This window comes from Ylistrum balloti, unplaced genomic scaffold (genome assembly GCF_031769215.1).
Source record: "Ylistrum balloti isolate Yb309-2 unplaced genomic scaffold, AGI_CSIRO_Ybal_v1 Utg369990, whole genome shotgun sequence".
NCBI classification, from domain to species: domain Eukaryota; kingdom Metazoa; phylum Mollusca; class Bivalvia; order Pectinida; family Pectinidae; genus Ylistrum; species Ylistrum balloti.
This window is the reverse complement of record NW_026782073.1, coordinates 150,056-433,901: the sequence shown is the minus strand read 5'-3', so window position 1 is coordinate 433,901 and position 283,846 is coordinate 150,056. Positions and strand designations below refer to the sequence as shown.

The window sequence follows — 283,846 nt, the reverse complement described above, 5'->3', positions numbered from 1 at the left end:
TTAACCTTCACCTTCACCACCCGGTCACCCGCTCAAAACGGGAGAGACATAGTGTAGGTTCCCGATTTGTTTTCCTCGCGGCGCGAATTCAACCACCGTATTATACTGTGTAATATAACATTTCAGAGTGAGAACGTTTCAATACTGCCTTAAAAAACAACAGACAAAAATGTGACGCATTTTCCCCGTGAAATATAGATATACATATATCTTGTAAAATACCCTTAAGACAGAGATGACATAATGGATTTCCATCGTAGAAAACCATTGACACTATTAAGTAATGGCCCAGAGACAAAAGGAATATTTACGACAGGGTCACTTTACAGGTCATCAGTTGTACATGTAAAACATAACATAAATCTGGCTCTGGCAAATTCCGCGAAAATGACATATCGAAGGTAAATAAATCTATTTATTTTGTACTGGGATAACCGAAAAAACCTTCATATTTCGACGCGACCGATTCAAGCCGACTGGTCTGTAATATGGGGTTCTACGTACAATGATAGAATGTTACCCTGGCCCACGAACAGGGACACGCCTTCTAGATGACCATATATAGGTAGAGGGTATATGTTGTAGTTCAGAGTTGATGTACTGTCTGAAGGTCAGAGTTGATGCAGTGAGGGTCTAAAGGTCAGAGTTGATGCAGTGAGGGTCTGAAGGTCAGAGTTGATGCAAAGAGAGTCAGAAGGTCAGGGTTGATGCAGTGAAGGTCTGAAGGTCACAGTTGATGCAGTGAGGGTCTGAAGGTCAGAGTTGATGCAAAGAGAGTCAGAAGGTCAGGGTTGATGCAGTGAAGGTCTGAAGGTCATAGTTGATGCAGTGAGGGTCAGAAGGTCAGAGTTGATGCAGTGAGGGTCTGAAGGTCAGAACGAATGTATAATTCTATTATATATCCTTGGGTAGGTCACGTAATAAGTAATCATTAAAATACATAGGCAGATCAGAATTATAGTTACTAATTGTTGACCGTTGATGGTATTTACTCTGTTTTCGTAAAAATCTGATATATCATTATTGTGTAGCATTCCGCGACAACTTCAGGGTATCTTTATATTAGAAATTGTGGGACTGCCCGGACAGCGCAAATCACATGTACTCTTAACAAGGACGTGGATAGGAATACTCGACATATTAAACATACCTACGTGTAACTAATGCATTATTCCCAAGTCTCACCTGTGTACCCAGGTGTGGCAATCAAGTCCTATTCATTCACTGATGTCATATCGATTTTTGGTACATATTATGTCATAACCACGTTATGTACTGAACGCCCAAGGGTTCAACATATTTGGAAGGCTATTTCCGAAGAACTGAGGTGTATATGATATCAATATAGGTGTATGTTTAACCTTGGAAAATGCTAATTACTGCAATAGGAATTTTAGTAATTTTACCGTGGACGATCAACAATACTGTTTATGACAGTATGAATATTACTATGTGGAGAGATCAACAATATTGTTTATGACAGTAGGACTATCACTAGGGAGATATCAACAATATTGTTTATGACAGTAGGACTATTACTAGGGAGATATCAACAATATTGTTTATGACAGTAGGACTATCACTAGGGAGATATCAACAATATTGTTTATGACAGTAGGACTATCACTAGGGAGATATCAACAATATTGTTTATGACAGTAGGACTATCACTAGGGAGATATCAACAATATTGTTTATGACAGTAGGACTATCACTAGGGAGATATCAACAATATTGTTTATGACAATAGGACTATTACTAGGGAGATATCAACAATATTGTTTATGACAGTAGGACTATTACTAGGGAGATATCAACAATATTGTTTATGACAGTAGGACTATCACTAGGGAGATATCAACAATATTGTTTATGACAGTAGGACTATCACTAGGGAGATATCAACAATATTGTTTATGACAATAGGACTATTACTAGGGAGAGATCAATACTATTGTTTACTCAATAGGACTATTACTAGGGAGAGATCAACAATATTGTTTATGACAGTAAGACTATTACTAGGGAGATGTCAACAATATTGTTTATGGACAGTAAGACTATTACTAGGGAGATATGTATTAATGGTTAACGGCCCGTCAACACCCTAGGTCATTTTGGGTCAAACAATTTTTTTTCAAATCAGTCGGGTACGTCATGGTGAAGTCAGGTTTTTTAATGAAATTCTTACATTCAGAACGTGTATCAAGATAGTGAACATTATTTTCACATTTTCAACATACTTTATTTTTCGTGTGTGTATCGCCCCGTCAACAACTGGGCGGGTATTATAGTTCTTACAAGTGGCTTCCTTCTGACCTCACTCAACATCAGAACAAATGGGTAGCATGTCAAATGACAATAACACAGCAGCACGTGATCTCAGCTTCCCTAAAAACAAAACCCATCCCGGGTAGGAATCGAACCAAATACCTGGGGTTCTGGTGTTAGAGGACTGCAGTGTGATGTTGTGTGGGCATCACTTGGCATACATACGGCAAGTCCCCTATTTATAACCAGCTGTCGATTTCATTGGTAAACCCATCAACATTGTAGGATGTGTTCGTGCAAGCCACCAATTTCTCAGATTTGTTCTGAATGATAGGTTCCTGAAAACGATGTCAGCTTTGTTGAAGAATATGTTAATGTGAGTATTTGAAGTAAAATGTTATAACATTACAGAAAAAAAGCCGGACAGAACGAACATTTACACTGAGCTCAAAGGCATACCATACATTTCTACATTTCAAGATAGAAAGTCCAGTTTTTTATTTTCCTCATACTTAAATCACATGGAAATACTAAATTCTAGAATGTTCCTGTTTTTGAGTAAAGTTTCACCATGTGTTGAATATTCATTACTTTTCAATTATCAGTAGAACGTGGTATGTGTAATTGAAAGAACTGAATGGCACAGGACTATGACGCGGTGATATCTCAGATCCAATTTTCTGCCTGTAAGTAAAGCAAATCAGTTATGATATTTAAAGCAACATGGTTTGTTTGGAAGTGCAATTAACTTGAACGTCCGGATTATGTAATGTCATTATAGTTGAACTATTTTCATCACTATTGAATTCACTTAATCTTCAGATACGTTACGTTTGGATCCTCTAGAACAAAATTGGCACGCACGTCGTAATACGTCAGCTTAATGCCCCGTGTGGCATTTTCTAAAAACGGTCACAAATGAAAATGCTACACACCGTACTGAGCGTTCGAGAGGAATATATAAACCACTCCCCGATATTTACTAGTAATGTTTTCTGTAGTCACATGGACACGGAAGTCAGACTGAAATTGAGTCGCAGGGACCCAACAGTTGGTGTGGTTGTATTATTTAGTCACAGGGATCTGATAGTCCGAAACACAGTTCAGGTTATGGCTTTAGAGTAAGGCATAAGGTTCCGCTTGTTGGAATAAACAATCCTGGCTATGATTTGGTATTAAGACACATGTTTTCAGCTGTCGGAAAACACAATCCTGGTTGTGATTTTATACACGAGTACACGAGTTCAGCTGTCGGGATACACAATAAGGTTATAGTTTTATAAGACACATGGTTCTGGCTGTAGGATTACACAATTCTGGCTATGACTTTATATTAAGACACATGATTCCAGCAGTCGGAATACACAACTAGGCAATGGTTTTTATATTAAGACACATTATTCCAGCAGTCGGAATACACAACTAGGCAATGTTTTTTTATATTAAGACACATTATTCCAGCAGTCGGAATACACAACTTGGCAATGTTTTTTTTATATTAAGACACATTATTCCAGCAGTCGGAATACACAACTTGGCAATGGTTTTTTTTTTATATGAAGACACATTATTCCAGCTGTCGGAATACACAACTTGGCAATGGTTTTTTTATATTAAGACACATTATTCCAGCTGTCGGAATACACAACTTGGCAATGTTTTTTTTATATTAAGACACATTATTCCAGCTGTCGAAATACACAACTTGGCAATGGTTTTTTTATATTAAGACACATTATTCCAGCTGTCGGAATACACAACTTGGCAATGTTTTTTTTATATTAAGACACATTATTCCAGCTGTCGGAATACACAACTAGGCAATGGTTTTTATATTAAGACACATTATTCCAGCTGTCGGAATACACAATAAGACTATGATTTTATGTTAAGACACATGATTCCAGCTGTCGGAGTGTATAGTTCTAGCTATGGGTTTATTCTTAGACACAGGGACTCGGTGGTAGAGATAAGCCTAATTCTGTTCTTAGAAACAGGGGTCTGGGAATCAGAGAACATGGTCCAGATAACATTGTTTGTGTTTGTCTTTATTTCATCTTTACATCAAGCCAGATTTTGTTGTGACGAATATCGTCAATGTCCTGTTACCAGAAAATCCGTGCTCATTCCCGATATGGTGTCACATAAACTTCAGCAGTGACGTCCTCAGACTTTGAGACAATCCCGAGCGATCATAATTTTGAAGATTTCCATATCATGATGTTACAAGTTTGACCCGAGCGTGTCTACTCTCTTTGTCTTAGGTTAATTTATGTCACATAAGTGTGTGCCCTGTACATTTATAAACAGTTAATAAAGGCTGAACCTACAGATATGACAGTCTGTGGTAGGTTTTTTTTTTTACCAATTAACATTATCATACAGATCAACCGTATTTACGTTGGTTGAGGTCATTATCATGTCGCTAGGTTCGCACTGTGTAAAATCATATTCTGTCTACCATAGTTTATAAAGGAAAGCGATTTTGATTAACACAAACTTGACCCGGCACGTCACTTCCTTTAGTCGGGTTAAATAGGACGCCACCTTTGCTGACAACGGAGCGAGTTTATCGAGCCTGTATCCATGACGTTTTGGCACAAACCATTACATTCTAAAGGTGTGTATTTCGTGTACAATTACTGTCATATTGACATACGTAATAACCTTATAGCATGTCTCGTAATCAGAGGCCCTGACCCCTGAAACGTTATACCACCGCAACCCCCAACCATTCCGTACTCAGTGAACTCGGTAAAGAAACCTTTATATGGTCAAATATTCAGTCAGCAAAGTGAACTGCACCACGAAAGCAAAGAGGAAAATTTTGATTAACAAATATGACAGTTAATATCTTAACTTACTTCTGTCAAGTCCATAATTACAGTGTAAGATATTTCGACTGCACATGTTTTCGTGGCAAGAGAACAATGCAATTTTCAAATCTTAAACCGAAGAGCCGGCAATCCCATACCGAGGAGTAGGATAACGACGCGGCAATCTTAAACCGAGGAGTCGGATAACAACGCGGCAATCCCATACCGAGGAGTCGGATAACAACGCGGCAATCCCATACCGAGGAGTCGGATAACGACGCGTCAATCCCATAACGAGGAGCTGGATAACGACGCGGCAATTCCACACCGAGGAGCAGGATAACGACGCGGTAATCTTAAACCGAGGAGCCGGATAACGACGCGGTAATCTTAAGCCGAGGAGCCGGATAACGACGCGTCAATCTTAAGCTGAGGAGTCGGATAACGACGCGACAATCTCATACCGAGGAGTTGGATAACGACGCGGCAATCTCATACCGAGGAGTCGGATAACGACGCGGCAATCTTAAACCGAGGAGCCGGATAACGACGCGTCAATCCCATAACGAGGCGCCGGATAACGACGCGTCAATTCCACACCGAGGAGCCAGATAACGACGCGTAAATCTTAAACCGAATAGCCGGATAACGACGCGGTAATCCCTTACCGCGGAGTCGAATAACGTCGCGGTAATCCCATACCGAGGAGTCGGATAACGACGCGTCAATCCCATAACGAGGAGCCGGATAACGACGCCTCAATTCTTTATAAACTAAATATAAACTTTATTTCAATAACAATTGCGAACAAGTTAACGACGCGGTAATCTTAAACCTTGTTGGCCGGATAACGACGCGGCAATCTTAAACCGAAGAGCTGGATAACGACGCGGCAATCTTAGACCGAGGATCCGGATATCGACGCGTCAATCCCATAACAAGGAGCCGGATAACGACACGTCAATCCCATAACGAGGAGCCGGATAACGACGCCTCAATTCAATAACGAGGAGCAGGATAACGACGCGGTAATCTTAAACCGAGGAGCCGGATAACGACGCGGCAATCTTAAAACGGGGAGCCGGATAACGACGCGGCAATCCCATACCGAGGAGCCAGTTAACGACGCGGAAATCTTAAACCGATGAGCCGTATAACGACGCGCCAATCCCATACCGAGGAGCAGGATAACGACGCGGCAATCTTAGACCGAGGATCCGGATATCGACGCGGCAATTCCATACCGAGGATCCGGATATCGACGCGGTAATCTTAAATCGAGGAGCCGGATAACGAGCTAGATTATGATGAAGCTTCATTCATCCTAGACCACTTTGTGTTCCATACCGAGGAGCCAGATATCGACGCGGCAATCCCATACCGAGGAGCCGGATATAGACGCGGCAATTCCATACCGAGGAGCCGGATATAGACGCGGCAATTCCATACCGAGGATCCGGATATCGACGCGGTAATTCCATACCGAGGAGCCGGATAACGACGCGGCAATCTTAAGCCGAGGAGCCAGATATCGACGCGGCAATCCCATACCGAGGAGCCGGATATAGACGCGGCAATTCCATACCGAGGAGCCGGATATAGACGCGGCAATTCCATACCGAGGATCCGGATATCGACGCGGTAATTCCATACCGAGGAGCCGGATAACGACGCGGCAATCTTAAGCCGAGGAGCCAGATAACGACGCGGCATTCCCATACCGAGGATCCGAATAGCGAGCTAGATCATGATGAGGCTTCATTCATCCTAGGCCACTTTTACTATTGCTAAGGAAGATGTCCTCTTTCGCAGGACTATTATACCGCGAACGATGTCAATACGCAACAATCTTTCGTTGAAAGGCTGGATAATGACACGGTACTCATCCTTCGGGACGATGTCAAGACGCGACAATCCTTCATTGAAAAGCTGGATAATGACGCGGTACCCATCCTTGTGGGACGTTGTTATGACGTGACAATCCTTCATTGAAAAGCTGGATAATGACGCGGTACCCATCATTATGGTACGGTGCCAAGACGCGACAATTCTTCATTGAAAAGCTGGATAATGACGCGGTACCCATCCTTGTGGGACGATGTCATGACGCGACAATGACGCGGTACCCATCATTATGGTACGGTGCCAAGACGCGACAATCCTTCATTGAAAAGCTGGATAAAGACGCGGTACCCATCCTTCGGGACGATGTCAAGACGCGACAATCCTTCATTGAAAAGCTGGATAATGGCGCGGTACCCATCCTTGTGGGACGATGTCAAGTCGCAATAATTCAGTTCTTAATGAGTAAAATATTACCAAACAATGTTTTTCGTATAGATTGAGAAATAAATACGAAGCACACGGTTGAACATATTCAAAATAAAATTTAAGAAAAAAGGTTTCATCAAAAAGGCATAAAAAGCAAGTACAGTTTCAATGTAGAAATCAAAATGCAAGCAATGACGTCATTTCCGTTTCCTCGGGAGGGAGTGTGATTGTGGACACATTCCTGTGTTTATTAGTTGTTTCCAAAGTATTATTTAATAAATGGTATTCTTGTTGCACTCATTGAAATGCACCAAATATACTAGCCCTGCATTCAGGGCTGAATCACCAAACGTCAAAACTAATACATCGATGTGTGTTTTATGTAACGACATCTACAATCAACTTCAAGTAAAAACAGACGGGAATGGGCCACAGGGAAATCATTGAAATTCTGCGGTAACTTCAATCCCTCATACCATTGCCGTGAGTTCTCTGTTGCACCTTGCTTGTTTACATACGATGTCTTGAAAATACTAATCGCCAAAAAATGACCCGAGGACAGTTGGAAATTGTTATAAATGGATATATATGCGGATTTATGGTTGATGTGATCAGAACTCGAGGAGCGTCAGTGTGATATATAGATCCTCCGTAACAATCTCATATATGTCTTTCGAGCAAAAAAAACTAAGTCAGTATGTGGCCTTGGGGTAAGGTAAGGCGTAATGGCGGACTGATTAACGACTGAGATCTCGCGAGAATGTGGACATCACCTGTGGCAGCACTTCATCACCAGGTGTGCTAGCTACTTGTTGTTCCGATTTCTTGTTTTAAATGTGTGAAAACAAGACTTTCCTCAACGCCCCAACGATAAGCACCGAGGGTGGTATTGTCATCCAGGTTGTCCTGACCGAGGGGAGCCGTTCTACATTGTATTTCGCTCACGTTCCAGACAGGTACTACAGTATCTGAACAGTGCCGAAAGCTACAGGCCAGCGGTTCCTCTTATGGCCAATCTGACCCGATAACTTGAGTGTCAGCTAATCTAAAACGACAAGTGGAAACTTTTGTCACTAATGTGAAATGTTTAATGTCGTAATGTTTTTGTGTGTCACAGTTATAAGTACATCCGAATGACATGCTTAATTAAAAATGTCTCTTATCTCAAGTGTCTTATATCTAACAAGACACGTTTAATTAAGCAATATACATTTTGTTTACATTGGTTTAAAAAGAAATCCTTATTTCTGTAGTTGGTTATATACACTAATACATCAGTATGAGGGTACCAATGTGGAAACTCCAAAACACTCATTCTCAACTAAGAAACCCCATTCAGTAACAGAAACAAAGGAAAAAAGGACAGCTTGAAAAAAGCATGTGCCGACATTCTTCCGATGGCATGCTGTTTCAGTTGACATTGTATCAGTGCTATATATCCCGTTTTGTGTTGTAGTTTGATGGTTTACTGGGCTATTGTGTTATATATCGTGTCTTGTGTTGTAGTTTGATGGTTTACTGGGCTATTGTGTTATATATCACGTCTTGTGTTGTAGTTTGATGGTTTACTGGGCTATTGTGTTATATATCTCGCCTTGTGTTGTAGCTTGATGGTTTACTGGGCGATTGTGTTATATATCCTGTCTTGTGTTGTAGTTTGATGGTTTACTGGCCGATTGTGTTATATATCCCGTCTTGTGTTGTAGTTTGATGGTTTACTGGGCTATTGTGTTATATATCCCGTCTTGTGTTGTAGTTTGATGGTTTACTGGGCTATTGTGTTATATATCGTGTCTTGTGTTGTAGTTTGATGGTTTACTGGGCGATTGTGTTATATATCTCGCCTTGTGTTGTAGCTTGATGGTTTACTGGGCGATTGTGTTATATATCCTGTCTTGTGTTGTAGTTTGATGGTTTACTGGCCGATTGTGTTATATATCCCGTCTTGTGTTGTAGTTTGATGGTTTACTGGGCTATTGTGTTATATATCCCGTCTTGTGTTGTAGTTTGATGGTTTACTGGGCTATTGTGTTATATATCGTGTCTTGTGTTGTAGTTTGATGGTTTACTGGGCTATTGTGTTATATATCGTGTCTTGTGTTGTAGTTTGATGGTTTACTTGGCGATTGTGTTATATATCTCGCCTTGTGTTGTAGTTTGATGGTTTACTGGGCGATTGTGTTATATATCCCGTCTTGTGTTGTAGTTTGATGGTTTACTGGGCTATTGTGTTGTATATCTCGTCTTGTGTTGTAGTTTGATGGTTTACTGGGCTATTGTGTTATATATCGTGTCTTGTGTTGTAGTTTGATGGTTTACTGGGCGATTGTGTTATATATCTCGCCTTGTGTTGTAGCTTGATGGTTTACTGGGCTATTGTGTTGTATATCTCGTCTTGTGTTGTAGTTTGATGGTTTACTGGGCTATTGTGTTATATATCGTGTCTTGTGTTGTAGTTTGATGGTTTACTGGCCGATTGTGTTATATATCGTGTCTTGTGTTGTAGTTTGATGGTTTACTGGCCGATTGTGTTATATATCCCGTCTTGTGTTGTAGTTTGATGGTTTACTGGCCGATTGTGTTATATATCCCGTCTTGTGTTGTAGTTTGATGGTTTACTGGGCGATTGTGTTATATATCCCGTCTTGTGTTGTAGTTTGATGGTTTACTGGGCGATTGTGTTATATATCCCGTCTTGTGTTGTAGTTTGATGGTTTAATGGCCGATTATGTTATATATCGTGTCTTGTGTTGTAGTTTGATGGTTTACTGGGCGATTGTGTTGTATATCTCGTCTTGTGTTGTAGTTTGATGGTTTACTGGGCGATTGTGTCATATATCCTGTCTTGTGTTGTAGTTTGATGGTTTAATGGCCGATTATGTTATATATCGTGTCTTGTGTTGTAGTTTGATGGTTTAATGGCCGATTATGTTATATATCCCGTCTTGTGTTGTAGTTTGATGGTTTACTGGCCGATTGTGTTATATATCGTGTCTTGTGTTGTAGTTTGATGGTTTACTGGGCGATTGTGTCATATATCCTGTCTTGTGTTGTAGTTTGATGGTTTACTGGGCTATTGTGTTATATATCCCGTCTTGTGTTGTAGTTTGATGGTTTAATGGCCGATTATGTTATATATCGTGTCTTGTGTTGTAGTTTGATGGTTTAATGGCCGATTATGTTATATATCCTGTCTTGTGTTGTAGTTTGATGGTTTGCTGGCCGATTGTGTTCTATATCCTGTCTTGTGTTGTAGTTTGATGGTTTACTGGGCTATTGTGTTATATATCCCGTCTTGTGTTGTAGTTTGATGGTTTACTGGGCGATTGTGTTATATATCGTGTCTTGTGTTGTAGTTTGATGGTTTAATGGCCGATTGTGTTATATATCTCGTCTTGTGTTGTAGTTTGATGGTTTACTTGGCGATTGTGTTATATATCTCGCCTTGTGTTGTAGTTTGATGGTTTACTTGGCGATTGTGTTATATATCTCGCCTTGTGTTGTAGTTTGATGGTTTACTTGGCGATTGTGTTATATATCTCGCCTTGTGTTGTAGTTTGATGGTTTACTGGGCTATTGTGTTATATATCTCGTCTTGTGTTGTAGTTTGATGGTTTACTGGGCTATTGTGTTGTATATCTCGTCTTGTGTTGTAGCTTAATGGTTTACTGGGCGATTGTGTCATATATCCTGTCTTGTGTTGTAGTTTGATGGTTTACTGGCCGATTGTGTTATATATCGTGTCTTGTGTTGTAGTTTGATGGTTTACTGGGCGATTGTGTTATATATCCCGTCTTGTGTTGTAGTTTGATGGTTTACTGGGCCATTTTGTTATATATCACGTCTTGTGTTGTAGTTTAATGACTTACTGGGCGATTGTGTTAAAAATGCCTTGTTGTTGTGTTCTAGTTTTGAATGTTTACTGGCCAGTTGTACAGCGCACACTTTGGGAGGATCCTATGTACGACTTAATGCCTTCACATCGACGGTTTGCCAAATCACCTACTTAGAAACAATTATTCTAAAGACTTGGCGTTACACAAACCTTCACCAACATACACCTGGTGCTGTACTTAAAATACGTGTTTCCAGATTGGAAACTTAACACAGCAGTTCGATTGTTTTACAGAATATTTGCAAAGCAAAACTGCTAAGCAGCGTACCAGTATACTTCGGATATTCCACTAATCCCTCATTGGTTTTCATTGTCATTATTCAATTAACTTCGTGAACAGCACCCACAATAATTGTACAAACATCTGTTCAGTTATGACAGTGAAATGTGACCATCGGCCGCAGATATCCGATAACCTTGCTGACCCCACGTGATACTTCAAGCGTGGTCATCGTAATAAGCATTTACAAATTCACTGATGTTTCTACGGTCGAAAAAAAACCCACATATCATACATTGTTATTCCAAAACACTAGCCTCACATTAGTGTTTATCTTTCCTGTTTGCAGAAAAATGACCATTGACTTTTTGTTACAGTTGAAATTCATCGAATTGTGGATATTTCACAACCTTCCCTTGTTTAATAAGGGATGTCAATCATCAGTATTAAGTCACGTGTTCCCTTGCATACATGTATGGAATAAGTCAGTCCGACAGGCGTTGCTGAACGTAGAGATCAAGTCAATCAGATGTCATGTGTTACTACACATAGCAATAAAGTCAGATGTCATGTGTTACTAAAATAGCAATAAAGTCAGATGTCATGTGTTACTGCACATAGCAATAAAGTTAGATGTCATGTATTACTGCACATAGCAACAAAGTCAGAGAGAGGTCATGTGTTACTACACATAGCAATAAAGTCAGATGTCATGTGTTACTGTACATAGCAATAAAGTTAGATGTCATGTGTTCCTGTACAGATACATGTAGTCACAGAATATGATGTCATGTCATGTCATGCATTACTACACATAGCAGTAAAGTCAGATGTCATGTGTTACTACACATAGCAATAAAGTTAAATGTCATGTGTTACTGTACAAAGCAATAAAGTTAGATGTCATGTGTTACTACACATAGTAATAAAGTCAATGAGATGTCATGTGTTACTACACATAGCAATAAAGTCAGATGTCATGTGTTACTACACATAGCAATAAAGTTAGATGTCATGTGTTACTACACATAGCAATAAAGTCAGATGTCATGTGTTACTGCACATAGCAATAAAGTCAGATGTCATTTGTTACTGCACATAGCAATAAAGTCAGATGTCATGTGTTACTACACATAGCAATAAAGTCAGATGTCATGTGTTACTGTACATAGCAATAAAGTCAAATGTCATGTGTTACTGTACATAGCAATAAAGTTAGATGTCATGTGTTCCTGTACAGATACATGTAGTCACAGAATATGATGTCATGTCATGTCATGCATTACTACACATAGCAGTAAAGTCAGATGTCATGTGTTACTACACATAGCAATAAAGTTAAATGTCATGTGTTACTGTACAAAGCAATAAAGTTAGATGTCATGTGTTACTACACATAGTAATAAAGTCAATGAGATGTCATGTGTTACTACACAAAGCAATAAAGTCAGATCTTATGTGTTACTGCACACAGCAATAAAGTTAAACGTCATGTGTTACGGTACATAGCAATAAAGTCAGATGTCATGTGTTACTGCACATAGCAATAAAGTCAGATGTTATTTGTTACTGCACATAGCAATAAAGTCAAATGTCATGTGTTACTGTACATAGCAATAAAGTTAGATGTCATGTGTTCCTGTACAGATACATGTACTCACAGAATATGATGTCATGTCATGCGTTACTACACATAGCAGTAAAGTCAGATGTCATGTGTTACTACATATAGCAATAAAGTTTAATGTCATGTGTTACTGTACAAAGCAATAAAGTTAGATGTCATGTGTTACTACACATAGTAATAAAGTCAATGAGATGTCATGTGTTACTACACATAGCAATAAAGTCAGATGTCATGTGTTACTACACATAGCAATGAAGTCAGATGTCATGTGTTACTACACATAGCAATAAAGTCAGATGTCATGTGTTACTACACAAGGCAATAAAGTTAGATGTCATGTGTTACTGCACATAGCAATTAAGTTAGATGTCATGTGTTACTACACAAAGCAATAAAGTTAGATGTCATGTGTTACTGCACATAGCAATTAAGTTAGATGTCATGTGTTACTGCACATAGCAATTAAGTTAGATGTCATGTGTTACTACACATAGTAATAAAGTCAGTGAGATGTCATGTGTTACTACACATAGCAATTAAGTTAGATGTCATGTGTTACTACACAAAGCAATAAAGTTAGATGTCATGTGTTACTGCACATAGCAATTAAGTTAGATGTCATGTGTTACTACACATAGTAATAAAGTCAGTGAGATGTCATGTATTACTACACATAGCAATAAAGTCAGATGTCATGTGTTACTACACAAAGCAATAAAGTTAGATGTCATGTGTTACTGTACATAGCAATAAAGTCAGATGTCATGTGTTACTACACAAAGCAATAAAGTTAGATGTCATGTGTTACTACACATAGTAATAAAGTCAGATGTCATGTGTTACTACACATAGCAATAAAGTCAGTGTTACTGTCTGGTGTTAACTTTGAGTTTAAAGAGCTTTTATGAAATCAATATTTGAATGAAAAGATTCTGTTGTTTTCATTAATTGTCGATCATATATTGGTACTTTTGAATACTTTTTTAATTTGTTTTCTGAAAGATGTCTGTGTGCAGTGAGACAAACATGTTTCTTCTTCCACTTTGACTGGCTCCCATGTTTACCTCTCGATTTCACAATGGTATGCAGCAGACCATGATTTAAAGTTTTAAAGTTAAAAATTAACTTACTTATGTCAGTTTAATACTTTGTCATCAGTTTTGGATGCTTGTAAATATGGGACCAGAAAGACAGATAAACATGACTTTGACAAAACCTCCATCTTATGATGGAATCAATAACAAAGTCCATAATTTAAATTGAGATTATTTATTTGGGAGTAAACAACATCAATAACAACATCAATACAACCAGGAAAACAGCATACATTTTGTATACACATTACATACTGATGTAAAGATTTGGAACAGTCAATAATATAAACAAATACATGGATTTGGATGAATATATACCTGTATCAGCAGAATAGTTTCAAATAATAAATTACACACCATAGGAACAAAGCAAATTCAATACACTTGTATAAGCAATCATAATATATACTTTATTTGTTGTTATGTATGGTGTCATTTATAAACAAAAAGCTCCAACCTAAAGATTTGTTTTTCCATAAAATCTTAATTACAAAATCTAATTCACTACAAAATAAATTTATGCTGTTTTCTACTAGATCTATAAGTGCATACAGTTCATTGAGACAAATTTAAGTTATTTCAAGACTCAAGACAGAAAAAAAAGTCTTCATAATACTGTTCTTACTGATACTTTCAGTCTAAAATACATAGGCAGTGTCTTCAATAGTTCAATACCTATGTTTCAGAATCAATGTGGTTCACTGTTCTATATCTGCAGAACTGAAACTATGATATCAACATTTTACTTGAAATAACTTGTACATACAGTGTGACCATATTAAAAGTTGTTTTTATCTTGAATCTGGAATTTATTGTGAATGTAAATATGTGTATATATAAAACTTGAAATATCTAGAAAACTCCACCAGGATATAGTGAACAACTTTGAATATGGTCTTATGACGAGTGAACAAAAGACAACCATTATGTGACTAAAGTTCTTTGCTGAAGTGTGACTTCTCCCTAAATTCTGGTGTCTATCCATTGGTCCTTATCCTTATGGTCTCAGTCCTGGTTATTCCATATGATGTCTTGATTCAGCCTCTCTGATGATAGCAGATAACGTGACACACAGCAGTACATATCAACACCAGGGACACGTCTCTTACAGCTGACCTTGATATCTCGAAACAGAGTCAAGTGGACCTTGACAGTTCCATTGCTATATGATAAAACGACCTTGACCTTGGTTTACCCTGATCTTGTACAGCTCATTTGAATCATAATTCATATCTATAGAATCTTCGTTCAAATCTTTGGTGTCTTGTGTCAACATTCTCCGGTGGTTATCCACAAATGCAGAATACTTTTCTTTATTTCAAACTGTTTCCTTAAACATTTACTGTGATGAAATCTTCAAGTTTAAACTCCATTTTGTTTGGATGTCAGGGAACATGGCTGGTCAGTAGCTGTGGAACCAAAGCTGGTTAGGTTTTCTCACACTCTCACACCAACACAGACGACAAAAACAAGTACACACTACATACAGTGAAAGTACAGCCCTTAATATGTCTCGGATATAAACAAAATTAAAATAGATCAAAAAAGTTTGGTTTTCTACCACCACAGTGATGTATTTAAAGTAGATGATACATGGTTACAAATGTTTGTGATCATATTAAGGGCTGAAAGTGTAGCATACTTACGGGACCTTCCTCAATCACAGGCCCAACGAGCCAAGTTGTCTGTATCCAAACCTCCTGATTGTCCAATCATAATCACAGTCCACATGTCTGGATAAACTAATAGATGATTTATAAATATTTAATGGTTTTAAATGTCTATTGCACTTGATGAAGGCTATACCATAAAATTTAAAGAAACTAATAACTAAACTTAGAGCACCTAGAAAGTATTTAGGGTCGATCTTAGGAAGGCTTGGTTAGGACGTCAGCATATTCCTGGATAGGTATTCCAATGTCTCGACACTTATGAAGGATTTTTGGCACAACCTCTGATGACCTCTGGGTGATCTCAAACAGCAGAAACTGTAAATACAAGACATTTTCTACTTATCACACATAACAATTGTAACAATGGTCTGGTATGATTTAACAGATACAACTAAGAAAAGTTATACAAGAAGACATTGAAATCAGCTTTATTATTTAACACTTCTGTTCTTTCACCATTTATTTACTTCTAATTTTCCCTATACACAATAGTTAAGACATTTAGAAGACAATGTTGATGAACAGAGGAATCATGGTATTGTGTCAGTACATCTTTCCATAGTGAGGCAGAATACGGCAAGGCTTGAACTGCTCTGTGGAATATCTGTCGGACCTGTAAAAGAAATAGGATGTCGACAACTACACTACATGAGGAGAAGAAAACCACAGGCAGGATCTGATAATGTTTCATGATGAAATACTAGAAATATCTATATCAATGAAAATCACAACCATACTGGATATGAATGTCCTTGCTTTCATGCATAACAGTACCAATGTTTGGCAAATGTCCATAAATAGTAATGGTGACCTTGACCTTGAAACCCTGATCAAAGACACTAAATGAACAGAGACTGACTCAATATATTGTATATTGAGTTTAGTTACTTAAAACTATAACAGATTGAAGAAAGCAGTGAGGAAATATGCAGCAATCCTATTATTGTCTGGCAAAATGTTGTGTTTTAAGGTCTACATACCTCCTTTCTTCCCTCTAACTGACTGGTCAGTGATATTAGCCTGGAAATAAGACAATTACACAACATTCACCTTCACATTTTAATACGACAGAAGTCTGATAGAGGGCCAACTACAACACCAATGTAAGTGTTTACATCAAAATACCTAGACATTCACACCTACAATAATTCCAGCTAAAACAACAACATCAAGAACACTAACACTTGTCTCACTAAACATATAAAGATGGTGTTGGAATATTGTAAAGGTCACTTTTATAATGGTTCATACTTCCCCCACTTTACCAATAGCTTGCAGTAAAAATGTCGTAAAACAGAAAAAACAAAAAAAAAAAGAACAAAAAATACCAGAATTCAGTGTAGGTGAACAGTACCTGGTGTAGTTATTGTACTAATTATGAAACTTACCCGACACCTGAAAATCTGTGAACAAACCTAAGCTGTGGACAAACTTCTATAAGCTTACATATATGTATCAACATATTTTTTCCCTAGTTTCTTTTTCTTTCTTCATTTTCACTTAGGTAAGAAGTTTTATTTTGATGGAAATAAATTGTTTACATAAAATACTGGATTCTTTTTCTTTTGTTAAATATCTAATATTAACAATAATTTGTTACAGGAAAATTGTCCCAAATTTATATATTTGGTACTATGTATACAATTAAACCAACCACCATGTTTGTCACAATTTCAGTGACTATCTAATAATATGTTGAATGTTGACAATTTGGGATCATTTTTCTGTACAGATAGTACCACTTTCATATTGTTATTGCATACAAAGGCATTCATACATACATGAATGCCATCAATTATCTCATTGTAAAACTAAATGTAGATAATTTTTTGTTATTATGAAATTTATAATTTTAATACTCAGCTGTAAAAAGAACTGAGCCAGCCTTAACGTAACAATTTCTTTTTCAGTTTTTATTATTTATAAGTCATGTTTAGAGTTTGGCCCAGTACTGCCAGAAATCAAGCTCCCCTAGATGACATCACTCACATGTTCCATAGGTGAAGGTTTTGAGTGTGGGTGAAGGTAGCTGTGGTACAGAGACCCCGGGCAGTCTGAAGGTCATCTTGGCCTATAGCATGGCCACAAGCCCTACATGTCATAGCAACAAAAAACAACACTGTAAAGAGACTCATAACCTTACAACATAAATAACAATAACAACTGTGATAAATTCAGAATAATGAGTAAAATGGACAGACAGGAATTTGTTCGATATGTTTATATACGTTTAATAAGATACAATACAGACATGAGCCATGGTCTTACTGAAGTAGGAGGTCCATGTTGTCGGGGAAGTACGAGACAAACATGTTGTAGCTAGAAGACTTCTGGTCCGGAGGCAGGCAAGCCATATACTGCTGGATCACTTTGTTGACATGTCGATAATTAAACCAGTATATCCCTTCGTTGTAAGGCACCTCATACTTGGTTGGCATACAACTCACTGCCCGTCGGACTAGGTCAAAGAAACTGCGAGCTATGTCCGGGGTCACAGTGCGCTGCAGCTTCAGTCTACGGTTGTGGAAGCCAATGTAACTGGAAAAAATAGCATGACAAGGAAACAAATGATACAACATTTTAACACTTAGTAAGATCAATACAGATGTAAGGACATCTGAAGGACAAACGTTCTGTACTAACCTTCATCACACACACTATTATCTTGACCTCACACGATATAAAAAACCATTCCTGTACAAGGATTGAGCTTGACCACACACAAAATGTCATGAGTAATGACCTTGACCCCATAATGTATATCATTGGCCTCATCCGAGTTTTAACTCTCATCACACAATAAATGGTCTGAGGAATGACCATGTCCACACCTAAATATGGTCTGAGGGATGACCTTGACCACACCAAAAAAAGTGAGTATTGACCTTGACCACACACAGAAATATATCATCAAAGTCATGCGAGTATTACCCTTGACCACACAATAACTGGTAGTAACTTTGACCACTCTCAGATAGATCATTATGTTTGTTGAGGTACTGACCTTGACCACTCACAGATAGGTCATTATGTTTGTTGAGGTACTGACCTTGACCACTTACAGTTAGATCATTATGTTTGTTGGGGTACTGACCTTGACCACACACGGGTGATGTCCACTACGTTGGTAAGAGTACTGAGAGCGGTTTCGTAAGCTTCCACTGCCTGACTATCATCCCCTTGTAGCTCCAACAGTATGCTGTAACACAGAACAGGACATTAACATGTAGCATTAACAGTACACAACAGTATGCTGTAACACAGAACAGGACATTAACATGTAGCATTAACAGTACACAACAGTATGCTGTAACACAGAACAGGACATTAACGTGTAGCATCAACAGTACACAACAGTATGCTGTAACACAGAACAGGACATTAACGTGTAGCATCAACAGTACACAACAGTATGCTGTAACACAGAACAGGACATTAACGTGTAGCATCAACAGTACACAACAGTATGCTGTAACACAGAACAGGACATTAACGTGTAGCATCAACAGTACACAACAGTATGCTGTAACACAGAACAGGACATTAACGTGTAGCATTAACAGTACACAACAGTATGCTGTAACACAGAACAGGACATTAACGTGTAGCATCAACAGTACACAACAGTATGCTGTAACACAGAACAGGACATTAACGTGTAGCATTAACAGTACACAACAGTATGCTGTAACACAGATAACACAGAACAGGACATTAACATGTAGCATTAACAGTACACAACAGTATGCTGTAACATGGAACAGGACATTAACATGTAGCATTAACAGTACACAACAGTATGCTGTAACATGGAACAGGACATTAACATGTAACATTAACAGTACACACTAGTATGATGGAACAGGGAAAAACACATGTTGATTATCTTGACAGGAATCAAACCCTGCTCTCCAAGATGATAATGCATACTCTACCAACATAGATAAAGAAACATGCTCTGTCAGCTGAGTGACAAAGGCCATATTTAATAGTATGTACAAGACGCACCAACCTATTCCTTTCACATTTGGAGTGTAATCCCCTTTCTTTCTCTCTCTATGTACAAGCCACACCAACCTATTCCTTTCACATTTGGAGTGTAATCCCCTTTCTCTCTCTATGTACAAGCCACACCAACCTACTCCTTTCACATTTGGAGTGTAATCACCTTTCTTTCTCTCTCTATGTACAAGACGCACCAACCTATTCCTTTCACATTTGGAGTGTAATCCCCTTTCTCTCTCTATGTACAAGCCACACCAACCTATTCCTTTCACATTTGGAGTGTAATCCCCTTTCTTTCTCTCTCTATGTACAAGTCACACCAACCTATTCCTTTCACATTTGGAGTGTAATCCCCTTTCTCTCTCTATGTACAAGTCACACCAACCTATTCCTTTCACATTTGGAGTGTAATCCCCTTTCTCTCTCTATGTACAAGTCACACCAACCTATTCCTTTCACATTTGGAGTGTAATCCCCTTTCTCTCTCTATGTACAAGTCACACCAACCTATTCCTTTCACATTTGGAGTGTAATCCCCTTTCTTTCTCTCTCTATGTACAAGTCACACCAACCTATTCCTTTCACATTTGGAGTGTAATCCCCTTTCTTTCTCTCTCTATGTACAAGTCACACCAACCTATTCCTTTCACATTTGGAGTGTAATCCCCTTTCTCTCTCTATGTACAAGTCACACCAACCTATTCCTTTCACATTTGGAGTGTAATCCCCTTTCTTTCTCTCCCTATGTACAAGCCACACCAACCTACTCCTTTCACATTTGGAGTGTAATCCCCCTTTCTTTCATTCTCTGTTTTCCTGATCTTTATCTGACACATTTTGTTTTAGAAAGATTTTTTTTCATGTGAACAATGAAGTTTTTATGTTATCCTGTATATAGGAGAAAATACAAAAGAAATCAAACAGATAACACAATATATCTATTCTATTTTACTTATTTTGGTGAGGAGAACAAATCCTGAATATAGATCATATCCATTCTCATCTCAATTTTTAACACTACTCTGAAACAGAGACAGTAATTTTACAGTCACCAGGCTTGGAAACATACATTTCTGATATTCATAATAACGAGGACAAGATCTCCAGTTTGTTATAGGTGTTTTTTTAGGGATATACATTCATTTGAAATATGGCTACAAACTTCGTGTTATTGTGGTTCTTGACCTATCCTGAGAAACCAACATTAAAATGTGTTACAACGTTTTCATCATTAATTTGTGCTTTTTATACTAGATAGTAGCTTTTTAAAGTATGAACATAGATCACAGTGAAAAAAAGTTTGTAATGAGTTCTGTCATACTAGAACATACAGGTTACTCCATAACACCTAGTAGTAATGGAGGGTTAACAATAGTGAGATAGCCCTAATAAAGGCTGGGACCACAAACACCTAGTAGTAATGGAGGGCCAACAATAGTGAGATAGCCCTAATAAAGGCTGGGACCACAAACACCTAGTAGTAATGGAGGGCCAACAATAGTGAGATAGCCCTAATAAAGGCTGGGACCACAAACACCTAGTAGTAATGGAGGGAGGGCCAACAATAGTGAGATAGCCCTAATAAAGGCTGGGACCACAAACACCTAGTAGTAATGGAGGGAGGGCCAACAATAGTGAGATAGCCCTAATAAAGGCTGGGACCACAAACACCTAGTAGTAATGGAGGGCCAACAATAGTGTGATAGCTCTATTAAAGGCTGGGACCACAAACACCTAGTAGTAATGGAGGGCCAACAATAGTGAGATAGCCCTAATAAAGGCTGGGACCACAAACACCTAGTAGTAATGGAGGGCCAACAATAGTGAGTTAGCCCTAATAAAGGCTGGGACCACAAACACCTAGTAGTAATGGAGGGCCAACAATAGTGAGATAGCCCTAATAAAGGCTGGGACCACAAACACCTAGTAGTAATGGAGGGCCAACAATAGTGAGATAGCCCTAATAAAGGCTGGGACCACAAACACCTAGTAGTAATGGAGGGCCAACAATAGTGAGTTAGCCCTAATAAAGGCTGGGACAACAAACACTTCAATAAAAGAGTGGTGTTCACTCAGAAGTGTTCAGTCAGATTCAACGTAATTTTTTCTTTGTCTTATCCTAAATGGTAATCTTTTGAGATGAGACCAAGTTTTCAAAGTTTATTGATCATGGGGAGTTAGGAGTTGACCACAAAACCATGTCAGTATGCAGAGTTAAGAGTTATAAATAGTACCAGTGGTCAAGAAAATATCACCTTTGTCCCTTCAGATGATCACCCATTCTTATTAACAAAACACATCAGAGTAATTCAAAGAGACAAATAAAAAAAGTCTTTAAAAATCCTCAGTAACATTTTCCATCTGTATGGTGACAGAACTTCAAGGTAAACTGTTGTATAAAGATAAAGGATGCAGATGAGAGCAGGTGACAGGGCCCCAGGGGTTAAGGTGAGAAACAGTCGACTACATCCACGCATGTCAGGGACTAGTTATTAATTATGAAGGCGGTGTCACGTTCCAGTACTCTGGTCCGCTACCTCCAGGGGGATACAGCAAATAGACGTGAACAAGATGTTGGCAGATCAAAAGTCCACTCCTAACCTTACTTAAACGACAATAATGACAGAAAAAATTTGCAGAAGTGAAAAAAAAAAAATTTGTTTGTGGTTACTTTCTGTAGTACTATATCTATATTGAATACACTTGATATGAAGATTTAATGTTATGTCAAACATAAGACATCAAAGGTACATACAACAATAATCATCTTGTTCACAACATATACAACACCCAGGAGAGGATAAGTGACAGATTATGTTATATTCTGACAGGGAGCTGGATTATAGAAATTATGTCTATCTTTATCGTAATTATTCACACATGTTCACAAAAACCTGGTGTTGTCATGCACAGTTTTGTTTATCACTTGCTATTATTTTTAACACTTAAAGAATACAGAACATGGACATGCACAGGATTTGATGTCTCATTGAGTTAACCTGTTCTCCTGCTTGTTGAAGAATTAACATGGATTTGCTATATCAGGACAAGAGATCTAGACATATATGTATCTGCATTGCCTCTAGATACAAACACATATATTTGACTAAATTTTTTGTTATCTTAAGATCTTTCAAATATACAGCTTATCGTAACAGATCCTGCACCTGATTTGAAAAGGGACAAAATATCTTGGGGTGGAAAGCATTAAATGTGTGTTGGGATGGAATCTGGTTATAACACAAGTCAAACTTTTGTGTCTATAATTTACATAACTTCAAAAATCTATAGACAATAAACAGTATAAAACTACATTTAAAATTGTTCTATCAAATTTCACTCGATCATAAAAATAAAAACTTGTTAACTTCAGCTGAAGATTTTAGATAATTGTCATTAATGGGATGAAATGGATTTTGTGGTATTGACAATTTTCCCCACTTAATTACAAACTTCAAACAGTTTTCAGTATTCTGTTTGATGTAATCTAAAAGGACTTCATGTAAAAAGCCAAAAACCGGTAACATAGACAAATGGGTGTACAGCATTCAAAGAAGACACCAACAATCATGTGAAATATCATTAGCTTTTTCCATTTCTGAACCGACTTCCACAAACAGTAAAAGTTGTTGTGGTTGACACATGGATAATGATAAGATTGGATTGTCCCACTACTTCCTACACACGATTTTGTTCCTGCCAAGCCATGATTTACCAGCTAATGATATACCTACAGGTGTGTGGTAGGCTAATATCTGATACGGCATTTCTTTACACTACAATGCCTCCACCACAGAAAGTAGTCCCCACATTTTCTTCTCCATATCAAAGATTGCACGTCAGATTAAGACGAAAAAATGTTGATGTCTGAATTAAGTTCAAAGGAAATCATCTACTACACTATTCATAGCATTCTGAGGACATTGGTTACTTCTACACCATTTCCTGCTGCATTCAGGGACACAATCTGATGGAATTAAGATGAACTGCACCTAAATCTGATATTTACAGCAAAGATTAGGGCAAACACAGAAATATTACACCTATGATCAAGGTCTCTATTTAAAAACCTAACATGTTTGGGTTTCTGTGGTAAAACAGAAGCTTAGTGAAAATATCTGTGGTGTAGAAATACATACTGGATAAACCTGTTCGCTAAAAAGCCTTATTATAAAGTATGGAATTTTTTTTTACTACCTACCAATAAAAGTGAAAATATTTTTCAAAACAGCCTTTTAATATGGCTATACAACAGTGTAAAAATATGAACAATCTTATACAATAAAACACATATGTAAATGACCAAACAAAAATGTCAATTGAAAATTTGTAGTTCCTGGAAGTAAGTTTGCTTTGTTTTTGAAATTTATCAGTCCAGATTATCACAGAACTTTACCTGGTACAGTGACCAGAGTAAACAAAAGATGGTAAACCAATTCATTTAAACACAAACGAAACTCCAGAAAGATACACTACTTTATTTAAAGACAAACTAAACCAAAGAATGATAAACCAATTTATTAGAAGACAAACTAATTGTCAGAAGGATATAAACCCTCTTTATAAACGACATACAGGTTCTGGATTAACTCAATTAAGAAAAATTTGGTGTTTCCTGATAAAAATTTGGAATAAAGTAAAAAACTATTAATAAGTTTGTTTTCAAAGTTTTTTTCATGGTCAGTTTCACCAGAAATTTAATTTTAAAAAACAAGAATGATTGGGACATTGTTTGAAGTGTTTCAACAGCATCATCTGAGAATTCAGGTATACAATTATCTCTGTATACTTCAGCAGTCCAGAATAGAGCGCAGGAATATCAGACCACAAGTGATCTCGAGGATGTATATAATCTGATGACAAATAGAAAGTTGCTGTATCTGAGAAAGGTTACATTCTGTAGCCCTGAAGGTATGGATGGTGTCCAACCGACAGCACTGACCAGAGCAATTAATTGCACATGTAAATAACCTGTTGAAACTCAACAATATTGTAAGTGTTATTCCTTGACAGAGAAGATTCAGACAACCCCATTAGTTGTAAAATGTAAGTTGGGCACAAAAATCTGATAATTAAAAGATATATGCTGGCCAAAACAATGAGAAACCTTATCACCTAAAAAAAACAAAACAAAACAAAACGTACACAGGATAATTTACTTAATTTAAGTTGTTACTGACAACAATATATATTTTTCAGCACAAAATTGTAACTTTTTTATAATTATGATAACATAAAACATTTAGGAATTGAGTTTTGAAATCAAATTTAATCTTTCATTTCTTTAAATATTCACAATTTTTTAAGAAAACTTGTTTCCATGCACCTTTCGCAAAGGTGATCATGGGTTTGCTTTTCAAATAACATGGAATAGGATATGAGATCACCTGCCTGACAACATGTGATGAGGTTTCCTCCTACCATAAAACCCCTTGCATAATTCTAACCACTTGTTTCACATTTTTTGTGACATCAGTTGATCTTTCATTCAACAAATCTGTTTTGCTTGCCAATAAAAAAAGTCTTCATGTGTTCTTGAGTTTTATGTAAATAATTTGTCGTATTCCATCTATTTGCAGTTATGATTATCACTGGTGTGATTATAAATATTTCATAAGTTTCAGTGATGACGTCTACCCATAATCCATCTTGTCCTAACAATGACCGTTGAACATCTACCAATCATATCAATAGATCTGTATTCAGTAGATGTCAAATGTTAACAGATCTCTCTAGATATATGATCAATATTAAACAGTGCCAGCACCAGTTAACACAGAGAAAACACTGTATAATTCATCTTTAACAAACCAACTACACATACCTGTTTTTAATAAACTGTCAATATCTAATCTATTATTCTATTGTCACGATCACGGAATATTTTGACACCTGTTTTCTTGAGAAACTGTCAAACGTTATCCATCAAGTTTGACCATAACCTAGATATCAGTGTTAGGTATTATTGTGTGAGAGTTAACACTTCCCCCTCTGTTTGATGTAAGGACACCTATATACCTATTTTATTGTCATCATTGACTAGCCACTTACTTGTCACTTTATATACCAGATGTTTTCACTCTCACTACTGTCACATGACTTTGTCAGACACCGTCGTATAAAATACATTCTAGCTTGGATGAATCGTATTTTTATCAATTCATCTTCTTTATGATAAAATAAACTTGTGATCTTTTAATATTTTCATAACATGCTGTTTCTTTATTTATTATTATATTTATCTAGAAAATAAGCCCATTCCAGTAATAAGCCCATTGCCTGGTAATAAGACCATTGCCTGGTAATAGCCAACCCGTACCTATTCTGTTCTGTAGAATTACAAACAAACATTGTATCATAGTCCTGTAATAAGCCCAATACTTGACTCAAGTCAAAATTTGTACATAGATTTGCATGGCGTATTGCAGAAACACACAACAGTTTAAATGAGTTAATGGCAAATGAATACTCATAACTTATATAAAAAGTTATCCCATATTTTTATACTCTCAGGTATCAAATTTTTACTTCTAATTTTCCTTTATTCTAAGAAAAAGACTGAACGTCCTTGGAGATGATACTATTGTCAGATATGTATATGTACAGGTCTATTACCACAGACTGATGACATCAGCAGCATACTTACCAGTAATTAAGCCATAGGTAAGGTAGGTCAGCCTTTATAACTTCTTCTGTCACACCTTCTTTATAGGGGGGAGGTTGGAAGTTCAATGGAACAGCTTCATCTAAAAGTAGGCTGTTACAAAAGACCCACAGGGTTCATAAAATTACATTATTATTGCTTTCATTTCCTTTGTTTGCCAAATTTTCAGCAAATATAACTCTGTCACCCTATGGCCATGTTTTTTTTGTCTAGGAACAACATTCCAAAAATAAGCAGCTACAGTTTCTGTTTTATTGTTTATTTTCTCTCAGTGAGCCACTAAAACAACTTTTTTAATTCACACTAACTAAACTATAAATTTAAACAGATAATGCCCAATTACATTTAGCAGATAATAACAGTCAGTCCTTTTTCTAATTAATAAAAATTATTTTTAAATTGCACCTGTAAGGAACCTTTCAATGACCTTCAAAATAAGGCATCAGTCCAACAACCATTTAAAGCTATTTCTGTCACTTGCTGAGTTGATAAAGAAAACATTTAAGTGAACTCTTGAGTAGAAACCATTTATTGACTTCCCGACAAACGACCCCAAAACAAGATAGAGTGAGTGCGTATACAGACCAGAAAAGCTGGTTGGGGTCAACAAATCGCGTCTCTGTGGTGGACACATCATAGTAACTGATAATGCTTTGCTCCAGACACACGAGTGCTTTATCCTCTTCCCTCTGTAACAAACATGCACCAGAACTTTGCAGAATAGAGCCGTTAGCACCATCAGGTAGCTGATAAAGTATCCACAAAATATCCCTGTTATAAATATAAACAAATTTCAGTTAAATAATTTGTGTAATATAATGTACTGACCTCAACCCCCAGCTTCTTTATGATCAAAACTATGTCAATGTTAGTCTCACCTATAACTGTGATCTGAATTATAATGTGTTAAAGTATGAATCGCAAGATGACCTGATTTAAAGTGTGGACTGCGAGATGACCTGATTTAAAGTGTGAACTGCGAGATGACCTGATTTGAAGTGTGAACTGCGAGATGACCTGATTTAAAGTGTGAACTGCGAGATGACCTGATTTAAAGTGTGAACTGTGAGATGACCTGATTTAAAGTGTGAACTACGAGATGACCTGATTTAAAGTGTGAACTGCGAGATGACCTGATTTAAAGTGTGAACTGCGAGATGACCTGATTTGAAGTATGAACTGCGAGATGACCTGATTTAAAGTGTGAACTGTGAGATGACCTGATTTAAAGTGTGAACTACGAGATGACCTGATTTGAAGTGTGAACTGCGAGATGACCTGATTTAAAGTGTGAACTGCGAGATGACCTGATTTAAGGTGTGAACTGCGAGATGACCTGATTTGAAGTATGAACTGCGTGATGACCTGATTTGAAGTGTGAACTGCGAGATGACCTGATTTAAAGTGTGAACTGCGAGATGACCTGATTTAAAGTGTGAACTGCTAGATGACCTGATTTAAAGTATGAACTGCGAGATGACCTGATTTAAAGTATGAACTGCGAGATGACCTGATTTGAAGTGTGAACTGCGAGATGACCTGATTTAAAGTATGAACTGATTTGAAGTGTAAAGTGACCTGATTTAAAGTATGAACTGCGAAGTATGATTTAAATTATAAAGTGAGACCTGATTTGAAGTGTGAACTGCGAGATGACCTGATTTAAAGTGTGAACTGCTAGATGACCTGATTTAAAGTGTGAACTGCTAAATGACCTGATTTAAAGTATGAACTGCTAGATGACCTGATTTAAAGTGTGAACTGCGAGATGACCTGATTTAAAGTGTGAACTGCTAGATGACCTGATTTAAAGTGTGAACTGCGAGATGACCTGATTTAAAGTGTGAACTGCTAGATGACCTGATTTAAAGTGTGAACTGATTGATGAAGTGATTTGAAGTGTAACCAGTGAGATGACCTGATTTAAAGTGTGAACTGCTAGATGACCTGATTTAAAGTGTGAACTGCTAGATGACCTGATTTAAAGTGTGAACTGCGAGATGACCTGATTTAAAGTGTGAACTGATTGATGAAGTGATTTGAAGTGTAACCAGTGAGATGATCTGATTTAAAGAGTAAAGTTAGGGATAACCGGATTTGAAGTAGTGAATAAAGATTTAAAGTATTAAGATTGAGATGACAAAATTTGAAACGTAAAGTGAAACATAACTTGATTTGAAGTATAAAGTGAGACGTAACATAATTTGAAGTGTAAAGTGAGACATAACATGATTTGAAGTGTAAAGTGAGACATAACATAATTTGAAGTGTAAAGTGAGACGTAACATGATTTGAAGTGTAAAGTGAGACGTAACATGATTTGAAGTGTAAAGTGAGACGTAACATGATTTGAAGTATAAAGTGAGACGTAACATGATTTGAAGTGTAAAGTGAGATGTAACATGATTTGAAGTGTAAAGTGAGATGTAACATGATTTGAAGTATGGATAAGAAGTAACATGATTTGAAGTGTAAAGTGAGACATAATATGATTTGAAGTGTAAAGTGAGATGTAACATGATTTGAAGTGTAAATAAGACGTAACATGATTTGAAGTGTAAAGTGAGACGTAACATGATTTGAAGTGTAAAGTGAGAAGTAACATGATTTGAAGTGTAAAGTGAGACATAATATGATTTGAAGTGTAAAGTGAGATGTAACATGATCTGAAGTGTAAATAAGACATAACATGATTTGAAGTATAAATAAGACGTAACATGATTTGAAGTATAAAGTGAGAAGTAACATAATATGAAGGGTAAAGTGAGAAGTAACATAATATGAAGGGTAAAGTGAGATGTAACATAATTTGAAGTTTAAAGTGAGACATTATATGATTTGGAATGTTAAATCTTGAAGCATACAGTAAATCTGAAACCTGAAATCAGATATGCAAAATTTCAGTTCACAGTAAGAGATAGGCGACTGAACTTTGTGATCGTATGATTTCAAGTTCAAGGTGAAAATTTTTACAGATGACAAATTTTCTATTTCAGAGTGAAGGATAATTTAGTGTGAAGTTTGTTATCTTTCACCTTAAGTCTTCTTTGTTAAATAGAAATCATCTAGAAGCGATCTATTTACCCTCTGTTATAGCACGATTGAATACTTTTCTTGTTTCTTTTCAAATTCTGATGTTAACTTCACCAAACAGTAAGACATGGAAGAACAGTCTGACTACCAGCTTCAGACAGGTTTAATGTTAATTGAGATGACAAGTTGCTTCGACCTTCCTCCTGCTGAGTGGACCAGGAATAATGGGGTTGACATTAAGTTACAAATCACTGTACCAGGTGCTTGGGGGTGACAAATTTTACCCTTACACTAACCTGACACTATAACACCTTAGGGCACTTTCTGTTCTGCATCTTTTGCAGCAAATGAATTCAAACAAATTTCTTGTTGTATTGATGAGAAAAGATCTTAAATCATGTGAATTCACACATTTCACATTAAACACGAACAGTTCTTTCAAGTCACCTGTAGTACAGCAGAGATGAATTGCATGTCAGTTTCACTATTACACAATGTGCAAAAAACATATAGCTCGCTGGCCAGGAGATCCACTTACTTTTTATCCATCTACATTTCCTTCTCATCTACATTCCTCATCTTCATAAATATTCCTGGGTAATTTTGACACTTTTCTAGCAAAACAGGCAACTAAACATGTCAACTTATGATACACAGGAATCCCTGGTAATGTTCAGGACACAAATACTTTTCTTTCTCTCAAAGTGAAATGATTTACAAATTTTCTTTATCTTTGCATCAATCATTGTTGTTAAAGCAATGGAAATGAAAGCTGGCTTTGTGTTATAAATGTAAAATGTTACAGGTCTTATCATAGATCATAAAGAAAGGACTCTGCCAGCTTTTAGTTTGTGACAAACTCATTTATACACATATTCCATACTAAAGTACAAAAGTCCACCAACAAATCAAGTCACGAACAAGATCAAAAATGTTAAAAAGGTTAAGCTCTCTCGATAATCTGTGATGACAGTGTGTAAATGTCACATGATGTTGTCCGAGCTTTATCAGAAAAGTTGTGTATTTTAAAATAAATATTAAACCTTGATTGAAGCTAAGGAAAGAAATTTGTGGCTGAACAAATTTATCAGGAGTTTTGAAAACACTGATGAATGGTCAGGTATTACCAAGAACTTCATAAAGTTTTTGTGAATGAAATTTTCACAAAAAGCCAGAAGATCAGATGGTATTTCTAATGACTTCTGAAAAAGTAATTAGTACATATGTACCAAGGAGCAGATCTCAGCCTGTTTAGATGTGGCAACACTTTCACTTAACTACTTGTGCTTTCAAAACATCAATCCTCAAGGCATATTTTGAAAGACCGTGGGTTAATATTTGAAGCAACAATTTAGTGGTCTTTGACCTGTTCATCTGTCAAATGTCCGTAAAAGGTCATTGATACCTGCTGTTTTGGCTGGTGTAGAGGATACACTGCTGCCCTGAGGTAACAGACAGTCATCAAAGAGGGCCAGTAATTCTCTGTATTTCATGTTCTGTCTGATACTGGATTACAAACGCAATGAAGACTGGAATATTATGAAAGATGCATTACTGTGAGGGTAGCTGACCCCAGCTAAAGAAATCCTTCATCCTTGTAGGTCTAATACAAGTTACAAGGAATCCTTCATCCTTGTAGGTCTGATATAAGTTACAAGGAATCCTTCATCCTTGTAGGTCTGATATAAGTTACAAGGAATCCTTCATCCTTGTAGGTCTGATATAAGTTACAAGGAATCCTTCATCCTTGTAGGTCTGATATAAGTTACAAGGAATCCTTCGTCCTTGTAGGTCTGATATAAGTTACAAGGAATCCTTCGTCCTTGTAGGTCTGATATAAGTTACAAGGAATCCTTCATCCTTGTAGGTCTGATATAAGAGGTCTGATATAAGTTACAAGTGATTCTTCATTTCTGTAGGTCTAGTACCACTTTCCAAGTAACCTTTCACCTCTGCAGGTCTAACACCACTTTCCAAGTAACCCTTCATCTCTGTATACCTATCCCATGTCACTAGTTACCCTTCATCTCTGTGGGATTTAACATCAGTCGCAAGAGACCCGTCATCTCTGTATACCTATCCCAAGTCACTAGTTACCCTTCATCTCTGTGGGATTTAACATCAGTCACAAGAGACCCTTCATACCTATCCCAAGTCACTAGTTACCCTTCATCTCTGTAGGTTTAACACCAGTCACAAGTGACCCTTCATCTCTGTAGGTTTAACACCAGTCACAAGTGACCCTTCATCTCTGTAGGTTTAACACCGGTCACAAGTGACCCTTCATCTCTGTAGGTTTAACACCGGTCACAAGTGACCCTTCATCTCTGTAGGTTTAACATCGGTCACAAGTGACCCTTCATCTCTGTAGGATTAACACTAGTCACAAGATACCCTTTATCTCTGTAGGTTTAACACTTGTTACAAGTGACCCTTCATCTCTGTAGGTTTAACACCGGTCACAAGTGACCCTTCATCTCTGTAGGTTTAACACCGTTCACAAGTGACCCTTCATCTCTATAGGTTTAACACCGGTCACAAGTGACCCTTCATCTCTGTAGGTTTAACACCGGTTACAAGAGACCCTTTATCTCTGTAGGTTTAACACCGGTTACAAGAGACCCTTTATCTCTGTAGGTTTAACACCGGTTACAAGAGACCCTTTATCTCTGTAGGTTTAACACCGGTTACAAGAGACCCTTTATCTCTGTGAGTTTAACACCAATCACAGTGAGTCTTCATTTCAGTAGTTCTAACTCAGTCATTTCTGTAGGTCTTACACAGTCATTTCTGTAGGTCTTACACAGTCACAAGTCACCCATCATTTATGTAGGTCTAACATCAGTTTCAGGTGACTTACAGGGCACATTGTGAAAAGCTCTAGAAATGGTTGTATTGCTTTTGAATAATCTTCAAACAAAATTTGATCTATGGAAAAAAACCCACGCTACAAAAGTATAACATTTGTTGAGCACTAAACAATGTGTATATAGAATATAAAGCAAGCTATCAATATTGTACAACATACAGTGTAATTTCAATGATCCTGATTTGGATCTGATGTCTGTCAATGCCTTCATGAGCCTGGGTTGGTGATTGACAAGAATGACAGGACTACATAGTTCACAAGTAGGTGTCATATTTATACACAGAGGGACCTTCACAAGTCATCTTCTATTTCTCACCATCGCAGCACTTTGATGTGGTCACAGGACAAAAACTAGTAGGCCTGATGATGCAGTGACTGTGACAGGTAAAAACTGGTGATTAAAATAGAGCAGCTTACCTGTGAAAGTTCAAAATTGGCTGCATAGTGATACAATTTGGCACAGAACTCATTAGCTGCTAGGGCATCCGCGAACACCTGAACAATACGAAATAAATCTGTTAAGGACAGCATCAAAAACATTATCACATCGCACATGAAAAATACACACAACCATATATGGAAGCAAAATAGTACTGAGACAAGATATTTGAAAAGCGTGTTGTGGTACTCAGATACAGCAGTCACAATGAAATGAATAGCCTTAAGAAAATAAAAGCAAACAAAACCATGTTAAATAGCGATATTTCACTTTTCAAGCATAACTCCAATTTCTTCATTATTTCTTATTTTAGGAGGAGGATATTTAGACAAAGAAATTGCATTTTTTGGCTACATTTATTTTCCTTTTTGAACTTTGAAATTTCCAAGGCGGTGATGTAACACTTTAAAGCGTTTAGGTCCTGGTATATATTATTCCCACTTACCGGATGAATTATTACACAAGTACTCCAGTTTCCATTATCATTTATCTACCTGACTTTCATTCCTCTTTGAAAACACATTTTCTTTCTAAAATAAAGCCCCCTAAATCTGATTTTAAAACCCTCCACCTTTAGTGTCCTACACCGTGACATGTTTACTGCTCCTATATGTTCCTTTTTTTGGGCTGTAATTATAGTTGACGTGTCAATTTTTCCACAAAAAGTGTAATTGTCATGACTCCTGGTACTAGTATCTCTGATCAAAGTGTTTTCCCTGTCAGCAGAAGCTTTAATAAACATTTATCTAATCTTCCGAGTTTTTTAAAATATCAAGCTAGCTGTTAAATTTTGGGATGCAATCTTATATCATACATATATAAATTCATGGGCGATTTCCCCTAACCTTTAACCTTTTGACCTTGCAAGGTTAGAGATGTTTCTTTTGATCTTTTTACCTGTACTGGTATAGTTCCATTTTAATCCGCAAAGGAATTAATTAACCATGAATATCAAAATAAATTTTTCTAAGTTTTGACAATCTTCACACAAATGGATCCATTTTCAACCATGAAATAAAATCTGTTCGAATAAATTTAAATTTTCAACATACAAAAATTTGATTGTCCATATGAATGTTAAAGAATTTTTTTTTATAAAAATGAGACTTAAAAGATAGGGCCAATTTTATTTCTGAAACAATCATGTCATCTTTTTCAACTACAAACAATTTAAAAGAAAATGTTCAAAAGGCCCTTTTCTTTGAGGCTTTTTACTACATGTTTTACTATCTTTTCAAATGACATTACATTCTGAAAATATCCTTTAAAACTGCAGAAGAAACTCCTTTGTTGGATATTTAGTAATTTATTGGCAGGCTACCATTATGAATACATCTACACAATTCATCATTTACACAATTCATCTTTTACTTTAAAACTTGCCTGTTTCCTGAGCTCAGTTTCCGAGGTAGAGACTACTCTTTAAGGCAAAGAGCAGTTTCTGAGGCAAAGAGCAGTTTCTGCGGCAGATAAGTGTTTCTGAGGCAGGGAACAGTTTACAAGGCAGATATACTTCAGAGTGAACAGGTGCTCCTCTATGGAAACCGTATTGAGCATTCTTGTCAAATCATAGGTACTTTTTGATAGCAACTGTACAGATACAGAGCATACTTGTCCGATATGTTACATTTTCAGAGTATGTAGTAAATCTCTCCCATCCTAAAGTCCCTTTTTGTGTCTACAGTATTTTAAACAGTCCTTGGCAAGTCTGCAAGTTTTTAATGGTATTTGTCAACTCTGCAATATTTCAAGGACACTTTTCATTATTTTGAGTCTATCTTTAAAGTCCATAATTTTCTAAGCATTCCTATATATCCAAAATATTATGAGAGTACCTGTCGAGTCTGTTCGTCATCATACAGGGCATAGAGCTCAGCCACACACAACCAGACCTCCACCATGGACGGCTTGGCCTCTAATATTGGACGACATAACTCTGCAGCCTCTTCATACCTGTCAACAAACATGATAAACAACACAATCTATAAGTTGTTGATATATCAAATTCCTAATTTCTAAAAAGAAACAGAAGAATACCTATAAAATTATGATACCAAATTTTTTTTTCACATTAGAATATGTCTATAAGACATGAATACCAATGATCTCTTCAAATTACCATAGTAATAATGTTCAATATTTGACTAATTTCCTTTAATAGTGAATGTGACTTTGACCTTAGAATCCTAAAATATGATCTCATGCAAGGTATTGTTGTAGTTGACATTGTTATAAGGTTGTAAGTCCCTAAAGAGTGAAGTAACCAGAGAGATTTGGAACAGGATGCATGGGTATTACTGTTAGCCAATGATACAGGAATTGCAAGGCATTCTAAATGTGATACCACTGTCAAACAATGGAAATTGATGGTTTTTGGAGATATTTATCCAAACTGCCAGCAAACAAAAAAAACTAACATGAACAAAGTTTATTTGTTTAGAAACCTTTGATGGTTTCAGCTCTCCAAGCCTGGACCAGTAAAAAGGAAGCTCTCTTCAACAGGGTCCTGAACTGTATGAAGGCCAGAGTCACTAATAGCCCAGATAATTTAACACAGGATTGACTTTGGTGAAAACTATCTGTCATTTCACACAAATTTACTACTATTTTAAAATCAGATAATGAGTGTGTCACATTCATGAGTAAACACCCCATTCAATTATCCTTGTTCCAAAATAAAAAATACCATGATATGGGTAATGGTCACATTACAATGTTCACTGGACCGTGTTGGATTGTTGACACAAGTATTGTTTACAAGGTTCATAACTAGCCATCCCAACATAATGACATCATTATTACATAGATTACAGACTTACCTCCCTTATAATACACCTCTTTTGATAAGGGACAGTTGCTCTACTAAACCCAAGAAAACTTCCCCCTCAAATTAATCTTAAGGGAGGATACCAAAGGTCATGTCTAGTTACCTGGTCAGATAATCTATATAAGGGAGGGTCCCTGGGGTTTGTACCAGTTACTGTATCAGATTATCTATCATGTTAGAGAGGGTTCCAAGGGTCTGTACTAGTAACCTGGTCAGATTATCTTATTAGGGAGGGTCCCTGGGGTCTGTACCAGTTACTATGTCAGATTATCTATCATGTTAGAGAGGGTCCCTAGGGTCTGTACTAGTTACCTGGTCAGATTATCTATATAAGGGAGAGTCCCTGGGTCTGTACCAGTTACTATGTCAGATTATCTATCAGGTTAGAGAGGGTCCCTAGGGTCTGTACTAGTTATCTGGTCAGATTATCTTATTAGGGAGAGTCCCTGGGTCTGTACCAGTTACTATGTCAGATTATCTATCAGGTGGAGGGTCAGGGTCTGTACTATATCTGGTCAGATTATCTTATTAGGGAGAGTCCCTGGGTCTGTACCAGTTACTATGTCAGATTATCTATATTAGAGAGGGTCCCTGGGGTCTGTACCAGTTACCTAGTCAGATTATCTATATAAGGGAGGGTCCCTGGGGTTTGTACCAGTTACTGTATCAGATTATCTATCATGTTAGGGAGGGTCCCAAGGGTCTGTACTAGTTACCTGGTCAGATTATCTATATTAGGGAGGGTCCCTGGGGTCTGTACCAGTTACCTAGTCAGATTATCTATCAGGTTAGAGAGGGTCCCTAGGGTCTGTACTAGTTACCTGGTCAAATTATCTATATAAGGGAGGGTCCCCGGGGTCTGTACCAGTTACTGTATCAGATTATCTATCAGGTTAGAGAGGGTCCCTAGGGTCTGTACTAGTTATCTGGTCACATTATCTATATAAGGGAGGGTCCCTAGGGTCAGTACAAGTTACCTGGTCAGTTTATCTATAAAAGGGAGGGTCCCTGGGGTCTGTACCAGTTACCTGGTCAGATTATCTATATAAGGGAGGGTCCCCGGGGTCTGTACCAGTTACCTGGTCAGTTTATCTATAAAAGGGAGGGTCCCTGGGGTCTGTACCAGTTACCTGGTCAGATTATCTATATAAGGGAGGGTCCCCGGGGTCTGTACCAGTTACTATGTCAGATTATCTATCATGTTAGCGAGGGTCCCTGGGATCTGTACTAGTTACCTGGTCAGATTTATCTAACTTAGGGAGGGTCCCTGGGGTCTGTAGTAGTTACCTGGTCAGATTTATCTAACTTAGGGAGAGTCCCCTGGGTATGTACTAGTTACAAAGTCAGAATTATCTAACTTAGGGAGAGTCCCCTTGGTATGTACTAGTTACAAAGTCAGAATTATCTATTATGTTAGGGAGGGTCCCTAAAGTCAGAGCCAACTTAAATATTGGATGTTATATGTTTGATACTAGCTAGGAAATAAACCAGCCAGACATAACTAGAACAAATCACCAAATGAGTTTTCTCAGGGTTTTAGATAGAATGATTGTCTCTAATAATCAGTCTTATTTTATTTGCCTTTTGGATATTGATGCACAAATCTTCCAACTTGATATCTGGGGTATGATTCCCTGAACAGACCTGAAAAGGTATGGGGTCACCTGCCCAGCCACCTACTTGTAGGACTCTATTGTATCAGGGAGTCTGAAGACTGATAATTTCCACACAAAATAAAATGAAAAGATAAAAACGTTGAGTATTGTTGATTAGCCAGCTGTTTTATTGTTTACCTCCTACTAATCACGTCTTTCCTTTTATGGTTATTGAGTCAGGCACATGTTTAACACCTATAGTGACTTGTTGCTCTTTAGTTGTGTCACGCTCCAATACCTTAGTGGCAGGTATATTTCAAAATTAATTTGGTTTATCTGTGATATCAATAAATTTTTAAGGTAAAGAGAAGTTTGCCCTGACATTCTGTATCTGTGGCAGATCAGACAGACTGATGCATTGGGTGTGATAGTGTCGATACCACTTCTAAAGGACGGGCTAAACGCCGTAGCCACCTTTAACATGACCGTTCAACATTTCTAAGTTCACACCTTATCTTCTTAATTGCTTCTCACCTTTAAGGGCAAAATTTGTAAAACAAAGAAAAAAGGTCAGATGCAACAGTTTTTGAAGTTTCTTACATTTAATAAATCATATCCTTGTGATCTGAACTGGCTGGTACTTTTTGTCTCTTTTATTATACAAAAACAAGATATTGTCGGAATCCTTTAAATGGGCTAAATTGTTTTAATATCATAAAAGCTTCATGACTATGCTTTTGTCTTTGTAATTTGTTAATTGCTATAAATTTTAAGATTTTTATAAATTTCATAAATAAAATAAATAAATTTTAAGATTTTTTTTGAATTTTAGGAACAGAATTTTATCAGGAACAGAATTAAATGTCTACTTTTTCCTATTAAGTTTTCTTAATTGCTGTTTTTGTGTTGAGTTTTGTTTCTTAAATATTATGTTTGGTAACATTTATCATACAGTGCAAACTTCTTTAAGATGTTGACTATTTTCAGAGTAACATCATCCAGTGTTTTCTCTTCTCACACAAAGTCAAGGGGTGGGTTTATAAAGTAGCATCAGTGCATGTTTTTATGGATCAGCAATATAAATTGGTGGGCTTATTACAAGACGTGGGCTTAATGCCAGGTAAATACAGCAACAACCAGACAGTCTCGGGTAAGAGGAGCTTAAATATTCTGACAAGGAGACACAAAACATGTAATTATCCCCTGTACCCAACTGTTTGTATAAACATTTAACAGACATATATAAATCTACCTTATGGTAAGTCACTATATATGTATTGTGATGTATATCAAATCTTATTTTTCTTTAAACTTGTGTAGCGAGCAGCTGAACAGTTTTCAAGTTGTAGCCCAGAAAAAACTTACAAACAGGAAATTTTTCATTTTTGACAATGTTTCCATGGTAACAGGAAAATAATCAAAAATGAAATCTTGCCAATAACATAGGGCACTAGTCTAACATATCATACACAGTTTTGTTAAAATCATTTGACAAGTTATTAAATTGTAGTCAGGAAAAGCCTCTAAAATGGATGGACAGAGCCCAATTAAGTATCCCCTGCAAGTTATTAAATTGTAGCCTGGAAAAGCCTCTAAAATGGATGGACAGAGCCCAATTAAGTATCCCCTGCAAATGTAGTTTCCTGGGAATAATTTAGAAATTGAAGCTACTGTAATATTTTCTTCCTCCGAACTTGTTATACTTTGTAAGATAAACCAACAAGGACTTGCCAACAATTTACCTCATCAATTTTCCAAAATAATTATGAACACGTTACATTACACAGATAAATAATGACACAATTGTATGTATATGTGGAAATTTGTTTTGAACAAATTAAAATAATTTTGTAAGTGTTAATACTGGCATTTGAGAGTTTTGCTATCTAGGTGTTCATTTCCAGTTTTCATTCACAGAATATTTTGAATCAAAGTAAGTTTAACAAGTTTTGAGATATTTTAAGTACAGGGAAAATTACATTTAAAGATGAATATGATAAAATAACTCTTCTGAGTTATGGTAAGATATCCTGTTAATAGATTTTAAAAAGTTAAAATCATTTTATAGGTTTATAAATAATACATATATACCAGACATGAGTTTCCATGCTTAATGAAAATTTGATTCAAAAAGTTTAAAGACGGAATAATTGATTTCTCTTGTCAAACAGAAATAAACGTGGTAATAAATCTATATATCATACATACAAATGCTGTGATTTAATCAGGAATTTTTTAATAGTGAATACTGTATAATATTTAATTCAACTTCAAACTTTCCATTGAATCTAAAAGTACAGTTGCTAACTGATACAAATAGCTTCCAACGGAGTTCTCCTTTATTTTGTCAGCACTTCATTCATGGGAAATTTAAGTATTATAAGTACCAGCCCTGGTGTTGGATCTATTGAAGGACTACCTGTGGTAATCACCCGTGTGATCGTTATCATTATACCTGTAACCTTATGTACTCTAGTGTGGGGGATACACTTCTGTATATTTATGGAGCTATCATCGCTGAAATCCTTTAATATATCACTGTTAGTAAAATTGTGTAATGATAAGGGAAAGGCCACGATAGAAATATATATAATCATTTTATTTACCTATAGGCTAACAAAATCATTTTCTAGCTGGTTCCCGTTAGAAGCTATCTCAAATTTCATGTGTGATCCATTCTGATTCGATCTAGCCCTGTTTGTGTCCGATCACCTTTCATAACACATCCATAATTCCTATTTATCTTTTCCCTAATAGAATAATTGTTATGTAGGTCTACAGTTAAATAGTGCCTATCCTGTAGGTCTACAGTTAACACAGTGACTGTCCTGTAGGTCTACAGTTAACATAGTGACTGTCCTGTAGGTTTACAGTTAACATAGTGACTGTCCTGTAGGTTTACAGTTAATGCAGTGACTGTCCTGTAGGTTTACAGTTAACATAGTGACTGTCCTGTAGGTTTACAGTTAACACAGTGACTGTCCTGTAAGTCTACAGTTAACACAGTGACTGTTCTGTAGGTCTACAGTTAACACAGTGACAGTGACTGTCCTGTAGGTTTACAGTTAACATCGTGACTGTCCTGTAGGTCTACAGTTAACATATTGACTGTCCTGTAGGTTTACAGTTAACATCGTGACTGTCCTGTAGGTCTACAGTTAACATATTGACTGTCCTGTAGGTTTACAGTTAACATCGTGACTGTCCTGTAGGTCTACAGTTAACATATTGACTGTCCTGTAGGTTTACAGTTAACACAGTGTCTGTCCTGTAGGTCTACAGTTAACGTCGTGACTGTCCTGTAGGTTTACAGTTAACACAGTGACTGTCCTGTAGGTCTACAGTTAACGTCGTGACTGTCCTGTAGGTTTACAGTTAACACAGTGACTTTCCTGTAGGTTTACAGTTAACACAGTGACTGTCCTGTAGGTCTACAGTTGACATAGTGACTATCCTGTAGGTTTACAGTTAACACAGTGACTGTCCTGTAGGTCTACAGTTAACATGGTGACTGTCCTGTAGGTCAACAGTTAACACAGTGACTGTCCTGTTAGTCTATATTTAACACTGGGACATAACTTGGGATGCCACATTTGATGATAATGCTACAAAACCTAATTAGACATTATTATTAGGATACTGGTCAATGTAGTGACAATAAGGATAGTATGCCAACTTTTCCATGTCTTAAATCTTTACATCAGGAGTGAAAAAACCTATTGTAGCTTTATATAGCAGAGAAGTTTTAATTTGACCATGTAATCATAATCCTTATCTACATGGAGATAGGACATCTGTTAAACAGGTGGAGAAATGTAATTAGATCATAGTTACATAGTGTCCATGATGCTGATGATATGTTTACTAGTATACAGAGCTGTGGTCTCTCCCAACCACCACATACAACACTTAAATCTAATTTGATGTTCCCTTTATTAGGCTGGTAATTCTTACATAAATCAACTTATATATTACTCTACATCACACAAAGCGTCTCCGATGACATAAAAGTGAGCTAATTCTGCATGACCTCACAGGTAGCCGGTGGATAACATTACTTCACAAATCTGTCCACTTGTGTTTGGGTAATGGGGCACGAAAACACATCTGCACAAACCACGCTTTCTTACAAAACAACAAATGTAATGATGATAATTGGTGTATAGAAACCCCTATCACACTTTGTCTTTCTATGGCTTTCATTTCTTTAAATCTAGTGTTAAATGTTAGATTTAAATTTGACCTTGGTAGAGGTCAGACACAGGGAGTGAATCTGTAATAGGCCTAGGGAGTAACACTGCATACCTGACCTCATTACATAGTAGCCTACAGACTTATCCTTAAAAAATGTCAAAAGTTGGACTCATCATTTAATCTTGCATAAAAAAACAACACAGTTATCCAAATGTTAATTAACACTGTTGTGAAGCAACAAATACCATAGCAGTTATTGGGATGACAGAAGCTGTTTTACAGTCCTCAGTATATTGATTCAGAAATCAAAATTATATTCATATTGAATTTCTAACGACTAAAACCAGTCAGTGGACACTAGCAATATGAATCTACTCCTATGTTCTATGTAAGTAAATGGGGTCCTCCACAGTGAACAGTGCATATAAAAAGATTATATAGAGATCTCTCAGGTGCAAAATCACAGTAAGGAAACGATGTCCATATTGAATTTCAAATCCAACCTCTATCAAGCTAGGGCTGTTTATTGATTTGACCAGTACTTCTGGTGAGTTTCATGAAAATCAAAACCGTTCCTTCTAAAATTAATCTGCAAAGACTCAACAGGGTGATCCCTCTAGCTTACCTTCACAGAAGTCACAACTAGTAGATAGGCCAAGGCTAAAGCCAACAGAGTACTTTATGTTACCTTAATAACAGACACAACTAGTAGATAAGCCAAGGCTAAAGCCAACAGAGTGATCTCTTTATGTTACCTTCATAACAGACACAACTAGTAGATAGGCCAAGGTTAAAGCCAACAGAGTGATCCCTTTATGTTACCTTCATAACAGACACAACTAGTAGATAAGACAAGGCTAAAGCCAACAGAGTGATCTCTTTATGTTACCTTCATGACAGACACAACTAGTAGATAGGCCAAGGTTAAAGCCAACAGAGTGATCCCTCTATGTTACCTTCATAACAGACACAACTAGTAGATAAGACAAGGCTAAAGACAACAGAGTGATCCCTTTATGTTACCTTCATAACAGACACAACTAGTAGATAAGCCAAGGCTAAAGACAACAGAGTGATCCCTTTATGTTACCTTAATAACAGACACAACTAGTAGATAAGCCAAGGCTAAAGCCAACAGAGTACTTTATGTTACCTTAATAACAGACACAACTAGTAGATAAGCCAAGGCTAAAGCCAACAGAGTGATCCCTTTATGTTACCTTAATAACAGACACAACTAGTAGATAAGCCAAGGTTAAAGCCAACAGAGTGATCCCTTTATGTTACCTTCATAACAGACACAACTAGTAGATAAGCCAAGGCTAAAGCCAACAGAGTGATCCCTTTATATTACCTTCATAACAGACACAACTAGTGGATAAGCCAAGGTTAAAAAGCCAACAGAGTGATCCCTCTATGTTACCTTCATAACAGACACAACTAGTAGATAAGCCAAGGCTAAAGCCAACAGACTGATCCCTCTATGTTACCTTAATAACAGACACAACTAGTAGATAGGTCGAGGCTAAAGCCAACAGAGTGATCCCTTTATGTTACCTTCATAACAGACACAACTAGTAGATATGTCGAGGCTAAAGCCAACAGAGTGATCCCTCTATGTTACCTTCATAACAGACACAACTAGTAGATAAGCCAAGGCTAAAGCCAACAGAGTGATCTCTTTATGTTACCTTCATGACAGACACAACTAGTAGATAGGCCAAGGTTAAAGCCAACAGAGTGATCCCTTTATGTTACCTTCATAACAGACACAACTAGTAGATAAGCCAAGGCTAAAGCCAACAGAGTGATCCCTTTATGTTACCTTCATAACAGACACAACTAGTAGATAAGCCAAGGTTAAAGCCAACAGAGTGATCTCTTTATGTTACCTTCATGACAGACACAACTAGTAGATAGGCCAAGGCTAAAGCCAACAGAGTGATCCCTCTATGTTACCTTCATAACAGACACAACTAGTAGATAAGCCAAGGCTAAAGACAACAGAGTGATCCCTTTATGTTACCTTCGTAACAGACACAACTAGTAGATAGGCCAAGGTTAAAGCCAACAGAGTGATCCCTTTATGTTACCTTAATAACAGACACAACTAGTAGATAAGCCGAGGCTAAAGCCAACAGAGTGATCCCTTTATGTTACCTTCATAACAGACACAACTAGTAAGATGGCGAAGGCTTAAGCCAACAGTGTCCCTTTTCAGAATACACATAGCAAATAGACTGTATGGAATTAAAAAAATTAACAATTTTCCATACCTGGTATTCACATAAAGTGTTCAATGTTTCCTTTGCAATTTTAAGCAGAAAAATTCTAGGCAAATTAATACTGGTAATCTTTACCTTTCTTGACTCTTGAGGAGGTTGAAGAGGTTGAGATAGAGGATCCCTCCCTGACCAACTCTAGGATTGTTGACCTCAATACGACCTATACAGCAGTTGATGGCCTTATGTAGTAGGTCAATCAGAATGGTCACTGCAGTTGATAAGCTCTCTTTGCTGGACCACTCGATCATAATGTCAGTCTGTATTAAAAAACAACAAAAAAAACCCAGATATATCAGTATGACATGAATGCTACAGGGGAGTGGGGGGACAAATCTGAAAATGTGAATTGTCTGAACTCTAACAAAATTAATTCAGCTTGTAGTGAATAATCTTGAAATTAGTGCAAAATAAAACCTTATGCAGATTTTTATTAGTGACATTAAAAAAATACATTTAATCAGGGTTTTCCATAATTTTGTTAGTAGTAGGCTGTGTAGTGAAAGTAGGAGGCTACTGCTGTGTTTAGAAGTTACTGCAACTGGATTGGTGTAACCAAATGATTTCAAGGATTGCAAAACCCTGTTTAGGAATTTTACTGCACTGAAACCTGATTTCAAGGATTGCAATGAGGAATTTTATGTTAAATCTTAGAAGAGTATACAATGTATATGGAGAACAAGAGGTCCATGGGCCTTCACAGTCACCTGAGGTCTTCAGGTCTTTTGACAATTTTTAGAACCTGTCCAGCAGTCCCAGCGTTGGGGCAGACAGAACAGAACTGATATATGCAAACTTACAAAGCTGTGATTGCTTCTAATTTGAAGGCTTGATTTTTGATTTTCAATTAAACAGAATTGATAACACTGTCTTTTGTTTCAGCATTTTGTAAGGAAGTATTCTATAAAAAATGCAGGTATTCACATTGTATTTGGATGGATGTGTGTTACAGCCAACATGACTATGTATATCAATAATACAGAAGGTAAGTTGGTTTGTACCTCTTCTTCCAAATATATAGGAACAGATAATATTGGCATGCTACTGGCCTAATATCATGACCCTGGGGAACTAAGTTATTGAGAAGAAGTTGATTAAAGATTTTAACACATTTGACCCCTGTGATCTTGAAAGTGGGTCAAGGTAATTCATTTGAACAAACTTGATAGCCCTTAATCCAAAAATGTTAGTGGCACAATTAACAAGAAGTCATAAATGTAAATTCTATATATGACGCATGACGGTGGACAAAAGGTGATCGCAATAGGTCACTTGAGATTTTGAACTTACAAAGAATTTGGTCTAGATTTTCAATATTTCAACATACATGGAAAATGTTTTTTAATTCTATTTTGGCATTCTAAAGTTAAAGAATGGAAACCAAATTTTTAATGGGTTCTAAGTTAAGAAAGAGTCATAACTGGTAAAATTTGCTTAAAATACTGAACTTCAAAATACATGCAAAATATTATTCAATTCCATTGAGGCATTCTAAAGATATAAAGCATAAAACAAATCCGAATGGACAGACATATGGACATATGGCAGGATGGACATGGGTAGCACTACATGTCCCCAATTTTCAAAGGCAGGGACATAAAAAAACAGAAAGGTAAACAATAATATAGTTTTTGTTAACAGATCTACAAACAGAAGAAGTTGACCATTAAATAACAGCATAATTAATTCCAATGTAATGAAGTTTAATATAAATAATTTATTATGCTGTAGAAAAATTTTGAAGTGTGGAACTACATACCTTATTGACAATACGTCCAGACATTTGGTTAAGCGGATCATACAGCTGGGGAGGAAGAACTTTCATTTCCTTGAGGTGTACATATGACACCCAAAGAATACACTGATCATCTGTCACAAGGCACTTGTTTATCCATCTTAACTTCTCTTCTGTTTTTAGAACACTCTGAAATGACAATGGTAGCTACATCAATCTACCTAATTGGTCAAAATAACAACCAACTACAATGTAAAACAACATTCCTTAAATGGTAAAGAAAATAGGACTTAAAGACAAAGTGATCCTTTCCAAGATACTGATATCTCCCAGGGATCTGATATCTCCCAGGGATCTGATATCTCCCAGGGATCTGATATCTCCTAGGGATCTGATATCTCCCAGGGATCTGATATCTCCCAGGGATCAAAAGACAATACAATAACAAAGATCAACAAATCAGGTGTCATCTGTCATTTATCAGGGTTCATAAACACGTATTTAGCAACATAGATAAATAATTATTTATCAGGGTCTGTAAATTATTATTTATCAGGGTCTGTGAATTATTTATCAGGGTCTGTAAATTATGCATTTATCAAGGTTAATAAACCATGTATTTATCTGGGTCAGAAAACCATGTATTTATCAGGGTCAGTAAATCATGTATTTATAAAGGTCAGCAAACCATGTATTTATTAGGGTCAGCAAATCATGTATTTATCAAGGTCAGTAAACCATGTTTTTATCAGGGTCAGTAAATCATGTATTTATCAAGGTCAGTAAACCATGTATTTATCAGGGTCAGTAAATCATGTATTTATCAAGGTCAGTAAACCATGCATTTTTTAGGGTCAGTAAACCATGTATTTATCAGGGTCAGAAAACCATGTATTTATCAGGGTCAGTAAATCATGTATTTTTCAGGGTCAGTAAATCATGTATTTATCAGGGTCAGTAAACCATGTATTTATCAGGGTCAGAAAACCATGTATTTATCAGGGTCAGAAAACCATGTATTTATCAGGGTCAGTAAATCATGTATTTATCAGGGTCAGTAAATAAAGTTTAATCAAGGTCAGTTAACCATGTATTTATCAAGGTCAGAAAACCATGTATTTATCAAGGTCAGAAAATCATGTATTAATCAATATCTTTTTTTCTTCCCTCATCCTAACCCAAATTACAAATTAACATTGTGTTTGACTTGTTTCACAAGTGGAAACCCTAGTTTTATATACTCCTTTTGGAACAGGATTACCTAAAACCAACTATCAGCTTTTATAATGACCACTAAGAATTTCTCTTTAAGACCAGATGTTTTTGTAATCATGTAGAACTGATCACATATTGTCGTGATCTCCATTATTATCTCTAGTGTTATAATATCAAGGTCAGACTCTCCACTCCTACCTGTAACAGGCAGATTTTAATGTCACTTCCAATAATAATTTTACAGTGAATTTACTTGTCCCATCAAGCAAGTTAAATGTGTCCACTCACTTATAAAATCAGACTTGATTTTCTGGTATTCAATCTAAGACCAATTTTCTTTTATATATACCCAACCAGCTTTAGAAGTATTATTAACAGACCATTTGACCTATAATCAAACACTCAAAATTGTACCTCCACATTAACATTTTCCAGTCCACATTCTGCAGATGGCAGATTGGTCACTGGCTGCTGTGGTATCTAAAATTTCAATTAGCAAAGAACACATCTTTTTTTTCCAAGTTAATTATAATATCTCACTACCTAAACATGTAAGAAACCAAACATCATACACCTCTTGTATGTTAATCTTAATGTATCTTAATGTTAAATCAAGTCTGCAACACAATCTAATCAAGAGGCAGAAATGTCAGGTTTACAATAATGACAGCTATACATTAGGTTTTGGACTCTCCTGATTTAAGGGTCATAGTCATGACAATGTCTCCCTTAAAACAACTTAGGGAAAAAGAGAGGCGTGTCCAAGTATTCATATTGTGATTAATTGTACTAATAGGTTAATCTTTAAGCAAGAATCTAATGATTCACTGATATATGCAAATTCAACTTGATTATTTTCATTTCATGAGTTTAAATGGTAATGAAAAATTTCATTCTAATACAGCTTGTGCAAGCTGATTAGCCTTTTCTTTAAATATGAGCCTGTATATCTGACCCCAAATCAACCAGGACATTTATAATTTTGCTATTTTTTACACAATTTCAGCATTGCATGGTAGGAAAACTCTAGTGGGGGCCCTTCATGCATGACACTGAGTCGTTAGGTTTTCTCAATGACTTAATTGATAATTATATTACCCTGGGAGCCTACTGTTGACAGTTGACACAAAATCTTGACATTCCAATTTTTTTCTTTTCATATTTAAAAGCCATTTATCAACATTAATAAAACTTCACAGTATTTAACTAGATTTCAAGAGACAGTTTAAGAGTTCCTGAACCACCGTAAACAATTCTGTATATAGTTAATGGCACTTAAAACTGAATTGCATTTTAAGGTAAATTAGTCTCAAAATTTGATAATCATTATCACCAAATGATCTTTTTTGCATGATGACATTATTTGGAAAGCATGTGAATATTTTACTCTAATCACCAATGAAATCACTACACAACGACAGAGTGACGACATGAACTGCACCAAGCACAGGGCAACAATTTTTTGTCTGTCCCTAAAAACAACCCATACAAACCACCAGTGTTATTTTGTCTGTCTCTAAAAACAACCTGCACAGGTCACCAGTTTCATTTTGTCTGTCCCTAAAAACGACCAGTACAGGTCACCAGTTTCATTTTGTAAAACGACACTACACTGTCCCTAAAAACGACCAGTGTCACCAGTTTCATTTTGTCTGTCCCTAAAAACGACCATGAACATTTTGTCACCAAGCACAGGGTCAACAATTTCATTTTGTCTGTCCCTAAAAACAACCCATACAAACCACCAGTGTTATTTTGTCTGTCTCTAAAAACAACCTGTACAGGTCACCAGTTTCATTTTGTCTGTCCCTAAAAACGACCAGTACAGGTCACCATTTTCATTTTGTCTGTCCCTAAAAACGACCAGTACAGGTCACCAGTTTCATTTCTGTCTGTCCCTAAAAATGACCAGTACAGGTCACCAGTTTCATTTTGTCTGTCCCTAAAAACGACCAGTACAGGTCACCATTTTCATTTTGTCTGTCCCTAAAAAACGACCAGTACAGGTCACCATTTTCATTTTGTCTGTCCCTAAAAACGACCAGTACAGGTCACCAATTTCATTTTGTCTGTCCCTAAAAACGACCAGTACAGGTCACCATTTTCATTTTGTCTGTCCCTAAAAACGACCAGTACAGGTCACCAGTTTCATTTTGTCTGTCCCTAAAAACGACCAGTACAGGTCACCAGTTTCATTTTGTCTGTTCCTAAAAACGACCAGTACAGGTCACCATTTTCATTTTGTCTGTCCCTAAAAACGACCAGTACAGGTCACCAGTTTCATTTTGTCTGTCCCTAAAAACGACCAGTACAGGTCACCATTTTCATTTTGTCTGTCCCTAAAAACGACCAGTACAGGTCACCAGTTTCATTTTGTCTGTCCCTAAAAATGACCAGTACAGGTCACCAGTTTCATTTTGTCTGTCCCTAAAAACGACCAGTACAGGTCACCATTTTCATTTTGTCTGTCCCTAAAAAACGACCAGTACAGGTCACCATTTTCATTTTGTCTGTCCCTAAAAACGACCAGTACAGGTCACCATTTTCATTTTGTCTGTCCCTAAAAACGACCAGTACAGGTCACCAGTTTCATTTTGTCTGTCCCTAAAAACGACCAGTACAGGTCACCAGTTTAATTTTCTCTTTCAAAGGAGTTTTATATTGATACTTCATATATAGTTTTTTCCCTGTTATGCTCCAGACAAAATTATGACAGATGGACAGATGGATGAACGGACAACTGACAGCCAAACAGAAGGACGGACAAAGCAGCAACTACATGCTTTCCCTTCGGACAGCAAAGAAGGTACCGCTTTCTGTTAACCATCAAATGGGACCATTTTCTACTTTTCAAATATTCAGCAAAGGTCCTATATACCCTCAACAACCTCTGTTGGCACAAAGTAGTTGGTACTACTAATGAGCATGAAAGCAACATCCCTGTTCCTGTCTGATTGCATTCAGTAGATGGTACAATTTTGTCAGAGTCTGTTTGTTAGTGTCTGTTTACACCCAATAGAATGCAGTGCCTTTATAAGGCTGTTCTTAACAAGTACTGTGCAACATCCCCTAAACCAATCCTTCTACAAATCTGACCACCTCTCGAAATGAATGAAATGGCCACGTACAGAATGCCGTCCACTTTATTATAGTGATAAAGACTATCCAAATGCTGATCCCTCTCCATTCCAAATACTGAACTGATTTTGTCTCCGAAAAGATTGAAATACATAATGCAAAATGAAAATTAATACTGAAAACTGGTCTTACCTAAACAATTAAGATCTAAATTCCGACCAGCGACCAGCGGACTATGAAATCAACACCTGTGGTGACAGTTTCAAGCTTTGACAAAGTTATCTCTTATGACAAATTGAAATCATATTGAATGAGTCAACTGTTCCACCGAAGTGAGAAATGGCTGCAGATAACATGAAAATAAGTACGATGCAAAGTTAGAAAGCTGCAGTTTGCATTTAAATCTTGGGTAATTGAACAATGTTATTTTAACACAGAGTAGATAAGTTTTCAGACTGATAAACAAAAACACATATTCATGAAATACATAAGTTGGTAACCCTTTCAGACAAGCCAGCCATACAACGGGGGCTGACGTATGCAAAGATATTTCTGAGATCGCTAGGCAATGCAGAGATTTCTTTTCACCTACTGTTGCAAACAGTAAACAAGTATCACTGTTTTCCCTCTTTACTGAAATGTTTTTTTACTCTATAACACATTTTTTCTGTATTCGGTTCAGCATGTGCAGTATAAATGCTGAAAGCAAATGGAATGGTTAATGTAGTGTACAGAACAGAATCCATTCAATTATATCAAAATCCCGACCAGTCAACTTGCTTCACTTCTACAAACCGAACCCTCTATAAACTGGCCAACTACTCATGTCCTTTGCATGGTTGATTTGGAGAAGTTCCACTGTATAGGGCCACACTTTTGTCAGTTTCTGTTTTTATCCAGTAGCAGACAGCACTCTTTCAGATATACCCACTTTTGAAAGTCCTTAAATGAGATGCTATATCAACCATACCTACATTCATGCTTGTAGACCAAATAGAAACCGGAGCTTTTTATTTTAATTTTCATAAACATCAACAAGTTCATTCACCGTGACCTTCTTTCATTACATAAAGATGACAGTTACACAAATATTCTCTTGTGTAATATCATTTTAATATCCGTATAAACTTGATATGTCTTATTAACAAAAAACTACCATCCCTGCAAGCAAGGATAACAAAACATTGTAACACCTAATAATATGTAGTATATTTTGATACCGACACTGGAGACAAAGATTCCGGGCTTGGTAGGTAAGTTTGATTGTGGCTGAGTATCTGGTTTCCATTTTGTGTATGTAAACAAGGTATAATGTTGTGTAAGCTTTGTCTGTGGTGCACCACCTATCACACAGGTGGACACCTACTACATAACATCACGATTTGTTATCTCTACCTCCATCCCATAGAGAACAACAACTCTGCTGAGAATGGAAGAAGCTCTGTATGCTTTGAATATCTAATTTCTTTGATTCCTACAGATCTCCTAGTTTTTATCCAAATTGTTTTTTCTTTCAGAATTATTTTTCTGCTTCCAAAAATTTCACATTTACTTTGAATAAATCACCAGGGAATCAAATATCACACACATCGTTTGGTTTTTCATTTCCGACAAACTGAATTGACTTTTAAACTCACAAGTCGTAAATCATACCACAAATAATGAGGACATTTTACATGCTTTATAAAGGAGAGTTTGAAAAGTACATAACACATTAACATTATTTCCTTTCATTTCTACTTCCGTCTCTTCCTTGTTGATCAACCTTTTCAGTATCACTGTTTAATATCTATATGATGATGAATAATTCTAACCTATTGATATTTTTTCGTGATTCATTCTAATCTCTATATTTTATGATGAATCATTTTAATCTCTATATTTTATGATGAATCATTCTGATCTCTGTATTTTATGATGAATCATTCTGATCTCTGTATTTTATGATGAATCATTCTGATCTCTGTATTTTATGATGAATCATTCTGATCTCTGTATCATATGATGAATCATTCTCTCTGTATTTTCTGATGAACCATTCTAATCTCTATATGTTATGATGAATCATTCTGATCTCTGTATTTTATGATGAATCATTCCAATCTCTATATTTTATGATGAATCATTCTGATTTTATGATGAATCATTTTGATCTCTGTATTTTATGATGAATCATTCTGATCTCTGTATTTTATGATGAATCATTCTGATCTCTGTATTTTATGATGAATCATTCTAACCTCTGTATTTTATGATGAATCATTCTGATCTCTGTATTTTATGATGAATCATTCTGATCTCTGTATTTTATGATGAATCATTCAGATCTCTGTATTTTATAGTGAATCATTCAGATCTCTGTATTTTATGATGAATCATTCTGATCTCTGTATTTTATGATGAATCATTCCAATCTCTGTATTTTATGATGAATCATTCCAATCTCTGTATTTTATGATTTTATGAATCATTCTGATCTCTGTATTTTATGATGAATCATTCTGATCTCTGTATTTTATGATGAATCATTCTAATCTCTATATTTTATGATGAATCATTCTGATCTCTATATTTTATGATGAATCATTCTGATCTCTGTATTTTATGATGAATCATTCTGTTCTCTATATTTTATGATGAATCATTCCAATCTCTGTATTTTATGATGAATCATTCTGATCTCTGTATTTTATGATGAATAATTCTCATTTCTTTTATATTTTACAATAAACCTGTTTTGTCTGTTGTTGCATCATTGCTTTTATCATTTCCTACATATCAAACCACAGAAATTCTACAAAATGTAAGAACCTTAATTTTTCTTTTTTCTATCACATGGATTTTGACCATACTTAGTGCCACCATAATTTTGTATTGTCTTGATGAGCATTAGGAGGATACCACATCAACTGATTGGGTAGCCAATCTGCCTTGATCATGCAAGGGTCAGAAGCAGGTTCAACACTTTTACAAAGCCAGAGGAATCTTGCTCAATATCAGCTTTTGAACACTTGACTTTCCACTCACCTGTAGCTGTTTAATGGCAGCTTTGAACTTGCCAGTCCACACATAGAGCGCTGTTTTATATAGGATGACTTCCAGAACCCAGTGGGAACGTACATCTTGAGGAAAGTGGTCTTCAGCTAGTCTCACATACTCCAGCATCTGATCACAAACCTCCTGCTTCTGCTGACTGGAGGTGCATACATTGAGGTACTGAAACAAAAAATAAATCATTTATTTTCTTCTTTTGCTTCCTTGCATTTATTTTATACACCACTCTCAATCACAACTAACTCTTTTCATTAGTTTTCTATTTGCATGTTCATTTTATAATTTTTTCCTCTCAACTTATAAACAGAAATGTACTAAGGGAGACAACTCCTACTAACCTGCCACCAAAGTGTGTAGCTTTGGGTGTATTCCAGAGCAGTTTCACACAGCTGTTGCAGATCATTTGATTCCTTGTGTTTGGCATACAGACTAAGGTAGTTTTGCCATAGTTCTGCACTATCCTTGTTTTCCTCCAGGCCCCGTGCCAACACATTGAGGGCATGGTCAAGACATGTCTCGCTTCCACTTTAACACAGGACAAACAAATAGGGTCACACAACACTATAAGAATGTGACACAAACTGACACTTAAGTCAATGTTAATCTTGACAGTTGACTGTCATTCTATTGTAAAAGTTCTGTAAAAATTTATTGTAATATTTTGCTGACTGTTTAGGTCAGTTAATTTAGGTAGTATGGAAACCTTGAGGTGCCTTCCTGATTCTCTCCATTTTTTAGTTGTATTTTTTACCAGAAATCTGATTATGAGTAAATCTGCTTTTTAATAATACATATAGCCAAAGTATGATTTCTGGAAGATCATAAAAAGAATTTGCTAGAAGTTGATGACCTACCTGTTGGGGTCGTGGAGTTTTTTGTGAGCCAATTTGAGCCAGATCTGAATGTTGTGTGGATTGTCTAGTACAGCAGTCTCCATGTCTTGAATGTTTGAGGAGTCAGACACAAAGTAACGAAGGTCCTGGTCACCTATCACATTGTCCAGTTCCTGTCTGTCAATTGGACGCTGCCATTCTGCAACCAATTACCACAAATTGATAAAGGTTTGTGCAGGAATGTAAAATGGTTTTCATAAAATTACATTTACAATGTTATGTCTTTACTTAATCCTATTTTATACTGAATATTTATACTCTGCTGGAAGAGCTGAAGAAGTTTCTGAAGAAATTTAGAAGAGCAATCTCATAAATTTCGCCTGTTGTTCAATTCCTAAAATGCACCAGCACAATTAAATATGCTTGAAGTCAAACAACAACAACTTGTCAAGGAACCTTTTTAACATCCAGCAAGATCAATTATATATTATCTTACCTATACTGTCAAACATAGTAATGACAAAGACCAATTATATATTATCTTACCTATACTGTCAAACATAGTAATGACAAAGATCAATTATATATTATCTTACCTATACTGTCAAACATAGTAATGACAAAGACCAATTATATATTATCTTACCTATACTGTCAAACATAGTAATGACAAAGATCAATTATATATTATCTTACCTATACTGTCAAACATAGTAATGACAAAGACCAATTCTATATTATCTTACCTATACTGTCAAACATAGTAATGACAAAGACCAATTCTATATTATCTTACCTATACTGTCAAACATAGTAATGACAAAGACCAATTCTATATTATCTTATCTATACTGTCAAACATAGTAATGACAAAGACCAGTTCCATATTTCCTTACCTATACTATCAAATGTGTTATCAGAAGTGAAGTCTTGGATTTCGTCCCTTCTGTCTTCACACAGCTGTCTCCACTTTCGTGCCTCAAGGAACAGGTTGTGTGGCTTTGCTGTTAACACAAAAACATGAATTTTATCCATACCACAACTTTACTTATTAAAGTTATTCCTAAACACATTAATACCAATAAGTATAGCTAAATAAACTTTAAATCTTTTACAACAGGTCATTAAGAACAAGAATGCACTGATTTCTTACATTCTTCAGTCTTCAGGCACTAAGCCTTGTGATGAAAAAGTTGAAAGGTTGAAGCCAAGTTGAGTTCCTGGTTTACTTATCAGCAATAATTTTGTAGGATTAAATCTAAACTATGGGTTCGATTGATGCATATGCATACGTTTATTGTCTTGATTACCACTAACTTACTGTGTCCACTTTTCTCTGACACTTGACTGGCCATTAGCAACATCAACTGGTCACTGGTCAGTTTTCCCTGGTGTTGTTTTAGAGTGTTACTCACAAATTTTCCTGTAATGAAGAGAAAAATGCTGATCTCTAGTAGTTTCATTCATCATACTTAAAGAATATACTAATGCTCTTTGAACGTAAGCACATGATAGTGATCTTACAAATTATAGGAAAACTGCATGTATCTACTATTTGTGTGTCCTAGCCTGTTGATAAGTTTCCTTATCTATGGTCTATGGATAGTTCTGGTTGTTGTTTGCTTTCCTAAGATCTGTGGGTAGTTGTTTGTTGTTTCCTTACCTAAGATCTGTGGGTAGTTGTTGTTTGTTGTTTCCTTACCTTAGATCTGTGGGTAGTTGTTGTTTGTTGTTTCCTTACTTAAGATCTGTGGGTAGTTGTTGTTTGCTTACCTAAGATCTGTGGGTAGTTGTTGTTTGTTGTTTCCTTACCTAAGATCTGTGGGTAGTTGTTGTTTACTTACCTAAGATCTGTGGCTGGTTGTTGTTTGCTTACCTAAGATCTGTGGGTAGTTGTTGTTTGTTGTTTCCTTACCTAAGATCTGTGGGTAGTTGTTGTTTGTTGTTTCCTTACCTAAGATCTGTGGGTAGTTGTTGTTTACTTACCTAAGATCTGTGGGTAGTTGTTGTTTGTTGTTTCCTTACCTAAGATCTGTGGGTAGTTGTTGTTTGTTGTTTCCTTACCTAAGATCTGTGGCTGGTTGTTGTTTGCTTACCTAAGATCTGTGGGTAGTTGTTGTTTGTTGTTTCCTTACCTAAGATCTGTGGGTAGTTGTTGTTTGTTGTTTGCTTACCTAAGATCTGTGGGTAGTTGTTGTTTGTTGTTTCCTTACCTAAGATCTGTGGGTAGTTGTTGTTTGTTGTTTCCTTACCTAAGATCTGTGGGTAGCTGTTGTTTACTTACCTAAGATCTGTGGGTAGTTGTTGTTTACTTACCTAAGATCTGTGGGTAGTTGTTGTTTGCTTACCTAAGATCTGTGGGTAGTTGTTGGTTGGTGTATTAGAACTAATCCCTGCCACTGCTGGATGATAAGATATTATATCCTGTAACACCTCTGCCTCAGACATCTTAATGTCACCACTGTGTAGTCTGAAACATATTCCCATCATATGACAATCAAACAATGGATATACTGAAATGTTTTTGTCCTCCACCAACAGAGAATCTTACTGGAGTTTTCTTCAATAAAGACCAAAACATCATCCTGCATTCAAAAGTATGATAAACTACACATCTGATACAATATTGTCTTACATTATCATGATAGTTTTAATCATAGCAACCCACAATTTTTTATTTGAAGGTGAGGCTTTACCTGCCCCTAGCTGATTTGAAAGCCCAACCTTTTAGTACTAAACTTTTAGAATCAAAAACAAAATTGTTCTGATGAAGCCCTGTAGAGTTTGAACTAGTCCACCAATGAGCCTAACAGCCAACTCAATGGTGATGCATGGGTATACAGGCAGTACTATAATTATATCAACCCCCTAACTTTGATCTGGTGTTGGCTCTACTCTGTCTGAAAAATAAATCATTATGTCTATACAATTAGGAATATACAGTAATGGTATCTTTAAAGTTGGGAGGATACTCTTGTTTTTTTCCCTTTTTGTGGGGAAATAGCCAAAAGTTTAACTAGGGGAAACTGTTTTAGGAAGTAAAATGAAAAACCGACTGAGTATACTAATTCATACAAACATTCTAACAGGTCTATAATTATACATCTATTGCATGTATACAGTGTTTCTGATGATTGACAGGTCAATTAATCAAACAGCTTTGAATGTTTTTAATTTCCATAGCAATAAAAGTTACAAACAAAGCTATGAAAGCATGTCAGTTATGTAGACATGTCTGTTAATTGTCAATATACAGGTGGAAATCTTTACAGTAATGGATGACTTTATCGGATTCTTTAAAACAGTCTAAGATCTATTTATGAAATCATTTGCATGTCAAAATAACATCAAAAGAAATATATAAGTGTATAAGTAAAAAAGTGTCAACTTTTCCACTTGAGTATGATTTATAAATTCTTCCAAAACAAAATACATTTGTATAATAACTCAGTCGCGTCATTTATAACACTAATGAGATGTAATGTATCACCAGTGTTAGTGATGCATCATATCATAATCTGCAAACACACAGAGTTTTATGGATATACATCTATTCACATCAAGATTATATCAACATGGAATTTTATAGAACTTGCATTATTTGATAAAATATTGTTTTGACACATAACTGGAAGTTGAAGTAAAACTTTATGAACTTCAGTTTGATTTTACTGAATACTGAGAATAATATTGCTGAAACTCATAATAGTTTATTTTGTACTTCTAAGAATATTTCCTTATCTTGTACTTCTCACAATATTTCAATATCCTGTACTTTTCACAATATTTCAATGTCCTGTACTTTTCACAATATTTCATTATCTTGTACTTTAAAAATAACGGGGAAGTTTTACAATTGTCACAATGATTTCATTGAGATATATTCTATTTCTTGTACAATATGAAGTTGGCTGTGTTGGATACTTGTTAGTAAGCCCAGTTGTTCCATTGTTGTTTATCTTGTTCTCATTTGCAAGCATGACATTGCTTACCTGAATAGACCAAGATATACATGGTGTGTGTCACTGATGAAGCAGAACACACTCTTCTGGAACCCCTGGTCTGATTATTTGTGTACTTTTTACGATAGTCTCCCTTTAATTTTTTTGTTAGGTCATATTTTACACAAGTTTTATTAGCTTTGAGTTGGAAGTAAGATTTTGTTGAAATACCAGTATTTTCTGATTATGTACAGGTATTCAGTATTGGCCATGTAATTCCATTACAATTTGCTCTCCCATTTATTAGTGACAAAAATATAACAAGGACTAAAATTTTTGATTTTGTAAGGTCATGGTAATGGTTAGAAATAGTCTATTCTAAAATTTGTGATCTAAATCTTCTGAGTGATAATGTCACATCTTATATGTGATTAAGAAATACAGTATATTGTATATTTATGGCGTGATAAAACTGCATGTAGATTATTGTAAACCAAAAGTCAAGGCAGTGTTATAATCTCTAATGCTATACATAGCTGGCAACACTCAAGCACATACAACAATATTTTCATTCATAATCTTTAGCTGCATGACTTGGCAGCTATGTGAAGTGACCAGAATATGCTATAAGATACAGTGACACCAATACACTCAGACAGGTAATCTCATCTAGTCGAAGACCACCCACAATAACATTACCTGTCCATCAACAGGACCAGAGACAAAACAGGGATTGTTCTCACAGATTCCACTTTACATCTGTCCTACAGTCTAGATAATTCCTTAACAACCAAAACAAACAAACACAACTTATGAAGAAGACATAGAAACAAAGTTCTTTTCATCAGCAGATTTCACTCAAGTTTTTTTTTTTTTTGCTGTGTTAATCTTTTAAAAGACTGAGGCTATGATATGGCCATAAAGCGGGTAAAAACCACATCACTGAGAGTGGGATGAAGGAAACACATGTTACTAGTTGTACAGGGAGACGAATGACAGGAGTAGAGGAAGTCTGCCCTGAACACCTGTACACCTGTACACACAGACCACCTGATAATGCTGATCACATTACTGTCATCACATGTATTGGTCACCTACCACACATATGAGGTGGTGTCACACATGGGCTGCTGACAGCCTACATCATAGGTTAATTCTATGTCTATACCCATGGAATTTTTGAATGGAATCTTATTCTTCCTGTTATAAGGTATATATCCCAAAATTCTGATAACTCTAAGATGTCATCCTAATATTTGTTTCCTAGATATGTATCAGCTATCCCATTAAAAAGAGACCTTCTATAATCTGGAATACTCTATCAACCATGTACTATTAAATCACATATTTCTACGACGCTCAATTTTCAAAGTTTTTCAAATAATTGATATTTCATTGGCACTTGATTTCTTAGATAATCATAGTCCAATAAGTAAAATTATGGTCACATCAACAATTCATGGATTAAAAACACCCATAAAATGAATAAAAATAAAACCTCAATGAAAATTAATGATGTCACAGTAGTCTGTTTAAATCATTGATCCTGTTGATTTCTTTCAAATTTGTGACGGAAAAAACTTAATTAATAAACAATACATATCCCCTGTAAACTATAAAAGGGCAATATGAGTATTTAACTTTATATAGCCACATTCCCTACAAGTGACCATTGTCATGTGATACTTTATATATTGAGTTATCCCCCTTCGTTCACGTTTGGGATGGGAGATATGTGTTTAACAGGAAAGTTGGGTGTGGTAGCCAAGAGTAAAGAGTTATCCTCCTTTTTTCCTGTTTTATTTGGGGTCAGGATGGGGCTTGGGATTGGGTGGAAGTGTGTTTAAGTTAGGTCTGGTGCCCCATTGTATAGAGTGAATACTTTCTGTTTATCATTCTAACTAAAGATTACAGCACATAAATTCATTATATCAGATCAAGGATATATCTCCTACTGCCGTGATACAGCTATTCCTCACTTCATGTATACTTTTTAATGTATTTTTGTTCCAACTAAACACTAACACAAAGTTTTTTCCTCCCTGAAATATCTAAATTTGCAGGTGTTCTGCTAATGTACCAACTCCATTCCAATACATGACAAACTGTATACTTGCACTATAACCTTACACAAGCTGTACTTGTCACTTATCTTACAATAACGTCAGCAGCTGGGCTGGTCATAAATTATATCATAAACTTGTCCTGTCGGCTAACTCAGCACATTTGGTACCAAGTGTTTACTAGATAACAGATGACATATCACCCATGATACATCAGAAATGACAAACCAGTCTATGTTGGTTAGAAAACTAAACATCTTTACAAGAAATGTTGGTCAACTTGATTTAAACTACAGAATTACCATTCATGTGATATTCCATCAATTAAAAAGTAATAAATATAACCTTTATTGTGACTTCCCACTTAAAGACATAAGGACTAGTCCCAATTGAGTTTGTGGTGAAATAAGTGCATATTTTTTTCAAAATCAAACAAACATTATAACTCTGTCCCTACAACAGCTGAAGGTGTGTCCCTCCCTACAACAGCTGAAGTCATGACAACTGTGTCCCTAAAACTGCTTAAGTCATATGACACCTGTGTCCCTACAACACCTGAAGCCATACAACAACTGTTTCCCTACAACAGCTGATGTCATATGACATCTGTGTCTCTACAAGAGTTAAGGTCATATGACAACTGTGTCTCTACAAGAGTTAAGGTCATATGACACCTGTGTTCCAACAACAGTTGATGTCATACAAAAACTGTTTCCCTACAACAGCTGATATAATGAAAACTGTCCTAAAACAGCCTAGGTCATATGGCATCTGTGTCTATTGGACAGCTTAAGTTATATGAAAACTTTGTCCCTACAACATCTAGGGTTGTAGCATAAATGTATCCCTACAACAGCTGAGGTCTTAAGGTGTCACTACAATGGTTGATGTCATTTTTTGACAACAGCTAACAGTCTTATATGCTGATATTGTCAATACAAGCTGTAAATGCCTCAACCACTACTGTGGCACCTAATTGAGTCACAAAAAACACTACTATAATGCCTAATGATCTACATAAGCCCATTCCCTAACTCTGTCTCAGAGATAATATACTGATAGGATAAAGAAACGCAGGCTAATATTTATTCCGATATTTTGAAAACGCGTTCTCCAAATAAAGTGAAACTTTGTGGATTGAGTAATTAGGTCATATTACACCTTGTCATGTATCGAAAATTTAGTCACCGTACAGTGCGCAGCTCTGGTAAATGGAGGAAGGAAAAAACAAGAATCTCTTGCACCGTGTTGTTCTGGTCTCATGCAGCATTGGTCAAGTCACTCTTCGTTAGTCTTTATACAGACCAACTGCTTACCTAAAATTAATTGAGAATTTGATTTGTTTTAAGAATGACACGACTCACAGAAGTTCAGAGGGGTCAGGCCATTCAGATGCTAATGCAAGGACAGCTGCAAAATCAGGTTGCTAGGCACTTTGGTGTTAATGTTTCCACCATAGGACGTCTTGTAAGACGTCTTCGGGAAACTGGGCGATTGGCCGATCGACCTAGATCAGGACGTACGCGCGTAACGTCACAACATCAGGATCGCTATATCGTCGTCTTTCATGTGCGTAATCGGTGCCTTACTGCCGTTGAGAGTGCAATTAATGTTCGTGGAAATCATGGGCATCCTATAAGTTCAAAAACTGTAAGGAATCGATTACGAGAAGTTGGTGTAAGAGCATGTTGCCCCTACGTAGGTCCACACCTTACCCCTGCTTGACGCCAGCATCGTATGGCCTGGGTCGCTGCACATGCTCCACGACGGTTACCACTGAGGCAGTGGAGACAATTTTTCTTCACAGACGAGTGTCGATTCTGGCTTTATCGATCTGACGGCCATCAATGTGTCTACCGATGTTGTGGCGAACGTTTTACGGACGCTTGCGTTGTAGAGAGGGATAGGTTTGGGGGTGGTTCAGTAATGGTGTGGGGAGGAATCTCAGACAGGTTAAAATCACAATTGGTTGTTATTGATGGCAATTTAACAGCAGCTAAGTATAGAGATGAGATCCTCCGACCCCATGTTATCCCTTTCTTACAGCAGCATAATCTAACCCTCCAGCAGGATAATGCTAGGCCCCACGTAGCAAGGATTTGCCAAGTCTTTTTGGCCAACAACAACATTCAACCACTAGATTGGCCACCATATAGCCCTGATTTGTCCCCGATCGAGCATCTTTGGGACCAGTTGGATAGACAGGTTCGAAAGTGCCAGCCACCCCCTGCTATTCGAGAGCAGTTGACCAGAGCTCTGATTGAAGAATGGAACAACATCCCCATAAGATGGATTAACGCTCTCATGAACTCTCTGACCAAAAGAATAAGGGCCGTGACTACAGCAAACGGCGGACACACAAGATATTGATGACTCAGTTCAATTTCAATTTCAAAATCCTATGGGTCCATTCAATTTAATCGTTAGTACCTCTCAACCAATTATCAAATGCAAAATACAGACTTTGGAAATTTTTAAGCTTTAATTTATCTGTAAGTATACAAAATTTTGTTTTAAATGAAGCCCGATATCATACTTAATTTCTGGTTTAAAGTTCACCCTGCGTTTCTTTATCCTTTTAGTATATGTTGGTCTATAGACGGGATAAATACAATCCACAGTACTACTTAAGGTCTACATATCCTTGCAATCCTCCACCAATACCAGAATACCTCCAAAATAGATGTATCAAGTCATTGATAAGATCACAATGACAAACTATTGTTTTAATTACTAATCTTGGGGTTCTGTTTCTCCATAAGAAATAAAATATCAACATAGCATATTTACTATTGATAAAACAATTATGTAGTCAAGGCTCCAGGCTCGGCACAAGTACAGAGATCTACTTTAATAAGATCCCTGAAGATAGTACATTATGATATTATCTAAGGGAACATCACCATTTTAAAATTAAAATTCATATCACATTAGAAACTTTTACAAAAACAAAAAACAATGAGAAAGAAAATCAATAATATCCTTCCTTTTTGATGTGCCATTGTTTTATCTGTGGAATAGCATGCATGATGTACATCAACAAGGAGGTATGGCAGAACAATATTCACAATTACATTTTGATATCTGAGCCCAAAATGTAGTTCTGAGTAGCCAAATTTGGCAATATGAAAAGCAATGCATCTGTAAGAGAGCACAGCTGATCTACTCCAAAACAGATTAGTTTTAGAACTTAATGAAAAGTATTGTATTTGGGTTTCATATCCCAGATCTTTACAAAAATTAATTTATCCATTAACAGTGATTTTTGGGATTCAGGTATGTAAGTCATGGACTCCTAAACTTCCTGTGGGACTCCCTCAAATTTTGAGGAATTACTATATTTCTTAGTAACGGAACTCATCAAAATTTTGGATAGGAGTTCTAGACTTGCCTGAAAAAAAATCCTACAAAAATTACTGCATTAAACAGAATATTTTTGTGTATTTTTGGTTTTTCCATCTTATTTTACCACATATATAGTTCTAAAATGACAACTTACAGTAATAAAGGATGATCATACAGTTATAGAGAACCCACATCGCTAATTAACCAAGTTCTAATGGTCCCTGGAGCATTAAGCAGCTTTGACTGTATATGGTCTTCTATAACACTTAAGGTGGAAATATGTGCTGAAGTTGTAGCAAATAAAGTTCCAACCCAGGTTCTAAATTACTGCCAACTTAAACATTTACACCCAGTTCAAAAACATTTCAACAGCATACAGCACCAGTAGGTAGTAAGTACCAGTTACTCCAGCACCATATCATAAACTAATATGAAAAGTTTGATAAGAGTTTCCACAAATACAATAAACACATTTAAGGGTTCCGGTCGGAATGGTGAGTACTGATGGGACAAGCACTAAGAGATGTTGATAGGCCCATCGCTATCCTTAGAACTGACTTAGAACCTGCCCTCCCAGTACTATATCATATCTTAATTACATGTCAGGCTACTTAACTGAAGCACGACCAAATTTGACTTTGTCCAGTACGTTATTATTATTATTACATTCTTAACGGCCCGTCAACACATAAAAGGTCATTAGGGCCATCAAATGGTAAAACACACAGCGATCCAAAAAGAAATGACATTAAACAAACCAAAAGGTAAGTATGTGTTGACCGAAATACCACAGAACCCTGAAACTAACAACGCTGAGTTTGTTTTTACAAACAAGTGGTCAAACTTAGTACAAGGCTGATAATTTAATCAGCTTGGCTATTACATGATTACTGACCAATATCTAACAGTGTTAACATTGGTTCTTTAGCATGTTTGTGAATATGAATAATGATATATAGAAGACAGAATTAAAGCAGAAGTGGAAGTGTTGATAATAAATATATATTCAAATAGTAATTAATTCTTTCTGAGGTCTATTGTGTTACACTTCATCCTACAAATAGTTACTTAAGAATTAGTTGAATCAGGTTTTTTCCCTGAACTTTTATGTTTCCACCTGGACAAATCACCAGAAACAGCGTAAAGTGAACTCTCCTGCCAAACACCAAGGAAGTTAACAGTGTCACTAAGTCACACATTAAAAAGGCGAACTTTATATGTTTCTAGATAAGTGTCTGTGTGTGATTATGAGGGTGATATCTAAACAGATTACCATACGTGTATAAAAGAACTTCAATCTGATCCTTCATTGTGTTTGGGAGATTCCAGTTGAGCCTTAAGTGTGTTTCAGAGCTTCCATTTTAGCCCTCATTGTGTTGTATAACTTCCCATTTGAACCCTCAGTGTGTTTCAGAGATTCCATTTGGACCCTCAGTGTGTTTCAGAGATTCCATTTGAACCCTCAGTGCATTTTAGAGTTTCCATTTGACTCCTGAAACTATTTTCGGCATCCTAAAATTTCATTCAAGGCTTTCAATTGGCATGTCCTTAAATTAATTCTCCACATTTAGAGTAAAATGTAATTTGACTCTTGTTAGTTAAGGGTCAAAAGAAATTCCTGTGTTTATATAAGGTCGTGTCATTGTAGGCTTTACACATTATACAGAAACTTTTGTGGGATGTAGGGATGAGATACCTTTATGATTATAATTTCCATTTCAATCATAACCAGGGATAGCATTATTTCAGCAGTATATTCTACTGTGACATTAGTAATGGTAACTCACCCCCACCCCAACAACCAATCAATTACTCCTCAACCAGATATACCAAATGTATTTACTGGAAGCTAACATAGTCATCATTACTAACCCCTCATCCCCAATCTTTATCAGAACCAGAGATGATTAACAGTATTTATTTATTGTTAGTAAAACATGATATTTGTACAATTTATCCCTGATGCTCCTCGTCCATCTGAATCAGAGATAATCAACAGTGTTTATCTACTATAGCAAAATATTTGTACTATTTATCCCTTTTGCTCCTCGTTTGTCTGAATCAGAGATATAGTGTTTATCTACTGTAAGTAAAACATGATTTTTGTAGTACTTACCCCCCACACTCCTCATCGTGACAGGTTCCTTGGAGATCATATTTGCATAGAACTTTCTTTGGATTGATTTTGTTGGAAAATGTAAAGGAAGACAAAGTAAGGTTGGCTCTGGTGCGATAATATGGACTGAATCTGCAATCAAATATTAAAAGTATACTTTACAAAAATGTAGGGTGAGTGTGATTTTTTCATCCAGTCAATGAATACAGGTCAAAGACATTAATCAAACTGAATGGTTGAACTTCCAGCCTTGAAGTAACAGGTGGGTAATTTTATTACAATTGGAATGGAATGAAGTGAGATATTTCTATTTTTCATCAAATATAAAGGAAAATTTTAAAATATAACTTATTTTTTCATGGAAAAAAATCAGGATTTTGAGATAATCAAAAATTAAGACCCTCATTTTTTACAACAAAAGTTCAAAACTACCACTAGCATTTTTGAAAACAAAAATCAGACAGGCTATCTATATCAAATTTCTATATCATAGGGTCAACACATTACTTCATAGTCAAGGTTAGCACAAGGACCAACACATTACTCCTTACTCAGTCAGGGTGTAGCCCAGAGGGGGCTAACCCATTACTTCTTAGTCAGGGTGTAGCTCAGGGGGCTAACCCATTACTTCTTAGTCAGGGTGTAGCCAAGGGGGCAACTCATTACTTCTTAGTCAGGGTGTAGTCCAGGGGGCAACTCATTACTTCATAGTCAAGGTTAGCACAAGGACCAACACATTACTTCTTATTCAAGATGTTGCCCAGAGGGGGCTAACCCATTACTTCTTAGTCAGGGTGTAGCCCGGAGGGGGCCAATCCATTACTTCTTAGTCAGGGGGTAGCCAGGAGGGGGCCAACCCATTACTTCTTAGTCAGGGTGTAGCCCAGGTGAGGGGGCAACTCAATAACCCCTTACTCAGTCAAGGTGTAGCCAAGGAGGGCAACACATTACTAATTACTCAGACAGGTGTGTAGCCCAGGAGGCAACACATTACTCCTTACACAGTCAGGGTGTAGCCCAGGAGGGCAACACATTACTCTGTATTCAGTCAGGGTGTAGCCAAGGAGGCAACACATTATTCCTTACTCAGTCAGGTGTGTAGCTTGGGGGGGGGGGGGGGGGGGCAACACATTACACCTTACTCAGTCAGGGTGTAGCCAAAGGAGGCAACACATTATTCCTTACTCAGACAGGGTGTAGCCAAGGGAGGCAACACATTACTCCTTACTCATGGTTTATAATTTTTCTGAATGGCATTACATTAAGTATGCTTGATACCAGATAAATACATACCTATAGGATCTGAAGTGTTGGAGTGGACTTTTATAGACTAGAGGAGATGCCTCCCAGGGTGTGTGGCTGACTTTCGTCTTTGTATCACGTTTTGGTGTTTGGAAGGAAGGAATCTGTTAAAAAAAATCAAAGTTAGCATTGGAGTGAAAACAATTCAGTTAAATCACAGTAACCATGTGTAAGTTTGGTATTTATTACAAAAAAGGATGTATTACAGTAATGATTTCTTCCCAATGTGTAATTATATATCTTAATAGACTTTCTAATGATACACTACCTGTTGACATTGTGGTAGCAAGACAGAATGTGACACTAATGAAGACTGGGCTGAGATCAGGGTTTTGGCACAATTAGACAGCACTGCTTGGAAGTGGTCCTCCTGAAAAGCAGAATTATGTGTTATTGGCTGCTGTGTCTATCACTCTGTGAACAATCTGTGTCATTTTGAGGTGGAGTCTCCTTTCAGTGGCTGGTGACTACCTAACTCAACAACATTTGAGAGGCCCATAACATGCTATCCAATTAGGGTTAAGCATCTTACCAAAAGACACTACAAAGATGGCACAGACCTAGTCTGTTTCTAAGCTTCCTGATAAAACACAAGTCACCATCGAACGTTGAGCCTTGAACTTCAGATCTTAATCTGAAGTTATAATGGCTAATATTCTACTGACTAAGGTATCACAGCCTCCTGTCTATACCTTTTTCGTTCACATTATCAATACCCATAATCTTTATCATTTTATATGTACCTAACTTTCAATATACAAACATTGTAAATTACTATACTGGAGTCATTTTATTTGTTATCATCTTAATATGACAGAAATTGTCTTATTAGTATAATCATATTTCATAAAATGGTGGTCCATGCTGGTTTATGTGACAGTAAACTGATATATTTACCATAAAGTTTATCTAACATTGAACTGAAACAAAAGCATAGACCAAGATATTCAAAAATTTTTTTTATTAAAATAAATTGTTCAAATTGATTTCAACTGAGGTCATCAATACATAGAAAGTTCTATCTGTTATGATCAGTGTCATAGCTTTTGTTTGTGACAATTTCTTTACCTGTAGTTTGGCGAGTCGTTTGATCCGCAGAGCACCAGGTAGAGAGAAGGCACTAGCCGTGTTATCACAGATATTGTTAGATGTTTCCTGTTTCACCTCAGAATCACCCTGGGATAATTTCCTCTGACCATCACTATTCTGAGGGGACAGGTTTGGTTTTGTACTTGTATTCAATTCCATCAGTGACCGACGTCTTTTGTTCGGCCGTTCCTCTGCTTCACTCTCTGACGTACTTTCAGTAACATCTATTTCAATTTTCTCTATCCTAGGTATTGCATTTTTTCTTTGATTATGTGCTACAATAGCTGCTTTTCGTGCAGCTTCAGCCTCAGCTTTTTTCATGGCTTGGGCTTGTTTCAACATCTGTATTTTCTTGGCATATTCATCAGCTAGTCTTTGTAACTTTTCTTTTTCTTTATCAGCATTCTCTGAAGGAATGTTTTTGTTTTCTTTACCTTTCAAAGTTTTCTTCACTGCTTTCTGTAATATAAAATGTTCAATATCACAAAAGGAAATATTTCATACTAAATAACAAAAAACTTCAACCAAAAATACATCATTGAGATCAGGGATATTTACAAAGCAGATTGGATATGATGACTTTTATGGAAAAGTTGTTGACAACTGGAAAACAAGTTAAGAGGAGAACTGAGTTCCTTTCAAGATCATTCAACCTTCTATGAAAGCAGATAATGCTTTTGTTCACAATGTCAATTTCATGCACCAACCAACTTTAGCAGTAAATTGTCACCAACATCATTGAATGATGCCATTTGAATTGTTAATGCAAATGAAAAAAAAATGGAAACATTATATTGCAAAAAATGATTAACCAAGTGAGTAATCTAATTCACAAATACAACAAGAGGGCCCCATAAATTCAACATAATGTTAACAAAGGAAATCAAATTAAGTTTGAGTGCTATCGGTTTCAACAGCTGTACTAGACAAGGGAGATAATGACTGTTGTAACTTTACCTCATTGACCAGTGTAACAGAGATATTTTCTACTTTATTTTTCTCGGAGGCCTTCACGGCCACCACAGTGCGGGGTTTGTATGAGGCTCCGTAAACACTCTGTCCAACGTGTAACGCTTTCTGTTCTAGTTGTTTAAAGGCTTCCTGCTTTTTGTAGATATTGGCTCTGAAAGCTCGTGCCTGTAAAATGTTCATAGGAAGGATTCAGAAGTTTCTTTGACAAGAAATTTGTAATTTGATTTATTTTTCCCATAAGAACAGTGATTTCTCTAAAGTTTTGTTTGTTTATTTTTTGAAATATCTAAACTGCTATCAAAAGTTATCATGAACGATCACATATCAGGCTTATGAAGGAAGTCTTTACCAATGATTACAGAAATTCAAATTAAAAGTAGTTCAACAATTCATAAAATTTTAAACAAAATAATCTGCATTTGTAGTAATGAAGACTCAAATCTTCATCAGTCATTATTCAAATCAATATTAGTGACATGACAAATTATAAATCAGAACTCTGTTATACAGATATGAACTAGTTAATTCTGGTCCTCACTTACATGTTTACGGACTTTTTCAAACTGTTCCCTGTGAGCATTAGCTACTTTTTCAGCAGCCACCAGCTGTTCCTTGAGTTTGAGAACGTTATCCTGGGCCAGGCTGGTGCTCTTGTGGTATTTTGAGGCCTTACTTAACAATCCTTTAAACATAGCCTGATCCTGTAGAATACTGATCCTGTAAAACATAATACATCACATAACTAACTGGGCAAAGTTTTGTATGTTATCAAAAGATATGTCTTCATCATGATACATGTCATTTCTTCATTTGAAATACTTGTTAAACAGTTTACAACAGACATTATTTAAAAGTATAAAGAGATTTTTCCATCATCATATACAAAATGACTTGAAATATTTAAAACTCTTGTATGTAACGGCGTAACAATTTAAAACTTCCAGATAAAACGTTTGGAAATCAGAACTTAAAACTGTTTTATAATGTCACCTTTTCATACAGTAAACTTTTTACACAGTGTTTAACAACGAACTGTTATTGAATAATCTCTAACTAGGGCTGGTTTAGTTTAGAATTCTAACCGCTCAGAAATTTATATTATTGCCACATTGTTGAAATTTCAGACAAGCTTGAATGCAAGAAACCTGAAAAATAACAGTGAAGCAAACAAATTTGTATACAGAAGTTAATATTTGAAGGTGTGCCCAACATTAATTCTTGAACATGTTACGCCTGTAACTGATAGTAAATAAATAATACTCCTCATGAGGAACTTTGTGGTAGCGTCCTCGGGTGGATCCATATAGGATTCAACAGAATTCCTTAACAAGAAAACATAATACAGTAAAAAGGAAAGTCAACACTACAACGATGTTTTGTGGAATATATCTACATGTTTCGGTTGCTATGTGGCCATCATCAGGACTGTATACCGCATATCGGCCTAAACATGTAGACATATTCCACAAAACATCCTGAAGTGTTGAGTTTCCTTTTTGCTTTATTATGTATAGCTGATGAACAAAGCAAAGCCTTATTCACTGGTGTTTAAAAGTTCAGTATACAAGCACCAATAATGACCTTTGTTTATTCATCTCTTCTTCGTACTTCCTAACCTCCAATTCTTCTGAACCATTGTCTTTTGCAGCACTTTCACGCTTTTGATTATTCTGTAATAAAATAAATGTCCATGTGAGAGTCATAAGTTAAGATTTCAAACATCCCTATCTTCAAGTTTTATCAGCAATGAGCTCCTGGATATGTCCACCATTATATTAAACTTACTGTCTTTCTACACTTACTGTAGAGTTAGTAATACTCACAAGGACCTGTTCCACTATTTTTGCAATCATTAATGATAGCATAAATGAAATACCCAGCAAATGACTCAGAAAATGTGCTATATGCCTTTATGAATTTTAATCATGTACGATCAAAAACAGGGAAAACAGCAAAATATTAGTCCCTGTGAAATTTGACAACTGAACAGTATTTAAGCCCCATTTGAAATACAGAAGAGTTTATCCAATAGGACCAAACAGACATGCTACGACTAGTCTCACTAAGGTGTGAGAAAATGCCACTTGAAAGTTCCTGAATCCTACATGCCAGACTTACATCAACAGACATCCGAGCTTCATTCAGGAAAGAATCCAGACGCCCTAGAAGGCCCTGTACCCCTTTGGCAGGAGATGGGGTATTATCTTCTTCATCTGTAGAATCCTCATTCAAGTTAATGACAACTGGGGCTTGTATAGGAACCTGTTAAAAAAATTAAAAAATCAGGTAAACTGTTTCTGTTACCATTAAACAGATACAATGTCATGTAAACACTTTCCTTCCCCAATATACAGATACAATGTCATGTAAACCCTTTCCTTCACCATTAAACAGATACAATGTCATGTAAACCCTTTCCTTCACCAATAAACAGATACAATGTCATGTAAACCCTTTCCTTCACCAATATACAGATACAATGTCATGTAAACCCTTTCCTTCACCAATACATAGATACGATGTCATGTAAACCCTTTCCTTCACCAATAAACAGATACAATGTCATGTACACCCTTTCCTTCACCAATACATAGATACGATGTCATGTAAACCCTTTCCTTCACCATTAAACACATACAATGTCATGTAAACCCTTTCCTTCACCATTAAACACATACAATGTCATGTAAACCCTTTCCTTCACCATTAAACACATACAATGTCATGTAAACCCTTTCCTTCACCATTAAACACATACAATGTCATGTAAACCCTTTCCTTCACCAATAAACACAAACAATGTCATGCTAACCATTTTATCACTACTAAATGCATACTATATAATTTTTTGTGCTGGTTTCATACTCCACAATTTTTTTTACATCCATTAACTGATAAACAGATTAAAACTGACATGGATTTATCCATGAAATAAAGTGCCCACAAAAATGTATAGTTTTGTAAAACCACCAAATGATTTTACTGTACCTGGCATGTTGTGTTATGCCATACAGCAATGTCATAAATGCTCATGACATACCAAATTATTGAACTTGTTAAAAAATTTTGATATTACATCAACACTCATGTTACATCATCTATTTTCGTATTTTATTACATTCATTATTTCCAGTTGCAAGTTGTAAGAAATAGAAACATCAACTGTTACAATAACATATTACAGTATAACCTTGCTGATCCTGTCTGATAATGCAAAATTTGTTTTGTTTTAATATTTCAACTGTTTGAAGTTTCACCAAAAATGTAAAGCAAGAAGAATGGAATTCTATTTATGTATCTATATTCCTCTTATTTTATCTGTTCTTCAAAAATAGCAAAAACAGAAACATAAAAATTTTTCAAGCTAAACAATATACCACCAACCCTGTTTTATTGTCTATTACAGTCAACAATTCCTATTATTTTCTATATTTTTGTAAATGCTACACATCAGTTACAATAAAAGTTGGACTGATAACATACCTGAGTCAATGTTACTAACTCATCAGTTATAATAAAAAGTAGGACTGATAACATACCTGGGCCATTGTCACTAACTCAGGCTGTTTCTTTCTCTCCTTAACTTTAGCTCTGGTGACCTGCTGTACTGTGTCTGAAGCCGGCTTTGTGATAGGTGATGGAGATATACTACGTGATGACACAGGAGAGACTTCCTCAGATTTACTCTGGAAACCAAATCAAACACTAAATACTTATCAATATATATCTACTAAAATTAAACAACAATACTTATCAACAAACAGATTTTCAAATTATACACTTAATACTTATCGATACATATCTACTTTAAATTCCAACCAAATCAAAGATTAGGCAGAAAGCATGACCTTATTTCAAGGCAGTACTTCTGACAAGACATTGAACAGAATTCTTGTGATCATCGAACACTGCATATACATCCTTATACAGTACCATCTAGAGAAATTTGAAGACACCTGGCTATCTATCGTACAACTATAATACAGTAGAGGAAAATATTTAACTTCTATTTAACCACTCAAAATATACCTCATCTTTGATTCTCTTTCTCTCCTGTTGTTCCTTCTTTTTGATGGCCATCGACCTTAAAAGCTCAGCTCGTAACATGGCTGCTTCATCTCCAAAGATTTCTTCATCTTCATCCTCTGGCATATGTTTTGGAGGAGGAGGAGGAGCCATGTCAGGAGGGGGTTCAAGGGGAAGAGGTGGAGGGGGTTCTTCAGGCAAAGGAGGGGGTGGGGCTGCTTCCTCTAAGGGTAAGGGTGGAGGGGGAGGGGGTGGAAGCAGTGGGTAAGGTAGTACAGGATCTGTAGCAGGGAAGGCCATCACTGCTGGATAGCCTAAAGCTAAGTCCCAGATGTTTTCTGAGTCTAGTAGCAGATTACTGTGCATGTCGAGGGGTTGTGTCTGTCAACATAAAATAAACAACCAATATTAAAACTGTTATACTTGTAAGACAGACCACATTAACATCGAAATTTAACCAAATTATTCAATGTACCATAACACCAGGTATAAGGGAAAGCTACTTTGAGATTTATTTGAGGCAGACTAGACAGCTGGCAATACAGATAAATATGGAAGCTCTTCAAATTATACGCTATAGTGCTGAATATATTGATTGAAGTATAAATAGCATGTATCTTAGATACGGAGATAGTTACCATATACTGTGTGGATTGTTGTACTGTATCTGTATCCGGGACAAGCTGGTAGTCCTCATAGGCTGTCATGCGGTCCGTTGATATAGCTGCAGTAATGAAAATAGACATAGTCATATACACCAAATCAGTTAATAAATTCATTATTGCTGTGTGTGTTACGATGAATTTCAGATTATCATACTACCCAAAACTGTTCTCCTGGCATGTTTTTATATTGCATGTGATCAGATTCTTATTCAAAGCAATCAATTTAATGACAATCACTTATATCTGGTAGATTAATTAGTACCTGGAGACCCTGGGTCACTGTCTATGTCCATGGCCACCTCATCATAATTGTCCTGTAGGGTAGGCTTCTCTGAGAGATGTCCTGTGCCTTTCTTGTCTGTGGGTGACTATAAAACAATTTTAAATATATCCAATGATTTCTGTTAAGTGCACAACCAGTTAAACGTTGTGTAACTTAGATATAAGTTCGATAACTCCTTGAAATCCTAACTCAGATGAATTTTACTTAAACTATAAAACACAGCATTCCCTCTGACCGTAGTTAAAAGAACAGAAAATAGCAGATCTGTGAAATACCAATTACCGCATAGCTTAAATTGTCATTATTTTCATGTTACTAGGTTTTCCTATGTCAGATTAACAAGGACTTCCAAAGTAATAATCTAGATAGGTAATTACCTTGGTACTTTTGACAGAAGTAGGAGATTGCTTATTCATTTTGTTTGGGTATTTTTTGTCAAGAAGTGCCAAAAATCTTGAAACTTGCTCCTCAGCATCATCTAATGTTAATATTTTCTGAATTTGTCTTGTCTGATCTTCACGTTGGCGTTCTGCTTTTCGTCGTTCTTCTTCCTGATGTCGCTTGTCTTCGTCTCTCCTTCTTCGTTGAGGTTCTTGTTTCCGATGGCTATCACTGCTAGGTTTATGTGGCCTTGACCTTGACTGGGTATAACTAGTCCCAGCTCTGCCTGTCGTGGGCCTGGACCTTACACCAGTGGTAGGACCGCTTCGATAGTCTTCTTTTTCTACAAAACAATAAAGATTCCACTGATAATTCTACACATATCATCACAGGTTATCTTTACAAGAGCATCGTTGTTAGATGTCAGAGTTTTGTTATTCTATATTTTGTATGAAGAGGACCTGCTGGAGTTTCCATTCATATGATAAGTGTTTAAATGCAACCATTTCATGAACATAACAAGAAATAGAATCAAATGTATTATTCTGCTGAAAAGAACATTTATTTTCTCAGGATAAGTGACATGTTTAAAAGTTTTCGTATAACCAGAGAAAATGACAAAATTTCATCACAGTGTTTGTTTATATGGTCAGCAGAATAATACAGTGACTGTAAGCCTCAAATGTCTATGTTGCCAAAATGACATTTAAAACAAAGAAACTTCAAATCTAGCCACAACTTTGCAAGAAGTTACCTGAAGTTATCTGATATGAAATTATATTTATTACAGGGGTTAAATAAGTAAGCTAAAGTAACACTAGAAAAATTTCAAATCTTGACCTACTTTTATCATTACTTATACTGCGATTGTCTCCCTTGCGTGGGAGATTAGTTTTGGAACGATGTCTGCTTTTTCTTGGAGAAGATTTTGATGCTGGAGATTTGCTTGCTTTAGGTTCTGATGTTTTTTCCTCTAAATCAGCTTCTTTTTTCAATGATGACTCTAAAGCCATCCGTCGAAGCATTAGCTCATCTAAGTCATCATCCAAGTCCTCGCTTTTCTCCTTCATATGACAGACAAAAAATAATATTAAACAACAATCCAATTACTGTTGTGAGCACAAACAGAATTAACACAAAACTATTCTAAAAGGAGTATAAATATTTGAATAGACTTTCTGGAAAAAGTCCATAAATCTTGTTTCATAACTGTTGGGAATTTCTTAACTGAACAATTCACAATTAAATATTGCATTAATAAGATCTAGCTTGACATAGCCTGTAGTAATATGGTAAGTATGTGCCAAACACTGGAACAGGATTTTTTTTTTTGGTTAAAAAGACCTTTAAACTGTACAAATTCTGAATTGATAATTTTAGTTAATTCCCTGCCTGATAATCTATGAATCACATCCAATATAAAATTATACATGTAACACCTCCAGTTGTTAACTGTATATATTTATATACCTAAACTTACATTTGATTTGTCCATTACTGTCCCATTACTGACAGTTGGTTCATCACTCTTATGTTCCTTAAAGTTTGAGTTGTCAGAAGATACAGGTTTACTTTCTATCTCTGCCTTTTCATCTGACACCAAACTATTGATTGGCTCATCAGGTACTTGTCCAGCCATCTTCACATCAGTCTTCGGCTCCGGCTGTTTGACTAAATCTACTGCCACTTCATCTTTCTCTGCTACAATAGGGATTGACTCTTTAGCAATAGTAGCTGAGGCAGGCACTTTTTTGTCTTCTTTTGGCAACTCAGATTTCTTAACTTGTGGTTTATCAAATTTTGCTAATTTGTCACGTATATTCTTCTGTTCCATTTTATAGCTTTCTAACAAACTATCATATTCATCTTTGGATTCTTCATTTTTCTTTGTATTTTGACGAGATGTCTTCAACTTTCTTTTATCCCAGACTGAAATTTTGGTTAAGGGCAATCACCGTATTATCCATTGATATAACAGATCATATACCAAGTATGTTAAAATCTTGGGAGTTTATAAATCTATACACGTCGTGAATATCTGGAAAATGACTACAATTCTTCATCTTCAATTTTTGCTGCAAATATTTGTAAAATACCCAGGTCAAGTATGTCAACTTAAAAAGATAAATTCATAAGAAAAGTGAATTGTATAATTCTTAGCAGGTTGGGAACTTTGAAATTGTCTTTGAATTTACTAATTAAAATATTTGATGTTTTTTATGTAAGTTGTTGCTTTGTTTTATATATATATGTATTCTACACAAAGAAAAAATAAGTTCATAACACACATCAATGAAACATAACAAAAATAGAAAGATGACTTTCCAAGTGAGCGTCAAACCAGGTAAAATTTATGAGAAGTCAGGCTAGTCTGAGAGAGATAATATAATTATCAAGGATACATCCTGGTGATGCATGTGGTATTGGTGTGTCAGGCTCCCTGGGCCTTGGATCCACCCACTTATTACATTCGTGCCACTCTCTCATTCCTCTAGCTCGCAACAACGGGGTAGGCATCTTCCGAGCTGTTAGAGGAGGTGGCCCGGGAGGAAGTGGCGGTGGATATCTTGTCACGTGATTACTATTCGGATGGATTCTGTCGTAATGAGGTAGATTAGCTACAGGATGAGGCCCATGGCCATGACTATAGTCAAAAACCTGAACATGCCCACGAGCTCCACCCTGACTGGAATTCATGTGCATTTCTTTCTCCTTCCAGTTAGTATTATGCATTGGTCGGTATTCCTTTGCCCCGTATGAATGCACAGGAAACCTCCCAGACATGTTCGTTTCTCGCTTGTCAAAGCTGTCATTAGACCTGGGTCTACTATTAGTGTTTCTGTCGACATCTCCACGATTACTGAAGTAACGACTTGATAAGCTTTTACTCGGTTCCACGATATCATCGTCGTCTGATAATTCGCCTTCTTCTTTAGTGGAATCGTCGTGTAGTTTCATTGTTTCTGTTCCTTCCATATTGTCCAGTTCATTGTCAAACACAACCAGTTTCACTTTCAAACCAGACCGATTCCGAAACTGAACAAATATGGCGTCAAAGTGCACGACTTTAAAGGGACATAACTCTCTAATGTGAAAGGCACGGTATATAGGATAGCTTTGGGCAAACTTGAGAGTGTAATGTAATATTCCGGTAGAGTGTGAATACTTTCAAAAGAGAGAAAGAAAGACTGGTCAAATTTTAGGCCTGTAAGTATGTGTCCATAGAATTGATTTGTATGAAATGTGAATATTAACGACACCTGTTATTATCAAATAGTCATTAGATAGATTTGTGTTACCATTACCAGAGACGTATATAACACATATACGTCTCTGCCATTACCAAGTGAAAAATGACGTCAGTCTGTACAGTAACTCCCGATGTATTTTTCACATTTAAAATAAATCCTACCAGGCAGATGACTAGCTTCCCAGTACGCGTGCTTATGATTTTAAAGACAGTTGTATGGTGTAGTTATTTCACGATTTGTCTCTACTGTGTCTATTTATAAATTTGTACTGACGTGCTATTCACTTGTGTCCATATTCACTATGTTAATAATGTAATGTTAGTAAAAAGTCATGATGTTTATTTTTATGCATTTGAAATTTGCGTTTGTTCATCGATATCCGCCACGTAAATCTTGGTCAAATCAAGTATGTTACGTCATGTTCTCGAGTATATATAACAACAGAACTGCAAGACACTCTAACATGCATCAAACACGTCCAATTTCATACCGCACATCGAAACAGAACAATTCCCAATGAGATGATTATGACGACCGTAACACTTTCCCATAATCTTCATCAGCCTGCATCTCTCGAAACCAGGGTTTTTTCTAGTAGTTGTGACATTTACACGAAAAACGTGATATTTGAAACTAATCACGAATCAACATAGAACACTAAAGGATAAGGACGGAAGAATGTTACTATCCGGAAATGAAAAATTCGCAATAGGGAAATTGAAAGCATCACGTTTATCATATCTATAGCTTAGTAAGCGGCTGATGTAGTGTGAATTATTGGGATGATGAACACCAAAATATTAAAGTATACAAAACGTCAGTATTATTTGGAATATAAAAATATAAGAGTCTGCTTTGCGCGTGATTTCCAGCTTTGGCGGTGTTTAAACGATTGACAATTAATTAATCTCTTGTTATTTGAAGACATTAGTCAGTGAATTGACTTCGGACTAGCGCGGTGTGAAATGTCAGACGTGATAGAGGTATAGTTAAGAGTTGTCTCCCTTACATCGTGCCGCTGACGTATTGTTGTCCCCGTATATTATTCAATTTTCCTCAACACTGTCAAATAGATAAGTTCTGTTATCGGTGTATATCCCTTCTATGTTTTACAATGATACTTTCTTGAGTTCAGCATTTTTTGGCCTCTAACAACAGCTGTACGGAACAGCTTTATCATTTATTCTTCAGCAAAATACAACCTCGCTGCTCCTGGTGGCATGTGTCTTTTGTTTTGCCGTTTTTATTTCAGTACTATAATACAATAAATTTAATTGATTACAAGATTCACTTCTTTGCAGTTGTGAAGCAAGCAGTAATACACCTCACCAAGGATATTAGAATTAAGCAACAGGAATGTCATTGGTCATAATTCCAGTCTATATTACATCCAGTCCCTATTCTACACTGATAAAATTTTACACATGTTATACAGTACAATAGCCAGGATCATAATAAATATCGTGATATTTGAAACTAATCACGAATCAACTGTGACACAGAACACTAAAGGATGGGGACGGAAGAATGTTACTATCCGGAATTGAAAATTCGCAATAGGGAAATTGAAATCATCACGTTTATCATATCTATAGCTTAGTAAGCGGCTGATGTAGTGTGAATTATTGGGATGATGAATATAAAACGATCATTTTCCAATCAAAAAGGCTTTTTGTCACCATTAGTTTATTTTTAAAATTCTGAGTTATAACTCACAACTTTACTATAGCATTAAAATCAAAACTAGAGTTATCTCTCTTTGTACCCTGAACACTACATGGCTGCTTTGTGGTATCGCAGATTGTGTCAATTACAGTAGGTCGCCATTAAACGTGTTGTTCATTCTGTAGTTAATGCCATCACGGACTAAAGCCGAAGTCCATCATATCATTGCTTACCGTTAAAGCACACGTGATAGAATTAACGCCGATTAAACAAATGCGCCAATACCACATATTTTATAGAATGCAAATCTATTTAATTATTGATTAATTCGCTCTCTCTCTGTCTTTTTAATCATTAAATTATTATATTTCAATATCTCGGCGTGAACGTAATGTACTAATACAGGCCATTATCTCTACACCCTTGGCTATTGTATTTTGGTACTTCTGACGGACATGTTTTGTATTTTGTAGAGCTCGCGACAGGACAGATTGCTACGTTACATTATGACGACGTATATGATATCTAAGTAATGTTTCATCATTAATCTGTCATCGAGCGTACGTCACAGTCACGTGACACTGATCTGTCATCCGCCTGACCTTCACCTCTTCATCACACACCCTATCACAAACATCATTGCGTTATGACCCATTACTCCGTGTGCGTATTTCTGTGAACCGCAAGTCAGAATTACTGAGGAGTACCTCTGCATACTTAATCATGGCCGCGTGTTGACCCCTAGACCCTTCAAAATAACCGGAAAAAACAATAACCAGTTTGAGATATCTTTGAAAATGATATATACGCATTGTAATATCTTCGAAAAGCAAACTAAATTGGACAATGCGCAATTTTATATAATTAAACATACGGTTCTGACTGATAAACATGTTGTTTTTGTGTGATATAGGTCACAACGTTTTCAATTGAAAAAAAGAATCACGTATTTAGAAAAAAATATATTCTAAGCCTGTGCAAAAATACGTTGTTCACTACCAGTGTTTCTATGCCCATGTTTAATAATGGCGTTGTAATTATCTCGCGCTAGATGACATATATCATACCTTAAATCCCAAGTCTTTCTGACTAAATAGAGACTTATATTTGCATTTACAATGTTATGTCACTTATAATTCACAATAAATGCCATCCAAGGACTTGCCATTATGATTTCATTAGTGTGAGTTCAGAGACGACAAAGTCGGTAGGGTATGTAAACCTCAGTCTTTCTTGTTCTGGTCTTATTTCCCTGGATCTTTTTCAAGGGTCTCTGTGTTAGTCTTCTTTTGTTCATATTTTGTCTTGGAATCTGTCAATGTTCATGTACATATCAGTATTTTTTGTCTTTTGAAAGTTTTCATTCGGTATGTTGTGTCCAGCTCTGCAGCCGTCTAGTGCGTCGCTGACTTGGCAACCAATTTGGCGTATTTGAATATCTCAAAAATCGAAGTGACTTATTGCAAACGTATCTAAATCTTGTCAAATGAAAGTGGTGTCTATTACGCGTTTGAATAAGTTGTATGGTGTAAAAAAAAACCTAATTTATAAATCCGTCATTTAATAGTTTTCAATCTTATGCTGGCAGTTTGTTACCAGGAAACGGATGTTGAAATCCGGTTCACTTACAATCGCCGCTGAAATTCCAACATAAAGATATCTTTTCAGAATCAATTCAGCGATCTAATTGTTACATTTGAGTTATTGCTAAATTGCAAGCCAACACTTTATAACATTTGTATTGGTTATCGAGATTGTACCAAATGACCTACACAAACTGCCCATAAAATGTCCACCACACACCCGCCCTAGGTTCACAGCCGCTACCCACGTACTAATTATGCGTCCATTTCCGCCTTACCTGGCCCCGAGTCAGGTGTTATCAGATTGGTGACGTGAAAGGTAAGGTACACAACCGGTACTGTCATCATACTGACCATGACCTGACCAGTCCAGCGTTTCCTAGTATGGCCAACTGGTAATTGCTTTGAGGATTGGTGTCCAGTACTAGCATCAATACATGAAAGTTATTGCTTTGCAATTACTCGAGGCATTAAATAGACCCCGAAGCCATTCAAACCCGATCGGGTCAGTTCAAAGAAATCCTATCTGTCCTGATTGGGTATCTTTCCCTTCACTGGCCCTTCTTATTCAATCAGGTTCTCAGTTTTCCTTTTTCAGAAGGTCTCTTTTCCAGTTTCTAGTTTGGTAATCCCAACCTCTAAAATCTCTGCATGGGATTTTAAACCTAAATATGAATTGGTTTTACATAACTTTGAATATTGAGATGGTTTCAAATGGAACCCAGAAAAAAAGCATATTGTTGGAAATGCAAGAGGTCTTTTCATTTAATATGCCTCCAATACTTTTCTGTAAGGATCAAATCAGGACCTCGTAACAGATGTGATCTCTAGCAGAGCAGTAATGTTGTTGATATTTGATAGAGTAACATCAACAGTTCATATTCCAACATCTCTGGACAAACTGGTTAAATGGGCCATACACAAACCCAACCTACCTTCAACATACAGGGGAGATGCTAGATAGGGTACTCGTTTTTTGTGTATCAGAGTGGCTTATTGTTGTCAGAAACTTGGTTCCCCTCAACAGTCGGCCATTATATGAATCTCCTCTCTATAGTTCATTTTCGATGCTCCAGGTCGAAGTTCTTTCATCAGTTCATCTTGGCTGTAGATAGGATGATGGTATTTTCTTCAGTCAGGTTTATCTTGATGATAATCTGTTGTAATGTGACCAGGCATTAGTATCTGGTATACTTTCATATGCTATCCAGCATCTCTAAGGAGTAATTGGTACTGGAATCTTAAAACCCATACTTGTACTTTAAATGTTATGTCACAAATACTTCTGTAAGTATTTCTAAGGGATGGCAGAGTGTGGCTGTCATATAGAGAGTTATGGTCCCTTTTTCATTTTTATAACAACAGATGGATGTTGGGCACTAGACTTGTGATATTATCACAATCTGCCAATTATAAGTATTTCTTGCATGGCAGAGTAGGACATCTCAAAGAGAGTTATGACCCTTTTTTATACCAAATGGATATTTGGCACTACACTCTTTATAGTACCAAACTTTGCCGATTCTGTAGAAAACACAACAAATTCAAGATTTATAGTATATTATATTTTATTATTGTTTGTTCATATGGATTGCTTAGTGGATATGCTACTTTTGCTCCAGTATTTGTACAAGATAAAATGCTGTTCACTGGTACACTACATACATCCATACCCAAACCTCTTGCCCAATACAACAAGGTCATCATGGCAACCAGTCACTTTATCTCTTGTCCTTTTATTTAAAACTTAATATTTGGGAATTATCAGCATTATCAAAACACTTGTAAATTTCAAATTAAAAAGTTTAAAAAAAAGCTGAGAATTAATAATGTTTTGCCATTTTGATGATTTTTTGATTTGCTTTATATTGAGAAAACATTTAACAATGTAACGCTAATTTCAGCTTTAGTTACATTTCTTCCCTGTGAATCTAAAAGCATCAATTCGAACTCTCACAGGAATTACAGTTGCTTTATTGTTAGTATGTAAACTGCTTATCAAAATTGTTTTGGTTTCAATCAATATTATGCAAGCTTTAGTGTTAAAATAAGCAGAATGTTGTCTAAAATCTTGCACCAGTTCTTGTATATCAAAGAGGCAACAAGTTATTTATAATAACGTGTACAGAGGTAATTTGAAAAATCAGTAATATTGGCACGAATGTTTTATACATGTAGCTCCCAGGGAGTCTTGTATGTACAGATATAAATAACCCGTCATGCTCAAAATATACATTACATTGCATCATGGGATTTTCTCCAATCAGATATACAAGAATAATTACAAATTTACAAATTCACGCCCAACTTGAGGTCAGCTCAGAGGTATTCATATGTAGATAAAATACAAGGTTATGTACTTTGATAAAGGTATTTCTACAGTTATAGCACATTACTTAGGAAAACAACTCATGACAATTTTAGTCAGTTATGACATCTTTCAGAAAGCACTGTAAATTTCAGTCTGGCTATAATTATTTCATTTTTTTAATGTCTATTTCCTTGAAAGTTAGTAATATTTCTTAAACAAGTTGCTGCCTTTTGTGTTTGTACAGATTCATAACCATTAGCCATACATACGCTTACACACACAGAAGTCATTAATACAAACATACAAACACACATTCTTGTTCTCCAAACACAGACACAATACAACAGCGTAATCTCTTACTGGTTTTGAATATCATTTAATACAAACATAACTTTTATTTTGTATAAAAAGAAAAAGGTATATCAGCTGTTCCTTTTGCTAAAAAATCAGCAAATATTGCTACTAATTCATACAAAAATCTGAGCACCCTAAAGACCAAATTCTTATGCATTTTGGTAGCAAAGTATTTAATCAAGTGTCTTTTTCCATATAAACCTTGTTAGTATTTTATAGTACAAACCATTAGATTGATCTGTAGAATCTAGGAAATATCACAGGGGCAGTGTTGCTGTAGTCAGTTTTCCATGGTAACACATAACATGGAACACAAAGGCACACATTTAGACCTATACATCACACATACGAGATGTCTGTGTAGTAGGTCCTCGAATATGATACGACTGAGTCCTGCTCATCTGAACTACTTGTGGTATCCCGTCTACTTTGCCCTGAGTAGCGACTAGAGGTGTCTGAATCCTCAGCAGAACTGTCGTGTGTTTGTGGTCCCTCCCCTCGCACTCGAGAGTGAACACTATGGGGCCACGTAGGAGGTGTACTCCTACCACCCGTACTTCCAGCACTACTACTACTTGAGGTACTCATTCGAGTGTTGTCAATGTTTCTACGAAAGGGTGGAGGAGGTTGGTATGGAGGAGGTCCAGCTACGGAGGTCTCCGTAGTGGCCTCTCCACTTTTACCCTGCTTCTGGTAGATTGTCCTGAGATGTTTTACACTCCAGGGAAGTTCAGAAGAGTGTCTCACTTCCTCATTTCTCCTTCCTGGAGAATTGCTAAATTTTCTCAAATCCGTGCCTGTTGTGGTTGCAATACTAGTCCGATGTTGTGACATTCTTCCATCACCACGATTACCACTCACCACTCGTGAACCTGAATGTTTTCTTAGAACAACCTTATCAGTTAAGTCTTTATTTGACACATGATGCTGAGGGGAGTCCTTGGCTGAAATAGTCACATTTTCCAGTTCTTTTGAGAGATTTTGGCTAACATTGTCTCTACTACTCTCTGTTGAGTATCTAGAATCCCGTGAGGAATCCCGACTAGAACTGGTACTATACACTGTTTTCTCATACCCCTGGGGGGTCCTGAAGGCTGGGGATATGTCTCTTGATTTAGCACTGTTTTGAGCATAGTTGGTTGAGTAAGATTCAGCCGTAGGGAACACATGTCTGGTGATGACTGGACTTGACTCAGCCCTCTCCCTATAACTGGGAGAGGCTGCCAACTGGGTGTCTGTTACAGTGTCCGAGGAACTGTTGGAAACACTAGAAGAGGAATAACTCAGTCTGCTGTTGTTGTTAGGAGAAGCAGACCTATTGTGAGGGGATATTCCCATATTGTCTGGGGAAAGTCCTCTGTGATGAGGGGAGCCCCCTCGTGTGTTTGTACGCGAGTCCCTCCTCACAGTTTCTGTTGCTAAAGGTGACCGTTCACGCTTAGGACTTTTCCTCAACATGTGGTCAGCTGAGTCACTATAACTTCGGTGAAGGTTACATACTGGTACAGCCAACGTTTGACTGTCTCTAACTGGTGACATGCTACCTGAGGAATGGCCTGTCTTAGAGTTGTTGCTCTTTACGTCACCTTGTACAGATCTCTCATATGCTTTTCTTGACTCCTCATACAATTTTTTGGGATCTTTCTCAGGTTTTTTTAGCTCAACATAAATATCTTCCTCTGTTTTACCCTCATATTCCTCAACACTATCTTCCTCCACTTTCCTTGCTGGTGATGCCTGAGGTAGGAAACGCTGAGTACTAGGACTGTTGAGGTGTTCCTCCATGTATTTCCTCAGAGAATCCTCATACAGCGATTTGGCTTTAGCACTGGCTTCTTTCTGTTTCTTTTCATCACTTTCTGTGATTTCAATGGGAATGCCTTGTGAAAGCATGAAGTTCCTCTGAAGAGCCATGTCATATGATGGAGGGTGGTCTGGTCGTACTTTATCTGGAGTATTGGTGAGTGTTTTGTTAATCTCGCTGTCACTTTCACTCCTACGAAGTGTATTAGGAGATGATGTAGGATGTTTTGATATCACGGTAGGAAAGTCTGATACGTGATCTACGTCTCTTCTTGATTCAATATCAAAACTACTCTTGCGTACCTGAGAAACTATAGCACTATCATAACTTGCCCTAACAGGAGTGTTCTTCTGACCCTGTCCTTGGCGCATGCTTTGAAGGACAATGCGTGGAGGAGGAGATGTACCAAGACCAGAACTGTACCTGCTAATCTGTTTCAATGGCATGTTTGAGGAGTATGCCTCTCCCTTTGGTGGAACCACAGAGATAGCTGGCTCAGTTGACCTCGGCCTGTGAAGTACCTCCTCTGAAGCATAAGACGAAAATGGAAGTTTGGGCTTGCTGATGATATCCTCTGCTTCCTTAGATGTTGTAGATCCAGACCCCTTGGACAGATTTCCTGATTCCAATGGGAAAGACCGACACACAGACAAACTGGTATGAGCTCTAGGACTTTGGTAGGTTGAACTAGGGGAATTATGATAGAAGCGTGGACTTGACACAGACTTTGCACCACTTGAGCGTTTCCTTTGTGACGAGTTGTTGAAGTCCACAGACGAGTCATCAAAGCTATGTTGCAGACGATGTGAATCCATGCTGCTGTGGTAATCATCCCCACCATACCAAGACATGCTCATGTCACTGAAGTCTGTATCATGACTTGACTGGTGTGGCAGATAGGAACTTGAGGAATCAGTCAATACACTGTCCACACTCTCACTAAATGAGTATTTTGATTGTGGTGACATAGGAGGTGTACTTGTCACAGATGCCTGGCGAGTAAGCTTGTCACGGTTAGATCGCCCAGCAGATTTAATGTCTAAACGAGAATCCTCATTGTCTATATAAAGATGCATCCCACTGGCTGACTTAATCAGAGTCTGCTCTGACCGTTGCAGTCTTTGCCAATTTCCAAATTGTTCACTAGCAATATTAACACGATCTTCAATGCTCCTGAGCGATTCAGATGAGCTGTCATGATTGTACTGGTGGTACGCGTCAGCACTAAGACTTTGTGATAAAGGGGATTTAGGACTATTGTCATATCTGTTATCACCTGACCGAGAGTAAATTGTCTGATGACGATGCATTTCCATATTAGGTGATGGGTCTGACACCTCGTTTTCCTTCCGTTTGCTTTTTCTTGGAGGCGGTTTAGGATTGTGATGTCCATATTCATAGACGTTTTCACAGCTTTGGCTACACACATTGTCAAAACGTCCACTTTTCTCATTGTCTCTATCAATGTACTGTGACACACTGCGACCATAACCTTTTCTGTCCACCAGCATTTCCACACTGCTGTTGTCATCATCATATAACTGGTTGTCGCTCAGCATCAGTCCTGAGTCACGACTCAGGTTAGATGGTGAAAGGTGACTTTTAGCCAGATTGGGACTTGAATCCATGTCTGGTCCTATGTAAACTTCTCGTTCTAGACTGTCTATAGACGAGTCATCACGACGATTTGTACCACCACCTGAAATGACAAAAGATGCATTTTGAGCAAGTGTGTTATATGTTTGTAATTTGTGTTATCAATTTCATTCTAAGAATTTTTTTAATATCAAAAGTTAAAAGGAATCTATTTGTAAATTGTTTGCGAAACTCAATTCTGTGAAATGTGTCATTAGGTCATTTTAATACAAAAGAGAGGGTTCATGTTGATTATACTGGCAATGATAAGGCTTTTTCTAGGTTAATGATAATTTAATGATGTTAGATTTGACTAGGTAGGTCATGTTGACCACCTAAGTAGTTCAACTATAAGTTACAAGCTTCCTATTGAATCAGATAAATTTCTGACACCAATTGTGACTTGCTGGCAATCAGCCCTAGACCTGAGATGGCAATTATTATATTTAACAGTGATTTGACACAAGATTGACTAAATTGAGGTTCTTGAACGGGACAAATATAAACTCCATAATGTCATGTTCAATGGATTCAGGCCTTAATATGAAATATAATATGTGGTTATCACTGTACAAATGGCATTTCCAACTAATGTGTGATCCCCTCTGTTAAAGGCCCGCTAAAACAAAGGCTGTTAATCCAGGGGCCAATCTCATTGTCTATGCTACCTCTACACCAGTCAATTCTCTAGGACTGACATTTAAATCTAATGAAGCAAAAATTGTTTATATCACAATTAGTGTACAATTAAACTTAAGGAAGATATTGTGCTGGGTGGCCAATCAGCTAAGAGTTTATTAAGTGTGTGTTACATAGACTTCAAAATTAAAAAAAAAAAATTGATTCCTGTTACATTCATTTTTTTTAATTTTCAATTTCAAAGTTTAAAATATTTGAATATATATTGTATACAGTGCATCAAATATTTCTCTTACAATTAAAGCAAAATTGTTAAAAAAAGATATTTATGAACACATACTTTGATGTGCTTTAAAAGGTGGATAATGTGATAGATTTTGTGATAACAGCACACACTGTCCATGTACATATACCGCCCACACTGTCAACTCAACTCAAACATGTGGTGTCCAATTTCCACTGATTGGGGCTGGATTGACCATTCAGTTTTACAATTAGTCATTTATTTTTATCAACTACTGCCCCTAGTATGGATGAGTAATATCTACAGTCTGATCAGCTGAGATATCTTGCTTTAGGCTATCAAGCCAAACTACAAATTCAACATGATGTAAGCTGAGAAAATAATTGTATGTAGGTGTACTATCAATGTCGGCAGAGATATAAGGTGTATCATTGTTACTCACTTTTATGTTACATGACTTAGTAGTGATATTAGAACAAAGATAATAGTCTCCTGATAAGGTAAATGAGGTTCCAGTTATATAGAATTTCACTATTACACTTTATCACAAGATACTTACTGCTGGAGTCGGGCATGCTCAAAACACTGTGCATGCTGTCCGAATCTGTACTGGAATCTTGTCGTTTCTGATCACAGGGATTTCCGAAAAGTAGAAGTGATTCTTCACCAAATACCTCGCCACAGTTTTTGATGAGGTAGGCAACAATAGCTAGTGGGGTAGTGCTGGCTAAATCCTTCAAGGGGTCAGTCTGTGATCTTGACCAGAGAATACTAGGAGCAATACACACAGCCAAATTATACGCTGTCATAAGGTTGTCGGAACTTCTTTTCTCAATATAATACAACACACACATAAGGTGTCGCAGCAGGTCAAAGTGACAGGGAGGAAGCTGTATCAGCAGACTGTAACAGAAATAAAACAGTTTTAATTGAGGACTTATATATAAAAATAAAACACTAAAAACATGTTGAATTACTTTATCTATTCTAATTCCTAACTGAACTCAATACTATTTTTCCTGTGCACAAGTTCAAACCTGTATCTGAACTATCATCTTTCCAAAAGTGTTGATGTTTTTCTTCATGCTGGGATGTTTATTTCATCTATATTTCTCATTTAAGATTCTATCTGAAATTTTATATTTCACACCTTGAAAAATTCTTTTATTTTCTTAATCGAGAAATTCCCAAAACATGATAATGATCGAGTATGCAGCCAACTCTGAATTCTAATTGATTTTTCAGACAGGTAAAATGCCATGAGCCAATGACCAGTGTAATTAGCATACCTGGACAGCAGTGTTTACCTGAATTTAATGAGGCTCTATAAATTACCTGACAAGGTAATGGGGTGGGACGCTTTAACACTCACCCAGTCAATGGGGGACCACATATCACAGATGACTAATTTCCTGAATTCCCTTCCCTTATTTAAACTGCAGTCACCAACTTCTAAGAACTTTACTTGAACACTCACCAGTCAATGGGGGACCACAAATCACCAATGACTAATTCCCTAAATTTCCTGCTCCCTTCCTAAAACAGTCCCCTACCTAACAGAATTCCAGACTCTACATAGGTAATATCAATCAAAATGAAATCTTCTATAGTAATAGGATTTAGTTGCTGTTTATACTAATGGAAGTTTTTCCTAGTATCATTCAGGTTAAATGTCTGTGGCTTATTTGTTTAAATTTCAGAAAACTTGTGAGGTCTTTCAGAGGTGAGGTAATACGGAAGTGATTTGGAAAGTTGGCATTGCACTGAAGCTCAGTTGAGCATATCTGACAGGTGTAAACCTCAACTATGACAAGATTTACCTGTAGTAATACACAGGTAATTACAATGTTGGTGTTCAAAGTGTGTAGTTCATGTACAGTGATGATGGGTCAGTGCCTAGTCATATCTACACTAACATGACTCATTACCAACATTATAACTCTTCCGATATGCCTGGTGTATTTAATTAAGTCATACATTACAGTGTGTTGTATCAACTTTATTCAAAAAGGTTTTGTTGGCTTGTACTATAATTCTACATTGTTGATGACTTACCTTTTCACTCGGGCAAGCTTATGTGGACTGTTGTCGTTTTTATCATCGTTAAGACTTAACCAATCATCATATAACTTGTCTAATAACAAACATTCAGGTAAACTTCGCAAGTACTCCTGGAAAAAAATCAACAACATCAAAATTAGACTTTGTCTTCTTATAATTAACGCAGATCAATAAAATATGTGTAGGTTTTTTATCAATCGAACCATTATCCAAGTCGTGACATAATATATTTATTGATTTCAGAACTGAAATTCATACAAGTAGTGATAGCAACAAGGAAACATTCTATTATAGAAACTTTGACCTTTACCTTGACCTTTAACTTGACCTTCAATTTGACTTAACTTTTGGTCTAATTTGACGTTTGATCTCATTTTACCTTCAGACAAACTTGACTTACATACCTTGAGTACAGCACCAACAACCAGAGCACCAGTATCTTCATCTAAGTCAGCATCATCCTCATCAAGTCTGAGTCTCAACTCTCGCTGTTTCTTGGCATTTGCGGACTTCCTGAAGATTCCTGTTGTGTGTGGTCCTTCCCGGAATAATATCTTGAGAAGCTCCTGTAACATTTAAGAATAATTATGATTTCAAGAAAAACAGAAGAATATTAAACTATCTTTACGTTCTTTGAAAGATATCTGGAAAATAAAATGAAAAAAAATTCTTCAAATTTAAATTAAAACAATGATAAGTAACTTTTCACATTCTGAAATATTGCCCTGAAATCATCAATAAAGCTTTGGTCAATATCATATTTAAAGAAGATAGTAACTTACCATGATACACTTAGGAAGACCATTAGCAGTGATAACATCCTCCAGTGGATGTCCAAACAACTTCCCAGATGGTGCCATGTTGTTGTTCTTGTCATCCTTATTTCGACGAAAGAATTTCATAAGACTTTTGCTCCTGTCCTTCTTGCCATGTTTTGCCATGTCATCTGTAAAGTTTGAAAGACAATTGTATTAAGAGAGAGTAGCGGCTAATCAATGTACCAGGATATCCATTAGTAATTTCTATTTTATATTTATTTATTTGTCTTCTGATGAATGATTTTTGTTTCACTGAAGCTTGATTAACACTTTAGAATCATCATCTACATCTTTAATCACCAATTATTTAAGATTCTGTCCTATCAAACTTGTTATTTTCATGTGACATAAATAAAATATTTTCTTTAATTTTCTAAATCCCATAAAATTGTTTTTAAAAACAACTTGTATAACCTGCAGATAATTTTTTAGAATTCCAATAACAGCTGATAATGAAATGTCAACGTACTTTAAATCCTATTAAGTTGTTTTTGAAAAACAAGAAAAAAGAAACCTAGTTCAAAATTCTACAAACAAGCTACTGAAGTGTGATTTGTATTTAAGTGTGTGTAATCTGTTCAGTTATTTGTCTGTGCCTTTCCCTAACCATCCCTGACCATTGGTCAAAACAAGGTACTACCATTTAATGTCAGACTAATACATAAGGTAAGTCTAGTGGTCAAAACAAGAAATTGACAATAACTTGTATAATTCCATTTAACAACAAGTACTTAGTATAAAAGTACTGGTATTATCAGTGAAACTGTAACAGTACATAGCCATGTTGATCAACATTGAGCCCACGCAAATATCTTACAATTATTTCTACCTTTCTGACTACCAACCCTTCCTCAATTTATCCCAAGTAAAAACATTTTTGCTGACTTTCCTTTGTAAAACATTTTGATCTGATGTAATAGGTATAGAACCAAGGCCGAAATTTGACCGTTATTGCTATAAGCTTCTTACCTAAATCATTGTTAAAAATGTGTCCATGTTTTTCACACTCTCGTGTAAGAATTGCTGAAGAGCTTATAACATTACTTGGCCTTCGTCTTTATACTCAATAAGATGGATTATTACAATTAGCAATTTGTTAGTAAAAAACAGGGTCAAAATCGTGAATGAATATGAAGGGAATGCCATCCCTGAAAAGCAGTAGACCGGATAGTGGAGTGTGAAGCACTGATTTGTATTATATGTGAATGGCACAAATAGCTGTAGGCTCTATCTGTGGTTTGTAAAAACAAGCGTGCCTGTCAACCGTGACAAAGAAAATGTAGAAATTTTGAGTAGGATGGCATGTCCACGGTATCTAAACACCAGAACAGTGAGAAATATACACATCATTACATTTTCTAACTGGTATAGAATGGCCCCTACAGATCCTCATACACTCAAGTCCCCCAGGCACATGTTCATTATGTCACTTATGTCAATGTCGTGTTTAAAATTGAACAAGTTTTGAAATATGTCAAGTGACAATTTCAGTATGAAGAGCAGGTTATCCTGGTGGGAGGTGTTATTTAGCCTAACAACTCTACACCTGTCTATATATGGCAAATTCCAAGAAGGAAATGAGATATACCATACATGATATTTATCACAGGTAGATGATATAACTGTCACACTACCTGATTTACATGTTTTAAATGAAAAATATGATCTTATTACACCATCAAATAAATTATATACAAAAAATAGGAATACCTTTTCAAATTGTACTTTCATAGTGAAGTTTCTATTTATACAACAGCCAGACCATTTTACTCTACAGTATTACTAATTTATATCAACAACAGATTCTAACTTGGTACACATCTACTACTGAATTATTTAGAGGTTATGTAAATCAAATAGGTCGCTGTACATAACTGACATGCTAAATACACCTCAACATTCTGTAGAATAATGAAAGCCTACATTATCCAAACAATTTATTGACATGAAGTTTCATTTCCGACAATATGGGTATGCAAATAACTAGCCTTTGACAAAACAAACAGGCTGTAAGGACAACAGCAGAACTAAGTCCCCCTAAAATCAATGATCAGATCTAGGTGAGATATCGATTACTATCTGGTAATATTATAAACCTCTATTGTCTAGAAGGACTCAACCAATCAAATCCCTCCTTATTTTACGTTTATCTAGTAATTTTTCATACACACAGGGTTTAATACCTGATTTTTGTATCTTGCAATTGATTAAGGATAACTGATCTTAGCCATATTCTAAAATGTTACATGTTAAAGGTTAAAGACATTAACTTGTTTCTCCTTGGTCAGGATCATGACGTAGGATTTTGAAGCATCCATCAACCGGGATTTAGGATGTTCTATGATAATTACCTCCATAGCCTTTCTTTGGTGACTTCTTATTGTGTTTCAGGTAAAACTGACATCTAAGATCAGCAGGTGCTTCGTCCAGGACTTTATCATAATCTGCTGGAATTATGGGTTCATCTGGTTTGGTCTGGTAAATATCACGGACATGGCTCATCTTTATATTGAATGGGTTCTCGTGGCCTGTTAAAATAAAAATAGATTTCTGTGACTAATTGCTTGGACATTGTTTTGTCTCTATACAACAAGTACTAAACTATCTTGTTTTGTCATTTCATAACTAATAAATCATTTTAAGGCATTCGTGCCAAAAATGAACAATATATCTTCAAAACATACACACTGCCTTTACAACAGAAATAGCCATATAAGGAGTGTGTATGTATTATATCCCTGAGTGTATAACCTCTACACAGTAAAAGGTTATAAAAAATACATTGTTTACTATAACTGTACATTTATATGATTAGCAGTTGTCTATATATCTAATATATTATCATCTGTAGCTTTATTAAACTTGTCTTTATTCTTCCAATTTGTAGCTTTATTTTTGTTATAATTTTTTTTTTGCAATCATATACACACAAGTTGATAGGATATGTCAATTATACATGTAACTACATGTCACTTCTACAAATGGGTGATTGTTATCAGTCTGAGATACCTTACAATAAAACAGAAATTAAGTACAGTGATCAGGCTAATCCTTGACCACTGACTAAAGACTTTGGACAAATGTACAGGTTAACGAAGATTGTACAGGTGAGAGTACCACAACAAACATATCAACACCATTACACTTACCTTCGTCTATAATGAGTAACATGATCACTTGTAGAACATTCAATAATCAGGTTCACAATGTTTTATATGTTGTGGAACATGCAGCACTTATAAGTATATAAAATCCCTCGCTGTCATATTTACTGTACAAGCTTTAAATCCACAGAACACTAGCATGTACGCACACATCAAACACCACCGAAAAACTGATCAATCTGAGGCCGTCCCCAATCTACCAGTACAGGTAAAGGGGTGGGCTCTAATCACTGAGGACCTGTCAGTTACCTGGCTGTGCCATGATCCATGGAGTGTTTTTATACTTGTGACAAAGGGACCGTGACAAGTTTAGGCTACGTAGGTATGTACGTAAGTGCTTGGGCCTAGGTAATATCTACCTGTACAGATATTTACTACCTGTATCTCACCAACTCTTAGGGCTTGTTCCTATAATTTACCCATGGGCAGATAAGATTATACCATTTAATGAAATAATTTTACAAATCTCTTCAGAATGACGCCAAACTTTACAACACTGATATTTATAGTCAACAAGTTGGAATGTACCAGTGTATTTCACAAAAACAACAAAACAGACGTTGTGATAGGTGGAGACTTAACTTATTAACAAACATGGAGCCTTTATCGATATCAGGCAGTGTACTGGTCTATAATTAACCAATTTATCTCCAATTAGATATGGCATGGCTGAGACAAAAGTGCCATTATCCCAGGCTAGGTGCTGACAGGATTAATCTGGCTGGGTTAAAGCAGTGCCCTTTCCTTTTTTTATCAAAACAATACCTTGTTATAGGTTTTACTGTGACATTTTATACACTAGTACAATTATCAAACAAGTACATAATGAAAAGGTCAGCATATTTCTTTTAAGTAATAGACATTTCAAACTAGTTAAATTCTAAACAGAAAATTAATGGAATTTATAGAAAAGGGTATTAGGAGGAGACAGTATTTATTGTTTACAAATCTGTAAAGAACAGAAATAGGAAATAGAAGGGAGTTTTTATGTGGGCGTTACACAATAGGTAGAGGGCGATGAACCATGACATAAACAGAAGTAGGCTATGATGAAATACTGGCGCTGGTCAGACAGGTGAGTAGAAGTGAGTTACATGTGGATTGTCACATATTATATAAAGCACTGGTATTAAGGTTGTGTTATCAAATGTCCAGGTCTAATGATCGAGCATTGTAAACTGAGTTTCTCCTTTCATACAGATATTTCAGGAATTCATAATAGGAAACATACACACAGTGGGATCTCCGAGTAATTATCCGTACGTTTAACTTACACCAAACAAAACATTTAACAAACATTTTTTTGTAGGCGTAAAAGTCTACTTGACATAATACACAAACAATTAAATTCAAAACTCATTGAAAATTATTGAAGCATATGAAAATTTTACAATAAACATCTGATACAGAGTACATTGTGAACATTTTGGCAATTAGATATGTTTACAGATATATCAATAATAATTGTGTAAACAAACCAGATATTTAAAAGGTGGGTGGGAAATTGTTTTTTAATATTCAATATATTCTGTGACTTTTGTATGAATACAAAAATGTTTACAATTAAAAGGTGTGTATAGTTATTGTCCTGTATTTAAATGATCTGTTCTGTTAGTACTAATGAGTAGTTTTACTGAAATGGACCCTAGATTTACTTTACTGGACCCGATGACCCCTGTCTGGTGCCGGAGCAGTAATAGGTAGATCTGACAACAGTTAAATATTCACATCAAAGGCCTCATTGCTTAGATTTATCCAGAGAACTGACAATTCTCAGATCCATAACTGAACGATACAGAATGACACTAGATCTTACAGTTATCATTGGTTCTAACAGGTGTATTTTAATTTTCTTCTGAACAGAATGATATCTGCTGATGACCAATTCAGACTGTCAGAAGCCCTCAAACAACGACATTCCCTAGTTATCTTAATGATCCAACTAAATAGAATGCTTGAAAGTCTGGTACAAAATACAGGTACACAGTGATTCACAATACCTAGTTGTTATGGTCATCTCAAACTGACCATAGCCTCAATATCAATTACTGACATCTAGGTCATCCTGTAAAACTTAAAATGACCACATCAAAGAATTTTCCAGAAATAAAACCAAATTTCAAACCAAAATATGTGTAGAATGTATGATAGTATGCTTTTGATACTTTGAACTGGTGGGGCGTGTTTAAAAGGGATGGACAATAACTGTCCTCAATCAGCCGTCAAAGAGTACAGAGTCAGAATATCCCAGAAAGTCAAGAAAGAAGTAATGAAAGTTGATACTAAGCCATTAACACCACCCAACAAACAGGTCTATATACTGAAGGTATTGATCACTTCTGATCACTTCAAGTCAACCTCTATACTAACCACGATAAATAAACATATTTGAAAGAAACAAAATTTTAACAAATTAACGCTGCCACTATAAATAGTAACACAAGCAATAGAATAAAAGATGAACACACTATGGCCTGTACTGTTCCATGCCTGTATTGACTGAAGTTGTCACAGGCGTAGAAATCAAATATTTGATCCACACTACTATGCCAGTCAGCCTTTTGACCTTGTTCCTGAATGAGGCTAGATTGAATATCCTTCCTGTTTAGTAGTGTAATTAGTACCATGTAAATATACTTCAGAATAATATCAACTCATTCGACATGAAAAAGTCCACAAAATTTGACAATGTATTATAAGATAACCAGGGTTAATATACACCCCACTCCAGCAGGGTTAAACATGCCAGATGTTAACCCTTCAGGGATGTATTCACTTTCTTATCCTGCAGTTTCAGAAGATATGAAATATTCATAAAACATATTTTATAACACAACAAACTTATTTCATAACACAACTAATTTAAAATTAACAAGATTGGAACAAAATATCAATTGCCTAGCCCATTACCCAGACCTGTATACTCTAAATATAGGTGTTATGATCTTACATTGTGAGATCTAGCACAGCAGCTTTATGTACTAATATTCCTTGGGATGACTGCAGAATCAAACAACTGTCAACACCAAATTCCTGGGGAATATCCCAAAACGAAAATCTTTGAATTTGAATGTTTTTGTGTCAGTAAGATGTAATGGTAAGTCTTGTTTATATGACATAACAAGTTTCTATTTAACATTAGAATCATATATGTAATATCAAAACTGTTCAACTTAGCTGCTTGAGGAGAGAAAAAAGTGCAATTTTAATTCAAGTTTTGATCCATAAACCCATATGAAACATACACTTGCATGACACTGATAGTTAATTGTTTTAGATATTATTTTTTAAAACGAAAAAAAAAAAAAACCTTCCTGAATTAAATTAAAAGAAATGTTTTTAACCAAGAGAAAGTTCTCCCTATAAACCAGCCACAATACAAGACACCTGACCCTCTGTATTATGATAGAACATATACACGTGTACAAGTGTCACGTTTAATTTGGTCGTGTACAAGTGGTCACATTTTAACTGGGTCACTATACTTCAGCCATATCTGGTCACACGCACTATTACCTGTTGAAACTGGACAACACTTGACCTTGGGTTATATATTTTAAATATCGTATTACGGGCATGCCTGGTAAGAATGACACTGCTGTCCACTACCATCCACTTGTCTCTTGTAGGAAACTTAAATGGGTCATAGTTTATACCTGTTTTAAAGTTTACACAATGCGGTCAAATACCATGCCGATGACCTTTTCTGAATATGTCTGTTGACCAATAAGGCAGGGCTATCTACTTAACTGTAATTCAGAACTTCCCGCACAGACAATATTGTCCAGATATGTTTGCTTATCTAACTGTTTCACAGCAGGTTGATCTGAATAGGTTATTGGTTAAACAGCTATCTATCAATACCTGGACAAAGGACATGGTGGTCAAAATGATTTTAAAAAAATGCAGTGACTTGATGTCTAAAAGATACTCAGGATAACAGAAACTGTCATAAGGATTCTCAAATATTATATTTATTTGACTCCATGAAAAATATTTAACTTAAGTCAACAGACCAAGTCTGTCATAATTTGAATACCCTTTTTTATAACGAGATCAGTTATAGAAATGTGACAGGGCAGTTACCTAGAGTTTTAAGGTCAAAAGGCTCATCTCCACACGACCCCCATAATCCGCCCCTAATAATTAAGGAATTCTTTTCTTGACCTTGGGTGTGGACATATTATTACAGATAAGATGCCAGGACAGTAAAAAGAATCTACTTGCCCAATTTTTATCATATTGTACAGGATTGAAAAAGGCCACATGGTGAGGGAGGATCGGTGATAAGGTGGAATAACTTCACAGTTCGGACTGTCAAAACAACTATACATCATCATGTCCAGTGTAAACACTCTCAAGTGGAGACATATCACAAATATCTCTATAGTGGCACAGAGGATAGACAGAAACACTGACTGATCACAGTGACAGGCTAGACAGAAACACTGAGTGATCACAGTGAGAGGATAGACAGAAATACTGGCTGATCACAGTGACAGGATAGACAGAAACACTGACTGATCACAGTGACAGGATAGACAGAAACACTGGCTGATCACAGTGACAGGATAGACAGAAACACTGGCTGATCACAGTGACAGGATAGACAGAAACACTGGCTGATCACAGTGACAGGATAGACAGAAACACTGGCTGATCACAGTGACAGGATAGACAGAAACACCGGCTGATCACAGTGACAGGATAGACAGAAACACCGGCTGATCACAGTGACAGGATAGACAGAAACACTGGCTGATCACAGTGACAGGATAGACAGAAACACTGGCTGATCACAGTGACAGGATAGACAGAAACACTGGCTGATCACAGTGAGAGGATAGACAGAAACACTGGCTGATCACAGTGAGAGGATAGACAGAAACACTGGCTGATCACAGTGACAGGATAGACAGAAACACTGGCTGATGGACACACTCCATTCGAAACAGTGACCAATCACAATGGGGATGATACAATCAACACCAAACACAGATCATGTTGCGTTGGGTACAATCCATTCGAAACAGTGACCAAACAGGGTATGTCATACCTTGCTAATGCTGATGTTTCAAGTGTACAGGTCATTTGTTCTATATAAATGTACTCAAAATTTGTAAATGCTATAAGCTTAAGTCTAGACTGAGGTGTAGTAATGTAAGCTATCTCTGTGGACAGCTGACTTGTCTCCGAATCTGAGAAAGCAGCTGATGAGTCTTTTTCATGTTAAGAAACTTTACTACAGTAATCAGTTTGCTCATAACCCTTGACAGGTGGAGTAATTTACAAGTGTCCATATACAGACTTCTTCTTTGTTAAACCTGACCATACTGATAAATGTAAGCTAAGATCCTACCAGATTTGTCCTTACCATTGTAGGGGGTAGTCAACATCCTGTCACTTAATTTGTACTTACCATTTAAAGGGATAACCAGTATCCCTAATGTTACATTTACCATTTAAAGGGATAACCAGTATCCCTAATGTTACATTTACCATTTAAAGTTACATTTACCATTGAAATGGTTAATTTACCATTTAAAGGGATAACCAGTATCCCTAATGTTACATTTACCATTGAAATGGTAACCAGTATCCCTAATGTTACATTTACCATTTAAAGGGATAACCAGTAGCCCTAATGTTACATTTACCATTTAAAGGGATAACCAGTAGCCCTAATGTTACATTAACCATTTAAAGGGATAACCAATATCCCTAATGTTACATTTACCATTTAAAGGGATAACCAGTATCCCTAATGTTACATTTACCATTGAATGGGTACCCAATATTCTAATATGTACACTTGTACTTACCGACAAGCGGGTAAGGAGTATCCTCTTTGCCAGACTTAACACATATCTGGTATTCACTTCCTTCTGATTCCTGAAAACAACAGATTACAGACCTTATATACAACATTGTCTCAAAGTTTACGGGCTGACAAACAAGGTTTCTGTCACCAGTTAATAAAACGCCATTCGAATGATTACATCAAATAAGATAGTTATAAATAAAACATACGATGGAGATGGTGTTATCATGAAAAAGAGACATCACTGGTTGTCCCTGGTGTGGTACAATTACTAATCAATGTCAATATTGATATCACATGATCTAGATTATGACTGTAATAGGTATTATATATATCAGATTTATCTCTGCTATATATAGACACAAAGTCTACTTACTTATCAATAGATAACTACCCTGTTTTCAGTGGCATAACAGTTATCATATACAATGTTTAGTTATGATATACTATGTGTGAGTGTATTAATAAACTTCACTGTAGAGTAGTGTTGTAAACAACAATAAGGATTCCATTGTTTTAACTGTGACATCTTGATTTCAACTTGTTACTAACTTCCTACAGATTTGAGATATCAAAGAAGTATAAGGGTCTGCATCACGTTGTCAATTTTTTAAAATATAAATGTTAGACTAGATATTTCTTAAGTTCTTGCAGGAAATATAGAATATTTGATAAACAGAATCTTAAACTCCTTTCCACTTCATCTAAGATATGTGAAATTTTACACAATTTGTTACCTATATTTCACCCACTCCATAAATCTTTGAGAAAAAAACTCATGCAAAAATATTTGCAACAGAAACGTATGCAGTGTACTAGTATTTCCTCAATATGTGAAGAATTTTGACCAATAATTTAACTACAATTCAAAATGATAACCTTTCTTTTTCTATAATTTCATTACTAAAAATTACTAAAAGTTTGATGATATTTCCCACTGACATATGAGTCAACATGAGCTCACTGAAGACTCAAAATCAAAATTCAAACAATTTACTTGACATTTTGATGTTTTGTTTCTAATCCATTCCTAACGATCCTTAAGAGTCTATACACTTACATTATATCACTGTAGATTTTTAAATACAATTGAATTTTATGTACCTAGTTATAATCATGCTAATGAAGTTTTATACCTTAAGACCCCTGAGAATATCACAAACCTTAAGTAGTTTAAGGGCTATCAGCAGCTTTTTGTTTAAGGATAGTGTTAAACAGTTATGCAGTACAACACACCCGAAGCTATAACCACAGTTAATATCATACCAAACAGGCTTACAAACCGTGATTTTATTGCCAAAAGGATATTGTTTTTTACAACAGTGTGTATACCACATGGAGTCTTTAAATACAATCCTATGCTATATATGGCTTCAAGATTGTGTATATAAACTGTCCGCCCTTCCAGCCAACAGACTAGAATGACCTACACTTCATGACATCACTGCACGACCTTGTTTACAAGATGTTTTTGGAGTCAAGTTTTACAACTGCATTGTTTCCTATCCGAGGGTCATCTGATTGTAACCACACACCTCATGTTAAACAATAGTCATACATGCATATAGTTACTATATATGACACAGCTATATATCATCAAAAATTTAAAACCCAAATTGTGCAAATTCAAATAATTTCTAGACAGATTTAATTGTTCTTACTCTAACCATCAAGATAAAGGTAAGACAGCTCATAGACAGTCATCCATGACACTTGTAAGCAATACTTCTTGGAGAACTAATTTAATTTATGCATTGGGAGCACTTTCATCAGGTGCTGCATCAAAATGGATAGAAGTCATTATTCAGAATGTCAACTTACCGGAATCTGAAAGTGCTCCAGACATTTCTTCAGTACATCCTTAGCTTCCATATTACAATCAATATCAATAGTGCATTTCTGAAATGTAAAATTCAATTAAATAAATGAGCATTTAAATATAAAATCAAATTAACATTCAAATGGAGTTGTCTGCAGTATGAAAATACTTTCTGTGTAAACAGAAACATACATTATATGACAGCGATCCCCAAACTACCTTGATCTAAATATGTCCTGAAATTTTGGGGCAAAAAAAGAAAGATGTCTACTTGTTATGAATAACAATTTACAAGTTTCTAGATAGTGAAATAGTCAATAGTGAAACATGATGTGCAGCATGTAGCGAGGAAATCAATTTATCATTGTATCATTTACTAATTGTTATCAAACCAGGTCAATCTTCCACTGGCACATGGAGACATCTGACTAAGTAGTTCAACAACGCATATCAATATAAATCAGTGTTTTGACTACAGATCATAGATACATTGGGTCAATTTATATAAGTACTGCGAGAATGAGGGTACATTATTTATCAAGTCAGTGTTTCAATAACTGCAGAAGCTTGTAACATTCTTTCATGTTTTATCTCTAATAGGATATGATGCAATTTAAGAATTAATTGTACACCAATATCATTATAAAATAGAAACTTACATTGGTAGTAATCTCGTTGGCTGCCTTTCTGTGCACTTTCCTTATAACCAGTTTAACTACTAAAGACACTTTAGGGAATGTCCACTCTACCCCCATCCTACATCCAGGAGGATTCGATATACAAGTATTTCTGGAGGTAACTTACAGGGGTATATCCCTCATCAATCAGCTGTTAGGTCAATTTCTACCTTTAAGGTCAATTCCCAAGAACATATTTGGTGAGCAGTTTTCAGGAAATTAACCTACTAAGCACAGCCAGGTGTTAAATAATAGACTTTGATGTGCTATAATGAGCACAGGTGTACTCTGTGTGGATCCACAGGTAACAAGACCCCAGGGGTAGGTACAGGTAGAGAGTGACAGTTGAACTTTGACACTAACTGTCAATCAATGTCTTGACAATCAGGATTACTCACCTGTTCCAGATCCCTGTAAAATACATCTAACTTCATTTGGCAGGATTCTGTTTCTTTTGATTTCTCTTCCTCAATTTGTCTGTAATGACCAACAGGTAAGACTCATTGAGGTGTTTGTATATATAGGAATTAGTAGAGGCCTGAGTTAATATGACCACTACCAGATAAACACATCACTCTGTATATCTTATCTGTGGTAAGCTGTCTTAATTCTTCTTATACTAATCCTACTTAATTTTTTATGACTTTTTGTTTTGAAAAAGGAGAGAGTAACTTTGTTAAACAAATATATAAGCCATTATGTTTTATGAAGTATAAGCAGGATTTACATGTTTTGTCTAATAGATAAACAATTTATGTTTTTTTTGAAAAGCAAAAACGTTTAATGGAATTTATTTGTTTACAGAGAGATATATACCTTGAAATCATTGGAATACATTTACACAGTTGTAATTTTTCATAACTGAGAAAGTAACATATTTTAGAGAAAAAGTAACATTTTATGTAGAAAGTAGATAATAAGACAACCTTTAATAAACTATCCTTAAGACTAGAATGTTGATTTTGAAGTAAACTTAAAAAAACAAGCTGAATTTGCAACAATTATGAAAGTGTATCATTTTTTCCTAAAGATTTTTTTAAACCGTTAGAAGACATGACAATGTTTAGGTTACAAAACTTACTCTGTTAATTTGTTAAACCAGAGTTCCTTAGATTCTGTAGACTTAAAGGTTGCTATGACATTAGTTGTCGGCCAGCCAATGACAAAAGACCTGTCTAGGGGACGTGGAAGGTCAGTGATGTCCTGTACTGTATTGGAAATCCACATCTCACACACCCGAACACGTGCCTTCAGTTTGAACGTTGTACTTGTTCTATTGTGGGGAATTAATTTAATTAGTACCAGTAATAATCTGAACACTATTTAGAATCTTGCCCAAGTACAAGTCATACATAATCAAATAAAGATATACCACCTCTTTCCATAATACAAACAGCACTTGTATCATTTGCCAACTGCATTGAAATTAGACAGTACCCATTTCATTTGCCAATTGCACTGAAAATTTCACAGCACTTATATAATTTGCCAACTGCATTGAAAATTTCACTGTATTTGACAGCATTGGTACAAGATAAAAGCCAGTTAAAATTTCTTTTTGGTGGTTTCTGTTTCAGTACAAAAGGCATAATACATACACTGCTCCTTCTCCAACTTAGCAATGTCAAGGTCAACAGTTTCCTAGTGACCTTGACTAAGTGCAGAATAAATGGCCCAGACTTACTATGAACCATTTAGATGACAATAGCTTTTGTTCTCAAAATGTCACATTAACATTGATCAATCAGTATGTATAATTACGTAGAAATTTTTAAAATTTTTTAAAGTTTTAAACTGACATTAAGAAACATGCATGACAGGTGCTCCATTGTCTCATTAAGGATGATTTTTTAAAAAGAATTTGATTTTTGTTTTTATTAAAGACGATACAATCACATCAACCATGAATATATACATAATAATTGTAAAACAGAGGTCATTGTGTATCTTTATGCATCCACATATCTATAATACAGATTGTCATGTGATGAATTGTACTTGTATAGCAGTATAATGATAAAACAACTGCCTGTTTATCAAAGAAATTTCATTAGTTATTCCAATGATCTTTAAAGTGTCAGCGTTCAATCTTATTGGAATTTAATCTGAAGAAATTTTAATTAAATCAAAATCCTAGTAGCTGAGACATTTTACTGGTGCTCATTGGTGTCTGATTGGTGCAAGGCTTTCAGTGCATAGAAATATTTGGACTCACTTCTGTTTTGCCACCAGGAGAAGATCATTAAACAGGAAGAGGTACCGGTCGAACAGGTGTTCTGACTGAAAAACCAAAAAAAACATAAAAATGATATTTTACCTCTGTCATCCTTCCATGGCAATCTGCACCCCTTGAGTAACAATAAGGCCAAATATCTGTCACAGTTCTATCTAACATGGTATTTACGTTTGTATTCAGAAACAACTATTCATACAAAAATATCTGTCAAGAGCGTCAATTTTGACAAGATATTGTAATTAACAACTGTTCAATGCCTTAATTCAAAAGTTGGGATAGTCCTGGCCTGGTATCCATTCATAAGACTGGCAATATCATACTACATACACAGGGGGGATTAACACCAAGAGGAGAGGGCACTGGACACGTCCCAGTCATCCTCTCTTAGTTATAATTGAAGCGCAAATATCACAAATGCTAAAGACAATCAGTAAAGCGAGACAGTTTATTGTCAACTGGCTATTCATGAACTCATATACCATTCATGCTAGTTATATTGTATAGAACAAGGCATGATCTTAACTCTGACACGACTCAACTATAGATAATCCTACATCTACGTAAGTCATTATGGGTGTGATGATGACTCCATGAGATAAGACATTTTTGGCGGGATACATACAAAGTCTTACCGAATGAACTTAAACTTAATAAACCATGTTACACTAAATTCTTTTCATTCATTGTTTCATTGACCTGTATCCCATGTTTTATCAACCTGTATCCACCTCTATCCCATGTTTCATTAACCTGTATCCACCTTTATCCCATGTTTCAGTAACCTGTATCCACCTTTATCCCATGTTTCAGTAACCTGTATCCACCTTTATCCCATGTTTCAGTAACCTGTATCCACCTTTATCCCATGTTTCAGTAACCTGTATCCACCTTTATCCCATGTTTCATTAACCTGTATCCACCTTTAACCCATGTTTCATTAACCTGTATCCACCTCTATCCCATGCTTCATTAACCTGTATCCACCTCTATCCCATGTTTCATTAACCTGTATCCACCTCTATCCCATGTTTCATTAACCTGTATCCACCTCTATCCCATGTTTCATTAACCTGTATCCACCTCTATCCCATGTTTTAAACTTCTGTGTTTGGATGATGACATAATTGTAGGTCAAAGTTGACCTTGTAGCAATAATACCTGACAAGTTTCACTACATTAGAAATGTTAAACTTTCCTTATTATAAACAAGATTTCTGACATCAGAACTACCTCTGTTACAATCTCTTATATGGACACTATTACTAACAACAAAGTTAAGGAACCACATTGAGTATGGATAACTCAAATTAGAAAAAAATTCTGATAAATGAATCGCAAGGTATGAGTATGAATCTGCTTGGAAACTAAAATTCAAACCTTTTATAAAGGAAACAGATACTTATATGTTCAAGCCTGAGGCCATGATTTTACTTTTAAATTAAAGATTTCTTTGATGCAAGTTTTAACTTTTCTTTACCCAAATGAAAAATGAATGTATATCTTGTAAATTGTACACAGTATCCAACTTCAAGAAACCCCTATTGACAAAATCTCCTGGTACAATTGTATAAGGTTTCCTCATGAAAGGTCCATTAGCTTTCACTGAGAAATGTAGATTTTTATGTTTAAATGTTAAAGAATATGTAATGACCCCCTCCCCTCTCCCATCCATGGGTACTTTTGGAATATAACTGTCACTTTTAAGTAAAGCACTTGATAAAGGTAACATACTGCTCATTTTTTCATATATTGTGAAGGATTCACATCAATTTGTCTTTCTTTTTTTATTACAGTTATAAATTATGACAAATATTTGTACATGACGTTCCTTGTTACATACTCGACAGAATTCCACCTGGCCCTCCATGAGGTATTGACGGTTGACCGTATCCGGATGTCGGAATGGGTTCACTATGTCCATTTCTTTCTTTCCCATTGCACCGTGTGACCTGTGAGAAATAAAGTATTACACCAATAAGTAAAGTGCTTGTCTTTAATTATTTATCTATTGCCCACTACACCTTTATTGGCAGACACCTTCTATGTAATGACATCACTGCTATCTACTGGCTGTCCCCATAACTAAGCTATCCTCACACAAATCTCAAATCAAAAGGAGAGAAAACTTCATACAATTAAGTTGTCGCTCCTCATATCATTGAAAATAACAAGGTCAACATATCAAAAGACGATATCAAAGTTCTTGTGTAAAGAGACAATTACACGTGCCCCTTACATCAATAACAGAAAAAGGTGACCCTTCATAATGACTGTTATATAAATGTGTAACAGTTTTATGTAGGCGAATGGTTTTATTGAAAAATGTGTCGTGAGTTTAATTCAATTTTAATTGTGGAACAGTCATCAGTGGAAGGTCTTACTTATTATACTGTGTTTATAATGGGGAGTTATTTCTACAAGGCTTGTGACAAGTACACCAAACAATGGTGGGTCTATAATATCTACATACCTATATTGTCTGACGGGTTGTCTGCAGACATGCTCCTGACATATTTGATTGCCAGTCATGTTAAAAGCCACCAAAAACACATATATTTTCTTGTATATGGGGATGTGTATAGCATTCATGTGTGTCATAAGCAAAATGCCTGACAATTTTAATGTTCTCCACAGGAACAAGGGTCCCAATTGTTTACGGAAATAGGGTGAATCCTGTACCGTCACAGGAAAAACAACAATACCATCGCTAGTAGTCAGTATTTCTCTATTTGAATAATATATTTTAATTTGTTCACATATCAGACAGGAGAAGATGCTAGCACATTCACAGTTACACAGGTAAAATTCACCGATGTAATTCTGAAAAGTTAATATAACATGTAAACAGTTGTATGACATCAGTGTCTGGAAACAAAGCGAAATTTTTGCCTTATATTACAGTAAAACAAGGTAGTAAGAAATCGTGACAATGTATATTTTGTTTTTATTACAAATGGTAAGCATCCCGCGTACCAAAGATGTCATATCTGTACACTTCTAAAGATATAAAATAATGCTAACAGCAAAGTGTTTTCTATAAACTATTGACAACTTTTCACTTCTTTAAAACCTAACATGCAACAGTACAACCATTGAATGTAACTTATAACAAATGATTACACATCCACAGATACTTACACGCTAATTATATTCCAAATTCTGGACAAAACCAACACTAGCATAAGAATATCCAATAAATATTTCACAGCACATGTCCTCCATGTCCTTTCCGGTTTCAAGTTTCCACAAATGTGTAGTATACTAATTCATCATCACATGGCTGTCACATCCATGAGGCAAGTTGTTGAGATGATACTGGTTTTCTTATAAAATAGGAAACACCACCATGTGATGACTCAATGTCCAGTTAATGTGGGTATAGATCTGATGACCAACATTCCACTGGACACAGCCCACTATATTCTTACCTAACAACACCTATCACAGACAAGTCACTAGTTGTCCAGGCCCTCAGGGCTAAACTCACAACACAATGCTCTACATTTCTAACACTACAACACAAAACTAGCTAGTGCTTTACAGAAGTGCCCACTGGGATCATTTACCTTAATTAGTTTATTCATTCTAAAGAGCTCACCTGGGTTTTGAGGTCAGAAAGGTATATATTGCTAGCAGTTAATGTGTTATCTGACTGAGGACAGCTACAGGACATCTATCAAACTCCTTATGTAATATATATATATATATATCCATCCTTCTGCAGCAGACAGCTGTCCACTTCATAAGGTCACTCATAAGGTCTTATCACTTTCTTCAACAACTATAAAGGATTTAATGAACACCTATCTATTAAGGACAACTCCTTTTGAAAAACTGTTAATAAGGGATTGCTCAGCTGAAAACCTGTCTATAAAGGACAGTTCCAGCTAACAACCTGTTAATACAACATAGTTCTGCTTAAAACCTAGCTGACTATAAATGACAGATCCACATGAAAACCTGTCTATAAAGGTGAACTTCAGCTGAAAACCTATATAAAGAACAGCTCCAGCTAAAATCATGTCATTAAAGAACAGCTTTAGCTAACAACCTGTTTATAATGGACGTCTTACCAGTTTACCACCTCACCAGTACAAAATACCTCACAAGTTTACACCTCACCAGTACAAAATACCTCCCCAATTTACCACCTCACAAGTACAAAATACCGTACAAGTTTACCACTAATTTTCTCAACAATCCATGCGTATACTTTCTGTTTCTGTTTTACTTGAAAACATTTGTAATATTAACATCGAGTTGTAAAACCTCAATTCATGACTGTCAAGTTATTCAATTTAGACATAAAAAACATCAAACATCACTGAACCTAGAAAAGCCCAACAGGCATGACCAGCAATCATATAGACCACCTGAAAACCACAAACTGACAAAACATTCTCAAACGAGGACAAAATGATCTGTGACATTAATGGTAAGACCAGCCTCTAAAGTGACTTTACCAATGAGAACACCATGGATTGTAATAACTGTCAGATGTTTAACAATCAAATTATTGATCAAGGAATGTCGTGTTTTCCTCTTATCAAACAAAATACTAGTCATCAATGTGGCTGAATACTGGGTTCAGAGACTTATCTGAATGTCTGCTGTAGGGTCTAGATCACACGACCAGTAAAATATTCATGATGGCTTTAATCCCTGCTAGCATTATTTACAAACAAGCATCATGGGAGATGTAACTGATGACCGTGGACATTGATCATCAGATGGTGCCGAGTTTTAACAAAACATTTACATGATTCAGATGAAGTCACTAGCATGCTTCATTTACCCACTGGACAGACCTTTTTCTGCCTGATTTTCTTTAGGAGTATTTAATTGGTAAGAGAGGTCGATAATAATCGCTCTAGTTTATCATCAAGATCACAGCTATTCCTGGCCTGTAAATTAAAAAAAAAACCTATTTCTGCCACAATGGGAATGGCATATTTATTGTTACTATGAAAAGTTAATGAAACTTTTGGCAGAACTGGATACTCCGAAAAGTGAAATAGTCATTGAAAGTATTGAATGCTGGACCACACACAACACCATCTGCTACCCATCCGACATGGTGTTTGTATCCTGTTTCCACTGACATCTCAGCACAATGTCCACAGTAAGTGGCATTATCTTAACATAGTTTGCTTCCTGGCCTGTTTAAATGACATTTGAATTGTATCATAGATCATACAAAACTCAACCACAAATTGACTCCCTTGAAATATGACATGGTACAATCAAACATAACCACAAACACAATATTCACGATGAACTTACTGGCCTATTAAAATCTTTTATTGCGGTATCGCCCAGACAAATATGAATGTAATTGTAGCTGTGGTGCTCGGTATTGTACTCAACAAATACCACCATTGCTGTCATACCTTTGTCACTAATTTCCCAATATGTACAGGTAGATTGACTTGGTCCAGTATTTTGTATTGTTACATCCTGAATGAGATTTCCTGTAGATCCCCTACGAGGATTGAATGTAATAAATCTGATAGCAGGGATATCTGTTGGGATAAAGGTATGTAACAGAGGAAGGGCTAAAAAGCTAAACACTTCGGTCACCTCTATCCAATATCAATATAACTCAAAGCTGGTAATGTATTATCAATCATGTAAGATTAATTTATTGAAAAAAAAAAATCAATGTAATATACTTTCATTTGTCCAGTATAAATTTGAATTTCACATTTCTGAAATGTACTTGCCGGTAATCTTTTTTCATCAAACTGAAATATTTTCTGAATTATAATCACATTAGTGGTCACATAACTAATTTTGTTATTTCTTTATCTAAATCAAAAATAACTTTTAACATTTTACAATGTTATAAATAATGAAGTTTTTAAAAAGTCTCTTCAATCAACAAGGTTAAGAGCTGTACAACTCTGTAGCATTGTCCCAGGAAAGTCAGAGAGTGATCTGTATCACCATTACATTTGTCCAGGAGGTGTTTTAGTCTTAACCAATCAAGCATGTGTGAGATTGTCACCTATTGAGACATTCCGACGACATTCTTGTGTGGGAGTGTGATAGGTACAAGTATCAATATAGGCATATCAATACATAGTGGGGTATAGGTAGACAGGTAAAAACACAGGTATGGTTAGTTAAATAGGAAAATTGCCATCAGGCCTAACAAACATTTTTTCCCCTCAATCAGGACAGTATAGCTGATATGCATGAGCTCCTGAGGAGCATTGTATGTAAATAATACAGGTACTTGAACTCTTTTAAAAATTCTTTTCAAGTATGGATTGAGACCCCAAAAAAATTACAATTGGAAACTCCTTGCTTTTATAAAGAAACAATATGTGAGGCAGTGTATCAGGCTTACAACCACTTAGGAATTACAAAACATCAGCGGACAAGTGGACTGAGTCTGAAAGGAAGAAATGTGTCCTAAATATTCTACACTAATTACACAATACATTAGCATACCACACATCCCACATCTGAAATCCCACATAACTCCTTAGACTGAAGGGAAATAGACTATTTTATTATAAAACATGAAACACAGTACAACCCACTCAATGCAAATGATATCAGATATGAAACAGAACATCTGTGAGATAATACTTAAATGAAATCAGCGTATCTTTGTCTATATTTAGTTGTCTTATGAACTGAAAGTAGAAAGCTAGGTCACTTATGTATATATGACAGTATATTAGCAGGGTACAATCTGTGGAACTGGACAACATTTCTGACTGAAGACCATTATACAAGCTGATCACACTGAAGACCATTATACAAGCTGATCAAAATTAAAAAATATAGAATTATATATAAATAGAAACCCTCTCAATTTGACATTTTTCCGATTTGATGCTTTTGTCTCAAAATGACCAGAGCCATCTACAAACTGGTAAAGTTTTCTGTAGAAGTTGTATCTAACTTAAGAACCAAGACTCCTTTCCTGATGGCAAAGTCACAAGCAAAGGCATATTAACAGTTTCTGACTAAAATTCAGTCACAAGTCTTATTACTGCAGTTTTACAATGATGTTATCAATATTTGAAATACCAAATAGGTCAGGAAGGAACAACTCAAAAGTACTGGAAAAATACATCACATGACAGCCTATATGGTGGCGCCAATTTAATCAAGTTAAGTAACTTGGAAGTCCTTAAGTCAACATCAAAACAAATAAGACAGTGAACTGTACATGTAGTATTTAGTGTCATGGACTAGTCAGTCAATCACCTACAATTTCCGTTTGTAATCCCAACAAAACATTTATAAATGCTATCGAAAATATTTTACTACCAGCTTAGTTAAAAAGTATTGTAACTTAATAAAAGACATTAGATGGAAACAGATCTAAGAAAGATTTTATTCAAGTAGACTTAAATGAAGGCATGTAAACTGAGGTCACCTTTCATAGTCACAACTCTATCACAGACCTATCTGTCCTGCGAGACACTGACATGGTCCAAGCATGACACTGAGACTTAAGTAGCAACTATTCACCATTTTTCATTCACTGATCCACACAATGAACGGTGTATTGCCACACAAATCCACTGATTTCTCATTTGAATGAAATAAGAATGTAAACATGGCCCAAAGTGGTTTGGGTAATATTAGATATTGTTAAACTGTAGTCATGGCTCTTATGATCGAAGTGTCATCCTGTGCCTCAGAAATGACTCCCCCATACACCCAAGGTGACAGCTATGTGCCTCACAGGGTGTCCTCATAACTTACACACCTTCCCTTCCTTACAAACATTACAATGTTACAGAGCACACCCTACTCTTCGATGAGGAATATGTATAGCAGACATTCAATAGACAGTTAGTGGAGGGGTGTGTCATGGGTACATGAACGGTGCATAACATGCATTCATTGCAATGTATATACAGAGACAGGTACGCGAGGCAAGTATTTTTTGTAGGGAAAGCATTCATATGATTTCAGTATGGGCTTATAATACTCTGTGTGTACACATAAATCTGAAATAAAAAGTATGTTTGAAAGCTAAGAAGGCAAATACTTTCTCAAACTTTGACCCCTCTGTTTTGTAACGGAACGCCCATAATATTTACAAAATCTTTTCATAAATTCCTATACAGCATAAAAAGGGAGAAATGCCTATGGTGTCTATAATGTATTAAAAACCAAATACTGGCAGACTCACCCAAGGCTGGTGGTGCTCTTGGAGCGATTTCCAAGTGTCTTGAACAGCACAGCTCCAGGTGCTGAGCGTCGTCGCTGTGAAAGACTGCGTAGTCTCTGCAAAATCAAAATTATTGTTTAAGATTCAGTGTTTACATTTCAAATAATTTGTAAAAATCATGTAAACGAATTAAGAAATAAAAAAAGTTCTTCAAAATAAAAAGTTGATTTTATCAAAAATATCGGAGTTTGTGTGAAACTGACAGCATATTTATTATTTGGAGTCCACAAATACTGAGCAATAGGAAGCCCCCAAAGTGTTGGGAACATCCTTAAACAACTGGTCAATACTTTATGATTTTAGGTTGATAAATTTTGTTTTCTTTTTGTTATCAGTCATTTAAGTGCATTCGGTGTTATATTATGTCACTTCCTGTACAAGGAATTGAACATTCTTTAACCTTAAACATGAACCATAAGACCTCCTCACCTTGTATGTGTCACCTGGACAAACAACAGATAAAACAGGTATGCCTCATGATCTGAAGGAGTATCTTGATACTAAAAGTTATATCCAGTATCAGAAGACCATTGCAATAGATATATTATAAGAATTAGTGTTTTAGTACACTACTTCCCACAGCTTCACACTTAGTCCTACATATCTATACCTACTGACAAACTAAATTTCCTGTTTGTTATTGATACCTGAACAATGAACCACAAGAATTTTTGACTCATGAATTCAAGTCAGGCTGCTGTTACAATTGAATACATTATCAGAAACACAATCTTTCGTTTTTCTCTGTACCGATTGTCTTTGAACAATGGGCGAAGTAAATGCATCAATGATCTCCCTTTGTGCTGACTTTAGGCTGTCCCTACCCCTTCGTCCCATCTAGAGTAAATCCTTCCAAGCTCCTGTTCCCTCCCGATACCAGGACGGGGACTGTCAGGCAATCTCACCTTTGACCCTGGCACAAAGGAATCGGGTCAAAGAAGGGCTTTACTGATGTAATGTCTACCATCCTGTTTAGATAGGGAATTAGGACTGCCATAGAGAACAGCTGTCATTGACGGCTGTATGGCCTCCCTTCACAACGACCTGTATGAGGTGTATAGAGACTTATTTTCCATCCTGATTAATGTTACTTGTCCATTCTAAAACTTTAAGCAGTGTCATCCCAGCCTTTTTTGCTTTTAACTTGCGAGTGACATTGCACGATTTAGCGAGAAAAAAAGAGAAATACATCATTGGGTTCTACATGCACGTTTTTTTTATAAGAAGATTTTCAAATGTTTGATATCTCTTGCTCTGTGACTCACAGAGGTCAAATGGATACTGTTGCATACAATCACGAAAATCACCTACATAAACTTGAATACAAAATAAGCAGGTTTGTAGGTTAATAAGACTAGTTATCATACTGTAGTGTTTATAGATTCAATTTTTTTTTATTTTAGTGTTAAAACAAGGTTAAAACAAGGTTAAAACAAGTTTAAAACAATAAAACATATCATTATGATTCGATCATCCTGTTGTCTAACATAGAGCATGGTCGCCACACATACATCAACATGACATCGACAAGAACATCATCAACAATTCGTGGTGTTTTACACGACACAAATTTAGCAACACCCTTGCACAAGTGTGACCACAATTGTGAAACATGACAGACTGTTTAAGTATATTTTATATAATAATGATTAATTGTCAACTCTACATTCCAAAAAATCCTGGTTTTCCGTGTACTTGTCATAATACGTCTCCAGCTAAGATCTTTCATATTAAACCTAGAAGCTGTCACAAAGTGATGCATCAGCTTTATAGCCTTATTAAAAATCTAATGCTGATTTTAAATATAATCACCTGTTGTTCTTTAAGTGTTCAATTATACATAGAATCATTCACTTTTATCAAGTCACCTCCCAGACTTCATTTTATATCAACGATTGTACAAAAGACACACAAGTGAATAGAATCTTTCGATACAAATATAGAATCTGAGATTGTGGAGCAAAATAAACAGTATCATGACTGGTTATCATACTACAGTATAATTTCATCCTTTGTGGACTTGTCAGTGATACTAAGGGCTATATTGCTGAAACCTAAGAGTTGACTGAGAAAATCCAACATGGCTGAAACCAATGTCAAAAACAAGATGTGAATGTGAACTAGCTCTATACAAGACTAAAACATTTCAGAAGAATGTCAGTAATACGTTTTTGTTTTACCCATCAATCTGTTTTTACACCTGATTTTATGTCTGATTGTACTCTGCCTCTGATGGGTCTTTGGCCTAAGGAAATAAACTCAACTGAAAATATGAGACGTTTCTAGTTTGCAAAATGGACATTTCTGTAAGGGGAACTTTGAAAAATTTAAGGATTTTTATTAACCTTAACCAAGATTAAATTCAGCTTGTAAATTTTAGCCCTCCTCCTTCTCTAAGTCAAAACATATCAGTAATTTAAAACAACTTTTACAACGAATCATTACCTATGTAATATAAAATTAACTATAATGATCAAGAACTGACCGAGGTAAGTGCTATAAGCTGAATGCCATTTCATGACAGGAATATTTAAGTGAGCCTTAATTGATTGTTTTGTCTTAAGACTGGAGAACTTCTACAAGCAATACTTATGACATAAAGAGCTATTTATTCAATTATGTCTGCATATCCTTTTGAAATACAATTGAAGAGGAATCAGAATGTTTACTTAAAATATTTTCTTTTATCTTTTATTTTATTTTCTGAATCATCAATTTTGAAAAAGCCTATAGTTATGTTTGTATAGGTAAAATAACTCCAACGTCGAGACAGAGGATTATTATCATCTTACCTGATAAACTCCAATACTACATGCTACATCAAATCGCAAAGTATGTTTACAAAGATATCTGTTTTGTAGAGTGGTCCCTGGTCTCGATTGAGACTTGTGTTTGACTCCTGTGACATGCCGTCAACATGACAGAACAAACCATTGTTGATCCATATTGGTACTTCACTCTAAAACGGCTTTTCACTTATTTGCTCAGCTCCAACAATCAAGTGCCAACTTAACACAAAACTCAGCTTGTGATATTTTTACATATAAATCCTTCGGTTAGGCTTTTGTCAATAAATTTTTTTCAAGAAGCTGGCATTTCATTGAATACACAACATAGAGATATGGTCATTCTCTCAGGACAGTCAAAACAATTTTGATCAAATTGAAATTCTGACCTTTTTTCTAACTGAATATTGATTTTCACCTGCTGTAATCAGTCTATTGTTGTTGATTAGACAATGTTCCATACACACCTCGCTTGTGTTTATGAGCTACCTTGCTAATTGTTCTCCTTTTTTCATGAAAGTCAGTGTCGCTCATTGTGGTATGTGGCACACATCGATGAGGATTTCAACATAGCTGTCAAGCAGGGCAAGGTTTGTTTAAAGTTGTAATGGTATGTACAACAATACCCTAAAAAGACACTCGATCCGCTCAGATTCGTCTTTGACAGAAAATCCTACTTAGTACTATAGGTATGTATTTACCTGTATCTATCACCTGTAATTAGTCCTTCATGAATGGTCTTCCTCCCCAGGTACAATGGCTATTGAGGTGCCCAATCTAATCTGTATACATATCATTCTGTCCGATCAATGATGGTATGTATAGTGTATTCACATCCTTACACTTCTGTTCTGCGAACACTGTTCCACTTTCTATAACTTTCTTTCCCATCCAATGTGTGAAAAACAAATGTGTCTTAAGTTGTATTCCAACTTTACAATTGCCTCTCCTTCTAAAGTAAAATAAGCTTGTATAGGCGTGAAGATCTTGTACGCAGCGAATAATTAGTGGATGAAATGCAGTCTGCAGTAACAGTACAACATAGTACCTATACGTGATCAAAAGTGGTAAGAAAACTACCAATGTATCGACAAATCTTTCCCGGCCTTGCGTGTCGAAAAATCGTAAAAATTTGACAAGAATTTGTGTGAGTGAGAGTTAAGTTTATCCCAGAAGCTATTGATAGATATAGTGATACCTATCTTGTGTATACAAACACATTTATCACCTGTTCACCTCTCAGGTATATACACACACCAGCTGGCTCAACAAGTTTTGGTCAGCTAAGTTGCTCAACAAACAACATCATTCCTCATCTATTATGACAGAAATCACAGGTAACACAATGGCAGATGCCCAGGTACCATGCCCTAGACATGTCCTGTTGCTTTGCTGCTGCATCAGTTGGCTGCCATTCTCATGTAAATGATAATAACTCAATTAAAATATATAATTACAGAGTTCAACTGTTGACCTCCAGGACCAAGCTGAGGTCGGAGAGTAGTTCATCAACCAATTACAGTGTAATATTACATGGTTTGAAATCGACCATGAACACCATTCTCTTGCTGGTACGGAACTCTGAGGTCTGGCATTGGTTCAAACTATGACCATAATCATCTTTGTATGAGAGGTTCCAACAGAAATACTTTCTAAGGCAAGCTGTCAAACTTTGTCAAGCTTATAGCAAGAGTTCCTAAGCTTTCAATAATTGCACAGACAAAAATGGTAACAGACATATAGGCTTTTGATTTCATGGGAACTAGCGTCATGTCTTTTCTGAGCTGATCAATTCTCATCTTGTGGTAGAATACTGTTCACTTATATGGAGTCTATGGGTCATCAATAATTATCTATGGGAAACTGCCAACAACCCACAATATCAACAGGTGGCTTTTATTTTGTGTTGTCTATTCAATATTTCTCAAACGTACCTATGACTTTAGTGTGTATTTTGTATATGAATACCTTGTGCGAGTCTCAGTAACACAGTCATCTAAATGTGACAATTATTAGAAGTATTACCACTTCTCATTATGCAGATTATTCATGTGAAAAAATCCAGTCAAAATCAAAATTTTGCTAATTAAATTTTTCAAAGTTTACATAATGTGACTTTAATGATATTACACACAAAATTCAACAGATAGAGTTACTTAACCTTAAACTGAGACTCATTGATTTTAAAATCTAGACTTTAATCAGTCTAATTGCCATCAAGATTTTTTAATGATTTATCACTTTGATCTAATCATTCTTAACTTAATGACATTTATCAACAGGAAAGATAGTTGTAGGTCTTTGTTACTCTTACGATGTCGAGACAGACAGGTAACATTATTTAATAGTATTTTCATGTGAATATCGTACTTTGTTACCTGGTTATTGCTAATGTAATGTAGGTCACTTTACGATTTTGTTCTTGACACACACTGAACAGATTTCTCTTCGTAATTGAAACCAAAGATCAAATAACAGATCTAATGACATTTCTTTTCCATGCTCATAGTATTTTTTCTTATCTTAATAAAATAAAACTTACAAAAGCCATAAAACTAACCAAAACGCCATTGCATACATGAAAACTCACCTGTGCTGCTGAGGATGAAGATTCGCGCAGCTGAAGGTCATCATTAGGGAACCGTTTTTGTATGCTATCCATTCTGAGGTTTTCGGGACTTGTACCAAATTCGTCTTCATGTTCCCTCACCATCTATAGGGAAAACAATTATATGTATTACTACACCTGGTGCTGAATGTCCAACTACTTTACCCATCATACTATAAACTGCTATTGTATCTAGGGTCACAGCCTTTTCATTTTCAGGGGTATAGGATGGCATTTCCATACCACCACCATCTCTTGCTCATTTGACATTTGAACACCATGAAGGTCAAATTTAACTGAGATATCACATTTTGCTCATTCAGCAGTACTAGATTTTACAGGTAGTCATGGGATTCAGATAAAGTTTTTCAGTACCATGATTTTCCTAGCCAATCATATCTCAATTTCACCTACACTTCAAGTTTGATAATCTAACAGAGCTTATAATGTTCCACAGATTTCTAACTCATTATTACATTGTGAAGGGACAACCATTTCTCTATAAATCTGGTTATATATAAAACTGACCAACATTTATTTTATAAAGTCCTATTCTGTAATGGTGCAGTAATCTTTAATTGAAGTATGGGAAATTTTACAGAAACTTGCTGTGGATTAATTGTGAAGGTATTGTGACCTGCCATACGAACTCAAAATATCGTACTGATCTGTGAATACACACGAAATCATCTCAGTGAGATGATCAAGATCAGTGTTATGACAAACTTGCGTCACAATGCAATATATAGCAGTACAAGTTTGTTTGTTCAGCACTCCATCGATGTGATATATACAAGGATCCCCCCCACAGCATGATAATGTTTACACCATGCCAACCACTATGCTGTATACAAAACCTCAAATTCATAACAAGGATGTCTGTACACAAACAGTCCGAGTCAAACAGGCTATGTGGGTATGTGCACATAGATATTGCACCTTAAACCATACAATTGTCTGTGTGTTCTTGCTTAATTAGGTTAAAGGGATTAACAACTATCACAGGTATAACATACCTGTAGTGTACCTAAAAAGCACCTGTGGGGCACCTAACAGACAGAAAAGTACAGCAAGGAAGGACAGAGTTGATGTGACTAGAAAGTCAGTATAGTAAAGTACATAGGGAAGGACAGAGTTGGTGTACCTATAGAGTCAGTATAGTAAAGTACATAGGGAAGGACAGAGTTGGTGTACCTAGAGAGCCAGTGAAGTACTGTACAGTACATAGGGAAGGGTCCAGATAACCTTCAAGTTGGTGGTATAAACATAGTTGTCTCCCCTCTCACCACTCTTATATACTGTAGAGTGTAACAAGTGCAGTCTATAAGCAGGAAATCCACATATGCCTTGTACATTTTTAAAATATTCAAAATAACATATAATGATGAGGAAATGGTTCACAACCACTTATATATGGGTAAATTGTTCCACGACAGTGTAGTAACGTATCTTTCTTTGTGTTCCCTAATCTTTTTGTAATGACCAATTTAGACCTAATTTAAAGCTTTTTAACATAGAAACACATCATTCCTAAACATTGACCTGTCATTAGTTTGAGGTAAAACCCCTAAGTAAACACAATCCTATAGTACTGGTATTGTTGAGCCACTAGTGTTCCATTAACACAACCTAAAGGTGTGGAGTAAAAAAAACATTGATTTAATGGTTTCTCACATGAAATCTGAACTTCGCATTAACTTTAATTGTAACACAATGTACCTATATAATTCACTCGACATTTAGTTTGATTATGGTTTGACATCCGACATCACCTACATACACCGAGACACCTCACAGTGCCCCAATTGGGACTAAATACAGATACCTAGGAATCATCATTTTAAAGCATGATTCGTTGACAGGAGCAAGTTTTTAACATTTCAGAAGTATGTTTTACATGTCAGTGTGTTGTTTCCCATTCATTATGGTTTTGCACTGGAGAAGAGAGTCTAGTCGACACTTAACAAGCAATTCATTAGAGAATTTGACAACTGAAAGTGATACCCATCTGACATTTAGGTATTATTAAATTAAGAGCGAACTGTTCTTTTTATTTTTGCTAACTATTATACAGACTTTCATCATATACACAGGTAACTGGACCCTTTAATGTATAACTGATTTTCAAACCCATTAAATAACATATTTTATTGTTATCCTCACAAAGAAAATAAGAAAGTGTTAAAATTCTTTTGATGAAGTAAAGAAAATTAATATTCAGTATTGTATGTATCAGTTGACTGGTGTCTGGTTTACATTCCTGTATCACATTACTGGGTTTTTCACCCACATATTGTATTGCAGCTCTGGCTTTCTCATGAACTCATAAAGATTTGTCACTATGCCAAACATCACTCTTACTATCAAATATTTCACATTTTTTGGTTGTATCAACTTTTATTTCATATACAAAATAAAGATTAAGAACTATCACTTCATGCAAGCGAAACAAATCACAGACAACTTGTCCTTTATTATTCTACACCTAACTGGATTTTATGTTTTTCCCAAACAAGATTTTGCATATTTTATAACCCATGACCTTTCACAATCAATTAACATGCATTCATGTATCAACAAGAAAACTCCAGTTAAGATTTAGTTTTAACGAGCCTTGCTCAACACTTCTGTGATTTAGTTTGTCTCCTGTGACTCTTTTTTTGTCGTAAACTGGTAATTTTTCGTCTGGAGTTTGATTGGATAGATATTTTCTCTAACCTGCAATCGACTTTCCAGGTCTGTTTTTTGATAAGAATTAATTTAGTATCCATTTCTTGCATTACCTGTCACATATGTTTTATTTCTCACTGAAACTACAAGTCTCTCAACCCTAAATTCTTTAATGAACCAGACTGTCAGTTGATTAAGAAGGAGTTAAGTTACTCTGGAGGTAATGTAGGTTACTAAGGTATGTGTATCTATGGTAATGACATTTATATGTAGGGTAATGTCACCAGGCTCTAGGTGAGTCTGACATATGGCCGCACAATTACAAAAAACATTTTTGAATTGGAAATATAAACCTTTTACCTAAGCAATATAAAATCTGGTATATCAGATGGTTTGTCTGAGAAAGACCCTTTGAGTCGTCTTAAATTTCACTTCTAAATGGCTTCTTTAACTGCCAGTAATAGAGACTATTAAGGACCATAACAGGTAGTTTCATGAAATATTTTTGAGGGTAAAAATAGAGATTTTTTGATAAGATGTATTGTTATGTGAGTAGTTTATGACAGGCTGTTTGTGGGACAACACTGGCTATCTATAATAACATACTGGCCGTACTCCATAGTAGAAATTATTCCGGACTTTATCCTAACACAAGAAACCCAATCTCATTCTCAGTGCTCTGGTCCTTAATCAGAAGTCACAAGGTAGAAATGATAGGAGCTGTCCTGACATAATGTTTGTGTCACCCCCTAGTGGCCAAATGTTGTTATCTGTAATTAACTGCCACCGATACCTGTGATGTTCTACCTGATCTGCATCTCAAATAAAACTTAAAGGTCACAATTAATTCAAACAGAGATACGACAAAGTCAGGCTGACCAAAACAAGTTTGACCCAAGGCTTTTGTTATAGATCAAAGATATCTGTCCAACAAAACATAGCTATCCCCAAATAAGGACAATACACCACTACACAGACAATTCAAACAGAAATTTCCTGTTACAGGTACAGTCACCCCATTTAGGGTCATTCACCTACCTATTTAACTTGGGGATAACTTTGAAATGCTGATTTTCAATAATGTATTCAACTTTTTAAAATTTTTGATGCATTTCATTCACAGGGATTTTTTTTTCATACCACATTTAAATTCATAGTTTTCAATCTTAAACTAATCTCTTGATTTCCTAACAACTTCAATTCTCTAACAACCTCAATAGTTAAAATCAAAGTGTGTCATACACCATATTTATCTGTTTACAAGTCCATGACTGGTAATAAGCCAACCCTCATCTATTTTTGCTCCGTAGAATTACCAACAAATACTACTGAACTGTTCTCCTGTAATATTATTCATATATTATTAAATTCATATGCCCCCACCCCCGTCCCCGCCCCTGTCCCCATTGCAGACTGAATGAATACAGTATTATAGTATTTCACTAGTTTTTTCCCCAATCAAAGTCACCTTTGTAAATTTTATATCAAATTCCAAAGTGAGATTTTTTCCATATTCTAGACTTACAACATTATATATCGTTCAAAATAAACATTTCCTTAGGATGAAGGGATGATTCTTTCGTAATGTTTAAAAGAAATTTCTATAGGAAACCTAGAGACATTACATGGATGTCTTTACCATTATTTGATATGCGTGGGCTAACACATTCCTGACAATTACTTCTATATTAAGAATATCAAACACTACAAGGATTTTTCTCCATCTTAATGAAGAAAATTATATTCTCAGGAATGATTTTGACCTATAAACTTAACTGAAAGCTTGTGACATCATTCTGACAGTGTGTGTCAAATAGTTTACAAATCATCATACATTATACATCTCTAAACAGCAAGTTCTTCATTTCATGTAAATCAGTTTTATTACACAGGGAAAACAACGTTACCATCTCCAGGTTGTTGTAAGGTTCATAAAACTTAAATACAATAGTATACGTGAATTTACTGATATTAACCTACAGTAATGAGGTTAATCAATCTGTATATCTACCTCAATTAATGTTAATATTCTTTTTAATGGCACTCCCACCAACTTCTCCCATTTTTAAAAAGTATTCCTGAAGGAAGAAATCTGTACACAGTATAGTTAACCATTTGATATGTTTGGCTGTGAAGTGATTACTAGAAATTTTATCAACCACTTACAATATCAACATTTGTATTAAACTGATACTGTGTTAGGGCAATACTCACTTTCTTGACCCTTGCATGTGCCCGGTAGAGGTCATCATAATCAGGATGACCATGGTCAGTTTCATCTAAAAGGTCACTCAGGTATTTATCATACTCAGGTATTCTTTGTACCTGTAACAAGAAAAAACAATACGGGTGATTAGTCAACAATCATGTGAAAAGGAGTGACATTACACGAGGTAGGTGACCCTACCCACACAGGTAGACAACGATATCATCAGATTTGTCCTCGAGGGAAGTTTCATCGTATTTCACAATATCCAATTTTAGGTTTCCTGTGATGAGTTAACTATTTCTGACCTGTCATTTAAGGTAAAAACCACATCAGTAAATGTTTTGTATGATTTGTAGAATTCGGAAATTACAATTTTTGAAAAAAAGTTTTTTTTTCTGTGATTATATTTCTTCTTTAATAAAAAAAATATTTGTGTTTGTTCATTTTTTAGCATAACATAAAATAGACAATAAAATTCTGTAAATTTTAACATGTACACTATATACATACAACACACTGGCTGCAACCCAAATTACTGTCATTTAAAATTCATTAGTTTCATATGAATTAATCAAATAATTTGTCATCCACTGGAATGAACATGTAATTCACAAAGTTCACACACTGTTGTGCGTGTATTGGTCGCACCACCTGGCCGGAAAAGTCACAAACAAGAAGACTGATCAAGCTCATTCTGAAATCAGCATCACACACTATAGAAATTGATGACGACAGGTGCAAACATATCAGGTTTTTTTTAGTGAGAAAATCGTCCTGGAGTCACCTGAGAAATGTTTAAAGATATTCATAAACAGGATACATGTCCTAATATTAGCCACAACAACATTCCAGAGAGTGGACTTGGGCCACAAGGAGTAGCAATGTATCACTGAATGGTTATACCAACCACAGTCATCAGATATATTTATATCACTCAAACACACCTCAATATACCATGATTAATTGTCCCAAATCTATCTAATTTCTACATATTTGCCCCATTTCAGAAAATATGAAGAAGACGTAAAGGTTAATTAAAACTAACAAATCTGATTCAAGTCTTTTTTTTAATCACCATGTTTACCGAAGGAAAGAATCATTGCATAAAAAATACATGAAGTTCCAAACATAGCTATATTAGACCACTGCTAATGAATTGATTACTGTTATGATACTAATCACTCACCCATTTCTTAACAGCAAACCATCTACGCCTTGTCTGAGCATCCATATCATACAAGTGTTAACACACCCTTGCCTAATCCAGACATGGTTATCCTGTGATTATTGTATGTTAGATCCAATAACCCCTGGTAAATAGCCTCAAACATTCTCCCCCAACACTTAATCCACTTCGGACACAATATAGGTATGTTGCCTCATCTCTGACCGTACAACACCTCTGTACGATGAGGATGGAATTATGACCACAACAATCCTGATGTACCTAGTAGGGTGATTAACTCCCAAATGATACAGTGCTGCAGTCACAGGCAGGCCTTCTCTACAGACCGAGATAAGTGTGGGTTAAGACATTGGGTGATTAGTAAAATCGTGTGGTGTACCTTTAGTCAGAGACAAGGGGAACATACTGACAGAAGTAATCCTCCTAATATGACACCAGATTGCCTGACAAGTCTCAGAGTCAAGAGGACCAGGCTACGATGACGATGACACTGAACACTGAACACGACACTTTACTCTTTCTACTGATAGTGAAACAAATTTATTCTCCATAGGTGGGGAACGCAAATTAGATATACAGACAGGACACATTAAAAAGTCTCATTGACAATATAACTTGATCACAAAAAGCCATTATGATATTTTAATTTTTTTCACTGAAAGAATTTACATAGTAAAGGACACACACCACAAGTGACATACTCAGGTATTAATATTCTATAATGATATATTTGTATTTAAAATCTGGTCCATTTCACCAAGGCTATTCAACAAGTGTAATTACTGTTATATCTGTTTACTGGTGGAGTGTAGAACATTCTAATATTAATATTCATCTGTCTGATAAATATTGTCTAATGGTATCCATATTGAAGGATTCCTTGGAATACCTGGACATTTCTTCGCAGGTGGAAGGTCATTTGGTCAGCATTATCATGATTATAATGCAGCACTTGCCAAATTTAGTATATTTATCTCGTAAGTATACTGATACTCAATAATGCATCTGTTTTGTAATAAAACAATGTTATCTTGTCAGTGAGCTCAATGGAAGCAGTAACTATCACGTCATCCTAGTCATTCAGACATGAAATTGAAATAAGATAAAATCAATCTATATTACAGTGTAAACTATAACAGAGCACATTCAACAAAACATATCCTTCGAGGAATAGATTGTCATTTCCAACAACACACATGTATTATATTTTATGTATTGTTTTGTTTCCTAATTTCATTCTTTGACATAGAGTTTTTTTCGTCCTTATATTTTATTAATTGTTGGAACCAGACAGCTATAGTTGCAATAATTAGATCTTTATGTTAAGAAGATTGTGGGTCATTAAGGAATTTCTACAAGGTTACAGGTAATCAAAGAATAAATCTCATTTCCACTATCTAATAGCCTCAATATCAGTGGGCTCTATATAAAGAACATTTACCTCTATATAATGAACAGTGTATTCAGTGGATGTTTGACCTCTATATAACAAACACTGTAATCAGTGGACGTTTGACCTCTATATAACAAACACTGTAATCAGTGGACGTTTGACCTCTATATAACAAACACTGTAATCAGTGGACGTTTGACCTCTATATAACAAACACTGTATTCAGTGGACGTTTGACCTCTATATAACAAACACTGTAATCAGTGGACGTTTGACCTCAGTGGACGTTTGACCTCTATATAACAAACACTGTAATCAGTGGACGTTTGACCTCTATATAACAAACACTGTAATCAGTGGACGTTTGACCTCTATATAACAAACACTGTAATCAGTGGACGTTTGACCTCTATATAACAAACACTGTAATCAGTGGACGTTTGACCTCTATATAACAAACACTGTAATCAGTGGACGTTTGACCTCTATATAACAAACACTGTATTCAGTGGACGTTTGACCTCTATATAAAAGACATTTACCCCTGTATAACAAAAAATCCTAAACATAGATGCATGTTTACAAATACTGTTTATATTTGGGATAGTACCCAGGATCTGGACTATGCAGGTGTGGTATGATAATGGGAATTGTAACTGACCAGACTACAGGTGTGACCTTGTGTATCACCTGTATACCCTACCGCTACTCCAAGTCATGTTACAGGTAGATTTATAGGTAGGAATGATACCTGTGACTGCGGAGATCCTCGGCAGGGATGGGTTATGGGGAGGTTGTCCCACTTACCAAACAAAAACAGGACCACGTATATAAATACTCCGCATAATTGTGGTCGGGTGTTTCATAACCAAATACAGCCACCAAATGTTGTACTCTGCATATTAAACAGCCAATTATATATCTGGTTATTGGTATTTAACTATCAGTTGTCCTGCCAGACACAAAACAGAAAGTCGGCCCACCCATGGGCGGTGAGACGAGGTATGATATTGTAATTACAATGAGCCAGATATAGGGCAGTAGAGCTGCAGTGATAGTCACCTATATCTTAAAACAATTAGGCATTGATTGGTCAGCTACATATAGGATGACCTCAAAGATTTGAAGGTTGAACATGAAGGGTATGGTTCTGTTAACTATCATAGCCACAAAACTATCAATAGTGTATATAACTATACATTCTGAGTTGAGTAGATAGCATGTTTGTAAGGAGGAATTTATCCTCCATAACCAGACAATTATAACAATCCAAAAGTACAGAAGACAATAGACTTTGTTATCGTGAATGTCCATAACTAATTATAAACCCTGTCTCAGATACTGTAGATGAAACTGGAGAGTACAGTTATTTACAGCACAATGCAGGCTTTTAATCAATATTAAGAAACAAAGGCAGATTATTTATCTTAGAGCAGGTACTGTATTAGTATATCAGTTACTTGATGTGATATTTTTTGCTTGATAATGGAAAAAATGTATTTCTGAGAGGTACAACAGTCTCTGTATTGTTGTTCCTTTGCCAAACAACAAATCCGAGCAATCAAACAGTCTCATCTTGACTTCCTCTATATTAGGACAAATCACTGACCACATGCTACTACAGTGATGTAACCTTACCTGTAAATCTTCTGGTCTCCCTCTAATCTTTCCTAATCCCTGTCCAGTTTTAATCCTCCAGGTGCAATATAACAAGTATGATCACCCCACCTGATTAAGATGTCCAGTAGCTGGTTGTGAATAATAATCCTATGTACTTGTACACCCATATCTAGAAGTCTATCTTGGTACAAATCTTGTGCTATCTGATCCTATCTGGGGTGGAGACTCCAGCTGTATATAGATATCTTTTTCTATCATTATCTACTTACAGCTGATATAAGGATGTAAATATACAGCTGGGTAAAGTAAGTGCATCCTGCTGTAGAGACAAATTTACACACAGGGATCAGCAGTGATAATCTGTTGGGTGATAAATACTACATGTTTAATGATGAGACAATTAGTCACAGTGATCCTTATAAGATCAAGTAGTTATCAACGCTGTCTTTGATATGGAAATTTGTGTAATATATGTCCATAAGGGGAGCATTTTAAGGAAATGTGATTTCCATTATTTTGACAACATGTTATTTGTGTTTCCGGGAATGGTGTTCAAATGAATCTCATTACTAAATTATGGAAAAGTTTTATCTCAATTTGGAAATAATATTTTGTTTTGTTTTCATTTTATTCAGTATATGCAGGAAGGAAATGATGCCTAATTTGTTGAGAGTTGAAGGGTTCTAATAAAGATAAGCGATGAAAGACAATTAACTTCTAATCCAGTCCTACAATAATCCAATTAAAATTTTATTCTAATGATATGCTTGTGTAAAGGAAAGCTAAATTACAATTAACATGATATATATGACCTTTGACCCAGTGTGACCTTTATATAAAGACAGGTTTTCCCACTCAGTGTAACATCATGACTTCCTAGCCCTGGTTTTTACACCTGTCTGCCACAGAATGGCCATACAATGTTATTAATTATCATGTCCTTTGGTCATGGACTGTCATAGGTCAGTTCTGGCTTGAGAGAGTAATGGACACTTAATATTTGACCAGAAGCAACTGCTGTTTTATTTACCATGTAATTCATGAAACTATTAAAAATGCTGCAAACTAAAGATCTGAGAACAAGGACTTAGAATGTTCAAGATAAATTTATTTTAATTTTTATAGCAATCAAATAGCCATCAACACTTCAGTTAACAGAATTTATTTCTTACAGTTTTTTTTTAATAAAACTTTCTAAGAAACTTGAATAAATTTTCCAAAATGAAAAAAAACAAAACATTGAATTAAACAAATTGTAATTACGCAACAGGATTAGGCTTTGAAAATACTTACAGTAAAAGAATAATTTGTTTGAAGTTGAAATATGTAATAGCTTTGGGCAATTTAACAAAAATAGAAGTTTTCCTGATCAGAACAAGAAATATATATATAAATATATATAAAATAAAAAAATCAAAACTAAGACAACTCGACCTGCCTTCTAGATGGGAGGTCTGTAGTGGTCTTGAAGTCATCGGAGTGACCTACACCACTGTGCATGTTATTACTGTACAGGTACAAATCTTATAGGTGACATGTCCCTTTTTAAGCAATGTCATTTGTCACTAGGGAGAATGGCAGCATGTTTAACAATAGGTCGTAACAACTAGCCTGTGGTCATGACAGTGTTATATCCCATCAGGAAGTTCAACTACACTCTAACACATGTAAAGGTGATGCTCTGTCTGAACACATCAAAAAGTCTCACTTTTATCTTCTTTGCCCCTTTGGATGATCCTTATAACTTTGTTTTAATAAATAACACACACAAAATATCAACAAATGTTAGTTTCACACGGGCAGTTTTTGCAAAACCCTGTCGAAACAAAGAATGCACCTGTATTGTATGTTGGAAATGTTATATTCAAAACTGAAAATGCACTTTCAGAATTCCCTGTCAAATCTGAAACAATGATAATAAGTTCCATTTTGACCCATACTGAATATCAAAACATTTCCAAAAATATGTGTGTGCACCAACCCTGTTACAAGCATGAATAATAGAAACAGATGATAGTCAGCTTTGAACAGGTGTGGCTGTAATTCAGCTTCAGTATCAATCTGTGCCTTGCAGTTCTCTTACAGGTTTATCCTGTCCAACCATTTCAACCATTTATGGAAAAGTGACCCGTTTGTATTCCATGTGTCATTCTGGTTGGTTTTATATAGTAATAAATACTCTTACCATTTTTGTATGTTGTGCAGGATGTCCGAGCGATGAATGGAGTGCGGCCTCCACCATCATATGCATGTGATAGAACATTTCCAATAAATATTTGATATCCAAGAAGGTCAAGAACTTGTCTTGTACTTTTGTATCTATAACCACCTTCAACACTATTACAAGTCTACAGTGAAGAGAACTGAACAACTCCTGGTTGGATATTTTAGAAATATCAATTTTACTATGACTTGTTTACATACGTACTATACGTAATAAAATTTAACAATGACAAACAATAATTTAAGAAGGTCAGTTGTAAAGTATGGGAGTCAAGTGAAGTAGTGATGGTTAGTTAGGGTCACCTGTGACAGGTGGGTATCACAGAGTAGTCTTCTCAAGTGTGTTTATATTTACTGCAATAAATACATAAACACATCGTAAATGGTCCCTTTAAATATCTACATAGTTATCTGCCCTTGTTTATTGCCTACATCCTATGAACCTCACTATGGTTCCCACAGCTTTGGCCTTGACTAACAGAAAGTCAATTTCACTGAGTAGAATAGTCTGTTGCCTTTTCAATGTTCTATCAAGTATAGACCCAACCCAAGGTATATTGGTGTTATTGTAAAACTTTTCATTTGACATGATTGCAATTTCTGTAACTCTTTACAAATATTTACACTTCTGATACCTTATTTCATTGAATATATATTCATATTTTAACAATAATTTATCTGCTGAGGGTCTTGGACAAGCAGGTTTAATCCTCTTTAATGATATACTACAGGTCTATTTACTATCTTGGTAGCAATATTCAGTTTAGGAAGGACAATGCTAACCATCAAACAAACATGGCCACTTGTAGGAGCATTCTTTACAATGATAGTGTTTACTTTAGGTTTTAAATAGGTTTTATATGGTACTATATAAGCTGTGTGTCATTGAAGAAGTAGGGCTAGGAATACTCAGGATATGTAAACCATGTAGGGAGTCTTTCTCTACAGCTTCACTGGCTCTCTGTCACTCATTTATAATCATTTCCTCAACTAATATACACCCATTACCATGATTGTAGCACAGATTTTTCTCCAATTCTGTGACACATTTAAATCAAATATAATACAAATACTTATGTTAGTGATATGTAATGCAAATACTGTATACTCAGCTTATACCAGACACTAATAAACCATTTTGACACCTGATATTTCTCTTAATGGGTCAATGTCATTGAAATCTCTCACCAGGTGGTCTGGTTGATAAATTTTTTAGAAAAATTTGCTAAGCTATAGACAGCTATTTCAATATTTCTAAGCCTTTTCTAATATTACAATTATCAAAACATACTATAACTAAAATTCTGAAAAGTCGGAAAAAACCTTCAGGTCAGTCACAAATTCAAATACATAATTTCTGTTGTTTGTATTTGACTAATGAGGTGTGAAGAACTTAGATTGCATGGAGATAAGGATATTCCAAATCTAAACTTATCATGTGTAATACAATTATACAAAAATGTAACTTGTCTACCATTTCCAATATACCTCTATGATCTAAACCCAAAAGTAATGATGATAAATATTTAATAAATACTCCATTCACACCTTTTCGTATATCAAGCACTCCAATTATCCGCTAAATGGACCAACATTACCACTCATATATAGAAATTAATAATTCATTAAATAAACATCAGTAAATGTCCTCCAATATTCCAATAAAATTAGCTGGCCTTAGTAAGCTATTGATTTTAGTATGTTTACCTCGCCAAACAGCCAAATTATACAGACATTATATAGCACGAATCATGTACATATTTCTATTGTTTTGTGAAATCTATTATTAGAACATCAAATTACAATAGATGACATAGTATTTTTTTATACAGGTAAGCATTTCAGCTTCATCATGAATGAAATTACAATGATTAACTTCTCTCCCCCTACCCCCAATCTTACCTGGTCCTGGTCAACATCAGGACAGGCATTGACCACAGGGTCCTGTGCCTTCTGTATCACATGGCCCATGAGATTAGTCTGGTACCGTTACTACGGCAACACTTCAAGTGACAGCTTTTTCATCTCATGCTGCTTAATTCCAGTTCAAAGGTAGTGTTATGGAATCACCATATTGATATCAGTATGTCAACATTGACATAGATCCACTCGTATATTTAGGAGTTTTAAGGCGATAGACAAGACCCAAACAATTGGGTTATACCCATCACAGTCCTGTGTCATAGACCCAGGGAATATTACACATCTTGGTACCTCTCACATCCTTGTGATTCCATCCTGTAGGAATATCACTGCCAACAGTGCCAACATGTATAACCTGTACCATGCGCAGCTGTTGTGGGGAATGTGTCGTGTTTACCCTTCCAGGTTGATGACAAATACAAACACTATGCCACTAACAACATCGTCTTCCTAGGTCCACCTGTACACTAAAAACTTCCACCGGTTTGGAAATCTTGGTTTAACAATTATGCAAATGTATATTGCATACAGGTGAATCTGTGTTATGCAGTGTATAGGTACTATGGCAATGACATGCTTATTATTTATGAATGAGAGGTAAATGTCGATGTGTATGTTCAATCAATAGGAGAAATAAAGAAGTCTTATCCACCGTACACAACACAACTTAACAAAAGAACGCACAAATAATACTAAAATACATATTGACATAAGAAATCATATATTGTAGCAACAAGGTGCTCAGTCAGGGGTGAAAGATTTGAAGAACGTCAGTCGAGACCTATATTCACCTAATGGTCTCTCCAACCCAACAGTCAATTGCCTCAGAAATGGTCCAATCAATGTCTATAGCTGTTTGGAATGAAGTCTGTGAACACGATTTCATTCTATTTAAACTGTTAAATCTTTTCATCACAGACAAGTGCCAAAAAATTCTCGTCTCTGAATGGGGGAATGTTTCATACAATCCTGATATGACCGATTTTTTATAAATATGTGTTGTGTTATAGGATTTCTCATTGAACTCTTTTTAAAGGGCTTGGCTAATAGTTTCAATTCTTAAATGTAAAATTATATGAATAGCTTTGATTTCTCAGATAATTATGATGGCTGTCATTGGATTCACATATTTTAATTGAAGTGACACTTCTCAAATCTATATATACAATGTCCAAGGTCAGCCTCTCTGTAGGGGTCGCACACACTTTGTGTAAAGGAGTGGATTTCTTAAGTCTAGTCCATAATCAAAGGTAGTTTTCTTCACCTTCAATGTAACGTACAGATGTACACCAAGACGGCACAACATTTCGTATATCACTCAACATTCAGTGTCATATTGTGAAATATTGCATGCATTATTTTGAGAATTAATGCACAAACAGGCTTAAGCATTCTTCCAAACATCAATGAGAAGTAAATAACATGTACTAATTGACCGTATCAATGAGAAGTGAATTGCATGACCTAATTAACTATATGAACAACAGAGTACTTACCACGGATTTCCAGCATAAATATTCTCCATATATAATAGGGTCATAGGATTTCCTTAGCATGTCAAACACTGAGCTTTACCAAGGATTTCCGAAGCATGTCAGACAAGAACCTTTATGTAAGATTTCCTTAGCAAGTCAGACACTGACTTTAAGTAGGATTTCCTTATCTTGTCCAACACCGAGCTTTATGCACAATTTCCTAAGCATGTCAGACACAGAGTTTTCTGAAGGATTTTGCAAAAATATCCAACACACAGCATTATGTACAATTTCTTTAGCATGTCAGAGCCTTACAGAGGATTTCCTAAGCATGTTAAACACAGAACTTAACACTAATATTCCTTAGCATGTCTGACATGTATCTTTCCGTTGGATTTTCTATGTATGTCCAACATGACACCTAATGTAGGTTTACTAATAAGATACAATGCTTTACGTAAGTTTTCCTAAATGTATCAAACACATAGCTTAAATTACACAGAATTTCTTTGCAATAGTCAGACTCCAATTTTTATAAACTTAAGGTTCCTTAACAAGGTTCCTTAACATCTCCAACTTATAGGTTTGAATTCCAAGGTATGTCAGAGTTCTTATACGCTACATTGTAGTTAATTCCAGCGAAAAAGATCCCACAAATTTTTATCAGATTAGTGGTACGACCAACATGTATAACACGATCCAAAAAGACAGAAATTACACTGACACAGTATTACAGTATTAGTATTCCAACAGTATGAAACAAAATACATAATCCGTCAGGGTATGTCACACTAAACAAAGTCACAGAAGAAAACAATTCCATTTTCAAAACACATTTTTGATTGTAGCATAGTTGATTCTCAGTCACAGTATCAAATAATTCTGTAAGGTGTATCCCAAGCTTTGGTGTATATTACAGCTGCTACAAAATACTAGTTATTCCAGTGTTTCAGAACCAAATCTCCAATGATCACAGCTCAACATTATGTGTCAAAAGTTTGTGCATCTAAAGCATTGTACAATACGTGTACCTGTTTTGAGGCAAATGTCATTAGTGCAAGCATAGTAAGCTGCCTGCCAGGCTTGCCCTAAATGACCTATCAGTTCCGACAGCCAAGCTCAGTGTGATGGATGAGGTGAGTTCCTCAGACCTATGCTGCCAATTTTCTGGGATATTCCTCTTTATTATTCCACCTGTTTCTGATACCTTGTTTTCATAAACATTATGCTTAGGCAGTAGGCCATACTTTCTGAAGCAAATGCAGCCACCGGTAGTCATTGATTTTTTTATTTGTTCACCCAGTGCAAAAAGTTAATGAGTTTTTTCATGAGGTTTCTATCTGGTCTGAAGGAGACCGGTGGGAATCAGAAGTCTACTAAATGGCTTTTCTTCACAAGAAAACACAGTTTATCATGCTCAGTTAGCAGGTAGCCAGTTAAGGGTATATCAGTGATCCGAAGATACAAAATCCTTGTCTACCTCAGGACATATTTCACCTTGAAAACAGATGACTTACCGACTGTATGATTCATTATAATCATGCAGGACAGAACAAATGCTGTTAATAGATATCAACCATGCCATTTATCTTGGCATCAACAAACACTGCGGTCACCCTCATCATAGTACGATATCAACGACAAACACTGTTATCATCCCCATCATGGTATTATTGTTTCCTAAACCAGGTATATACATGTACAACTGTATGTCCTTATTTATCATTTAAGTTCCTATCCAAGATATCTTTACAACATTATATCAAAGATGGTAACAATCTGTTTCTGACTTGATCAACTTCTCATGTACTGATCTCTCTTTGATGTTGCCTTTGTAATAATATAAACAAATACAAGTTTTATATTTGAATTGGTATAAAACATGCATGTAATTCATCATTTTTGTGGATTTGAACAATACGTATCAGATTTAATCTTATTTTGAAATTGAATAAAAGAATAATGTAAAATTATGTCTGGAATTTTTTAAAAAAGTTTTTCGTATGTAGCATGCATGGAGCTAAAAAAAATACAAGTCATTTTAATTCTCTAACATCTCATTCATTAAGCAGATTGAAAGATTGGTTTTATAATACATTTTCTTCAAATGGAAAATCTTCTGACTTCAAATTGACAGAGTGAATTCCCTGACTTCCCATGTTTCTGTCTACCAAGTAGCTGTGATAAGTTTAAATCTTTAAACAAAAGCAATCGACAGAGTAGCTGTGGTCAGCTAGAATTAAATATTCCTATTTAAAAACAGTCATAAATTATCCTGAAATGCCAAGCACGTCCACTGGTATGATTTGTGGTAATTTAAAGGTCATGGTGAAGGATAAATTTACAGCTAAGATGGTTCAAACAATCATAAGTTGATCACTTAGAAAAGACAAGACTACTTCTTTCTGATAAACAATCAAGCTGTTTACGGTAGAAAACATCCCAATGATAACCTGGCTGTAAATTAAATATTGTGACATATGGTAACTCTCAACATATCTATGTAATAATTCTTCTTAATGACAACACCATTTGACCCTACCTAGCTGCTATTAATAAACAGTGTCAAAGGTCACTCTGTCCCCCCCAGCACCCTAAATGGCAGTAACAATGGACTGTAATTGCAACATAAGACAGTTGTCATCATGTCAGGGGCCCTGTATATACCTGGGCCTACAACACATTTCTTTCTGGTCAATTAGATGACCAGTGATAGGTGACCCTATTATAGTGATGTCACCCTCTTAGACATTGAACGGTTCTGTGGTAAAGGTTACACCCTTCAATTAACGCTAAATTGAGCCCTGGCGTGGAATGAGCCAGAAAGGGGTGCGGCTCGACCCTACCTTGGGACAAAATAAAAATTCTGTTCAATGTTTCACCATCACAAAAAGAATCTGAATCTTTGTGTGTTCTAGAATTAAACTGTGTCTGAATCTTGTGAAGGTTTGTAATTGTTGATGCCTGGATTAGGTTTTACTTTAGAAGTATGACAATAAATCATCATCATGTTCTGTCTTATTTATCTCTGTAAACAAAACTTACCTGCAATTACACCTTAACTACAGGTCAGACTGAGCCCTGGTCTGTACACCTAACTACAGGTCAGACTGAGTCCTGGTCTGTACACCTAACTACAGGTCAGGCTGTGTCCTGGTCTGTACACCTTAACTACAGGTCAGACTGAGCCCTGGTATGTACACCCTAGCTACAGGTCAGACTGAGCCCTGGTATGTACACCTAACTACAGGTCAGACTGAGCCCTGGTCTGTACACCTAACTACAGGTCAGACTGAGCCCTGGTCTGTACACCTAACTACAGGTCAGACTGAGCCCTGGTCTGTACACCTAACTACAGGTCAGACTGAGCCCTGGTGTGTACACCTAACTACAGGTCAGGTTGAGTCCTGGTCTGTACACCTAACTACAGGTCAGACTGAGCCCTGGTCTGTACACCTAACTACAGGTCAGACTGAGCCCTGGTCTGTACACCTAACTACAGGTCAGACTGACCCCTGGTGTGTACACCTAACTACAGGTCAGACTGAGCCCTGGTCTGTACACCTAACTACATGTCAGACTGAGCCCTGGTCTGAGACTCTAACTAAACATTGTATGTTAGCACAGGATTTCTATCTCTATGAGTCTTAATGCAAAGTACTTTCTATGTTGTAAATGTCAGTGTTCTGGCTATGTCACTGATGTTGGGATGTCTATATATTACATTTCCAGATGCATGTAACAAATATCTATGAAACATAAATGCTTTCCGCAGTCTGGGACTTTTGTGTTGATTAAGTACATGAGACTGAGAGGCAGTGAACAATGGTCCACATTGATAAAGAGTAGTACCACTCGGTCCCATTCAGAGTGACCACTCACTGGAATGTTCAGATTAAGCTCTACCAAATAACCAGAAGCAAACTTATTAGCTTAAGAAAATATTTTCAACATTCTACTTTAACAAGGGAGTTCGCACTTCAATACAGCTTTAAAAAGTTTAAAATGCTTATATAAATTGTTGGCAAAGTTAGATGAAATAGCTCCCAGCTACTGATCCAAAACATTTTGATGTAGACTATTTATAAGATTGGAGTCACATTTTGAAATAACCCTGTCCCCATCTTGTCCTCAAGATAAATTGTTTTAAAGTTTTCCTGAGCAAAACAAATCTTCACCATACAAAATATCTCATATACACACAAGTGTACTTGGGTCTACATTGGTAAATTTTACTCAAGGCTCCCATTAAGTATGGCTAAAAGTCACCAAATTTTGGACTGACACTAATTCAATCATTCATGAAGAAAGAAATTGTTGAAACATTGACCGTAAAAAAAAATTATGTTATGTATGATTTGACACGAATTCAAATGTTTATGAAGATAGAAATTGTTGAAACATAGACTGTAGAAAAAATTAAGTTCATGTGTCCTGGATGTTAAAATAATTGGAAAATTTAGATGAATGAACATCAACTATATATAGTAGTAGAACCAACTTATAATGCCTAGGATCTTGATCAAGATGGAGAAGATAAGTAGTATATATAGATCACAGAACTCTCTAACTTAAAACATTTAAGTTTTAATCAAGCAGAAAAACAGGTGACTGATATCTTAAGAAAAAATTACAACAAAGGTTGTTTACATTTTATCACAAGCCAGAAACATCGGTGTACTACCCAGTATGTCAGTGTATAGGTACTTGGGTGGTGTCATTTTCTTAATGATTCACCTGTCCTAAACAAAACAATTCTAACCCATTTCTAAACTGGGACATTTGTGATACCTAATCTAGGATATCAGAGAATGACTAAAGAACTAGACCAGAAATGAGGTCATCAATTTCTCTACTCAAATAGATAAGAAAGGTTTAAAATTAATAATCCAATTCCAGCTTTGTTTTCTAACAAGTCAATAACAGTTTTTCTGTACAACATTTCTGCTCTACATGATTCTTGATCAATGTAAGTCTTGTATGGTTTCAAGGCATTCCCAGCTTTTGCAATCTAGGTAAAACCAACCTCTCGGACACATCCATATAAATCGTTTTATCAGAATTTACAATGTGGTCTGTATTTAAGAACCATCTCCTCAACTTCAACTTTACCTCAAATAGACTAAGTTAAGTGCCATTGCTGTTCCTAATGATACAGCTTTGGTCTGATTCACGATCTTGACCGACATTACATTGTTTTTTTCAGCAAATCAATATTGATAGTCTAAGTCACATGGTTACCATCCAGCAACATCAAAGACATTTCCATCACCAAAGACTGCTCCACCTTCTTAAACTGTCAGTTGATGACACTGATCATGAATGGATCCCAAGGCAATCAGAATCTAAGTGGTATCAACTGGTCGATATTTCTGTACTATACTATAAGAGTTCAGAGATATTTTACTTCCTTGACAACCATTCCAATTCTGTCCTCAGATAATTGTCACCATTACAATAACAGTTAAACATACACATACATACACAAGATTTGTTTTTTTCCTGAAAGCAGAAACAAAAAAGATGTTGTCTGAAATCTATTTAAAGAGTTGCTTCCCTTTGTTATCAAACTCTTTCACATAGGAAATACAATAACTTACTTTGTTGTTAGGTTGATGAAGTATATGGGATAATATACCTTCTCTACAACAGATGGGTACAATATTCATCCTTGTCATGATTGGATTAAAGTATACCCTACACACTGACAACTTTTCATCTTATCAATAGAAAGGTTTTCCCAAACTTTTGTAGCCTTGACAACAAGAGTACAGGCAGATATGTAGGTAAGACTACTCTCTGTTTACTCTTCCTATCTCTCCCCCACTTTTTTCAGTTAGTGTAACCCCAGTGAAGAAAGGATGATGAGAATGTTGGTACTATCCTTGATGACGTTCTTCTCTCCCACATAAAGTTTTGTTGGTCACCATGGTATGTGAGCAAATGTGTCTTGATGATTTCCTCCAACAATCACAATCAGCCCTTAATTACTTAAACCCATAAAATGACAGGCATCAACAAATACTTTGTCTTTCCAACATCCTGTAGTAACCAGGATTCTTCAATATTCACATTTAAACAGGAGGTTTGTCTTAAAAAGTAAAAACCTTGTTCTAGATACTATCTACTTGTATGCTGTATGGTAAGGGTGTTTTATTTAAGACAGCATTGATAAATCTTACCAAACAGTGCTCATTGTATCCATATACCACATCATTTTAGAGATATAGAAATACTTACTTTTATTTAATACAATAAAAACAAGAAATATCTATAAGATATGAATGACATGTACGTCCAGCTTGCAAATAAGTATCAATGATTGACAAATTTCTATAAACAGTAAAGGTGGTCTTAAGTTTGGAACACAAACTTATCCAATTTATTATTATAGTTAACCTTTGTATAAAGAGTTTGGAACACAAACTTATCCAATTTATTATTATAGTTAACCTTTGTATAAAGTCTGATCAAAATTTTTAATGAATGAAGTTATTGGACAAGATCGATTGGGGACTGTACAGGACTGGATATGATGTGAGAATGATTCGAAAGCTCTACCTTATAAAGCCAGAAAGAGGAGTATTAAAGGGCTCTGTTTTAAGGATCACAGGTAACTTACAAGTCCCCAAGGTACAAGCACCTTATATGATAATCTTAGGTTATCAGGAATTTTCTCTTTGGTTCAATGTCGAGGTTACATTGTGGTGTAGAATTAAGTCCCAGATACTCCGTTTATTTTGTTGTCAAATTTGTCAGTCCCCGCGTCAAAGCTATCATTTTCTCGTCAGCAGATTGATATTGTGTATCATCCTTCCTGGTCCATCCCCCTCTTTGTTGTTCTCTGTATGCTGGACACTGAATCACAACTTCTTGTCGTAATAACAACACTATGTTTTTCTTGCTTTCATCTTAATACCGATAAAAAAGTATTTAGAAATTTACGCATTAGGTTTAGCTTTGAGTGAACCAGTAGATAAACAGTCAAATTAAAGGGGAATGACTTTAATTTCTTGTCTGATGTTCTTTTAATTTGGAAATAAACCTGACACTTAGTCTGATCTTGAATAATTTGTCGTCACCTGGCCTCACCAGGACCCAAATTGTTGTGAAATTCCTTAGTACCATTACCATAGTGTAAGGAGAGTACAATAGGCGTCGGACATCAACCAGCAGAAAGAATACATACATCTATACATTTAATACGGATCAATTCAATTACACGGATTATTTAGTTTCCATAGCTTTACATTAAATGTGTTTTTTCGTGATATTTGAAATATCTTGATTTCTTTACCCAAGGAAGAAAATACCCACATTATGGCTTCTTCAAATCACAGCACACATGGCCTTATTCTTATCAGATTAAAAGAATTCATCTCCTTAGGTAGTGCACAGACAGCAATATTCTAGTGACCGAATAAAACAGTATTTCTTTTCCATAAAATCTTTTTGGCTCTAGTGGACTGCAATGAATGTACCATGAAGTTCAAAGGAAAGGTCTTGAACTTGTGCAACTGACTACACAAAAAAATATGAAGTATTACAATTTGGCATGCTAAATTTTCTTAAGAATTCTTCAAAATGCACGCACTAAAGCACCTACATAGACAAACCGGAAACCAACAGGAAGTAGATTTATTTGGCGTTGAGATCAGATGTTGTATAATGAGACTAGTGAACACCTCTACGGTGAACACAACACCTGTCGAGTGTGGACAAGTACTGGAGCATTGCTAACACTTCAATTTCCAAACTGTTTAGATCAACCCATGTGAAAACATGTATCTGTTACAAACATTTATCTGACAGGATAATATTGCCCTTTTTCTAAAACATTTAAATACTCCCAATTCAAACTAACATATAATGATAAATGAGAAGATATTACCTGTAGTGAGACAATGGGTATAATCCACAGGTATTCTGTATAAATTTGAGTTATGTGGGAAACACAAGATAATGATCTGAATTACTTTGTGAATTATGAGACGCAATCAATTATATCTATGTTAGTGACAAATTGAGATATTGGTATCATCAGTGCTAATTACTTGGATTCATAAGAACTAGTTTTCTTTTTTAACCATTTTTTATGGTTAATATTAACATACCATATTTATTTTATTACAAGTTGTACCTTTTTTCCTGGCGAGTCAGCTTATATACCAGTGCGGCTTATATGTGGACGAAAAAAAATCACAGGATTGAAAACCTACCAGTCATGTGACTGAAACAGATCATATAAAATCATCTTTTGCAATCGTATAAAAGATGATTGGAAGATTGAAATGAAAATAATATTCTCATGGATCTATTTAGTTATATCTTATATAGGAATCACAATAATATCTTCTGGACTTTCAAGGCTACTTTGAAGCCATGGCCGAATTTTCCAATTTGAATTATCACTAGGCTTGTTTATGATATGAATGGCTTCGTGTGACTTACATAAAGAAATAATATGGGACTTTATGAATTTGGTCAACATGCAAGGGCCTTCGTTAACATTTAACAGTCCAGATACAGATGAAGAGATTGTTTAGTAAACTGTACGTAACCTCAGTCCCTATATCTGTGTGTAGACAATCTGTGAAAGCACCCATGCTAAACAAGTTTGATATTGGCTATCTGATGTTTTTTGAAATACATCAATAAAATAAAGGATTATCTATGTATAATTCATTTGCAAACTTAATTAAATGTTTCACTGACGATCTTGATAAATTGCCCTCCATCATCTGTTATATCAATGAACTTTGGTCAACGTAGCAGTTACCATTTTGTAAGAAAGGGTGTGGCTTTACTCAGGTGTTGCTTATATGTGGATCAAATCGTAAAAATTGGTAAAATCAACTCAGCAGCATATAACCAGAAAATAGGGTATAGCCTGGCTAATTACATATCTAGAGAGATTATCTTACTATAATACTGTAACAGGTAACACAGGTACCTACGATAAATAGGTATCTCTAATTTAGATACCCTCAATACATACGTATTCTTAATTTTTTTAAGAAAACCAAAAAGTCCAATACAGAGGTGTGTTCAATACACAAGTATCACAAATTCACAATTGTTCTAAATGGTGTTTGTCTTCTGATATTCAAATATTTTCAAAAGTGCTAAAATGAAAACATCCTAGGATAGCTGGCCTCAATATTGAGATGCACATGTACAACAGACATGGTTTTCGTTTGATAGGTGACCTCTTCAGAAAGTTGTGGTTCTGAGATACACGGTAACAGGTATTAAAGTGTTGATTTCACCTCAAATGCAATTATTGCATAATCAGTATCTCTCTTTGAAATTTGAATCTACCGATGACATCATAAACATTATAATGATCACAAGTCTCTGTATTCATTCATAACTTTTCACACTTGGTCAATTATCTGGGCCATAAAGTACTTCAAGCTGGAATTAAGTTCTTGGATTTTTTTCTTTGATGAAATCTGGGTCAGTGGAATTTTGCGTGGTAATGTTGGAATGTCTTATGATACTTAAGAAAGTATTTTGTCCTATTTTGTCTGATCATAGCAACACGACTGACCGATTATCTGACCATTTCATTGTGATACGTTGTAAAGTATTTTTTCCTGCTGTGACTGGTCAAAGGGACAGCAGTGACAAGTAAACTACTAGACACCAAGAAAAAGATCCAATAACCACATTCCTAAACGACCTTGAAAATGATACGTAAATTCTCTGGATTTAAGTGGTAATACTGATCCACTAACAGAAGATTATGGTGTTGTCCAAACCTACACCTTCAGTCGCTGATTATGTTAAAGGCGTTCCTTGTCTATACAACACAGTCAGGGTATTTCCTAATATCATGTCAACATTGGCGGGGGCGATACAAATATTTCAAAAGGTAGTTTAGATCTTTGTAAATATAGTAAGGTGTCTATTACGTCACATGCACTACGTAAGTGTAGTGGTGAGACAAGGTGTATTATCATATCTTGAGTGTGTAATTACACAGATGATGTTTTATGGTGTATTTAATGGGTGCAACAAATTCTTCAAATAAAAGCATTTGATTTAAAGATTAAACATCATTAATGAGATTCACTTTTGTTATACAACCTACGCCAGTTCTGACATCAATTGAAAAAAACTTAGTTATACAGAACAGTAAACAAGTACAAAAGAATGAATACTTCTATAAAGTATTTTGTAAAAGTTTATAGCACCAGTTAAACAGTTAAAATGAGATGAGACAGACACAACACCAATAGGATGTCACAATCTTCCCTGAATATGTAACGCCAAACTGCAAGACCAACTGTTTTCATTTATCTCTGAAAATGGTAATTGGAAATCACTTAAAAACGAACTTTATCAAGCAAATCTATCATGGTAAGATAAAGGTTGACTACCACTTGTGTGTAGTGTAAGGGGAGACAACCCTTACAGAAAATGTGATAGTATGTATACAATCTATTAGTGTTTAAGATTACTTATGTTCTTCAAACTCAGAACAATATGTGAACATAAAAAAACTGGTTTACAATGAATCTGTTTTTATTTGCCTCTACATTAAGTCGTGACAATGACAGGACGTTATACAATGTGGTATTGAGGTGTGTCTATAAAGCACTAGAGGATCACCTGGATCCGTGACACTATGTCCTATATCACAATATACGCAGTAGTCTGTCAAAACCTCCTGATAAATTATCCCATATATTTCTCAAGCGGTTGATTGAATGGAAAGGTCGCTCCCAGACAAACAGGTATTTCTCTTGACCTCATTCACGACTCCTAAATACACAGAGAATTAACCTACGCCCACACCCCAATAGCAGATAGATGTGTACACTTCATTCATAATCCACTAATGTATACACTTGTTTATAAAGCTATGGAATGTGGTCCACAACTATATTGACCTCCTGAAAGAAGTATGCACTCTAATATAACATCAGTAAAATGTCATTTAATTCTACAGGGAAAGTAAAAGAGACCAGTCAAAGGTTTATTTAATCCTACATTGTAAAACTAAAGATGTTACAATAAAGGCCATGTACAACTTGTGTAATTTATGGCAATTGATTAGAGGTCTCAGGACTGATTAGATCAAACAGACCCTGGGACTTTTGAGGTCACTGATTGATTAACAGACCCTGGGACTATTGAGGTCATTAATTGGTTTACAGACCCTGGGAGTACAGAGGTCATTAATTGGTTTACAGACCCTGGGACTATTGAGGTCATTGACTGATTAACAGACCCTGGGACTACTGAGGTCATCAATTGATTAACAGACCCTAGGACTATTGAGGTCACTGATTGATTAACAGACCCTGGGACTATATATAGAGGTAATTATTGATTAACTGACCCTGGGACTATTAAGATCATGGATTGATTAACAGACCCTGGGACTATTGGGGTCATTGATTAACAGACCCTAGGACTTTTAAGGTCATTGATTGATTAACAGAACCTGGGACTATTGAGGTCATTGATTAACAGACCCTGGGACTATTGAAGTCACTGATTGATTAACAGACCCTGGGAGTATTGAGGTCACTGATTGGTTAACAGACCCTGGGACTATTAAGGTCATTGGTTAACTGAACCTGGGACTATTGAGATCATTGATTGGTTAACAGATCTCCAGACTTCAGGGTCAAGTACATTAAGTAATAACAATACCACATCTTACTTGTGAAGGGTCTGTTATTATTACTAAGGATGACAATCAAAACCATTAAACAGCACAAATAAAGGGATGTCATTTAAATGAATATTTATAATTAGTAATGAATGTTTGACAGCTGCAGGAAAAAGTGATGGCCACAGAAGAATAATCAAACACAATTAAATGGCATTAGTGTCATCTACTCCTTATAAAAACTTCTTTTGATCGGCAAAAACAACTGAGATATCAGTCCCACAATCAAATCTATTAACCTTTTGTCATTTATAAAAATATCACTATTTGTTGTTGTTGATGTTCTCAAGCTAAATACAATGTCTGAAAAAATGTTGTCTTTAAAATTTGTTAGAAACTATATTTAAATGTCTGGCATCTGCTTAATCAAAGAAAGAGGATATTTATTGTGTACAAGTAGAGCTTGTCAAAAAGGAAGACAATATTATTTATAGAAACCCTTTCTTAGGCAATAAATCCAATTGTGAATATATAAAAGACTTGCTTTGTATAAATAAAGTAGAAGAAAAGGTTCAGCAGAGGATGTATAACTGGACTACCACTGGTCGTTTTCTTTGGATGAAAACTTCCTACTAAAACAAACATTTAAGTGACCAGCTATGATTCAAATAATTTATCATGGGACACACCAATGCTTTACATGTTACATAGTAAAGCACTTCCCCAACCTCAACAATTGAATTGCACCAGTATTATACATAGATCTATATTACTCTATACTGTGCTGTACACTTCGGTCATATAACAACAGACCATCCAATTGTCACTACCACACTGATGTCCAGGTTAACACCCCATATGACTGTAATCATCATCGTCCTTGACCCTACAAATCGCAGTATCCAGAAACAGGATTGGTACCAACATGTTATGGACCAACACTTGTCATAATAAGACTTACCTAACTCCAAATTCTTTATGAAACATACTACAAGTAATTATGTACATCTACATGTGACATCACAATTAATTTGTTCAAATCAATGACCTGGAAAGTGTAAATTTACATAAAAACACAAGTATTAAGTGGTAACGTTTTATAATGATTAAAGCAGTCTTCAAACAAAATTTATTTAAATGTGATACCACAAAGTAACAAGGAGTTTTAAATTATTTTATTTTAAACCTAAATAAACTTACCAACAAAGAGAGGGAGGTCCACAACCTCATCACCATAGTAGATATGACCTTAAAAAGTTCTGTTAATCATCATCTTGTAGCCATTAATGATATCTCACAAGCTCACCTTAAAAAACATGGATGTATCTCCAAGTTCACTACTAATGTTTCAGTTTAAAAACGTAATACCAGCGTGTTTCTAAATCCTCTACTCCGACAACATAATTCCCAACAAAGTTTGAAAGCTAATTAGGGTAATTCATTTACACTAATGATTAAGTGTCCTTATTCCTGTATAGTGCTCAGTGAGATTGTGTACAGTTCCGATGAAGATATTCAGACATCCAAGTAACACTATGTAATAATTCCTGTAACATACTGTAATAGCACTCCTTTCAGTGCTAGACTGTTAGGACACACTTGAAAGAAGAACTTTTTTTGGTCTGGGACACCTTAATGACACAACAAAATATATAAATAACTTTAGGGCCCAAACTAACTGTTCCTAGTTGGGGCCCCCAGACAGGGAACTAAACAATGGATCAAATCTATAATATCATTTATAAAGTTTGTTGAAATATGAATGATTCTTTTTTTTTTAATTTTATTTTTTACAAACACCTTACAATAAATTTAAGGTTTTTCATAACATTTTAAAAAGCAATATATAAATACTATTATTCATATTACCTCTATTGCCAGATTCCCTGTGTGGAGCCTCTGGAGAATTTAATTGTTATTACACAATATGACTCAGGTATGGTCATTGTTGTGTAACAATAGAGCCTCTAGCCAGTAACATGGTCAAGGAGAGCTGACCACAGATAAACTACAAAACAACATTTTGATTGCTTCTTACATCAGTTAGAGATAAAACCTTTCAGTAACACAAATGATCAAAGGTACTGAAATGGTTTGAAGTCCAGAAAAAATGGACATACTGGTCTGCTTGTATGAATAAAACAAAACTCCATTTCTATCTCGTTAAGACAAACTTGTGTAGACACGTTAACATAATTGACCACTTTTTTCTTATATAAACAAATTTCATCATATAAAAAATCAGATCAATTTACATATGCACAGTTAAACCACATTATTTATTTGTTTGTTCATTTATTTGAAAGTTAATTTATTATTTATTTAATCATTTGACAATTTATTTAATCATTTGACAATTTATTTATTATTATCTATTTAATTCTTTAACAATTCATTGATTTATTTAACAATTTATTGATTTTATTGAACAGGTTTTATCCCACTATTACTGTCTTCAGCAGAGGAGTTTAAATACTTTAGCTGTTCTTTAGTTTTTGAAACGAAATATTTAAGATTAATGTAAAGATTTGTCAAATTTATACATTCAATTATATAAAATATATACTCATTTATATGCATTTTTGAAACACATGATAATGTACAGATAAGTGATTGAAACATGTGTTGGAATTAAATAGAAATTGGAAATAGGACAAAAATTTGACCTGATAAAGGGAGAGAACTTGAAAAGTTCTTCATAAGTGTGTCCTCAAATCTAGTGGCTGACCTCACCTTATCTAGCCAGTTGTTGTATGGTCAGATAAATTCTATCTTCAATTGGCTAGTTTAACAGATATTGGTCAATTTATTTGATCCTAGTGTCTTATAAAGTGGACAGCTACTCAATCAAATTACTCACTCACACAAATTGTTCCATCATTCCAACTTGTGATAAAATATTGGCAATCCTGCCTCTGAGCTAATCAATTATTGAGTATGTGAGGATAAGTGATTGACAGGTGTGATGCATCACTGACCTTCAGCTCCAATACAATACAGGAAGTCAACACAATTATTTCAATTGTGACATACTTATACAGAAAAATAAAAATGTAACTTCCTGGTAAAATATTCAAGACAAAACACATAAAGCGGGCAATCTCTGATCAAATATTCAATAGGTTAAAAAAGAGAGAAAAATTTCCATTGTTTTCTCATTTGTTTTAATCTGTGTAGTTTAGAGATTTCTTGGCATTATTTCAAACTTAAATACGTTTACTTCTTTTGAAACATATCTTTGAAAAAACAACTAAACTTATTCAAATATCTTAGAAACACAACAGGAAGACTTAATGTTAGATACCAAGGGCATAAAAAAATAAAAAGTAACATTTTATAGCATTCAACAGTAAAAAGTGGAGAGAGAAATCAAAATATGTCTACTAGGATGGTAGGTATTTAAAGAATGTTTACATATATAAAATTACGACTTCAAAGTCGGTGATAATCAAGTATAGTGTCATAAGACACCTTTTCACTCCAATTACACAGGTAGGCTAGAATTCTGATAACGAGTGCCACATCTCAACAACGAACACATTGTCTGACCAAGATAAATAATTTGTTTCTAAGTATAGAAACATATTTTTTTGTAACCATTTCCTTGTTAGTTGTCGGCTTTACTGAGGTATTCAATTTTCACACTTAATTAACATAAATAGTGGGGTGCTGATTGTGGTTTTGTTTGACACATTGCGTTTGCAGTAAGTAATTTCCTTGTCACTTGCTTGTTGACACTTACTGTCAGACCAGATATATCAATGTTTTATAGAAATATCTCATATTCTCCACAGATTGTTTGTATCTGGCTAAATCATGACATTTTCTGCAAATGTTTCAGATTCTTTTTCAACATTTACATTATATTAAAATAACTTCAGTCATTTTAATTTTATGGTTGTAAAGTTATGCAAACGTAACGAAAGAATGCAGAGACATGAAATATGAAAGTGATGTATATCATTCATGAAAATGTTAATAACCACCACAACAATTTTAGATCATTCCTCCACTCAGTCGTCTATTATATAAATATACTCAAAAACAAATTAACCTATTCAACCTTGACCCTATAATGGACTATCACATTCCACAAGTTAGGGATGTAGCCAGAAAGCAAGGTGACCTCTGCGTATGTCGTTGCATATTTAACTCACTTTACTTCTGTAATATGGCAGTAAGGTAAGAATGTAGGTAAACAGATCATCTCTTAGGTCTCCTACTTCATTCAGAACGGACAACTAAATATTATTGAATATCCTTCTTATCCCTCATGCCTCCTACCTCATTCATCCTTATCATCCCTCATCTCTCCTACCTCATTCAGAATGGACAACTAAATATTATTGTATATCCTTATCATCCCTTATGTCTCCTACCTCATTCAGAATGGACAACTAAATATTATTGAATACCCTTATCATCCCTTATGTCTCCTACCTCATTCAGAGTGGACAACTAAATATTATTGAATACCCTAATCATCCCTCATGTCTCCTACCTCATTCAGAATGGACAACTAAATATTATTGAATACCCTTATCATCCCTTATGTCTCCTACCTCATTCAGAATGGACAACTAAATATTATTGAATACCCTTATCATCCCTTATGTCTCCTACCTCATTCAGAATGGACAACTAAATATTATTGAATACCCTTATCATCCCTTATGTCTCCTACCTCATTCAGAATGGACAACTAAATATTATTGAATACCCTTATCATCCCTTATGTCTCCTACCTCATTCAGAGTGGACAACTAAATATTATTGAATACCCTAATCATCCCTCATGTCTCCTACCTCATTCAGAATGGACAACTAAATATTATTGAATATCCTTCTTATCCCTCATCTCTCCTACCTCATTCAAATGGACAACTAAATATTATTGAATACCCTTATCATCCCTTATGTCTCCTACCTCATTCAGAGTGGACAACTAAATATTATTGAATACCCTTATCATCCCTTATGTCTCCTACCTCATTCAGAGTGGACAACTAAATATTATTGAATACCCTTATCATCCCTCATGTCTCCTACCTCATTCAGAACGGACAACTAAATATTATTGAATACCCTTATCATCCCTTATGTCTCCTACCTCATTCAGAGTGGACAACTAAATATTATTGAATATCCTTCTTATCCCTTATGTCTCCTACCTCATTCAGAGTGGACAACTAAATATTATTGAATACCCTTATCATCTCTTATGTCTCCTACCTCATTCAGAATGGACAACAAAATAATATTGAATACCCTTATCATCCCTCATGTCTCCTACCTCATTCAGAATGCATAACAAAATAATATTGAATACCCTTATCATCCCTCATGTCTCCTACCTCATTCATCCTTATCATCTCTCATGTCTCCTACCTCATTCAGAACGGACAACTAAATATTATTGAATACCCTAATCATCCCTCATGTCTCCTACCTCATTCAAATGGACAACTAAATACTTCCAATTAGACCAAAAATATACAGGATGGACAACCAAGTATAATTTGCAGTGTTATTGCATCCCACTTTCACTATGTAAGATAGTTCAAAAAAAGATAAAAGTAACAAATTTGAACAGAATTATTTCATGGCAGTAATTAGTTTTGAAATACTGACAAGATTATCGAGAAATTTACTCCCTTTAAGTGTTAGAAAACATGATGACAGCAGAGTAAAGAAATAACAGATTTATTGGGAATTTCCATATCGACAAAGAAATAAAAATTGCACCTGGTGTTTATTGAGAACAACGTCTGACACTCAACAGCTACACAGTAATGATTTATCCTCCATCGTTAAGAGGTAAAAGTGATTTGATACAGGACACTGTCGGACAACAGATTTTTATCTAGAGGGCGATATATAGGTTCTATATATAGACTATTTATTGTATTTATCCTAATAAATATTTAATTTCACTCATAAGGAATAAATTATTATTATATGTTTCTTTCAGCAAATTGACAGAACATTCATGCAACATGAACTACACGTAAAGTTTCAACATTCCTTCAAAAATATATTCAAAGCAGATTATCTGACAAGAGAGCACGACCTCTGAAGTATTCGGGTAGGTTATTTATTGAGACAACTTGTTTTTATAGATAGTAATCCGCTGTCCACCCATACAGAGTTCTCCATTTCACTGGACAATACTGTCCCTACAGGTACGATGAAGAATTTATCAATATTTCTATGAACAGGACATTGGTCTGTCAGCTATCTGAAACAGATCTCATTACTTGGTTTTGTGTTGACCATGGAAAACTGGACATAACACCATGGCAACTCGGGTGGACGGGTAGATGACTCTGATTGATAACGCTGGTCATGGTCAAGTAATACAGGGCTGATGGTGACACCATTGTGAGGCGTGAGTTAATGTAATGGTAGACAATAACCCAACCCTACAAAGGTCTGAGGTCATGAGGTCACCAACATTGCTGAGGTCACAGGGGTCACCAGTACATTATACCTGTAATTACATAGGCCCAAGTAATGATAATTAACTTTCATTGTCAAAGTTAACAGACTTACAACAAAGACTTGCCGGAGTTCTATACTAATAACAACATTAACAACAGCCACCTCTTCAATTGAGATTTTTTCTCAAATAGAAAGCGATAGAATTCTGGTACACAAAGGTGTATATGAAGGGGACAGAACTCTAATCCTACACTGGGCAGTTTTCTCTATACAGCCTAAATTATGATTTGGTTGTACGAGAAAATGATTAACAGTAAAAGTTTCCAAGTCGTTAGAATAGTATATGGGACAGCGTTAGATATCCTGTTTAGTGTTAAATTTACTTCATTAGATATATTTACACACTGTTAAATTCACAACTTCCAAGGTAGTAAATAGTTAAGCTCTTATACTATAACTGTAGTTTTGATAGCTCGGTTCACAGCAATAAAATCTGTTGTGTGTCCCATAATGTAATTAAATATTAGATAAAGTGGTATTTCCACTTGAAAATAACTTCCCAGACTATCAGTGTCAAATGATATTTCTTTTCTCTTCTACTTCACAGAAATGATAATTCAGTCACCAAGTTTTATTACAAAATACGACATAAGCGACCACTGGTGTGAACAATGCATCAACATTTTATTTATTTATCCTTTATCTAATTTATCTTTCAATCAATTCTAATTTTCACCATTCCCTTCCAAGGTTTCATATTTAAGCCCTTAGCATCACTGATGAGTCCTTGATGATACAGCTGAATTCATTATATGGTTGTTCTGTATCTAATTCTAAATTTGAATTGAAAGATGCTATCGACTTTTTGTGTCTTTTGTACAATCCTAAAACAGGTTTTACATCTTCTATAACAGCTTTCCGCCTTTCAGCAGACAAGCATATTTTATTTCCTAATCCGTGTTGAATTGAAAGGTTTACGCTCGTTTTTTGGAATTAAGAATATTAAAACCTATATGCAGGATTGTTTGTATGATACCGTCTGGGTATTCCCACAGAGAAAACATTTGTCTTTGACGATCTCCTAACTTCTAAGTCTGGTGTTGCCTTGACAACCAACTAAACAATACTGTAATAAGTTTATGTTACCTTTTAACAAGGTACCCAATGGACCCTAGTATATTTGATAGAATCTAAAGCAATATCATCTGTATGTTTACATAGGTTCACAAGGTTTACTTAGCAACACAATCTGATCAAACCTTCACTTTTGTTAAGAGTTTACAAACTTGAGTGATCAAAACATTTGATACACAAAGAACTTAAATAAACTGGTTTTATTATGTGACTTGACAAGTCAGGCGCATCCACAGAATTTTGTTCTATAAACCAAGAATTATCCTTGAACTTTTTATCTAGTACTGACCTGTACAAAATAATCAAAGTTTAAAGTTCTGCAATAAAACTAGCGGCCTCAAGAACTAATGACCAACAAAAGCAGGTGTAAAGCAACACCCTTCCCGTCCCCATGATTTCCTTCCCTGTACTGTCCTTTAGTGCGGCCTCTGATCCCTCGTCACCCACCACACCTCACCTAGCTAATGAAGGATGACCACGTCAACGCCTTGTCACTGGATGCTTCCATTTTCTAGTTAAGTTGACAATGATGAATACTGATATAATTACTAGTGATACATGCCCTACCCACTATCTTGTTCATGTATGTCATTGGATTTTCACTATTTTGTTCATGTATGTCATTGGATTTTATGTTGCATTCATAAAACTACTGAAACAGGTATTTATATGAAGGTTAAATCACCAAAAAATCCCTCCCCTCAATCACAGCCAATTCTGCCATAATTTCTGGAGAAAAAAAACCAACCTAAGTCATGTAATTGTGCCTGTCTGCAATGTGTATGTTACATGATCAGATGAAGTGTAATACTTTACACTGCAGTGTCATATAAACCATTTGTACTCAACTATGGTCTTCTCTGAATATTGGCACCCTGTCATAGGACATCAATAGTCAAATTCCAGTCAACATCAACATAACCTGAATATTTTTACTCGATACCATCAACCTCAAGTCTTTAACAATTAACTTCAAGTCTTCCTGTTGATTTTGCTGACATCAAGACATTAAATCAACATCACCCTCCATTGCTTAAAGACATACTATCAACCTTTTGATGATGTCAATATCAACAAACTTGAACCTAGATACTACTCTAATCTTTAAAGCTTTCAGTGCCAAAGACAATCATAACAATCACAGTACCAAATACAATTCAACCAATCACAGTGCCAAAGACAATTCCACCAATCACAGTGCCAAAGACAATTAAACCAATCACAGTGCCAGAGACAATTCAACCAATCACAGTGCCAAAGACAATTCCACCAACCACCGTGCCAAAGACAATTCAATCAATCACAGTGCCAAAGACAATTCAACCAATCACAGTGCCAAAGACAATTCAATCAATCACAGTGCCAAAGACAATTCAACCAATCACAGTGCCAAAGATAATCCAAGAACCAATGTACCAAAGTTAATTCCACCAATCACAGTGCAAGACATTTTTTTAATCAACTGTCACAGAAAATTCCACGAATCACAACTCAACAACTTGGATTGTATTACAGAGCTAGTATGAGACTATGTGTCTTCAGATTTATCAGTTTTTAAGATTTGTTTGTTGTGAAAGAACATCATTATAATTTATTGACTGTTACTGGGCAGATAACTTTTAACAAAGTGATAAAACAAGGATATGTCTTTAGAGACACAAAAACCCTCTAGTTGACCTGGATCTAGTAGATACCTGCAGTGGCACGTTGTTTACAAACTAATTATTATACATAAAACAGGAAGGTTGACAAGTAAACAAGGGCCTACTAATTTTTCAGGATACCTTAACTTATACAAGGAAACTGTCTTGGTCACTGAAAAATTTTCCAGACTGTGCCCTTACAGATAGTTTTTTAACTCAACTAATAGCATCTTGCTCTCATCAAGGTAACTTAAAAGCAATTAATCTATATCGGATGTATATGGCATTTTAATTGAAATGACGTCAAACATCAAAGACAGTATGTCACCTGTGGCTTTAAATGAGGCAATGATATTTAAGGAGAGGTTCTGATTTGATCTGGGATCCGATACTTTATGGGAGATTGGAGTTGATCTGAATACATATCCAAATCTTCTAAAATACATAGTGAAGGGATGTGTTAGTAGGGTGTAAAAATACCCTTTTCTAAAAAGAAAAAACAATAAAAAAAAATGGGGGGGTGGAGGTGGGGGGTTGCGGGTTGTTATGAAAAAACATTGATTGCTCCTCAGGGTCCAGCTATCTCTATGATTTAGTTTTACATGTACATTTAGAGGAGAGCAGAGTGACTAATATGTGACTTTTCTCTGTGTTTACAGACCTATCCAGTATTTTTCTAAACTTTTTCTCAACTACTGACCCGTATATTAGATTCAATTCAACTAATAGCAGGGTAAAGTACTGAATAATTACATTTAATTCAAGTTCAAATCACTATGTGAATTATACTGTATGGTAAGAATAAGCCTCATATATTTACAGAACTGATAATATATTACTTCCATTACAGCCACAAGGGTGTTTGCCCTTGAGATGAACAGGATTCCATGTTTTAACAGGTAGACATATATCATTATTTAGTTAAAAGACTAAAGAAAATACTGGTCTGTTAATATCTCAAAACCCCATCAATAAACAATTTTCTTAAACACTATATATCTCAATCAACCACCAACCCAGGAAGGCAATTACAGGTAGACTAGGAACAAAGTCATCCCAAGCTTGGTATTTCCTGATTTACATTACATATGTATCACTAGTGTATGAGATATAGGAAATTTGATGTTATGTAAATCTGTGTAAGATGAGAAAAATATTTATCTTCCCCTACCTGGCCCTAAAACTTCAAGGTGACAGACAAGGACTGAAATATATAACAGAAATCACATCCATGTTTCTCAATCTGTGACGGCATTGTGAAGTGGAACCCTTCTTAATTTACCAGTCTCCTCTGGATATTCTTCTCTCCCTGCATGCCTCCATGATTTTGCTGGGATTTTTTTTTAAAAAGATAGAATTTGCTATACCAAAAATATCATTTATTTATCTTTTTCGTTTGATCAAAATTCCCAGTCCCAGAATAAGTGAATATCTTATCCTCTGTAAACGTTCTTAGTTATAATGTTTTTTGAATGTACTGGTGTTGTATGGCATGCTTAACAAAGTGCTAATAGAATCTTCCAAATCTCATTAAACATTAAGCACCAATGAAATCTTAAATAAACACTTTGAAGATGTTAATACTTTTAATATTTGTGATTTGCAATTGAAATGAGTTCAAGGCTTTAAATTTCTTTTAAAAATGTTATGTTGATTATCACGACCTGCCTCTTCTCTCATAATCTGTCAGGCTGGGAGTGTACAGATGTCCATTTCAGATGTCATAGACTTAAAAACATATATTTGGCATGTATGTGTGTTTCTGACAGAGCACCTGCAAGCTCTGATAAAACTCAAGGAAACAACATGTTACAATATCAGTTTCAAATACCACCAACTGAGAAAAACAACAAAAAAAATATGTCGACATGTGATCATGACATTACAATGTCACAAAGTTGTAGAGATGTGAATCCAAGACAATATTCTCCATTATCTTAGTCTTAGACTCATTAACTTGATATTAAGAGTGTGTCATTGTTGTGCTTGATTTAACAGAAATTACTGTTTAATGAAGATTTACAAGTGAATTATAAGATTGCATTGTGAAAGTGTGTTTTCTTATTTTGGCAAATAATTTTTTTTCCATTTTTTTTTCAGTTTACATTTTTTTCTTCACACTAAACTGACCAACAGAGAGCTATGTTATGAACGAGAAATACCATCTCTGATTTTTCATTTTTCAATCAGACACACAGAGTTTAAAGTGAAATGTTATCTATTGTCACTGCCCTCAACTATATATAACAACTATAATAATATTGTGATCAGATAGAGTTGTATGTTACTGTATCTATAAGCCAATAAGCTGTGCCTTGAAAGAAGCAAAGTCATATGTATTCTTATGTAACGTCCATCAAAATCTGGACAGTAAGTATGATTGTGGCCTATTTAGGGTAAAACTGAAATATGGATTTTAATCAAGTATCACAATAAGTATATCTTTTATAAGTAAACTTGATGTATGCCATCAAATTTACATTCCCAGTATCCAGTTCTACAAAAAGCCATTCACAAATACTTGATATATATAACAAACTTTTCTTTTCTATCAGAATTGACAAAATGTTTGTTACGTAATTCTCATTACATTATTCAGGAATCATTCTGATCTTCCAACTTGATCCAAACTGGTGTAACTATACTGACCAAGTACTTTGTCTTATCCATGGATCTTTTTGAATAAGAAACAATGTATCATTTCAGCTAAGGCCTGCCATACAGTACTAATGAACATCATCTAGAAACCTCAAGGTACATGGGCAAGACACATTACTCTAACTGCTTTGGATGTCATGTGATGGACCTCTTGTATGTTGTTCACTGATGTAGCCACCAGCTACTACAAGGAGATCCTGCCTCAAAATGACACTGGCTGTTCATGAGCAATAAATCCAACAAGCAATTAAGAAGACATTGCAAAATGAGTTTTAAAGGAGAGTTTTGGTTTAGTGGAAGACACATCTGTTACTAAAATGTGACCATAAAGAGGATTTATTAGTGTACATGACCATTGTGATGTTAATTATATATACATTCATCAGAATCATAATCAAGGAATTCCTGAGTCAACAACTTAGTAACCATTCGTTAATGAGTTATGTTAATTCTGTAAACAGCATTCCTAATTTTTTTCTTCATAAATTACTGACAGTGTCGAGAAGAGACAACAGGTGTGATGTATAGTTGTAGTTAACCACAACATCAAGCTGTCGCCATGGACACCCCCAACTTACACAAGGTGGCATAAATTCTAAAACTTCCCAAAGACAGTCTATAACAACAGGATATTTCAATAGAGAAAATCAGTATCACATTTTTTTTAATTTACAAATTAAGAAAGAAAAAGAAAGCCTCATTAAATTGGAATCTGATGCTAATGACATGAGCAGCCATCAGTAATTGAAATATTGAAGAAAAAATTTGTCTACATAACATACCACATAATGGATGTTTCAAGGCTTAAAGCACTTTGTACTTGATGCCATAAGTTCATCTGTCTACAAAAAAAAGTAGTTTTAAGGCTTTTAATAATCTGTGCCCTACACTTACAAATACAGGCCTTTCTAGTGTAACCATTAAACAATGAAGAGCAAGTGATGAAATAATGTTACAACCTACGAACAAAATCTCTGCCTGCAGCCACAAAGTTCACAACCACAAACTCAATCAATTCAAATTTTGTTGACAAAGCAAACTAAGATCTTAAAATATTCTGAGAAAACTTGTCTAAACTGAATTTTTCTTTTCTTTCCTTTTTCTTAAAAGAATTTTTTTGTAATGTGGGCTTTAAGATAGCTGTCCAACCAAACATTAACACATTAACTTTCGTTTTGTCAGGAACTGTAAAATATCGAAAGAATCTTCCTTCAGCTCAAAAACAGTGATATTTTTGGGGAAATATTGTCATATTTGAGTGAATTTTGAGAAATCAAGAATAAAATTCTTGTTAATATCTACAATGCAAACACATAGCTTTGGCTGTATTTTGGAGTTTCGTTAAATGAAAATTTACCATATTAATCAAGCTGAACAGGCAAGACATATAATTACTCATAATTTATCTTTACATCTATATATCAATGACAGGACCATCCTGGAAGCTGAATGTCAACAGGAAACTCCTTTATTTTTGATATCTAGACACCACTGACAGGATCATCCTGGAAGCTGAATGTCTACAGGAAAATCCTTTATTTTTTATATCTAGACACCACTGACGGGATCATCCTGGAAGCTGAATGTCTACAGGAAAATCCTTTATTTTTTAATATCTATACACCATTGACAGAACCTTCTTCCGTATAAGTGTAAATGTTAATGCCTTATTTCACTTTTGCTGATCAAACACTTTCAAAATTGCTGAAAACATTATGCAAATAAAGAAAAGTATTCACAGTTCTATACAAAATGTATGTTATGTACATCTACTGTATCCATGCATCATAGACTCAATACAATCATCTCCCCGCAGTGTAGGCCCTGTATGAACAATCATCTTTGTGTACCGTAGATCCTTTATGAATACAAACATTGCTTACATCCTGTAAACAGCCATGAAAACAGAGCATGTGGAAGAAAAAGGGGTGGATACTTCAACTAAGGTGGTGGTGATGAAGGAGGAATAGAAACATTTCATTTATAACTGGACAAAATTTCTAATTAAAACAAAAATCCAAAAGAACTCATTGAAAATGAGATGACTATCAGGAACGATAGACAACACATTTAATCAAAATACATTTCAATTTGAATCGCTGCAACTGAAATCTGCCACTTGACCATTGGTTCCAATAAACCATGATGTCAGCACAAAAGGTCAGAGATCAAATCATAAAATATCTTGGTGAATTAAATCATGTCAGCTTCCTCCTTTCCTATTTATGAACTTAAAATTGATTCAAATTAAATGAACTTTGAAATAAAATGGTGGTGTTGATTTGTAAACATGAAAGCTGGTGTCGAAATCTCGTAACATGGTAATTATATAGATTTTAAAAACAAATGCATGAAAAGAACTAAACATATCCAAGAGGTCAAACAATTTTTGGTTAAGTGTCAATTACACATGTTACTGATGTTGTCATTCAAGAATCATTAGGAATAAAGGCAAAGCCATTTGCAGTGAGCATAGTATTATCACTGACATATTTCATTTTGGTAAACAAACGTGACAATATATTTGGTGATATCATTTCTCTAAGATTAAGGAATTATTGTATGAACATTGTATTTATTGCGTTCCTGACTAGTTTGTGATGGTTTTTTTTCCAAGTTTATCCTTTCGGACAATCTCTGTAGGTTTTTAGGGTAAGATTCTAATCGCTTTGTCACTTCAACCAGACCCTTTTTGTCTGTACACGTGATGAAGCATCTTGCTGAACGAGTCTATATGTTGCTATGTCTGCTATATTGCTATCTGCAATTGGGGGGAATTCAACTTCCATGTCACAACTTCATGACTGATAGTATGTGTGAATTTTTTTCACTTTTTTTTCTTTGTGCGTATCATGTTAAGGGCTTTCTTTGCAAGCAGCTCGCTATGAATACAAATACACAGCATTAAATGAGACTCTACTCCCTTGACAAGGGAAGTAACTCTAAACCAATTTTTGTTGTTACTGAATGTAATGATTATTTTAACTGCTGCAGTGACATATTTTATGGCATGTTTTGGATATATCAGGGGTTTTTTTGCCCTAGCAAAATCTTGATTAAATTTGTTATTCACAAGTGCCATACCTGAAGCTATTGTAAGCCTCATAACTATCATGACCATGCAAGTTTTATCTTCCAATTTGAAGCTTTTTCAATCAGGTTTAGAGCAAGTACCCAAGAGTTTAATTGAAAACCTGTTACAATACTTGTAATATTATCACAAGAGATCACTGATTGATCAAAAACACCTACCTCAAATTCCACATCCGGTATCAGGTCTTCTAATATTATCACAAAACCAATTTCATACGGTGGTACCTCTGGAGGTTCGACAGTTGCTATTTTACGTGCACGAGGTTGTTTTCCATCATTTCCACCCACTTTAATAATTGTCTTGTGACGCTTTTTCGCAGTTGGTGAATTTAATCCAAACTTTATAGCTGCCTTAAGTTTGAGTCTTGTACTGGTGGAGAATTTCGGGAAACGGTCTGGAGTTGTTCTGCCACTAACATTCAGAGGAGCATCTGTAGATTTGGATCTCATTCTGTTCATACGCTCAATATTTAATTTAGCCATGTCGACTGACTGGCTTAACAATCTCTTTTTATCAATGTCATCATCTACCTTGAGTTGGGCGGGAGTTAAATTATCCCTGGAACCTTGCTGCATACTTGGAGGTAGAGGTGCTCTTCCCTTTTTACGATTGTGGGGTATGCGGACCTGATTTGACCGTGGTGAAAACTCTGGTGCTGACACTGGAGACAGGTCAGACAAGCTGTAACTATCTGGTAGCCATTGTTTCCCTGTTATTGACCAGTTGTCAAGGAACTCGCAGGATGAAGACAGCGAATCTTCATCACTTCCACGTCCAAACATTCCCCCTCCAAGTCTATGACGTATAGGAAGACTCCGAAGAGATAAATTCGGACTGTCATTTATATTAGAGGGTTTCAAATCCCCTAATGACAAAGTATTGCGATATTGTTGTTGTGACATCTTTGGTTCCATTCAAAGGACTTAAAGAGCCCTTGTTAGCACGGATATGTACATGACTTTATAGAATATCCATAATGACACAGGTTTACCACTATCACCAGGTCCTTCCATCACAACGATGACCACTACTAAACAACATTGACACACCTGGCCTCCTTTGGTCCTTTAGCCACGCACTTTTAAAAAAAATATCAACAGAAGTTTGAAATACAACACTTGTGTTTGAGGCTACTGATCTGTAGATTTACTGCCCAGATCATATGAAAATAACAATTCAAAAGTTAATGACACACAATAAAACGTCACTCTAGATAAAAGTGTCAATGTTTTCCAGACATAGGGTTTTTTGTCTAAGAACAACGTTTTGTTGTAGATAAACAAATCCCAAGCTGTCTATAGCAGGTAGGAAAACGGGTACAATGGCACAACAGTATGAACAGGTGTAAAAGAGGTATGTGGTCAGTCACCTAATCTGGTCAGCAGAGTATTACCTGCCAGGTAACTCCAGGTAATCAGCTGTTATCAGGTATAGATTACATGTAAAGGTAAAACTCATCCCATTTCTGATTACCACACTAAATACCTATCAAATGATAAATAGAAAATTTCATCCTTGCCAAATGTTTTTAACAATTTGATAAGTGTATTACCTGTTTACATTAATAATCTATAAGGATTGCTACCTACATGGAATTTTATATTGATATAAGGAAGGATGTTATGTGTCTATGTGATAGTGTCTAAATCAACGTTGATACACAGCCTATAATTTATTAGGTTGTCTATAAGATTCATAGTCGAGTATGAAATATGCCGATACTCTAATTTTCATTCATTCCAGATACACTGAACTAACACAAGTTGTTTGTAGTTCTTATGACAAAATAGTTCTCCGCAAATCTGACAGGTGTGAAATAAATCAGACATGTATTGAGTCAATAACACGTGTGTAAGTAATGAAATTAAATCTAGACGTTCCTACCTGACACAGGTAAATTTTCCAATTGTTCATTGATACCTGTAAGGTCAGGTCATAGGTTTTCACTAGCTATGAGGAAGACAGCTTGAGGCAACTCTGGTAAAAAGGTATGAAATGAGGGTGTTTGCATGAGAATCACACCACCAGTCCATACAGCTCTCCACACGACACACAATAATTATAGCATTCCATAGGCTTGGTCACACTCCCTTGTATCCTGAATCCTGAGTAGGTTCTGAAACTATATATCTGTGATCTGACAAAGTCTCAACATCTCTACAAGATGGTATTATAGGTGGAGTTTTGTATTCTGGTGTATGAATCTGTCAATTTCCAAACACTGAAAGATTCCTAAGACTTTGATCCTTGGTAATGGGAAGACAGAAATTTTCATTTTCAAGAGTTGCTTTTTTTTGGATAGGTGTTTAATCTGATGAAAATATTTGGTAACACCACCAATTCAATAACATCTAGTTGCTGCACAATTGACGACTTGTTCATCCCATCTGTCATCTAACATACCTGTTAATTGTAGGAATACCCACATACATACCACACAACAACCTCCACCTCTTCGTGATGACTGTTTTCATTATAGCCAAACATGAATCACATCCAGTTGAGAATATGTCATCTTAACTTTATACATAGCACGTTGTTCTGTTGTAAATAAATATTCAGCATACGATATAGGTAATGAAATACAGTAGGCTTACATTTCTCTCCATTCCAAATGAAATTTAATTCTGTTTTTTTTTTGGCAAGGAATCCTGTCCAAATGTCGGTGCAGTGAATGAACTATTTTAATCCTTCTTGCTCCAACCTGTGGTCAAGCTCACATTTAAATATTAAAGAATTAGTGAGTGGAAGCATTCAAGGTGTCACATGATCCACAGTAAGATTTGACCTGAAGGTGTTCTCGCTGACCATTCACCTAGTATCCCATCTAGCGATTCAATTACACCAGCAGTGTCCAGTGTGGCTGTAATACTTATGGTGGAGACAAACAATAGAGAATATCTGTTACACCTGTAATCAACAGAGCGCCCGACACTGTAGTAACTTTCCTTGTACGTTGTGTAAGATTTAAAGGTCTACTACCATTCATTGGTAGCTCTCGGAGAAGATACACCTCGATAACTATAACATCTACCTGTCTCTCACCTGATAATCTAAATAAACACTTTGGTAAGCATTCTTGGCCTTGCTAACCTCACTAATCCATGGTAACACATTCCCCCTCCAAGGAAATGTTTGTCAACACCATAATTAAATATGGAACATCCAAAATAGTTGTTACAATCCTTCATTCACCTGTGCGTATGGCCCATCTATATACAGCACAGTTTAAATGTCCATATTACCTATATAAGTAATCCACATCTAATTGTAATTCACAGCATTTCCTTTTGATCAGAATCTTGTCATGGTTAGGTGTCTAGTTTCCAAAGCCTCTCAGTAATTACCTGTGCGTCTATACCACACAAATCCTTATGTATATAATGCTAATACCCACAAGGTACCTACATACAATACTGAGATGTATATATGGCTGTAGATAAGTTCAGAAAGTGTCCTACTGCCTCCAACAAGACACACTGAGTTACAGAAATACTGAAAACTTTTCATCCCGAGCTAGGACTAGTCAGACAGAAGAAATTCTTATCACAATCGCCTCGGTTATCGGCTCAATGCTCCTGATATATTTCTAGTTTTCGTTGAGGTTCATAGGAGATGGGGCTACTTCCTTTACAGGGGAAGTTAACTGACTAAATCTCTGGGACAAAGAGACCTGGATATTATATCGGTGTGCACATAAGGACTGATCAGTGAATCAGTTCATCGCTTGTGGGACAGAAACAAAGGTGATGAGATAAAGTTAATGTGATGAGCTTTGTCGTCTAGGGGAGGGGAACAACTCATCTCATGTCCATTAACTGTCTCCAAATCCCTCGACAAATTACCTGTCACCTCTTACCTGGACAGATTTACCTGTGTGATACCAATCACCAATTAACCAAGGCTTTGTCGTCTCTACAAAAAGTGATCTCACATTGCCTGTTTTCTGTTTTTATACCTCTTCAGATGTCAGTGCATTATATAGGTATGTAAATACAGTATGATTCCTTAAGCTAACAACAAAATTTTATACAAATGCCACAAGCTAGCAATATCTCCATACCTCTTTAGGACTCTTAATTGTAATATAAAAGGTAAACAAGTACCTTGCATATACTGATAAAGCATACAATATAAGGAAAGTTATATAATGAGCCTCACAGACGGATGGACAGAAGATAGACAGAAGATAGACAGATGGACAGACAGCTGGACAGACAGATGGACAAACAGATGGACGGACAGATGGACACTATAATACTGGTACCCCTGTAACTTGTTAGAAGGGGTAGGGGTAGAAGTAGTGGATGTGACTAGGGTTTTTGTTGAGGGTTAGTAGAAGGAACACCTAGGATACAAAGTAGAATCACAGCTTTTAAAGGATTATACCAGATTGAATACTAAAAACCCAGACAAGTGCTCGTTTGTATTGCTCACAAAATATCAACATGACAGGTGAAACTTAGTGTGAAACCAGGTAGTACTATCAGACCACAGAGCAAGAAATTCAGAATAGCATTTGGCAAAACTATTAAACTACTTGAAGAGGATTTAGCTCTTTCCAAGAGTAAGGATACAACTTCCTCTCCGCACTCCTCAGATGCTGATTTTAGGGACTATAAGAAATCAGACTATCAATCAACTACAACTACTAAGGCAGACCAATCAGAATGAATGTGAGAACACCAGTCAACTACAACTACTAAGGCAGACCAATCAGAATGAATGTTGGAACACCAGTCAATTACAACTACTAAGGCAGACCAATCAGAATGAATGTGAGAACACCAGTCAACTACAACTACTAATGCAGACCAATCAGAATGAATGTGAGAACACCAGTCAACTACAACTACTAAGGCAGACCAATCAGAAGGAATGTGGGAACACCAGTCAACTACAACTACTACGGCAGACCAATCAGAATGAATGTGAGAACACCAGTCAACTACAACTACTAAGGCAGACCAATCAGAAGGAATGTGAGAACACCAGTCAACTACAACCGAGTTATATTGATTTTAACTTCATCTGAACTGCAATTAATTATCATTGAATGCATTTTTTTGAGAGACAATAATTTAATAGTTGTTTTATTATAAGTTGATGTGGATATCTATATCCATGTCATACAAAGTCACACAGGTGACATCCATTGTGTACGTTACAGTGAAATGCGCCAACATTTTATCTATTTCAAGTGAAAATTTGTACAACTGAATCATCCTGGCCAAGCCCGAAGTTCTGGGAACCGGTCGACAGTTAAATATACAAGAAACCGACTTATCCCAAGCTTGTTGTGATTGATCATTTTACTTAATTTGTCCCTATTCCACAATCGCCTTGCGTACTGGGTGGTATCTATGCATAGGATATCAGAAAATCACCCAATAACCACTAAATTAATGGCGTTAGATCTATTTCCTTAATTTGTATAGTTTTTGTAACATTTTGAACAGATATTGAGCTTTCATTTGAACAAAGTTGAGTTCTGAGCTACAATTAATGAAAAGGTTTGGAAGGTTTCAAAACCAATAAAATAAGAGACAAATTCATTGATGTTCTGTGTTGAGATAATATAATAGTAAAAGAATACACATAGTGACTGTTATGTTCATCTGAACAACAATACGTTACCATCAACCGAAAAGACTTCATTTAAAAGTCGAAGAAGGAATTTTATCTCTGAGATAGTGCACTGTACTAAATCATTAATTATCTCTACACCCAACAACACAATACAAGCTCTTAAATTGTGCAGATACCTTTACACCAAGGTCAGATACCTTTATATGGAGGTTGGGAGTTCTGAATGTCTAGATAAACTCTGACCTATCCAATCACAATGCCATAATGGCTGCCTGTGTAACCGGGTCGAACCCACGGTCCTGTGACGGGGTGGTAGTCACACGATACAGCATGGTAAAGATATCACAGGAAGTTACTCCAATTATTATAACACTTCTTTAAACAGCAAAAATAAAAATATTTCCTAAGTAAGCAGGGTTCACATAGTATATCCCTAGTCTCAATTTTCATTTCGAAAGAAAAGAACGACTTTTGACATCTTAACCTTGATCAATGATTATCAAAGTCTCCTCAGGTATAGAACTTAATGTTATGATACCAAGTGTAAATAGGAAGTGAATCTGTTAAGATGTCTTATAAATAAGTGGTCAAGAGTGACATCTGACCAATTAACTTTGACCTTCATAATCATTCTTTGTGTAATTATCTCAGCTTCCCTTAAATGTAAGGTAAGGTAAACATTTACTTTGTTTTTAAGAAAAAAACAAAACCAACACATTGCACATAACCTCATAATGCCTTATCTTTATTTTAGTTTTAAAAACAATTTTTTTTCTCTCCATTTAAAGTTTGGTAATTTTTCATAAAGATATATTTGAAATTGTTACATTAATTTTTAAAAACTTTTAGTTAATATCTCATTGTTACCTATTTCATACAGAAAGACGAACAAGATATTTGGTGTTTTGTTATATTTTCACACTTTCAACTTTTACCTATTCAATAGAAAGTATAATGACCCATATAAGCCATAAAGAAAGCCATAATTTTCCTGTCAAGACGGTTTTATGTCACCAGCTATGTCACCTCGTCCAAAATGATTTTCCACAACAAAATGTCACAACTGAACAGGATACAATTTCTCTGTCGACGTAGCTTGAATTTTTCTATCAGAGAAGTATGTTATTACAGGTAAGTACATAGTTCTGGTCAGGTGAAACGTAATTATAGTTAATCCTATATAATGCCAAATGTTAAACTTAAACTTCACTCTTATGTCTACATGAATGGAATTCGGACACTTTCTTCACAAACTTTATAGAAGGTAAGTCTACACTGAAAAGAGAGGACTCCAATTTCCGACCAAATTCATAATAACTATACACATTAAAAGGAATCCTCAACTGACACCTGAATCCTGACAGACAACAATAAGGTCCTACCTGTTAGGTGTCTGATATCATCTTTAAAATCTGAATATAGTTTCTCAGGAAATCAGGTCAGCTGAGGTTTTAGGTCAAAAATAAGCGGTAAAATTACAGAAAGTTTTCTGTTAAAAATTCAATTCACTTCACGTATTCAGCACACTCAATTTTGTAAATAGAGGGAAGATAATTGAAAACAACAGTGATAACTGTACACGAAAAAACAACTACACAGCATTTTGATATTTTGCTTGCAGTTTCTCAGGTGTTGTGGTGAAGATTAAATTAACTTTAAAGTGTGTCCACAGATATTATCTGAACTGACAGACAGGCAGTCTCCTTAGCTATAATATGGCCAACAACTGATTCTTTGTCTTGGTAAGAGAGACAACTGCAAGGGTATAAATACAAAAAAAAAAAAAAAAGAAGAAAAAAGGATTAAATAAGGACAAAGGAAAATATTAGTTTGAAATATGAGAATGCATCCAATCATGATTTCTATAAAACAACTTAAACTTTATATCTACCTAATATTTCTATATCAGGTCTTATAATGTAAAGGGGAGATAACTCCCTCCTCACCTATCTCATTCCTCATGTTTCATTTAGATATGTGATTAATCGTTTCTGTTTACCTGGTAGAGAAGAAGAAATATTTTGTCACTACACAATGAAATTCCTATGTCATAAACCTCATAATTTTCACAATATCATACACTGAAAGTGGAGACTTGCCAAGAAATCTGAATGTGAATTTTCACGTCATTTTGACTTTATGTACAAACTGGAGCCAGCATTTTTCAGGTGCTTAGAGTTCCAATAAAATTTTATAGTGGTAAAATCAATGATATCCTATACAGAAGGATTGACGGTTGGGTAGTCTTGGGACTTGACTACTATTTAAACACTACATGCTACACCAGGTAAAAAAAAGTTTGTCTTTTCAGCTTGAATCATTTCTACATGGTCAACCTTTAAAGGTCTACACAGCTATCAATTCAATGACAAAATATTATTGAAATATTGCTGACAGTTTTCATGAACTTTCTGTAACACTGACACATATTTCAGAAAACTTGACATGGCTAGCACTCGCCGAGGTTCTTCTTACACATCTCAAATAACTTGACTAACCTACATCTCAATAATGTCACACTGGGAGGCAAAGATCGCCTTGTTTTCAGCTCAAGACATTCAATGGGCACATGATAGGTACAATCCAATGGTGTCTGGTAAGTTTATAAAAATCCTGGGAATCATAAGCCCACTTAAATACAATAAAGTTTACAACAACTGATATAATGGGTCTGCTTTATTTAACTTCTATATACCTGGGCAAATACCATATTTTCTGGGCTATTAACTGCACTGGTATTATAAGCAGCAGCAGAGCAAATTTTTAACAAATTTTTGATTTGATCCACATATTATTGTCACCGAAATATTAGTTCCCTTTCTTATGATGTGGTAACTGTCATGTTGACCAAAGTTTGTTGATATAACAGACAACGGAAGGCAATTTATCACGATCGACAGTGAAATATTACATATAAGTTTGCAAATGAATTATACAAAGATAATTCTTTATGTTATTAATGTAGTTTAAAAAATAAAAAATACCAAATATATAACTTGTTTGTTTGGGAGCCTCCAAAGATTGTCTATGTACAGATATAGGGCCTGATGTTACTTACAGTTTACTTAACAATATCTTCATCTACTATTGTACTATTAAACATTAGCGAAGACCCATGCATGCTGACAAAAAATCTTATATTCCAATATTATTTCTTGCAAATTAAACGAAGCCCTTCTTATCGTAAACAAGCAAGGCGGTCGTTGTAGAATTTGAACTATAACCTGATGACCTATTGATCCCAGGATGCAACAGGTTACTGTAAACTTCCGCTATAGCTTCCAAAGTAACCATGAAAGTTCAGAAGATATTATTGTGATTCATATTAAAAGGTATTATTAATTACATCCATGAGAATGGTAATCTTATTTCAATCTTAAAAATCATCCTGTATACGATTACAAAAGACGGTTCTATACGATCTGTTTCAATCACAAACACGTGATGGATGGGTACTCACAAGAATCTTGGTACAGTCTTTTTTTCATTCTGATTTTTTTTGTCCACATATAAACTACACGCCCGACTGCCAAGGAAAAAAGTCGCGGCTTATAATCTGGGAAATTTGGTACATCAAGTTGGAAAACAACACGTGTAATCATCTTCACATTTGTATAGTTGCAATTTTCCCGTAAACATTTTTACAGCAGAAATTTTCCCAAGTAAGGTACAGATATAAGCTCCTTCATTAATCTTGTTTTTACTAAATTTGGAATAACTTAATTGTGTCGATGTTGATTGATTTCATTTCTATGTGTAAATGACCTTGACCTTGACAGTAACATCGTGATATTGGTCCTAGCTGTTTCATCTACAAGGTGTGACAAACTTATTTAAGACATGTCACCCCTGACATTGATCTTGGATATGATACTGTTTCTAAAGCCTATTTCTGTACGCTGATAAATAAGACTATATAAACTCAGTCTAGAAATCCAGCCCTAGAAGTCAAGCCACACTGACATGAAAACATTTTCCCCCTGACTGTAAATGGAATGCAACTGTTAGGAGAGATTTTATTGCCGGAAACAAGCTGCTTAGTACATAAAATGACCAATCTATCCTCTCTATCTTTGTACCCCAATGCACAATCAGGTTTCTTTATCAATGAAAAACTCAAAATGACAATATGGAACAAAAAAACACTTAGGAAGTAAACATTTTCCAGACTTGTCTGTAGGTATATGAGGTATACAGTACATCCTACTGCTGTCAGCCATGACATCAAGTAAACCACAAACAGGAGACCGACACACCTTCCTACAATCCACATATCTAACCAGCCAACCTCATGACCTAAATTTCCTAAAATTCTACTGAGGTTAAGTTTAGATCCAATCTATACACCTCTGATACATTTTTAGAATAAACTTTACTCCACTAAATGTTTCGAGTCTATATTTACTGAACAATCTAATAGACGTCAATCTCATAAAAAGTTGGTGACTTGCAACAAATCAGATTTAGGAACTGGTCACTGGAACGTTAAATGGATTATAAAATTTATAATGGACAAACACTTACACAACCCTGAATTAAAACTTAATTCTACTCCCTAATTAGACCTGAACATGGATTAAGTGTCAATTTTCCTTTTTGTCATGGTCTGTGTGATAAGTGGGTAAGATAAAACTGACCTCTGTTTTTTTATAGTGACCTTGCAGGAATAGAAGCCAAAGACACTAAACGTGACTGAGAGCATAACAGTGTTCATTTGTGTTCAAAACGTGCCTGTTTCACATTGAACATCAGTCCTTGATATTTTAATGAAATTCTACATGGAAAGTTTCAGGTACATATAAAATAAGACTGTAAGAAATATGACAGTTTAAATTAATTGGGTCAGAGAATGACACACAAAGATGGAACCTTGAAATGTTCATTTCCACATCGTTCTTATTATATGGAAGTCCCTCACTTGCACAAAAGAACCAATATAAAACTTAACTCCTCTACTTAAATGGCGAAAGTATACCTTGAATCCGAAATAACCAAGGTCATTTGAAAATTTCATTATAACTAAGTCTTATTTCCAACTGTCTTATTTCATTTTATAATCTTTACCTTTTACTTCTAATTAGATGAATATTACAGCTTTCTTCTATTAACTTGGCTACTTATGATTATTTGTCTATTTATTTTTTGTTTGGTTTGAAAGTGTAATAGGAAGGAGTCATGGAAAATACCCTGCACCTGGCAGGGTTTGAACAGGCAACTCTTCTGTCTCCAGCCAGACACTCTACCACTCAACTTTCCACTAGGAAAGGCTAGTAAGGCAACCTGTACTCTCAACTTCTACAATGGTAACGACAGATAATGAGACAATCTTATTTTCCTCTGTTTTCTCATTGACTAGAAAGAAAGGCTGTAACAGTGGACATAAAACCTTTTTTGATAGATTAAATCCTGAAACAATACATCCAACATGATGCGTCTTGATTTGTTATTTTGTAGAAGCTGAGTGATCCATCTTGATTTTCAATGATATATTCAGGTATAATTGCTTGTGTTTATGAAGAAATCACTAATGCGCAGGTAAATATGACATTACATCAACTACAGGAAATAATACTGAGAAATAAACAAGGTATTATGTTGCCCTTTGTCTCCATTTTGTCTAGTACTTGCAAAAAACAAGATTGTGACCTTGAGATTTCAGTCCCAGTTTGAAATGAAGCAATCTGACTTTGTTTATCTACGATCAAGCTGATTGCATTATAATTTCTATATATTTTTTCTGTGCAAGGAATGAATTAAACTACAGCTGTGTAACCTCTTCTGACCTTGAATTAAAGTTATGGAACTACAGCAGATGACATCTGTCACATGGCTGCTCAGTCTCAAGTAACTTACTGCCAGAACAACGAATGACCTAATTATGTTCAGTGTAAGGACCTGCAAAGAAGGGTCAAGGCCATCATCGCTTAGAAATGAATTGAGAAAGCACCAAAAATCCATATGTATACACCTGTATTCCTATCTAGCAGTGCCCATGTTACTTATATAATATCACGATAAACTAAAACACCAGATGGTAGTCGGCGATATACTTTATCAATATTTCTCAGTGACAAATCTGTTGCAGCATACATGTTATGTCATTTACTTTAGTATCGATATCTTTTCTCACACAAAAAGTTGTTACTTTAATATCTTACTTCAGGACAATCTAGATAAAGTTACGAGGAAAATTGCTTGTCATGAAAATGATATCCTTCTTGTTTTCAATAAATAATATTTTATTTGCTTGCCAGTGCAGCTACCCATTGTGAAAATTTAGTTGTAACAAAACCAACATAGTGTTACACATGTTTGTGCATTCTTTCTCTTCACTATATATACTGTAGAATGCTAATAAGACACCACATGTAACAGATTACCCAATAAATATCAACACTATCAATGGCTTGACCTTGTATGACCCAAACCCCTGATGGTCATGTCACCTGGCTATGATATATCACAGTACCTTGTAATATTTGTGAAAGGTGTGCTTTTGACAGAAGAGAACCAGATCAGGGAATATTGTAGCTTGTCATTTCCTTATTGTAAAAATTACTACAGTTTGATCTGTTTACATTACATACACAGCGCTGAACCCATTACTTTTTACTTGGTTAACAACAGGTTGATGTGTATGTTGGTAGGAACGTTTTCCATTGCTTCCCATGTAATAGATTTGTAGGAACTATAAGCTTCCAAACTAGGGGGGCACTGTAACACCTATCTATACATTGATCTGTTGTTGTTTTATTGTCATGTTGACAACAGTCCAGGTGGGGGGCACTGTAACACCTATCTATACATTGATCTGTTGTTGTTTTATTGCCATGTTGACAACAGTCCAGGTGGGGGGACTGTAACACCTATCTATACTGATCTGTTGTTGTTTTATTGTCATAATGACAACAGTCCAGGTTTGGAGGGGGTGGGTGGGGTGGGGGGCACTGTAACACCTATCAACACTGATCTGTTGTTTTATTGTCATGTTGACAACAGTCCAGGTGGGGAGGGGGGCACTGTAACACCTATCTATATTGATCTGTTGTTGTTTTATTGTCATGTTGACAACAGTCCAGGTGGGGAGGGGGGGGGCACTGTAACACCTATCTATATTGATCTGTTGTTGTTTTATTGCCATGTTGACAACAGTCTAGGTGGGGGGCACTGTAACACCTATCTATACTGATCTGTTGTTTTATTGTCATGTTGACAACAGTCCAGGTGGTGGGGGGGGGAGGGGGGCACTGTAACACCTATCTATACATTGATCTGTTGTTGTTTTATTGCCATGTTGACAACAGTCCAGGTGGGGGGACTGTAACACCTATCTATACCGATCTGTTGTTGTTTTATTGTCATGTTGACAACAGTCCAGGTGGGGAGGGGGCACTGTAACACCTATCTATACTGATCTGTTGTTGTTTTATTGTCATGTTGACAACAGGCCAGGTGTTTGGGGGCACTGCAACACCTATCTATACTGATCTGTTGTTGTTTTATTGTCATGTTGACAACAGTCCAGGTGGGGAGGGGGGCACTGTAACACCTATCTATACTGATCTGTTGTTTTATTGTCATGTTGACAACAGTCCAGGTGGTGGTGGGGGGGCACTGTAACACCTATCTATACATTGATCTGTTGTTGTTTTATTGCCATGTTGACAACAGTCCAGGTGGGGAGGGGGGCACTGTAACACCTATCTATACTGATCTGTTGTTGTTTTATTGTCATGTTGACAACAGTCCAGGTGGGGGGGCACTTTAACACCTATCAACATTGATCTGATTCAGTGTCTATGTAGTCAATTAGACATATTATTTGTGGTTGTGAAAAGTGACGGATGGTTGGTTGGTACCACAAAGAGACATCATTACCGATCAACGTAATAGTATCTTGTCCCGGATACATTTTCTACACAAACATTGTCAAAAGAATGTCTAATAAATGAACAGCCCAGCCTTACACTTTCACCTCTGTTGACGTTAACAGTACACAGCGGTATTACTGACGACAGTCTCTCTGTAAGATCCAGGGGATAAACACCAACAGAGATATATGGATTAAAAACAAATTAAATCTTACTTCAAGTCAAAACATCTTAACCTTTCTATCCTTGACGTAAACACTCCAGTATCTCCACATGACTCGTTCAGCTCAACAAGTTTGTGCGAATCTGTTGTCATGTTTTTTGGATCGCTACTATGTTTTATCTCTAAGCAATGACTGATGTATTGTTCACTGACTGGAATCATCTTTGTTCATGTTACTCCTTTGTATCAAACTTCACCTCAAAAACATTCTGATATTTCATGAAAAAGACTGTAATTTATTTCTGTATTAGAAAATCCTTTATAGGTTTTGGTAGAACAAAGATCATTGATGGAGCAGTTTTATGTTTTAAAAAAAATTCAAAATTGTGGTCACTGATTGAACATCTGACCTCACCAAGGGAAGAAAGGTCAAATGTTACAACTACCAACATCAACCAACAGCCTATCTCAACATTGAGAGATCCTTATTTGTCCAAAAGAGTAACAGCTGGATGATACTTCTGACAGGAATTAGTCCATACTCTGTATATGTTAAAAGTGTGCAATATTGCTCTAGGTGAATGAAAATGAAGTATGTATTAATATATATATGTACTGACTTTGAAATCAGCCAGAGAAATCTTGTCAATAGCCCAAATTTAACCATCTGAATCTTTTATTGGTATTCTCATTATTCCAACATCAATGACATTTACGATTCATACAAAATCAGTTGATGTACACTTAAAATTTTTGCTACTACCAAAGTACATCTGTTCAAATAAATATAGAGCCATTGTCAGCTTATCCTTACCTATAAACAATGCGTCGTACATGCATAAGTAAAAGGATTGGAATTCAGTTTGTGTCTTTTTTTTTTTATTTTGGAAATATATCCTTATATAGTTTTTTTTAAAATTTTAGTAAAATGCATTGTTCTATGCTTTAATCGGGGTTTAACAGTCAACTTGAGGTTCACTCCTGTTTCCCTGTCTATTTATAGTACTCCCCTGTGATACTATCTACAAGTCAAAAAGTGACCAAGAGAATATACCACTGTCAGTCAAAGGTGTCTCGAACTTTTAAGATTTAGGAAAATATGATTTAAATGAATTTGATACATTCCCAACAGGAGTCAATATCTGAATGCTCCTGTAGCTGTGATGAAGTCGGAAAAAAACACTAATACCTTCACCTCTATTGAACTACAGACCACATTGTTGGTATAACATGGTTAAGATCTCCTTACCTACACAAAAATTACTTTTCTAGTCATGTGCAAATTCAACTTTTTTTTTTTGGAGGGAGGGCTAATTTACTGTAAGTCTTTCAAAACCAACAAAGCATAAAATAGGGTGCATTCCCAAACAGACAGATAACATCAGTTCCATACCTAGAGAATGGGGTCGTGGGCAACGAATCGTGTCATCCCAAGTCTCCCTTGCATAATTACCACAAATCTGACCTTCAACCTTGTCTTACAATACAAGCACCACTTTTATTTAACTGTAATATACCATGCAATTCAAGTTAATACAAACGGGTAGCTGTGGAGTTAAAAGGTGGCAAGAAAGAGCGACAGATTATAGGTGTCCTACAAGCTTTGTATTGTGCATAATCATCTACAGACACCAAACATATTAATGACCAGAATAGTAGATGTGTGGATTAGGGAGACAGTTCCTCAACACAGATTTTCATATATATATATTTTTTGTGGCAAAGAATACCAATTAGATGTAATTGTGTTTAATTCTACTGTATGATAAGTGGCAGGCAGACCTCACAAGTTGAAAAGACACATTGAATGAAGCTATAAAATGGTTTACAACAACCTGCCTCACGAGAATTCCTACAATTACTATTCCTCTCTAGATATCAATGATTTCTCTTAGACAAAATAATAATCATAAATGCACTCTTCCTGAAAATCATTTACTAATATATCCCAATGAATTCCCCTATATTTCCTGAAGAATCAATATTCATATAAAACTACAAGTACCCAGAATCCTTTGGTAATTTCCATGGACGCTACAACCTGACACATAATCAGTAACTGACATGTGGATAACCAAATTTTACTTTCATCTTAAAAAGCACATACTTGTGTTTTGTACAAGCCATAGCAATGAAATTTTTTTAGATTTAGAAAAACATTTCCGAGGTGAGATCAGCGGAAGTTAGGCAGATGTATGGCCACTGAGGTCAGGTCCTTGGTATGTCAGTGAATAAAACGTAATGGTAACAAGGAAAGTGAAACAGAATATTGATTGTTGTGAAGGTACAGATCAACACATTCAAATTTAAATCGTCAATTTGTTTACAGTTAAGTTTTATTCCAATGAAATATGCAATAAAGAAGATAAAATCTTTACATAACTTGTCATCTGCCTGCACTAACATGTTACTCCTGTTTCAAATCTCCAGATAATGGCTCTGCTCATACTGCACTCAAGAGTAAGCTCTAATCTACCCAGATGGAATGTGTGGGCATAGAATTGACTACAACTAGGAACAACAATTCATTGTAGTCTTCCTAGATCATAAAAAATCAGATGATTTTTAAAGTTCTGACTAAACTGCACCAGAAATATTTAAATCAATAATAAAAAAAAAATCCATAGAATTTGTTTCAATAACCTGGTATGTGAAACATTAAGATAGAAAGTTTTTCTGATTTTATCCTGTGGTACAAGGTATGATATTGTGTAAATTTTTCACCTGAATGCTAACAGATTCTTTTTTATTACTGAAACAAATTCATCTGTTATATCAATACAATCAAAATCACTTCGCAATACTAACGTGTCAGTAAATTTCCACAAGGTAAAAATTAATGAAACAATTTTAATGGTTTTTCTCCTACCTCCATTAGAATTAGAATGGGTTGGATTTGTATTTGTACAGTTACCATGACTTCAGCTGGTTGATGGTCTATAGTGATACCTTGCCATAAGGTAAAGTGGTATATTGTCAATGTACCATCTCCGCCGCTGGGTAGAGGGACATTATCTCACCAAAACTTTTTGCATAATTGCCAGCTTTTTAGAATCTTTCATAATTTCTGCGGAGATGATTGACAACTTCAAACTTCTAGAAGTGAAATTCATAAATTTGCTCTTTGCTCTTTCTGGTAATATAATCACATTTTTGAAATTTAAACAATTTAGAAAATGTCTTTGTAAAATTTGGAGTCTTCCCTATTAGAAAAACTGGAATTGACAAGTCTGTGTTTGTTTTATTGATGATTTAATATGGTGAAGCAAATTTCTACATGATGAACTTACTTATAAATGCGCTTTTTACAGGAAATGCAAAAATCTGGATGAGTTATTGAATCACTTAACAATATTTACACTCCTGAGTTTACCCATTTCTACATCTCAACCCTCTGTGTTTACCCATTTCTACATCTAAACCCTCTGTGTTTACCCATTTCTACATCTAAACCCTCTGTGTTTACCCATTTCTACATCTCAACCCTCTGTGTTTACCCATTTCTACATCTCAACCCTCTGTGTTTACCCAATTCTACATCTAAACCCTCTGTGTTTACCCATTTCTAAATCTCAACCTTCTGTGTTTACCCATTTCTACATCTCAACCCTCTGTGTTTACCCATTTCTACATCTCAACCCTCTGTGTTTACCCATTTCTACATCTCAACCCTCTGTGTTTACCCATTTCTACATCTCAACCCTCTGAGTTTTTCTGTTTCTACATTTCTGTCCTCTGAGTTTATCATTTCTTCATTTCAGCTTTCTAAACACATAATTTCTACATCTCAACCCTCTGTGTTTACCCATTTCTACATCTCAACCCTCTGAGTTTACCACTTTCTACATCTCAACCCTCTGTGTTTACCATTTCTACATCTCAACCCTCTGTGTTTACTCATTTCTACATCTCAACCCTCTGAGTTTTTCTGTTTCTACATTTCTGTCCTCTGAGTTTATCATTTCTTCATTTCAGCTTTCTAAACACATAATTTCTACATCTCAGCCCTTTGAGTTTTACCATTTGTACATCTGAGTTTATCCATTTCTTCATTTAAGCCCTCTGAGTTTATCATTTCTACATCTCTTTGAAATAACTGATTTTATTTCTACAAATATAAGCACTATGAGACTACACATTTCCACACATAAGCACCTCCAGTTTGTCAATATTTCTCTCCAGGCCCTCTAGGTTTATTTACTTCCATTTATGCTGTTTGAGTTTGAGGATGTTTTTCATCAAAGTCACGTGTAATAACTCATTGTCCATGATCTACCAGTAAAGCATGCTAAGTAAATGACTTACAAACAGATGTTAATAAACCATTTTAACATCCATAACCCATCTATTTCTCCATGATAAACTTTACACACATTAACAAACCCAGAGAACAGCTACATCTCCTCAGATCAAAGTAAAGTATTTTGCCACGGTTAATCATCTTAAGAAAAATGACTAAAAAAAAAAAACCATATCCCTGAATATTACCATAGCCATTAGTATAGGACATAAAACATATCTGGTGCATTTACGATTTCACAAAAACTAGAATAGGTGCACCTGTAACTAGCTCTGATTGTTTGTGTATATGGTAAGCAAGCTTTACTAGTGATGAATAGCTTATGTAGGTAAGAAATATGAATTATTCATCAGAGTGTCTGTGACCTTTCTATGTAATAATTTGTATAGTAACCCTGTTATGACACGAGTTGGCTAGATTTATTAAGAATTATAGAATACTTTTATATTTATTACACAATGAATAAGCTATAAATCACCGAGACAAATTTTGTGTAAAATAGCAAAGCAAAAACCAAACATTAAGTAGATATTTTTGGTTATTTTGTTGCATTTCAGATTGATTTCTGAATGATAATATCCTCCCCTCTTCCAAATTTTTAACTGATAAAATCCTCCACTTTCATCACAATCATGAGTGTAATAAGTAGGCAATAAGCGTTTTATTGAACGTACTGCCAAGTTACACAGTCAACAGCTTATGTATAAAGCTCATAAACGTGTAATGTGGTATCTGACACAAACTGGAATGATACATCAGTGAACTATGACCTTTATGAATATTATTTATAGGAGACTGTCTCCCTGTGCCTGACCCAAGATAATATCTATTGTACTCTAAAATTCTATGGTAACAGTCTCCACCAGGGTTATACTACTGCTAACATCACTTATCTTAACTTGGTATAGGGTAAAAGTACTTTAGTTTGTTAATTACTTTTTGTAATATGTATATAGATAAAAAAAACATAATAAAAAGCAAAAAATCTAATTAAAATGTCCTAATTTAACAACAGCTTCTTTTGTATTTAGTGTGGAGATATCAGTCAATATCAGGAAAGCTGTGTCCTAAGTATGTGATGCAGTAACTCATCACAAGTAAGGTCATTATATCTGTCAGGGGCCAACAAGGAAACATATTGTCAACAACCCCCACTGATACTCACAAAGAGGAAACATATTGTGAACAACCCCCACTGATACTCACAAAGAGGAAACGTATTGTGAACAAGCCCCACTGATACTCACAGAGGAAATGTATTGTGAACAAGCCCCACTGATACTCACAAAGAGGAAACGTATTGTGAACAAGCCCCACTGATACTCACAGAGGAAATGTATTGTGAACAAGTCCCACTGATACTCACACAGAGGAAATGTATTGTGAACAAGCCCCACTGATACTCACAAAGAGGAAATGTATTGTGAACAAGTCCCACTGATACTCACAAAGAGGAACGTATTGTGAACAAGCCCCACTGATACTCACAGAGGAAATGTATTGTGAACAAGTCCCACTGATACTCACACAGAGGAAATGTATTGTGAACAAGCCCCACTGATACTCACACAGAGGAAATGTATTGTGAACAAGCCCCACTGATACTCACACAGAGGAAATGTATTGTGAACAAGTCCCACTGATACTCACAAAGAGGAATGTATTGTGAACAAGTCCCACTGATACTCACAAAGAGAAACGTATTGTGAACAACCCCAACTGATACTCACAAAAAGATTTGTATACCAACCTCATTAAGTGATATGTATACCACCCATCTTCAGAGATGTGTATAGAGAGCTCTCTAAAAGATATGAATACTGAGCTCCCAAAGAGATATGAAGACAAATCTCCTAAAAGATATGAATACTGAACTTCTGAAGATATATATACAGACCTACCTAAGAGAGTTATATACAGACCTTTATAAGAGATATGAATACTGAGCTCCCAAAGAGATTTGAATACCTAGCTCCCAAAGAGATTTGAATACTAAGCTCCCAAAGAGATTTCTCCCAAAGAGATTTGAATACTGAGCTTCTGAAGATATATATACAGACCTACCTAAGAGATTTATATACAGACCTTCATAAGAGATATGAATACTGAGCTCCCAAAGAGATTTGAATACCTAGCTCCCAAAGAGATTTGAATACTAAGCTCCCAAAGAGATTTCAATACCTAGCTCCCAAAGAGATTTGAATACTGAGCTTCTGAAGATATATATACAGACCTACCTAAGAGATTTATATACAGACCTTCATAAGAGATATGAATACTGAGCTCCCAAAGAGATTTCAATACCTAGCTCCCAAAGAGATTTGAATACTGAGCTCCCAAAGAGATTTCAATACCTAGCTCCCAAAGAGATTTGAATACTGAGCTCCCAAAGAGATATGAATACTGAACTTCCAAATATATATGTACCGACCTTCCTAAGAGATATGAATACCGAGCTCCCTAAAAGATATGAAAACTGAGCTCCCTAAAAGATATGAATACTGAGCTCCCTAAAACATATGAAAACTGAGCTCCCTAAGAGATATGAAAATTGAGCTCCATAAGAGATATGAATACTGAGCTACCGAAGATATACATACCGACCCTCCTATGAGATATGTATACAGAGTTCCATAAGATATTTGAATACTGAGTTCCCTAAAAGATATGGATTTCCAGCTCCCTTAAAGATAATTTTTAGAACTTCTTCAGAGATATGATATACTGCATGATCTCCCTAAAACATAACAAACTCCCTAAGTATACCCACCCCCACAGAGATATGGATACAAATCTCCCTAAGAGATATAAATACCGACCTCCCTAAACTTCAGCAGTTGTTTGTTGAAAACACATCGCCTATAATCCCTGATACATGATTTTACCTTCTCAAAACTACATATCACTACCCTGGTGTGTGAATCAGCCAGCTTCATACACCTGACAGCAGGAACAGGTATTCTGATAAACCAAGCCACACAGGTATAAACAAATTGACTTTCAATGAAGAAGTTGTTGAATTTGTGAAATATGATCAAACTTCCAACAGACTTGTATAAAAGGTAAGATGATGAGGCTTAACAGGTAAAATGTAAAGGTGTGTTCCTGTCAAAAAGGTAATGTATCTGTCCAGGTAGGATAACGAGAATACTTGGTCAGGTAAATCCAAATTATTTTACCTGCTTAATAAAATTCTTTTGATCAATAAACAGGTGATGAATTACTTGAATTTTTGTGGGAAGAAGAAAGAGTTGTTTATGAGTACAATCACACAGCTTGTTTGTTATGAATGAAACTTCATAAACTGATGTAAACATCAAAACTATATATATTTATGTGACTCATATGTTGATAGAAACTCCTGAAGCATGCTGTACAAAATATCTTACAAAAACATGAGGGTATTTATGTTAGCTTTAGCTACAGAAACATAAAAATTACAAAGATTAACTTAAATTGATACGTGTTACTTCCACAAAAGGCCTAATGAGCCTGTTATGATAAGACCGCATGCATGTTGGCAAGCTTACATATCTCAATGACAATCTTACAGACTTATGTTTCTCATTGACAATCATACAGACTCAAGTTTCTCATTCACCATCTTACAGACTAATGAAAAAAGCAATGTTCCAACTATGATTGTAAGAATTGTCTCAGTGGAAATAAAAAAAACCAAGTATCTGCTCTAAGTTAAGTGTACTCCATACAAATTTAAGTTAGGGGTAGCCAATCTCAATTAAACCCTCTCACCTCACTAGATCTTATTACAGCCAGCATATCTTAAAAATCACCTGACAATTTTTCAGTTGATACTTTTTTAACATTATCAGGTATCACTAGATCAAAAGTGGGAATTCAGGCTATTTCAAAAAGATTGTCAAGAGAAAACATTTTGCTGTCATGTTTTATAATTTTTGGGCAAGGCCTTATAATGATTATTGATGACATATTTAGACAGTGTAGCATTTCTCCTGCCATGTACTGAAAATGTTGTTGAGGATCAAATCTAGACATTATAGGGTCCATATCTAGTGATAGTGGAGACATTCAGAAACTGTCTAGTGAGCAGCAGGACAGATAGAATACCAATCTCCAGAGAGTGTATATCACTTTATAAGGATGTAAACCTCCCATATCAGCTATATGAATAACGTTTATCTCAAACTTACAAAACAGGAAACCGACATGAATAAATCTTGTGGAGATAAGACACCTGTAGCCATATACTCTAAGATGTTAATAACAGGATGGTTTTAATGAGCAGCTTTGGGTGGGGATAGATTAGATAGAAATGTAACAACTGTTTAAAAAAAACATACATTATAAATTTTTAAAAGATGTCAACATTAATTCTACTAATGAAAGCACACAGCTTTCTTTTATTACATTAGAGATATAGGTTCTAAGGGAAGTAACTCTTACAATCTTGGGAAATACAACTAAGTAATTCTCAACAATCTTATTTCAGAATGTTTTAAAGCTATGAATTTTATTTTGGAGTTAATTATTTCATACTCACACATAGCTTTCTTTATTTTAAAATATTTTTAAGTTTTACAGTGCAGCTGATATTTATATTAATGAATTTATGTTCAGCATTGGAATCAAGTTCTCTGGATATAATGTAAAATTGAAAATAAGTTTTGTTCAATCCATGTACTAATTTGTGTGCTGAGTTTCTGTCAAAGATTTCCATAGTTTGACTAAACAGCACTGCTGAAGTCTGCAAATTTTTTCTAAATTATGATGTAACAAGCCATGGAGCTTTGTAAAGCTGAGTATCATATGATCAAATCTTTCTATCTACAGCCATATATTTAAGACTTGGTGTGGCATAAAATATCAGTAAGGATGAGTTGAGATTCCAAAGGTCTTACCAGGTTCTAAAAATCAGGGCCTACTGACCAGGTTATAACAATCTTTATAAGGTTATATTGGTCTATACCTAAGGGTAACAATGAGGTTCTATATTACAAGTTTCGACAGTCTAACCAAGAATGTATAGTTCAAATTCTGAAGTACTTGATTGGTCTAGCTTTAGCAAGTCTTAACAAGGTTATACCAGTCAAATTCTAGTCAGTTTAAACCTAGGTTTTACTAGTAAAGTTTTAACCTAGGTTCTACTAGTACAGTTTTAACAAGGGTCCACAAGTCAAGATTCTGTTTTCCACTGGTCTTATTCTAAAGAATATTTTGTTTTGTTTTGAAGGTCTTACCAAGGTTCTACTGGCCTTGTTCTGAAGGTCTTAACAGCGTTTAGCTGGTTTTCAGGACATAGATTCCACAAATCTGATAAGGCTTTTGGAGGATTTTCCATGTTTTACCTGTCATGCCCTAAAGAGTTCAATATTTTTTTTATACTTGTTTGCCTTTGAAGGTGTTCACTAGAATCTACAAGGCTTTTTGTTATCCTTGAGTGGTGGTGGCTGAAAATTACCTGATGGTATGCTGGAGTAACCTCTAATTTGAGATCGATTTTGGTAATTCCAAAAGCTGGCACTTTCCCATTAGGATATACTTTGAAGTCCCTAACATGACAAATAGTTATCTGATGTTTTTTTTTTTTTAAATAGTAACAGTAATGAAAGACAGCTTAAAAGCAGAGTATAATGGAACAGCCTCACTGATCCAAGACAATACATCCAATTTTCTTCATGAACCATGAATGGTTAGAGTTTCCTCACCAAATCCAAGCTGTATGGTTGTGTTGTCACCAGGATGAGCTATAAAAGTGTATAATGATAGAAATAATGGAAAAAAACCAAGTACTTACAGGAAGATGAAGCAGAGTATGGATGGTGTGTTCTGCCTTCCCTCGTCTCAAATCACAGAAAGCCACAAATGAATCTTCAGACTTGAGCTTGTCTTCTAGCAATCTAGGAAAGTAATATGAAAAAGATTTAAAGTCGATGTTCGTTACAAGTGAGCGCAGTCCTGTTAGTAGGTTCCAGTTGATCAGCTTTTCATTTTATCATATTATTGTCAGATAATTTACTGACAATTAAATGCTAGGGTAAACAAGTGCACTGCCCTGTGTCTGTATATATAACATTTCAGTTGTATGCCTTACATTCTCTACTTTTCAAACCAAAATAAACTAGATCTTTCCTTTAATGCACATTAAAACCTGATCAACAAAACACATTTGCTCATATACATGGCAGCTTTCTGAAATTTACCACAGAAAAAGTCCAACATTGATTGAATTAGACATGAAAACTTTTCTGAGAGACAGATATTTTTTTCTGGCAATGTCACGTCAGTTCAATGAACACAAACTATTCAGATTGTAACTCTAGCTGGAAGTCCTTTGAAAGGAAGTACTCATCATAATGCTTTCAGTTTTGAGTAAATAAATTTGTAGCAGGTACAACTGCCAGTAGCCAATGTAACAGCATATATCTAATTCTATCATCACTGTATCATGTGTGCTGCAGTTTTGTAAGGTGCATCTGTCCTCTGACCTTAGAAGAAAGCCTCTTTTGTTCTCTGATCCACAAAATATGTCCGATAAGGTAAACTCACATGCAGTGAGGATGGGTACAGACAGTCCTGCACGGATCAACTACACAAAGATGTAGAACCCCTAACACAGACACCTCATAGATTAGACATAAAAAGTGGTTCAGTGAAAATATACCTTTGCACTTTTATTTCAGATTTTACATAAATCAACTTTATTTTTTTAAATCGGTCATGATGAATGAACTTCAGTTTAAGAGTACAATCTTACCATTACGTCTTGTATACCTGAGCTTTACCGTGCTGTCCTTAATTTCATTCAAATTTATTCTACTGATACCTTGCTCAATCAAAAAAGAAATTTTTCAAATTAGTGGTACGAGTAAAAACAATTTATCTCAAAATATATGCTGACATTTTCTTGAAATATGATATAAGAAAATAAACATTTTGTAATCTCGTAACTAGGGCACATCCATCTTGTAAAAGTACATGCTGTTCGAATGTTCCATCTTGATACTAGGCCAGTAATGGTCAATAACATGGATATAGACAAGTTGTTTGTCATCAATCTCCCGTGTCACAAAATTTCTGTTCTTACACCGACTATCAAGACTACATGCATCTCCACCTTAAAGTGTTGCACAAAATATCACAAAAGATACGTTTATGAAACTGAACATTTACTGTTTATACTTTGGCATGATGCAACATTTATTCTTTTTTTTTTCTACTGTGGAGGATAATAAGAAGTTCTACTTACTGTCGAGTGTCTGCGTAGTTATCACAATATTCTTCGTAGTGATTCCATAGCTTGCTAGAGAACAGGTTACCTGCAACATGTGTACAGATTACAATACCCAGGGACATATGGACACGAAACATAGATTTTTACCTTGTCTCGTTCAGACAGGTAAAGAACATCTCACACAATATATCAAATACCTTAACAAGCCCATGTGGTTTCATATGATTACAGAATATCTGTAAATATTTATCTAATTAATTCAAATTCACATCACAGGTGGAAATAGAAACACTGCCAGAATAAATTAGAACAGAGGTGAGTAATCATTTAATCGTATTAGTAGTTCACACTGATGTCATAGGTCCACCACGTCATGTGATCATTGTCAGTCATAGTCTCCAATATCTTGTATGGGTGATGTACGTTCAATTTTAAAAATAACGTAATTTACAACATAAGCCTTCCATATATAGGTTCAATTTATTACCTCATTTGCCTAAATAGTAACATAGCAGTATAAACTACAGAAATTATCACATGTAGCTGGAAATCAACCTAAACACAGAAAAATATTTACATTAACATTGAAAATGTCAATAATTTAAATAAACTAGTCTGATCCCATTACCACTGACAAACCTCTGAACAATTATTTTTTATTCATGAAACCTTCAATAACATGGAAACACGAAATTTATATCATAACCAGCCAGCTTTTGTTGCGTGACCAATCACAAACCACTGATAAACTTTTAGTACGAAACTTTCCTTGTTCTATGATTAGAACCAGGAAATAAGTAAATACTTCCACGTCTCCTGATCCAGTGTCGAAAGGATTCAGCTCCTGAAGCCCCTTCCATTGTCTGAATTGCATGTACACCTACTATCAGACAACAACATGGTATATGTCAGGTAGCTAACGAGATTCTGACGCTAAGGTAAACAACCCTGTTGAACAATTCTGATTTGTTTTTGGGCCATATGACTTTATAATACTACATCAACTTTTATGACAATGACACACGCTATTGTTATAAAGCGTTGGTACATTCCAACCAATCGGTTGTTAAAATATTGCAAAAAGCTGAAAAATTTGAACTTTATAAAAACAGCGGATTGCGGCCATTTGTCATCGGTCGGTGGGATGTTGACATGGAGTGTACTGAAACAAAACATCACCATCGTATCATGACATCAGTGCACTAACAGAACTTATGACTTTTATTATATGTACCAATAATGAGGTATCACAGTATTGCTGTCTTGATACATCAACATTCAATAAACTGTTGTTGTGGACAAATCTAGTGTGAGGACAAAATTATGGTAGTGATGTTATCTGTATGTTTCAGTGCAAATAAAATCTATTTAGTGAAAGACAGTTATCCCAAACTATATTCAGGACCTCTTTCTCTGGACTTTAAATACATATTCAGAACAAACTTGTATTCCTAAGTTATGGGCATACCTAAACACTTTCCCTAAATATCTACTAGAATTTGGCTTTTGAAGAAAGACAATGTTTTTAAACCACTTTCAAGATTTCTTTTTTCTTTCAACACCATATTTCTTGGTAAATATCAATTTTTTTCCAAAAGCATGAAAGGAACAACCAATCCAATGCTGTTTTGCAGAAGACAGCATCCTCACTGTTATTAAAATTTGTATTCAAGATCAAACAGAAGCTGTAAGACTTTTTTCTATACAACGTTATTCTATACAAATGTATTTTACATTGGAAATTTAGTACATGCCCATAAAACCAAGTGTCACAATAAATTTACACAACTGATATTGGTCACGGATATATGACCTTATGTTGTCAGATATGACAACATAATTGTATGAAATGTTCATTTATTATCAAAAAATCGTTGACAATTCTATGGGGCCTGAATGCCACATTGTCAAAGATCACTAGAATTTCACTGGTTGCCCTACATATCAACGGTATGATCCTATCATCATTTTTATGACTCAAATTTGCCAGTTTTAAAACTTTTCACCACATGGAAATACTATACACTGTGTTTTGCTATCTTTAATTTCCATCTTTAAGATCAGAATTGTAATGGTCTGTATTTATGTATCTGTTAATCTCAAACCTTAAAATAGCACAAGGAACACAACAACAGTGATGAAATCAGGAAACACAATCTCAGTTACTAGAACACAATCACAGTCGATACTACTGGGAACACAACAACAGTGATGAAACCGGGAAACGCTATCTCAGTTACTAGAACACAATCACTGTCATGAACACAATCTCAGTCACTAGAACACAATCTCAGTCACTAGAACACAATCTCAGTCACTAGAACACAATCTCAGTCACTAGAACACAATCTCAGTCACTAGAACACAATCTTAGTCACTAGAACACAATCTCAGAACACAATCTCAGTCACTAGAACACAATCTTAGTCACTAGAACACAATCTCAGTCACTAGAACACAATCTTAGTCACTAGAACACAATTTCAGTCACTAGAACACAATCTCAATTACTAGAACATAATCTCAGTCACGATCACAATCTTAGTCAATAGAACACAATCTCAGTCACTAGAACACAATCTCAGTCACGATCACAATCTCAGTCACTAGAACACAATCTCAGTCACGATCACAATCTCAGTCACTAGAACACAATCTTAGTCACTAGAACACAATCTCAGTCACTAGAACACAATCTCAGTCACTAGAACACAATCTCAGTCACTAGAACACAATCTCAGTCACTAGAACACAATCTTAGTCACTAGAACACAATCTCAGTCACGATCACAATCTCAGTCACGATCACAATCTCAGTCAATAGAACACAATCTCAATTACTAGAACACAATCTTAGTCACTAGAACACAATCTCAATTACTAGAACACAATCTCAGTCACGTCACAATCTCAGTCACTAGAACACAATATCAATTACTTTTTTTAGAACACAATTACAATCAATGCTACTGGGAACACAACAACAGTGATGAAACCGGGAAATGCTATCTCAGTTACTAGAACACAATCACTGTCACCATTATTGGGAACACAATCTCCATTAGGATCACTGAGAACACATCCACAGTCAGGATTATTGGAAACACAATCACAGTCAATAGTACTGAAAGCACAATCACAGTCAATAGTACTGAAAGCACAATCACAGTCAATAGTACTGAGAGCACAATCACAGTCAATAGTACTGGGAACACAATCACAGTCAATAGTACTGGGAACACAATCACAGTCAAAAGTACTGGGAACACAATCACAGTCAAAAGTACTGGAAACACAATCACAGTCAAAAGTACTGGGAACACAATCACAGTCAATAGTACTGGGAACACAACCACAGTCAATAGTACTGGGAACACAACCACAGTCAATAGTACTGGAAACACAACCACAGTCAATACTACTGGGATCATAAACACATTCAAGATTACTGGGGACAATCATATTCAATATTATTGAGAACAAAATTACAGAATTACTGGGAACATAATCATATTCAGGATTGCTGGGAAGACAATAAGAATCAATATTACTGATAACACAATCAGTCAATAATATATACAGGTCTCATTAGTTTTTTAAAAATATATTTTCTTTTAAGTCTCAACTCCTAAGAGAAATTGGCATGATATCTAAGACTTTCTAAAAAGGAACATATATAGATACACTTTACTCCATATCTTATGGAAAATTTGAGTGGAAAAACTATTAAAAAATGGAAAACTATCAAAAAATATATTAAAACAAAAGAAAAATGAAGGGGATGCTTTGGATTTTTGAAGTAAATGTACATGGCAGTAAAAATTCAGAAATTCACATCCAAATTGTGAGCTATAAGTAGACATTCTATAAAGAATAAAAATAATTAATAATTAACATCAACCTAGTGGTAATGTATGACTGGACATGTGACTTACCTATCTGTGTTCTATTAGGAACCTTTTCTCCAGATTATATGTATGTATGGACATGTGACTTACCTATCTGTGTTCCATTAGGATCCCAGGACTTGAGAGTATCTTCTAACTGAAAGTAACAAAAAACATCTTCTTACTGAAAGTTACAATATGTATGAAGGATTGTCTTTCATTACTCTACACTTGACCTAAAATACAAATAGGATTACAAGTGTTCCAATGACCTGATCTATAAGAACTAGGTTTTGTTTTCAAACAGGTTTAGAGGGTATTCAAGTGACAAAAAGGAGCCACCAAGTAGAAAAGAAATACTTGAGATCGTAAGATAAATAAATCTCTATTTATAGGAACAGATGTGAGTGTTTAATTTCAGTTGGTCAATACTATAGTAATTCTGTATTAATGTGTTAATGGTTTAGATGTGTATTGTTGTTACCCATATAATGTGTCAATCTCCCTATATCTCACCATACTCTTGACATAGGCTTTTAACTCACAAAAATTATCTACCATTAAGCTCCAGGTCAAAGGAACAGGTGTCTCAAAATAGACATCAATGAAGTGTAGAGTACAAACTAGGTCGTCTTATAAAACATTTTCACAGATATTTCTCCAAAGAAAGATATTAGGAGAATTTGATACTTTTCCTGAGAACAGAAAATGTTACCTGCTCAACATATCATCCTGACACATGGATTTCATGGCTTGACAAAGTTTAACTTTATTTTTAACTAGTCAAACTTACAAACTAATTAATTATTTCTGGTGAACTCATAGAAAATTTACCCTCTCTGCTTTGTGGACAAATTTGATTAAAGTAACATATGAGTAATTACTAACTTCAGCGCCTTCAAATCCTTTCAATCCAGAGTACAACAGTAAGGACAACTTTAGCTGATGTCAAGACAGATATTTCTACATATTTACATTTAAACCGATATAGAATGCTGTTTATTGACATTTATTTCGTAAGCATTTTCTCCGTCACAGGTAATTTCTTATTCTGAAAGTTTAATTTCAAAATTCAAATAAGGTGTCACCTGAATAACTGACAAAAGAAATGTATGCTTTCGAGACACAAATTATGTGTGGTATAATCTTATATTTTTGACACATCTGTATTTTTTTTGCTTTTTCTTTTTTTTTCTGTAATTTATCATTTGACACTGTTTTCAATTTTCTTAAAAAAAATCATATGATTTAATTTTTATTTAACAGAAATGAAAGTTAAGCACTTCAATCGAACTAGTTAAGAATGACAGATGTTTCAGGACCCTACTTTGATCTGTTCTTATGGAATGGTTCATCATACCCCAATAAAACCAGTTCTATGTCACATCCCATTTAAAAGTGCACTTTGTTATTAGTTTAATTTAGTCATTCACAATGCATTTATTATCATAGATTTAAAAATATTTTGAGGTTGTCGTTAGTGATATAAGTTAATGATAAAGCTTGGGTGGGGAAATCACTGCAGCATAGAATGATAAATACACCGTACACGTTTCAGTCACAGATCATTTTGTGACAATGATTAATTTAACTTTTATTAAAATCTCATTTTAATGTTTGTTTGATCTAAATATGATCTGTAATTGATTGATTTGCATCAAATTCTCATTATTACTGCAGTTAAAATGCAGAACTAAATATTTTCACAAGAAAGACATCTATAAACTTAATGAAAACATATCTATCATATTGTTTGTTTTTGTATTCTTAAAGGTTGTACCTGACCTAAACTTAGACCAAAACTTGTCAATATGTCAGACATGAACAAAATCTGTCTGGCTAGCTATGTCTGATGGGTGACTGATGTCATCAACTGAGAATTGGTGTAAGGAGGACTAGTGAGTACTGTACAATTCCTGAATCAAGTTTACAAAAATACCTAAAGAAATCGCAAAGCGGTTATATACATATTAGAAGGACAGAAACAGTTGTATACAGAAGGACTGAAACAGTTACATACAGAAGGACTGAAACAGTTACATACAGAAGGACTGAAATAGTTATATACAGAAGGACTGAAACAGTTATATACAGAAGGACTGAAACAGTTATATACAGAAGGACAGAAACAGTTATATACAGAAGTACTGAAACAGTTATATACAGAAGTACTGAAACAGTTATATACAGAAGGTCTGAAACAGTTATATACAGAAGGACAGAAACAGTTATATACAGAAGTACTGAAACAGTTATATACAGAAAGACTGAAACAGTTATATACATATCAGAAGGACTGAAACAGTTATATACAGAAAGACTGAAACAGTTATATACATATCAGAAGGACTGAAACAGTTATATACAGAAGGACTGAAACAGTTATATACAGAAGGACAGAAACAGTTATATACAGAAGGACTGAAACAGTTATATACAGAAGGACTGAAACAGTTATATACAGAAGGACTGAAACAGTTATATACAGAAGGACAGAAACAGTTATATACAGAAGGACTGAAACAGTTATATACAGAAGTACTGAAACAGTCATATACAGAAGGACTGAAACAGTTATATACAGAAGGACTGAAACAGTTATATACAGAAAGACTGAAACAGTTATATACATATCAGAAGGACTGAAACAGTTATATACAGAAGGACTGAAACAGTTATATACAGAAAGAAACAGTTATATACAGTTATATATAGAAGAGACTGAAACAGTTATATATATCAGAAGGACTGAAACAGTTATATACAGAAGGACTGAAACAGTTATATACAGAAGGACTGAAACAGTTATATACAGAAGTACTGAAACAGTTATATACATATCAGAAGGACTGAAACAGTTATATACAGAAGGACTGAAACAGTTATATACAGAAGGACTGAAACAGTCATATACAGAAGGACTGAAACAGTCATATACAGAAGGACTGAAACAGTTATATACAGAAGGACTGAAACAGTCATATACAGAAGGACTGAAACAGTCATATACAGAAGGACTGAAACAGTCATATACAGAAGGACTGAAACAGTTATATACAGAAGGACTGAAACAGTTATATACAGAAGGACAGAAACAGTTATATACAGAAGTACTGAAACAGTTATATACAGAAGGACTGAAACAGTCATATACAGAAGGACTGAAACAGTTATATACAGAAGGACTGAAACAGTTATATACAGAAGGACTGAAACAGTTATATACAGAAGGACTGAAACAGTTATATACAGAAGGACTGAAACAGTCATATACAGAAGGACTGAAACAGTTATATACAGAAGGACTGAAACAGTTATATACAGAAGGACTGAAACAGTTATATACAGAAGTACTGAAACAGTTATATACAGAAGAAGGACTGAAACAGTCATATACAGAAGGACTGAAACAGTCATATACAGAAGGACTGAAACAGTTATATACAGAAGGACTGAAACAGTTATATACAGAAGGACAGAAACAGTTATATACAGAAGTACTGAAACAGTTATATACAGAAGTACTGAAACAGTTATATACAGAAGGACTGAAACAGTCATATACAGAAGGACTGAAACAGTTATATACAGAAGTACTGAAACAGTCATATACAGAAGGACTGATACAGTTATATACAGAAGGACAGAAACAGTCATATACGGAAGGACAGAAACAGTCATATACGGAAGGACAGAAACAGTTATATACAGAAGGACTGAAACAGTTATATACATATCAGAAGGACTGAAACAGTTATATACAGAAGGACTGAAACAGTTATATACAGAAGGACTGAAACAGTTATATACAGAAGGACTGAAACAGTTATATACAGAAGGACTGAAACAGTTATATACAGAAGGACTGAAACAGTTATATACAGAAGGACTGAAACAGTTATATACAGAAGGACAGAAACAGTTATATACAGAAGGACTGAAACAGTTATATACAGAAGGACTGAAACAGTTATATACAGAAGGACTGATACAGTTATATACAGAAGGACTGAAACAGAAGGACTGAAACAGTTATATACAGAAGGACAGAAACAGTTATATACAGAAGGACTGAAACAGTTATATACAGAAGGACTGATACAGTTATATACAGAAGGACTGAAACAGTTATATACAGAAGGACTGAAACAGTTATATACAGAAGGACTGATACAGTTATATACAGAAGTACAGAAACAGTTATATACAGAAGTACTGAAACAGTTATATACAGAAGGACTGAAACAGTTATATACAGAAGGACTGAAACAGTTATATACAGAAGGACTGAAACAGTTATATACAGAAGGACTGAAACAGTTATATACAGAAACAGTTATATACAGAAAGACAGATATACATATCAGAAGGACTGAAACAGTTATATACAGAAGGACTGAAACAGTTATATACAGAAGGACTGAAACAGTTATATACAGAAGGACTGAAACAGTTATATACATATCAGAAGGACTGAAACAGTTATATACAGAAGGACTGAAACAGTTATATACAGAAGGACTGAAACAGTTATATACAGAAGGACTGAAACAGTTATATACAGAAAGACTGAAACAGTTATATACATATCAGAAGGACTGAAACAGTTATATACATATCAGAAGGACTGAAACAGTTATATACAGAAGGACTGAAACAGTTATATACAGAAGGACTGAAACAGTTATATACAGAAGGACAGAAACAGTTATATACAGAAGGACTGAAACAGTTATATACAGAAGTACTGAAACAGTCATATACAGAAGGACTGATACAGTTATACACATAATGTAATGTGAGATGAGCCTCTTCTTGTTGGTCTAGGTCTACTTGCTATTGAGTATAAATATGTAGTATAAAAGCATTACTGTATCACTAGACTTTGAGTCTCTAAGATTATTACAGGATAAATTGGCACATTATAACTGAACATGTTAATTATTTTTCTTGATAGTAAGGAAATTACACTCAAGGTGAAATAACTTTTTCAGTGGTCTGAAGTCTATTTCACTTCTGAATGATATCATTCAGCACATGATAATGATATTGCACAAGGAACTATTTACATAATAAAACACGACAGAAGCAATACTGTTACCATCCAACACATACAAACAACAACCATTGATTCACCTTTATACAAAAACCCTAAAACTATGTCAATGACAGCGATTTTATCTGAAAATCCATCTTGACCACAGCCTATGGGTTACAATAAAACACAACTTGACTGGTGCCTTATAACTAACTTTTGTGTGGAAGACCACAAAGGAATCAATTACATGATACAGTTTTACACCAATCCAAAGCCTCAAAATCATTGGCATGACAACTGATTTAGAAGATTCTGTCATCAACTTGACCTTGTTGATGAATGTTTAATGCTCTTTTTTCTTGGAAGTGACAAAGAAAATGTGGCCAAGAAAAATTACCCAGCATAACAGACTTAATAATGATTTTTTGTCCGTTCTGCCTGCAACTGATCCCTACAAAGAGACATTTTATGATTAAGTCTGATGATGGACCATTTGAAAACTTCTAGTGTTTGAATCAGTGACCCCAAATGACCTTGACAGCCACTGATCACTGTGATAAGATCACAGGTCAGGTCCTAAACAGTTAGCACCCTTACAACACTAAAGATTTATCAGATAACTCTGTTGTGACACTAACACTCTAAACCTACCACTTCCTCCTGACAAAAGAATTTGCCTTCGAACAAATAAAATGAACAAAACATGGCCTGTACAATGTTGAAAGTTCTGGTCTCTATCTGATAAACAGCACTGATGCACAATTTCTACTTCACCGTAAAATGCAAAATAAATCTTGACAAGTTCAATTTTCGGTCAAACAATAGCTGATACATTAGTCATTGTTTAGGTTCTTTACACACCATACCTGTTGTTTATCAGCAATTCACAATTACTAGTATTTCCTGTCAACACCACATACCAAACATATTTGTCAAATCTTAGCTGTTGAAGACTGTTATTCATATACTGTTTAAATCCAGCCTCTGTATATATTATATAGCAATGATACTTGAATTTAGTGTAACAATGAACATCTTTAATTTCCATCTGTATCTGAATAAGTATTCAGGAAATAAGGGTATTTACAATAGTTCTCCTCGCAATTTAACAAATATAAACAAATATCTCATGAAACAGAAGTGACACAAAGTTCTATGATACCAGGGAAAATTGTACCAGTACTGTGATCATTTCTTGCCAATTTCTAGGTTCAAGGCCATAAATCTTGAAAAAAAAGTTGACTAGAACCAAACGAAAATTTGACCAACATCTTCTCATTTATAGACCACTCCCTACCAACTTTCAGTTCAATATCTTCATCTGTCTAAAAATAAATAAGCAAAACCAAATCATGACTAGGGAAGAATAACGACTAGGGGAAACGCTATATACAGAAATGGGCATCAAAATCAATAATGATTGGTATATTACTTGTGCGAAAAACAAATTAATGACACAATTCATCATATTTCAGTCTACTACTGTATGTGAAATTTTTCTTCAATGTAGGTCAAAGGTCAAAATGTAGGTCAGAATGACCTACTTGGATAAATGACACCCCCCTCTGTCATATCATATCTGTATCCCCTATCATACAAGTGCCTTGGTGAATACTTTCCCTAAGTGTTAATTAAGTTCCATTGACAAATAGTGTAAGAGATGGATGGATGCAACTCAAAATTAGTTTCCCCTGTGTACTAGTAGGTGGGGGACCAATTAAATACATTCTTGAAAGTTTAACAGAATTTTTTCAGAACTGAAAAGTATAACTGTAAAGATATTTAAATGACATAAGACCGCTTCAAGTAAAAAAACACATTACAGTATGCCAGATCAGGAGAGATAGTACACATTTTAATGCAAAAATACTTGAATTTGAAAGGTTCAGTTAAAATACCAGACAGATAACTTGGTTAAAAGATTCACAACAGTTACATCAAAATTCAGTAGATATAAGATAATTAAACAAACAATCTAAGTAAATTGCTTTGTAAAATGGTGTCGTACGGCACCACCTCACTTCAATGACACAGAAATAGTACAACATTTTGTGATAGCAGGAAATCTACTTAATAAGTGAAAATATCATTTGACAATGTTTTAAAACTGAAGGTGTGACAACTGCATTTACTGACTTTGACAACTTTGACAGTATCTAATTAAAACCTTAATGTCACTGTGATACCTAACTTTTTTTCACCTCTAGCCAAGACTTCTTTAACAACTGTATTAAATGCCTGTTTAACAATAAGAAGAAATCCTACTGATTTTAACCACTGGATAACTTATGCTATATAAAGAAACAGAATTATACACCAGATTTACAATAGCATCTACGGAAAAACTTTAACTTCTAATAAGGTGACAGCTCATCATAGGTAATGTATACTCTTATTCAGTTTCTGTCAGTAAGGTACCATTTACCCTTAACTGGCTTCTGGAACTCTTCAGTAACATCTTGTACCCAGCTTTGAAGTCTATAAATAACAGTTTCATGTTTTCAACAAGTTAACAACTGTAAAAGTGCATGTTGTTGTCATTGTAAGCTGGTTAGTATTTCAGTCTATGTAAAAATGTTATCATAAAACTAGAGGAGAGGAATAGAGTGATAATTAAATTTATCAAAATTTTGATTCAGACTAGGAAATGCTAGACTCACAGACTTGAATGATACAGGTTATTATTTTCATTGTTTACAGAAGACAATATTGAATCAAATCATTCTGTAATGAATTTGTGTGTTTTATTCTCTTTACAACTTTACTCACAAATCTCATCCTACTGAAGAGGTTTTTTTTCTGAAGATAACAAATACAACCTATAAATTGTACTTAATCAAACATAAGTAATTGCCCTTGTTCTAACAAACAGTTATGGATGGTTCTCCACTGTATCCTATTACAGAGTGCATTAATGATAATCCCTCACTCCACTGTCAAGTCGTACCGATAAGACACAATACATCTTCACACTAGTAATCCTAAAAGAGTGTCACTTTTAATGAGGTGACTAATAATCCCTCACTTCACAATCAAGTAACAGTAAAGATACAGTATATCATAATATATGCTTGATATATACAGTAATTTAGTACTCTAGTTACACAAATATGTAAGTATCACAAGTATAGAAGTACATTAGTATCACATGAATATAAATACTTTAATATACCAGGTATATATGTACTTCGTATCATGGGTAAAATGTACTTCTGTATCCCAGGTATATGTGTACTTCAGTATCCAAGGTATATATGTACTTCTGTATCCCAGGTATAGGTGTACTTCAGTATCCCAGATATATGTGTACTTCAGTATCCCAGGTATATATGCACTTCAGTATCCCAGGTATATATGTACTTCACTATCCCAGGTATATATGTACTTCTGTATCCCAGGTATATATGTACTTCACTATCCCAGGTATATGTGTACTTCACTATCCAAGGTATATATGTACTTCTGTATCCCAGGTATATGTGTACTTCAGTATCCCAGGTATATATGTACTTCAGTATCCCAGGTATATATGTACTTCAGTATCCCAGGTACATATGTACTTCAGTATCCCAGGTATATATGTACTTCAGTATCCCAGGTATCCCAGGTACATATGTACTTCAGTATCCCAGGTATGAGGAGTACTTTTACATCTTAGTCTAAGTAACTTTAGTATCTATATCAAAGGTACACAGATCTACAATGATAAAGTACACACAAACCAGGGTGAACTTCCAATTCCAACATATGTCCAACAGGATATGGTCACAAGATTGATTACTTAGTTTTATGACCAAAACTAATTTTAACCATACATATTAGCTTTAACAGAAATTCAATAAGAACAAAGTGATAGCGAAGGAACAAACTTGCCGCCTGTCACACAATATGTCTTAAGCCTAATCTAAAATTTGCATGACAAGCGTAACTGATTTCTTGTTACATTTTGTCAAAACTGTTAAAAGATGTTGACAGGTTCGACCGAAGTTAAAAGACCTAATGTACTTTTACAGGTCTCCATTCACCCAAAAACTTATTACCTATATCCGGATTTGTGCTGACAATGATGGGAAGTATTCATTGTCAGTGTAATCTACTACAGACAAAATATAAACAAACAGACAAGTTTTGTTTACAGTAGGAATGACACTTACTTTCACAGCTGATTATGGATTATCATGCATTGTAATACATAATTTACTTATATAATACAACAGGTATAATGTTCCTGTATATTGCTCCCTTACACTAGTTAGTCTTACCTCCCCTTTTTTTCACTGACATGATATTATGAAATTCAAACCTTATTCTATTAAAAAAATTTAAATCAATTTATAAAATTGATGTGAAAATAAATCTGCCTGGATATGAATAAAATTGCTATACATTATCTGGTTAAATTACAATTCCATCCTACATATAACTACTGCCAGTATCTTATAGTAAAAACTATATAGGAGATGTATTTACACCTCCATGTCCATTTAAAGTGTTATAAAATTGAGCTATGTGACATTGAAAAATAGCACTGTCATGTGTGTTAATAGAACATATCATATAGACATAAATAAAACATTGACAGAGGATCGACATATCAAGACAGATTATCTTAACAGCCCCAGAAAGACTGTTCTCTATCACTCTACATGTCTGTTAATATAACACCATTCTTAATGGAATATATTATACTCGACTGGCTCAGAGTACACACAGAAATATCACTCATAAATAACAAATTGGTCAGAGGCACCCTCAGCCTAAATGACTACTTAATTCTGACAGGTTCATGGATAAAGTTTTATTCTTTCTTCCATTAGACTACAGTATGGTAAATTGATCATGAAGTCGAATAATAATCGACAATGATAAGGGAGATAAGTCATCACTATTACTTTGTTTAATGACATTAAAAGCTTTATGAAAACCAGTGTAAACTACTGGAAAAATTCAAATGTTTATATCTCCACATAGCAATTGTACACAAAACTTGTCCGTTTCGTTTTTTAAGACAATATCTATCAAATACATATGAATATAGGCTATCACAACATGTGTATTGTTGGCTATCTCTAAAATATCACTAGGTTATGATAACAGTGTTTTTATTGGTAATAAATATCAGGAATCATTCTAAGTGGTTTAATGACATAATGATATATGCATTAAGGGTATTGTACATTCCACAAAACAAGCCAAATGGATGGTGTTTTCTTCATATCTGATTTGGACTCAGATAATCTGAAGATGGAGGAAAACAGTCTCTTACTGATTTCACTGTGCTGCTAAAAGCATTTACGATGAAGCCTGTGACAGGCCTTCTGTCTTTGTATAAGCTCTGAAAAGTGCTACGATGTTTAAATTTATAGTCAAAATAAATGAGAGAACATTACTTATAAACATCACATTGACCTACAACAAAGACCTAACATCACAATTCCTATAAATATACATAAAACAAGAAGCCCAAAGGGAGTGTACCCTTCTATATAAAATAAAAGTATATCACAAGTTAAGAGATTCTAAAGAGCATTACACAACTGATAGCTGGTCTGCATGATGACAGCTCAGCAATGTGACAATATTTCCACATTTAAATGACATGACTATTGTCTAAATTACTTTTTATTTCGATTATCTTGGGAAATTTACAGTCTTATTTAAGACATTAGCCCTCTCCTTATCAATGATCTTAAGGATGTATGATATACTGAGAATGGTAGTACCAGGATCATAGGTGACACCTATAATTAAGAACATTGTAACAGGGTAGATAACTCACCCCAAACAATATTGTATTATATCACTCCTAAATTGGCAATCATACATAAATCTATGATAAGCATACAAAATCTATAAATCTTTAAACTCACTGACACAAATGATCATGATGTAGGTAAAAAGGAAATTATTATAAGATGGTATAAAATGACCTAAACTCCACTGATAATACAATGATCTAATCTCCTGATGAGGTAAGCTCACCTGTATCCCTGTGACAAGATGATTACTGTATTTATAAGTATACATATCCCGATCTCAAGTCTGATCAATGTACTATCTGACATTTGTTTTGTCTACTTTACAATACAAGATGTCAAAAATAGACGAAATATCCTGATTAGCAAGACAGCCTATACTTCTGGGGACAGAAGAAGGTGGTACCTGAAATTTAAAACTTCTCTAAAAGTTTTAATAATGTCTTCAGATCGTGTAAGCTGAACAATTTCAATGCTAATTGACTCATTTCCACTGACACACAAACAGAAAAAATTCAATTTATTTCAGATTTGTCAACGAGGAGTCCAATTCAATCTTTGACATAATTTTGTGTGTCAGTATCTCTAGTTACAGATAGTAAACACTTGCGTACTTTGACATGCATACCTACCATCCGACATCATACCTGCGGTAAATTAACCTGCGGTAAATTAATTTCTGGCACTATACCGTATCTCTCCTGACATAAATCTAGAGCTAATGTATTACCATTGGGTCAGAGTATAGGATAATGAGATATTAGCATTTCTATGTAAACTGGAAAAGGAGAGAGAGATCTTCCTGACTACACATCCAAATGTGACTAGTTTGGGTGTCTTATCAATATTTCCTGTTAATTTAATTGGGTTCACAAACAATTACACAATGTCAGGAAAGAAATTATATCTACATCCTATCTATGAATAGGTTATGTGCCCGTTTGTTATTTATTTCCGAAAAGGCATGCTGAAGTAAATATTTGGTGTTAAAAATGTTGATGTTAACTTGGTGAATATCACACTGACTAATTTTAACAGAGAGAAGGTTACATTAAAATATTTTACTGATTGATTTGAATAGAGAGAGGTCACATTATAGAATTGTATTAACTACTTTTCATGGAGAGAGGGTTACATTTTAATATTATACTGACTAATCTTAATGGAGGGAGTGTTATTTTTCTGACTGATTTTATTGGAGGGAGGGCTATGTTATAATTAACTACTTTTCATGGAGAAAGTGTTATATTATGATGTACTTCATGCTTTTCAATGGTGAAAATATGACATGGCCAAAATGAGATATTCCAGTTTTGACACAAAAAAGCAAACTTTGTGCTTGGCATAATAAACCCATTACACAATATATATTGCCTACCAGTCTATCAGAGGAAATACTGCTGGTCACTCCCTCAGACATCAAAGTGATCTCTCCTACAGATATACTTATTATCAAACATGGGCATATAGCTAGATAATTACGGTATGTCAGTAAAAAAATTTGGATAAGTGAACACACCCATTTCTTACTACTGACAGCTGAGTTTCAATCTGTTTTTGTAATTTGTTGATAACATTATTTCATTGCTACAATGATGACTATACACACTAAGGTAAATACTGACTGTCAGGTATCAATGATAATTGTATTTACCATTAATCGTACAAGGCAAACGATGCATACATGAACTTCAATTGAGAGGTATTTTTACTTTGATACCTTGATATACACCTCAGTAATTTTTTCCTAGTGTTAGTTTTCTTATAACATTTCTTATACATCACTATGTCACAGGTTTTACTATTTATAATTTGTATTAAATAACTACAACTGGAAACAGTCATCTGCTCTAGCCACCAAAAGTGGCTACCTCACAATAAAGCCACCATCCAAAAGCGGCCACACAATAAGTTTGACAACTATAGCCAGTCACATGGTGAGGCCACTCAATAGGCAGCCATATGGTCAGCCCAGTAACTGAAGGCTGCCACATAGTCAGTCCAGTAACTAAAGGCTGCCACATAGTCAGCCCAATAACTAGAGGCAGTGACATGGCCAGGCCAACAACTAGAGGCAACCACATGGTCAGTCAACTAAACAGAGGGAACAACATGGTCAGTAAAGTAACTAGAGGCTGCCACATGGTCAGCCCAATAACTAGAGGCAGCAACATGGTCGGGCAACAACTAGAGGCTGCCACATGGTCAGCCCAATAACTAGAGGCAGCAACATCGTCAGGCCAACAACTAGAGGCAACCACATGGCCAGGCCAATAACTAGAGGCAGCAACATGGTCAGTAAAGTAACTACAGGCAGGCACTTGATCAGGTAAACAACTAGAGGCTGCCACATGGCCAGTCCAATAACTAGAGGCAGCAACATGGCCAGGCCAACAACTAGAGGCAACCACATGGTCAGGCCAACAACTAGAGGCAGCAACATGGCCAGGCCAACAACTAGAGGCAACCACATGGTCAGGCCAACAACTAGAGGCAACCACATGGTCAGTAAAGTACCTTGCGGCAGTCACTTGATCAGGCAAACAACTAGAGGTAGCCAAATGGTCCGACAACTAACAAGAGGCAGTGGCATTTTCCAGCCAACAACTAAAGACAACAGCATGGTCAAGCTAGCAACTAGAGGCAGCTGCATGACCTAGTTACAGAGGTCACATGAATACCTTGGATCACATTAAGGACTGACTGCAATAACATTGTTTGTAGATATTTAACGCAGATGAGAAATATTTATCACAAGTACTTACATATATTCTCCATAAAAACATATCAATATACCCGTTTTCACAGGGATTCATACCTATGTTAATTTTAATTAAAAGTAAGGTAATTAATATCTTATCAGTAAGGATATATTTCTATACACCTTAAGTGTATTTCACCTACTGGTACATCTCTTCCATACCTGGTCCCAGTAAAGTACATGAAATTTTTTCACTTAAAACATGCTCGTAAAATATTTTTGGTCAACGTTTTTAAAAAAAAAAATCCGCTATAAAAAGTACTGTAGGGACCACACATATTACTAACATTTATTTTAAGTTCAAACCACAAAGATTAGGGGGTATGATTACAACTTCTGTAATCTTTTTTGGGCATTAAGTTTTGAAAAACCTTTTAGATCATATCCATCAAAAAAATAATGTATTTGAAATTTCTTAACAAATTAAATATTAGGCAGTATGTAAACAAATAATATTAATGTTTTTCTATTGTGTGACACAAACAAAAAATATCCCAAATAAAGCGAAATTCTGAATTTTGCAACTTAAGGCATATTAGACTTACATTCGCAAATGAATATCATATACAGGATTCTGTGCTCATCATTTTTACGATAATACAATGAAAGATCTGGTAAGCATATGTATTAATCAAACTTTTTTCCAGTGTACTGCAAAATTTCTGTTGCGAAGTGACATTAAAAGACACAAATCATCTATTCTTGTAAGTACTTACCCTATTCTTTATGTAGAAACCTTTTTTTGTCAATGTTACTTGCTCAGGATCAAATCACTCGATAAATCAGGAAAAACACACCACACATATTATCAATCTCTGATCTATAAATCCTTCCTGGTTTTTTAACACATGATATCCAGATGGCAAATTACCTGAATCAAAGCGAGGTCACAGACAAATGTAAAGTATGCAAAATTATTGAGGAAATGTCAATGTGACATTATTTCACATGCCAAGGTTAAATCCTTCGCGTGGCCAATATCTTGTAATTTCAGTCATGTATTGGTACAAACTCTCTGATGTACAATGCTTTGAGTGTACTTGTAATCAAAATTACTCCTTGTAAAATTCCTCCACACTAAAGATTTCACCTCTACAATCCCCTACATGGGTATCCCCCGAGGGCCAATGCAGCATGCATCCACACGACCCATTCACATAAAATACGGTTCTAGTTGTTACTCAAACGACTCACGAAGCTAACAACTCACCCATGCAGTGATATTCACCTGTGACTAACTATCACCTTTAAGAAAGCTTTAAATAACAATCTCTCTACCCGTCCACCACACCAGGCTCCTCAGTGAGGCAATACCTTTTGATGGCGCCCAATCAGATTGCCAGTAACAAAAGAGGCTATTGTGAGTCTGACTCTCAATGACTCCTCGAACCAAGAACCTTACCATCAAAGTGATTTAAGGCAATTTGCTATCCTTAATTTGACAAAATGAAACACCTCATGTTGTCACAAGCTCAAACTTTTAAACAATTTACGTTATCTTGTAAAAGCTTCCTCCCTGTGGATCCTCTTTTTAATTCTGAAGCTTTTTCCCTATTGTCCGAATTAACGACAAAACCAGTCACCCACTGACCAACATACTGGTGTTAATGTCAACAGATTCTTTTAAATCTTTTTACTGTACTAAAGTTGTAATTTGTTGAAGTACAGAGATCATCCGTAACAACTCTTTAACAAAAGAAGACGTTTCATTGGTTAGTACAGCATCACCAAGCTGTATGATTAAAGCTCCGATTACCCCTGTCAATGACCAAGTTAGAAGAAAAACTGTGTCCTTTCCCTGTGTTTCATGAGTCAAAGCAGGTCAGTAGGTGTGATGACATCTCTTTACAAAATTATAGAACTATGAAAGAAATCTATATGTTTGATTTCAGACCTAACGAGGGGGTAACAGGATCTCAATTAAATGTTAGGTAGTATATAAAACACAAATATCAACTTTATACATAAATACAGGGCGATATGGCTGCACCCCTGTACCCAGTAGAGACCCAGGTTAGGGCGTGGCTGACAACAAGTTTACGGTCATTGTCCCATGTGACCACTCCAACTATCTGTATCAGTCCCTCTGTACACATGATATTCTGTACAGAAAAAGAGTGGATCCTTTACAGGCAGAGATTCCTGAATAGAAAGCAAAAATGCTGATTTTCACAAAAACGCCAGTGGATCATATAAATCTAATGCAAATGTATAAAATATATGTATGAAAAATTGAAGCCATAGTGATGATTAAATCTTTTGCTTTGCATTGTCAAATTTCTTAATTAACAGTGGCAATTCAAATCACTCTGAATATTACATGAAACTTTTAAGTAGAAGTGGGAATTGCAGGGTAAACTTATTGATTTTCATGGTCAACTTTCTCTGGATTTGGTTGATAATTGTCCATGTAATAAACATGAAATGAAATGGATATAAAATCCTGAATCAATTTTGATCTCTGAAGCTTTGCCATTTACAGATCTAGCTTAATGTTGCTGTCAAACCAGAAGCCGATTTGAATGATTTGTGATTCATTCTAAGCAGAACACTGACAGGTCTGCAAGGGCCTTGCTATGCGGCTTGAAATCACCTCCCCAACACCCACCCCAACCCTTAGACATACACAACTAAGAAGGACAAAAGTATGATTTTTGGATTCTTTTTTGGTCAAAGCAAATTTCAGTTATCGCAAGGATTTTTCTATTTATAGTAACAGTAACCTTGTTCTTTGACCTTCAAAACTGCAAAGCAATCCTAAGTAAACACTTTCAGTAAGGTAGAACAGTATGAAGTTTGGGTTAGATTGGCAAAAACAAACTCTATTTTTCACACGGAAACTGGTTTTCTATTTGTAGGTACAGTGACCTGACCTTTGATGCTGAAAAGCAATCCCATGCAAACACTTTCAATAAGAAAGCACTGTATGAAGTTTGAGCTTGATCAGCCAAAGTACAGACAGATAGATGGACCAACAGACAGAGTGATAGACAGACAGACACATAGACACTGTGATTACTATAGGGCATCTGCACTTTGTAGGGGGCCCTAATTAGTAGTTGAACATTGGACGCAAAATCTCAAAAAATCATATTCTCAATGTAGATAAAGGGGTGTGGCACAAACCGTATGCTTTAAGAGATTGTATAGTCCCCAGCTTTGATCGCTGAAGCATATCAGTGGATCCTTATGTTCCTTATGTTGAGCTGCTTACTGTTAATATTTTACAAAACCTTGAAAACTGTATATGTTCCCTCATAAAGACCTTAAATAAGCTCCTCCTCTGGACATATCTCGGGAACAATATAACCACTACATCTACTACACAAGTAAACAATTCCGCAGATTTAGTGGGTCAATCAATTTAGGATTTAATGGCTAGACTACGAACAATTAAAGATTTAAGTATCAGAGCTTTGTAAAATCTATAATCAAGTCGATGTAAAATGACTCAGCAGATCTGTAGCCAGCTGAAAAACTGATCAAGTTAAAAGGGACTGCCAAATAAATAATTAAACTTTATGTAATTTACAACAATTGTAAAGTTTTTCCAACTTATATTACCTAATCACTCTTGTTGTCCCAGATGGAAGCATGCACGAGGTCTACAGAAAGTCATGTAGAATAATTTGTAGTAAATATGAAGATCTGAATAGTCTACAGCTACCACTACACTTAATAAAAGTGTTTGTGAATAATTCATGTAAATCATGCTGTTCATCAATAAGCCCATGCCTTGTAATAAGCCCATGTCTTGTAATAAGTCATCCCACTCTTACTGCTGTCAAGTAGAGATACCAACAAATGCTTTTTCAGTGTTCTGTAATAAGCTCACATCCTGACACTAGACCAGAATTTCCAAGTTGGACTCTTCATGTACTCATTACAGGAGGATATATAAAACAACTACAAAGCTAGCAAAGTCAAACTTTTGGTTGCACCGTAGCCAAATTCTGGATATAGCCTTCTCCTTTCTTCAGGATGAAACATGCCAGCATATTCGCAGTAAAATTTGGATTTATATGCAAGATTCAGTGATATTGCTTATCAATTTTTCTTTAATTACAGTTGATGGAATAAGGTGGTATAACTGCCATTACACAGAAAACATTATAGGAATACATTATTTTGTCCAAATCCTAGATTTTTCTTTAAACCTTCAGTATCATCAAACAAGATATCAAGCTATATGGTGATATTGTATTTTGTTAAATATTTAGAAAACAATGTTACTGTACTACAGAAGATAAAGTTTGCTTCGGATTCTGAGATCATCTCTTAAATAATGAGATTGCCCATCAAGCTGTGAAATCATCTGTCCAAGTGTCCAAACCAATAGATTGATGGACATAACAATTACCAGTCCTAACAATGAGAAAATATGCTCAAATAAATGAATGCTAATTTTTCCTAACATCCCTATGTACAATTGTAGCAAGGAGTTGTAATAAAATCTTATTCTAATGACAGAAGGACAAAACAAAAGTCAAGATAATTCAATCAGACATAACACAGAACATCATGTAGAATGTCACCTTCAAAATGTCACCTTCAAAAGCAGCAGGTGCACCTGTCTGCAATCCAAAGCTTCATTACCATTGACTATTGGACCAGATATTCCACCTTAACAAAACCATTGACCTTCTAAGAAGGATAAAATTGTTGAAATTCTTAAACTGAAGAACTGATCAAAATTTTGAAATTTTAGGATACAACGGTATCAGGGCAGTGAAAGAAATATCTTTTATCCTGAACCAAATCAGCCATATTTAAAAATGTCAAATTAATATCACAGCAGGCGCTAGACATCATTTAACATTTTCGACTGACAAGTGACACAAACTCCTTAACCTTGATGACAGATGTATCCAAGTCTCTTGATATCTTTGACACAATTGGTTTCGTACCACAGAAGATTTAGATATAAATATATGCATCAGAAATGCAACTTTTGCCAAAACTTACCTGAGAGAAGTGCACACCTTATCAGGTCAATAGATATACTCAATGTAATCTCCACCAAATGACCTGAATTGGTCAACAGACATTAATGGAGTTTTAGCCAGGTGATTTCTATTGGTCAGGTTGATGTACATTATCAATATCCATTAAACCAGGCAAGGCAATTTCAATAATGTGATTGAGGATTCAATGTCCAGCTCTTTTTGTCCAGCAATGCACACACCATGGAGCCCTATATATAACCACAGGTATTGCCCCAAATACAATCACACAATCACTTTTAACAATTATTGAAAGTTGATAGAAAGCCCTGCTTAAGTGGTCATCCACCATGAAAACACAATCAACACTTGAGACAAGTCTTTTGACCCTGCCCAGGTCACTACTGTAGTAAACACCAGAAACTATCGCTAAATATAGATTTCCTTTTTATTTGTTAGGATTATGAATGAATAATTTTTATATTTATCCTTTTAAAATCTTTATTTTCATGACTTATAATAATATCTTTGAATATTTCTGAATTTAGTTATTATGTCAAACGATATATCTTCATCCTTTCGACAGCTTCTAAATAGAAATGAGTCATATCTACCGTAATTTAGTGATATCAAGGACTTCTGCTATAAGGATACAGCTAATTTTAAATTCATCACCATCCATGTGAATAAATTAAGGCTATTATAGTTACACATCGACTACAGACCTTATTTATACTAAGGTATTCAGCTTGGTCAAACAGCTGTCATTACATTATCTTGCTCCCAATTGTCCAACACTTTAATCAGATTATCTCTGACCATCCATTCTATTTATGTGTAAGAAACACCTATAAATATCTCTAAAAATAGTCTGGGGAAAACAGACTTGAGTGAAATACTGATGGGGGTTCTTTGAGTACATTTTGATAGGTAAACACTCCTAAATAAAAGTAGGGGAAGAGACCCAGCTATAAAACCTGTCTAAAACTGAATACATCTGAAGATTATATCTTTCTCTTCAGAATTTCACAATTTTCCGTCATTGTACCGACTGTCTATGTGATGTCGCAGCTGAGCGATTGACGGTCAACTATTATACATGTTTTATAGCTACATTCACCTCATGGATGACCAGTTCATAGCCAATGAATAATCCTTTAATTAGAACCAAGAGATGGAGATAAATGCTTGGCTATATATGATCAGGAAATCGTGGAGTGCAAGTTAATGATCAAAGGGTCAAGTCTCCAGTAAGACTGACTGGCCTCCACAAGGACGTTGGTCGAAAGTCTGGACAGTCAATTAGAAAGGGACTGTTAATGATGTCATTTTACTATATAAACCTTTTAACAAATGGTGTTTCACAAATTTAAGGAAACTGCTTTGCTTATAGGTACAAACTTTTGCCAGTGCTTCAAATGTATACAGACACGCTCCAGATTTAAAAGTGACATAAAGAAAAATTGCGACATAATTTAGAAATTGTATCCTCAAGTTATGAACATTTAAACTTTAAAGTAACCACCAATTTATTATGTTTTACATTTGCCAAATCTTGGTTTTATTTTACAAATTCAATAAATTAGTGACAGTTCAAGGTTAGAAGGTATAGACAACCTAATGTGTTACCTGACACAGGTAAATAAACAACTAGTATGAATTACAGACTAACATTACCTGTCCAGGTAGGTAGTAAGACTGATGACCATATGGTAAACTACACCTTGATCCCTAGAAACTAATTTAGATCCTATACAGGTGTGAACTCTACCTGACCACAACCAATTTCCTCAGGTAACAGATTGGTAAGTGTTGTTGATGATCCACCTGAGCCAAATTTTAAGAATGTTCCTTCAGTTGTTAAGGAAATACCTGATCTGAAATTTGTTCACAGGAAAGCAGCATTGGAGTAAAGCAAATAGATATGTCTTTTGGCTTCCTATGGGAAATTTTATGGCGAAATTATTTAAATAAAGAATCTTTCAACAGAAACTGGTACTGTATATTAATATACTGTAGTTTTTATAAGATGACCAGAAGAAACAACAGACTGCAGAAAAATCTGTTCTTTAAAACTTCCTATTAAAAAGACCATTTGAATTGATTTTACAATTAATTGAAACAATCTTAGACAACATGATCGTATAAGAAACATGCTGATATTCTTAACAAACTAACAACTAGAAACTTTGAAATTTTATTAAAAGGTTTAAAAGCAGTATGTGGTAAAAAGCAATTGACCAATGTACACTAATATTCCTAAAGATTGACTGTGGTCAATTGACCAATGTATAAAAGATTGACCAGAATAGTGTGATGATCTCCCTACAAAGGTACACGTGTCTGGGCGGCGTCACCAAAACATTCCTCACGAGAATCATCACAGATATCATATTAATGAGTATTGGGGTAACAGCTAACAGGGCAACTGGTATCAGGTATAATCTAACAAGGCAACTCATATCTGGTAACAGCTAACAGGGCAACTGGTATCAGGTATAATCTAACAAGGCAACTCATATCTGGTAACAGCTAACAGGGCAACTGGTATCAGGTATAATCTAACAAGGCAACTCATATCTGGTAACAGCTAACAGGGCAACTGGTATCAGGTATAATCTAACAAGGCAACTCATATCTGGGTAACATCTAACAGGGCAACTCGCATCAGGGGAAAACCTAATAGTGCAACTGTTTTCAGGTATTACCACAGCCATGAAACCTGACAAGATTCTAAAATGTCCTTGTCCATTCTGATGATAAAACACCAAAAGAAACATCACTGAATATGTATACAAGAATGGATGCAAGAACTGTGATGCACCATATATCAGATAAATGGGCAGGAGATTTGGGGTTTGTCTTAATGAACTTCATAAAGACATTGAATCTCAACAAGGCATGATTTTCGTCAGATCAGTGCAAAACCATTCTCAGTCCCTGATCAATAAATTGGTATTTTACATATCACTTGTCACAGCAAATAATATCAACAACCATCTAGTCACACTATTTTCTACCCAGGTGTACACAAGATTATAGTAAAGCCAAAAATTATGGTTCATTTTGTACCACATACGTCAGCGCTAATATGCTTCACATTGGTCGTGTGTCTGATGAAGATGACAGAAATAACACTGAAATATCATAATTAAATTTTATACTGGTTGTTCTACCAGAACTTTCATTCTACTGAAACTGTAGAATGTCTGCTAAAAAAAAGGGGGAAAAACACTTATGCTTGGGTAACATAGTACCAAGGTAATAGATAGCAAAGTAACACAGGTAACAGGGCAACAGGATAAGGGGTAACATAGAAACTCAGGTAACAGGGCAACAAGGTAAGGTGTAACACAAAAACTCAGGTAACAGGGCAAAAAGATAAGGTGTAACACAGACACTCAGGTAACAGGGCAAAAAGGTAAGGGATACACAGTAACTCAGGTAACAGGGCAACAAGGTAAGGGGTAACATAGAAACTCAGGTAACAGGGCAACAAGGTAAGGTGTAACACAGAAACTTAGGTAACAAGGAAACAAGGTAAGGTGTAACACAGAGACTCAGGTAACAGCACAACAAGGTAAGGGATAACACAGTAACTCAGCTAACAGGGCAACAAGGTAAGGGGTATCACAGTAACTCAGCTAACAGGGCAACAAGGTAAGGCGTAACACAAAAACTCAGGTAACAGGGCAAAAAGGTAAGGTGTAACACAGACACTCAGGTAACAGGGCAAAAAGGTAAGGGATACACAGTAACTCAGGTAACAGGGCAACAAGGTAAGGTGTAACACAGAAACTCAGGTAACAGGGCAACAAGGTAAGGGGTAATATGGTATTAGGCTAACAGGTATCAGGGTAATAGGGTAACAGGGTAACAGGGTATCAGGGTAACAGGGTATCGGGGTAACATGTATTAGGGTAACAGGGTATCCGTGTAACAGGGTATCAGGTTACATGTATCAGGGTAACAGGTATCAGGGTAACATGTATTAGGGTAACATGTATTAGGGTAACAGGGTATCCGTGTAACAGGTTATCAGGGTAACATGTATCAGGGTAACAGGTATCAGGGTAACATGTATTAGGGTAACATGTATTAGGGTAACAGGGTATCCGTGTAACAGGGTATCAGGGTAACATGTATCAGAGTAACAGATATCAGGGTAACATGTATCTGGGTAACATGGTATCAGGTTACATGTATCAGGGTAACAGGTATCAGGGTAACATGTATTAGGGTAACATGTATTAGGGTAACAGGGTATCCGTGTAACAGGTTATCAGGGTAACATGTATCAGGGTAACAGGTATCAGGGTAACAAGTATTAGGGTAACAGGTATCAGGGTAACAGGTATCAGGGTAACAGATATCACACTAACAGGGTATCACAGTAACAAGGTAAGATGTATCATGGTGAATAGAGATACTACTACTACAGAAAAACAATAAATCACATAAATAGTAAATGGCAGCTTGCATGTGAAACAGCTGCAGGTGTATACCACAGGACAAGGTTTGATGACAATATATTTCATATTATCATTTATCATGCATCATCTTGCTTAAGGAGAAGTATTTTTAATGTAAAGGGACATAACTACATGAGAAGGGTTGTGAGTAACAGGAGGAACAATCCAGCGTCTGGAAATTACAAGGAGGAAGAACATTACCCCATGTTAGACAACATTATACACACTTCTGAACTATGATTCATTATGTCCTTATATACATATCATTATACATATTATGTATCTCAGAATTGAAGAATAAAAGTTGTCTGCCCTTACCTTGGACATCAACATGGCACTGATAGACAGAATCGGTTCTATACCCATGAACAGGATTCGATGATCCTCTGATGTCAGAGAGGAAAACTTCCTGTAACATCAAACATATGTTATCACCTTGTCATATCTTAAACTGTTTTCATAGCCCATTTTCTTTCTTTATTGCAGTTACGATACTCACACACATAAATATTGAATTTTGTGAGTTTGGTTTGGCATGAAAGTAATTTCTCATTTAAAAATGAGAAAATAGATAATCTAACCAGACAGAAGTGTTATGAATTAAAAATAGTTTCAAAACATGATTTAAAGAAGATCCATAACAAACAGATTCCTTGTTAAAAACAGAATATAAATGACAGTTCAGTCAGTAAGTCTACAACCTTATGAATACAGCAATTGCTAATTTAAACAAATAATCTTCATTTTTTTTCCATTGGACATTTATGGACATCAACACAACTTGTCAGTTTATGTATCATGATATGAGAGCTGTCTTTAAAAGACTGGTCACACCAAGCTGTTTATATAACTTACACAAAAATTACACCAAAAAAAAAATTGTCTAAATCTTTTCAAAAACAGTCAAAGGTAGATAACTCCTACAATACTACTAGTACTACCACCACTGTACCTTAGGGGCTCTGCATATACATCCAGAACACTTCTCAGCTGTGTACAATACACATGCTCCGTGGTGAGGAGTTCCTGGACAAGGTCTAATCGTCCATCTGTAACATACATAATCTATCTGAATACAAAGGAAATTAAAATCATTATGCATTAATTACTTATTCTTTATATTTTCGTAACTTTTTGTAACAACATCTATCAAACATACTAATAAGGTTTGATGATTCAAAACTGATTTTCATATCAAAAGAATTAGTGACTTATAGCTAAAGAACAAATAACTACGAACTACAGTCTGCCAGAAATCCTTAGTTCGAATCCTAGTCTAGCCCCATGTATCCTCATGTCAAATGGATGCTAATCCTCACTATGTAGGAGGGAGACTCTCGAGATTGGACCTCTAATTTTGCTATTTACAACAATGAAATTTGCTTTATCATTCTTATATTCCAAGATCCAATGATTTCATTTGAATGAACAACAAGAAAGATTTACAATTTACAAGTGTTATTTATTTACTGAAGCATATATCTTATTTGTTTTTCCTTTTGGTGCACATGAAATCACCCCCATGGAAGTTGTCCAGTGTACAGTATTATCAAGAAAGCAAACCAACATAATAATTTACTGTTCGTGTTTAAATCAGAAAAAAAGGTTCTTGGAGACAAGATGGAAACAGAGGGGCCTCATGGCCTTACAATGTATACAGTTCAATTTGGCATGGTTTATGTAGCAAATGCCAAGTACTTCTCCCTACACAATGATACTGTAGATAAACATCCCCCAATGTGACCTTCACTTATAAAACATATTTTAGGCTTAATGGAACTTACAATAACACATCAATATCAAACCTCCCATTACCCATAACACCAGTCTAGATAGTGGACCATTCAGGGCAGGTAACTCTGCTCATCCACCTACACATCATTACCAACTTGTCTCTAAAGCTGGCTCTCCTCCAGTCACCAGTACATGTACTTTAATACCTGTACAGAGGCCAATTGTCAAATATTCGCTAATGTAAACAATGTGCTGGAAATAGAAACAAACACCTCCTTACTGAGAGCCAATTACCTTCACCATTAACCAGTTGGAGATATTGGAGGGGTTAATCATAGTAACACCCTCCTCCCAACCTCCTCGAGAACTCCAGCTTATATTGATGCTACTTATCTCTTGTTTACAGCATGTCTGTCCAATGCATTCCATTATAATTCTTGTAAAAGTATCTGATCAACAGATGGTGCCTATCAGGAGCTTTCTATAAGCACTTTCCATCAACAACATCTAGTGAGGTTCAGTTCACCGAGAAAAAGTCATTTACGAGGTGATATTGGCCATATACCTTCACAGTGTTAAATTAGTAAACATTTATAGAAGATTTTTATGTACTTTCTATCCAATGATTAGCATTATGTAGAAGGGTAAATAAAGGGTTTTTACAGAGTTAAATAATAGACCCATCTCTTTTTCCTCTAATACTAAATTATGTAAGGGTTATTTCAACATTTAAGGCTAAAAGACTTAACCTGAATTTTGAATATAAATTTCTTCAGAAGATTTTTTTTTTTCAAATGGGAAAGATTCTTCATATTTATTGCATCATCAGCAATTACAAATCTATTGATATATATATCATTTGTATTTGTAGAATAATTTGAATAAAATGAGTTCACATATAATTTCAGGTCATATCTAAATTGAAAAAAGAAAGAAGTTGTAGCTTTGACTCCTGCCAACAGATTGGATCATACAAATGGATTAATACACGTCCGTTGCTACTAGAGATATATACACCATACAAATCATACAACAGCTATAGATAGGGCAAACAAATATGTTATCTCTGTATGATGCTGACAGAACTGGAAGGTAAGATTTTCAAAGTTTAAAAGCTTCATCCCAAATTTTGATATCTCTCTACATCTCACAAAGGTGATCAATAAATATTCCCCTACACTTCCCAATGGTTAAATAAGGTTGGTTGTTGTGGTGAACTGAAAACATAACAACATGACCTTAACAGTGATAGAAACTTGATGACAATTTCTAATGAGTGGTGACCTTTTCATAAAAAAAGATGTGTGAGCTGTGTTTTCTGCACCTGTTAAGTGTGGGAAAATCCATGTTTGTTATAAACAGATGACCTTTTCCAAACGTTTATTCTGGTTTCTTACCTGTGGAAGGCTCCTCAAACTCTTCTCCCAGGATCAGTTCCTCAAACACATCTTCCAGAGTGCGGTCTAATCCTGGGGATCCACAACTGCCTGTTCCCTCGGACCTCAGGACGGCCCTTGTGGAATCCATGATGAGGCGGTAGCTGTTGATCCGGTGGTCCATGGTAGCATGGAATAGCATGTCCCTTAGCCCGGATCCATCCTCACAGCTCAACTACAATACACAACATGTTAAGAACCATCAAACCAGGAATAACATATCTTTTGAATCAAATCCCTCCCTACAAAACATACAATAATGAGCTATCCTCCACCACAGGAAAGTCCACCTGAGACAGGTGACCACTACTGTATGGAGATATCATAAGTCTCCTTATCCTGTGGCTGCAATATCATAAATGAATCAATTCGTTATGATGATGATGAATTGACGTTAAAACTTCCAATGGTTACATTATGTCACTATGGAAACCATACAAATATAACACCTAAACACATGTTTTCTGCTGCAAAAAATACTGGATCACATGATAATGAGAATTTGTTTCAATTTCTTAAAGTACAGCAGTAAAAGTTTGAATTGATAGAAATAATAACAGTGATTGTCATACTTACATGGATACAGCCTAGTTTATATTACTGTGGTGTGTATATAACTGCTGACTTATCTCAATTTTCCTGCAATCCTACCAATGCTTGTCATTTCTGATATACAGATATTTGATGTGTGATTACTTGTCAGATATAGAACTATACTGATGTAACATTGGTGTTGGGATTATCATAACTGTGTTTGGTTGACTAGACAACCACTCTATAGCACAACATTACATAAACTGTGGACACTGCATTATCATATTATTCATGGACTGACCATAAACTGGCCAATAAACCTGTACTGTGGTCAGTATGATACTTTCATCCCACCCCTTACCCCCACCTTATCCAAACACTGACAGACCTATCTGTAGAGCACTGAAACATGTACAACAGTTAAAATCATTATTTTATAGCAGGTAAACCGTAGCAAGAATGTTATTTGATAACATCCATATTTACCTGCAATATGGTGTCAAATTAAATCATATGCATATGTATTGACATGAATGTCAAAAGGACCATTTAATCAAAAGGACCATTTAATCAAAAGGACCATTTAATCAAAAGGACCATTTAATCATTAATCTTTTACAGTAGTTGTATATTATATCGTACATTTCATATCGTTCACTTACATATGTAACTCTGATCATTACCTTCCATAAGGTACGTGTCTACCAGAAAGGTATAATTGTAAATAGAATAAAGAATGCATTTGCCATTAAGATCAGGTGTTCAGCCTTCAGGATAAGCACTATCAATTAATGAATGTAGAACAAAATATAATTCAAAAGAAAATCTAATGAATAAAAATGTTTATGTTACATTTTACTGATCTGGATATCACTGAAGAGGGTTATCTCCCTTCTAATCAAATTCAGCTAATTTGGTTGTTTTTTTTTTTATTTAGCTAATGAATTCTCTAATTGAATTAATTATTTAAAGAGTAGTATTTCAATATCATACTGAGTTAGATTTGATTTTAATTCTTTAAGAGAATTACATTACTATGCAAAATCCTTTGACCAATCACTCGGTCACGTAAGTATACAGCCAATCTGACTCAAAATTAATCATTTATACAAAATTTCACAATCTGATTCTATTCAACTAAGTTAATATACCAATGACTGGATGTACTGATATTTACTATATGGAGTTCACATTCTCTGATTACCCTAATTATGAAGAGTAAAATATGATACTGATCTCAAATGTAAATTTATATAACTTCTGAGTTTTATAATACCAGGTGTTCTTCAACCATTACACCATCTAAAATTCATATAAGTTTGTGACCTTAGTTCTTCAACACTAAGGAAATAATATACATCTTAAACGTCAAAAACAAAATATTATATTTCAGTACATAAATCAAATTGTTTTAAAATTGATTCTTGAAAAAAAGCAAACCAATGTCATTTGTCATATCATTAATAATAAAATGAATCTTTCAAATTTGTTAATGAAACACTATACCAGGTTTCAAATTTTAAAGGCATGTTCCGTACTGACAATTTTTGTTCTCCTGTAACCTAACTATCAAAGTGCAGCTGCCTGTGTCCAGGTGCAAAACAATGGATACTTGATTCCTTTAGTAAACAAAGGTATGCTGCTCACTTTCACAGGTAAACAGGTATAATGTAAATACCTACATAAGTCTATAGTCATCTCTTGTAACAGTCATGTTTGAAATGAGACTCCTAAAATCCTACTAATACGGATTACATATGAAAAAGTCTGAACTTGACATTATACAGCACGTCCACTCTCTATATATACTACAGCATATGAAATCCACAGTGAGGTAATCATAAGTTTGTTAAAACAAAAACAACACCAATCTGTAGGAGGTTTTAAACTCTTAACAACATAACAAATGTCTAGCCATTTCTAATTGTTTATATCATATGATTTCATCAGTGGTGTTACCAACACAAAGGATATCAACACAGGTTAATATATAGAAAATGTCCAGTCTATTAAATCAGACTTAATCTCCTACACACTTCCAATCCCTCACTTATAATTCTACACAATAAGTCATCAGAAACGTCCAGAACAAAGATGACCATTACAAAGGGTTTTTATGGGTACAATGCGAAAGTAAAATTATCACAGCTCTGAACTAAAGTCATCATGATAAATTAAACAACAAAAAGGCCCAACAGACCTGTATTGTCCATCTGTGATTGTTGTTACTATCTTATATCAATCTAGCTTACACTAAAAAAACATGGATCATTCTTTCCCACCTTACAGGTCTTTGTTGAATAAGATATCCTGAAGGGATCTTGGTGCCCAACATTAAATGTATCTTGCTTTGCTCTTCATCAGTTGATCTTTTCTTTTCTTTGCTCTTAATAACATGATATTTGGTCAAACCTCTCAAGAAATCTTGATGATAATGTTTTAACTGTCAAATCCAAGATGGTAACTTGTCAGCCATTTTGTTTTCCTGATCAGTTCCAAAATGGAACATCACTAGTGACAAAGTGAAAACATACAAGTAAAATTTGATAATGATCAACACAGAACTTTCTGATAATGAAAATTCACTGTCAAAATCAAAGATGACTGCAAACCAGCCATTTTTATCATTCTCAAAACTGACAGTGCAATGATAGGGACAAGGAAGACCTGCATATGAAAATCTGAGAATGATCCATCAAATAATTTCCTATACTTTTACAAACTTCTGTCTGCTGACAAATTTGTTTTCCTGATTAATCTCTGAAATGACACGGCACCACTACCCAGTTTCAGAACAAACCATACACTACTTCTCAAGAACAAGTAATAACAAAAAGGATGGTATAACACAGACTAATCCCTGATCATTTCTAACTAAATCTTTTAAGGGTTTAATGAGTTATTTTGTGAAGTATTTCACCTCAAAATGATCAAGGATGACCTTTGACCTTTTATCAAAATTTAATCATATGTTTGAACTTTCTTGTGCGAGTATGAACTATTCAAAGCCTGTCCAACAGTTCGTGAGCAGGTCATGTTATCTTCAAGCGATTCAAGGTCATTTTGGTCATATCTATCCTATAAAAGTGAAGACTTGGATATCAGAAAAAACAGACATTGGCCACAGAACCCTGTAATATCTAAAATTTGTATAACTCTATCAGTGATCAGTTATAGAAACAGACATTGGCCACAGAACCCTGTAATATCTATAATTTGTATAACTCTATCAGTTATAGAAACAGACCTTGGCCACAGAACCCTGTAATATCTAAAATTTGTATAACTCTATCAGTGATCAGTTATAGAAACAGACATTGGCCACAGAACCCTGTAATATCTATAATTTGTATAACTCTATCAATGATCAGTTATAGAAACAGACATTGGCCACAGAACCCTGTAATATCTATAATTTGTATAACTCTATCAGTGATCAGTTATAGAAACAGACATTGGCCACAGAACCCTGTAATATCTAAAATTTGTATAACTCTATCAGTGATCAGTTATAGAAACAGACATTGGCCACAGAACCCTGTAATATCTAAAATTTGTATAACTCTATCAGTGATCAGTTATAGAAACAGACATTGGCCACAGAACCCTGTAATATCTAAAATTTGTATAACTCTATCAGTGATCAGTTATATCTATAATTTGTAAACTCTAGTTATAGAAACAGACATTGGCCACAGAACCCTGTAATATTTAAAATTTGTATAACTCTATCAGTGATCAGTTATAGAAACAGACATTGGCCACAGAACCCTGTAATATCTAAAATTTGTATAACTCTATCAGTTATAGAAACAGACATTGGCCACAGAACCCTGTAATATCTAAAATTTGTATAACTCTATCAGTGATCAGTTATAGAAACAGACATTGGCCACAGAACCCTGTAATATCTACTAAAATTTGTATAACTCTATCAGTGATCAGTTATAGAAACAGACCTTGGCCACAGAACCCTGTAATATCTAAAATTTGTATAACTCTACCAGATGTTAAGTCATTAGAGTGATGACATTGAATGATATTGTCCTTGAAACCTGAAAATGACTCCATTTTGCCATTAGATTAGACACAGTTGGACTCAGGTTGTGCTTCATATTTTTTTTAATAAATAATTTTCCATTTAGTGAGAGTTCAAACCATTCCTATTCTTGTTTCATTTACAATTCTAATTGTTCATGCAGGTTGTAAACGACCAAGCGATTGATACCACCAAAACACATACATATCCTAACAAGCCTTGATTCAGTGTGATTTGTTTTATGTCTCATGTTGTTACATCGTGCTCCCACCAGCTGACACAACTTGAGGCTCCAACCCAGAATTATTAGCGACCAGAATATGGAGCATAAAATGTTGGCATGTGTATTGTCAAAGAACAACCGTGTTTCGCTACACATTTTGGTAAAATCATCACACCAAGAAAATCCCTGTTTATTATGTCAAACAAATCATTTTAGGAATCATAGATATGTTTAAAAAACACCAATGAGATGATTTTGATGAAAATTAATCTGTAATCATAAATCTCATCTTACACTGCATATACTGATATATGAATGCTAACTTCAGCCAATGTACAAGCAGACATGGTTTTTTCAAGCTTACATGGATTCTTCATCGCAGTATCTAAGGATGTAAAAAACCTGTCATTTTTTACCAATCTGTTAACATGAAAGAATTTAAAAGACGATCATGTTATAAACGACATCTTTTGTCAATATCACAACCATTGTCTTTGCTGACCTGTAGTTTCCTACATACTAGGATGATTCTAAAAGCTTTATCATGATTTTGGGCAATGTCAACTTTGATATTCCAAACTTAAATTTATTTTTTCATAATTTGAAGGACTTCAACAATATTGGACAGACAAAAGGTTTGCGGTAGATAAACTGGTGATTTTACATCACACTAACACATAATATGAAATAGCAGAGTGTACTTTCTGATATGGTTTGAACCAGAAACACCAGTTCATGGGTAGAAAGTTCCATGGGTACCACATTACCACACACATGATTCTTCCAACTGAAGTCTTTTTGTGGCATCTTATCATCCTGTCTATAGCTACAGAAGTAACAGTGAGCCAATGTTTTATGTTATACAATAATTGAATGCTATAAGAAATGGTTCTGTATCTCTAAAGAACTACAAGTTCCTATCTAGCTTTCATCTTATAAGTTATCAAATAGGTTTGTGAATTGATCAAGATAACACAAAAGATGAACTGTTCTGAAGGTCATGCAGGAAAACTTACATTATCAACTGTAGTAGTTCTTGAACCTGTTGTTTGCTTCCTCAAGGACGCTTTACGGAAAACACTTCTGGAACTCATTTTAGGAATATTAAGAAACTTAGAAAGACATAGTGAAAAGTGTGTAAGCTTTGACCATCCAGTTACAAAATAGTAGATTGGGTAATTACCTAAGGGGAAGAGGATTGTAGACGTCTTTATACAGCTCAACCAAACATTGCCTGCTATAATAACAAACAGTTGGCATTCTCCACCCAAAGAATTCTGTGTAGGATACACAGCAAGCACCTGTTACTACAGCATGATTACAGTGTATAATATAATCATTGGTTATCCCAACACACAAACACATTAAGTGATAATTACATCCATATATCCCTCATTACCACTGCTATTAATGTAGATAAGACTTCAAATCTACAATCAGTAACAATTCTATCTACTCAAATATTTTTTACCTATTTTTTTTAACTGACTTGGCAGTGTATTCCATTCCCCATATTGTTGGTGCTGTATAGGACCACCAAAGACACTGTAGTATTGCTATCAACCCACAGTGAAGCTCCCCAGCTTTACCAGACATAAGTTGGCAATCTTTTTCTCCTTGTTACCCAAACAACCTTGAGTGTTGCCACTTAATATCCTCAAGTGTCCCCTCCTCTGATTATTTTGTGTTTTTATGCAAGATTTATAGATAGTGTTCTACAGCATCCATGAGCTACTTATATTGCTAAATTACCAAACTGCACAAAAATATGTGGTAACAGATATATTAGTTAAATATGAAAAACATCCAAAAGCATTACCTTTAAAAATTTTCTCCAAAGCATAAAACAAAAAATGAACTAACACCACATAAAAATGTGTGCAAGACACGAACATCCCCACTCCTATATAAACCAGCATCTGATCAGGTGAAGATCTTGATGTTGGCATACTACTGGGGTAAATATGCATCAAATATGGGTTGAGAAGTTCATAAGACACAATATTAATTTAGAATGGGATGATGTGAGGAACTAATAGGTTGCAAAGAATGGACAGATATGACTAACAGTGTATGTTCCTCATTCCCCAAACTTTCCAATAAAATGGCAAGGGCATAGAAAACACACCACATTAAAAGAAAAAGATTGATGGCAACAAAACCAACAAAACCAAAGAAAACATCAAAAAGAAAACATCTGTCTAAAGAAACATTAGAAACCAAAGAATGACAAAGACGACAAAATTTGGAGGGACACCAATCCTACACACACTGAGGAAACACCAAGACAACAAAATCTGGAGGGACACCAATCCTACACACACTGAGGAAACACCAAGACAACAATATCAGAAGGGACATCAATCCTACACACGCTGAGGAAACACCAAGACAGCAATATCAGAAGGGACACAAATCCTACACATACTGAGAAAACACCAAGACAACAATATCAGAAGGGACACCAATCCTACACACACTGAGACAACACCAAGACAACAATATCACAAGGGACATCAATCCTACACACACTGAGAAAACACCAAGACAGCAATATCTGGAGGGACACCAATCCTACACACACTGAGGAAACACCAAGACAACAATATCTGGAGGGACACCAATCCTACACACACTGAGACAACAATATCAGAAGGGATACCAATCCTACACAAACTGAGGAAACAACAAGACAGCAATATCTGGAGGGACACCAATCCTACACACACTGAGACAACAATATCAGAAGGGACACAAATCCTACACATACTGAGGAAACACCAAGACAGCAATATCTGGAGGGACACCAATCCTACACACACTGAGACAACAATATCAGAAGGGACACCAATCCTACACAAACTGAGGAAACACCAAGACAGCAATATCAGGAGGGACACCAATCCTACACACACTGAGGAAACAACAAGACAGCAATATCTGGAGGGACACCAATCCTACACACACTGAGACAACAATATCAGAAGGGACACAAATCCTACACATACTGAGGAAACACCAAGACAGCAATATCTGGAGGGACACCAATCCTACACACACTGAGACAACAATATCAGAAGGGACACCATTCCTACACAAACTGAGGAAACACCAAGACAGCAATATCAGAAGGGACACCAATCCTACACACACTGAGGAAACACCAAGACAACATTATCAGAAGGGACACCAATCCTACAAACACTGAGGAAACACCAAGGCAGCAATATCAGAAGGGACACAAATCCTACACATACTGAGGAAACACCAAGACAACAATATCAGAAGGGACACCAATCCTACACACACTGAGGAAACACCAAGACAACAATATTAGAAGGGACACCAATCCTACACACACTGAGGAAACACCAAGACAGCAATATCAGAAGGGACACAAATCCTACACATACTGAGGAAACACCAAGACAACAATATCTGGAGGAACACCAATCCTACACACACTGAGGAAACACCAAGACAGCAATGTCAGAAGGGACACAAATCCCACAGAAACATATTTCATATAAATATCTAATAAATGACCACATGCACCAATGTGTCTATACCAAGAACAGGTGTGTAGATACAACTGTTAATAGACATGTAAAACATATACAAAAGTACATGCATGTCCACATTTGTACAGTGCTTGATCTTAAAAGGAGAAAACATTTTGTTAAAAGGAAACTGTTAATTGAAAGTAAATGAACTCTACCAGTAGTACAATGGGATCCACACTGGTACAGGTCAAATCAACATTCAAACAAATTTCAAATAGTGTTAAACAGTATAAACAGATCACCTCTATTGTTAAAGGTCAACTGTTCATGGCAATAAAAACACTTCAAACGCACACATCACTGTGGCACCTAATTGTATGGTCAAGTAAAAACTGACCCCTGCCCAGTGGGTAGTACGTGGTATGGACTGACACTGACCCAAAACTTACAATAATTAATCCTGTAATCTATACTAATCCAATAATTCACTACAATAACATTGATTAATGCATGGAACTTTCCTCGTTAACTCTCCTGTACCTGGCTACTAGTAACAGAACCTCAACGATCTGATATCATGATGTACCAGAAATATCAACAATGTCATAACCCAATATCACAGAGACTGGAAATATCACCAATGTCATAACCCAATATCACAGAGACTAGAAATATCACCAATGTCATAACCCAATATCACAGAGACTAGAAATATCACCAATGTCATAACCCAATATCACAGAGACTGGAAATATCACAATGTCATAACCCAATATCATCAATGTCATAACCCAATATCACAGAGACTGGAAATATCACCAATGTCATAACCCAACATCACAGAGACTAGAAATATCACCAATGTCATAACCCAATATCACAGAGACTGGAAATATCACCAATGTCATAACCCAATATCACAGAGACTAGAAATATCACCAATGTCATAACCCAATATCACAGAGACTGGAAATATCACAATGTCATAACCCAATATCATCAATGTCATAACCCAATATCACAGAGACTGGAAATATCACCAATGTCATAACCCAACATCACAGAGACTAGAAATATCACCAATGTCATAACCCAATATCACAGAGACTGGAAATATCACCAATGTCATAACCCAATATCACAGAGACTAGAAATATCACCAATGTCATAACCCAATATCACAGAGACTGGAAATATCACAATGTCATAACCCAATATCACCAATGTCATAACCCAATATCACAGAGACTAGAAATATCACCAATGTCATAACCCAATATCACAGAGACTAGAAATATCACCAATGTCATAACCCAATATCACCAATGTCATAACCCAATATCACAGAGACTGGAAATATCACAATGTCATAACCCAATATCATCAATGTCATAACCCAATATCACAGAGACTGGAAATATCACAATGTCATAACCCAATATCACCAATGTCATAACCCAATATCACAGAGACTAGAAATATCACAATGTCATAACCCAATATCACAGAAACTAGAAATATCACCAATGTCATAACCCAATATCAGAGACTGGAAATATCACAATGCCATAACCCAATATCACAGAGACTGGAAACATCACCAATGTCATAACCCAATGTCACCAAATGACATAACCCAATATCAGAGCCTGGAAATATCACAATGTCATAACCCAATATCACAGAAACTGGAAACATCACCAATGTCATAACCCAGCATCACAGAAACTGGAAACATCATCAATGTCATAACCCAATATCACAGAGACTGGAAACATCACCAATGTCATAACCCAATGTCACCAAATGACATAACCCAATATCAGAGACTGGAAATATCACAATGTCATAACCCAATATCACAGAAACTGGAAACATCACCAATGTCATAACCCAGCATCACAGAAACTGGAAAAATCATCAATGTCATAACCCAATATCACAGAAACTGGAAACATCACCAATGTCATAACCCAATATCATCAATGACATAACCCAATATCACAGAGACTGGAAATATCACAATGTCATAACCGAATATCACAGAGACTGGAAACATCACCAATGTCATAACCCAATATCACAGAAACTGGAAACATCACCAATGTCATAACCCAATATCACCAATGTCATAACCCAATATCACAGAGACTGGAAATATCACAATGTCATAACCCAATATCACAGAGACTGGAAATATCACCAATGTCATAACCCAATATCACAGAGACTGGAAATATCACCAATGTCATAACCCAATATCACAGAGACTAGAAATATCACCAATGTCATAACCCAATATCACAGAGACTGGAAATATCACCAATGTCATAACCCAATATCAGAGACTGGAAATATCACCAATGTCATAACCCAATATCACCAATGTCATAACCCAATATCACAGAGACTAGAAATATCACCAATGTCATAACCCAATATCACAGAGACTGGAAATATCACCAATGTCATAACCCAATATCACAGAGACTGGAAATATAACCAATGTCATAACCCAATATCACCAATGTCATAACCCAATATCACAGAGACTGGAAATATCACCAATGTCATAACCCAACATCACAGAGACTAGAAATATCACCAATGTCATAACCCAATATCACAGAGACTGGAAATATCACCAATGTCATAACCCAATATCACAGAGACTGGAAATATCACAATGTCATAACCCAATATCATCAATGTCATAACCCAATATCACAGAGACTGGAAATATCACCAATGTCATAACCCAACATCACAGAGACTAGAAATATCACCAATGTCATAACCCAATATCACAGAGACTGGAAATATCACCAATGTCATAACCCAATATCACCAATGTCATAACCCAATATCACAGAGACTAGAAATATCACCAATGTCATAACCCAATATCACAGAGACTGGAAATATCACCAATGTCATAACCCAATATCACAGAGACTGGAAATATAACCAATGTCATAACCCAATATCACCAATGTCATAACCCAATATCACCAATGTCATAACCGAATATCACAGAGACTGGAAATATCACAATGTCATAACCCAATATCACAGAGACTGGAAATATCACCAATGTCATAACCCAATATCACAGAGACTAGAAATATCACCAATGTCATAACCCAATATCACAGAGACTAGAAATATCACCAATGTCATAACCCAATATCACAGAGACTGGAAATATCACCAATGTCATAACCCAATATCACAGAGACTGGAAATATAACCAATGTCATAACCCAATATCACCAATGTCATAACCCAATATCACCAATGTCATAACCGAATATCACAGAGACTGGAAATATCACAATGTCATAACCCAATATCACAGAGACTGGAAATATCACCAATGTCATAATTTAAAGCTGATAACATCACTGGAAAAATATGCAGTACATTTTTGTATATACACAAACACATATGATGGTTGAGAAAAACATAGTGACACCTGTTTTTTGGCACCCAAATTTGTTACGGACAAGTAAACAGCTTTGACATAGTTCCACTTGGTCCGTCAGTCAATTAATCCTGCAGAATATACACACTGTCCTCATTGCTTTCTCTTCTCATAACTTCCCGTCTACCATGATAAGTTTCCCTGAGAAATTCTCGGGTTTTCTTCTGCCTATTTGGCCATCTTTTTGATTTGTGGCAGACATTTTAACATTTTTTTCATCTGTAACAAATTCATGTGGGAACCTTTTCTTGTTTACTGTTGTGTGTGTACTGTGTGCATGTGTTACTATATATGACACAAAAATTTACATATACACACGGCTGATCAATGGCAAGAGCTTTTCATTTTATAATTTATATCTTTATGTGCATATTTCAGCAGAAACCATCCATCAACGTTCATAAAATTTTACAATTCCCACATGTATATATATGTAATAAAGATAAAATCAACGGAAAAATTCACCGGGGGTTTCATTGTGATGTCACTTAACTAAATGCTTTTACAATCAATATCTACATAATCCATGATAGATCAAATGACATGCAAAATGATTCCTTTTTTTCTTTAATAAGATTTTTTCTAATACGTAATACATAATTTTAGGTAAATTCAGAAAAATAGATTTTTAAAAAGTGACAAAAATTTTTTCAAATCATTTGTACATAGAGTAAAGGACTTAATTATATCATTTTTGACATACTTTCAAATGGTTACTATGTATACTTTATCGGCATCATTTAAATGAGGGATGATAAGTACATAACTGTTTAACCAGCATTTTATGAGAACCACACAGAAATTTGATTCCTATCATGACAATGTGTGAAGAGAATTTTTCATAAAGATTTAAATGCTCCAAGTACAGTCATACCAGGGGTGTCCCTAAATAAGTTTGGACAGCTGACATTATATACAAGACAGAATTAGGTATTTTGAATAATTTGCCGAAATGGAATAAAATCAAATATACAGGTATAATGTCACCAGTTTTAAAAGTCTAAAACAGAACTTCCATTGCTATACAACAAAATATTGAAGTCCACAGATCGACGGATCCAAAAAAGTGTGTACCATTATTATAAGTTATCAAATCACACACTTGTTGATGACTAAATCACTTTGGAAAATAATACCAAAATTATGAAGGAATTACACCACCATGATAATGATAACTGTTATATGAACATGGTCGTAAGGTCAAGGTCATGATAAAAAACTTACCACCAGATTTTGTCATGTGTTAGCCTCCACTATCCCAGTATAATCTACTAGCTCACTCGACCTAGTCACACTCTGGCTCTTTACCAAAATAACACATCATTAATCCGCATCCACAATTTTTTATGGGTGTAAGAAGGTCCTCTCTTATCCTTTTCCTGTCAACTTCATTCCAACATAATCAATTTCCAAACACAACATTTGTAACGATCACAATGTTTTTTCTGGTACTTCCTTCTGATCCATCACACAGTCAAACAGCACAAGGTTTTACAACATCGACAAAAAGTGATACTATTTATCACTATCGGCCTCTTGCCTGTGGTAGATATCTGATAATTTAGACATTGTGAAATATACAAATCTGGCCACTTTTAATAGGCTTGTAAAACAAGGATAGATCAATTGTGTGAATGATATATTTTAAATTCTTATCTCCTCCAAAGTATAAATATACCTATTTTTTCAAAATAAAAATACATCAGTATACAGTGACTGACTGAAATAATGACATCAAAAATCTGGGATATTTCCAGTAATTAAGACAATAGACCAGACTGACCAGTGATGTACTGGGTTATAGGATCTGATCAGACATCATGGAATCATTACTCAGACAATAAGTGACAATACAGCTGTAAATCGGTCATAAAGAATCATACCTATTCTGTCCTCTGTCATACTGGGGACGACTATACCTGACCATTCTGCTTGACCGATCATTTTATCATTTTGTAGTAGTTTTGGTGTAACCAGATAACCACACAAAAAAATATGAGTAACAAGATCTGATCAAGTTCTGTCATGTAAAGATATAATCCAGATTATTAATCCTGTTTCTAAAATGAATCCAACCAGATTATGGAGGATTAAACAAAACACTTATGGTTTATTTCATCACAATTATATCCCATCATATCCTCCTCCTTTTAAAATATCTTTAGTAGAAATATAGATTTGTGAAGGCAATGGACAGAAGTTAAAACAATTTACCTGTTGAATTCCTACTTGGTTACACGTCTTTATACTCACAGGACATAGATGGTTCCCTAAAGACTAGTCATCACACAATAGTAATCTGAGGCATGGCCACACTACAATAGACCTTTTAATATAACAATACACAATTACAAATTCAAAATTCATTTGGAAGTTGAAACCATGATCTAGTAGACGTGTCAAAACCAGATTCTTTTATTTTCAGATATTAGTTTCATTGTGTTTGCTTTTTATTGGCTGGGTATATCAGATATTATCAATTCTTAATTTTATACCAGAGCAAATTTTCTCCAGAAAGCTGTTTAAAATCCTTAACTTAAACAGTGACAGAGACCAGCATCTCTGATAACAATCTGAATATAGAAAAAGTTGTAGAAGTAAGAAACTGGATAGAACAGGTCCTGTCACTCAATATGATTAGCATCATTAGACATTTGACCTTGACCTTGGTGTCAATGTCAAATTGAAGTTGAGATCATCTATGAATGATTGTGCAATTTATACAATAGAATGCAAACATCAAAGGCTAATAATGACACGTAAGCACCTGAGTAAGTAGTGCAACTAAAACACAACGCTCTATATTTATCACTTTATTTTATTTCCATGGTAACGTAACACCAAAGAATGATAACCATGGATACACTAACTATAGAATTAAATTTCAGCAGTAACTCAAAGTAGAAACTCTTATAATCAAAGAAGGTTTTAAATTCCAAATGATATTGGTAGAAAGATATATCAAATTATCTGTAATGATTTAATCTTACTGTTTTTGTTATAAAATACTGTGAAGATGACTGCGCAAAGGCTACCATTACAGCTGATAAAAGCCAATTAAACTGACAAATATATCATCAAGCCAAATTAATGAAAGATCCTACATGAACAAGTGTAGCAATGGAAGTGACAGAGTATGGTACCTATGATGGTGCACTGATTATTTCCTGTAAATAACCTTACCTGTTTTCCTTGCAGTTGTCTAGGTAATGGTCATGCTTCCCCTATTGTATGTCTTTCCTTAATGAGCTCAGTACTGTGCCAAAAGGGTCATATACACACAATTCCAGAACAAAAGTCATGACATATCACCACCAAACCTACATTTTTGTGGACAGGCTATGCTTGATAGTGATCTTCTCAGAAAATCTAGCGGACATCTCTTATAGTATGTGGTAAATATACCTCGCTTTAAAACAGTTCCCTACATCCCGAGTAGTCTAGGTAAAATCATGAAAAAGACTAATTTCAATGGGGGGGGAGGTAGATAGGGGTTATGAAGTCATAATTTACAGTGGTCACACAGTGGTCAGCATCATCAGTATAAACACATATTGCAGTGTCTGTCTACATCAGCGTAATATCTACACATTAGGATGAGAAATGTGTCGCGGAACTTAACTGTATACCTGTAAAAGATGATTTTGTCCTGAGCTACCTACATAGTGATGTATTTCCTTACACCACTACTGACCCACAAGTGCCCCCACACCACTGTCCACTTATACAATACACAATGATCTCCTAAACCAGTTCTGTCACACTTTGATGTTAAAGGAAGGATTTATCAAGGGTACTAAGGAACTCTGTCAAGGGTATTCAGTATAACAAACTAAATGAAGGCCACATAGGGAGTCCCATTCTCTATAAGGAGATGGTCAAACGTTTTAGTGACCAACAGTGGACAATACTAACCTATATCTCTGTCATTTAACATTCTATGCCATGGTTTATGTTTAGCAGTTCAGTGGTAGTCTGAATAGATCAATCTCCTATATCTATATAAATACATTTGGTTCTGATGGGTTTTTGAGGGGAAAAGTGGCTGGTCTTTTAAATGTCAGCCTGACCATCTCCTCCATCTATATAAACAACTAATCAGAAGAACCAAATTCTCCCGATTATACCTGCCTTTTAAAATGTATTGTCTTCATTATCAATTATTCAATATATTTTCAGTTTTTGACAGAGAACACATCAAATCTGATTTGACACAGAACACATCAGGTCAGATTCCATTATTTAGAGTCTTTTTGGTCCATCAGCCCCTCGAGGTCAGCCAGGGTCAACATATTTCTATTGACCAAGTCCAAGACAAGGCTTCTTACAGGCTAAATGATACATCAATTATTTGTAATTCTACTATCAGTGACAGGTTTGGGTGGGCTTAATACTGGGCATGGTCTTCCGGCCAGAAAATATCATAGATGGTTTTCCATTTCTATCTAATTGTGTATTTATAGTAGATCTTGTACAAAGGTCAAAATTAAAATGCATTAATCAAACCAGTGACCTTTACACTGCCCATCCTCCAGCTGTAACTTAATAGTCCAATATTTAGATAAATGTTCACAATCAAACTGACACAAAAATAACTTACCAAGGGAAACAACTCAAGTCAGAAAAAGTTTATTTTCTATTTAATTGTGTGTTTATGGTAGATTTTCTACAAAACTAAAAGTATTATAACAGCGGCCTTTACACAGCCTGTCCTTCCGATGTCACTTAACTATCTAATGTCACAATAACCTACCAGGGGAAATAACTCAGACAGAGAAAGTTCTTTTATCTATCACTTTTAATTCTATATATATTAATGTGGATGTTTCACTGTATACAATGATGTATACATTACAAACTAAATATGATATAGACATAAGACCTATAGAATGAACTTTAACCTCTGGAACTGGTAGTCAAACCACAGGTACTGACCTCATCCGTCAATACAGTCATTACAAAAAGTCAAGCTTGACAACTCAATCCACCTACATATCAACATGACCCAATTACAAGAAACCTGTGATTGTCACTAAACCATTCCAGATATCTAGCTAGGAACATTCTGAATTCTTAGATAAATATCTCTTCTTCAACACTACTGATGTCATCTGACATGTACAAGATTACCACACATACATGATCTACTCACTGAAACTTGGGCAAATATCTATAAATATCGATTAACTTGCTAAGCATCAACAAACATTTACTGTGCACTTTTGAATGTAAGATTGATACTATCATTCCAACTAGTTGTAGTGTGAAAACAAATTATGTAAATTAAATTATGTAAATTAGCATGTGATAATATCTACATTTAAATTTCAATACACAATAAATGTTTAGGTACAAAAGTTATCATCATTTGACCACAAACACAATCCAACACTAAGTCTCCTACTAAACTAACACTATATAAAAGATTCAACCCAATTGGTCATCCCTAACCCAAGTTATCATCTGGAAACCAAAAATTTATTTTTAGTAACAGTAACCTTTGCAGTAGACCTTTTGACCCCAAACTAAATATCACACAAGGTCTCCTACTAAACCAATATTGCATTAAGTTTCAACCTAACCAGTCATCCCTTACTCAAGTAATCTGGAAACCATCCAAACAGACGAACAGACAGACAGACTGGCAGACAGATGACAAACACTGTAGTCCCATCCTGTTTCACTGGTAGGGGACTTATAAACACTATATATAAATTTCTCGTCTCCAATTGCACGTTTCGGGGAATCTTGTTCACAAGAATTCACATACCTGTTGTTACTGATACTCACATGAGCAAAATACAATGATCAATGTTTTACATAAAGTACTCACTCAAGCAACCAGAACCAAGTAACCTCAAGTTGTTTAAAATTCTTTCACATATCTTCTCTACCATTTCATTAAAAAAACAATATGTTTTTACATAAACTATCACATATGAATGGCCATTCTGACTGAAAGATTTCTGTATCAGGCATTTTAAGTAAGCTGAGAATTTCTTTGTACAGATTTGAACATGTTTTTAGGGGTGTAACAATAACTCCTTGTAAAATCGTATATGCATTGTGGAGACTGAATTTTTCAAAGCTTATTTTCGCCTTTTAAAGATATTTTACAAAACACTTAGGTAAGCTGAATCAAGCATTAGATTAACAATTTAAAGACAGAAGTGGGAATTTTTAAAAGAATATATTAAACTTTTTTTTTCTTCTTAAAAGATATAAAATTGCATACTTTAAAATATATTGGTATATTGTGACAGATATTTTAGCCATTGTACTATTTTAAGTAGAAGCAAGAAAATACTCTTTGTTTGAATTCTACTTAAAAACCTGCAATGTGGAATTGTGATCAATCTCACTTACATCTGACAGATTCGATGCCAAAAGAAAATGACCTCCGTTTATCTGCCACTTCCTCTGTCAGGTTAGCTGATGATGAGGGGTCACTTCCTGTCACCTTAATACCACTTTTTCTCCCATTTAGAAGTACATATCAGTTTTTGTATTCAAATTGCCACAACGCCTATATCTTTCCTTGTAAACAAGAGAGGTTATCATCTATACAAGTAATTCAGTACTGATATCTACATTATATAACAATGTCACCGACAGCTTTACCATTGATACCACCACTATCCCTATCTTAAGTAGACGATGAAGTAATACTATCCACATTCTTAGTTATATTTCACCCATAATTCTTCTCTCCCTCTAGAAGTTTTCTTTGTCCATATAAAACACATTTACAGTATTTATTTGGCTAATAAACCCATGTCTGGTAATCACTCATGTCTGATAATGAGTCCATGCCTTGTGAAAAGCCCATATTTGACAATACGCCCATGTTTGGTAATAATCCCATGTATGGCAATAACCCCATACTTGCCAATAAGCCCATGTCTGATAATAAGCCCAGGCCTTGTAATAAGCCCATACTTGACAATAATTCCATGTCTGGTAATGAGTCCATGCCTGGTTATAAGCCATTACTTAGCAATAAGCCTGTGTCTGGTAATAAGCCCACATATGTGTATTGCTGCCCATAACCATAGCAATAAGTGCATTTTCCCTGTATTAATAGCCCATCCCCTTTATTCTGAGGTAATGTGTTGGCCCATTTGACTTATTGGAGGACGAATACGACAAGCTTTAATATCACATGAGAGAAATCCTAGATCTATGACATACTGGCCCATGGTTACCCAACAACCTCTTTAGCAATGACCTTTGAACTTACTCAAATGACCAAACAAATTATCAATGACCATAGAAATAATCCAATCATTGAAGGTTTGGCTGCCCCAGATCTCTGGTTCAGTTCCCACAGTAAATTTTACATGAATTCCACCATCACACTTGATCAGGCCATTAACACACACGAGAATGACCAGTCCTCTCCTGTGTTACCTGTACATATAGGTACAAGTGCCAGTTTTAATTATTCTTAATCAGGACATGGCCTCCAGATTCTACAGGTGTTACAGCTACAGGTGCTAAAATACACAGGTAACACTATAGCTTGAAAAGCCACTGAAAGTTAAAACCAGTGAAATATACTGAACTCTGTTGGATAATCAGGTTGGTGAATACAACTATTCACTTAATCAGCCATGCTGAAATCTACACAGGAATGCCAAATAATCTAGTGTATAAAATCCAAGTGAAAAAATCATTGATCAGTGAATAAATTAAAAACCTAATGAAGCAGACCTCACACACAACAGTATAAAAAGTAAGCTCGTATAGACTATTAATATAGAAATTTAATCTATAAATAATGACTGACTTTATGTTTCTGTCTTCATCTGTTAATTAAACTACTTCATCACCACAGGTAAAATTCCATCACCACAGGTAAAATTCATCAGCACATGCAGTGAACTTAATTACTGAAAGACTAACCTGCAGAGATAATCTAGGAACATATTGCTTTACTACTATCGAGGAACACAGTCTACCTACCTCCAGCAATGTTGCTCCAGATGACTAATTATCCAATTTCACTGATTCCCTACCTTACAGTATCTCACAATTCACCTTATTTACAAAGTTAAAAACATTTCACAGCCTTCAACTACAGTTCTCATAAGATTTTTGGTTCACCTCTGTACGTCCAGATAATGAAGGAACAAGCTGGATAATTCTAATATTTCCAGATTTTGTGGTCTTGAGATGCTTAATATCTCAGACTACGAGACATATATTTACACAACAAAAATCAGGAATAAACCAAAAATATGTGGCAATGCTCGGCACAATTTCACAGTTTTGTTTTTTTCTGACAAATTTAACACAATGGACTAAACAACCTGTATTGATGACATGAAGAGGAAGACAACTTAAAAGTGATATTATGAGGAATGCACTGTAATAGTGACATTAAGAGAATAGAAATAATGACTTTACAAGAAATTTAACTGTAATAATGACACAAAAAGGAATACACTAAAATAGTGATTTATGCTATAAATGATGCACCTCACTGGATTAAGTTTTTACATGTCACATGTTAGTTAAATGATGACCAATGACATTGCATCAATTTCATAACACATTCACAAACTACTTGCATGTTTATTCAGTGATTCTTGGGTAGAGAGACATTGTGAATGAAAGACAAAATGGCACTGGTCATCGGAAACTAATTGTTAACATCAATAACTCTGGAAGAATATTGTGAACTTTTATCTATACCTGTAGATATTGTGAATATTGTGATTTTTCTTAGTCGCCTTCTAGGCATCAAATTTTTAGTGCCTTAGCATCACTGATGAGTTCTATAAGAATGAAACAGCTGTACGATGCAGATTAATTCATTGTTTGGCTCTACTTCTCTCACTTTAAATTATGAAAAAGTGCTACACACTTGTGTTTCTTTTGTACAATCTTAGACTAATACAACTGCAGATCTGAGTGTTAAAGCATAACAATAGTACCATGAATGAATAAATTTACAATTCTAGTAAGTTTGAAAATCTGCTTTACAAAAAAATACTGACAAAATTCAAAAATTTTATTTCAAAGTATGTATAACATTGAACCCTAATCCAAATAGTAGGTCACAAACTAATGTTAAAACATTCCAGTGAGTGAATCCACAAGTGATAGCTAGATTTTATCAATTGATATGAAAAATCAAATATTTGCATTTTTATTTCATAAGCAAACCTGACCTACATCACCAAACAATTCCATGTGGGCATTTAAGATAAACCTAACTTCTCAAAATGTGATCAGGCATATTTGATTGATTTATATAACAAAGCAATGTTTGAAAAATAATTGACCACAGCACGTATAACTGGAGGTTGTGTGTGAAGTCGAAAATAACATGTAGTTTTACATATCATATGGTATATAATTGACATGAACTCTATCATGTAACTTGTACAGATGATATTATATGGTATATAATTGACATGAACTCTATCATGTAACTTGTACAGATGATATTATATGGTATATAATTGACATGAACTCTATCATGTAACTTGTACAGATGATATTATATGGTATATAATTGACATGAACTCTATCATGTAACTTGTACAGATGATATTATATGGTATATAATTGACATGAACTCTATCATGTAACTTGTACAGATGATATTATATGGTATATAATTGACATGAACTCTATCATGTAACTTGTACAGATGATATTATATGGTATATAATTGACATGAACTCTATCATGTAACTTGTACAGATGATATTATATGGTATATAATTGACATGAACTCTATCATGTAACTTGTATATTTACAGTGGTACAGATGATATTATAAGGTATATAATTGACATGAACTCTATCATGTAACTTGTACAGATGATATTATATGGTATATAATTGACATGAACTCTATCATGTAACTTGTACAGATGATATTATATGGTATATAATTGACATGAACTCTATCATGTAACTTGTATATTTACAGTGGTACAGATGATATTATAAGGTATATAATTGACATGAACTCTATCATGTAACTTGTACAGATGATATTATATGGTATATAATTGACATGAACTCTATCATGTAACTTGTACAGATGATATTAAATGGTATATAATTGACATTAACTCTATCATGTAACTTGTATATTTACAGTGGTACAGATGATATTATATGGTATATAATTGACATGAACTCTATCATGTAACTTGTATATTTACAGTGGTACAGATGATATTATATGGTATATAATTGACATGAACTCTATCATGTAACTTGTACAGATGATATTATAAGGTATATAATTGACATGAACTCTATCATGTAACTTGTACAGATGATATTATAAGGTATATAATTGACATGAACTCTATCATGTAACTTGTATATTTACAGTGGTACAGATGATATTATAAGGTATATAATTGACATGAACTCTATCATGTAACTTGTATATTTACAGTGGTACAGAGCTGAATGTAGTATTATCAGAGGTTTGGCTTATACTTCTCAACATCCCATAAACCATTATTTTAACAAGCTCATCCATTCGATGCAACAGTATGGGACACCACAAGACAAGAGAACTTTTGTTGGTTTACATTCAAAGCTGAAGGCACAGAGAATATACTGGTCTCAATATCGTTACTAACATTACCAACAACCATTTTCTTATTTGCCTGATGCAGACAGAGAAGGTAGTATCTTAACAGTTTAGAAGAAGTCTCAAACTTTAAAATATCATCCTGAAGTTTACGATAACTTTTTCCGCATCACATGGAGGTGATAGATTATTCAAATGCTTTCTGATCGCAAAACCTTTAAAGTTATTGCATACATCATACCAACATGAATGGTCAAAGTGAACAGGATCTGACGACATTATCAAAGTGTATCAAGTCTACACCACATAAAGAGATGATGTAATCATTGTGTAGGCAAGCTGTCTTCAGAAAGATAAACATATCTTCCCCAAGTGAATACAGGAGTGTAAGTGTGGAGATTGCTCATTTAATAAAATCACAAAATTTCTCTTGTTCCAAAAATCATCGTCATCATCAGAAGCTATTATCTGTTGCTTTGATTCACAACCAAAGTGTAGCAAGAAATTTCACCAATGATCACCGATACTTGAGTATCTATTATAAGTATAAACTATAGAACAGACAACACAATTCTATAGCAGTGTGATAAACTCAAATCCTCTTAAACTTCAACAATGGAAGAAAACGGTTGAGAAATCAAAGGCATGATGGACCTGATCTTAAAACTGATTTAGGAGACTTGGCACAGACAGTGCTAGATGGAGAATATTGACCAGTTTGGTATTGTGTTATATTTGGCACGGAGTTAAGAAAAAAGTTTTTACAAGTTAATTTTATATAAGCAGATTTGATTTCTATTCTTAAAATCCCTTAGACTGACAATTATTTCTCTGCACAGTTTTGTTAGTACACATATATTAAAAGTAGTGAACATTATTTTAGCTATTTTCACACAGATATAGCTGTTATTTTAATTAATTATTTCACTACCTTTTAACAATTCACAAAAATTCACTAAAATTTCAGTTCATCAAAAAAAAAATTAATGTTTGAAGATGACTTACTCCCATGATTCAGCAGATGCTTTTTCAGTATCAGTCGACAATGCATCTCTAGATTTAAATTTGTCAATTATTTCCCCTTGTGAACCGTGAAAATTATTTCTTATAAAAATAAGATGATTTACAGAAGCAGATTTACAAAAGCATGTTTAAAGCTGGTATACAGGATACCTGCTGAGAACATGTGACATCCAGAACCAGTGATAACTTGTCAGAATCTATGGTAGGTTAACATTAACATTTTGATAAAAACAAGGATGGAGGGTGTGGTAGCAGTTTGCATGTTTCAATATATACCACTTCATACTTTTTCAAAAATGTAAAAAACTTAAGTATTCAAAATGCTGGGAGTTGAAATTAACACAAAACTTGAAAAGTTTACCCAATGGTTTTAGTTAAAGCATCTCAAAAATTCTAACAAAACTCTACAAAGTCCACCAAAGAAATGTTAAGACAGCCTCTATAATCATTCCTGCTGGCTAGGATGGGACTATGTAAAGGTTTAAATGTAGCAAGAAGCTGGAACAACACAACTTACATTTTCTACTTAAAACTAAGGAATCCAACCTCGATCATCTGTGTGAAAGGCACAATGTGTTAAAGTCCTAGAGCCATTCAGCCACCCATCTTCAAATTACAGTTAAAACACTAACAAACCATCATGTTTTTCTGTTTACATGATCATGACAAAACATGTTTTAAATAGGCAGGGGAAGGGGGTCAAATTTTTACAGTGTGTGAAAATATTTTTTAAAAACTTGTCGATTCTTACCTCAGAATGTTTGACTCATTCTCCAGGGTTCTCCTTTAGTCATCACATCATTTCAACACTTATGAAGTGATCTGATAAGCTCTCATTAATATTTCGCACAAAGGTAAGTTTTTCACAAAAAAAATTCAATACCAAATTCCTAAACTGAATACATTACATGCAAACTTACAGCTGGCCGAGGTTCATCAATATATTCATTGACCTGATTGTCAGTTTGTATTTATCCATTGTCATTTCTCTACGATATGATGATGACAAAATACTGGCAATATGTTTACAGATTTATCTCCAATGATAAGGCAGGTTAATCAACCTCTCATATCTGTCAATCTGCAGGAGTTTCCACAGGTATCCCATTGACCACTACACTACCTGAGAACGCTGATTGGGCACAGGTAACAATACTACAAGTAAACATCCAATACACAGGTTTGTCTGACCAGGTAAATTGAATTTTACTAACAGATATACCAAGATTTACTGTAAGTAACACAAAGTTTTGATGATTGAAAAAATAAATACAATTTTTTTTTTAAACGACATCATTTTTTATCAATTACCATATAAACCAATAAACATTATCACAACCAAATCATCACCAAAACTCATTCAATTACTTACATCATTTTCGTTTTCCTTTATCATAAATTACAGACATAATAACAAAGAGCAAACTGCTGTTTAAAAACAGCTTTTGTCTCAATGTCATTCAGTAATTCTACAAATATAAAACTAAGTCAAATATGGCTGTAATATTACATAAACAGCTAAACTGGAGCTCTTGTGCTCTGAAACATTATTATTATCATTTGGCTGTATCTAATTCTAAATTTGTACCATTTTTACATGTATGTCTTTTGCACAATCTTGCTGTTAACTTTTCACTCCATGATATTTCTTGATGCTTATACATGTACCACAACACATTATAAATTTAAGACTATAAGTGTTGTGAGGAAGAAAAAGATATATTTCAGGACCATGAAACAGCATTTTTAGCAATTCATGTACATTGTATTACTAACATCTACTTGTTTATATTTCTTAGTTTAATTTAACTAGTTTCTCTTCTAATTAGATATCTTTCTTTGGCAAAATGTGAATTCAATCTTCAACTGACCATAAACAATAAAGATTATATATTTATAGTCTTGAGTTTTGTTATAACATATGTAACAAAACTCAAATTTCACAACAAGGCCTATTTCACATATGCTTCCTGCTTCAGCTGGTCATGTCATCTCAAATGAAGATTTTTTTATTTCTAGGTTGGAGAGTATCTACCGTAGCTTAATGGTGTCCACGCTTATAATAATAATAGGCTTTCTGAACAATGCTAAAAATATAATTCTTCTATGGTGATTTGTTTAAGACTTCATTATGTCATTTTGGGGGTGTACACTGTTGTGACTCCGCAGAACACTCATCCACATAATCACTAGAGCAAAGATGTCATTTACATACAAATGTTGGAACCCCCACAGATTTGTACCTTTAAATGAATAGAACAATTCAAAATCTCACAATCAGCTTAGGATTCACAACTTATGATAATACTAAAACATCAAAGTAGAAGGTTCTGACCAACTTGTTATAGAAATCAAATAAATCACCTCCCTTGTGAAAGTCAAGGTGGTACTTGGTGCATCAGGTTTTTATGAGCCATGAAATTGTTCATGCCATAAGTCTTTAAATTACGGTAATGATTTTTACCTGATCAGGTTACCACACAAAGACTTGATTATAGTCACCTTCACAGTACACAACAATGATAAACAAAACACAATATGGCCTCATTTACTTACCTATATATAACCATTTTACCTTCCTAAAATTAGATGAAGGTCTAGTTTTTTTTATAAGCTAAGAGATTTAGATAACATGCAATGGTATTACAGTCATTCTATAAATCTACCAAAACTTCTAAATTCAGATAAGTACAGCATTTTAAATTTTGTTTCATCAATGAAGGATGGAGGATTTCTGAACTTTGGCCCCTTCACTCACTAATTACTTACTACTACCAGCTGTTTTAGTGCTGAAGGGGACATTGCACTTCCTTTATCCGAGTAGCCAGGGTTGGATTCCCTGTGTTTTTGTAAGGAGTCACCAACCCTATGGGGTTTGTCATAGAAACAATGTATCTGTCATCTCCACATGTGTCCTGAACACAACTTATGCCTAATATGAATTATTATTTTACTATTTAATTATTGGAGACTTTACATTGTCTATAGCTTTATCATCAATATCATCCCTGTCTTGAAGAACACATAGAACTTCCAACTGGGCCAATGATTGTGACTGATATAGGTTAGCCTACATCGTTTCAAAAATAATATCAAATGTTCACATATACCATTTTTATACATAAGTTATAAAACTATTCTAGGAATTAAATAGTAATTAGTTAAGAATTAGTAATTCTCTACACAATTACATGTACACTATTTGTTAATATATAAATAAACTTTAATAATAATAATAGTATATCAAAGTTTTTGAATATGTCCTGTAAATGTTTGGTCATAACGGTCAAGTGTTTTGCCAACGGTCAAGAAATTGTTTTGTTTCTTAACACCTGTGGAGATGACTGATACACTGTTTCTATGACGAGATTTCGTGACAATATCAAAATTTTAAATCCTTTATTTATCTAAGAAGTTTACACAATTTAAAATTTGATAGGAAGCTAAGCCAATAACCTATTAGATATCACCAGGGAGTTGACATAGAGACTATGGAAGTGCCCAAAATAATCTCGGTCATTGAAAATCTCACCAGGATGGGCAGCCAAGCAGCCATGTACTTCATCAGTTATGTTATCGGGCAGATTTCAGACGAGGAATGCTGTATCTCTTCACATTTCAAATCAACAAATATTAGTTATACCATCTCCCCACTGAATAAATAAGTAAATATATTTACAACATTCCACAAACATTTGATCTAGAAAAACACTTTTTTTCTTAAGTGATAAGGTAATACAAGGAGTAAGGTATGTTTAAACATGACTTTTTCTAATTACGCAGTAATTTTTTTTAGATCCTGTGACAAAGGTATGTATGGTACTCTCATTTATGTAATGTCCATATCTAACATCAGTACCGTTCTCTATCTAGATGTACATACAATATATCAACATTTCAAATAAAAAGCATCAACCCTGTCTTGGAGACCATACCTCGTCTGTAGCTATATCATCAACATCAACCGTCTTGGAGAACGTACCTTGTCTGTAGTTATATCAACATCAATCCTGTCTTGGAGACCATACCTTGTCTGTAGCTATATTATCAACATCAACCCTGTCTTGGAGAACGTACCTTGTCTGTAGTTATATCAACATCAATCCTGTCTTGGGTACCATACATTGTCTGTAGCTATATCATCAACATCAACCCTGTCTTGGAGACCATACCTTGTCTGTAGCTATATCATCAACATCAACCCTGTCTTGGAGACCATACCTTGTCTGTAGTTATATCAACATCAAACCTGTCATGGAGACCATACCTTGTCTGTAGCTACATCATCAACATCAATCCTGTCTTGGAGACCATACCTTGTCTGTAGCTATATCATCAACATCAATCCTGTCTTGGAGACCATACCTTGTCTGTAGCTATATCATCAACATCAACCCTGTCTTGGAGACCATACCTTGTCTGTAGCTATATCATCAACATCAACCCTGTCTTGGAGACCATACCTTGTATGTAGTTATATCAACATCAATCCTGTCTTGGAGACCTACCTTCGTAGAAGTTGAGAGTACAGATCACCTTTCTAGCCTTAGCTAGTGCAAATTTTCCTTTAGACGAGTTGTAGAGTGTTCGGCTAGAGACAGAAAGGTCGCTAGTTCGAACCCCTACAGTGGCAGAGTGTTTTTCATGACTCCTTCCTATGACACCTTGTCTACAGCTATATATAGGTATAGTTTAGTGGATATTTTATGATAGGGTCGCTGTTGTTTTCATTTGAAGTCATTAACCAAGTAACCAGTAGGTTTACAATGGTTAGAATGATGTATCATAAAGAGTCAAATGACTGCTATATAAGCATTACAAAATGACAATAAAATTTAACTACATGTACATGACCCATCCAAATCTTGTAAATACTGATATCATAACCAAACCATTCCCAACCTTATAAAGATATTAGTAGTATTCTGATCAATTTGATTTCAACAAATATTGTTAAAAACTGACAAATGCTTTAATCAGACAAAACAAACCTTTTTTCACATGATTTCCTCAGTAAAACCTGAAAACTTATGAGAGGATTATCTCCCTTCTGGCTTACTGGGGACTTTCCTGATTATTTTGGAAAATTCCACTCGATTCTAAATTGGGAAGATTTAGTGTCGTTTTTTTTTTATCAAATATGGAGTTCATATATAGATATATAACAACAGGACAGTTGGTTTAAAACAAGATTGTTTGAATGGAAAAAAAACATTTTCACAATGTCTGCTTGTGAATACCACTCATATTCAGTGTCAGTTTAAATGACAAAAAAGGTCCTATAATATGTCACTATATAGATGTATTAAGTTCCCATGCATTGTAGAAATACGTTGCCATGAAGATATTAAATCTAAAGGATATGCACTTTTTACACTGGAAAGAATCGCTGTACTTCTAGCCCCCAATCATTCAAATACTTAATGTAAATGCACCAAGGATCATTCTTTTCTGTTATATAACATCTCAATTTAAGCATTATTACTGTTTTAAAATGCTGTATACTTTTGATTTTGCGACCCCAACAAAAGTACAAAGCATTGACAAAAAACGAGTTAAATACATAATGTGCACTCACAATTAAAAAAACATTGTTTTATTAATGATGTTGACTGTAAATACGAAGCAATCATTTGGTAAAACATGAATTATTTGCCTAAATATCATAAGCAAGAGAATATTGGGTTTTGTTTTCTTGCCAAGAGATAAAGAAAGTGAGAGATAATGCTAGCATCAGTGTTTATATCGGAAAAGTAAACAACATTTACTGCTATACATATGAAACACACCAGATGTTTGAAATTGACTGACTTTCCTCATAACTATACCTCCGTGTAGCAGTATGGAAGGTATCAGATCCAGACAATCTACATAGAAACTGAAAATACATTCCTTTTGGAATAATATCAAATACACTGTTGATTTACAATCTATACAGCTATAGATCAGTTCAAAACAAGTAATTAGTAGCTTAATAACTAGAAACTGTTCCCTAATGCATTTCAAATAAAACTTCTTTGGAAGAAACCACTTTTATAAGAAAGTTACATGTAAAGAAGTAACAGCACTACCTTCAAATTAAAATCATTGAAATAATGAACTACAATCCCCCCCAACTCCTCCCCCTCCAGGCAACTTTAATAAAACAGGAACTATTATTTTGTTACACTTTAGAAAAAATGTAAACAGATATGATTGCTTTCCTGACCAAAGATTTTGCAATTTACTTGTTTAACTATATAACTATAAACCATAAGATCAAATATTAGCTGTTCTCTATAAACAATACAATTGTTTGTCGTTTTTTTTAAAAAAGTGTTTATGGAAGTCAATCCAACCACTGAAAACAAAGAAGCTAACATGGCAGGAAATTTGTGGTTTCCTTTTAGATAAAAGTACCTACAATCTTATTATCATATGCCTGTACCTATATAACAGCCACAACACAGAAAACTGCTACCAAAGTGTTTATAGCTGAAAGAGTTATCTCCCATATACTACTAAGATGTCTCACCAGACCATAAAAAAACACCAACATCAGATGGATAAACTAAGTCAGTTCCCTCACACTCAGTGTAACAGGTGGTCAAAAACTTTACCTCTACCTGATTTTTCTCCTAATTCTAGCAAGAAATGGATTCAAGTACTTTTCAGATCCTTTCAGATTATGTTAGGTGATTTCCTAACTAATGTAAACTTATATGGTACCACAAGAATTTATTGCTTGTTGGAATGATGTATTACTTCATGTTATCATGTAGATTTTAGACCAAGTACGTACATTTAAGGAACTAAACAAAAAGACATCAGTTGTTATATTCCCTCTTATGAAACAAACTTACAGACACAATACATTGCAATGAAGCAGATTTCGGTGAATACATCAAGCAATAGTGTTATAATTATACTGGAAACCAGTGTTATTAATGTACAAGTACCAATTATACTTTCCCAGTAACAGACGTTTAAGTTCATCTTAAGGGGACTGTGAACAAAGCTACTGAAACTTGAAATATAGTTTAAATTAAGCATCCAGAATATACATTCTATATTCAGATCTTGGAGAGTTACTTTCCTGTGTTTCATTCTGTCAGTGTATATGGCATGGCAATAAGCTTGACAGGCCGTGGGTGGGGGTTGTTCAGAGTAACCTAACATTCCACAGAACATCCTAGTTGCATCACTTGTGCAGGTTTTATGTGTATAGATTCCCAGACATAGACAGCACACAAGTTCTTCTTCACCAGATAGTGAACTAAGTCACTGCATGAAGAAATGAAAGATCAAATTCAGAATCCAAAATGTCTTTCTGTAGAATAGTATCTATATTGTAGTACTTCGTGTTCTTAATAGAAGGCATGACCAGACAGTTGGACAATGTCAATTCTTACCCCTCCACCTCAATCTGTGGGGTATAGATTCTGGGAGGATGCAAGATAAACAAAAGACACTTACCACCTCAGTACTTCCATCTTTAAAGTGTAGAACAGCAAACAGTACTTTGGGAGATTCTTTCATCTCGTCATGCTTGACTGCAGAATGTACAGATGAATCGGAGTCTGACCGGGATGACCTTGGTGAAGACTGTGATGACCTTGGTGACTTCCTACCCCATGCCCTTCTGGAGAACAAAGGAGGTGTAAGTTTGCCATGGTGAGAGATTTTGCTGGTGGACTGGATATTTTCTGTTGGGAGGGAGGATCTCTTTTTCCATTTTGGCAGTCGAATAGTGAGGAAATTGCCCAATGCATCCAAAGACCAACGTCTGTTGAAATTTGGTAGTTGTTGTGGTAAATCTCCTAATGAGTCATCAGATTCCAACATGGTGGCAAACACTAATCACATACCAGTAGGCATAATTCATCTAGTTTTTTGGATCTACAAAAAAAGAAATATGTAAAACGTGGTTAGCAGGGACTCACAAAGATATTTAGCATCCAATCCCCCATTTTTTAAAATAGATATTGTTGTCTTCATGAGATGTCATGTACTCAAGGTTTAATGTAAAAAGTGTTGAAGTATGACCTTTGACCTTTAACCATGTCTGATGAACACCATATCATGTGTAAAACATGGTGTAACATATGATGTGAATGTAAACTTATTATGTTTAAGGGTTCATGAGATATCTTGGACACAAGGTATCTTAAACTCAAGCTTTTTATCTGAAAAAATGGTCAAGGGTGACATCAGGTGTAGAACTTTGCGTGGTTCTATGATGTTAATGTGAACGAAATCTGTTGGGGATTTCACAAGATATCTTGACCACCAGCTTTTTCTTTCAAATGTCATGGATGACCTGTGACATTGAACCTTGTTTGATAAACACTAAAAAACTTGTCAGGTGTACCAATAGTATGAGTGTGAACGAAATCTGTCCTAAAGTACATGTGATATCTTATACACATTTTTTATTTCAACAATAGACAAGGATGACCTTTGATCTTTATCTTAGACTAAGGCCAACATTTAATCAGGTGTAGAACTACATGTATGATGGGGTGGTGTTATGGGGTGAATATGAACTCCATGAGATATCTTGTATACAAGCTTTTAAAGCTTTCCACACATGTATAGACAAGTAAATACTTTATAATACCTTACCTACTTCAGCTAACTGGGAGGGTACATATCATATCAAATATATCCTTCAATTCGACAACTATTGTCATCGTGAGAAATTAATGCTTAAAATACATTTATATGTCACGTGAAATGTTACAAAGAATGATAGCTATGTAAAATAACAGACAACATCATTAAATAAACACCACAGGCCAGTTATTAGTACTATCGTTTCGGCAACATGCGCTCAATCGCACTCCCTATCCTCATTAATAAGTGCATTTGTCACTATTTTTTTCATTTGTCTGTTCTGAATCAAATTTGAAATTGACCAAATTCATTTACTGCTGGCTGTCTGTGTTTGGCCATTTGTCCTCCGGATTCATCCTTCCCCGGGATAAAGACCACTAGTACACTGTGGTAGCAAAAGTGAAAAAAATGCCATCAGCTACTTTGTTTACCAGTGTACATCCTCTGTATGTCACCGATGATCAAACTGAATACCCTCTGGTCATATGTAACTTTGTCGTCTGCCAAGGCAAACAGAGAATTTTTGGGTGGACACCTTCTTCACCAGCCATCTTCTCGTGCTTTTCAGACAGATATCACATGACCAGCACGTGTCCCGTAACTTAATGTGCGTCAACGCATAACCCGCGTTTTTGTTTGAGTTTGATACGGGAGAAGGATGTAGGCCTACGCAAGGGTTTCAATACATTTCTAGTGAAACAATATTTAATAAACATTTACACATTACAAGTACAATTACAAATACATTCTGTGTAAGCATTACACCATTTTGATGGAAAAGAAGTCCGTTTCCTCGCCTTCACATCAAATGGAACCTTATCACAAATATCTTATACAAATTAAATATAGCCTTAAAGTTTTTAAAAGTAATTGTTCGTTTTTGCAGTTATAATATATAAACATATACATAGTCAATGTATGATTAAGATGTTCGAAGGAAGTTCCTTATTTCCTCAAGGACTTGGTCCGACAGGGGTATATCCGGAACCCTGAACAGTATATATGTTTGTGCCTTAGTATTTCATCTAACAATACACAGTAAACAATAGGAGAAATGGATTATTGGAGAAGACCTTTAGCTTTTATCGATCTTATCGCAAAGATTTTTTTTAATTATATCGTTATGGTGGCGTTACCTATCATCGCAACGTTTAAAAACAGTTGGGTATATTTAAGTATTTTAAGAAGCAGGTGGGTATATATGAGGGTTTAACTGAGATACAAATGGGTATATTTAAGGGTTTTGAGGAACAGTCGGGTATATTTAAGTATTTTAAGAAACAGGTGTATATAGTCATGTTTTAAAAACAGTTGGGTATTTAAGGGTTTTAAGAAACAGCTGTATATAATACAGGGTTAAAAAAGTGGGGTATTTAAGGGTTTTAATAAAAAGATGTATATAATACAGGGTTTAAATAGAGGGGTATTTAAGGGTTTTAAGAAACAGTTGTATATAATACAGGGTTAAAAAAGTGGGGTATTTAAGGTTTTTAAGAAACAGGTGTGTATAGTCATGTTTTAAAAACAGTTGGGTATTTAAGGGTTTTAAGAAACAGCTGTATATAATACAGGGTTAAAAAAGTGGGGTATTTAAGGGTTTTAAGAAACAGCTGTATATAATACAGGGTTAAAAAAGTGGGGTATTTAAGGGTTTTAAGAAACAGCTGTATATAATACAGGGTTAAAAAAGTGGGGTATTTAAGGGTTTTATAAACAGATGTGTATATTTCAGGGTTAAAATCAGTTGGGTATTTAAGGGTTTTATAAACAGATGTGTATATTTCAGGGTTAAAATCAATTGGGTATTTAAGGGTTTTATAAACAGATGTGTATGTTTCAGGGTTTAAAACCGTTGGATACATTTAAGGGTTTTAAGAAGCAGTTGGGTAAATTTAAGGTTTTAGGAAGCAGTTGGTACATTTAAGGGTTTTAAGAAACAGTTGGATACATTTAAGGGTTTTAAGAAACAGTTGGATACATTTAAGGGTTTTAAGAAACAGTTGGATACATTTAAGGGTTTTAAGAAATAGTTGGATACATTTAAGGGTTTTAAGAAGCAGTTGGATACATTTAAGGGTTTTAAGAAGCAGTTGGATACATTTAAGGGTTTTAAGAAGCAGTTGGATACATTTAAGGGTTTTAAGAAGCAGTTGGATACATTTAAGGGTTTTAAGAAGCAGTTGGATACATTTAAGGGTTTTAAGAAACAGTTGGATACATTTAAGGGTTTTAAGAAGCAGTTGGATACATTTAAGGGTTTTAAGAAGCAGTTGGATACATTTAAGGGTTTTAAGAAGCAGTTGGATACATTTAAGGGTTTTAAGAAACAATTTGGTATATTGGGCGAGTCAGATTTAGGATGAAACTTTGGACAAGGAAGCTCCTTTTCCTCACCACACCTTGTCTATAAATATAAAGTAAATCTTGCTTCTTTTTCTAGTAGAAGATGGAGTATGTTGAACTAGTCTCCGTTTATTTTTGTTATATTAAAACATCCAGGTTGAGTTACCCGTTTCTATGGAATCTACAGTATGATATTATAGTAATGAGTTCAACTACAGATGCTATCTAGGTGGTATTTTGTTTAAAGTTCGTTCTGTCTCAAGGATATGCATACTGCTCCCTTCCTTCAACACGTCCGGAAAACATGCTATATATAACCCCTTCCTATCGTGTATTGAACAAGGTTTACTACGAAACTGTCAGATATATATATTACAGATGAGAAAAGCCGATTAGTGGAAGATTACGTTGATTGTTACGTCACAAAGGGTTTTAGTGTATGTATACTTATAATACTATACAAAGTTAATACAGCTGAATATATTATTATAGTGTCCAAATTTTTAAAAAATTCCCAATCAACCACCCACGTTTTCGTTAAAATACATAATTTGTTTAACATGAACAATAAAACGAATATAAAACATCCCTCTTCTTCAATATGTTTGAATAAATTTCTAATTTTTAACGCATATTGATGTAATGAAATAGTGATTTGCTGGACTTTGATACTGACAAGCTTACAAACTGATGTTAGCTGTATCATAGCAGAGACGTATTACAATATAGCATTAAATACTATTTTTGAGAATGTACTTGATAAATTAAAACTTACCCGGAACTGCATCAGCGTATAATGTACCAGCAGATTAACTGACCAGGAGTCTGTGGTTGACCAGGAACAATAAACACACACTGGACATTATATGGACGGTGGTATAGTGATATAACAGAAATGAAGTATATAGTCCAGTTCGCGCCATAAAATCTTCGATACTAAGTACTTAACATACGTGTATAAGGCTCCATCTACCTCCCGACCTGTCCGCTCGGTCTACCCTATTGTTGAGCCTGGCGGCTATTTACTTAGAACATATTCTCTATTTAATTTAACCTCGGCCATGTGTGATTTCGGACTGTGTTAATTATACAATGTCTATCAGCGGTGTTTTCTCTAACACATTTTTCCAGACACTGCATCTTTTCGTGAATTCGTTCAGACACACTATAAATATCTAATGAGATAATTTTTATGTTTGGCAAATTTCCCTATTATTTTTAAGAATATAAACAGGACCGTATGTTGAGAAAATCAGCGAACATAAATAAAGATTCTGGATTCTAAAGAGTCTATGTATCACAGTACGTAAAGTTCAAAGTGTGTGTAGACCGGATTACACGCATATGATCATAGACACTAGCAAATCGTGCAGCAAACACTACGATTACGCTACATTTCCTGGCTTTATTTATTTTCCTTTCTATTTTTGAAATTGTTACCCAATTATAACTAATGATTCAACTTGTGCAAATACATTTTAAAAAATAAATGCTGTTTACATGATTCAATATAGTATTAGTAAATAATCAAAATTGTCAACAGTCACGCGACGTTTCATCGATTTGGTTGAACATGTATTAGTTACAAATATAGAATGTCTCCTTTTGAAAATAGAAAATGGCGAGGTTCGTGTTTTTACCCCAAAATGACGGTAAAGGTCAATTAATTCAGGTAGTAGCCTGAACTGGGTTAATTTTTTTCATTGTGGTTTATTTGATTAAAAGACACTTTCCCACTAACCGAGACAAACAAAAGTCTGTTAAAGTTCAAATTTAAATTATAATAAAACAATATTTTCAAACACTTGCTATTTTCTACTTTAGTTGAACTTATCGTAAATACATGTATTTCAGACCACATGGACTCTTGGCACGAAATCCCAACCCCCAGTCTATATCTAGATCTAGATAGGTATGTATATGGTCTATGGGTAGGAATTTGTGTCAAGTCCCTGTGATTCTGAATGGACAGCCCGTTGTCACAGTGATGATACTATAATATAATGGTGAGCGATCATATGTTTTTCCATTTCCTTACGAAATTAGATATCCCGAGGATGTAAAATCCCAGTTGAAACCTTTATTCCTTGATGACACATTCCATAGTTTATGTTTTGAGATCTCGCTTTGCCCATTCCCGCAAATCATAAAAGATAAACGGAAACAATAAATTAATTAATTAACAATCATTCGTTTGGTGTAGTTTTTGTGTTACTTAAGTCTCTCGCAATCTATTAACCACACATTTTGGAGAGAAATTGCTCAAACGTTTTGTTTTTCTGTAAAATCAGGCATTGGTATTATCCACTTCATCCTCGACACTCTAGGTATTACGATCACTTCATCCTCGATACTCTAGGTATTACGATCACTTCATCCTCGATACCCCAGGTATTACGATCACATCGTCCTCGATACTCCAGGTATTACGATCACATCGTCCTCGATACTCCAGGTATTACGATAATTTCATCCTCGATACTCTAGGTATTACGATCACTTCATCCTCGATACTCCAGATATTACGATCACTTCATCCTCGATACTCCAGGTATTACGATCACTTCATCCTCGATACTCTAGGTATTACGATCACTTCATCCTCGATACTCCAGGTATTACGATCACTTCATCCTCGATACTCTAGGTATTACGATCACTTCATCCTCGATACTCCAGGTATTACGATCACTTCGTCCTCGATACTCCAGGTATTACGATCACTTCATCCTCGATACTCTAGGTATTACGATCACTTCATCCTCGATACTCTAGTTATTACGATCACTTCATCCACGATACTCCGGGTATTACGATCACTTCATCCTCGATACTCCAGGTATTACGATCACTTCGTCCTCGATACTTCAGGTATTACGATCACTTCATCCTCGATACTCCAGGTATTACGATCTCATCGTCCTCGATACTCTAGGTATTACGATCACTTCATCCTCGATACTCCAGGTATTACGATCACATCGTCCTCGATACTCCAGGTATTACGATCACATCGTCCTCGATACTCCAGGTATTACGATAACTTCGTCCTCGATACTCCAGGTATTACGATCACTTCATCCTCGATACTCCGGGTATTACGATCACTTCGTCCTCGATACTTCAGGTATTACGATAACTTCATCCTCGATACTCCAGGTATTACGATCACATCGTCCTCGATACTCCAGGTATTACGATCACTTCATCCTCGATACTCCGGGTATTACGACGTCCTCGAAGGTATTACGATCACATTCATCCTCGATACTCCAGGTATTACGATACTTCACATCCTCGATACTCCAGGTATTACGATCACTTCATCCTCGATACTCCAGGTATACTTCAGGTATTACGATCATCATCACTTCATCCTCGATTCATCACGATACTCCAGGTATTACGATCACTTCGTCATTACGATCACGATAACTTCGATACTCCAGGTATTACGATCACTTCATCCTCGATACTCTAGGTATTACGATCACTTCATCCTCGATACTCCAGGTATTACGATCACATCGTCCTCGATACTCCAGGTATTACGATAACTTCGTCCTCGATACTCTAGGTATTACGATCACTTCATCCTCGATACTCCAGGTATTACGATCACATCGTCCTCGATACTCCAGGTATTACGATCACATCGTCCTCGATACTCCAGGTATTACGATCACTTCGTCCTCGATACTCCAGGTATTACGATCACTTCATACTCCAGGTATTACGATACATCGTCCTCGATACTCCAGGTATTACGATCACTTCATCCTCGATACTCCAGGTATTACGATCACTTCATCCTCGATACTCCAGGTATTACGATCACTTCATCCTCGATACTCCAGGTATTACGATCACTTCATCCTCGATACTCCAGGTATTACGATAACTTCATCCTCGATACTCCAGGTATTACGATCACTTCATCCTCGATACTCCAGGTATTACGATAACTTCATCCTCGATACTCCAGGTATTACGATCACATCATCCTCGATACTCCAGGTATTACGATCACTTCATCCTCGATACTCCCCTCCTGGATTAAATAAAATTACTTCATTTCTACCTTCAATCTTGCCATGACATGTTCCAAGGGTGCATATACCGCTGAAAGGCTTCAAGCTGTAATGATGGACGTAAAACCCGTTAAATAAATAGATAAATAAGTAAATCCAGCAGTGCAGAGAGCAAAAGTGATTGAAACCCCTGGGATTTCATGGATGTATCCAAGGTAGATTGAAAGGAAACAAATGGTTGAGTGTAGTGTATATTTGAGAAACTGAAAATATAATTATAGTAAATGTACTATGCAAAACCTCAGAGAAAATATGAATTAAAACGAAAGAAAAACAACAACAAAAACCCAACAAATAAAACAAGAAAAACAAAACATCCTCATTTCGTGTCTGGAACCTTTAGACGTGGCTTAGTCGAGGAATTGATTCACATACATTACAAGTGTAAACAACATGACTGAAAAATAAGACTCAAACAAGGGTGAGGTACAGGTATGCAGTGCATTGCATCTTCACATGTCCAAAACCAGTAAAACGTTCATTATCATTACTTATAAAATTCCTTTTGGGTATCGAGTTCGAGTGAATGACACGAGATCCCAGGGGGATCTTGGCGCCCACCATTGTTTGATCTTTATATGCTCTTCGAAAGATCGTTTCCCTTCTTTTATCTGTTTTTGCTCTTATTGATAAAACATTTGAACATTCCTTCGCAGAAGTAGCGATAATAAGCTTTACCTGCCAAATCCAAAATGGCCATTCGGTATTTCTTAAGAAATAGCAATAACAATCTTTAATATGTAAAATCCAAGATGACTGTCTCTCGGCCATTTTATTTTTCTGATCATTCCCAAACTCGAAAAGGCACAGCTAGGGACCTAAAGAACCATATACATGAGATTTGATAAAGATCTATAGTGATCACCAAATATGTCGGCTATTTTGTTGTTCTGATCAGTCCCAAAATCAAATTGACACAACTGGGATCCTAACATATGACATTTGAGAGAGATCTATCCAGTACTTCTTAAGAAATAGCGATAACAAACTTTCAAATTAAAAAATCCAAGATGGCTGTCTGTCGGCCATTTTTTTTTATTTTCTGATCAGTCCCAAAATTAGATAGGCAAAAGTAGGAACCAAAATAAAGCTTTATATGTAATTTGAGAAAGATCTATGCAACAGTTCTCAAGAAATGGTGATAACAAACCTTCAAAGTCAGAATCCAAGATGACTGCCTCTCGGCCATTTCATTTTTCTGATCAGACCCAAAATCAAACGGCCACAATTACGGACCAAGGGGAACCTACCAATGAAATTTAAGAAAGATCCATCTAGTACTTCTCAAGTTTAACCAATCGGCTGTTGTTGAAACTTGCTTGCAACTATCCAAAGGTAGATCCGATCATTATTATTTTTCGGGTCAGTCGGAAAATCTAAGATGGGCATCATCTCTTGTGAAATATTTCAAATTGCTTTTCCAGTGCAACTTTGACTACTGAGCTGAAATGAAACTCGATGGAAATATAAATGAACACATTTTGACAAAAGTTGTTATCTTTGGTCACTTCATGAAATTTGAACGACAGCCTTTTTTGACATAAATGTGCAATAAAGGTTTTTCATATCAACACATATTTGAAGCCTCCTTAGATCCACCATTGGAATTCAGCGGAAACTTGTCTGCAATGATAATGAAAACACATTTTTGTGAAGTACAGGATAAGTTTGAGTGAAATTGATCCCATCAAATGTGTCATTAAATGATTTACATATTTACTAGTATAAATTATGAAATTTTTGAATGTATATCAGGTTTTTCAGAAAACCTAAAAAAAAAGATACCAAGTGAATTAAAATCAAAAAAGTGATTAAAATCCAGTTTAATGTCAATGTTTCATCATACAGACACAGCAAGTATCATCATTATACAGGTAATTTAAACATATTAGCACACTCACTAATTCGTTTTATCAACCATCTCTCTCAACAGTCATATAAACTGAGTTACTAATCAACAGCATCTCCTCTGATACTCTGATTAGTGCTATACAGAAAGTCAGTACAACAGGAAAAGTGATATACAAAAATACCACCATTCATACAATAAATATGCATTATATCACATCACTAACTCGAGTTATCTCCCATTAATTAGAGTAATAATAATGCCTTAACGTAACAACAACAAAAATGACATTTTCCAACTGTCAAAATTTTATGGCTTCCTGCATCTAAAGCTTCACACGTTTGAAGAGTGTGTACTATTATCATTTGGACCTATTGACATTTTGACCTATTGACATTTTGATTTTACTAAGACATGAAAATGATCTAAAATCATACAATGTCTCCACATTCACATACAATTTAATGCCTTCATTCTCCCTGATCATGTGATGTCGTCTAACCCAATGAGCACTAACATCTTTAAAACTTCACTGACAATGTAAAGACTATTATGCAATGCAAGGTACAATCCCAAGACAATGTAAGATTATCAAATTCCTAGACATTGTATTATCTTAACACCCCATGACAACATTAAGATTTTGAAATCCTAGACACTGTAATGTTTTCAAATCTAAAGACTTTGTTGTGTCTTTACACATACAAGATCCTCACATAGACTCAAACAATGTATGGTACATGATGTCTTAAAACTCCCATAAAATACAAGACATCACACCCAAAGACAATACCATTTCTGCATTCAAACACATCCCAAGAAAATACAATGTCTGTATTCACATATATATACATGGTATCACAGCTAAATCTGCTGGTGCTCATTCATCCTACATTGTAAATATACACATATGCTGTCAATTGAATTTGGTAAATCATTTAGCACAAATCACAATAAAAATTTAATAATTACTGCAATTTGATGGTACAAAATTTAATTAGTCTGATAAAATTGCATCCTAAATTCTTCAAGATGAAAGTAAATCATCAAATACATTTTACAGAATAACCTTCTATATGAACTGCCATCAGAAAAAAAACAGGACATTATTCAGACTAGTCGTATATCAGAACTCTTGAAAATAATCTACTTGTCAATGAGAACTGCAAGTACTGTAAAAAAATACAGGCCTACTCCTGAAATGGTTTTAAAATGCAATTCTAACACAATTTTTAATGCCATAGAGTTACACTGAAAAGAAGAATCCTTACAAAAATGATTTTCTTTACTGTAAAAAAAATCTCCACCAGGTATCTATCAGAATTATTACGTTTTAATAACTTTATAAACTAAGTACATACTGGTATGCTGTGTTAAATCAATATGATATCAATGGAAGCTGTAAAATTTGTTTTAATAAATTCAAAAATATTTCTCTAAAAATAATGTCTGGGTATTTATTGGTGGCAATGTGCATATAAATCAAATTAAATATTATATAGAAATCTAGCAAGACAATCAACATCATACAGCACCTTCACCTTATCCCTATTAGCACACATGTGATAAACAGTTATAACTGCACATAAATCAGCTACTGGTACAAGTAATAACAATAACTACAAACATAAATCCAAGGACCTTTGTTACTGACAGGCTGAAGGTCCAAAATATTACTCGGGCACACTTCCAAAGGAGGTCAACAAAAAAATATCAAGCTGAAGTGTAGTGATGTCTTGTGCGTTTGTTTTCTTTACATCTACCAACAGTCCAAAAGCAGTTGTTTTACTGTAGCTAACAAGTACATGTTCCATTACTAAATCAATAAATTTAAGTATACCTGGGAGAAAAAACATTTAGATTTGTTGTTTGTCAATATAGAGACCTATATTTCTGCACGGATGTCGTCTATATCTGGACCAACTCTTAGCTACACTACTAAATATAAGATTACATACAAAAGTTCTCAACACTGCTGTTTAGCTTTTGGTTTGTCCAGTATTCATGAAACATCCAAAACGAAATTTAATGAGTAATGGGATCTCACATATTTCTAGACAAAATGTAACTCATTTAAACACACATAGTTTGATACCATTACACTTCTACAAGATAACAGAGAAAACATTTTGACAATAGGAAAACTTCCCTACTTGGACACAAATAATTGTGACATTACCCTACTGATAATGTTCTCATTAACAAGATTTAGTGTATATATACATACACAAAAATAATATGTTTTTAGGGAATCGAAATACAAATTTATTATTTTCCCATCAGGAAGATTCCAATATCAATCACAAGACATGCTTTTCATACTTGATGTGAACCTAATCACTGATTCCAATATGAAGCAGGGAAAATTCCAATGTGTCGTACTTAAATTATGACTTCGCTGGAGTTCAACTAAGATGGCACAATCAATAATATATAGTGTATATAAGATGCTTTAGATTTAAACATGATATTATTGAAATTATAACGAAATGAAAAAACAAAACAGGTATGTTTATAATTTCTGATATTAACAGACTATGATAAATAATGACTTTAATTCATTCTTGTAAAGCCTGACCTGTTTTAAAATCAAATGGAAGTGATGCAGTAGATGTGAAATAGCAGCGGAATAGACAGTTACTGATTACCTGATTTTCATCAGTGAGTTCTCAGAAATCCTCCCACATTATGACACATGAACGCTTAACACAGGGTCAACATGAATGATTGTCATAGTTTAAAAAACACTTAATTCATGTCAAAGTTCATTGATTTAACAGATAAAGACTTCTCTTGTTACACACAATTTCTGTGTCATGATACAGATTTTCTCTTCTAAACACTTGGTCATTTTTCAATTACTAGCCTACATTGATGTCCATATAATGTTCCTATCACTATTTATTGTAATACATGTAATTTTAATTAAAGGACTGACGTCAAGTGTTTCCTTTGTGGATGGTATAATTTATGTTTTTGCTTCTTCAGACGACATTTACACAACAGTTTTTAGCCCTTATTGAGCGGTGATTAATAACTGCACATATTCAACTACAGTACAATAGTTATTTTTCTAATGTAAGAAACACTTAATCTGTTTAGCATGAGCAGACCAGCTGTTTATCATCAAATTAGAATTAATCTGTTTAACAAGAGAGTAGACTTGCAATTTCATCAGTTTAAAACAAAAGTGACTTCCATCTGCTTACCATGACAGTAGAATGTATCTGTCTATCATAAAAGTAAAATTAATCTGTTTCAAAAGATAGCAGATTTTCTGTTGAATCAAAGTACTCTAAATGTGTAGTATCCAAATGTACCAGAGATCACAATTTTCACAATAAATTGTGGTACTTCGTTATACTTAGAGGTTTTCAAAGATGCTTTTTAACCTCCTGACATTTTGGCAGGATCAAAATTACAGATATTAACTTTACTTGTATTTAAGAAAAAGTAACGATTTTACAGAATCCAGAATATTTACAATGAGAAGTTTAAAAGTTCAACAAGTTGTCTGGATGAAGGTCAGTCAGTGCTAGGACGGATCTCGAGCATCAACCACAGAAGTTGGCACCTGAACTTGCAGTCCATCCATCTCTTTGGTCACTACTACTTGACAACCCAGACGTGACCTGTAACAGAAATTAAATGCTATCATATAATTTGAAAATTGTTGAAAAATATCATATCGGTCAACATATACCAATTGTAGGACAAAGATAATCATTATTCATTTACACCAGTATTCTCTATTTTTGTTTCCAATTATTCACAGAAATTTATTTTATTTTTATAACATATGATGGAAAAGTGAAGTAATTGAAGAATTCAGAAATGAAAAGTTTTTGTACTTTTTTGACACAAAATACATAATAAGTAAAACCTATTACCCATGAATGATTGAGATAATGATATATTACAGATTGTTCGTCCACATCGAGACAAATTGACCTCCATCACATATGGGTTATTGATTCTAGAACCTAGCTAGTAGCCTAAAAGACATCTCTTTCACTATAATAGCACTTCTTTTTGAATTCACATGAAATATTGATGAGCCCAATCCTTACGTATTTGTTAAGCCATATGCCAAGTCCAGCATGTCAAGTTCTTCATCTGTGGGTTTTTCTGGTATCTTGTCATAATCCTCTTGCTTGAAGATTAGATGGCATGTGGAGCAGGCTAGTGTTCCTTCACAGGCCCCTGCAGTCAAACAGCAGAGATTTATACTTTAATATAGCACATATCTTCATGTCAAACACGCAGAGTTTATGTAATGCTGAGAACTAATACCAGTATCATAGGGATTACTGAGCTTCCTGAGGAAGAGAAGATCAAACTTACTTATGAATATACTTACTTATTTGAAAATTTGAAATGACATAAAAGAGAGTTATCTTGCCAGCTTAAATCATATGAAATGTAAGAGGCTTTAAAAGAACTGGTTCAGTAGAGCAAATTCAAATCTTCCGGGTGCACTGTTAAAGAGCACTCAATATTTCATATATGTAACAAGAGATGCCAGAGGAATCTTGCCATCCAACATTGATTCTATGCAATATTGATCTTTTCTCTACTTTTCATTTCTTTCCTTTTTTTCCAATGACCTTTGAAATCAAGGGAATCCTACACATGAAAAATCTAACAACAGTTTTTTGAAAAATATTGATAACAAACTTCAACTGTCAAAATCCAAGACAGCCACCTGTCTGAAGTTTTGTTTGACTGATCTGGCTCAAAATTGAATGGGCACAACCAGGAATAGAGGGAAACCTACACATTAAATTCCAGAAATATTTCTCTAGAAATAGGGATAAACTATTACTGTCAAAATCTAAGATGGCTGTCTGTCAGCCATATTGTTTTCTGGATCAGTCCCAAAAATGAGACAATGCACAATAAGTGACCAAAGGGAACTTACATATGAATGACCAATTGCCATCTAATATTTCTACAAAAATGGTAAGTCAAGTGATGGTTCAATTCATTTCTGTTCTTTTGTCACTTACCATATAAATCATGTAATTACATGATGAAATTGTATGTATGCCTGTATAAAGCCAACTATTGATAAGTTATCACAATAGTCCCTTTATGTGGTCACTATTCAAATTGTTACAGTGTAATTTCTTTTGTATCTGAAGACAGAGCATGGAATGCTGGTATGTGTATTGTCAAAAAGCAACACATTTTGTTCAGATAATCACACCAATACGTTTCCTGATCATTACATCAAATAAATAATTAAAATACTCAAAGATATGCTTTATAAAAACCAATGAGACGATTGCAATAAACATTACTCTGTAACTGTTTGTCTTAATACACACTCTGTGTACAACACGAACTTCTTCCACATCACATGCAGATTTGTGCTTCATCATTTAATTGACAATTTCAAACACTATCTGATATAGTTTTCATATATGTTCACAATCCAATCGATGAATGTTTTGCTCCTAGTTTTTACATGGAAACTTTGAGCATTAATATAACTATGTGAAGGAAAATAAATAATTATATGTATAGTTTGAACAATTTATATCTTCTTTGAACAGTTAAGAGGCATATACAGACAGTTAAACATTTCTTTTATATAATAGATCACAGTATTTCACTTAATGAAATTCTATGTCCAGTTACCCTTTCCACCTTAACATGACAGATACCGTGTGTTTGACACTTCATTCTTAAATCTCAAAACAATTTATACCAGCGGTATATATCTGGAAAATGACATCTTCTATTTCTTTTTGAATCAACACAAAATTTCTGTTTACAATCAGGGATCCAGGAAATAATTGTCAGGAATAAGGAAATCCTGAAGGAAAATGACAATACAGACACCAAGGTTAAAAGAAGGACCAAAGCAATCATGACCTCACTGACTGTAATTTACAGTAAACCTTCCGTCTTAACAAATATATTTAAATATTGTTGAACCTGTCTGAATTATACAAAATTATGCTTGTGAAAATAAATTAGAGTTCAAACAATTATGGTTGACATTGCCCAAAATCACGATGAAGTGTCCTAGCAAGACAGGAATTTATCGGTCAGCAATGAGATTTTCTAGTAAAAAAATATCCAATATAAAATGATTATCTTTTGAAACACTTCCTGTACTGAAGTACATGTTGATCAACTATTAAGAAATCACAGGTTTCATTTAATTCTTCATCACTTTGGAAACCATTAGGAAAAGGAACAAGCCGGTGAAAATTTCTGCTTGTATATTGGTGGAAATTAGCATTGACACATCGGTATGCCGAGTGTGGATTGAGACTTATATGACTACACATTAAAGTTTGTTAAAATCTTTATGAATCTAGCAATCACGGAGATAGTCTTGACACAATTATCTTATCAAAATGTTAAGTGAAGTAACGTCGTTCTTTGGCAAAACACATGCCGACATCCAGTGATCTACTGGTATATATATATTGATCGCTAAATTAGCTGGTAATACAGAGTTGGGGCCTCAAGTTGTGTCAGCTGGGGCGCACAATGTTGCGGCAAGATGTGAAAAAAATCATGACATCATACAAATTAAGTGACATGTATGTATATAATTTTACGCTATCAGTTGCTTATGATGGGTCATTTACAGCCTGCTACCTACAGCTTTTAATGTCAACATAAATAGTGACCACATGGAGCGATTATTTTGATGCCAAAGTCTTTCAGTAGTTAAAGGTGATGTTTCGTGGTATGTTCAAGCAATTTGAATCATAAGTGAAATAAAACTAGAAAGGGTTCGAACTATCATTAGACAATAAATTCTTGTTTTTATTGAAATATCATGTGTTCAAACTACCTGCCTATTCAAACTGAGGTTTACCGTATACAATCAAAACCTATGTACAGAAGTGATAAAACTATACACAATAACACAATAAACAGGACCATAGTATTGCTATATATATAAATCATATTAGGAATCACCAATTGTCAAACAAGATAATAATACAAAAGAAAATTGAACTAACCAAATCCATCTATATCTATATCGTTGTCGATAATAATATCCAAAAGGTTTTCTCCCACTGCAGCTGTCGTTGTGAACTTTGATCCATCACTTTCGATAAAATGTACAGTTATCCTGAAAACATAAATTCAAGATTTGTTGGTACCTGTTCATGCTGTGGTCAGGGAACTGGCCATAGTTCCACCTATATACATATTGATGTTAATGCTAACAAATAACCTTAGATGTGTATACCTTCCAGTTCTACATCGTTGTCAATAGCAGCTGTAAGAAAAGATTCACCAACTGCGACTTTGGCTTCTATTTCATCACCATCCCTGTCCATAAAGTACACTTGCACCCTGTATCACAAATACAACTTAGGTACAAATCCTATAATCATATGCACAATATCAAGGTTTGTTTTCATGTTGCTAACTAGTAAACCTATTCATGTTGTCTTCACAGGGATTTAGTAGGTATCCATCTTCACTAGAAATGAAAAGGATCATGAGGAATATCTTTTCTCTTTCCTTTTTTTTCAATTGGAAAACATGTATGTGTAACCATTACAACATGCCTGGATTATTTTGCCTTAATATTTTGTGAACATTAGTCTGATGGAGTACTACATAGAGTAACAATTCCTAATATCATTGCTACAGTTTCTACCTACTTCAGTGATTTCCAAAAGAATGTCAACATTTGTTCTAACATAGAATTGGTAAACTCACAACAAAAGTAGGCAGAATTTAATCATATAATGCTGCAGTTATTTTTGAATTACTTTGCAATTTCCTTTTAAACCTTCATCATTTACTTGTAGTTTAAAATAACAGGAGCACCTAAATGAGGGACCGTGAAAAATATTTCATTTTGGATATTCTTATGTCAGTATTATTAAAGGTTGACCAATCTTGCCCAAATCTGTATGACACATAGATATTTTTCCAAACAAGTCCATCAGATTCGTTGTGTTTGTTTCTGTTTTTCCCATACAAAGTCAGACATTACCATTCATCAAATAAGTTTCGACAATCATGCAAAATTTATCTTCACGTCGAGATAATGTCATTCTGTCAGTAAGTATGCTCCTGAAGGAACAAACCCGAGATAAAAAGGAAATGTAGCCAGTCTTGATTATTGACATTGTGGCCAAAATATAAAATTGTGTGCAACAGTATAATGAAAGACTTACGAAACAGGTTACACACTGTTATGACAATTGGAAATACGCCATGTATTTTTTTTCACAACTACCGGAATCGAAAAGTTACCCATTAACTCTCTTTCTACCATGAGCATGCTTATAATTTATCAATAAATATTACTATATACGTTTAAAACTCGATCAAATTAATCTAAAGGCTAAAAGATAAGATACCGTAATGGTGTCACGTCAAATCTGTGACAATGTCAAGAATTTCAGTCACAACTTACGTTTCTTTCTTCGGTTTAGGAACTGTTGATGAAAATCTGTGTCTGCTTGCAGAGATCCTAGGTTGTGTCTTTCTTATCAAAGCTGGAACTGTTCCTGAATTCACTCGATTAACACATGACGCAAACTTTGGAATCAAAAATCGCAAGCTACCGGCTCTGCAGGCCATTTTCTCCTCTGTGAACCTGATTGTTACAAATTACGGAAGACGTTTTCTGAAATAAATACGGAATGAGCACGCGTGGGCGCACAGACAACCAATGACTTGATACGAGTTTAAATAATCTAGCTTGTAAAGAAGAACTGTGCTATGTTTCAGGTTTTATTTCTGTATAGCATACAGTGCGGTGTATAGTTTACAATATAAGTATAATTCACTGTTTAAAATTGAATAAATTATGACACACTATCTTACGTAGTACATGCAAGTAGTATATATAATAGATTGTTTAAATGAAACACAATTCTGCATTCTAATTTAATTCGTATTCGAATTATTTCAAGAGTGCTTTGTGTATCATATATTGCCATTAAACCTATATCCAGTGTTTTAGCATATTTTTTAATATCAATAAATTTTAGTTTAAAATCAGTGGGCCCGATAAGTGTTTAGGGAGTTAGAGGTTTATGACTGTAGTGGATAAATATACTTTTTCACTCGCTAACCATTAATTTAGAATGACGTCGCACAGACAAAGTTCCTTTAAGGAAATAAAACAATGCCTTCTCGATTTTTCGAGGCAACTAAAAAGGTAGGCCTTACCACCAAGCCAGTGAGCACTCACCGTTTACACACGCTACAAAAATAGTCCATCGCATTTCAAATCATTTTCTTTTGTTCTTTACCAAAAAAAAGTCCACAACCTGAATTTTATGTGATTTTCGATTTGCTCGACAGGTGTCCCTTGTCATGACGACAATACGATCTTGTACGTTTATACATGTAAGGAAACCGTGTTAAAAAATTGGACATATCTAATTTTACCTGGATGTTTTGTATTGTTTCTGACAGCGCGTTGTTTTTACTAGATGATAAGTATATATATATAGCTTCCGTATAGCAATTTTGTTGTCAAAATATCATGGCGTCCCCTGACACATCCTGTAACTGGATACAAACGAAAATATTTATATGTGATTATAATGATAAAATATAACTGGGTTCCTAAAAAAATCACCAGTTTGCGACAAAAATGAAATATTCTGCCTCTTTTAAAATATGCATATTTATCATAGCCCTGTCTTATCTTACTACCCTTAACTTTGCCAACCCTTGAGGAAGGACGTGGCACTACTTCTGCCGTTATATCTCAACGACGTCGACAACATCTTTCTATTGTGACGGTAATTGTTCCTGTGACGTCCTGTCGATAAATCAGTGGAGTTAATGAGTTATCTAACCTTATTACATATGCATGAATTTCCATTTCACACGTAATTTATGAAACTAGTCATATAATTTGTCATTTTAGCGGGCTTTTGAACTTTCTGCATAACCAATGAAGTCATTTTTCCGACTCTGTATATATGGTTTCTATTGTGACGTCACAATTTAATCTACGAAGTTGTGACGTCATCTCATTATATGAAGTAATGTACACGAAGTAATGCGCCAAAGGTAACATATTCATTTTTTATGGAGTCATAACACAAAAAATGGAGTGTACTTTAAATAGGCCAGGAAGTGTAAGAGTACGCCCCTTTTTGTGTTATCAATCAACAGCAGATAAAAATGATAATTCAAGATAGTTATTATAATCAAATTACAGATTGCACTTAAAAACTATTTTTGGCATTTATAATGGACCCCTTTCTTTATTAACTGGCCAATTAAACTTGACGTTACACACGACGTCGATTTTTTTGTATGGGGTGATAATATGATAATAATTTCAAAATGACAAATGAAAACGATTGTTCCATAGAGAGGTTAACTAAATGGCCACACCCATTTTATAAAACGACAAACCTGTGATACTCAGTTAAGTGTTTTAAGGGGTAAAATGTAAGTGACGTTCACTCGATGAATATATCAGCTTTTGAGTTTTCAAACACTTTTTTAACAATCTGATTACATATCCGCACGCTCTTTAAAACATCAGTTTCCAATCTGCTCGATGAAAGTTTAATGTTATTCATAAGAAATAATGATAATTGATATAATTTACATTTTTGTGTTCGTATGAGAACGTGACATTACTTACTCGGATTGACATTGATTTAGTTCAGTGGCGGGTGTCATTTCTGAAGCATAAGACGCATACCTTTCCGAAACAAATGGTCTTTTTCCTTCTCGAAATTTTTCAGGATTCTCGGTGTGTTTTTTATTACTATTATTTTGCCCTAGTTTCATGGTTTTAAAGTTTGAATTCAGATTCTGTTGACATGTCGGTACTTTATTTATTGTTGCTATCATAGCATCAGGTGATATAAAAGAATAATAAAACTAATATTTCTATAACATCTACAAAAAAATAACGGTTCCTTTCCATTCCATATTTTTTATTTTTGAAAAATCACTTTAGAATCGTTTCATAAATGAAAACTCCTGTAATATACAACATACCTGTACATACTAAGTAATTTCTATAACAAATTGTCTCTGACACACCTTCTATGGTATAATGATCACTGTATAAGTAGTCCTGGACTTATCCATGAATTGGTGTGTGTATGACTGTCAAAACAATCATATTTATTAGCATATTGATGCACTACCTGTCTCTACGTTACACATTTCATTGTCCTACCTGTATTTCACCAGACTGACCTGTCAGTAATCCTATGACTGTCACTGTCTACATGTACACAGTATATGATGACATGATATGATAAAACATTTCACTTATATAATCGAGGCTATCATAACACAAGTAACCGAGAATCTCGTTAGATTTAGCAAACTGCGAAGTTCAAAAGTTTACGTTGACTGGTAGAATATCGGAATTCATTGTATCAATACATTGTAGGCCTACTGCATATGGGAATCATTGTTTTTGTTATATATCACTGGTCATTGTTTACTCTATTTAAGCTGTGCGATAGTCCATTCCACAGAGCCGGCCCGACTCTGGCAACGTACTGAATTAGAGGCGGGGACAGCACGGGAATTCTGACACCCATTCATTTGATAGTAACGCTTTGGCAAAATTGTCCTCTGTGGAATTGTCTCATACAAGTTGCTTTTCTACCAAATCTAATCATATCTACTGTTAGTGACACGACAGCAGAAGGTGTAAATACCGAACATCATAGACATGGAGTTCATGCATTTGTAACATGCATATATGAATAATTTTACAATCGTTTTCCTGGAGAAGTTTCAGGTAAAGGGTAGCTCTCAAGAATGAATGCCAAATATTAATTAAATATTCGTGTAATATTATTAAAAACACACACTAAATTTATCAATAATTTAAGATTTAATTCAATAATTTCAAGAAGTATGACGGATTTCTGTGTACATAATGTTAATTTAATTTCCTCAATGAGCGCTCCGCCCGTTCCTCTATGTATGTATAAGATAATAAGTGATATATATACACTGGGAGAGAAGATCTCAGAAAATGAAAGCGCAGTTGGTAGTACAAATTCACCGGAGCTCAGTTGGTGTGCTTTTCTATCACTCAGTGATGATTTCTGAAGATATTACACTACATACTTGTAGGATTCCTAACGATCACTGAAGACAGAAAGCCCATTAATATATCTCTCAACTTCATAACACAAAGCAATAAGTTAGAGAGAAACACAGAAATGAAAATACCATTTAGATAAGTGACAAGAATGTCTCATTTCGATTGTTGATGTTCGGGATATCAAAGAGTGTTAATAAATAAAGACGATACAATTACTGACATCATACGAGGTTTGTTAAAGAGTGCTATAACCCAAAACTACAGCAAAACCGTTACAAATGGAAAACTGGAGATCGGTTATTTTGGATCAACCCAGAATTCAAGAGTAGGGCACGTGTTTAGTACACACTACATAGGAAAGGGATTTATGACTGAATTAGGATCGGACGTAGCAGTCTCCTTCTTTAGGCTCAGTGTCGAATACCTTATCAGCGACTTTTGTATACTGCGGAATGTCATACGTCATCGTGTTTTCAAAGAAGTTAAAGGGTTTTAATATGAACCCCGTCTCAACACGTGAAGTGATGGGTACATCTTCTGAAGTTGGAATGTGCAAAAATCCCATTGACAACCACGTGACCAGATCTTCGTTATCTATTGATTCACCATCAACCATATCTTCGAGGTATCGCTTCACGTTCATGCTGTTTTTGTTGTTACTATATTTATAAATAGGTTTCAGGTAAGGTTCTTCTTCTTTACGTTTCGTGATGTGACACTGATGTTTTGTGAATGCAATGCTGCTCATCATTGGATAGTCGTCACCAAGGTTCTGTGTACCAGTTGCCATAGTCATAATTCTGTAGCCTCTACTTACATTCCACGCATTCCTTTTCTGGTTGTTAACGACGGTCCAAAATGTTTGGTTCACCAAATTGATATCGAGTTGGTCTTCTGTCTGTAATTTCTCCCATTCAATATAACGAGTCTGATTGAGGTGAAAGTACGGTGGAGTTACATTCACCTGACGATACGAATTAACCGCCTCAAACACGTCGCCAGACTTCCAATGAATTAATTCAAAGTTATTTTTGGGTCCTACGATGTCAAGGTCGACTTTGAAGCCAAACGTATGATCATGTATAGGTCCGGTGATAAAACTACCGATTTTGTACCCAAACGGCGTTTTCCCATCGGGCCCACCAAAGTTCAGAGTATAGGGATCGTGGAAAGAACCAAACAGGAAGCCAGTGGCGATTGCCTTTGTCTTCATACGTCCGTCAAGGTGAAACTCGAAATCAAAAATGTAATCGTAATTGCCGATTCTGGTTGGGTACCTCACCACAAGATACCTATTTCGGACGCCAACTTGGAAACCAATCCCATTATGTCGCCACAGCGGTTCCTGGTTGTCCTGCTCGAACACGCAAATCCCAGGAACTACGGACGCCTTTCCAGATCGAGTCTGCCAAGTGGATATATTTAGTAATGTAGCATGTTCCGGACAATCCGTGCCCACCAGTGGATGTTTCGCATTGCCAATGCCGTATTCCGCATCGTTGTATACAACATTGTCCTTTCCTGGATCGTCAGCCGAATATACGAGACCGATATCATTCAGGGAATTTTCATACAGGATACGTTCATTTCGAAATTTTACATTGAATATAGAAGGTCCCCTGAGAGTATTGGAAGAAGCCGACAAAGTCCAACCTAACCAGGAAATGTCATGTCCTGATATTGTGTATCGAGGACCACTTGGTTCGTATGTCTTTGGTCCCGGGAAATTAGAATTTTCTCTTGGTAAGGCATGTTCGTCCCGTTGTGGAAAAGCCATCTGCTGGATACGATCTTTAGCGTTCGGTGGAAACCTTATTTTTGTTATCATATCGTAATGGTAAGCGCTGTAAAGGAATGAGCTATTCGGAAAAGGGCCCTGGTTCATATAGTAGTAGTCGAATATGTACCAATCTGATGTGTTCAGACTCTCATGGTTGATCTTACCAGACAATGGTAAAGACGAGAGGAAATCCATATCTCTGTTACCGAGACCTCTCATGGACAAAGAAAAACGACTGATTCTCTTTCCTTCTTCGGACTCGTACGGACCAACAGGTATAACATTGAGGTCGTCCATGGCGTCGGAGGTATCAAAGCTCTCCTGGATCATCCTTTGCATACTCCCGATTTCCCGGAATATAAATACCATGATGAGTTCAATCTCAAATATGTCATATGGTCGCCGACTGTAGGGAACTTCATCTCTATCCAGTAAGGGGACAATAGTGATGTTTTCCCGTGGTCCATCAAGGGGGCCGACGGTGTACTCCATGTAATAGGGCGGATCTGCCGCGCCCTTGTTGACAGACACACTGGCATAACGACCGGGATAAGTGCCGTTTGAATCCAAATAGGCCAGCGCCATTTTTTTGTTGGGAGGTGACAGTTGCATGGCATGAAGAAAATCAGTTTTAAGATCGTTTGTCTTGTTAAATTCTAGACTGATAATAGAATTTTCTCGAAGAATCTCGTGTGTTAAGTTCATTTCCGCCACCGTTAGCGGAGCAAACACAGGTTTTTTATCACTTGCTTGAGATTCCGACTCCCGTTTTTTGCATACTTTACAATTATCTTCTGTTTCTTCGGGGGGCACTGTAGTGACATCGACAAAGTCTGGTATCTCTTCAAAATTATTAACATTTATGCCATCGTCGATGAAATTGATTGGCGAGTTCGGTAAGAAATCTGTGGGATGAGTGTGATGGTGATGTGTGGGCGATTGAGTGCTCTCTGATAAATGACTGATTTGATGTTGAACGCGAGGCTGGTCATGATGTCTTGTACATGGTTCATTTTGACCTTTGTACGCGTAAATTCCAACAACTAGACCAATGACGAGTCCAATCACAAACACACCAAGAATGAACAACTGGAGAAAAACGATAGTTTTAAATGAGACAGATTTCTTGGCTGAGGGTTCCTTTTCCAGTTTGAATGTATAAAAGTCCTTGTTGGCTTCTAGACCTCCATTGGTGGTTGTGCTCTGGGCATTGTCCATCTCTGGACAAAAAGTGTTACCCTACAAAATAAAATGATTAATTAATTAAGGAACGGATTCAAAAATGAGTAAACGCAGTTTGATCGTTGTACACGGTTTAAGATATATCCGCATACCAAGGTAAGATAAATGCTTATAACATACCGTTGCGTTACAAGGGATATTTTTGTTTTATTTTTGTTTGTTTGTTTGTTTGTTGTTTTTTTTTTCATTACAATTTTTAGCAACGGAATTTTACGAATCAACAAGTCACTCTCTCATCATTACGAATGAGGATTTTCTAAATACTCTCTTACATCACTTGATTTTGAAGTAATTTAGCATATTGTCTAAGTATAATTATTCTAAATCACGCAATCCATCTGCCGTAGGCTGTCATGTAGCCGAAGGGAGGGAAGGAGGGGGAGGATCCGTGTGTTCAATTCATCATTGTGGTTAAAGTGTCACATGTTTGAATAAGTGTCTCCTGAAAAATGTGGTATTTTGTTTATCTAATGAAACATCTTCTGGAGTTAGTGTTTATCATGATGAGCGTCATGAGAGTGGATTTAACCAACTTTCATATAAGTGCTAGAAACATTGTTCTTGTACTTATATGTAAATTTGCATTCAATCTGTCATCGTGTTATTTGGATAAATTATGATGATTGAATCCACGAAAACTTGCTAATTCTATGCAAATTGTGAAAATGTAGAGTATTTCAACACGAGGAATGTATGATATACATGTAACTATGGTAACATATATTTTATCGCATGTTGCTCACATTTTATATATATATATACAAGTTTCAGGTTGACGTTGATGAACTCTTCCTTCATCTTTTATTGTAACAATTCCAAGTTCTATATTATCTAATTACAAATCCCTCGCTTACTCAGTAGTGACGGTTTAACACATGCTTTTGCTTTTGTGTGCCCCCATCCCCTCTCCGTGTTTTTTTGTTTTTTTTGTTTTTTTTTTGTTTTTGTCTTTTCACTTTTAAAATAAAACATTTCAGACGTTGTATCAGCTGAATATGAACGTTTGATTTCTAACATATGTTATAAACTACTAAATGTGTGACATTCTGATTTTTACTCCCTATATGTGTTTCAGCGTTTTACATCCATAAGTACACAGTTCTTTCCTTGAAATTGAATTAAAAATATCATTTTACAAAGAATGTCATTCAACAATAAGATCTGTTATAACTAAAGACTTATTATCGAGGTAAGAAATAAAACCACCATCGGACCCTGTCCTCAGTCGATATCATTTCGTATATGCTATATACCTCTCACCTGTTAGTTGTGTATTTTCTAACATATGTGATATAAATATGTGTAATACGTGCAAAACACAAATAAATTTGTAAACTGAATTAAAAATATGTGTTACATATGTGATAATGAAACTAGTTTTGCTATTTAGATTGCATCTGAAGATATAGCTATGTACATGTTTGACGTGGTTCGTAGCCTCCAATCATTCTCATGACGTTGATAATACGAATGTAATGCATAATCAATATAAACATCTTATCGAATGATTTAGAACACTGCTGACCGCATGGTCAGTGACCCTAAAACAACTTTGTATGTAAAGACCAATACTGTGGATTTAAGAGATATATTAAGTCTAGCGTCAATCTTAAAGTAGTGACATCATATTGTATAGTCCTGCCAATCCAGATACTGCCCTACCATCCAGATAGTACAACCAGGCATCCTTGTCTCTATTTTACTATTCTATAAATCCTACAGAATTTGAGCAGCAATGTTAAATAGATTATATATATATATATATAATTATGATTACGTCTTCAGTCAATCACCCTCGACGTATGTTTCTAATAATGGACACCTATATCTATTTTAAACACGTAGAAGTTCGTTTTTACCCTAATAAAAGCTATTATTACCACTTGTCCCAAAACGTGTTGGTATGTAGAATGTCAATATAGTCACATACATATCGAACCAACATAACAAGAACTTACCGAACAATCAGCCAATGTTGTGCAGGTGACAACCCGATCTTACTGAGATAGGTATAGTATATACATACAGGTAAGTTAGTGGGGCGGGGGGAGCAGCTCACAGATGAATGATGGGACGACAGGTGATAAGGCTAATTACGCCGATGAATAACCTGGTAAACTGGAACAATAAACACGTGGAAATGTGACTGATACCCACCTTCTCCATTCATCTCATGATGAGCTTATTGACATTAAAATGTTCGAAAAAAAAAGACTTTACTTCCTTATTCATAATCAGGTGTCACTCATTAAGACAAAAGATGACGGTGTACAATAAAGTACAGAAATTACTGCTTTACTCCATTAAAGATTTACTGAAAAATTGCTGGCATAATATGTTGTACACAACAACTGACAACTGTTTTATGTATAGATTTCCCCTCTAATATCGCAATAAAGGAGTCAATGTTTTCGGCACTAAAACAGTAGTAGGTACATTAATACATAGAGCTGATAACAGCTGATTTGTGAAGTGTTGGTAATGATGAAGCATATTGGATGTTATATATTACTACTATTATGTATCATCCAGTCTGTCACCTTGTTAATACATATGACTTGTCACTGCCCCTCCCCCTCATTTCAGCTTTACAAATAGGAGTACAAGTATTTGAGTTCAAGAAATTACAGTACTGTAGGCGTGTGCCTCTTACAGGCAGACATAAAATGTGCAGAAAACGTTAAACAAGGTTTAGTGCTATGACGTCATGTAACTGTGACCGTGATTTGCGAAATTTGTTTCAGTAGTCTCGTGTGTTTAAAAAGAAAAGTCTTTTTTACAGTAGTTTTATTGATTTCTACATCAGTTATACAGATCGATGCACTGATTAAAGATGATCAGGGACACGTTTATAGCATTATACGTCCCAGAAACTTAACAAGTCCGTAATTAAAGATACAGTAAGAGACTTATAGTACGGAATATCGACCATCTATGCAGTTTTTACATTACAGCGAATAATTTCAGTTAGTATGTTCAACTTTATTTTCCAACACCGGTTATCTAGATTACTATATATCAAGGGAGGTAATGTGTATATGCGTTTCGTTTCTTTTTTGCTTACAGTTAGTAATTTGAATACACTCAATTGACATATTCTGCACTGAATAAAATACATTTTAAGTAATTAAAACATTTAACATATGATGTGTATGACAATCCGATATGAGTGTATTATATACTTTAATTTTTGTGTATTCATCTATAATATATATTTTTTATATTAACATTTTATCATCTTTGCTGCGGTCTTATAGTATCTTGGCAACGTGACTCGTAAATATTTGGCCATTGATTGGAACCAACAAGGTAAATTTGTCCTACCAACGGATCCTTTGACTTAGTGTTATCGTGTTTTATGCGTTGATTGGATTCCAAATAGTGCATTGCTATTCCTTATGTCAGGTGTGGAGTATATTTGCAATACAGTGTAACAGGTTATAATTTTCTTCTGCAGTCGCAGCGGTGGTGTGAACCTCAACTGACAGTTGGACTTGGAGGTTGATTTCCAAAATGGCAACGTTACTTCCTCAAAAACCCCAAGCACAGGGCACTTATACCTTTGCCAGTCAACCTAGAGCAGTGCAACAAAGGAAAAAATATAGAGATGCGGGAGATATAGGTGGAGATATAGGAGGAGGGTATGTATCAGCACAAAATGGAACAGCAGAGATAAAGTTCAGGTTTAGGTTAACAACACGGTATCATACACAAACATTGTCACTCTTAACATAATACCATCGTTTTATCTGGGGTAGAAGTCATTGCAGTTCACATTTTGATATAATATTATTTGATATTTAATGTAATTTATTGATTTCAAATTAGGAAATTCAGAGTGCTATGAAACAGCGCCGGAGTTTTCTTTCAGAATTATCAAGTGCTGCTTCCAACACTATAACAACAGAAAATGGCTTGTTTTCTTTCAAACTGTTTAACCTCACTCAAAATGATGTTTAAACTCCAAAGAAAGTTCGAAATTATGTCATTCTGCCATCCCCTTTTTAGTTTTTTTTTTCTCTAAACTTTTAGTTCTGGATTTAGGGACAGAAATGGAATCAACAAGTAAGCCTAGATCTCAAAATAGTTTTTATGATAATACTTATATTAACCTTTTACAAATTTCACAAGGGCACAATTCTTGGCATTTTTGTATAATTCCTTAAATGTGTCAAACTACAAAAGCCTTGAGAGTCCCTTATATATTTTCTTTTTTTTTCCTGTTGTAAAGATATTATTTTACTGATATAAATGGTCTATACGTAGAATAATAAGTAAGTCAGTACCAATAGCTGCAATACCATTGTTATTTCAAAGTTAAGAAGTGGCTTAATTATAATCAAATCAGATGAAAACCTTGATGTCATTCTATTTATTCAATTGCAGGACACAGGGCCCTCCACAATATGGAAACATTATGTATGATAAAAGAATTGTTCGTGGTAATACATATGCACAACACACACTGCCTGCGGTAAGTGGAAATCTCTCTTTGGCATTGTTTTGGCAAAGACATTTTTGAAAAATAATGAATTTCAACAAAATTGCCAGACATTCTACTATATGTTATGTCCACTATTGCAGCTTTCAGTTGACAAGATATATTGCTTTCAATTTTTCAAACAAATTGTTCCTGGTGATTCCTTGCTAATTTGTGACATTTCTCCGACATGTTATGTATAAATTTTTTTGATGTTTGCAGCATGCACAGCCGGATCCAATCGAAATTCAAAGACAACAAGAAAACAGACGTCGTGCAATAGCTAAAAAGCGGGCAAAAGAACAACTACGCCCCCGATCTCCTGAGCCTGTAGAGGGTCGTAAACACATAGATGTACAGACTGAGCTGTATCTGGAAGAACTCAGTGACCGTGTGGAGGAGGCTGATGTAGAAGTACAAACAGATGCCTTCCTTGACCGACCACCATCACCTATGTTTGTCCCAGCAAAAACAGGGTTGGACATAGCTACACAGATCTTGGATGGAGATGTAAGTGTTTTATTATAAAATCAAATTACCTTTTGGATGACTGAAAAGGAATATAGATACAGATTGATGATTTTTCAATACAGCCATTTTCATAATGAAAATAACAAAGCCTAAGTGAAATGCTTTACACAAATTTATCAAATCAAAAATTGATATAAGAGCCATTTCATAAAAGTGTTGTAGTTATGAGAACCATCAGATGAGTAATTAGTATATATGATATATCTACAGCTATTTGACTTCGATGTGGAAGTGAAGCCTATCCTAGAGGTGTTAGTGGGTAAGACAGTAGAACAAGCATTACTAGAGGTGATGGAAGAAGAAGAACTAGCAAACCTGCGCTCACAACAGCGCGCCTTCGAGGAGCTGAGGAATGCAGAACTGGTGGAACAACAGAGATTAGAGGAACAGGAGCGACGACACAGAGAAGAAAAGGTAGATGTCTGCATGGATGAAAAGTGATAGATCTATGAATGGAACAATCAAGCTGTATTATCTCCCTTATATCATTTTACACAAGACTGATTGGCAGCAAGTGTTTTCATTTTCTTGTTGTTACATTCTTTATTATTTATTTTCCATTATTTTAAAATAACCCAATAAGCACATATTTTGATGTTTTTTTCACGATAGGAAAGACGTATGAAACAACAGAGAGAAATCCTGAAAAAGGAGCACGAAACTTCAGAAAAAATTGCTGCCAGAGCATTTGCTCAGAGCTACCTCGCCGATTTGGTGCCAACAGTGTTTGGAACATTATCAGACAATGGTTACTTCTATGATCCTGTGGAAAGAGGTGGGCACACTGTTATAATCTCAAACATGTTTTTGGAACTGAATCTCTAAATAAAATTATAGATAAATCCATAGAAGGGAATGCAGTTTTGTGATTCAGATTTTTAGAACAAATTAAAATGTTAAATTTTCAGAATCAAATATAACAGGAAATTTTATGTTCATTCTAAATTTGAGGTGCAGTACTACAGCACTGCTGTTAAACTTTGTTCGTTCATAAACCTGTATCCATAGAAGTATAAATATGCTTCCCACTAAGTGACGACATTTCTGTTCCTCCAGATATTGAACAGGGATTTATGCCATGGTTGATGGACCAAGTCAAGGAACAGTTACACAAGTCTCAGCTTGGCAGAATGGTGCTAGATGGAATCCTGCGAGAGGTGGTCAGCAAACGTTTCGATCAGTATGCCAAATTAGACGAAAAATTAAGGGAAATGCTGGGGGACACGTTAGAACCAGCGGTGGAAGGCGACAGCTCAAACAATGCCACAGAGGAAGTGCCACCCCCTGCCGCAGCCACAACCACAGAGGTTAGTTAAAAAAGGAAATATTTACTGTACCTAATAACATCTCCATCACTAACAAGACTGGTCTGGTATCGTTAACTGGATGTAGTTGTTAGGCATATCTGACGTCCTTAACTGGTGGTAGTTGTCAGGTTTATCTGGTGTCATATACTGTAGATTTTTCCAGGTTTATTTGACATCATTAACTGGATGTAGTTGTCAGGTTAATCTGGTATCATTGACAAATTGTGGTTGTCAAGTTTATTTGGCATCATAAATTGGAAACAGTTGTCAGATATATAAGGAAAGCAGTACCTTCATATAAAAGTGGTTGCTGTGTTTATTTGATATCATTATATACTCATCATGTTTATCGGGAATTTTTAACTAGTCACCAGGTTTATCTGGCATATTGAACTGTTGGTAATATAATCATGCATCATGAGCTGGTCATCAGATTTATCTAGAAACATGTGCTGGAGGTATAAATAGAGATTTTAATGTTCTACCATTAATGATAGGTACCCAGAAAAACATGAAACTGAATTAAAATTTAATGATAGATAATTTTATGATTTATCAAATTTTCTCCAAGGTTTACCTTAGTATACTTCTTTTTTATGTTATTGTTTATGTCTGATATCATAACGTTTAATTAATGTTCTAAGTCATGCAGTAATTACATCAATTTTGAATTATTCAAATCAGACAAATTATTTCCAGATTTTTTTTAATTAATCAACATAATTTTATTACTGACACATTTTTTTTTTACACACAGTCAATATTTCTTATTTTTATAAAATTAAGAGGACAAAAGTGGAATTATGGAGGTTGATTAGGTAGTGGCTTTTATCTGCTGTTGTCATAATTCAAATCACCAGAAGGGATAATTGAAGAACCCCTAGTCCATAATTCTGTCATATGAAAATTAAAACATTATATGTGTGTGAATAAATTTCCCTGCAACTCAAGAACATAGTTATCAAGTTATTACGGGTGTTGGGAGATTTGATAGAAGTAGAATAGACTCCCCTGACCAGGGCTGGGTATTAGAGACCAGCGATCCCTGCAGGATAATATGACGGCGATGGTGCGCTTCATCAGTAAGTGTGAGTGATTATTCAGTACAGTGAGCTGCGTTTGTCAGCACCCGCTCTAAGAGAACTGCCTCGCTCTGCCAGATGAGAAATTCCCATGACTTGTCCCTCTGTTGGAAGGCAACAATACTCCCGGCACGCGGCTTCTTAATTTTGACAACATCATTCCTTGTGTTGAGCAGGTGACTCTTTTTCCGCCTGAATGAATCTAGACATTTATCACGACAGTGAGGGGCTCACTATAGGAAAACTGAAGTGTTTAGTCAACAGACCATTTAAATGTTCAGTTGAATACACATGCAATCACACATTATTTAGATACACCAATAATTTTTGTAGTGGAAATAGATGATAACAAAACATAATCCTCTTGAGAAAATTTATTCAACAGATTTGAGTTGCTAAAATGTATAAGATATGAACAGGTAAAGATTTTCTTACTTAGAAATTCCCAGGATGTGGTGCCCCAGTGATCACTTTCCCTGGGGTCCCACCTCTTTCTGTTGTAATGATCATTTCGTCTTTACTATTTGACACAGTAGAATGAGTAACAATACTGGGTGTGAAAACAGGAAGATTGTATTGGGTAAAGAGAGGATGGAGGGAAGAGGTGGGTGTGGGGCGGTGAGAGGGACATACAGACTGGCAACCCTAATTGGAGTATAACTAGTATTTGCTGTACTTTGGAAACCCTATGAATAATAATAAGACACATTTCAAAAGACCACAAGCTAGAGTTTCACCAACATATGTCTAAAAATAAACGTTGATTAAATGACCCTTACCAGTTGTTCAAGAGCTTTTTCTGTATTGAGTGAGGTTGTTATACCTATTCCTGTATAAATTTAAAGTGGCAAAAACTTATATTGAAGGTTAATTTCATGTTATTTTTATTATTATTTTTTGTTGACTGAACTCGATAACTGTATTAATTTTTGAAAAAATAAAGAAGAAAAATCAACAAATCCATCGACTAAAGTCAAGATTAATTTAATGTTGATGATATTTTTTCCTTGAAGTAGTTCAAGCTTATTCATGTTACATAAATTGGTGAAAGTCTGTCTTGTTACTGTACTTCTTCAACTTAAGAAAAGAAATAAGTACTACTCAGCTTATTGCCAATAAAGGTCTATACTGTGGTAATGTTTGTTAAAAGAGGTGTAATGGAATGTGCATGACATCAGGGACAGCTTGTAATGTGTACCTCAGGTCTTTATCTTTATGTAAAGTCTGTCTATGTGGTTATAGTGTGATTTCGAAATAAAATCAAAGAAATTGAAATAATGCTTTCATGAAGTGGCTATTTACCAATATTGTAGACAAACCAGAGACTATTTTAGGAGACAAAAAACTGTGTGTTTCTGTGTCGGAACCAATCTGAGGGTATAAAAACTAAATTCTGTGTTGTTTTTCAGGCTGAGAAACCGGCAGAACCCACTGAGGAGCCTGCTGAACAGAAGGCCGATGAGAGTGGAGGAGGAGAACAGCAGCCAGAAGGAGGAGAAGCCGAAGAGGAAGAGGCTGGAGAGCCAAAGGAATAACTCTGATAAAACTATAGAATATATAATATAATAAATGTACCAACAGGAAAAACCCGGTAATGAAGTGGTTCATACAGAGTCTCACCCTACACCGGAATAAAAGTGAGGTGAATGGAACATTGCCAGATTTATTGTGATATTTATTGTCGTCCTCTTGTTAAAGAGTTTAGTTTTCTATTTCTACAGAAAATATTTGTGGTTAAAGTTTTAAATTGTTACTTATATCATTGAAAAAATGTTATCTTCTGAAGAACAAATATACTACTAAAACAAAATTTGTGACTTATGAAGTCAGTATAACTAGCTTTTTTACCTGCCCTATACGAAAACCTCATACCTCTATACTACTGACATGCACCAATACCTGGTGAAATTATAACATATCTTGACCTCAATGTCTCTAAGTCATAGGATATTACAAATTTACAGACCACCAATACTTTTCTCAACACAGAATATTGTAAGGATTAGAATGTTTAATTTTTTAATATAATTTCCTTTGGTATGCAGGAATTGTTAGGTAATTAAAAGACCAAAGAATCAGGCAGGAAGACAAAAAAAAAAAATGATTAAAAACCGGCAGTATTGTAAGTTCATATGAAAATATAAAAAGTGTGCAAATGATTATTTGTTGATTGTTGATGGTCAGCTCTGTGTCCCTGAGGACAAGTGATAACATATTATCTATACTATACCAATGTGTCTATAGTCATCAAGTACTGTGATTCTGGACCTGTACCACAAACAGAGCTTTAGGCTAGTATCAGATTAACTGTAAAATATCAGTTGTCCGTCCAAGTTAGTTGGTACTAACTTGGAACTCTTTGTTTTGTGGTATAGGACCCTCTTGTAAATAAATTAAGCATTATCATTCATCCATAACTACATGTAGTGTAATTTGATGTTGACAGTGTTTCATCTGTAGCCTTCAAGGAGAGGAAACTTGTGTGGAAAAAATCAGAAATTCAACTTCAGTTATAAATTTATTTTGGGAAGATGTTTGTATGAATCGAAATGTGTTGTTGGTGATACAAAAACAAAGTTTGAATTTAAACCTAGAAATATCTAATCCTTAGAAGGACTGCCAACTCCTGTTATATTAAACATATTATCTATAACACTTCTCATTTCTTAATCCACACGTCATATAGTTAATTGTTTTAATGAATAAGGACCCATATTGTTTTCAATACTTGGGTTGTGACAATGCCTTTAGAGCTATTTTGAAGCATAACAAGTTTATGTGTAAATATAATATACCAACTATTTTCAGGAACATGAATAAAGAAATACAGACATTGATCATGGTGTTTTCTGTTATCTGTATTAGTTCAAATTTCACTCTGGTAATGTTAATGTCATTTAATCACTGAACCATGTCACAAACTACCCATTAACTCAGTGTTAATCCCGATTGTAGTCAATGGAATACAGTTCCATTCTAGATGACAAGACTAAAGTATGGTGTCATTTTGGCGCCATGTTCTCAAACATTTGGTAAAACACTTTATATCAGTGTAAATCATGCAGGATATTATCATTTTCAGGAAGCCCTACCAGTAAAGGACAAACAATGGACTTCATGATACAATTTGATTAAATAGGCACGTTGTTATTCTAAAATAATATCGAAGTGTAAACTGAACTTCTTTATGATGGTCAGATTGTATTTGTTGTCGGTATGAACGCAATATAGGAGACACATACATATAATTTTTAACCGACGGCATTCAATCTACATGTCGCCCACGTTGCATTTATACCACATGTAAATGTCATAGAAATGATAAAAACAACGTAACATGGTGAAGTCAGGGACTTGTGTATTTAATATATGTAACAGTGTCTAGCTTATGAAGTAAGACATAGATATATACGCCATAAAACACAGGTAAATATGTGTTTATAGTTTGTAGAAATCTCAGATTTAGCTCCCCTACCCGCTGTGTAATATCTAATATGAACGGGAAACACTCAAAATTACCGCTATAGTTCCAGCGTGGCTACTTTGTCCACGTGGACATTGGTACATTATAACGGTCAAGCTACGTGCACCCCACCCGTCCGTTTGCGGGTTGGGTCACGTGCCAAGTATTGACCACCAGTGACCGTGTGTTCCGGCAATGTAACACCTGAGTCACACCTGACACCCTGTAAACACCGACCGTCAACACCAGGTAGGGACCAGATTGTCCCGACTGTTGACACACTCACTTCTCCCATTCAACGCTTGTTTATTTAACTACTGTTCAGCGTGGAAAGTAAATTGCTTTAATTATGAACGCAATTATCAAACGAATCACAATTCTTCAAATATTTTGTTAGATTCTTAAAATTCAATTGGGGCCAATGGGTTTAGTTCCTTCATAGAAATCAATACAAAAACAAAACAAAAAAACTTTACTAATGTTACAAATTCTTACAATAAGTTTCTTCCCGAGAATATGATGATTCCAAATAATACGTATATAAAATGATAAAGATTGTAGACGTATATAAAATGATAAAGATTGTAAAACGACTTTGGTAGATTGGTCGCTTGATTTCCTTCGGAGTACAACATTTGACTCGTTTGATACGGCGGATTCATCTTCATTAAACTCTCTTAGTAACAACAGCCCACGAGTTCAATGTGAGCACATGTATATATGACTATATTTTGTATATCATCCACTCTTTATTGATATAACACATACAATTCTAACATGATATGAGAAGTGGATACATATACATATAAAAATATACATATAGAGACACCTATATTTACACCACCGCTCTCGTTTTAACGTTATAACTTTGTATTTGTTTTATGTTCTATGTATGTGATGTAATTTATGTAATATTTGTGTCTTGATAAAGGGCCAGATTGTCTCGAAAATTTGACAATTTGCTTGTCCGTACTGTCGTTATTACTTCATTGATTATATACATACATCTACTGTCTAATCTATAAATTCACATGCTACATATATGTAACATTTCGTACCAAATCTTTCTCTACTGAATGTCTTATCTTCATATTGAGCAGTGTAAATTAGACAATCGGTCAATCAGGATTGAAATCTGTAGCCTTATAAAGGAATGAATGAGTACAGGGATCGGGGGATGGGCTGCAAAACCAGTTCCACAAGTTGAATACTGTGTATGTCTACCATTCGGATTGATGCATACTACGTGTTATTAGATCTATGTCTCCCATTCGGTTTGATTAACTTACTTAACTCTTTCTGTCGTTATGTGATCAACTATAATAAAGTTACTGTATACTTGAAAATTAGCCCAACTTAAGTCATCTATAGCTGTTTAGAACAGTGATAGTCATAACATACGACCAAGACCATCCAGTATACTTCGTAACTCACCCTTACTCTGCCAATTTTAGGGGGGACGTGCGCCCCCCACGCCCCCCTCTAAATCCGCCCCTGCATATATCGAGCAACTCATTTAACGTCGCAAGAGGGTTTGGCTCCTGACGCCGACGTCGCGCCATTTCATCTACAACAAGGTCAATTGGAGACAAATCTGTAGATATGCAATATGAAATCGTGTATAACGTGATAACGTATACTTTCGTCACGGTAGTGCACACCGGTCAAGTTGCCTTCCACTATAATCAAAAAAGTCCTTCCAGGCTTTGTAATGCCACCCCAGACAATAAAGTGCTCCTCCTGTCAAACTGTAACGCTCTCCCGAACGACGTTACACCCAGAATGGCCGTAACTACTATCGAGGTGTAATCTGGACTCATCTGTGAAAATTGCTTGAGACCGAGCCCTTATGATGAATCGGAGATGCCCCTTGCATCATACTCATCGCACAACTCTCGCTGGTAGACCTTAACCGTTCTCTGACGTTAAGTAAAACATGTCGGATAACGGGACGTCGCGGTCGGAGGTTGGTTTCTCAAAATCTATTTCGTACGGTTTTAGAACTAATTCGTCTAGGTACTAGAATATTTCTAGAGAAGAGGACAAAAACCGATTGCGCAAATGCGACGTCCGTATCTGCGTATCTAGCCGACGTAAAGTCACATGTGGACATTCTGTTCGTTGGTGGTCCCAAAAACCGCTGCCACAGAGCATTTATTGTGTTAATGTGCACCACAAACTTGCCACATTATTTCTAGATATTCATGCCAATATCACACAAACGTTCCTGACATTTCTGAAACAGTGTATAGAATACTGTCTTTACTGTGATTATATCTATAATATATATAAATGTAAACGGTATGGTTCGAATACATCCAATGGACTGTAAATAAAAATTGTATATGTAATTTTATCGTTTGTTTTGTATAAGGAATAAAACCAGAAACAGTTGTTGAAAGAAAAAGAAAACAAGATGAGTGCACGACAATAATTTCTCGAGGCTTTTAAGATAAACATATCGATATATCTACCTTTGTATGTTACTACAACTATGTAACCTTACCATGTTCAGTTGTGTATTACAACCTCATGAATTGCCACCGGCAATTGAAAATGATGAATGTAAGTTTGCATTACAAATACCAAATGGGTAGAGGCAAATTCAACGGTAACTATTCAATATATTAACGCACCTTAACTAATGTATTAATGTGTTAAGAACTTCAAATCCATATGAAAATAAATGATCATATTCGTAAAATTCCTAATGATTACGTTAGTACCATGCTAATATGAGGTCAAGTAATCTTCGTATCACCTGGAGTAAAGTTCATCAACATGACGAAATGATACATATGTTCTTACAACCCCTGTCTTGGTAACATTGTCTCAAGTGGCAGACTTCATAAATACTCTAGTTTAAAATATCACACAAAAGTAAGTTACATTTGATTCGCATCACTAACATCTCACCGGGCATTATTTCAGGTGGGAAACAGTTTTAGAGTTTTTGCCTTTGTACAATATATGTACATGTATATCATAATGGACCTGTGATAATTAACCTGATCCCCCAAAATGTAAATTAGCTTTCCCTACATGAATTAGTCCATGGATCAAAATTCTGCCATTGATTTTCAAGTCCCTGTGGCCATCCTGTGGCCATCCTGTGGCATATCTGTGTTTGGGTCACCACATATTGTCTAAAGTATTATAACCGAAAGTAAATGGTGTCACGGTGGTCGTCGGTGAATTGCTTGGGTGACAGTGGGCGATGATAGGGTGGAATGCAGAATCTAATTCAAACACTCCGAACATCACTACACGACATTAACGAAGTAAGGAGTGAAATTTATCAACATAACTGACACGGCGTCTCATTACAACTGTAGGGCCATTACTGTGTATTGTCTCCTTAAACACTCGACTTTTATCAAAACATAACCATATGGTAAAAAGTGATAAAACTGCAAATAGTTGTCAGTGTAACCCTCATACTGCTTAGCGCTGAATGACTTTGTCAGGAATGTGAGTTAGATGGTCGTGTTGCATTGTGTATGACAATTAATTGTTGAAAAGAACAGTGTTAACCATTGGAGTTATAGGAGAAAACTGTGAGAATCCTGGTGCAGTTTAACACATGGTAGAGTATGTAAAACAACACACCATTCTTCAACGCCTCCAATTAAAAAGGTATAAAATTCTTCACTCCGAAGC

At 35.2% G+C, this 283,846-nt stretch overlaps 5 protein-coding genes across 7 annotated transcripts; 1 reads left to right on the top strand and 4 right to left on the bottom strand.

Annotated features, from left to right (window-relative positions):
* Positions 1 to 14,353: 14,353 nt before the first annotated feature.
* Positions 14,354 to 76,854, bottom strand: LOC132547940 (zinc finger C3H1 domain-containing protein-like). The gene is made up of 34 exons (XM_060211749.1): positions 76,276 to 76,854; positions 75,354 to 75,802; positions 74,718 to 74,937; positions 73,870 to 74,216; positions 73,472 to 73,577; positions 73,183 to 73,268; positions 72,548 to 72,925; positions 72,058 to 72,204; positions 70,637 to 70,780; positions 70,100 to 70,188; positions 69,061 to 69,235; positions 68,504 to 68,683; positions 67,526 to 68,005; positions 66,726 to 66,827; positions 66,449 to 66,561; positions 65,156 to 65,287; positions 56,039 to 56,160; positions 55,012 to 55,113; positions 54,587 to 54,694; positions 53,712 to 53,889; positions 53,196 to 53,382; positions 52,831 to 53,019; positions 45,535 to 45,699; positions 43,854 to 44,035; positions 34,713 to 34,830; positions 32,856 to 32,933; positions 27,122 to 27,225; positions 26,519 to 26,629; positions 18,962 to 19,066; positions 18,136 to 18,405; positions 17,857 to 17,958; positions 16,848 to 16,887; positions 16,418 to 16,480; positions 14,354 to 16,182 (listed from the first exon to the last, which is right to left on the bottom strand). The coding sequence occupies exons 1-34, from the start codon at positions 76,847 to 76,849 to the stop codon at positions 16,063 to 16,065; spliced, it is 6,066 nt and encodes a 2,021-aa protein (XP_060067732.1). The 5' UTR covers positions 76,850 to 76,854; the 3' UTR covers positions 14,354 to 16,062.
* A 5,068-nt stretch (positions 76,855 to 81,922) lies between these two features.
* LOC132547932 (rho GTPase-activating protein 20-like) lies at positions 81,923 to 244,905 on the bottom strand. Of its 3 annotated transcripts, none has more exons than XM_060211737.1 (22): positions 244,836 to 244,905; positions 213,969 to 214,182; positions 211,790 to 211,886; positions 211,156 to 211,246; positions 187,979 to 188,024; positions 183,996 to 184,065; positions 182,544 to 182,646; positions 122,434 to 122,544; positions 117,532 to 117,654; positions 112,117 to 112,211; positions 105,796 to 105,904; positions 103,935 to 103,999; positions 102,801 to 102,992; positions 102,118 to 102,196; positions 101,045 to 101,122; positions 99,225 to 99,294; positions 92,590 to 92,766; positions 90,203 to 90,366; positions 89,825 to 89,986; positions 89,415 to 89,530; positions 87,919 to 88,262; positions 81,923 to 86,540 (listed from the first exon to the last, which is right to left on the bottom strand). In XM_060211737.1, exons 1-22 carry the CDS (start codon positions 244,896 to 244,898, stop codon positions 83,377 to 83,379), a joined length of 5,733 nt encoding a protein of 1,910 aa, XP_060067720.1. In that variant the 5' UTR covers positions 244,899 to 244,905; the 3' UTR covers positions 81,923 to 83,376. The 3 variants fall into 3 exon arrangements, with proteins under 3 accessions (XP_060067720.1, XP_060067721.1, XP_060067719.1); XM_060211738.1 differs by lacking the exon at positions 244,836 to 244,905 and adding an exon at positions 219,987 to 220,040; XM_060211736.1 differs by lacking the exon at positions 244,836 to 244,905 and adding an exon at positions 219,820 to 219,926.
* Positions 244,906 to 254,202: 9,297 nt separating this feature from the next.
* Positions 254,203 to 262,832, bottom strand: LOC132547953 (2Fe-2S ferredoxin-like). The gene is made up of 4 exons (XM_060211769.1): positions 262,666 to 262,832; positions 261,481 to 261,587; positions 258,329 to 258,461; positions 254,203 to 257,890 (listed from the first exon to the last, which is right to left on the bottom strand). Exons 1-4 carry the CDS (start codon positions 262,830 to 262,832, stop codon positions 257,794 to 257,796), a joined length of 504 nt encoding a protein of 167 aa, XP_060067752.1. The 3' UTR covers positions 254,203 to 257,793.
* A 3,845-nt stretch (positions 262,833 to 266,677) lies between these two features.
* On the bottom strand, positions 266,678 to 269,299 carry LOC132547963 (uncharacterized). Its single transcript, XM_060211780.1, has one exon. The coding sequence runs from the start codon at positions 269,297 to 269,299 to the stop codon at positions 266,678 to 266,680; it is 2,622 nt and encodes an 873-aa protein (XP_060067763.1).
* Positions 269,300 to 272,836: 3,537 nt separating this feature from the next.
* On the top strand, positions 272,837 to 278,450 carry LOC132547946 (radial spoke head protein 3 homolog B-like). Its single transcript, XM_060211758.1, has 7 exons — positions 272,837 to 272,964; positions 273,710 to 273,797; positions 274,026 to 274,313; positions 274,545 to 274,748; positions 274,947 to 275,109; positions 275,391 to 275,641; positions 278,133 to 278,450. The coding sequence occupies exons 1-7, from the start codon at positions 272,837 to 272,839 to the stop codon at positions 278,256 to 278,258; spliced, it is 1,248 nt and encodes a 415-aa protein (XP_060067741.1). The 3' UTR covers positions 278,259 to 278,450.
* Positions 278,451 to 283,846: the final 5,396 nt, after the last annotated feature.

Excerpts from the sequence above, each read along its gene's own strand:
- LOC132547932 (XM_060211736.1), bottom strand. The coding sequence starts at position 219,897 with ATGAGTTCCAGAAGTGTTTTCCGTAAAGCGTCCTTGAGGAAGCAAACA. Across the intron at positions 92,767-99,224 it reads TACTCCTTACCCGCTTGTCG|GCCACGAGAACCCATTCAAT; the intron begins GTAAGTACAAGT and ends TTATTTTAACAG. Across the intron at positions 86,541-87,918 it reads GAGCATGCCCGACTCCAGCA|GTGGTGGTACAAATCGTCGT; the intron begins GTAAGTATCTTG and ends TTGTCATTTCAG.
- LOC132547953 (XM_060211769.1), bottom strand. The coding sequence starts at position 262,832 with ATGGCCTGCAGAGCCGGTAGCTTGCGATTTTTGATTCCAAAGTTTGCG. Across the intron at positions 261,588-262,665 it reads CCTAAACCGAAGAAAGAAAC|GGTGCAAGTGTACTTTATGG; the intron begins GTAAGTTGTGAC and ends TTTGTGATACAG. Across the intron at positions 258,462-261,480 it reads CAACGATGTAGAACTGGAAG|GGGCCTGTGAAGGAACACTA; the intron begins GTATACACATCT and ends GTTTGACTGCAG.
- LOC132547946 (XM_060211758.1), top strand. The coding sequence starts at position 272,837 with ATGGCAACGTTACTTCCTCAAAAACCCCAAGCACAGGGCACTTATACC. Across the intron at positions 275,110-275,390 it reads CTATGATCCTGTGGAAAGAG|ATATTGAACAGGGATTTATG; the intron begins GTGGGCACACTG and ends CTGTTCCTCCAG. Across the intron at positions 275,642-278,132 it reads CCGCAGCCACAACCACAGAG|GCTGAGAAACCGGCAGAACC; the intron begins GTTAGTTAAAAA and ends GTTGTTTTTCAG.
- LOC132547940 (XM_060211749.1), bottom strand. The coding sequence starts at position 76,849 with ATGGAAGGAACAGAAACAATGAAACTACACGACGATTCCACTAAAGAA. Across the intron at positions 68,684-69,060 it reads TTGAAAAAGTCCGTAAACAT|GCACGAGCTTTCAGAGCCAA; the intron begins GTAAGTGAGGAC and ends AACATTTTACAG. Across the intron at positions 16,888-17,856 it reads AACCTTCACCTATGGAACAT|GCTAATATCACTGACCAGTC; the intron begins GTGAGTGATGTC and ends TCTTATTTCCAG.
- LOC132547963 (XM_060211780.1), bottom strand. The coding sequence starts at position 269,299 with ATGGACAATGCCCAGAGCACAACCACCAATGGAGGTCTAGAAGCCAAC.